The 288,358-nt window shown below is 41.1% G+C and overlaps 1 protein-coding gene and 2 long non-coding RNA genes across 5 annotated transcripts; 2 read left to right on the top strand and 1 right to left on the bottom strand.

Moving 5' to 3' along the window:
* The first annotated feature begins 46,491 nt into the window (after positions 1–46,491).
* Positions 46,492–57,602, top strand: myc (MYC proto-oncogene, bHLH transcription factor). Of its 2 annotated transcripts, none has more exons than XM_008108209.3 (3): positions 46,492–46,598; positions 51,548–52,304; positions 56,411–57,602. In XM_008108209.3, the coding sequence occupies exons 2-3, from the start codon at positions 51,575–51,577 to the stop codon at positions 56,980–56,982; spliced, it is 1,302 nt and encodes a 433-aa protein (XP_008106416.2). In that variant the 5' UTR covers positions 46,492–46,598; positions 51,548–51,574; the 3' UTR covers positions 56,983–57,602. The 2 variants fall into 2 exon arrangements, with proteins under 2 accessions (XP_008106416.2, XP_003219450.2); XM_003219402.4 differs by lacking the exon at positions 46,492–46,598 and adding an exon at positions 49,004–49,325.
* Positions 57,603–63,145: 5,543 nt separating this feature from the next.
* Positions 63,146–71,717, bottom strand: LOC134298788 (uncharacterized). Its single transcript, XR_010005870.1, has 2 exons — positions 66,195–71,717; positions 63,146–65,736 (listed from the first exon to the last, which is right to left on the bottom strand). It is a non-coding gene; the product is annotated as an uncharacterized LOC134298788 (long non-coding RNA).
* Positions 71,718–79,667: 7,950 nt separating this feature from the next.
* On the top strand, positions 79,668–272,150 carry LOC134298787 (uncharacterized). 2 transcript variants are annotated; one of them, XR_010005868.1, is made up of 8 exons: positions 79,668–79,939; positions 129,616–129,916; positions 170,390–170,572; positions 204,814–204,880; positions 234,194–234,416; positions 234,830–234,935; positions 236,552–236,597; positions 239,338–272,150. It is a non-coding gene; the product is annotated as an uncharacterized LOC134298787 (long non-coding RNA). The 2 variants fall into 2 exon arrangements; XR_010005869.1 differs by lacking the exons at positions 234,194–234,416; positions 234,830–234,935.
* Positions 272,151–288,358: the final 16,208 nt, after the last annotated feature.

Below are 288,358 nucleotides of genomic sequence, written 5' to 3'. Positions count from 1 at the left end.
CCAGAACCCCTGATCATTAGCCAATATAGCTAAGGCTTTTGGAAACTGAAGTACAAACCCCTTGGAGGACGAAAATTTGGGGATCGTTGATCTAAGCAGTGCTTTATTCTTGCTCTTTGAGAATAAAAATAAGGCATCGCTAATTAAAATTATGGCCTGATGTGGAAGAGTGAGTTTATTTATGTGTGTGTGTTTTAACTTTGGCAGAAAATAAGTTTTCATCTCAGTCCCTGCATAGTCAGGGGACTGGTTTTCTTCTTCTGGCTGCCTTTCTTTGCAGCTCTCAGCCAGATAGCGTGTTTTTGAATTTGTTCTGAGAGAGAGAGAGAGAGAAGAGAGAGAGAGAGAGAGAGAGAGAGAGAACAGTCTTCCAAAGCAAAAGGAAGAAAGCCTGCATGTCAATGGGAGTTGGAAAAGGGGCTTCAAAACCATATTAGGAAATATGTCTTGGTTCAAATCACTGAGGGGAATACATTGAGAGAGAAAAAACTAGTAACATTAACTGGAGTTTAGAAACAGCAGAAAACGAAAAGCCAGGGCATTTAATAGCACTGCTATTTGACATTTAGAAATACATCTGAAATCTTTGTCAAATGAAGACACACCAACACAGAATACTATGCAATGAAATTCATGGAAAGGCCAAAAGACTTGAATGTCCTTAGAAGCCCTCCTTTGATTTCCTATTTCACTATCATTCCCAATCTGCCACTGGAAAGCAACTCTTGTCATCTCATAATCATTGCTTGTTGCTTTCAGGAATACATAACTACAGTTTTTGAGATGATCGTGGACTGCAACTTTCCTCATCTTTAGCCAGCATGGCTAATTTTTTTTTTTTCATGTCAGGAGCAACTTGAGAAACTGCAAGTCGCTTCTGGAGAAAGAGAACTGGCCGACTGCAAGGACGTTGCCCAGGGGACACCTGAATGTTTTGATGTTTTTACCATCCTTGTGGGAGGCTTCTCTCATGTCTCCGCAAGGAGCTGGAGCTGATAGAGGGGGCTCATCCGCACTCTCCCCGGGTGGGATTTGAACCTGGCAGCTTTCAGGTCAGCAACCCAACCTTCAAGTCACAAGGCTTTAACCCACTATGCCACTGGGGGCTAATGGCAAGGGGTGATAGGAGATGCAGTCCAACAATATATGGCAGACTTTATGTCCCCGTTCATTGAGAGGGAGTGAAATTCCTTTCTTCAGTGTGACAGTTCCAGCTCCATTGTGGCCATTGTCATAGCTCTCCATTTCATATAGTGACACTAGAAATGAGATACATTGTCCTAATCAGTTACACATTTGATTAGCTACAGAACATTGTTAATTGAATGTACAGAAATTTTAGTTCTGAAAACAAGCAGAAAAAAGGAAATAAATGCATTTTTAAATATACAGAAGGCCCTTGGTGACCACTGGGTTTTGGTTCCATAGACACCAAAATTTACAGTAGTGGATTTTAATCTTGGATATGTTTAAATTTTTATATAATGTGTTTTTATTTTGTAATGGTATCTGCTTTTATATGAATTGTTGTTTTGTACACTGTTTTTAGGCATTGAATTTTTGCCTATTTATTGTAAGCCGCCTTGAGTCCACCCGGGGAGAAAGGTGGGGTAAAAATGATGTAAATAAATAAATAAATACAGATGCTCAAGTCCCATTGTGTACAATGGCAGAGCAAAATGACATTCCTTATCTAAATGCTGGAAAGTGGGGTTATGAAGGGTGTGCAAATGTACAATTGCAGGACCACAGATTGGCAAATCACTGCAATATCAGTAATGAAGAAAGGTGCAATATTGAAGATGTACAACATGGTATGTAATATATTTTATTACATACTACATAGTATACTTTATCAGTGATAATACAATAAATAATAGATTCATATGATAAAGTTTTCAGCTTGCAGCAATGTAATAAAGCTGAAGACAAAAGGGGAAAGTGGAAAGAGGAGAGAGAAACTGGGACCTTGCAAAGAGAGCTGGAAAAAAGGGATGAGAAAGGATTAATTGGATAAATTGGGACAGTTGGAGAGAATTCAACTCCTGGTATTTCCCAGCCAGGAAGACTGTTTAAACTGATTGGAGATTTTTTAGAAAACTTCAGTACTTAGAAGGCTCTGTACCTTTATCTGGGGATTCAAGGAGTCATAGTTCAAAAAGGTAATGTTCCCAAGATCTGAAACACACAGCTCTTGGCAGCTTATCCTCCAAAGGATTGTGGTCCTGGGCAGAAAAGGCATCCCCAGCCTTGCCCTTTGCCAAGGGAAATTCCCTGTCTGGCATCCAAGTGGCAACGCAAGATCAACAGCCATGTGGAATGTACCGGGGTCATTTGTTTAACTCTGTCTATCAGACAAATGGACAATCTGTGTTTCATCTTTGAGATTTATTGATGCCAATAGAGATTTTCTTTCTCTGAAAGAAAAATATGAGCATGCTCTGCCCATAACAGTAGTTGAGCCAGCAGGTATAAGGTCTCATTTTGATAAATAACAAAGGAGGTATCAAATGCATGCTTGGATTGTAACAATTCAGAGAACAAGCGTTGTGGGAAATGGGTCACATGAATCCTCTCCCAAGGATGGTGAGGATTTCTACATGTAGATGTCTAACATGTACTAAAGATGGCTAAGCTAGCACTCTTCTCTTAAGCTTATGGCCTGGATTCTTCTATGCTGCAGAAATAATGCAGTTTAACTGCTAGGTCTCAATGCTATGCAACCATGCGAGTTGTAGTTTTACAATGTCTTTAGCCTTCTCTGCCAAAGAGTGTGATGCTTCACCAAACTACAACTCCCACAATTCCATAGCATTAGAGGCTGTGGTGGTGCAATGGGTTAAACTCTTGTGCTGGCTGAGCTGTTAACCTGAAAACTGGCGGTTCGAATCCACGAGATGAGGTGAGATCCCATCTCTCAGCCTTAACTTCCTTACCAACCTAGCAGTTCTAAAACATGCAAATGTGAGTAGATAAATAGGTACTGCTTTAGAGGGAAGGTAAAAGGCACACTGAAAAACATGCCGGTGGTTCAATTGACAGGCTCCTTGGAGTGGAAGAAAGGAACAACAGCACCTCCCCATGGCCAAGTCGAGAACAGCCTCCAGATGCCAGAAATGAAATAGGGCAGCCTGCCTCTGTTTGTATTGTCTGTCTCTGTCAATTGTAAAATGGCATTGAATGTTTGCCATATTTGTACCAGTAATCAGCTCTTAGTCTCCTCGGGAAGACAGAGCAGAATATAAATAAAGTATATTATTATTATTATTATTACTACTACTACTACTACTACTACTATTATTCGGTCATAGTAGTTAAAAGTGCTGTCAAACTGCATTAATTCTGCAGAGTATAAGCACCATTATTGCTGTAACTGTCAACATAAGTAAACATATTATTATTATTATTGTTATTATTAATAATAATAATAATAATAATAATAATAAGGCAAGCCACATCTGATTATGGTTATTTGCTAAGTCCTAATTTGCATTAGAAGTTGCAACAGAATTTTCTTCACAGCCCTCAATACCACCCAAAATGGGGTTCAGAAGGTTTTCTAGTCTTCTAAAGTTAGCTTTAGAGGAGAAAATAATAATAATAATAATAATAATAATAATAATAATAATAATAATAAAACTTTATTTATACCCCGCCACCATCTCCCCAGCGGGGACTCGGGGCGGCTTACATGGGGCCATGCCCAGAGCAAAACAATATAACAAGTATGAATACAACATAGTATAGAGCAATAAACAATACAGTAAATAATAATAATATACAATATACACTACAACGCAAATCACAAAAACAGTAAAAAGGGACCATATTGGAGAGAACTGCGTGCGGGTTAGCTATCTTCTGGATCCCACTGATCTCTGTTGCTCCTTAGCAGATGTTTATTGTTTAGCCATGTCCTGAATCAGGTAGATAGTGTCCAACATAACCTAGTGCAAGTGCTTTGGCAACCATTTTTTCCACTGGATTTGGGACTAGAATCTTAGACGAGATCCCAAGAATCAGCCCATTCAAGCCCGTTCTGCCATACAGGAAGGCACCATCAAAGCACTTCTGACAGATGGCTATCCAGTCACTACTTTAAAACCTCCAGAGGAGATTTAACAACTCTACACGCCTGCATATTCCACCCTCAAACAGCTCTTACCTAAAGGAAAATCCTAATATTCAAGTGGAACCTCTTTTCCAGCTCCATGATTCTGTGATACTACAAATTTTGGGTACTATAATTGTTTAAAACCCCTGGAAAGTCTGTGAGCTCCAGTTTTTCATTTCCAGGGTCTCAACAGAAGGTCCCCTTGGTGGAAGTGAAATGTAGACTTTCAATAATCTGGTGGATTTGACCAGTTATTTCAAAAGCCTTTCAGGTTTTATCTAAGTTTCACTTGAGTAAGTGAGAGCTTTGACAAGACCATAGTTTGCTTTAATCCTTTACCATAAAAGCTCTTTAGAAGCAAAGGGAATCAGTGGTGTCCCTGATAAGGGAAACAGTTGCCTGTGAGGTTTCTGACAGAAGGGAATGCCAGATAATTTGCAAAATAAAACCAGGGGGAGAAAGTTACGTGAACCTTTCCCCTAGTTTCCTAATAGCTGGCCATCTGGAGTCATGTCTTAAGAGTGATAAGGATTGCAGACAGCTTGACCTCTGGAAGATCTGACTGCATCCAAGAGACCAAATTCAACCTGGGTTAAGAGTGACCAGACCAATATACTCTGCAACGTGGGCCCTTCTCCAATGATCAAGTCTGTTTCCATACCCCTTCCATCATGAACATATTCAGCCTTCATTGAGCTATTTTGGATGTGCTACTTTTCATGCCTCACTTTAGCTATTCCCTCCCCACTTTTAGGTACTTTTGTGTCTGTGATACCTCTGCAATTTGAAGATGTCCTTGATTTGTGCATAGTTTAGCAGAAGAAATGGATTGGTGTTTAAAGAAAAATATTGCTATTGGCTGGGGATGTGGAGTATTGAAATATAATAAGAGGACATGAAGACATGAGACTGGGAAATGCTACTATATACGATAAAATAAATAAATGCATCCAAGAGCAGATCAAATTTGAACCCTTCCTAAAAGCCAAGATGACCAGGGATGGTAGGTGACTTCCATGAGTGCGTCTGCACTGCAGAATTAATACAGTTTGACACCACTTTAATTGCCATGGCTCAAGGCCATGGAATCTTGGGAGCTGTAGTTTTAAAAGGGTCTTTAACTTTCTCTGCCCAAGAGTGATGGTGCCACATCAAACAACAACTCCCAGGATTGCATAGCATTGAGCCTGGACAGTTAAAGTGGTCGCAATCTGTATTTATTCTATAGCATAATGTACTCCATGTCAGAGGCACCCTGAACACACTCTGGGTTTTATTCCAAACTGTCCAAGGTGCTGGATCCTATTCCTCAAATACATTTCTTAAATTACCAAATTGGTAATTAATTATATAGTAGTCGCTTGGTATCTGCTTTAGTTTGGTTCCAGGAAAACACAAATGCACACCATGGAGACCAATATCCGTAGATGCTCAAGTTTGGTTAAATAGGTAGTAATGGCATAGAAAATAATATATATAAAATGGAAAACTCATAGTTAGTTTTTTGGAATTTTAAACTTTATTTTCAAGTTGTGAATGGTGGAGGCTGTGGGATGCCGAATCCATGGATACAGAAGGCCTACTCTAATTGAATTATGTAGTAAATTCATAAACTCATAGAGTAAATTAAAGGAGTTCTCCATTAAAGGAGCTCTCAGATTCCTATAATAAATTCAAGTTCTGGGATAGCTTCTTTAAAGTTTGGAATGAAATCCAAAGTAGATATACTACAATGCAATATAGATGCCTCAGGCTGCCATTGCATGAATAGTTATACACAGAACTGTTTCCTTCTACTATATTAAGTGTTTTAGGCTATATTTCAAGGGAAGAAACTAACAAAAACACTTCTTATCCTTACCTATTAAATTCACGGGGTCACCATAAGTCAACAGGCAATTTGAAGACACAAACCCATAGATAATGTCTTAGTGAAGCAAGTTTAAATCCTACCATCCATGGCAGCTTCTCCCAACTGCTTCAGTGAGTTTTCCGTTGCAACTCTTTCAAAAAGAATATTACTGATCATTAAATATGTTTTTGGTAGGTTTTCTTCTTGAATGATCCAATACTCTTCTGGGCTCCCCAGTAAGTTATTAAAATAGATTTTAAACTATACATTTTGAAGAAAATGTAATTGGAATGCATGGTTTGAGAGGAAATGGTTAATCAGATAGTTAATTGCAATTTTTTGCAGATTTTACATGTGACACACAAATTAGATTAATGTAGAAATGGTACAAAATCAATGTACGAGGGAACATACACAGAAGTGACATAAAGCAGAATCATATATGTATTGCTCCTTTCCTAATGTACTGAACAAAAATATGTATGTTACATTTTCATTCGTGCTAGCGCAATGTATGTCGAATGCTATATGTTGTTGTTGTTATGTGTTTTTAAGTAATTTCCAATTTATTGCAAATCATATCATAAGGTTTTCTTGACAAGATTTGTTCAAAGGGGGGGGGTGGTAATTGATTTCTGAGGACGAGGGAATCTGACTTATCATAGAACCATAGAATCATCGAGTTAGACCTTGTGGGTCATCCAGCCCAACCCCTCCAAGAAGCAGGAAAATTGCATTCAAAGCAACCCCAACAGATGGCCATCCAGCCTCTGTTTAAAAGCCTCCAGAGAAGGAGCCTCCACCACTACTGAACAGCTTCCACAATTAAGAACTTCTTCCTAATGTTCAGGTGGCATCTCCTTTCCTGTAGTTTGAAGCCTCTCCAGGGCGGTAGAAAGCAAGCTTGCTCCTCCCTACCTATGGCTTCCCCTCACATATTTATACATGGCCATCATGTCTCCTTTCAGCCTTGTCTTCTACAGGCTAAACATGCCCAGTTCTTTAAGCCACTCCTCTTAGAGTTTGTTCTCCAGACTTGCCAAAGATCATTCTGTGGATTTCTTTGAATCCTGGCCTCTTCTAAAGTCTTGAGGTATATCTACACTGTAGAATGAATGTGGTTTGATCCCACCTTGACTGCCATGGCAACTCCAGGTAACATCCCTACTTCAAATATAAAGTTTCCTGTACTTTTAAATACCATTTTCTATTTCATCATTTATCATGTTCAAATTTGAATTCTACATCTTATCATTATTGCACTGTCAGCATCTTGCAGTGTCAGCAGGCTGGACTTGGTTACCTTCTCAGTTGTTTCCTGCTTAATCATTATAGGAAAAGAAAGACCAACACAAGATGATTCAACAGCCGACAAAGAACCGTAAACTCATTATATGGTCCCCAACTTGTGTTAACTAGATAAGAGTTACTTTGACTTTCTTTGTGTAACTTTGAATCATTAGCAATGAAGAACGCCCGAAGAGTGGGGCAAGGAGAGATATTTTATCTGTACTGCACTTTCCTTGACCTTATCTCCCCAAGATACACCCCTAATCCTCCAAAAAGCAAACAATAGCTACCTAACTTCCTCCTTGTTTCGATGTTCTTGGAAGAATTGCATAACTGTGATTATAGTTAGCGATAACACCTAAAGGTGTAATTTTCCTTTCATTTTCTTTCATTCCAAGTCAATTATAGTGTAGGTGGGCAAAGATCTCAGCCTAGCTTTTGGAAATATATTTGATAGTTGCAACAGGGAGATATAGGAAGTTAATGTTTTTACTATAATTCCCAGAATCCACATTGGCCCTGGCAGCTGGCAGATTCTGGGAGCTATAATGACAAAAGGGCAAGTTTTCAAAACTCAGCAGTGGGTGATACTGGTTGAGCACCCTTTATTCAGAATTCCAAAAACCCAAATTCTCCCAAATTCAAAACTGTTCACAGGGATGCCTGAGATAGTCACACTGCTGCTTTCGGGTGGTTTGTGTACACAAACATTGTTTTGTGCACAAAAAATATTTTATAAAGTTACCTTTAGGCTGTATGTATGAGGTGTAGGCAAAACATACATGAATTTTGCATTTAGTCTTGAGTCTCATATCCAAGATGCCTCAATCTATACATATATGCAATTACAGTTATTAAAAAAATAGCCAGATTCCCAAACACTTACAATCCCAAGCATTTTGGATAAGGGATACAGGCAATCCCTGAATTATAAACATCTGACTTAAAAACGACTCATAGTTAAAAATGGGGGAGGAGGGGAGAGGCAACAGGAAGTGAGAGAAATCTACCTCTAGGAAGGGAAATTCACTCCTGGAAAAGTTTTTTTTTTCATGTCAGGAGCAACTTAAGAAACTGCAAGTCGCTTCTGGTGTGTGATAATTAACCGTCTGCAAGGACATTGCCCAGGGGATGCCCAAATATTTTGATGTTTTACCATCCTGTGGGAGGCTTTTCTCATGTCCCTGCATGGGAAGCTAGAGCTGACAGGTGGGAGCTCACCCCGCTCCCCGGATTTGAACTGCCAACCTTTCAGTCAGCAGTTCAGCTGGCACAAAAGTTTAACCCATTGCGCCACCGGGAGCTTCCTTGGAAGAGTCAACATGGGGAAAAGTTGTCTCCACTGAAGCTTATTTACCTGTCCTTGTTTCCACAGCAAGCCAATTTTTTTCAAAATCCAATGATCATAGGGACAAAAAGTGAGGTGAATCTTCTAAACAGAAGGACAGACAGCAAAACAAACACCACAGGGGTATTAACTCTTCTCTATACTATCCAAAGCCTATATATATGCTTTGAATGGTATATGGAAGGGCTGGAGTTACACTTTAAAAATGTACCTGTTCCAGCTTGCTGGTTCAAATCTGAGGAGAGCACGGATGAGCTCCCTCTGTTAGCTCCAGCTCTCCATGTGGGGACATGAAAGAAGCCTCCCACAAGGATGGTAAAACATCCAACATCCGGGCGTCCCCTGGGCAACATCCTTGCAGACATTCAATTCTCTCACACCAGAAGAGACTTGCAGTTTCTCAGGTTGCTCCTGATATGAAAAAAAAGCTTACAAACACATTCATCTTAAGAACAAACCTACAGAACCTATCTTGTTTGTAACTTGGGGACTGCCTGTACTCAATCTGCTCCAGACTTTGAAATACTGTATGCTTAAAGCAAAGCTCAGGATTACATGGAACGTTTGTTCAGGCAATGGCTCAAAAATCTTTGTGGAAGAAGGTGCAGAACATATTAAATAAATTGAACAAATGAATCAATAACAATTGTATACTCAGAGTGATGTTTCAGCTAAGGTCAAAAACCTATACTGGGGTGGGGTGGTGTAAAACGACAGACATGGAAATAAATTCTGGTCCTTCCAAACCACCCTTCTTCTGTATGCTAACATTGGTTGCAACCAGCTGCATCTCTGTGAATATGTTTGTTTACTGTTAGCATATTTGCAGTATCACGCATTCCGCAAAGTGGGTTACACAAAAGCTATTTCTGCAAACTCAGTGGATCAAGTGGTATCCTGGAGACTCTGAAAAAATAGTTGTGTATCACCTGAGGATGCACGATTTCATATGCAGAATTCTGTTTAAATAAACGGTGAACTTAACTGTTATATAATAGCAATAATAATAATAATAATAATAATAATAATAATAAGTACACTGGGTGCAGTGTCTAAAGACATTGGCCAGCACTTAAAAACAATCGGTGCTGACAAAATTATCATCTGTCAGCTGCAAAAGGCCACCCTACTCTGACCTGCATGCATTATCTGCCGATACATCACATAATCCTAGACACTTGGGAAGACTCTGACGTGTGATCCAATACAAAAGCCAGCATAGTGATCTTGTCTGCTGTGTACTAATCTTGTTGTGCATATAATAATAATAATAATAATAATAATAATAATAATAATAATAATAATAATAATAATAATGCTGCACAACAAAACATTGCATGGAAAGTTCCTTGACAAAATTGAAGGAAAAGCTGACAAGGAAACCTGGCTCTGGCTCACGAATGGGACCCTGAAGAAGGAGACAGAAGGCCTGATCCTTGCAGCCCAGGAGCAAGCCATCAGAACAAATGCAATTAAGGCCAAGATCGAAAAATCAGCTGATGACCCAAAATGCAGACTCTACAAGGAAACCGATGAAACCATCGATCATCTCCTCAGCTGCTGTAAGAAAATGGCACAGACGGACTACAAACAGAGGCACAACTATGTGGACCAAATGATTCATTGGAACTTATGCCTCAAATACCACCTCCCAGCAGTAAAGAACTGGTGGGATCACAAACCTGCAAAAGTATTGGAAAATGAGCACGCAAAGATGCTCTGGGACTTCCGAATCCAGACTGACAAAGTCCTGGAACACAACACACCAGACCTCACAGTTGTGGAAAAGAAAAAGGTTTGGATTATTGATGTCGCCATCCCAGGTGACAGTCGCATTGATGAAAAACAACAGGAAAAACTCAGCCTCTATCAGGACCTCAAGACTGAACTTCAAAGACTCTGGCAGAAACCAGTGCAGGTGGTCCTGGTGGTGATGGGCACATTGGGTGCCGTGCCAAAAGATCTCAGCCAGCATTTGGAAACAATAGACATTGACAAAATTACGATCTGCCAACTGCAAAAAGCCACCCTACTGGGATCTGCGCGCATCATCTGAAAATACATCACACAGTCCTAGACACTTGAGAAGTGTTCGACTTGTGATTTTGTGATACGAAATCCAGCATGTCTATCTTGTTTGCTGTGTCATACAATAATTATAATGATGATGATGATGATGGTGGTGGTGGTGGTGGTGGTGGTGATGCAACTACATGTGTAAGGGAACTTACCTGTCTGTAAACTAACTGATTTCCAGCAGTATCTGTTGCTTTTTGGGAGGAAGAAAAAAAAATTTTTCTTTACATTACATACATCTTTGAGGCTGTCTGGTGGAGTGGTTTCAGTGTTGGACTAGGAGTGAATCTACATTATAGACTGAATGCAGTTCGACACCACCTGACAAGTTGACAAACTGTAGCATATTGCTCATATAACAGAATTATACTTTTGGCTGACCCTTAAATAAACATTTGACCATCTTTCTGGCTACCCCACTTGCTCTGAAAGGGGCTTTATATAGACTCTGCTGTCAATTGCAAGCCAGGCAATCCTGTTTGCCAGTTCTGTATGTCAAAGTTCATGTAAGTTTCGAGGTTTCAGTACAGAAGGAAGTGGTCCCTTGCTACTCCATATTCATCTGTTGGCTCAGCCACAGGGATAACATTGCAATGAACAAAGAGGCCCCAAACCCCTGGGACTAATGCAATCGCACAACAACAAGCACAATCTTTTATATGTTTGCAACAAAAGAAAACTGATGAAATTAGGTAGAGAAGGGGAGAGAGAAAGAAGAGAAAGAGAGAAAGATTTCCATTCTTTGTGGGAAATTATAATGATTGGGGATAGGGAATATACCACGAGTATTCATCATCAGAATCAGAAAATAGTTCTGTTCGAATCAAAAAGTATGCTTCTCTATGTAGAAAGAACAGTATGCTCTCTACTTTTGTGGGAATTAGAAGCATAGACTTTGCAAAACTGAGAAAACCACACTTTTTAAAAAATACAATTTTTTTCACCAAAGAGACCATTTCTCTAGGAAACGATCAGCCCTCCAAGACAACTATATGGTTAATATTCAGTAGAAGTTGACCTCAAGAGTCACACTGGAGGACCTAGAGATTTCTAGAGAGAACATTAATCAAATCTGCAGAAGTGAAATCTACAAATGTGGGCTTCTGTTCCTCTCTGTGGTATTTTATATTTTGCATTAAACCAAAAGCAAAATGGAAATCAAAAATGAAATTAATTCTCTTGGCACTCTCGGCATGGCACAAGTGATATAACTAAGGGCATTTATACAGAAAATATATATCTTGCTGTTCCCACTCAAGGCAAGGCTTTTGGAAAGCTAATGATTCTTGCCCACACTAGACTAAACCACCCCAAAATGCTTTGAATTACAACAAAAGTAGCTTGTAACAATGTACTGTTGCTGGGAAAATCCATCCTCCTCTACAACGAAAGTTCTGGAAACAACTATTCAACTAAACATGAAGGAAAGAGTTAGACATGTTTAGTAGCAAGTTGGATGTTGGTTATTTTTAGTAGCAAACTAGTCATGCCAATAGCAGTAGGGAGGGGAAGTTCAGTGGGTTTAAGTCTTCTTTCAAAATCTCTCTCCATGGTGCTGAAACCTCTACTTACACTAGGAGCCCTCGGTGGCGCAGTGAGTTAAACCACTGAGCTGCTCAACTTGCTGACCAAAAGGTCAGCGGTTCAAATCCAGTGAGCGAGGTGAGCTCCCGCTGATAGCCCCAGCTTCTGTCAACCTAGCAGTTTGAAAACATGCAAATGTGAGTAGATCAATAGATACCACTCCGGTGGGAAGGTAATGGCTCTCCATGCAGTCATGCCGACCACATGACCTAGGAGGTGTCTACGGACAATGCCAGCTCTTCGGCTTAGAAATGGAGATGAGCACCAAGCCCCAGAGTTGGACTCAACTAGACTTAATGTCAGGGGAAAACCTTTACCTTTACCTTTAAGCACACTAGGAAATCTCTAAAATTCAGACTAAAACTAGAAGCAGATTTACCACCATCAGCAATTTGATAGAAACAAAGTGTGATGACTCATGGGCCTTGTAGTCCTGTTCCTAGTACTATGGTGGCAGACGAAGAGGAAAACATGGGATTTCCGCCGTTTCAGCCAGAGCCGGAGCCTCTCCACCTGGAGGATGTTTGCCCTCAAGAATTCAGCCAAACAGGCCTTGGGCAGAACTCCCCCCTGTTTCCCCAGAGGGACAATTATAATAGAGATAGAGGAGTCAGAGAGGCTAATCGCCGGAGCCTGAGAATCGCTGCCAAACAACTAGCTGATTAGGTCTGCTTCCCTTGGGAAATTCTAAGGAGTCATGCATCTGGACAGAGTTAGGTTTCGCTTCTCGTTCTCTAGGGAAAGTGTTCTGTTGGCGGGAAAACGAGACCCAATATAGGTGCTTGTCGCAAGGGGAACCTTGCGGAGTCAATTGATCAGCTTGAGGAGAGAGATCGTGTGTGGACTTCGTAACCCCAGTTCCTTGCTTCCCGTATCAAGTTTCAAGCCTGCCTTGTTTCGCGTTTTGCCACGGACCTTGTTTCATGCCTCATGTTTGCCTCGTTCAAGTCTTTGATCTAGCCAAGAATCAAGTTTGTTTCCCAGCCTTGTTGTCAAGCTACATTGGACTTTAAAGACTCTGTCTTTTCCCCACACTATTGCTTGGCAAAGTGTGTGTTTCGGTCAAGTAGATTAAAACTTTGAACTCTAATATCTTATATTGGACAATACATTTCTGGACTATATTTGACCTCATCTGAAAGGTCTGCTTCTGAACTATATTCTTCACTTGTTTTTATTGACTTTATATATTTCTATAATAAAGATATTAGATAGATTCTGGCCTCTGTGTAAGGTTATTGGTGCTCTGCAGCCTGGGTCCTGACACAAAGACACAATGATACATATCATGCCCATATGGAACTATAACTAACATGTATAAACAAATAAGTATTGATTTGTGGGTGATGTGAAGCTTCTAGGAGAAGGAGAGGGAAGGATGACCTGGCTTTTTGCCCTTTTTTCCTTCCCCAGATAATAAATTAGATATAAAACTATTTAGCTGGAAGATAATGAGGTTTGTGCAGCTAATCAGTCAATCTACTGAGGAATATTGCTGACTTCATTGTCTGTGTTCAGCCAATCTTTACTTTTTATAGCTTCTGTCTTCTTCGCATCATATTGCTCCATTTTTAGTGTCTGTGAAGAATGGCTGGCTAGACTGCACATTCAATGTTTATCCCATCTCCCTTGCACTGAGAATATCATTACCCCTACCATAGGTGAGTTCCATAACTTTAAGATAGATGATAAAGTTATTGACCTACTTCAACAGTTTCCATATCTCAGCTCAGTTGCAAAGCAAAATGGAGACTACAGTCAAGAAATCAAAAGAAGACCAGGACTTGGAAAGGCAGCTACGAAGGAACCAGATGAGATCCTCCCATGTCAATGATATATCATTGAGTTCTTAAGCCATTGCATTTCTGACTTCTATGCATGATTGTGAAAGCCAGACAGTGAAGAAAGTGGATAGGAAGAGAATCAATCCCTTTGAAATGTGGTGCTTGAGGGGAAATATCATGGACAGCCAAAATAGATGGCCCAAGAGCCAGTCAAGTCTGAAATATTCTTATAAATCAGGATAGCTAACACAAAATTGTCATAATTTGGCCATATTGTGAAATAACATGACTCATTAGAACAGATAATAATGCCTGGTGAGGAAGAAGGCAGTAGAAAAGCAGGAGACCGTGTTGCCAACTCAATAAAGGAAGTCATGGTTTTCCTTTTGTACCTTGTGAGCTACATTGTTGAACAACAGTATTATTTGACAGCAGAATTGTACAATTATATTCTTCTTTGGTCAGATATCACTTGTAACCTTTTATCCAGTTCTGGGCACAATTCAAGAAGGAGACTGCCAACCAAAATGGTAAAAGATCTGAAAGCCAAGTCCTAGGAGGAGCAGCTCATGGAGCAGGGAATTTTTAACCTGGAAAATAGAAGGTTGAAAGGGGGCATGATAGCCGAGCCATGTTTAAATATTTGAAATGATGTCCCACTGAGGAGGGGCCAAACTTGTTTTCTGCTGTTCCAGAGACAAGGACACGGAGCAATGGATTCAGACTCCAGGAAAAGAGATTCCACCTAACGCAAGCAAAAACAATCCTAGATAGTAAAGACTGCTTTATGGTGGAATATGCTGCCTAGGAATGTGGTGAAGTTTTGTTTTCTGAAAGTCCTTGAACTGAGCCTGGATGGCCATCTGTCAGGAGTGCTTTAATTAGGTTTTCCTTCATGGCAGAATGGGGCTGCGCTGGATGGCTCTTGGGGTCTCTTCCAGCTCTATAATTCAGCATAATTTGGAGGACTCTCATTCACAGAGTTGTCATAAATTGACACCAATCAAGAAGAAACTTTGCCATCAAAATTTCCATTAAGCCTTCAGAGAAGTCAAGGCTGGATTACTAGCGGTGTCAATGGAGCAAACACTATATAGCTTTCAGTAGCTATGGGACCCATGCTATGGCAAATACTGAATGAATACACACAGGTTTCTTGAGGTTTTTAATACAGATCTGCTCTTGGAGAGAGTGGGGAGAACTAAATCTCTCCCCTCACCCTCCCAAGGACAAGTAGCATTTATTTTATTTATTTATTTACACTATTTATATTCCGCCCTTCTAACCCCGAAGGGGACTCAGGGCAGATCACATTATACACATATAGGGCAAACATTCAATGCCCATATACACATAGAACCGAGACAGAGACAGACAGACGCAGAGGCAATTTAACCTTCTCCTGAGGGGATGTTCAATTCTGGCCACAGGGGGGAGCAGCTGCTTCATCATCCACTCTGACCGCACTTCCTCATTCCAACGTCATAAATTAGTTAAATTTGCCTCCCCACTTTTTTATAAGTGGTACCTTATCTCCTACTTGATAGATGCAACTATCTTTTGGGTTGCTAGGTCAGCAACGAGCAGGGGCTATTTTATAGTCTTATCTCCATTTCACCATTTGGAGTAAGTGAACCGGTTTCTGTTGTGCATAGGGTTACCAAGTCAAGACTCTCCAATGATTCATAGATGGAATACTGGAGCACAAATGGTCAAGCAACGTCCAATTGTGGTCAATATGGCACAGGTTATTACTGAAGAAGAACACATAAGCTAGAAGAGGCTACAGCAGTCTGTTTTTGTCTAAACCAACGGAGTTGAGTGCAAACTGTGCACTTTGAACTCAGTTTGCAGCAAGTGAAGTAAGTTGAGGACGAAGGAGGGAAAGTGCGAGGAAGGAAAAGAGAAACTGGGGCATTTTAAAAGCAGCTGAGAATATAGAAATTGGGACTGTCCCTATAAAACCCGAGTGGTCAGTTTCCAAAGAGTAGATAATAACCCCGTTGGACACCACCTTTATTCGGACAGAATTAAAAAGACTAGGTGAGGCAGAAAGATAGATTGTAAATTCCAAGCTCCTTTGGTAAAGGGGCAGAAAGTGTGTTAACATCTGGAAAAGGGCTGGGACAACTGCCTTTTAGAGGGAACTTGTCTAAATTGAGTCTGTCACACCTTCTTCTCTTTCCCCATTTATGTATGTATTTATTTACAGCATTTATATTCCGCCCTTCTCACCCCGAAGTGGACTCAGGGCGGATCACATTGCACACATAAAGGCAAACATTCAATGCCATAACATAGAACAGAGACAGAGATAGGACGCAGGCACGGGCTGGCCTCGAACTCATGACCTCTTGGTCAGAGTGATTCGTTGCCACAGCCCGGCCTCAGAGCTCCTTGTGGAAATCTCAGCAGGTACTGGATATGTGACTATCCCCCTTTCCTTCCCACCTTTCCTTACCTTGGTGTATGCAAATACAAATATTCCAAAAGCTGGGGGGGGGGAATCCCAAATCAAAAAAACTTCTGGTCCCAAGCATTTCTGATAGGAGAGACTCAACTGTTTCTTATTTCAGAAAAATACAACTAAATCACAGTGTGGGCAATTCTAAACTACAGTTCGACCTATAAGATAGATTCAGATGTCCATATTTGTAATGCTAATTGCCTTTTGACAAAGCTGCCATTCTTAAGTAGAAAAATGTCTGCCTAGGCTTACAAAGGGTGTCGGCCAACCGTGGAAACGTATAACTCTTTTCAAGCAATATTGTGTAGCATATTATATTGTCAAAAGTATCATGTGTAATAAATATTTATCCACATGCATTGTACACATAGGCAGCATGACTGATGGTGTGCACAGCCTAGCTGTGAATGAGAAACTTAGCAAGATAAATGCCACCTTTCAGTGTCTGAGTGTGCAGATGAATTGCAATTCGCTTTAAGCAAACCTTCCTTGTGTTTCCACATGCTGCTGCTCATAACTAAACCCAAGGCGAGAGCCAATGTCGTTCTGCAGATTGCATGACATATTAGAGCTGCAAGGCCTGCCCTTTTATCCTCCTTTTAAGGAATGTGTTATATTTGCACAATAATGCTTAGATACTAAATTTTTCATTCCACAAGCCTTGTAACAGCTGCAACACAAGAATATAGCATTGTCCTGTGTAAGAGGCAATGACTTTTTCAAGAAGTTTACCTACCGTAAAATGGGAATATTGATGATCTAGCTGTCGGTTCAAATCCACAGGGCAGGATGAGCTCCTGCATTTTTTTTTGTCAGCCCCAGTTTCTGCTGACCTAGCAGTTCAAAAACATGCAAGTGTAAGTAGATCAATACCTGGCAGGAAAATAAAGGTGCTCCATGCAGTCATGCTGGCCACAAGACCTAGGAGGCGTTTACGGACAATGCTGGCTCTTCTGCTTGGAAATTGAGTTGAGCACTACTCCCAGAGTTGGTCACAATTAGACTCAATGTGAAGGGGAAACTTTTACCTTTAGCCCTTGGGATTGAGGCAAGGGTGTATGGATGGATGGGTGGATGAGATATATTACTGCAAGCCTGGCTGTACATGACAGAGTTTACTCATTATACATGCTCTATAATTCCACAAAAGTACAGTAGGTCCTCCACTTTTGCAGGAGGTTCAGGTGAAGGACCCTCATGAAAGTGGGAAAACTGTGAATGTTTTAAAGGGCTCCTTTTTTACCGGAGATAACACCTCGTGAGAGGCTTATATTCTTGACTATTGCGGACGGGGCACCTGAGGACTGGAGAACTAAGAAGTCCTGGATCGTTTGGGAACAGAGGGAGACTACTGTACAGTATATAATAAATGCTCATTTTTTTTGTTCACCAATAAATGTGAATTCTTCTTCATGGAAAAATAAGACATCCCCTGAAAATAAGACCTAGCGTATGTTTGTCTTATTTTCGGGGAAACACATATTCTTATTAATAACGTATTCTTATTGATTATTGTTAATGGTTTTAAATGTGTTGTTAATTTTTATTGATTTGTTTGGCATTGAATCTTGCCGGGTGTTGTAAGCCGCCTTGAGTCCCCTCGGGTGAGAAAGGTGGAATAAAAATGTTGTAAATAAATAAATAAACATGGTATTTAGTTGCTTGTGATCCCTTTATTTTATCCGTTTTAAGGTTATCTATTTATGCAATGCTTTTGACACTAAACAATTAAATAAATTAGTACCAACAAGAGCTGATTCATTGAACTGAATTGCTGCAATGGGCAAGTCACACACTCTCAGCCTCAGAACAAGGCAATGGTGAACCTCTTCTGAACAAATCTTGCAAAGAAATGATATGGTCACATTTGGTCAGAAATAGCTTGAAAACATACATCAATTTACGTAGATAAGGAAAACACTAGAGACTATCCACATATTTCCACCTACGGATTCCCATGGATTCAGATTACTTGCTACTATGCTGGCACTTTAAATGCCAAGAGAAGCAATATATAACTACAGTATAGGTATATTCACTTCTGTGCATGAAATGAGAGAAGTAACTGTTTCCCCTTTGCCTCAGGCAGCTAAAAATCTTAGGTCAGCCCTTACTGTACAGTTTTAAGCATTTTAAGCATTTCAGTTCACGCTCACTGGAGATGTGATCATTCCTTCCTGCTAAGCTGTAGAAATCATCAACAACAACAAGTTTTGAGAACCTTTGAGTCACTAAAATGTCAAGGCCACAAGGAAAACACAATGTGAAAATTGTAGTCGGCTTTGCTAGATAAAAAAGAGAGAACTCTTCTGTTCTGGAAGCTGGCTCCTCTGTTTCTCTATTATTTCATAATTTATAGAATGAAAACTCTTGACCTTTCCGAGCAACCCTTCCATTTAGGTGCAGCAAGAGCATTAATTACACCTTTGCTGTTTTTTATTGAGCGACATTAGCATACAAATAGGCCATCAATAACCAATTATGATCTGTAGCTCAGAAAAGAAAGCTCTTCAGGATCAAATCGGCTGCAGATATAGGCAAACACAACAATGACACTGGGAGGGAAGAGGGTGCTGTCCTTCTTAAATGGACAAGATATTTCATGATGGGAGGAGGAACCCGTGGAAACAAAGGGGGATAAAAGAGGCAGTCAGCAATCTATTTACATAATTCCTTCCAAAGCTGTTGGAATGGCTTGACTCAGCCACTAAAAATGAGCAACTTATGCTGTCCTTCCAAGAAAACTAGCAGAGCCTGGAAAAATTACTTTTGGGGGCACTGTCCCCAAAATAAGGAGCCTCTAGTGGCACAGCAGGTTAAACCGCTGAGCTGCTGAACTTGCTGACCAAAAGGTCAGCGTTTCAAATCTGGGGAGTGGGGGTGAGCTCCCACTGTTAGCCCCAGTTTCCACCAACCTAGCAGTTCAAAAACATGCAAATGTGAGTAGATCAATAGGTACTGCTCTGGCAGGAAGGTAACTGCACTCCTTGCAGTCATGCCAGACACATGACCTTGGAGGTGTCTACTGACAATGCCGGCTCTTCGGCTTAGAAATGGAGATGAGCACCAACCCGCAGAGTCAGACACAATTAGACTTCATGTCAGGGGAAACCTTTACCTTATCTACTATCCCCATAATCTTGGTCACTATCACCACTGGACCTGCTATCTAAGGGATTCTTAGGAATGTTGTCCAAAACCAGTAATATTTCTAAGTTCTCAGTTGTGGCTTCTATATCAATGGGGCAGTGAATTTACTATCCCAGCTGCTTGTCTTATTTGTAAGATAGGGTTCAGCACCTGGGATAGGTTCCCTAAGTTGGAACTCAGCCTTGGATCAGATTTATTATTTCACTGACATGGAATCTAACAACTTCCACTGCAAGCTCTCAGTAACTTTTTTCTAAGTTCTGTAAATTACTCCACAGCCATGAACCTTCCACAGGATTATTCGTAAGTGATGGCATCTCAGTCATTCTATTTGATGAACAGTTAGACCTCCATATTTGTAGTTTTAATTTTTGCAGACTTGATTATTTACTGATTTGATTAAAATAATCTCTCTAGGAATATGTAAGGCCCCTTCCACACAGCTGAATAAAATCCCACATTATGTGTTTTGAACTGGAATATATGACAATGTGGACTGAAATAACCCAGTTCAAAGCAGATATTGTGGGATTTTTTGCCTTGATATTCTGTGTTATATGGCTGTGTGGAAGGGCCTTAAGTGCAACTCCAGCAGAATTAGACCATAGTGCTGTGCTGAAGCACAACTTTATGGTCAATTTCCACCAGAAACTGATAATAGAGCTGTGCTGGAGGACCTAAAGATTCCTAGAAAAATGTCCTCTCTGGTTAAAAAAACACACTTTATTTAAGGTTTTCCACTTCCATGAGGATCCTGTGTCCTTAACCCCAGTGAATGTAGATGGTCTGCTGTTTACCGTATGCCTATCTGATACATTAAGGATCTTGGATAGTTTCTTTGAAGCTGAAACTTCAATGCCAGGTGGATTCATTGCCTTATTGACATATAGTCCATCAGCTGCCTGGGTAAGTTAAGAGAAGAGCTAGGGCACATCTGCACCGTACAATTAATGCAGTTCAGCACCACTCAAACTGCCATTGCTCGATGCTGTGGAATCCTAGAGTTTATAGTTTGGGGAGACAGTGACACTCCTTAGCAGAGAAGACTAAAAAAATCTTAATAAACTACAATGCCCATGATTCAATAGTACCATGGCAGTTAGTGTGATGTCATCCCTATATAATTACTTAAAGGGGTGGATTAATGGGAGATGCTCTTTAACTATGGCTCTTTGAATTATTCTCACTTGTCTCTCTTTCCACATATCAGGGTTCCCATCTGTGACCTCCAACTGTGTTGGACTACAACTCCCATAATCTATATCCAGAATGGCCCATGAGACAGGGATCTATACTTCTGTAATATATAATTGGGACATAATAATAACTACTACTACTACTACTACTACTACTACTTTATTTTTATACCGCGCCTCCATTTCCTCGAAGGGACTCAGGGTGGCTAACATGGGGCCAAGCCCAAACAATTACAGTAAAACAAAATAAAATAGATACAAGACACACAAGACACAGATACAAGCATATGGTAAAAATAATAATACAATAACATAGTAAAACAAGACTTACATATTTCCTATGAGGAGCAGTTTGAACTGGGAACACTGGCCTGTGGATTCTGGGATATATAGTTTAACAAATACATTATTGACAGGACCCTTCTGAGGTTGCATGTCTGCCGTAGATCCCACACACTGCAACATCATTCAAGAATTGGAAGCAATTGAAAACATGTCCAAACATAGGACTTGAGATTGAGCAAGCATATAGGAAGAGGCACTGTCAAGAATGCCAAGCAATATTTGTCCAATATGGGTTTTCCCTCACAGCTTTTATTTCTGACTGCATACAGCAGGACACATACAAAAGGCAAATAAGATCATGGTATGGAGTCGTGTGGATGTGATGCCAAGCTGTGGAAAAGAAAGGCACATTAATAGACTCCCAGCTCAGCAAGGCAACTCTGCCACCTGTGCCCAGTACAGAAATAGATGTCTGTATGAAAACATATGTTGGACTCATTCAGAGAAAGATTTTGCAACAGCATGGGTCGAATTTAAACCAAAATGCTACAATACCATCTGTGGTGAATGTGACTACAGGAAGTGACCCCGTCTGCCAGTTTAGACCATATTAAAAGAAAACTGGACAAAGTCATGAAGGATATGTTTATCAATGGTTACTGATAAGGAGAACTAATAGAGGCTGGCATATACGGTAGTTTAAGTGTTGAATAGAAGCTATATGCATTTTGAAACATCTTCAGTCTCTAATGAAGGCATCGTCCAACAAAATACAAGAGCTTGAAACACTGTATTTTGGACTAAAATTCCCAGCCAACGCAGCCAAAACTTATTCTGGCTGAGAAATTCTGTTGCGTTCTATTTCAGTTTTTTAATACATACTCAGCAGAAAACAAACCAGGTATATATATTTTCAATTATTGCATTCTTACATGCAAGCATAAATAGTTTCAGAAGTTTCCTCCCCATTGGATGAAATTATGAGAGGCCTGGTGCTTTTTCCAATGCATTTTGAGGAGTTCTTTACAAAAAAATTAATTTCTCAAAGAGCTTGGGATGAGTCTTGTTTTAAGAGAGTAAAGAAATTCAAGAAAAAAGAAAGAAGAAAAGAGGAGGGCGAGAAGCAGCAGCAGTTCTGGAGAGAAAACAGCGTGTTTCTGAGTTTCAAAAATCATTTTCTGTGGAAGAGAACAGTGCTACAAGACTTTTGTAATCTTTGAATACTAGTGAGCTACCAAAACCATAAAATTACATGTTGTTCATATCCCAAAATTTACCAAGGTCCAATTTCCCTGATCAAATGTCTTATTCCCTAACACAATGCCCTCCAGATGTGCTGAACTGTAACTGCGAACAACTTCGGATAGCATTTCGATTGGCATGCTGGTTCATTTTAATGGAGGCTGTTGTCCCATCCAGGGAGCATACATTTTGGAGAACCATTGAAACTGGGAAAATGTACAACCAGTTCCCCATTCAGCCATACCAATCAGGTGAAAATCATTAACAAAACAAAGTAGAAAGACTGCGAGAGTCAGTTACGTTCACCCATTCACACACTACCACTACAATTTCACTTTAACCCTCATAGGTAAAGGTAAAGGTTTCCCCTGACATTAAGTCCAGTTGTGTCCGACTCTGGAGGTTGGTGCTCATCTCCATTTCTAAGCCGAAGAGCCGGCGTTGTCCATAGACACCTCCAAGGTCATGTGGCCGACATGACTGCATGGAACGCCGTTACCTTCCCATCGGAGCGGTACCTATTGATCTACTCACATTTGCATGTTTTCGAACTGCTAGGTTGGCAGAAGCTGGAGCTTACAGCGGGCGCTCACTCTGCTCCCTGGATTTGAACCTGGGACCTTTCAGTCTGCAAGTTCAGCAGCTCAGCGCTTTAACACACTGAGCCACCGGAGGCTCCATTTAACCCTCATAGCAACATCCTAATGGATTCTGAAATTTGTAGTTTTGGAAGGCACTAGAGATCTTTGGTTTGAATTTCCAAATAGGGTGCATCTACACTGTATAATCCATGCACTTCAATTCCATTTCAACTGCCATTCTCAGCTCTTTGGTATTCTGGGAGTTGTAGTTTGGTGAGGCCACAGCACTCTTTGGCAGAGAAAGACCTTGGAAAATGACAACTCCGGTGAATCCATAGCCTTGGCATTTAAAGTGGTGTCAAACTGCACTAATTCTGCAGTAAAGATGCAGGTTTCAATTGCAAATCCTGGAATTCCACAGAATAGAACCATGGCAATTAAAGTGGAATCATAATGGCATAATGTTGAAGTATGAGCAAACTTTAAGAAAATTTGGTTTCTCCTTCCATGGTGCTCTTTTTCTCAATTTAGCATCATGCCATGTCGCAGCCCACTGTCCTCCAAAAATTGATAGGCTAATTGAGAACAGCTGCCCACAGGATCCCACGACCTTCACTGCTTACTTTCCTGGGGCTGAGAAAGTGGAGGGCAGGACGGGCACCCACTTTTCAACAAAGCCAATCGAAGGACATTTGGGGGATGGCACCTGCACCACTGGAGAGAAGAGAAACAGACTGTGAACACCTGGCCACTACTCCCAACATTCTGACCTTGTGCTTAGAACTATTTGTTGCAACTTTAAAAAGAATCTCAGAGCTGATGAGAAATTCAGAATAACCATTTCCATTGTGCCATGATAAAAAGACAGGAGGGCTGGGTGGACATAGAGGGGTAGGAATGTTAGGAATGATGGCTTAAATATCCTAAAAGCAGCAGAACATGTCTGATCTTGGACACTAAGCAGGATCAGCCCTGGATGGGAGATTGTAACGAATACTCTGTTGCTGAGAAAGGAATTGGCAAAAACATCTCTAAGTGTTCCTTGTGTAACCTAAGTGTAACCTAAGTGTAACCTATAAAATTCATGGGATCTGCACAAGTTGACAGGCAACTTGAAGACACATGCAAACACAATGTTAGGGGTGGTAGCCAATTATACCCTGGAAGCCACCTTGAGTCTTTATATGGGTCTATTTTTTTTGAAATTATAGGAAAGGAGATTTCAATTGAACATTGGAAAGAACTTTCTGACCATGAGAGATGTTCATCAATGGAACTCTCTGCCTTGAAGTATGGTGGAAGCTCCTTCTTTGGAGGCTTTTAAACAGGCTGGATGGCCATCTGTTGGGGGTACTTTGAATGCAGTTTTCCTGCATGGTAGGGGATTGGACTAGATGGCCCATGTGGTCTCTTTCAATTCTATTATTCTACGGGGAGAAAGGTGGGACAAAAATAAATACAATTTGTTGTGGCAATAACCTTTCAGTCACTGTATGAATGGAGAACTAAAATCTAAAACTAGGTGAAGGGACATTAGAAAAGGGACATTACAACCCCTGGTCTTCTGCCAGCATCATAAATTGTTCTCGAACTTTAATGTTGATTTATTTGGAAATGTTTGCCGGGACAAGCCAGGAGCTGATTATAAAATCATCCACTTTCCTCACTGTTGCATTGGAGCATTTGGACTGGGTTTCTCATATTATTTTGTTTTGGAAAGACTAAAAAAGAAATCACACACTGTTGTACACTAGAACATTTTGTGAAATTTCTGTGCATAATAGGGAATATGATGCAGCCTTTCTAGTTCTTTTGGATTGCAACTATCAGAATTCTTACCCATTGCTTATGCCAACTGGGGCTGCTAGGAATTATATTCCACCAACATCTGGACACCTGTATAGATAAATAGATCTATCCTATCTGCTTCTTGAAGGCACCTGTGAGTAAATTTCTCCCTGGCAAACTCATGTGCAGCTTTTTTATTGCTATGACTACCAAAAACTAAGAGTTATCAAACCATCGCTTCTTAATGCTGGAAGACGTTTACTAATATGTGTGTGGGTCCAATTGTTCCGAACAGCTTAACCTAGTTAAGAAGGGAATGTTTTCCTTCTCCGATGTTTCCTTTTTGGAGAAGGAAAACATGCATGAACTTGGTTGTTTGTGTGTTGTTTTTTTGTTCAACCTTATTTCAAAGTCCTTTCTGTATTCAGAGTTGTGCAGTTTAGTTTCGAAGCAATTACTCTTTTAAATTCTCTTTAAATCCTGCCAATCATTTCCCAGAGTTGATCATTATCCAAGGTTTTAATTGCCTTCCCCTCACTTACATGTTGTTACGTTTAAAACATCACAGATTAACCGGGGGGCCATCTCAGCAACATAACCTTTTGGAAAATTAAAACAGAGAACTTGCAGGTGAGTGGGTGGGATGGGGCTGAAAGACAGAGGGAGGAGGAAGCTCAGCCATCAATGGGGACACATGTTGGTTTCAATGCTGTCTTCAGAACTGTACCTCCACATTTATATTTACAGGCAAACAAAGGTGAAATTCTTCCCTCTCACTTCAGTTTCATGATTTCCACTCTCAATGGGTAGCATGTACATTTTGCATGAACTGCTTTGTACAAGTGCTCATAACAAACTGTAAGTCCTAATTTTACTTTTCCAGCCCAAAGCTCAATGAAAAATAAAATAGAAAAAAGAAAATCACCATCAGCTCCAATGAAGGAGGAAGAGGAGTGAGGGAAGAGGAAAATGTGATCCTCCCCTCACTATGGCTGGATCTACACTGCCACATGGTCAGAGTAGACATATATAATGCATTGTATTATATAAGGAGCCCCAGTGGCGAAGTGCGTTAAAGCGCTGAGCTGCTGAACTTGCAGACCGAAAGGCCCCAGGTTCAAACCCCAGGAGCAGCGTGAGCAGCCGCTGTTAGCTCCAGCTCCTGCCAACCTAGCAATTCGAAAACATGCTAATGTGAGTAGATCAATAGGTACCGCTCTGGTGGGAAGGTAACGGTGCTCCATGCAATCATGCCGGCCACATGACCTTGGAGGTGTCTATGGACAACGCCGGCTCTTCGGCTTAGAAATGGAGATGAGCACCAACCCCCAGAGTCAGACATGACAGGACTTAACGTCAGGGGAAACTTTTACCTTTACCTATGGCAGTGTAGATCTAGCCTATGTTGGGTGGTATGAATCTAGATTAGACGTAGTCATTAGACTTGTATATGAATCCGTTTTAACCATTTTACTTTGGCCAAACTGGCTTATTTGGCTATACCAGGTGGCCATAACAGCAAAAGCCCAACCATCACATTTTCCCATCCATAATGGGATCACAAGCACCCAATCATGGCTCCTCCTCCCCTATTTGGCATCACAGTAGCCATACACTGGCTTCAGTGTATTTAGTTACCTCTACTCTAGAGTAGAAAGTAGAAACAGCTTTAAAAAGCATTAAACCCGAAGCAGAAAGGTATGAGGAGGAGAAAAGGCAGGCAGGGCCTGCAGTGCAAATCAAAAGCAAAGAGAGGGCTTTTTAAAGGAAGCCAAGAGGATAACTCCAGTCAGGTCATCACTCTTCCTTCCCAGTGGGAAGTGGGAAGCCTCCTTAAAATGCTTTAATGTTAAGGGAGAGAGCGTGTACACTGCCGTCTGTCTCCTCTGGAGTAGAAACAGCTTTAATGAAGTATTAAACCCAGGTCTCCTTATAGCTGCGTTCTCAATTTGCTTCTGACACAAGAAATAAATCCTCTACAGACCAAAGGGAAAGGATCCCAGAAAGAGTGGTATTTTAATTCTGATGCTCTTTAATCCAGATCTTAATGAAGGATATAAGGACAAATAATGCCATTGCATAAAATGGTGGGAAAGGAAGCCATGGGAAACCCCACATTGCCACCAATGGGCCAGATTAGCTGTATTTTTCGGCTGTGGTCCAAAAAATCCATCCAGCTGTGTACCTGTTTTTGGGAGGTACAGAAACATGGATATAGGGGTCTACTGGTATCTGGACAGCAGAAACAGATTTAGGTTCAGCCAAAGTGCACAAGTGTACTAATCATACTTCCTTTCATGACAGAATGAATATTACATGGACATTACAATCCTAAACACAAAAATAGGTCACTTTAAACCAGTGTTTCTCAAACTGTGTTTGTCCAGGTGTTTTGGACTTCATCTCCTAGAAATGCCAGCCAGCTTACCAGCTGTTAGGAATTGTGGGAGCTGAAATGAAAAAAAAAATTGGAGAAGCATAGATTGAGAAACTCTGCATTAGAACATTCCTTTCTGCCAGCAGAAGCTTCTTCATCAGCTGATTTCAGAGATCTGCCAACAGAACAATTCTGCCAGCTGAATTCTTACCGTGTTTCCCCGAAAATAAGAGTGTCTTATATTAATTTTTGCTCCCAAAGATGCACTAGGTCTTATTTTCAGGTGATGTCTTATTTTTCCATGAAGAAGGATTAACATTTATTGTTGAACAAAAAATGATCATTTATTATATACTGCACAGTAGTTGTCATTACAAACCAGTATAACCAGACAAACTGAATCCGATCAAGAATTTCTTGTTACTACCATTATTTCCATGTACAGTAGAGTCTCACTTATCCAACATTCTGGATTATCCAACACATTTTTGTAGTCAATGTTTTCAATACATCGTGAAAATTTGGTGCTAAATTTGTAAATACAGTAATTACTACATAGCATTACTGCATATTGAACTACTTTTTCTGTCAAATTTGTTGTTAAACATGATGTTTTGGTGCTTAATTTGTAAAATCATAACCTAATTTGATGTGTAATAGGCTTTTCCTTAATCCCTCCTTATTATCCAACATATTCGCTTATCCAACGTTCTTCCGACCCGTTTATGTTGGATAAATGAGACTCTACTGTACATCAATCTATGGTACGTATATTTACAGATCCTGCATGCTCTGGTGTTCTGTTTGGCGGGCATACTTCCAAACAAAAACTTTGCTAGGTCTTACTTTCAGGGGAGGCCTTATATTTAGGAATTCACCAAAACCTCTACTAGGTCTTATTTTCAGAGGATGTCTTATTTTCGGGTAAACAGGGTATATTGACTAAGAAGTTTTGCTGGAAGAAGCAACAAAAAAGGAAGGAGATGTGGTCAGGGTGAAGGGGGATTTGAATGAAGGTCATGCTTATAATATTTACAGATGACACCAAATTAGTAAAGGTAGTTAACACCCCAGAAGACAAGATCAGGATCCAAAATGACCTTAACATCTTAGAAAGCTGGGCCAAAACTAACAAAATGATGGGCAGGATAGTCCTTGTGGTTAATTCAAATGCTAGGATTCTTTAGTTCTATAAATACACTTAGTTGAAAATGAATTGCAAAGACATAGTAACACCTGGCTTGATGTGTAAAATGGAACTAGATATCTTACTACAATACAAGCTGATCATGAGTCAACAGAACATGTAGCAACTGAAAGAGCCACTGCTATTCTAGGCTTCGTGAAGAGGAATATAGTGTTGAGATTGCAAGAAGTCCTAGTTCCACTCTATTCTGATATGGTCAGACTTCACCTAGAATACTGTGTTCTGGGCATCACAATTCAAGAGGGATATTGAGAAGCCTTTTTATTGTGTCAGAAGCAACCTGAAAACATACTGCAAGTCGCTTCTGGTGTGAGAGAGTTGGTTGTCTACAGAGACGTTGCTCAGGGGATGACTGGACGTGTAACCATCCTGCTGGGAGGCTTCTCTCATGTCCCTGCAAGCTAGAGCTGACAGACAGGAGCTCACCCCATCTCGCAGATTCCAACCAGCAACCTTCAGGTCAGCAACACAACCTTCACATCAGCAGTTCAGCCTGCATAAGGGTTTAACCCATTCTGCCACCACGGCTCCTGAAACATGTCCAGAGAAGGATGACCAAAATGATCAAAGGTCTGGAAATCATGCCTTATGGAGCAGTGGCTTAAGGCACTGGGTTTGTTTAGCTTGAAGAAGAGAAAATTGAGAAGGGACATGATAGCCATGTTGAAATATTTGAAATAAATGTCACATTAAAGAAATATTTGAAATAAATGTCACATTAAACTTGTTTTCTGCTGCTCCAAAGTCCAGGATTCAAACTATAGAAAAAGAAATTCCACCAGAATTTTAGGAAGTATTTCTTAACTGTGCAAGCTGTTCAACAATGGAGTACATTGCCTCAGAAGTTGGTAGAGTTTCACTCTTTGTAGATTTTCAAATAGATGCTGAATGGCCATGACTGTGTATTCCTGCATGATAAAATGGATTGGACTGGGTGACCCATGGGGTCTTTTCCAACTCTTATGATTCTATCATTCTTCCAACTCGGGGACAAAGAGACAATGCAAAGTTCAGACACACTAAGAGTAATCCTAACCCATTTTCAGTATCCCTAGGCTGGGAAAATCAGATGTTTAGCAGTTTTGTCTCGCTAATCTCCCCAGAAGGACTGTGGTTTCAGCTGATCCATATTTAACAGAGAATGCAGTGTGGTCATAAAACTAGCAGAGCAGCACCATAATGCCGCAAGGACTTCATATTGAACAACATTGCCAAAGAGCTACCCATTTGTACAAAACTTAACACTATTCCTGGCAGCTGTTTTCTTTATTTAGCTGCTTTATTTGTTGTTCTTTTTTGTAATCTCGGATACTTTATTATGTTTTAGATCCAGCTCTGATCCTGCATTGTGGTCTTATTACCTGCCTTGAGACGTACGCAAAAGGTCTGCTATGCAGAAGATTGTGAGGATTGCAAAGATAAACAAAACCTGTTGCTCAATACTTGGAGCATCTAAGCCATCCTTTCCTAAGCTTGTGCCCCAAATGTATCGGTGTACAGTTCTCACCATCCCCAGCCAGCCTGACAATAACCACATTGGCTGTGGATGATGAGATTTGTAGTTTATAGCCCGAGATGTCAGCATATTGAGTAAGACTCATGAAAGAAATGAACTATAAAAATACCCCAGATGTTATTCTAAGAAGATCCATAGCTTGTGGCTTACAAGTTTTCTTTCCAAACAGTAACTTGATTCTTTCTTTCCATAACATACAGCCTCATAGTTTCCCAAGGTTGGCTGTATTTTGGGTTTCCAATTCAGCAACGTTAGTCTCCTAGCAACTATGAAAAAAATCCCTTCTAAGCCAATGCCATCCCCACCACCTTGTTTTATTCCAACTGCAAAGAGAGAACAAGAGAGCAGCTGCTCCTTTTTGCTTGTAAACCATCTGCAACAGGCTGATAATAATTACACTTAGCAGAAGTACTTTCAGGGATTTGGATGCACCAGGCCAGTGACCACCATCCTTATAACTCACAGAGCCAAGCTGACAATCACTCGACATTGGATCTTCTGTATCAAGTAACAAACACAAATGCTGCAAAGGACGCAAAAAATTCCAACCACAATGAAGAATAAAAGGTGGAAATGGGGAGTTTGAGCCCCTTTCTTTGCCATATGTCAAGCTGGATGGGCTGCAGGACTTCAGTTTTGATAGCAGCCGAATCAGTTGGGCACTGGATCCACTTCTGGCTTTACTCCAAGCCTTAGAGAAATAATTCAAAGTGCTGGATCCTATGTCTAAAGTTGGTTCAGCACAGTGGATAGCTCCTTATGTGTTAGGAATGAAACCTGGGGGTGGATTTTCCACTGCTCCGACATAGAAGTAGGCAATTGCTACTGTTTGACTGTAGAATTGTCTCTGGATGCATTTTAAAGACTGCAGCATTAATGCGGCTTCACACCATGGCCCACTAGTACGGAATCAAATTGTGGAAGTAGTGGTTTTACATGGCCTTTAGCCTTCTCTGCCAAAGAGTGCTGGTGCTTCACCAAATGACATCTCCTAGGATTCCATAGCATTGAGCCATAGCAGTTAAAGTCATGCCAAACTGCATTAGTTCTACAGTAGATTGTAGCCTCTCTCATGGATGTCTCCTTCTCTACTAAACAGAATCCTTGTTCTGTGATCTGTTTTGTGACTGATCAGGAGCAGCTCTTTCTTGTTTGCATTAAGCTTCAATATTTTCACCCTCATCTGGTTCAATACTAGCACCAGAACCTGGTCTCATACAAAAAAAAAAGCTTCTGTAGCATTGGATGGTGATCTTATCTTCACCTTGGTAGCACCAAATCTCAAAATTCAATATAACATATCCTAGGTTTTCATGTATTTGTTAAATGACATGGAGGTCTAGGTCAATCCCTGTATGCCTCAATAACCAAGAAACAAGGCCTCCAGTTCCCATCCTAAAGGCATGTCCTAAAAGAAGACTACAGTCAGCCTTCCTCATTGGCAGGTATATCATTTGAGATTTGACTATTCTGGTGCAAGAATAGTCAACTTCAACCAGATGTTGTGCTGGAGAACCTAGAGATTCTTAGATAGAACACCTCTCTAGAAGTTCTGTAACATTACCTTTCCATTTCTTTCTTTCTTTCTCTTTCTTTCTTTCTCTTTCTCTCTTTTTCTCTCTCTTTCTTTCTCTCTCTCCCTTTCCCTTCCCTTCATTCCTTTCCTTCTTATTTTCCCTTTACCCGTCCCTTCCTTTCTTTTTTATTTCTTTCCTATATATTCCAGTCTTCCTTTTCTTCTTTTCCTTCCTTCTTTTCCCCTCATAACATGTCACCTTGCAGCAGCCAAGCCACTTTTCCCCCAATTACATCACAGATGGCCTCTTCACCTATCCACAACCAATCCACAATCAACCTGCTCACAGTCAATCTGGTTTGTTCCTTTTCTTTCCCTCTTCTCTGGTTCTTTTATTTATTTAGTTCATGTCAAAAGCATTGTGGCTTAGACATTTTATTTCCAAAATTAGTATAAAACTGATAAAAATAGAGGGAACACAAGTGGCTAAATAAATTTTGACCAAAAACGGGCAACAGCGATCTCATTGTCTGTAGCTTTCAACAATTCTTCCTCTGTAGGGCATTGTGGGCAAGCATACAGATGCTGAGTAGTTTGTTCTGCTCCACAGTCACACAAGGTGGAGGATTCCTTCAGATAGTGCCATTTGCCAGGTTGTCTTTTGCCAGGTTATCTTTTGATCTGCCCACTCCACTTCTGAGTTTGTTCAGGGACTTCCAAGTTGCTCATTCTTGGTTTGCCCCTGGAAGCAAACCCTCATGGGGCTCCATCCGATTGGGAATTCCTGGCTTAGCTGCCCAGAGAGACAATCTTGCTGTTGATGGAGTGGTGGTTCTCATGAAGTTTTTCCTTGATTTGAGTCAACTGGGAGGAGGCCGATAGCAATGCAGTGGATGGCTTTCACAGTGTTCAACCTTATTCCTCTCACAGTTAGCAGCAACTTCCTGTTATACATCGGAGGGGGGGGGGCTTGCTTGTAGAGTTTATCAATGGGTGTAGGTTTAAGACATCCTCTGATTATTCTGCATGTTTCATTCGGTGCTATGTTTACCTGCTTCACATGGACAGACTTGTGCCAGACAGGGCAGACATACTCAGCCATTGAGTAAGACAAGGCCAGGGCTGATGTTCTTATTAATTTTGGGTCTGCACCCCCATGTGCTGCCAGTAAGTTTCTGCAGGATGTTACTGCATGCAGCTACTTTGTGCTTGGTATTCATACAGTGTTTCCTAAATGTTAGTGTTCGATCTAAGATGACACCAAGATATTTAGGATGAAAACAGTGTTTGAGCTCTTGGCCTTTCCAGGTAACTTTCAATTTCCTGTTAGTTTCACTGTTATGTACGTAGAAAGCACACACTTGTGTCTTGGCAGGATTAGGCTTCAGATGATCATCTTTGTAGTAGGTGAAGAGATCTTTCAAGGCACTATTAATTTTGTTTTTGAAGGTTTCAAAGTATTTTTATTGTGTTGTTAGACCAAGGTCATCAGCATATATAAAGCTCTTTGTGAGTGATCCTGAAAGGGATGGGTTATTTAGTTCAAACCCCTCCATTATTTTCAGCTGGATAATGAAAGGTACAGTAGAGTCTCGCTTATCCAATCTAAACGGGTCGGCAGAATGTTGGATAAGCGAATATATTGGATAATAAGGAGATATTAAGGAAAAACATATTAAACATCAAATTAGGTTATGATTTTATAAATTAAGCACCAAAACATTATGTTATACAACAAATTTGACAGAAAAAGTAGTTCAATACACAGTAATGCTACGTAGTAATTACTGTATTTACGGATTTAGCACCAAAATATCACGATATATTGAAAACATTGACTACAAAAATGCGTTGGATAATCCAGAACATTGGATAAGTGAGACTCTACTGTATGTGTGCCAGGTTTGGTCCAGATCCATCAAGCCGTGGGAGAGCCTTTGTGGTACAAACATACATACATATTGATTTTTTTATATATAGAGGGATGATTATTTGCAGATTTTATAAATAAGTTCTCTCGGGGAATCTCTGGATCTTCCAGAACAACTTTATAGTGAACTTCCAGCAGAGTTCATTCCTTGTTTTAAAAGAAAGATTTCAGCCCTTCCACCCTCAATTCCATCTTTATCATCTTTATTTGGACAGGGTTGCTGTGCGTTTTCTGAGCTATCTGTCCATGTTCCAGAAGCATCCTCTCCTGACGTTTCACCCACATCTACGGCAGGCATCCTCAGAGGTTGTGACTCTTATTTGGGCTGCATATTAATTAGAAGCACACTCCTCAAAGAAGCGCACCATCCCCTTTATCCATTTCCCCTTCTTCTACTATCTTATTTCTCATCTGGCACTGGGAGGTGTGATGCTGCTTTTTGCCATTTGCATCCCGAACACCCGCATTTTACAAGAATTGCCATAAAGCGGAAAACCCAGAGCGACAGCTCCTGGATTGGAAACACAGCAGCCCTCCATGGGCCTGTTATTCCTTTTTTTTTTCTTTTTGGGGAGGAAAAAAGGAAAAAGAAAATGCCACGAAGCCATAATACACATAAACCTCTAATGTGCCTCCAAAATTACCTCATATTTTATTTAGAGGTTATTCCGCCCTTGTCTTTCTTTATAGCTCTTTATATGGCTGAAAAGGGGAAGACGGACAAAATAGGGCAATTTCTGTTACCGAGGGGAACTGGGGTCTAACTGTCAAACACATATGCGCTTGCATACGAACACGAACACACACACACATTTTAAACAGCTTCACCGTTTCTGATTTGTTTCTCTCTGCATAGCTATACCAATTTGTTTTACAGTGTAAAATAAAGTATATTTAGATCAGAGATAGCTCTGTCTCCCATAGGCAAATGTCAGAAGCCTTCTGCCTAGAACCATAAAGCTGGACGAGACCACAAGAGCCATCTAGTCCAACCCTCTGCCATTAAGGAACACACAATCAAAGCACTCCTGACGGATGGCCATCCAGCCTCTGGTTAAAAACCTCCAGAGAAGGAAGCTTCCCCCCTCCTCAAAGCCATCCATTTGGACATCTGAAGTGAATCTGTTCTTCTTTTTCCAGGTAAGCCTTTTAGGAAAGAAGATACCAAAAAGAAAGAAAAAAAGGATGGACTGCACTGTGGAATGAATGCATTTTGACGCCACTTCAACTACATTGGCTCAATTGGTTTACAATGACTTTAGCCTTCTCTGCCAAAAAACACTGGTGCCTCATTCAAACTACAAATCTCAGGATCTCCATAGCATTGAGCCATGGCACTTAAAGTGGTGTCAAACTGCATTAATTATACAGTGTAGATGTACCCAAAGAGAAGGAATAGCTGGAAAGGAGAGAGAAAAGCACAAGGAGCTGCCATGTACAATTAGACCTCGGTTAGCGAATTACAGAGTTGGAAGATCCAGTCCAACTTCTTTCTTTCATGCAGAAAGACACAATCAAAACACCACCAACAGATGGCCATCCAGCATCTGTTTAAAAGCCTCCAAAGAAGGAGACTCCACCACACTCCGCAGCAAAGTGGATGGGCTCTTGGGCATTATCTCAAAAAATTTGGTACCAAAGGCAAACATACCACTGAAAAACAAAGAATAGCTTCCCACAGCACAAAGAACAATTCAACAGGTTTCAGTAAACTATATTTACTGAAAACTAACAACATGCACATATGAAATGAAACAATCTGTTCGGCTAAGCTTTGTGTGAGTAGTCAAAAACACATTGAACCTTCTATAGAATATTTGAAGTATTCTTCTGAAATGCAACCAAGGGTGACTTTTTCTTTAGCAGGCCCTACTTTTTCCACCCTTTCCATTTTGGTGGCCAAACCTATACATATATTCTTTTATTTTTTAAAAAATGCTAAATTTAGATGGTGTAGCAAGCTTTTCTGCACTCTGTTTTTTTACAATTCACACAAATTCAGAGGCAGTTGCTTTTTGCCTTGCGAGTTTTGTAGGCAGGCAGACAAAAACTAAAGTAGTACCAATGTATTGTTGAAGGCTTTCATAGATGGAATAATTGGGTTGCTGTGAGTTTTCCAGGCTGTATGGCCATGTTCCAGAAGCATTCTTTCCTGACATTTCACCCACATCTATGGCAGGCATCCTCAGAGGTTGTGAGGTCTGTTGGAAACTAGTCAAGTAGGGTTTATATATCTCTGGAATCTCTAAAGTGGGAGAAAGAACTCTTGTCTGTTTGAGGCAGGTGTGAATGTTGCAACTGGCCACCTTGATTCGTATTGAATAACCTTTCAGCTTCAGGGTCTGGCTGCTTCCTGCCAAGGGGAATCCTTTTTTGGGAGGTGTTAGCTGATTACTTCATGTCTGGAATTCCTTTGTTTTCTGAGTGTTGTTCTTTATTTACTGTATATACTCGAGTATAAGCCTAGATTTTCAGCCCTTTTTTTTAAGACTGCAAAAGCCCCCCTCGGCTTATACTCGGGTGAGGGTCCTGGTTGGCTTATATTTGGGTCAGCTTATACTCGAGAATATAGGGTACATTTATTATTTTTCTCTATTATTATTGGTATTATTACATTTATTATTTTTCTCTGTTATTGTTGCTACAATTACATTTATTTTACTCTATTTTTATTATTAATAATACATTTATTATTTCACTCTGATCTTATTATTATTATTGCATTTATTATTTTACTCTATTTATTATTACATGTATTATTTTCCTGTATTTATTTATTTATTATTATTATTATTATTATTACATTATTATTTTACTCTATTGTTATTAAAAGGATACATAAGCACATTTATATTGAAGAAGATGAGAATAATGATTTGATCAGAGTTGGACAGTCTTATCTTAAATTTGAGCTTTATGTAAATATTCAAAAACATTTAACCTACTGATGCCTCAATTAATGTAATTTTATTGGTATCTATTTTTATTTCTGAAATTTACCACCCTCGGCTTATACTGGAGTCAATGTTTTCCCAGTTTTTTTGTGGTAAAATTAGGTGCCTCGGCTTATATTTGGGTCGACTTATACTCTGCATAATCTGACATGGTGGTTGTTAAAGTAGTCCAGCATTTCTGTGTTCTCAAATAATATGTGGTGTCCAGGTTGGTTCCTCAAGTGCTCTTCTATGGCCGACTTTTCTGGTTGGATTAGTCTGCAGTGCCTTTCATGTCCCTTGATTCGTGTTTGGGTGCTGCCAAACACTTGATGAACCAACCTGGACACAGTATATTATGTGAGAACATAGAAATGCTGGACCAAACCTTCAGCACATCTGTCACATCTGGAGAAGCTCACATAAACATCCCTACCACCCTACTGTGCAACTCAGTGATCAGACAGTAACTTACAATACTTTTAGTGTTGCTACAAGTAAATTTCCAGATCCAGAAAGCAGCCAGGCATATAGATACAGAACACTAAGTTTCTATAAATAAACTCAAGCATGATCTACAATTTAGCACCAATTCTTCCCTTATGGTAATAGGATGGCAGCTTAAGCCAAGTCCCCATCAGTCTCCACATCCTGATAAAATATATCCAAGAGACATGGGAGTCTAGCCAGAAAAAAAGTTAGCAATCTAAAAAAAGACTACATTCATCGCACCTCATAAGCTCAGAGCCAAGTTAATTCCTTAACATTTGGTCTGTGTGGGGTATCACAATTAATGTTGCAACCATATATTTACATCCTTTCGCTAATGTGAAATTATCATGCAAGAGCTTATCACGATGCCTGTACTGGAAGAGGCAAAGATAAGGATGTGGTGGAGGCTGCGGGGCGAAGGAATAGCTGGACAGAAGAGGAGAGGAAATGATAAGCAAGGCAGATCAGTAGAGGAGCTTTATCTTCAGATTTCGAAACCTTTACAAATGAGTGTCAGAGACAACTGACTGGAAGTAGGGAACAATTTCATTAGGAAAAATCCACACACATTTAAAGAGGACAAAATGTGACTAACTATAGATACGGATTGATGGTCCCTTTTATGAAATGCTTGAGATCAAAAGTGCTCCATATATATATACAGTATATGGTAAATGTTTCCCCTTGACATTGAATCTATTCGTGTCCAACTCTGTGGGTTGGTGCTTATCTCCATTTCTAAGCCAAAGAGCCAGCGTTGTCCATAGACACCTCCAAGGTCATGTGACCGACATGACTGCATGGAGCGTTGTTACCTTCCCACCAGAGCGGTACCTATTGATCTACTCACATTTAGATGTCTTGAACAGCTAGGTTGGCAGAAGGTAGGGCTAACAGCAGGAGCTCATCCCGCTCCCCGGATTCAAACCACCGACCTTTCAGTCAGCAAGTTCAGAAGCTCAGTGATTTAACCCGCTGCGCCACTGGGATATATATATATATATATATATATATATATATATATATATATAGACCTGAGTCTAAACACGAATCCATATATGTTTCATATATACCTTACACACACAGCCAATTGTCAAACACAATATTTTTAAAGATTTCGAGCATGAAACAAAGCTTGTTTGCAGTGAACCATCAGAACACAAAGATGTCACTACCTCAGCCACCCATGCAGACAATTTTGGAGTATTTCGGATTTCAGAACTCCAGATAAGGCATAACTAACCTGTACACAAAAGTATATTAGAGCAGTGCTTCTAAAAATAGTGCTCTGTGGATCACTGCTTGGTTGAAAGTCATTGGCTGCCGGCCCAAATCTCATTTCCAAGAAAGAAAAGAAGAGCTGAGGGTGCAAAGACGGTGCCAATCCCTGGCACATTGGGGAGAAACCACTCCGGTCCACATATCAGAGAGTACCAATGTGAGGTAGTGGTTTAAGCATAGAACTACGGCTAAGGAAATGATTGAATTGATTGAATTCTACTTGGGCCTGGAAATGCACTGGGTGACCTAAGGCGAGTCACACTCTCTCAGCCTCAGAGGAAGGCAGCTATGTGTAATGCATGCATCATTTCATTTACAAATGCAAACGTTTTAACAGCTGCTTCTTGCTCATCAGGCCCAGGTGTCATGTTTTCAGCTGCTCCCTATTGCTGTTCTCAAAATCTGGCAGCACTGCTCTGAGCACATCTCAGCTGAGGAATTGGTTTTGTGCCCTGTTTACACAATAACTTCTACTTCTGCCCCTTCCCACCATTTACAGGTGCAAGTTAGAAATCTTTGGTGATCTGTTAGAAACCACCAGTAAATCTCAAACTACTGTACCTTCCTGCCCACCTCTGATCTAGGATTTGTCAACTTTAATTGTGGATTCCTGAAAAGCAAAAAGGTTAGACTAGATGGCCTTTATAGCTCCTTCCTACTTTAAATTTCTGTGATTAGCTGTCCAGGTAAAAGCAGAATTCTCACGAATCTTCTCAGCCCCCAAAGATGTCAAGGAAGTCATGACAAATATAATCCAAAGTTATCTTTATAAGAAAATTGTATGTCTTTCTCCCTTTGTTTTCCTTCTTTTCCCACTCTCCATATAATAGAGCTTTTAAGACTGCAGAAATCCTAGCAAGATTTGTTCAGAAGAGGTTTGCTATTACCTTCCTCCGAGGCTGAGAGAATGTGACTTGCTCAAGGTCACCCAGTGGGTTTCAATGGCTGAGTGTGGATCTAAACCCTAGATCAAGGCTCAAACCATTTCTTTGTCTTTTGGCAGTCCACGGTATCCACAAATCTCTCTTTCAGGAAAGGCGGGAGTTGTAGTCCACTTCTTTAAAAGAAACACACAGAGAGACTTTCCCCAACCCTGATATAAGCTGGAGATTGAAGCTGGAATCTTCTACACACAAAATATGCCGCTCCTAAGTCTTTTTGCTGCATGGTTTAAAAAACATCCTTTGCAATCCAGCTGTTCCACAGAGATACATGAATGAAGTTTGCAAAACACTCCCAAGAGTTAGACTGTCAAAGATTTAAGAAACTCATGTTCTACTTCTCAAAAAGAGTTTTTTTGTCTATAGTGCTCTCCAGTCCAAATCTACTGTAAAAATAAGAGCTCATGTTAAGATAAGAACCACAGAGACCTTGAAGTCTCCCATCAGCAACACCTGGAGAGAAGATTCTGCCTGTACACTGAGCATTATCATCTCAAGTGTAAACAATATGAAATGGATTCCTATTCTTTCAGTATTGACATGCTTTCTGCTTGACATGACTATGGAGGTTGGTGCTCATCTCCATTTTTAAGCTGAAGAGCTGGCGTTGTCCATAGACACCTCCAAGGTCATGTGGCATGGAGCACCATTATCTTCCCACTGGAGCAAAAACTATTGATCTACTCACATTTGCATGTTTTTGAACTGCTAGGGTGGCAGAAGCTGGGGCTAACAAAGGGAGCTCACCCCGTTTCTCGGATTCAAATTGCTGACCTTTCAGTCAGCAAGTTCAGTGATTTAATCCATTGCACCACCAGGGGCTCCTTCATGAACATATTTCTAAATATATAAACATCCATATGTATAATTTATGCTGCATCATCTTTTTGTTTTGGGGATACGTAAGAGCCACGGTTCTTTACCCATAACATCAAACCCTTCAACATTTTACAGGCAAAATCCAGGACACATATAGCCAACACCAATGTTAGACTGTGGTCAAGGTGGCAAAGTTATTAATGAGGAGGAATACACAAACTGTAGCAGTTTGCTTTTGCCTATGCCTGCTGGGAAGTGAACCAGTCCACCTTTTCCTTTCATTTCTCCCCTGCTATATTACAAAAGTGCAAACTACTTGTGTACTTTGAATGCAGTTTGCACCAGCTGAAGTAAGCTGAGAACAAAGGAATGTAGTGGAGTCTTCTTCTCTGGAAGGTTTTTTTTTAACAGAGGCTGGATGTCCATCTGTCAGGAGTGATTTCTATTATTCTAAGAGGAAAAAACTGGCATTTTTTTTAACAAGGACTTAATTGGATTGTGCCTGCCAAATCAGGACAGTTGGAAGATGTGATACTGGGATGCCTTATCCCTTCTGCGGGCGTGTACAAGAAGCAGACATCTACACTGCAATGTAATCCACTTTGAAACTGCTTTATATGGTCAGTGTAGACTCATATAATGCAGTTTAATGGCATTGAACTGCGTTATATAGTAGTTTTAGTGGGACGTTGATCTGTTGTATATGGAAACCCAGCTAAGGCTGCAAAACAACTACAGGCAAGTCTCCTGTACTATGTTCCTGGACTCACAAAGTAAGTTGGGACTAAAGTACAGTAAGTGTGATTAAACAGTCATAGGAAATCATTGGAGATGGAGGGAGAGCATTCCAATGGAGTTTAAGTAGCCTCACTCAACTGCATAGGCAAACTAGGATTTGATTTTCGATTACGGATGGAGAGACATTGATATGAGGGTTGAATTAAAAGTAATGCCTCCACCTTCATAACTCCTCAACAGATGACAATACTGGTATGCGGCAGGCACTGGCTTGTTCAGTAGACTCTCCTCTACAGTTCCATTTGGTGGGAAGCCTTAGCACTGAATGGTTGTGTTGTTAAAATGCGAAGTATGGAACCTGTGCAGAATTCAGTGACTGCACATTGCTTAAGTCGCATTGACCGACCGTCTGCGCAGGGTTCCATATTTTGCACGTTAACAACACAACCGTTCAATGCTAAGGCTTCCTGCCAAATGGAACTGTAAAAGAGAGTTTACTGAACAAGCCAGGACCTGCCGCATACCAATACTGTCATCTATTGAGGAGTTACCAAGCTGGAGGCATTACTTTTCATTCAATCCTTGCACAATGTAAACTGGGGCAACATAATTTGATATCCATCTGTACAACTACAGAATGCAGGTGGCTGAAAGGACAGCGAGGTTTAAAAGTTCCTCCTGTTTGGGTCTCTCTATTGTTAACTCCACTTAAGAATTTATTTCATTCATCCCACCAGCAGCACCCCATCCTTCAGGTATTCCCATTCTGAGTGTGGTTTGTGGAACAAGCAGCAATCCTCTTGCTTGGTGATGAGAAGAAACCAAATCACCACATTATTCCCAACAAATTTTATTACCAAGCCAAAGACACAACTTCACCCTGCAATTGCCTTTTGTGTTCTCCAAAATGGCAAAACTTATTTGCCCTGGTTCCTGCTTGTTTTACTACGCAGCAGGACCTGCTGACAACAACGAGCCTTGAAGACGTTCCATTAAAAAGAAACGAAACGGTCTCGGTCACCTGGAGATTTTATATATATATATATATATATATATATATATATATATATATATACACACATATACATATACACACACACATACACACACACACACACACACATACATACACACACACACATGTATATATATATATGGAATTTTTTTTTTAAAATCACCAAGCCAGGAATATGCATTTAAAGAGTTACTAGTTATATGAAGGTTTCTGTTGTGGGAAATGGAGAAAGCACCACTGTGGGGAGAAGTGATGCTTTTTTCATGGAAACATCATGATCCCCAGCCTGTGGTCCCAAATATTCAGGTTTGCTGGTTAGCTTTCAGGGCAGAAAACTATATTACAATGCTATCCAGCATACCTGCATTATACTGTAACTGATATCTGCTAGAGCAGGCATGGGCAAACTTAGGCCCTCCAGGTGTTTTGGACTCCAATTCCAACAATTCTGGCTGTTCACAATTGTGGGAGGTGAAGTCCAAAACACCTGGAGGGCCAAAATTTGCCCATGCCTGTGTTAGAGGTAACTAGAGTGCATAAAATTATATGAAGAAGTAGTACAGAAATAAGAGTTCACTTGATGTGTTTAGGTGTTGCTAACATGCTGGATACACAATTATACATGGCAATGTGTAATCCTGTTAAACTCTTGTGCCGGCAGGACTGCTGACTTGAAGGTTGGGTTGCTGACCTGAAGGTTGCCAGTTCAAATCCAGAGAAAGCATGGATGAGCTCCCTGACAGCTCCAGCTCCCCATACAAGGACATAAGAGAAACCTCCCACAAGGATATTAAAACATCAAAACATCTGGGCAACATCCTAGCAGACGGCCAATTCTCTCACACCAGAAGTAACTTGCAGTTTCTCAAGTTGCTCCTGACATGAAAAAAATCCCTTGAAAAGTTTTCTTATTTCCATTTTCAGTCCCTTGCCCGCCGCCCCTTCTACACTGCCATATAAAATCCAGATTATCTGCTTTGAGCTGGATTATATGGAAGTGTAGACTCATATAATCCAGTTCAAAGCAGATAATGTGAACTATCTGCTTTGATCATCTGGATTATATGGCAGTGTAGAAGGGGCCTGAGTCTTCACATCTCAGGATCTCCCCCTTTGCAAAGTTCCCAAATAGGATTTGTAGACAAATCACCAAAAAAAGAAGATGACTGTGTAATGAACATCCAACTTACAAACTGACTCATAGTTAAGAACAGAGGTGAGAAAACAAAGTGAGAGAAATCTATCACTAAGAGAAATTCACTGCTGAAAGAGTTATCATGGGGAAAAGGTGTCTCCACTGAAGCTTACTTATCAATCCTTGTTTCCACAACAATCCCATTTTTAAAAAACAATTATCACAGGGACAGAAAGTGAGGTGAAATCTTCTGAACAGGAGCACAGACAGCAAAACAAACACCACAGGGGTGTTAACACTTCCCTATGCTAGTCAAAGCTTATGTGTGTGGTGTGTGTGTAATTTGGTTGGAGTTACTCTACCTGTTCTGGCTTACATATAAATTCATCTTCAGAGCAAATTTATAGAACCTTTCTGGTTCATAACTTGGGGACTGCCTCATGTCTTAGAGAGGCACATTTAAAAATGATGGCCAGTATTCTCTATCTGCTATTTAGTTAAGTGCAAGTTGGGCATCCCTTGAGCAAGGTTAACTCTAGTTAGTACTTGGATGAAGGACCAGCAATAAATACCAAATGCTGTAGAATGCATTTTAAAGGAAGAGACCCTTACCTTCCCCTTTGTTCTTCTTGTCACAGCCTGGGCAACACAGGATGGCCATGCAAACAATTGCAACCAGTTCCATCCCAGAACCATCCCAGTGGTTTACATGGCCCAAAAGGTGCCGTTTGCTCCAGACTCTGGGTAAGAATTTGGAGCAGCCCACAACTTTGATTATGGCAGTTCAAGGCCACATCAAGCGGCTTTAGCCTGTGTTAATCTAGAGCAGCTGTGTGTATCATTTAGCTGCCATGGAGCTGATTTGATGGACCTTTGTTTTAAATGACCAATGTAGGTGTGCCCAACATCTAAGGACCAATGACTAGGAGATCAATCTGTGGCTAAAAGGCAACCAAAATGATCAGAGTTATGAAAGGCATAGTCTATGAGTAGTGGCTTAGGGAGCTAAGTGTATTAACTTGGATAAGGTTGAGTGAGGGACCACCAAATGCAGAATTGCCCAAACGTGAATCAACTGATTCAACCAGAAAAGTCAGCCATAGCAGAGCACTTGGTGAACCAACCTGAACACAGCAGATTATTTGAGAACACAGAAATGCTGGACAATTTCAACAGAAAGGAGGAAACCATGAAAATGAACAAAATATGGCTACCAGTATTAATAAACTCTAAAATCAGAAGAGTACATAAGGAACAACACTCTGAAACCAGAGGAATTCCAGACATGAATCAATCGGGGGCAGCTAACACCTCTGAACAAAAGATTCCCCCAGACAGGAAAAAGCCACGAAAGGAATCTGGCAAGGCAATTAATGCTAACCAAGGTGACTAATTACAACATTCACACTGGTCTCCAACAGACAAGAGTTCCTTCTCCCACCCTGGACCTTCCATAGATATATAAACCTTCCTTCCATAGTTTTTTCCAATATACCTCACAACCTCTGAGGATGCCTGCCATAGATGTGGGCGAAACGTCAGGAGAGAATGCTTCTGGAACATAGCCATACAGCCCAGAAAAAAACACAACAACCCTGTGATTCCAGCCATGAAAGCCTTCGACAACACACTGCCTCAGAGTCTTTCTCTGGGGGTTTTTAAACAGAGGTTAGGTGGTCATCTGTTGGGAGTGCTTTGATTGGGTATTCCTGCATGACGGAATAACGTTGAACTGGATGGCTCACGGGATCTCCTCGAAATGTATTGTTCTAGGAGGAATTGAGTTTTTGACAGGTTCCTTGGCCGATTCTCCTCCGGGTTGCATGTATTGCAAGTCACAATTGAGCATACTTTAAAAGCAAACGTCTCCTCAAAGGCAACTCTTCAAATGACTGGCCCAAAGCATAGACAGTTTTGCACTGTGTTTGGGGGAAAGCAACAAAAATAGGCTTAGCATCCCTGTTTTTATGGCACCAACAGCATCAATCTGTGTAAATTGAATGCCTTGCAGCCACTAGAGGGCACGGTTACTTTACTTTCCCCGCCAGGCAAGCAGCAGAAACAGCTGTTGCAAGGAGGCCTTGGGAGCCCAGCTGGCTGATAAAAGCCTGCAAAACACAACCCCCATGTTTCTCTCTGTGTGTGTATTTGCAGTCAAAGGAGAGGCATTTAAAAATATCTTGTGCCTCACCAAACTCCAAGCACCAGGATCCATAGGATGGAACCATGGTAGATAAAGTGGGACCATACCACTAGAACAGGATAGTGTGAACAAGTCCCTGGAGACTCTACCACACTCTAAGGCAGCATGTTTCACTGCCAAATAGCTCTTGCTATCAGGAATTGGGTGGGATTTTTTGGTCCTGCGATTTGAATCCATTGCTTTGTGTCCTAGGCCCCTTCTATGTTAACATATAATCCAGTACAAATCAGATAGTCTGGGTTTTATATGGCAGTGTAGAAGGTCTGGGTTTTATATGGCAGTGCATTGCCTCCAGAATAGAAGAAAACAAGCTTTCCCCTTCGCAGCATCTTCCAAGCCTTACAAACTTCAGCAATTGGGGACAAACCTAATAAAATCACAAACACCAAAACAAAAAGAGCACTTGATGAACCAACCTAGACACAGGATAATATTTGAGAACACAGAAATGCTGAACCACTCTAACAATGACCATGTCAAACTACACAGAGAAGCCATTTTAAATCCTCAAGCATGTGGACAATTTCAACAGAAATGAACAAAATCTTGCTACCAGTATTTTAAAAACTCTATAATCAGGACAGTAAATAAAGAACAACAGTCTGAAAACAGAGGAATTCCAGACATGAAACAACCAGGGCCAGCTAACACCTCCTAATAAAGGATTCCCCCAGGCAGTAAGCAGCCAGTCCTTGCAGCAAGGCCATTCAATGCTAATCAAGGTGATCAGTTGCTACATTAACACCTGCCTCAAACAGACAAGAGTTCTTTCTCCCACCCTGGACTTTCCACAGATATATAAACCCCACTTGCCTAGTTTCCAACAGACCTCACACCTCTGAGGATGCCTGCCATAGATGCAGGCAAAACGTCAGGAGAGAATGCTTCTAGAACATCGCCATACAGACTGGAAATCTCACAGCAACCCGCAAAAAAAAAATTATTTCAACAAATTCCTAAATTGCATTTTACAAATGACATGGGACAAACAAAGGGACATTTTCCCCACAGTTACCCAGACTTACATCCTATGTCTCTATGCTCAGAAGGATGGGGATTAATGTGATTTTTCCCTCTTGTGGGTTTCAAAATGCACTCCCTTCTATCCTCGCTTAATGTGTTTTTTCCCTCCAGTGGGACTCTTTTGTCCTCACTTAAAACCCCTCCTTAGCTTTCCCCATCCACTCCCCTTCATGGAGTTTAAGTTTGCTGTCCTTGGATTGTCTTGGTCCAGGTGTGGATCGTAACAACTATTTTAAAAGAAGTTACAGCTCCCTTCAAATCATTTCAGACTTAGCATAACCCTAAAGCGAATGTATTTCTGGAGTCCATCTAGATGAGGCGTGGGCAAACTTGGGCCCTCCAGGTGTTTTGGACTTCAACTCCCACAATTCCTAACAGCCTGCTGGCTGTTAGGAATTGTGGGAGTTGAAGTCCAAAACACCTGGAGGGCCCAAGTTTGCCCACGCCTCATCTAGATGGCCTTCAGGGGTCCCTTTGCATTCTACAAGCCCATGATTCAATCAAGACTCACTGCTCCAAGTCCTCTTTTCTCACCTGGCCAGGCTAATCTGATAAGGCCTCTCCCTTGTGCTTATAATAGCAAACACTTCCAAGCCAGTGAGTATATTTGCATTTCTATCAAGGCTATTGTTTCCAAACAGGTTTCATCGGGACCATTTGGGTTTCGGAATGACCCAGTCTGTGAACAGCAGAAAGCCCTCGACTAAAGGGAAAGGTGAGAATTGAAATGCCTTCCAGATTTTGCTCAATGATGAGGGATAATGGGAGTTGCAGTCTTAACATCTGCTTCCATCTCCCCCAATGTTTCTCAACCTTTGGGTCCCCAGATGTTTTGGCCTTCAACACCCAGAAATCCTAACAGCTGGGATTTCTGGGAGTTGTAACACAAAACACCTGGGGACACACAGGTTGAGAACCACTGGTCTACACTGTAGAAGCAATGTGGTTTAGACACTACTTTAACTGCCTTGGCTTAAGGATATGTAATGCCTTCTGCATGATATATACCCTTGGAATGCATTGTAGTGTTTTTAATAATGCTTTAACTTTATCAACTTTGGGTTGCTGTGAGTTTTCCAGGCAGTATGGCTAAGTCCCAGAAGCATTCTCTCCTGATGTTTTGCCCACATCTATGGTAAGCATCCTCAGAGGTTGTGGGGTCTGTTGGAAACTAGGAAAGTGAGGTTTATATATCTGTGGAATGATGTCTAGGGTGGGAGAAAGAACTCTTGTCTGCCTGAAGCAAGTGTGAATGTAGCAATTGGCCACCTTGATTAGCATTGAATGGCCTTCAAAACCTGGCTGCTTCCTGCCTGGGGGAGTCTTTTGTTATGAGGTGTTAGCTGATTGTTTCATGCCTGGAATCACCCTGTTTTCTGTGTTGTTCTTTATTTACTATCCTGATTTTAGAGTTTTTTAAATACTGGTAGCTAGATTTTGTTCATTTTCATGGTTTTCTCCTTTCTGTTGAAATTGTCCACATGCTTGTGGATTTCAATGGTTTCTCTGTCTAGACTGACATGGTGGTCGTTAAATAACTTCTTTATTTAAGCTTTTAATCTTGGTTTTTGTATGCTTTCATGTATGTATGTCCTGAACCTCCCTGAACCCAAATCCAGGCTGCCTACAACTCAACCATGAGCCCAATAAAACCTCTCCAAAGGTGCATCAGTCTACACTGTAAAATTAATCCACTTTGATATCATTTAAACTATGCAATCCCAGGAGTTGTAGTTTGGCGTCTTTGGCCAGAAAGGATCAAAAGCTCGAAAGACCATTCAGCTCTTGTGATTCCCAAGCCTTGAGCCATGGCAGTTAAAGCAGTTTCAAACTGCATCAATTCCACAGTGCAGATGCACCCACCCTAGGTTGCATTTTATGCAATGGTAACAAAACAAGGGGGAGAGAGAAAGCCTCTCTCTGCCAACACATCTCCCTTCCTCAAATACACTATTCTATAATGCATCATGTTAATAGGAGAAAATAGGAGAGGATTCAGGTAAGCAGCCACACCGGATTAAAGTGAATCGCGCAGTGCGGACAAAAGAGGGAGCTAGGAGGAGGGAGAAACCTCACACATAAACATACATACTTTCATACATATTTATATGCACACAAAAATATATTGATACACATGCAGGAGGAACTGAGTACTTTTCTTTGCAACCCTCCCCCCTTTTTACTCAATTTGGTTTCTTCCATCCCAATAAGAGTGAATTGGGAGGGAACCACACACATACACAAAATGGGTGTATATTTAATAATTCCTTTAAAAATTAGATTGACAATACCATACAGCACACATTAAATTATGTAATGCATAAAATGTGTTTTTTTCCCTCTCCCCCAAAAAAGTTATGAAAACATCAGGTGCCTTCGTGACTTTTATTCTTCCCTGTATAACATGCATACATACATACATATGTTCACATACATACATACACAAACCTCAGTGTTCTCTCTCCCATTTTGTAACCCCCGTCCCTCACCCAACTTGGTTTCTTCCATCCCAATTGAAAGGAAAGAGATACACAAAAGAATATACTCTCTATTTCCCCCTTTTGCACCCCCCCTACTCGATTTGGTTTCTTCCATCCTAATAATGAATCAGAAGGGAAACATACACATAGTAATAATACGTAGTAATAGTAGTAGTAATAGTAATAATACAAACAATAATACAAACATGCCAGGACCTCTGTGATCTCTCCCTTCTACAACCTTCCCTCCTCCCCCCAACCCAAGTTGGTATGTTCCACCTCAACAAGACCTCAGTGGTCTCTCCCCTTCTACAACATTCCCTTTCCCCCCCTAACCCAAATTGGTTTCTTCCACCTCAATAGTAGCCTAGCCCAGCTCAGCTCTTGGGTGCTTTCATTGAAGTCGAAAGGGGGGGAGGGAAGAAAAAAGGTGAGGGTCGCCGTCATCCTGGCCACGCCCCCTCCCTCGGGGTATGTGGGCGTGGCCTCGCCTCACTATTATCATTCCAAAGCGGGGGGGGGGGGGAATAAAGAGAAAAGAAAGGCGCCGCCTGCTCCTATGGAAATGAGCGGCTGGTTTGGCGGGAAAAAGGGGGAGGGGGCGGGGCTTCTCGCCGGGAGGGCTATAAAAGGGGGATTCGCCCGGGCTGGAGCCGTCAAAGCCGCTTGGCTCTTAGTGGAGGGAGGATCGCGGAGAAGAAGGGAAAGGAAGGCAGGGAGGCGCTTTCTGAGCGGATTTATTTCACACACGGAGACGTTTCCGACTCCCCTTTTTGGCCAACCCGGCTTTGGGACGCCTTTTTGAAAAACACCCGGCTCCGTCTACACACATTGTTGGGACTCTACAACCGATGTGAGCGCTCCGAAGCGGGACTTTCTCCGCCTGGGATTGGTTTTGAGTTTTTGTGGCATCTGTTTCTCGAGCCCGATCCGCTCTGCTGGCCGGGATTTGGGAGGAACCGGTAAGTGGAGAGAGATCCGGAGCATTGTTTGGTTTCCCGTCTTGTCTTCGCGGTGGAATGGAGTGGCGGGACTTCTGAATTCGGGGGCGTCTGCACTAGGGGGTTAACACGGTTTCGTACCACTTTGACTTAACTGCTGTGGGCAAGCGGGGGTTTGTGGTGTTTTTGTCAGGGAAGGTTAAAGTCCTTGTTGAACTGCAGCTTTGAGGCATGACAGTGGGAGCAGCGGTGTCAACGCGCGTTAATTCCGCAGTGTAGACGCACCCAAAATGCGGTTTTGATCTGAACCGGGTCTGAAAGGTTGAAGGTCTTGTTGAACTACAGCTGTGAGGCATGACAGTGGGAGCGGTGTCAATGCGCATTAATTCTGCAGTGTAGACGCACCCCCAAAAAACCCCAATACGGTTTTAATTTGAATCGAGTCTGAAAACGTCCTTGTTGAACTACAGCTTTGAGGCATTACAGTGGGAGCGGTGTGAAAGCGCGTTAATTCCGCAGTGTAGACGCACCCAAAATGCGGTTTTAACTAGAATCGGGTCTGAAAGGTTAAAGTCCTTGTTGAACTAATGCATTGGAGCATGACACCAGTGTCAACGCGCGTTAATTCTGCAATGTGGACGTATCCCAAAAACCTCAATGCGGTTTTAATTTGAGCCGGGTCTCAATGCGGGGTTTTCTTGCGCCGTTGCTGTTCCCCGGGAGCTTTAAATGCGGATCTTTTTGGGACTTCTCCATGGTGGGCGTGGATTGTCTTGTACAGGAGTGCATCTACACTGCGGAATAAACGCAGTTTAGCACCGCTTTAGAGGCTGTGGGATCCTGAGGGTTGTCGTTTGCGCTATTTTGGGTGGTGGTGGGGGGACAGAGAAGGTTACAGACTGTGACAAACGACAACTCCGGCGATTCCATAAGTCAGGGAAGTTAACGCGGTGTCAAACTGTATTCATTGTACAGTGTAGACTCAACCCGGAGTCGTGGTGACAGATCTGGGGTTCCATCGCATCGAGCGACTGAAGTTGAAGCGGTATCAAACTGCGTTAAGTGTACGCAGTGTGGCTGCACTCCCGAAATTCGCGGAGCTTTAAATTCTGGGCGTTTGGAATGCGTCTACATCTTAGAATTAACGCGGTTTGATACCGCTTTAACTGCCATGACTCCGTACTTTGGGATCTCAACGGGAGAGAGCTGGTGCCTCACTAAGTTACAAACCGCAGGGTGCCCTAACCATGGAAGCGGTATCAAAGTGCGTTAATTCCACAGTGTAGATGAATCCCGGGGCAGCAAAGGGAGGTGAGTCCTCTTAGGAATGTTTCGTAAGAGGAAGAAAAGAAGGAATGGGAGAACGGGAGAACGGGAGGCGAAAGGAGCCGGAGCGAAGGGAGGCGGGTTCGGGACCGGCGCCCCCTCGCCCTCGGCTCCGCAGCCCAGGCTTGCTAGGGAGTGAACTACCTCGGGGCGGAGAAGAGGCGGGACTGCAGAAAAGCGGGAAGGAGACGCTGGGAGTCTATGGAGGAGGCGGTGGCGCACCGCGCAAGGCGCTCCACTCTCACTTTTTCCCCCTCCTCTCCCTTAAGGTGGCTCCCGGGAACTCGCGAGTTCGAGCCCCGCCACCGGCGTTTTTTTTGCTGTCCTATATTTGGAACTGTCTTTTGCTTTATTATTTTATGAGAGAAGTATACATGCTGTCCATAAAGTCTCTTTACCATTTAATAACTTTTAAATGGTAAAATAGACTGCATGGACACTCTCCTTAGAATCAGATGCTTCTCTACATTGTAGAGCAGGCATGGGCAAACTTGGGCCCTCCGGGTGTTTTGGACTTCAACTCCCACAATTCCTAACAGCCGATAGGCTGTTAGGAATTGTGGGAGTTGAAGTCCAAAACACCCGGAGGGCCCAAGTTTGCCCATGCCTGCTCTTCTGAACACTTCCCTATGACTAAGAGTGTAATGAATGCAGTTTGACACCACTTTTAACCGTCTGTAGCTCAATAATTATGAAATCACAAGAGTTTGGCCACATTGGTGCCTTTCCAAAACAACAAACCCATAGCACGGCAGATAAAGTGGTGCCAATGAGTGTAGACTCAGCCTAAAGAGCTTGCAAATTGCAACTCCCATGATACTATAACACTGACCAAACTGCACCCAGAGGCAGGAAACATTGGACCAGTTCAGCCCACTAACCAGACCCCGGCTGGGTTTTGTTCCTCTCCCTCTTAGGCACCGTCGTCATCATCCGCCGCCACGATGCCCCTCACTGGGCCGAGTTTTCCGAGCCGGACTTACGATTATGATTATGACTCGGTCCAGCCCTACTTCTACTTTGAGGACGAGGAGGAGAACTTCTACCTGTCGGCCCACAACCGGGGCTGCGAGCTCCAGCCGCCGGCCCCTTCGGAGGACATCTGGAAGAAGTTCGAGCTGCTGCCCACCCCTCCCCTGTCGCCCAGCCGCCGTGGGGGCTGCTATTACCCCTCCGGCGCTGACCAGCTGGAGATGGTGACCGAGCTCCTGGGCAGTGACGCAGTCAACCAGAGCTTCATCTGCGACCCGGATGACGACGCCTTCGTCAAGTCCATCATCATCCAGGACTGCATGTGGAGTGGCGTCTCGGCAGCTGCCAAGCTCCAGAAGGTGGTCTCCGAGAAGCTGGCTTCCTACCAAGCTGCGCGGAGGGATGGCGGCATCAATGCAACACACAGCAGGGGTGGCAGCACCGGCAGCACATCGCCCACATCGCCACAGGCATCCCCATCATCCACCGCCTCCTCCTGCTCGTCTTCCTCAGCCTCATCTTCGCCCACTTACCTGCAAGACCTGGGCGCCTCTGCCGCGGACTGCATTGACCCCTCTGTGGTCTTCCCTTACCCTCTGGCAGAGAAGACCCCCAAAATCGAAGAGGAGGAAGAGGCTATCTCCCCAGAGGTCCACCCGGGGACACTCTTGGACACGCCACCCAACACCAGCAGTGACTCTGGTGAGTGTCCAGCTCCCAGGTGCATGGTTTCCCAGACTGTATTGACTTCAATGTGTTGTCGAAGGCTTTCATGGCTGGGATCACAGGGTTGTTGTATGTGTTCCAGGCAGTATGGCCATGTTCCAGAAGTATTCTCTCCTGACATTTCACCCACATCTATGGCAGACATCCTCAGAGGTTGTGAGGTATGGAGAAGCTAAGCAAGGAAGGTTTATATATCTGTGGAAAGTCCAGGGTGAGAGAAGAACTGGCCTCCAACTGACAAAGAGTTCTTCTCTCACCCTAGACTTTCCACAGATATATATAAACCTTCCTTGCTTAGTTTCTCCATACCTCACAAACTCTGAGGATGCCTGCCATAGATGTGGGTGAAATGTCATGGCCATACAGCCCGGAAAACATACAACAACTCTGTATTGACTTCAATTCCCAGAAGCCTTAGCTACATTGGCCAATAATCTGGGATCTGAAGTCCAAAATGCCTGGAAGGGTCATCCGTTTGTGGATGAATGCTGCTTGGCAGTACTTTAACTGCCCTGGATTCCTGGGACTTATAGTTTTGCAAGGTCTATAGCCTTCTCTGCTAATAATAAACTTTATTTATACACCGTCCTATCTCCCCAAAGGGACTCAGGACGGTTCCCAACGTATGGCAACCATTCAATGTCTGAAGAAAAACCATACAAACAATTTACATCAAGAGAAGGCACATTAGACAATATAAACAACCTAAATGTAACTTAATAAACCAAATGATGACAAAATGACCAAATAAATAAATAAATAAAAATATAAAGCACATTAGATATATATATATAAAGTGAGTACATCAAAACTCCAACAGGTGCGAATCAGGAGTCCAATGGTCAGGAGTACTAAACAGACTGCTCAGGAGCATTGGTGTCTCAGCAAACTACAGCTCCCAAGAATCCATCATATTGATCCAGGGTGGTTCAAGAGGTGTCAAACTGCTTTCCTTCCACAGGGTAGATGCACCCCTTGGTGATTCTCCTGTGGTTTTGTTTCAGTTGCCATAGTTGTACCTTATGGAGGGATATCTAGTGCAGTAGTCCCCAACCTTTGGACTTCCAGGTGTTTTGGACTTCAGCTCCCACAGTTCCTAACAGCTGGTAAGCTGGCTGGGATATCTGAGAGTTGAAGTTAAAACACCTGGAAACCCAAAGGTTGGGAACCACTGCTCTAGGCACTATAAGTCCCAAGTTTCCATAGGATGCAGTCAAAAGTGGGGTTAATAATAATCTTTATTTATACCCTGCCACCATCTCTCAGAGGGACTCAGGGCGGCTTACAAAGCACTCAAAGGTGCAAACACACAAAATACAAAAATTGCAGGAACAACAACATAAAACAATAACAGCCAACATAAATATCTCACTTCACAAAACCCCCTAGTTAAAATCAGTAAACTACAGCAATAGATGCAGGTACAAAACCACAATAATCCATCTCAGTCATGTAAAGTGCTTGGTGAGATCTATGGATCTTCGCCTTGCCATGCTATCCTTGCCTGACTGTAGTCCTGTGAAGACAGCCAGGGCTGCAGGGGCCAAATTTGAACCCACCTTTTCACTGGAGAGATTTGGAAAGGCAAGCAGGACTGGAAAAAGGTATACACGTGGAAATGTTGACTGTTTATTTTCATCTCCAGTTAGCAGAATCAATAGTAAATAGGTTGTGCTGTCTATACCTATACTATGTTCTAGCATACTGGTCTGAATCTGATTGGTTGCTGTCCAAGCCATTGATTCTGGTTGCTGAATGGCGCATTAATCCAATAAAGTCATTATAGTTTGCACCAACCAATAGGATCCAAGCAGAGAAGGGTCAGGTGGGCAAATTTGGGCTTTAATAGTCAGCATTCATTGACTGCACTGGCTGGGACTGGTTGCTTCCAGTAGGCTCTGGAGCCACAATCCCAAACAGGGTGTGGTTAGAAGGAAAATCCTATGCCTTCCCATTGTGTCTCATTGAACTCAGTATGGCTTACTTCTAAGGAGATACATATAGGGTTAAACTTTGGTGGGTTTTTTAAAATACCGCATTAGTGACACACATGGCTGGGCTTCCCATGAATTCCATTTCCTGGAAAGAAAGTTAAAAAAAAGGTTGGACAGCTTAAATTACACGATGGGGTCAGACCAGGGCTCTGGAGCGGGAACTTTTGAATTCCTTTAATCTTAACCTGCCCTTGGCTTGACCTGCAGAGACTGGGAAAGAGAGAGAGAGAGCATCAAGGAGGGAGAGAAAGAAAAAAAGAAAGGGTGAAAGCGTACTTGCAGCTGCTTTAAAGAGCCCAACTAGCCAAACTTCTTGTCTGTGGCATCAGTTCCGACAACTTGATCCACAGGGAGGAATGCCTGCTGGGAATTGAGAATTGGGAATGGGGTGGGGATGCAGTGCTAAAGGTGTTCTTGGAATTGGAGCCTGCATTTTTATGTAAGCTCCTGGGTGCGGCTGCAGCAGTCGTTCTCTTTTTGCCTTGAGCAGTCTCATTGTTCATCCCAAGTCACGCAAATGGATCTTCTGTTTCCTATTCAGGCACCCACCGGTGATTTCCAGGTCCAGAGAGGGAAGTGTGTGAGGAATCCGCTCTGGGTTTCAGTCTGAACTTCACAGGAGCTGCTTTGGTGGATGCATCTACACCAGGCATGGGCAAACTTGGGCCCTCGAGGTGTTTTGGACTTCAAGTCCCACAATTCCCAAAACACCTCGAGGGCCCAAGTTTGCCCATGCCTGATCTGCACTGGAATTAATTCACTTTTTAACTTCATCAATACCATAGAATCATGGGAGTTGTAGTTTCTCAAGGTCTTAAGCCTTCTCTGCCAAAGAGTGCTGGGGCCTCACCAAATTACAACTCTCAGGATTTCATAACATTGAGCCGTTGTGGTAAAAGTGCATTAATTTTATAGTGTACATGTACCCTATGGGGTTCAGTAAGGTTCAGGCTAAAGCCCAAAGGAGATCCTTATATGTTGTTGAAGGCTTTCACCTTGATTAGCATTGAAAAGCCTTGCAGCTTCAAGGCCTGGCTGATTCCTCCCAACAAATGGTTTTCCCCAGCATGAATCAGCCAGGCCTTGAAGCTGCAAGGCTTTTCAATGCTAATCAAGGTGGCCAATGACAACATTCACACTTGCCTCAAGTAGACAAAGAGTTCTTTCTCCCACCCTGGACCTTCCATAGATACATAAACCCCTCTTGCCTAGTTTCCAACAGACCTCACAACCTCTGAGAATTCCTGCCATAGATGTGGGAAAAACATCAGGAGAGAATGCTTCAGTAACATAGCCATACAGCCCGGAAAGCAACTCAAATCCATATACTTGGGAGCTGCAACTGCTTGTGCCTCGAGCTGCGCAGAAGTATGAACAGAACTGTTGCACATGCCAGTTTTGGTGATAGTACTCTAGTGCATATAGGAATGTTGCAATCTGGCAGAGCCTAGTGTTATCTCCCAAGTGTTTGGGACTATAATATCCTGAACTCATTCCCATTGGTCTGATGGGAGCCAATCCAAAAGACACCAGCTAATCCACAGCTAGGACTAGGCGTTACGATCCAGTCCCCTGCAGCAGAAACCCACCTTTCTTGTCAACATGTCCAAATAATAATAAAAATATTTATATCCCGCTTTTCTCCTTCATGGGACCCAAAGCAGCTTACAACATATTAAAACCATGTACACAATCCAAATACATCAATAATAGGTAATAAAACATTATTTACAACAATAATATACATTCAATACCTGACTGCTGTCTTTGGTTGACTGTTCAGAGTTATGCAACCCCATCATTTCAAGCATCTTCAGATCTGGGAGGGCAAGATCCACTTATCAGCCTTTTGCAGAGTCATACACTGCAGAAAATTGAGTCTTAACAGCCCTGTTAGTTCGGTTGCGTAAGAAATGGTATCTTCAGCCCTTGAAGAGAGAGGCTTTCATATTAGAGTGCATTGTACTATGAGGATCAGCGTGTCCTTCTTTATAGGTTTCAGTCAATAAGTGTCTCTGTAGTTGAAATGGCACAGTATAGTCCAGGAGATGAAAGAACTTAATGTATCCTTGCTTTTTCCCTTTCCAGAAGAGGAGGAGGAGCAAGAAGAGGAGGAAGAGGAAATTGATGTGGTGACCGTAGAGAAGAGGCAGCCCGCGGCGAAGAGGTCTGAGTCCAGCACGCACTCATCCCGGGGGCACAGTAAGCACCACCACAGCCCCCTGGTCCTCAAGCGCTGCCACGTCCCCATCCACCAGCACAACTACGCCGCCCCTCCCTCGACCCGCGTCGAGTATTCGGCAGCCAAGCGGCTAAAGTTGGACAGTGGCCGGGTCCTCAAGCAGATCAGCAACAACCGCAAATGCTCCAGCCCCCGCACCTCGGACTCTGAGGAAAACGACAAGCGGCGGACGCACAACGTCCTGGAGCGCCAGCGGCGGAATGAGCTCAAGCTGAGCTTCTTTGCTTTGCGGGACCAGATCCCCGAGGTGGCCAACAACGAAAAGGCGCCCAAGGTAGTCATCCTGAAAAAGGCCACCGAATACGTCCTCTCCATCCAGGAGGACGAACACAAACTCTTAGCGGAGAAGGAGCAGCTGAGGCGGCGGCAGGAGCAGCTGAAAAACAAACTTCAGCAGCTAAGGAACTCTTGTGTTTGAAAGGAAGGAAGCAAAAGAAAGTCTATAATAAACGTTTCACGGGGTGGGAAAAGGCAGATGTAGACTTTGGAAAGAGATGCCATCGAGACAAAGAAAATGAGACTGTTCCTTTAAAGAAAGAAAGAAAAGGACTGATGGATTCAGCCATGTATGAACTATGGAACTCTTTCCAGTTGCATGCTCAGAAAACTACACAACCTTGTCCAGAACCTCAGAAAAACTGCCTCCGAACTTTTAAAAAAACTTTGGGCAGAAATCTTGTTCAATGCTTGGGCAATGAACCTTTTTTTCACTTTATCTTTTTTTTTTTTTTGGTTATTTAAAGCATTTTTTTCTTAAGACAATTTACAAATAAAGAAAAACATTGCTCCCAGATCCTCCTGTAAATATATTTACAGTCTAATAATATGTACATAACTTTAATAAAAATCTTTATATAGAAAATTTTACAAAAATTCAACAAAAAATTCCTTTTAGGTTGTGGCAACTGGACTTATAATTATTCTTGTGCCATAACATTTCACATTTTTATTTAAAAGCTTTTTTTCTTTTTCTTTTTTAAATACAAATGATTTTATTTTCATTTTATATATAAATAAACTATTTGCCCAAAATTGTAATTGGCTTCGCCTTGTCAACCTTTTTATGTCTGTCTTGGGATTTGTACATGACATTAATTTCCGAAGAAGGGATTTCATAAGTGGTAGTAAGTGGTTATCTAAGCACATTTGACAATATTACACAACCAGGATTGCTGAAGAAGGGATTTCACAACACTATGTAACAAAACCTTGATTATTTTTTTATGTTTCTGGTTTGAAAGTGTTATTCCTGATTAATTATGCGAGACTTATTTTAAAAGTAGTTTTATACTCCAGAAACTTTGTTGTTGTGGCTGCCGCCTTGAGTCCTGTTCTGGGTCAAAAGTGGGATAGAAATAAATCAATGAACAAATAATGTGCTGCAGGATATCCCGCAAAAGCAAAGTTTTTGCAATTTAATAAACCTTTTCCATGTTTTTATGATAGAACCAATTAGGAAATGACATTTATAACCCAGGAGCAAAAATTGTGTTACATAGTGAAAGTCATAATAAGTGGGTTGCTGTGAGTTTTCCGGGCTGTATGGACATGTCATCTATGGCAGGCATCATCAGGTTGAGAGGTGCTGGAAACTAGGCAAGTGTGGTTTATATATCTATGGAGTGTTGGGTAGGAGAAAGAACCGTTTACCCTAAATGTTGCAATTGGCCAGTTTGATTAGCATTGAATAATCTTGCAGCTTCAAAGCCTGGCTGTTTCCTGCTGGGCGGAATCCTTTATTGGGAGGTGTTAACTGGCCCTGATGGTTTCTTGTCTGGAATTCCCTTGTCTTCTGCTTCTGGAACATGGCCATACAGCCCGGAAAATTCACAGCAACCCAGTGATTCCGGCCATGAAAGCCTTCGACAACACACTGGTAGTAAGTGGTTATCTAAGCCCATTCGACAACATTACATAACCAGGATTGCACAATCATGAACAATAGTAATCGTGAACATAAGCAATGAACACAAACTTGTTTTCATTTATATTATCACAAATATTATATAAATACCTTCAGGTGCATAAGGGATAAATGTGAAACATACATACATACATACATTTAGTATTAAAGACTTGGATCCCATCTCCAATATCTCTCATTATACTCAAGTATCCCAAAATTCAAAAGTAATTATGAAAATACAAATAGTTATTACAAAATCTAAACACTTCTAGTTCCTAATATTTTGAATAAGAGTTATTCAGCCTTTACAAACATTTCCAGATAAAGCATATTAAACATCGGAACAGCTTGAAGTCACTTTACAAGGAATATGTCAACAACACATTTAAATCTGCAACAATTAAAAACCATATGCCGTGCTGCCTTCAAGTCATTTCCTAATCGTAGGGTTTTCTTGGCAAGATCCCTGCTGAACCATGCAAACCCAAGTCACACTCTCTCAGCCTCACAGAAAAGCAAAGGCAAACCTCTCAACAAATCTAGTGAAGAAAACTGAGTGACAGGCTCATAAGTCACAAAGAACTTGAAGGCACACAACAACATATCTTGGAAGCGTTTCTTCTAGTGTGTGTGTGTACAGTAGAGTCTCATCCAACATAAACGGGACGGCAGAATGTTGGATAAGTGAAAATGTTGGATAATGAGGGACTAAGGAAAAGCCTATTAAACCTTAAATTACATCATCAAAATATCATGTTTTAGAACAAATCCACAGAAAAAGCAGTTCAATACACGGTAATGTTATGTAGTAATTACTGTATTTATGAATTTAGTACCAAAACATCATAGTGTATTGAAAACATTGACTACAAAACTATTGACTACTAAAAGGCAGACTGCGTTGGATAATACAGAATGTTGGATAAGTGAGACTACTGTATCTTCAATTTGAGTGTTAATTTATGGCAACCCCATGAATCCCATAGGGTTTTCCTTAGGCAAGGAACCCAGGTGGTTTTTGCCAGGTCCTTCCTTGGAAATACAGCATACAGCACATGATATTTATTGGTGGCCTCCCATTTAAGTTCTAAACTCAACAACCTGCTTAGCTTCCAAGGCAGAATCTTGTGCCCTTAAGAGTATTTACGCCACCCTACAACTTCCAAAATCCCTAAATCTATTTCCCTTATTCATTTCTTACCATTCTGAGAACTCATCCGAATAGCCACATTTCCAATTTCTGCTCCAGGTGAACATGTTTGCCATGGGCTAATAACGTCTCTTGTTAGATTTAATGCACTTTATGTATCTTGAGTATTAGGGGTTGATTTGTATTTAGTTTCCATACTTGGGTTCAGGCAGTGTTTTCCAAGTTTGAATACTCAGGACAGCCCTGTGAAGTACTTTACGTCTATACCCTTATTTGAAAACATGGATAAGCAGGCAATGAGGATTTTGGAGCACTGATTTGTCCAAACGATGAATGAATGCAAATGGGACATGCTAGCCTTTGTGCAGTTCTCTCAATGCAAATCCTTAAAACGGAATCAAAAGCTCTGGGATTTGTTCAGGCAGGTCTGTGCTACCTTCCCAAACAGGTTGCATGCCCTTGCAATTATACCTTTATTCCCTCCACAGTAGATTTGTTAGTGCAAGTGCTCACCCACTTATGCAATTCCTTATATGATCTGGAAATGAAAAAAGACAGTAAGCAACCACTGGTTCTCCAGCTGAACCACCCGCAACAAGCCGCTAGCAGTAAGGACTATACTAGTCTTTTTTCCTTGTGCACCAGCTTCACCGGAAGACCATATGTTCCAATTAATGTGGGAACGAGCAGAAGATCTTTTATTGCCCAATCTATGTTGACAGAATTTTTTATAGGCACGAGGCACGGTGTGTCTAACCGATGGCAGTTTTGTAAGAGAAAACCCCAAACCCTGGTTTTCCACCATTTATCTTGTTTACAACATCTGTGAACAAATGAAATGGTTTCAATTAAGCTTCTCATTAAGTGTTTTGAAAGCAGGGAATGTATGGTACTACACTCAGGTAAAAAATGAAATGCACAGATACAGGATGGGTGACACCTAATTTGACAAAGGGGAGGGTGACAGAGGGGGTGCCAAGTTTGTAGGTTATGTGCCAAGTTTGGTGCAGATCCATTGTGGGCTGGGTTCAGATTCCTCTTTGATTGTAGGTGAACTATACATCCCAGCAACTACAACTCCCAAATGTCAAGGTCTATTTTCCCCAAACTCCACTGCTGTTCACATTTGGGCATATTGCGTATTCGTGCCAAGCTTGGTCCAGATCCATAATTATTTGAGTCCACGGTGCTGTCTGGATGTAGGTGAACTACAACTCCAAAACTCAAGGTCAATGCCCACCAAACCCTTCCAGTATTTTCTGTTGGTCATGGGAGTTGTGTGTGCCAAGTTTTGGTTCAACTCCATTATTGGTGGAGTTCAGAACTATATTTGATTGTAGGTTAACTACCAATCCTAACCCCACCAGTATTCAAATTTGGGTGTATTGGGTATTTGTGCCAAATCTGGTCCAGTGAATGAAAATACATCCTGCATATCAGATATTTATATTATGATTCATAACAGTAGCAAAATTACAGTTACGAAAATAATTTTATGGTTGGGGGTCATCACGACATGAGGAACTGTATGTATTAAGGGGTCGCGGCATTAAGAAGGTTGAGAACCACTGCAATAGTGGAGCACAGTAAATTAAAAATGCCAATGTGATTCTAGGCTGTATCAGTAGGAGTATAAGTGTCTAGATCAAGGGAAGAAATAGTACCATTTGGTTCTACTGTGATCAGATCTCACCTGAAATATTGTGTCCAGTTCAGGCCACGAGAATTCAAGACAAGCTGAAATAAGTTCATAGAAAGGCAACAAAAGATGTGGAAGCCAAGCCCTATGACAAGGCACGTGGGGAGCTGGGTGAGTGTCACTTGGGGAGGTTATATGAAAGCCATGCTTCAGTCTTTGAAAGATTGAAGATGGAGCAAGTTTATTTTTCTGCAGCTCCAGAGAGTAGGACATAGAGCAATAAAGTCCAACTACAGGAAAAGAGATTCCAACTTAGCATTAGGAAGCATTTCCTGATGGTAAAAGCTTTTTGACAATGGGATATGCTTCCTCAGAGTGTGGTGGAGTCTCCTTTTTTGGTGATTTTTAAGAAGAAGCCAGATGGCAACTGCTCAAGAGTATTTTGATATGTTGTCTAAGGCTTTCATGGCCAGAATCACTGGGTTGCTGTGAGTTTTTCGGACTTTATGGCCATGTTTCAAAAGCATTCTCTCCTGATGTTTCGCCCACACCTATGGCAGACATCTTCACAACCTCTGAGGATGCCTGCCATAGATGTGGGCAAAACATCAGGAGAAAATGCTTTTGGAACATGGCCATACAGCCTGGAAAACTCACAACTATTTTGATAATGTATTCCTGAATGCAGAATGGGTTTGGACAGGATGGCCCTGGAGTCTCTTCCAACTCTATGATTATATACCGTATATACTCGAGTATAAGCCGACCCGAATATAAGCCAAGACACCTAATTTTACCACAAAAAAACTAGGAAAACATTGACTCCAGTATAAGCCAAGGGTGGTAAATTTCAGAAATAAAAATAGATACCAATAAAATTACATTAATTGAGGCATCAGTAGGTTAAATGTTTTTGAATATTTACATAAAGCTCAAATTTAAGATAAGACTGTCCAACTCTAATCAAATCATTATTCTCATCTTCTTCAATGTACCCTTTTAATAATAATAGGGTAAAATAATACATGTAATAATAATAATAAATACAGGAAAATAATACATGTAATAATAAATAGAGTAAAATAATAAATAGAATAATAATAATAATAAAAGTGAAATAATAAATGGAATAATAATAATAATAATAGAGTAAAATAAATGTAATTGTAGCAACAATAATAGAGAAAAATAATAAATGCAATAATACCAATAATAATAGAGAAAAATAATAAATGTACCATATATTCTCGAGTATAAGCTGACCCAAATATAAGGCAACCAGGACCCTCACCCGAGTATAAGCCGAGGGGGGCTTTTTCAGTCTTAAAAAAAAGGGCTGAAAAACTAGGCTTCTACTCGAGTATATACAGTAGTTCTGAGATCTCCTTGTTCCCTATACATTTGTCTTTCGGGTTTGGGTATTGGGCTAGTTGTTTCAAACTTACCATAACACAATGCTTTAACAGGGCTTTCTTGGCAAGATTTGATCAGAGGGGTTTGCTATTGTTGTCTTCTGAGGCAGAGTGGGTGTCGCTGCCCCAAGAATCCCCATTGGGTTTCCACGGCTGAGAAGAGAGTCTACACCAGGCATGGGCAAACGTTGACCCTCCAGGTGTTTTGGACTTCAACTCCCACAATTCCTAATATCCGGTAGGCTGTTAGGAATTGTGGGAGTTGAAGTCAAAAACACGTTTGCCTATGCCTGGTCTAAATTCTGGTCTCACAGAATCCTAGTCCAACACTCAAACCATTATACCACACTTCACTTTTCAAAGAGAAAATAGGATTTCCAACACCTTCTTTAGCACAGTGTCCTCCAGATGTGTTGGATAACAACTCCCAATATCTCAAATCTGCATGACCAAGAATAAATTTGAAAGTAGAAGTGAAGATTCAAATTGTGATATTTTCTTGTTTTCCACAATTCAGACCATTTCACCCTGAACTCAGCTATTGTATCAGACTCTGACTGCACTAAATCTGCATCCTAAAAAGCATCCTAGAGCCTTTAAAACGACAACAGTGCAGGGTAGTGGTGGAATCCTGCCCTTCCATGAAACAATGCATCTCCAATCCAGGCTGGATCATTTTGAACACCCCCTCTCCTATCTGACAAAACTATTTTCAATGATAATCACTAAACACATCATAAAGAGTTCCACATGTGGAGAGCTGCACGATTTGCACCTCTCATTTACATGATCCTTGTATTAATAAATGAGCGCAGCTTTCAGGAAACATATGGCTGATGGCCTGCGGCCAAGGGTTGCAGAGGTGGTGCCAGCTGCAACAGCAGCAGCAGCAGCTGAGTTGTCAAAGGCTTTCACGGTCAGAATCACTGGGGTGTTGTATGGTTTCCGGGCTACATGGCTGTGTTCTAGCAGCATTTTCTCCAGTCATTTTGCCTGCATCTGTGGCTGGATCCTCTGAAGATGCCAGTCACAAATGCAGGCGAAATATCATGAGAAAATGCTGCTAAAACACAGCCATACCACCCGGAAACCACACAACACCCCAGCTGTGTGCCTTCAAGTTGTTTCTGACTTACGGCAACTGTAAGGCAAGCCTATTACTGGAGAGTCAGCAGTGAACATTATGTGATTTGATAAAGGTCACCCAGGTGTTTCCATAGCCAAGTGAAGATTCAAACTCTGTTCTTCAAAGCCCAATTCTCAAACCACTGTACCATGCTATGCTCATTAGGGCTCAATTCCAAGGATGGCATTGGTGCCTATGTTCCATACTTTGCTAGGCTGTGGGCATATTTTCAAGGTTTTAAGAAATGTTGTACCTCAGACCCTACACTGCTGTGGCTACATAGCTGTTGAATACCTGGTATGAATTCTGGAGGCAGAGATGGTTGCTTCAAGGAGTCCCAGCTTCATTTGAAGAGGTGACTACTAGCCAAGAAGGCAGACAGAAAGTGGCTGAAGTGTGTTGACATTGCTACTGCCTTCTTAGTTGGTGCCAACAACGATCCTTATAAAGTTTTTACTACAAGAAGGAAACAAATTCTCTTGGATCATAACAAGAGCTAGGCAAAACTGTCACTGTAAGAGTCCCAGATCTCTCCCTCATCATCCTCAGACCTGTGGAGAGGAGCCCATGGACCATCAGGCAATGCTTGTGCCTGCATCTCTCCCTAAATCCACCTCACTTCCTCCCTGCTCTTGCTTGCTCTTGGGGACCATATCTGCACTTATGGCTTGACCCCCACTTTTATTGCCCTATCCTTGTTATGCCATGGCTTCCCAGTAGCCTCAGGCTAAAGCATGCCATTGCAGTCTTTACTTTATCTTGACCATACTTTAGCCACACTTTTCCTTTGTGTGATGTTGTAAATTATGAAAGGAACACACACTGCTTTTATCCTTCCTACTCCTAATCTATTCTCAGAACACCTCCATTAAGGTAGGCAAAGTTGAGAGAGAGAGAAAGAAGAGGGTGACAAGCTAAGGACACCTTCTGGGTTCAATGGTTCAGAAGGAATTGCACCCCAAATCCCAAAAGTCCAACATGTGAAACTCAGGAATTGAGGTGCTCAATAAGGTTTTCCCCAAGCCTGGATGGAATACACAGCACCATAAGCAAGAAGTGGAAGGGTTATAGAGCAAACCTGGAGTCCCCAGAGTCATTTTCTGTGCTCAGAATTCAGAGTGGCCAGTCCCGTCCCCCCCCGATATTTGGTGTTTGGAGTCCCAAGACTTTTGTGGGCCCCCTCAAAGGGTCATATATTTTCAATCCCTTTCTAACCTAAAAGGCAAGGAGATGAAAGCAACAGAAAAATCTCTCTCTCTTTCTCTCAGTCACATAATCGTTTCCGACTCTTTGTGACCTCATGGACCAGTCCACGCCAGAGCTCCCTGTCGGCCGTCACCACCCCCAGTTCCTTCAAGGTCAGGCCAGTCACTTCAAGGATACCGTCCATCCATCTCGCCCTTGGTCAGCCTCTCTTCCTTTTTCCTTCCATTTCCCCCAGCATCATGATCTTTTCCAAGCTTTCCTCTCTCCTCATGATGTGGCCAAAATACTTCAACTTTGCCTCTAATATCCTTCCCTCCAGTGAGCAGCCAGGAATTATTTCCTGGAGGATGGACTGTTTGGATCTTCTTGAAGTCCAAGGCACTCTCAGGATTTTCCTCCAGCACCAGAGTTCAAAAGCGTCTATCTTCCTTCGCTCAGCCTTCCTTATGGTCCAGCTCTCGCATCCATAGGTTACTATGGGGAATACCATTGCTTTCACTATATGAATCTTAGTTGCCAGTGTGATGTCTCTGCTTTTCACTATTTTATCAAGGTTGGCCATTGCTCTCCTCCCAAGAAGCAAACGTCTTCTGATATCCTGGCTGCAGTCTGCATCTGCAGTGATCTTCGCACCTAGAAATATAAAGTCTGTCACTGCCTCCACGCTTTCTCCCTCTATTTGCCAGTTATCAATAGGTGTGGTTGCCATGATCTTGGTTTTCTTGATGTTTAACTGCAACAGAAAAATAGAAGCCTACAATTAACTGTCTGGTTCAATCACACACACACACACACCTCCTTTTGATTTATAAATCTTAAAACAATATCATATTTATTTATGTCAGCCTAGCAGCTTTCTCCTCTGGGAACGTGTCCAATTTTCTCTGCAAGCCACTTTGCCATAATGATGTGACAGTTTGATTTCCCCACAGGTTTTTTCTTTTAAAAAAGGATTGTATAATTAGGTGCTATGAATTAACAGGTTTTTAGAAGGAAAACGGGGCTCTAGGAGGGACAAATAGAACAAGCTGTTTCTGGATTTTCAAAAGGAAGGGTTTCAAGGGATGAAAGTAGACCTGCTCACCTCATTAGCCCTTTTAACTTCTGACATATTAATAGGTATGTGCACACAGAGGTAGAAAAAGTACAGAAGTGGGAGGGAAGCACTTGTCAGAATTTGTATAGGCATACCTTGGTTAACAAACCCACTGACAATGAATTGTAGTATTCGGACCTTTTGGGTCTACTGTAACTGTGCCCACCTGCCCAGAACAAGCAAGGTAAATGGAAGCTGCCAGAAAGAGAAAAAGAGAGAAAAGAGATAGGATGTGTCTGCCTTAATGCCTACTCTTATTACAATTTTTAAAAGCATAAACAGCTGGCCCTCCACACCTGTGGTTTTCACTTTTGCAGATTTGATTGCTCAGGGAATTTTCTTGATATGCTGTCTCTAGGAATCTAAAGATCCACACAAAATTGATCATTGCATCATACTGGAGGCTCTATAGGAGCCCCCGGTGGTGCAGTGGGTTAAACCCTTGTGCCGGCAGGACTGATGACTTGAAGATTGGGTTGCTGACCTGAAGGTTGCTGGTTCGAATGCAACCTGGGGAGAGAGCAGATGAGAGAAGCCTTCTGCAAGAATGGTAAAAACATCAAAAGGAGACTTTAATGCCCGGATTGGAGATGCTTCAGAGGGCTTTTTGCCACCCTTAAGTTTAGAATTGGAGGATATCTTTTTAGCCTCTCATACCTCAGTGGATGATAAATATATAAAAACATCAAAACATCTGGACAACATCCTTGCAGACGGCCAATTATCTCACTCCAGAAGTGACTAGCAGTTTCTGAAGTCACTCCTGACACGGAAAAAAAAAGCTGGAGGGCCTAGAAACAACAACAACAACAACTCACCCCACCATCTCCCCAAAGGGACTCGGGGCACTTTCATGAAGACCAAGTCCAGCATAAACAAGGAATTCAAAGTTACATAATTTAAAAATCCCCGGAAAGGAGTTGTCTCAGGTTTTAAAAAGTGAGTTTGTTAAAAAAAAAAAATCACACCCACCCACACACACTTTGGCTGGGGTTTTGACCCCCTATTTAACCCCAAACAAATGTGGAGGTTTGATTGCACAGTCAGCTCTCCATATCCATAGATTCAGCATCCATGTATCCAACTGCCCATAGCCTAAAAATATGTTTTCAAACACCCCAAAAAGTAAACCTTAATTTTGACATTTTATATAAGGGACACCATTTTACTACACAATTGTATATAATGAGATTGGAGCTTTTAAGGAATTTGGGATCTTGGGGGTGGGGGGGAGGTTCCTGGAACCAAATCTCAGCAGATATCAAATGCAATTTACAAATTAATTACTCAAAAATTAGATTGAAAATGTCCTTTATACGAATTTCTAGATCATCCCCTGTGATTCTATGGTCATCTTCCTCTGGTCATCATGGAGGACACAGGGATTTCTTGAGAGAACATGTCTCTAGGACATTTCTGGGTCCTGCAACACAATTTTATAATTAGCTTTCAATAAAGTTGACCATAAAACTGTGCTATGAGTAAAAGAACTTAGACATTTCTAGAGAGTTATCTCCCCGGCCCTCCAAAAGGAGTTAATTCTTTGTTGAATTCTTTCATTTTTACAAAGGTCTTGTGCATCTAATTCCAGTGAATGAGGAGAGCTGATTGTATATTAAAAAAAACTGTCGTGCCATGTATTGCTTGAGCATTTTTTGACATATATTGTAAGTCACTCTGTCAAAAAAAACCCTGCATTTATTTGGACCAACGAACTAGGATTGTGTCTCCGTGTGATGAGGGGACCAAATGCAATCAGTGAATTCAATTTTTATTTAATGAGCATGGCGCATGAATACACGCCGTCTCACCCATCAGGAAAGAACCCAGCTGTGCCGGGGACAGCATGCAGCCTTTTTGATCATGCAAAATTAAACAGAGAGATCCTGGGTTTACCTTTTAATTTCCTCCTCGCAGCCTCTCTTTCATTTTGGGCGAATTACACACGAGGTGGAGGCAAACAGGCGTCTCATCACGCAGCAGACGGCAACATCCCTGGCCTGTCCTCAAGGCTCTTGGAGGACATTTCCATAAGTGATTCGATGACCTGGCAGGGTTTCGGGCTTGGAGGGAGGGAGGGAGGGAGGCCAACCCAAGCTAGAACAGCCCCACTTTGCGTATTTTGGGCTGATGTTTGATAGCACAGGTTGATCATGTCCATAAACCATGCCAATTCTAAACCACAATTAAAGGGCATGAGTCACAATATGGGTTCATAAAAGGAACACAATTAAACTTTAGCATCCCCAGGAGGTTTCGAGGAAACTAATTAGCTCCAAATGATGGAAAGGTTGGTTATCTCAGGGTGCATCTACAGTGCAGAATGAATGCAATCTAACACCACTGAAATTGCCAGGGTCCAATGCTATGGGATTTGTTGATTTGAGAGGCAACAGAATTCTTTGGCAGAGAATCCTTGCAAACTACAACTCCCTGGATTCCATAGCATCTAAAAAGGTGCCAAATTGCATTCATTCCTCAATATAGATAAACAGCGTTGTGACCTTAGAGTCTTTCAACCTTGCCTTTTGGTTGATGACATTGATTTACTCTCGGGCTGTGCATGGTTAGGCTCTTTTTGGACTAGAGCTCCTAAAATCCCCCTGGGGCTGGTAATACAGTAAAGTCTCACTTATCCAACACTCACTTATCCAACGTTCTGGATTATCCAACACATTTTTGTAGTCAATGTTTTCAATACACCGTGATATTTTGGTGCTAAATTCGTAAATACAGTAATTACAACATAACACTACTGCGTATTGAACTATTTTTTCTGTCAAATTTGTTGCAAAACATGATGTTTTGGTGCTTAATTTGTAAAATCATAACCTAATTTGATGTTTAATAGGGTTTTCCTTAATCCCTCCTTATTATCCAACATATTCGCTTATCCAATGTTCTGCCGGCCCGTTTATGTTAGACAAGTGAGACTCTACTGTAATAATAATGATGGTGATAGTAATAATTATAATGATAACTTTATTCTTATATTCTGCCCTATTTCTCTGATGGGACTCGGGGCAGCTCACATGTGGACCAAGCCCAGCATTACACAATATAATACAATCACATAAACACATTTAAAACATATACACATAAAATCATAAAACATAGAATACATTAAAATATACTCATATATACATTAATAATTCCTTGAAACATACTCAAGGGTCCTAGGGGCCCTTTTGCAGTGTTTTGCATCACACTAATTCTACTCTTGTGGGATGTGTAGTTTAGGGATTTAGATTGATAATTCTCAGACAAAGGGCCTTATTGCCCTGTTGTTATGTGGGTTCTTGTCAACTCTGACTGATGGCAACCTTATCATAGGATTTTCTTGATATGATTTATTTAAAGAGGATTTGTCACTGTTTTCTTCTGTGTCAACCTCAGGACCCACGGGACATATTCAACCCTCCATGTTATTTTATGTGGCTCTCCAGATGCTGGACTACAACTCCCATATTCCTCATCATTAGACATCACGACTAGAGCTGATATGAGTTGAAATACAGTAACATCTGCAGTTTAGTGTGTTTAGTCAAGATAGTGGGGCTTGGATTTAGACACAAGGCTTGTGGTTGTGATGCCCAAATTTAAAATGTGTTTTTATCTTTCCCCAACCTCAGAGCCACAAGTGCTCTGCAATTGGGCTGCAATTCCCATTATTCCCAGTCAGTGTAGTGGATAATCAAAAGGGATGGGATGTGGCATTTAAAAACATCTGGGCACCCAAAAACTTAAGAGCACTGACCGCTATCTAAATAAATTATAGTTGGCCCTTTGTATCTATGGATTCAGTGGTTGAAGACACCCATGAGGCAGATGTGGCTCTCCATGAAATTGAGTTTGACAGCCATGCTCTAAGATTAAGAGAGTCAGTTTATATGGCTGGTGGACATTTCTTGGCCTCCAGCATTCAAATACCTGAATGCAAGTGGTCCAGCAATGTTAGAATGGGATCGATGAGAAACTGCAGCAGTTTGCTTTTGCCTGAAATGACTGGGACAAGCCTTTTCTTTTCCCCTTTGCTGAATGAACTGAGTACAAATTGTTTTTATACTTTGAGCTCAGTTTGTACCAAAGGAAGTAAACAGGAAGTGATAGGAAGAGAAGAAAAATGGGCTATTTTAAAAGCAGTTGAAAAAGCAGAAGGGCAAAGGATTAATCAGTGCCTTCCTAACTTCCAAAGTTCAAGGTTTGAAACCTGGTTTCCCAGATCTGCTATAGGGTTGCTGTAGGTCAGAGATGACTTGAAGAACAGACAGGTAACTCTGTCTAAGGTGTTTTGAGTTGGGCATCTGTTTTGAAAAAAGGTGTTTTGAAAAAGATACTAATACTTATAAAGGCATTGACTGGCCAATTCATTATCCATTACATACTACTTTGTCCTGTTTGTATTCTGTGGAGCATATTAAGTTAGTGAAATTTCAGCTAATATATTATAATGAAATGTTAATAGCATGACAGGTTATTTCAGGATGTGATTTTGCATAGTTCTGGTTTAGGATAGCATTAAGGAATTATCAAAAGTGCTGGGGGAAAGTCTTAAGATAACTCTCAGAAGTTTGAACTAAAACTCGGAAAGGAGTCATTGCCCCGGTGACATGGAACCAGGAACTGTCACAAAGGCACAGGTTCAATTGAAAGAACTGGTAGAGCCCAATAAATGATTAAGCTTCAATCAAGACAGCTTTATCCAAATATCAGAATGGCTGTCATAAAGAAGAAGGGTCAGATTTGCTATGGAATCATGGGAGTCATCATTTTACAAGGTCTTGAGCCTTCTCTTCCAGGTTTCTCAATCATTGTGCCATGACAGTTAAAAAGGTGTCAAAACTGCATTGCTTCTATAGTGCAGATGCACCACTGAAGTGGAATAAATATATATAGAGAGGTGTAGTGTGAAAAGATCCACTGTATTTCCATCTTACATTATGCAGGGAGCTGGAGAGACTCTTTCCAAGATAATTTCCAACCTCAAAATTTTGGGTTGCTGTGAGTTTTCCAGGCTGTATGTCCATGTTCCAGAAGCCATTCTTTCCTGACGTTTCACCCACATCTATGGCAGCTATCCTCAGAGGTAATGAGGTCTGTTGGAAACTAGTCAAGTGGGGTTTATATATCTCTGGAGTGTCCAGGGTGGGAGAAAGAACTCTTGTCTGTTTGAAGAAGGAGTGAACATTGCAATTGCCCACATTAATTAGCATTGAATAGCCTTTCAGCTTCAAGATCTGGCTGCTTACTGCCTGGGGGAATCCTCTGTTGGGAGATGTTAGCTGGCCCTGATTGTTTCCTGTCTGAAATTCCCCTGTTTTCAGAGTTGTGTTCTTTTTTTAATGCCCTGATTTTAGTGGGTTTTTTAACACTGGTAGCCACATTTTGTTCATTTTCATGGTTTCCTCCTTTCTGTTGAAATTGTCTACATGCTTGTGGCTCAGAAAACAGAGGAACTCCAGATATGAATCAATCAGGGTCAGCTAACACCTCCCAACAAAGAATTATCCCAGGCAGTAAGCAGCCAGACCTTGAAGCTGAAAGACTATTCAATGCTAATCAAGGTGGCCAATTGCAATGTTCACACCTGCTTCAAACAGACAAGAGTTCTTTCTCCCACCCTGGACCTTTCACAGATATATAAACCCCACTTGACTGGTTTCCAACAGACCTCATTACCTCTGAGGATACCTGCCATAGATGCAGGTGAAACGTCAGGATAGACTGCTTCTGGAACATGGCCATACAGCCTGGAAAACTCACAGCAACCCAGTTATTCTGGCCATGAAAGCCCTCGACAACTCAAAATCTTGTTGCCGTGATTTTACTCTTTCACCAGGGAAGTCTGTCCTCTGTTGTTATTACTAAAGGGAAATTGTAAATGTTGCTCCCCTCCCCTGACTGCAACCCAGTTTTTTGGAGACGCACATCGAAAAGCAACACAAAACCACATTTATAATCTCCGTATTAGCAGTGAAGCTGAAAGAGTAAGCAATTGCTCCAGATTCCCTATCATACCATTTTCGTTTTACTGCAGAACATATTTCCGTGAGCATGGATAATTGCATTAGATGCATTTAGGCTATTGTGGCATGCATGAGATTGTGGGGTTATTTTTTTGTTAAACAAAAACCCGACTGTTTAGAAGTCATAAACACAGAAATAGAAAAAATTAGTACAAGAGGACTAATGTGTTTAGTTAATAGACTAAAAAAATCGGATTCAATTGCATTTACATAAGAAGTGGGGGATTGCAATTAAGTTTGTTAAATTGCCATTTAAAAGTAAGTGAAATGCCTCCACCAAAAGCCTTACAGTAATGAAGCTGATAAATCTTACACATGTTACGCCCACCCCATCCTCTTGTTCCTATTTTGAGTCTGAAGAACGGAGAACAGATAAACAAACAAACATTTAACATCCATTCTACTCTTGCTTTTCCTTTGACCTCTCTTACTCTCTGTTAGCTTAGACATACTATGGCCCTGGAGACCAAGATATGATTACCTACTCAGCCAAGAAAACCCACCTTTAGGTGGGTCACATACTCTTGGTTACAAATATCCAGTTATAAGTTCCCTTGAGGGCTGTGCTGGGAAGTAAAGTACCCAACAGACAATGGGAGAGACACCAGATTGGACATTATGCCTTCCAGTTGTCCTGTTTTGGCAAGGCAATCCTCTGCTGTCCTTCTTTTAAGCTCTTCTAGTTTCTCTGTCCTCCTCCATTCAACCCTTTGTTTTACTTACTTCAATGGGTGCAAACTGAATCCAGAGTAGAAAAGCAGTTTGTGTTCACGAAACTCATCAAGAGAGAAAGGAGAAGATGAGGCTGTATTGTTTCTGATCTTTGGTGGAGGATGTCCTATGCTGTGAAAATCCAAATTGCATCAGGTGAGCAAAAATGAAGGCACCTACTGGTTGTTGCTTCAGGTGTCCCCACTACTGCCATACATTACTGCTATGGTAGGCTTTATTACTGGTAAAGGAAGCAGCAGATAATATGCAGCAAAGAAGCATCCCAGGCCTTTTCCTGGTGGGTTCCAACATCCCCTCACAATGTTAGAGCTGTATTCCTGAAACAATTAATTCTATCCAGACCATCCCCAACCACCAACTTGATTAAATCTCTACAGCTTGCTAGATGGGGCCCCTTTGTTCCTTGAAAAGTGTATTAGAGGAGTTGACAGCTACTAAGAATTAAAAACAGTGGGCATGGCCACATCGACATTAAGGACTGGATCTAGCAATTTAAAAATGGTAGCCCTTATGGACTAAGGAAGAAGTAATCTGGCAAAAACCCAAGAGAATGAGGCTTTGGTTAAAGAACCCAATGTAAACCATCAAACTAGTTTGCTTTTAGTACTGTTTCTAATGTCATTAATAAAAAGACTTAACTTAATTCTGAGATTTAGCTAATTCTGGGCTTAAGTTAATTCCAGTTTAAGGCAATTGCTTTTGTTAAAAAAACAATTTAATTAACTGGATCCTTTTCATCAGAAAATACCCAACTTAATTGCTTACTTATATTGCTTTCATCTAGTTCAGTAGTTCTCAACCTGGAGTCCCCAGATGTTTTGGCCTTCAACTCCCAGAAATCCTAACAACTGGTAAACTGGTTGGGATTTCTGGGAGATGTAGGCCAAAACCATCTGGGGCCCCCAGGTTGAGAGCCAATGGTCTAGTTAATCCCAGCATAGAGGCACACCAAATGTTATAGACAGTAAAGGGTCCATCCCTTGAAACCAGTTCAACTATTCACAGCTAGTCACATTTCAACAAAAAATATTGTGGCCACTTAATGCCTTAGATCAGGCAGATGTTAAAAGTAGGAACTGGAGTAAACACTTTCAAACTTACTGTCAGGATAATAGCAGCATAAATAGTAATGGTGATGTTAACAGGAACCACACTTTCTTAAGGAAGTTAGATTTGGGTCAATAATAGTTTCCACTTGAATTTCCTCCAGATTTAGCTTTGTTTTCACCTATTTTTGAAGAATGCCTTCATCCATTGTGCATTGCTTCTAGAGAGGAAGCAGAGTACAAGGAAAGAAATACTGATTATTATTTTTTTACATCACTGTAAGTTTTTACATCAGCTTCCCAAAGTTGATGCCCTCCAAATGTTTGAAACTACAACTCCCAACAGCAAGCAATGGCACAGTCAATGGTGAGGAATAGTGGGAGCTCTAGTCTAACCTATCTGAAGGACATCAGCAAGGCTTTTCCTTTGCATGCAAACTGGGGCAAGGCACTGTCTTTTCCCCTTTGGCATAAAAATAGGAACACAGATGGTTCTTTATAAGCAAGCAATTTATAAATTCAGCGCCGCTCATGTAAACACTTTAATTCCATACTGTCAACAAGACTATAGCTTGCAATGTAAATTCTGACAACACAGAAAGTCTACTTAAAAAAAGAAGCCTTCTTGCATTTATCTGCTTCTAGTTTAGTACCCATATGCAAAATAATTAAACAGGAACAAGAGAACATCTCTACATCATTTCTGCAAGAAGTACCAAAATCCCCTTTTTCAATTGCAGAAAATAATTCTGTCATGATTCAATGCTATGAAACCAGTTTTAAAAAGTCTTTAGTTTTCTCTGTAAAGAATGCTGGTATTTCACTAAGATAGAACTTACAGCTTTGAGCCATGGTGGTCAAATTGGTGTCAGACTGCATTAATTCTGAAGTGCAGATGCACCCTTCTACAAAGGCTTATGCTGCAAACATCTTTCTCTCAATTGATCTCTGTGGTCCCTTTGCATACTGTGCAAAAGACAATAATATTTTTTCTAAACCTGTAAAGCAATGGCAATCCTCTTCTAAACATATATTGCCCGGAAAACCCATGCCTTGTTGTCACAATAAATCGGAAACAACTTGAAACAGAAGGAACCTGAAACCACTTGCCTTGCATATTTGTTGTGTTTCAGTTTAGGGTGGTAACGCAGAACTGAGGCATGCTTATATAGTGCTCTCCTAAAAGAAGGCTGATTCCTAACTTTTAGTTCTTATAGTAAAGGTAAAGGTTTCCCCCTGACTTTAAGTCTAGTCGTGTTCGACTCTGCGGGTTGATGCTCATTTCCATTTCTAAGCAAAGAGCCGGTGTTGTCCGGAGGTGCAGATAATAAGTTTGCCCTCTCCTCAATAAAATATTTCTACTTAGCTATCATATCCCCTCTCAGCCTCCCTTTCTTCATGCTAAACACCCCCAGCTTCCTAATCCACTTCTGATAGGGTTACGCATCCAGAACTTCGATAATTTGGGTTATCTTTGGACACCTTCCAGCTTGCCAATAACTTCCTTTTGTAATTGTGGTGCTCAGAACTGGACACAATGAATTTATTTCTGGTGAGGTCTGACCAAAGCAAAATAGAATGAGACTAGGATTCAACTAGACAATAAACAAATCTGTGAGTAAAGCAGTAAACAATTCATACATTACACTATGTAACACAACATAGGGATCCCCAGATGTTTTGGCCTACAACTCCCAGAAATCCCAGCCAGTTTACCAGCTGTTAGGATTTCTGGGAGTTGAAGGCCAAAAATATCTGGGGACTCCAAGTTGAGAACCACTGCACTACATCTATAGAAGTCTAGTGATTAGATGGAGAGAAGGCATAGTCCCACTCTTTTTTTGCTTTGAACAAACCTCACCTGGAACTATTTTTGTTCCTGGGTTATAAATGTAATTTTCTTTATAACTTTAATAATACACTTTCTGATGATGATGATGCTGATTATTATTATGCACTTGGACCTTATGTGCATGTGTTCTGTGTTGTTATGTACATGTAAATAAATCAAATTTATTATTATTCTTATTATTCCTGGGCTTTAGCACAGCAGGTTAAACCACCAGTACAGGAAATCTTGTAAATCAAAAGGCTGGCAGTTAGAAGCCCAGGTCAGGATGAGCTCCTGGCCTTTAGCTCACCTTCTGCCTACCTAGCGGTTTGCAAGCAAAATGTGAGTAGAGAGGTATCTTGAGGCACCCATAAGGAAATGTCAGGAAAATGCCAGTGATTCGATCAAGGAGGAAGTTTATGAACAAATCTCTTCGGCAGGGAGATGGAGCGACAACACTCCTCCCCCCCCCCCCAACCGAAGTTGGGTAAAACCTATATATACCTCTTTCTATGTACAATCGTCTGTCTTGTCAGTGTATGAACAGCACTGAATGTTTGCCACATATGTATGTTCTGTCATCCGCCCTGAGACTGTTCGGGGTAAGAAGGGCGGAATATAAATACTATAAATAAATAAATAATAATTTTGTATAACCCTCCTCCATCTTCCCGAGGGGACCCAGGGTGGCTTGCATGGGGAACGAAGCCCAACAAATACACAGAAATTGTCGAAACCCCACTGGATAGAATAATTAAAAGGAAAATAGAAATAGATAAAGGAATAACTGGGCTATTGTATGATGTACTAATCACATTAACTTACAATACAAAAATAACCATTATAGATAATTGGAAACAGGAAAAAAACTCCACTGAGAAATTAATTGGGACTTGGATTGACAATATTACTAAAATTAAGCATATAAGGATTAAAGAAACACAAAGGAAAATAATATCTAAATGGTATAGAACCCCACTCCAAGTAGCACATATAACGGGAAATACTTCAAATAAGTGTTGGCATAACTGTGGGGAAATAGGTACATTTTCCCACAAGTGGTGGGACTGTAGAAAAATTCAGAACTTCTATAGAAAAATAAGAAAAATAATGGAAGAAATAATAGGGAAAGAATTACTATGGGACAAAGCTAGATACATGTCTCTCACAGTAAAGGTAAGGGAAGATAATAATAATTGGACAGAGATTCTAAAATATATGACAGCCGCAATACAAGCCACGATAGCCCGAGGATGGAGGGATGATACAAAATGGGATGTAGAAACCTGGTGGACTTATATATCAGAATATATAATTAACAATTTCATCATTCAAAAGAAAAATATATATACAAATAGCCTAAAAGATCAAGACTGGTTAAGGAAATGGACTGTTGTAATCGATAAAATAGACGGAGACGAAAGATACCGCACCTTGAACCAGGCGTTCCACACAATTAAACTGATGTATTGACAATTTTGAATGGCTGTTCCAGGGGGGTGGGGGGTATGGGGGGAGGGTGGGGGTGGAGGGTGATACATTTCTAAGAACTGTTTAAAATGTCATTTAAGAAATAGTTACCTTTGGAACAATGTATACTGAAATAAGTTATGTATGGCAAAAATAGTTAATTGTTATGATGTATCAACAAGAAATATTTTTTTAAAGTTCAATATAGTAATATATAATGCTAATATTGTGCTATGCTAATAATATAATATATTGTATGTACATACAGCTGCTCTGAGTTCCCTTCGGGGTGAGAAGGGTGGGATATAAATGTTGTAAATAAATGCAGTAAATGAATAAATAAATAATTTTGGACTTAGGCTCAATAAATAAATAAATAAATAAATAATACACAAAATATAAAATGAAATAAAATACATAACAATCAAAATTAAAAACGATAGATAATTAAAACCACAGAATAAATCATAAAATACATCCATGAACATCAAACACGGAGTGGGAAATAACTTGGGGGGGGGGCAGGGCTTGTGCAACCCACAGGACAATAGGACCAGGTGGGGATAAAGTGGCAGAAGAAGGACTGCAATCAATTAGAGCTAGGCAGAAATAGATTACAACTGACCTATTGCTCAAAAGCGCATTGAAACATCCATGTCTTCAAGTCTTTGCGGAATATAAACAGAGTGGGGGCTCGTCTGATCTCAATGGGGAGAGAGTTCCAGAGCTGAGGGGCCACCACCGAGAAGGCCCTCTGCCTCTTCCCCTCCAACCGTACTTGTGACGGGGTTGGTAGCGAGAAAAGAAATAAATAGGATTCCCAATGTAGACACCATATTTATTTATTTATTTACTACTTTTATATCTTGCCTTTCTCACCCCGAGGGGGACTCAGAGTGGCTAACAAATTATATGTAGATACAATATATCATATTATTAGCATAGCACAATATCAGCATTATATATCACCATATTGAACTATACCACTATAGCGTAATATTATTAGTAATCTTACATGTGATATATAGTGTTCCCTCACTTATCGCTGGGGTTAGGTTTCAGGACCAACCGCAGTAAGTGAAAATCTGCAAAATAGGGACACTATATTTATTTTAATATTTATACATTATTTTAGTAGTTATACACTATTTGAAGTCTTTATCAGCCAATCGTGTGTTGATAAATCACCTCCTCCTTCTGTTGCCGCTTGGGCTCCTTTTCTCTCCCTTTGGCTTCTCCTTCCTCCCTTTCTTAAGCTGTAAATTGTAATTTTTATGATTTATAAGTCTTTTCAAGTTTATTGAAAATCCACAAAACAGCGAATCCGCGAAAAGTGAACCGCGAAGTAGTGAGGGAACACTGTATATATACACAGTAGAGTCTCACTTATCCAAGACTCGCTTATCCAAGGTTCTGGATTATCCAATGCATTTTTGTAGTCAATGTGTTCAATATATCGTGATATTTTGGTGCTAAATTCGTAAATACAGTAATTACAACATAACATTACTGTGTATTGAACTACTTTTTCTGTCAAATTTGTTGTATAACATGATGTTTTGGTGCTTAATTTGTAAAATCATAACTTAATTTGATTTTTTTTTTCGTGTCAGGAGCAACCAAAGTTGCTTCTGGAGTGAGAAAATTGGCCGTCTGCAAGGACGTTGCCCAGGGGACGCCCGGATGTTTTTGATGTTTTACCATCTTTGTGGGAGGCTTCTCTCATGTCCCCGCATGGAGCTGGAGCTGATAGAGGGAGCTCATCTGCGCTCTCCCCAGGTGGGATTCGAACCTGGCAGCCTTCAGGTCAGCAACCCAACCTTCAAGTCACAAGGCTTTTATCCCCTAGGCCACTTAATTTTATGTTTAATAGGCTTTTCCTTAATCCTTCCTTATTATCCAAGATATTTGCTTATCCAAGGTTCTGCCGGCCCGTTTAGCTTGGATAAGTGAGACTCTACTGTATGTATGTACAGTAGAGTCTCATTTATCCAACATAGGAAAGGAAAGATCCCTTTCACATGGACTTTTGCGGAGCCAGGTGTCTTGAACACCTTGCACCGTTTGTTTTTTCTGCCTAAGTGTAGCACCATACAGGCTGGCTCTACACTGCAGAGTTAATGCTGTTTGGCACCACTTTAGCTGCCATGGCTGAATGCTATGCAATCCTGGGATTTGTAGGCTGGGCAATTTGTTCAAACTGCAATGATTCTATCTACAGCATTGAGACAAAGTCGTACAAAGTGGTGCTGAACTGTGTTAATTCTACAGTGCAGATGCACCCTGAGTTACCCATTTGAGAGCCACAGAATGCCCACCGCGAATCCCGGGCCTGGATGCCTCCTGCTCTTGCTGCAAAGGCTGCTGCTGCTGCTGCTGCTGCTGCTGCTCCTCGGCCAACGGGGCTGGATCAGCTGCTGGGGGCCGTGACGTCACGGAGCCTCCTGCCAGCACAACGTTCCATTGAGGCGAGCGGGGAGCGCGTGCTCTGCAGAGCACATGGGCAGCAAAGCAGCCAAGGCAGCAACTCCATTGCTCCCTCCGCCTTCCCCTCGCTGCACAGCCCAGGCCGTGGAAGCCTTTCCTAGACCCTTGTTTTTTTTTTTTTTTAATTTAAAGGATCCATATATATATTTATTTATTTTTGCAACCGACTGCAACTTGGATGTTTCTGGAGAACCTCCTCCTCCTCCTCCTCCCCCTTTATCCGGCCTTGTTGTAGGGGATGATGGGTGGTAAGTTGGAAAAAGCTTGGCTTGCAATGGAGGGTTGGTGGTGGTGTTGGTGTATATATGTGTGTAGGGGGGGAGTTTAGGCCTCCGAAGATGCCTCGTGGGGGAGGGGAAGCGCGTGCGCCTCTTTCTCTTGTGTTATTTTCCACCCTTGATGTTTGCATTTGGGGACGGAGGGAGGGAGGGGAGAAGTGGGTTGCAAACCTGATGGAGATGGGGGTCTTTGGACTTGGTTAGAAGTTTGCAGGTGGCCTTTTTTGCAGGGCGATTGTATGTGTGTGTTTTCCCCTGCTTTTCTCCATTGCTCTTTGCACCCAAACCTTATTTTTTTCTCTATCCATTTTCCTTCCAATACTATATATATATATATATATATATATATAAAATATTTATATTTATATATAATTATATATACAATTTTAAATAGATAATTTCATATATATTATTTTATATATTTTATATTATTATTGTGCTTATTTATACCCCACTTTTCTCTCCACAAGTAGACTCAATAATATATATTATTTTATATATATATTATTTTTATATATTTTATATTATTATTGTGCTTGTTTATACCCCATTTTTCTCTCCACAAGTAGACTCAATAATATATATAATTTTTATATATTATTTTATATATTATATTATTACTATGTTTATTTATACCCCACTTTTCTCTCCACAATTTCTCAGTAATATATATAATTTTATATATATTATTTTTCTATATTTATATTATTATTATTGTGCTTATTTATACCCCGCTTTTCTCTCTACAAGTAGACTCAATAATATATGTATAATTTTATATATATTATTTTTATATATGTATATTATTATTGTGTTTATTTACACCCTGCTTTTCTCTCCACAAGTAGACTCAATAATAATAATAATAATAATAGTAATAATGCAACTCCCAGGATTCCACAGCACTGAGAGATGGCAGTTAAAGCAGTGTCAAACTGCTTTAATTCTACAGTGAAGATGCACCCTTGAAACGGCAGGTCCATAGAATCATGGCAGGTAAAAGTGATGCCAAACTGCATTAATACTACAGCGTAGATTTAACTTTATAAGTCCATGCATGCATGCTAAAAATTAATTTTATATCTATATGTGTGTGCATGTATATGTTTTTGCATGCCAGGATTTAACTTTATAAGTCCATGCATGCATGCCAAAAGCTATATAGATATATATGCATGTATATATGCTTGCATGCCAGGACTTATAAAGTTAAAATCTATACTGTAGAATTAATGCAATTTGGCATCACTTTTACCTGCCATGATTCTATGGATCTGCTGTTTCAAGGGTGCATCTGAACTGTAGAATTAAAGCAGTTTAACACTGCTTTAACTGACATCTCTCAGTGCTGTGGAATCATGGGATGAGTTGTATTATTATTATTATTATGAGTCTTCTTGTGGAGAGAAAAAGCAGTGTATAAATAATGATAATAATATAGTTTTGCAAGGTCTTTAGCTTTCGCTGCCAGAGCGTGGCATCGCCTCAGCAGACTACAATGCCCATGATTCCACAGCATTGACCCATTTTGTGTCAAACTGCATTGTGCATCTTGACTGTAGAATTAAAGCAATTTGACACTGCTTTAACTGCCATCTCTGACAAGTGTGCTCGACTTAATCAAGTCCAAAGAAGAAGAAGGGAAGAGATATAAAGAAACCAAGGGCGCATCTACACTTTAGAATTAATGCAGTTTGACACCACAATATGGATCAATGCTGTGGAATCCTGGGATTTGTATTATTATTAACACAACAACATTGTATGACACAGCAAACAAGATAGATATGCTGGATTTCGTATCACAAAATCACAAGTTGAACTCTTCCCAAGTGTCTAGGACTGTGATGATGCGCACAGATCCCATTATTATTATTATTATTATTATTATTATTATTATTATGAGTCTCTTTGTGGAGCGAAAAAGAGGGGTATAAATAAACACAGTAATAATATTAGTTTTGCATGGTTTTTACCCTTCCCTGCCGAAGCGTGCCAATACCTCACCAAACTGCAATTCCCATGATTCCACAGCATTGACCCATATTGTGGTGTCAACATGCATTAATTCTAAAGTGTAGATGCGCCCTAGGCTTCTTTCTGTCTTTTCCCTTCTTCCTCCTTGGACTTGAATCAAATCAAATGAGGTCTTCACATTGAAAAGTCAAGCACACTTGTCTGATATTGTGGTTTCTAAGGCCCCTTAACGTCATTCAGTCCACCCGTCTTGTTTCTGTGTCTCTGATGTCAAGGACATTTTTCTAGCCAAAAATAATTAAACAGAAGCATCCGGTCCTTAAGATAAGAAGTCATCATTTAAAAAAATCACTTCAATTTTATAGAGGTTGGACATCCCTTACCCAGAATTCCAAAATCCTCCTAAATCCAAAATTATGCACATGGGCAGCGGTTGTGACGTCACCTATGCTTTTTGGTGGTTCGGCACACACATATTTAGTTTCATGCAAAAATTATTTAAAATAATACTTCTACAATTGCCTTCACTTTAGGTGTATAAGATATGCACAAAACATAAATAGATTTTGCAGTTAGATGTAGGCCTCATCTACAAGATACCTCGTTAGGTACAAATACACTAATCCAGGTATGGTATTAAAAATCCAAAATGCTTCGGGTCCCAAGCAATTTGGAGAAGAGATGCTCAATCTGTTTACACTTTTTCAGGAGCAAGCCTTATTCAGTTCTATATTGACTTGGGTAGGATTTACCAATTTTTTTTAAAAAATTTATTTTTTGTATTCAGAGTTTTTATGGATTACGATCCAGATATTTGCCTGCAAGAAAGAACAGTAGAGGACAATATGGGTAAAATATAACTTAGGGGCTGTATATTATTATTATTTGATACACAACAAGACTAGTACACAGCAAACAAGATCACTATGCTGGCTTTTGTATCAAATCACACGTCGGACACTTCCCAAGTGTCTAAGACTGTGTGATGTATCGGCAGATTATTATTATTTGTCCTGTAAAGCTTTTTTGTGGTTCAGACCCCAGCACATTCCATAAGCCCACTCTTTTAATGCCATTTCTGAAAGGTGAATTGCTTGTCTTGGCAGAATTTAGAAGTGGCATTTCACATTTTAAATCAGTTGCAGGGTCCCACTACACTATTTTTTAATCAGCCTCCACCAACGACATCTTATCAAAATGAAAAGTTGACTTACAACTATTACCCTGTTTGGGGTTATTTTCGGTATCCCATATGTATTTGTTTGGTTGGACACGTGCTCCAATGCTGTTGTTGTATTGTGCGGCTTCAAGTTGTTTCTCATTAAGTTGAACCTATCGTCGGGATTTCTGTGGCTGAGAGTATGTGACTCCTGCAAGTTAATCCAGTAGGTTTGCATAATGTATAATAATAATAATAACAACTTTATTTTTATACCCCACCTCCATCTCCCTGAAGGGACTCGGGCGGCTTACATGGGGTCAAGCCTGGATAAAAACAATAACGAAGTAAAACACATCCAATGAAAAGGACATGTGCAGTTGTAAATTTTTAAACATTAACATAAAAGATAAAATAGCAAACTTAATAAAACATGATTAAAACACAAAAATGTTATAAAAAACAAACTGGGTAAAGTGCACCATATAAATTTGTAAACATGAGGTAGCGGATAACGTGCTGCAGTTATAATAATAATAATAATAATAATAATAATAATAATAATTATTATTATTATAAGGACCTCAAGATCGAACTTCAAAGACTCTGGCAGAAACCAGTGCAGGTGGTCCCGGTGGTGATGGGCACACTGGGTGCCATGCCAAAAGATCTCAGCCGGCATTTGGAAACAATAGACATTGACAAAATCACGACCTGCCAACTGCAAAAGGCCACCCTACTGGGATCTGCATGCATCATCCGAAAATACATCACACAGTTCTAGACATTTGGGAAGTGTTCGACTTGTGATTTTGTGATACGAAATCCAGCATATCTATCTTGTTTGCTGTGTCATACAATAAAATAGTAACAGTTACCTGCTTCTCCTAACAGCCTGAGGAAGGGAAGAACACTGTTTAGATAGATAAAATGTAAATCCATTAAACGATATATATATAAAAAGACATAGAGATAAGATCAAAACACATTAAAATCATGTATGCCAGGGAAACATAAATTTAAAATTCATCCTTTAAAATCGACTGGGTAATACTTAAATGTTTTAAGCACATCGGGTGCATTGATTCATGGTTTTTCAGATACATTATTCCTAAAGGTCAGAGGTGTAGTGTCCGTCAGCAGGAACATATTTGCACCAATAAAGAAGAATATCCAAGACGACGTCTTTCTTGGCATTATTGTGTCGCTTATATTGATGAAAAACCACCAAGAAAATGTTAAACAAAATAGAAATACAGCTGTCTCTTGAATATTCTGGCCTATTAGAAAGGAAGCGTTTGCCACAAAGTAGGAAATGAGTTTATGAGGTTGTTGAAGCTCAGGGACACTTCTGTGCAATGGGCTTGAATTGACAAGTTTGGACATGTTTGCGCTGGCCTGTGTTTATGAGTTGCCATAATTAGTCATTTAGCCACTCAAGTGGCAGAAGAGCCTCCGACCTGTTTTGGGTATGAAATCTCTGCTTTGGTGCATGTTTGTAGCAAGGACCAGTTTCTTTTATGATGCTGTGTTTGTATCATTGGAGTGCAATGCATGACCAATTATTGCCTTGTTTCCTTGTTCTGCAACATGTATAAGGGAGATTTGATTGCATATATTCTTTTATTGCAGCGGTTTTCTATGCGGCGTCTTTCAGGTTCCGTTCAGGTTCCATTCAATGCATTATAAATACTCATGTATAAGTCAAGAGCAGATTTTAGGGCAAACAATATGGATTTTGATCACAGTTAAAGTACATTAGACACATTGACCTTTGAGTAAGTTGACCCAGATTTTTTGGTTTGATTTTTTTGACTAAAAATTCTAGATTTGCACATGAGTATATTCTAGGATAGGTACCGTTTATGGATGTGTACACAGATTATTTATTTATTTATTTCTCACATTTATATCCCGCCCTTCTCACCCGAAGGGACTCAGGGCGGCTTACAGAAATGGCAGCAATTCGATGCCCGTACAATTATTATTGATTTTTACACTGCTAAAGTTCATGCATAATAATAATAATAATAATAATAATAATAATAATAATAATAATAATAACTTTATTTTTATACCCGCCCCATCTCCCCGAAGGGACTTGGGGCGGCTTACATGGGGCCTTGCCCGATACAATATAATAACAAAACAATAACACAATTATCCCAACAATAAAAACATCAGCATCAATAAAACAGTCATTAAAATCAACATGCAGCATAAAATGTTAAAAACAGGAGACTAATTCATAGATCTAGGCCAAAGTGCAGAAACATTCAGAAATAACATTCACTATGCGTACACTAATGGTATAGGTAGTACACATGTTCATTCTGAAATGCTTGAATACAGTAGAGTCTCACTTATCCAACCTCCGCTTATTCAACAGTCTGTATTATCCAGTACAGTCTGCCTTTTAGTAATCAATGTTTTTGTAGTCTATATTTTCAATACATTGTGATATTTGGGTGCTAAATTCATAAATACAGTAATTACTACATGACGTTACCATGTATTGAACTGCTTCTTCTGACAAGTTGTTGTAAAACATGATGTTTTGGTGCTTAATTTGTAAAATCATAACGTAATTTGACATTTAATAGGCTTTTTCTTAATCCCGCCTTATTATCCAACATTTGTTCTTATCCAACCTTCTGTCAGCCTGTTTATGTTGGATAAGCGAGATTCTACTCTATATATTTTTTAATATCCAATATCTTCATTAAGAAACAGTGGAAGTAATATATTTGGAGTTTTTTGTATTCCCCCCCCCTCTCAATTTCTGAAGTTATAGCATTGTTGTAATCTAACATAGAAAACATCTTTAGTATATTTAGTGCTGGTTGCATAGAAATGTGCTTTCTGGAAAAAATAATGTTTTTACCTAAAACTTAGTTAATATACAAGTCTGCAGTTTAAAGTGTCCTTAATTTTTTTATCCATTCTCCAAAAATATGAAGACATTTTGGAAATGTAATGAAAAACTAGTTAAAACAAAAAGTTGATAAGAATTTGTTCAGTAAAAAGGAGAATGAATGGAAAGAAAATGGGGATTTTTAAAAATAAATTAAATACCTACTTAGGTCTTAGTTGCTAAAGAACATTGGGTTGGAATACAATCATAGGGCTCATTCTGGTATTTTGGTCTCAACCTTGCTGCAATTCTCTACTGCATTGTTTTCTCTATTTGGGGATTTTTAATCACATGCTCTGCCATATATATATGGACATACCTATACACAACATTTACAATTCCCACCACCACGAGGATTGTTTTCTTTTACACATTAATCCTTTTTGAAACAATCCTTATAGATTTAGTTACTATATAACATGTGTATCCTGTATCTTATAGCCTGATCGCTAGACTTATTGATAATATAATTCTTGCCCCGGTTCCATCTTTCTTCAACTCCTCACATTCTGTTTTAATTATCTTTTGAATCATTTCACATCCATAATTTTGAATTCCATTTGATCCACCATATACTGATACCATTTGTTTACTGTCCACTTTGATTTGTCTTTCCATCCCAAGACAAATTGGTGCACTCAGTTATTGATTCCTTTATTTCACAGTAATTTCCCATTCCCTCTCTTTGTACTAAGGCTGCCATTTCTTTTGTTATCATCCAGTCGATTCCTAATACTTGGTTTGACACATTTTGTATAGTCTGCCAGAAGTATTGTACCTGTTCGCATTCTCACATCATATGCATAAACCACCTTTTCTGTTGACATCCATGCCAGCCCTGACTGCTCCCCTTTTTTATAATAGTACGCTAATTGACAGGGTGTATGTTACCACTTATGTAAAATTTCCTCCTCATTTCTCTTACTTTTGTATTCCTTGTCATCCCTATTGTCTCTACCACTTGTCTCATATCTTGTTCGCTAATTTGTAATGTCTCCCACATATTTTTCAACTCACATGCTCTTCCTGAGCTTTAGTTCATCTCTTTCCTGTCTTATTCAGTGTTATTTATTTATCTGTTGGATTTACATCTTGCCTTTCTACCAGAATGGGGTCTCTGAGAACGTGCACATGCTTTCACACAATGCATTTCTAGAATTTCTCATGGCTCCTCCATTCAAGCTGTTGTGAGCTAAATTTTAGATGGATTACATATGGTATTCATCATTTAAAACAAAGAATACATGTGCTGATTCCACCTGTACAGTTGATCTCTATTCTGGATTTTAGAGTATCCTTTACTTTGGGTACAAATCTGGAATGAAGATCAAACAATGTAGCCTATGAGTATCCCTAAAAGCATACTTTGTTGTAATTCGTTTTCAAGCAACCTGCAAAAATATATTTTAAAATTATCTCTAACATCACTGAACGTTTTCTGGAGTTACTGAATCTACACTTTTAATTATTGTAGGTCTGTTTTTTTTTGTTCAAAGTCATCATAGTTAACTATGGGAAATTGAAAGTTTTGAGAGAGCAATTATTTAAGATACAGAACATTTGGGAATCTGCTGTTCCTCTTAAATAAGTGATTAAATCTTTGTGGTTTGTTGATCATGTATTCTCATGGCTCTAATACAAAATACAGGTTTCACATCCATTATACAAAATTCCAAATTCTTAAATTTTGCAAAATTATCATCATAGTGGCTGAGATAGTGATACTGTTGCTTTGTGATGGTTCAGAGGATAGACACTTTGTTTTATGCACAAAATTATTTGTAATATTGTATTTCTAAAAAGTGACTTACGAAGGTAAAAAGGTAAAGGTTTCCCCTGACGTTAAGTCCAGTCATGTCTGACTCTGGGGCTTGGTGCTCATCTCCATTTCTAAGCCGAAGAGCCGGCGTTGTCCGTAGACACTTCCAAAGTCATGTGGCCGGCATGACTGCATGGAGCGCCGTTACCTTCCCGCCGGAGCGGTACCTATTGATCTACTCACATTGGCATGTTTTCGAACTGCTAGGTTGGCAGGAGCTGGAGCTAACAGCAGCCGCTCCCACCTCTCCCGGGGTTTGAATCTGGGACCTTTCGGTCTGCAAGTTCAGCAGCTCATACATAAATGCATTTTGTGTCATCTCCCAAGGCATGTATCTCGTTATGTACATGCATGTGAATACTGTATTCCAAAATATTGGGAAAAAACCCATAAACTACTTCTGGTCCCAAGCATTTTGGATAAGATATTCAGTCTGTAGAGCATTTCCTTTATTGTGCCTGACTCAGAACAAATGGCAACAGACATGCTGTATTATCTTTTTCTAGGCTCTTGCAAACCTTTTCCTTCCAGGTTTTCATGTCCTTGTAACCTTCTAACCACACCTGCTCTCCTGTTTTTGTGATTCACTTTTCCTAAGGGAGTTCTGTATGAGTTTTCCAATATGTATTTCTTTGAATAACCCTGTGAAATAGAAGAGTGTCTGCCACAGGTTTTCCCAGGGAGTAAGAATTAAAGTCTAGTAGGAATTTGATGTCGAGAATTTGCAGGATTTTATATTTTATTTGCACAGATAACTTTGTGGTTTACACACATGTACTAGGTAGTATTGTGTGCTATTATGAGGGAAGAGGCTATGCTAATGGTACCAGTGTTGGTAGTAGGATCTCCTATGTCAGAAGCTTTTGCTAGTGAGACAGACTAAATGTACTAAATAGTATTGTGTGTGTGTGCATAAATGACACTGGTGGAAGATACAACGGCAATGGCACCATAGTTGACACTTGTTAGTATAGGTTGAGCATCCCTTATCCAAAATGCTTGGACCAGAACTATTTTGGATTTGGGGACTACAGTACCTGTATTTGCAGACACATATATAAAGAGATATCGTCACAATGGGGCCCAGATCTAAGCATGAAATTTATTTATATTTCATTAAAAGCGTATACACATAGTCTGAAGATAATTGCATCATATTTTCATTAATTTTGTGCATAGAACAAAGTTTGTGTACACTGAACAATCAGATAGCACAGGGGTCACTGTTTCAAGCACCTCCATGGACATTTTTAGATTTTGGAATATGTTGGAATTTGTAATTCTTGAGAAGGAATGCTTAATTTGGACTGTGCAGAATGAAGATCAGTAAGTCTCCAGAACAACAGAAAACAGGGCCAATATCCTATATTGGTTATTTAGTTAAGATATATTTAATTAAGAATGCTTAATCGAGTATACTTAACCAACTAGCATCTCCTGGCTAATTCCTCATCTATCCTATTTTATTGTGCAGCAGCTGTTGCAAGCAACAGAAGTCTGTAGTTCTAGAAACTGGCATTTCTACTCCCCTCCTATGATTAGTCTTTGAATTACATTTAGAAGCGGAATACCTTTTGTAATTAATTCCTCATTTCACTGAAGATAACTCAGGACCGGTGGTGAAGCATCAGTCCTCTGTGCCCCATTGATAGGAGAACAGACCTTTGTCATTCACAGCAGCTGATGCCTGGGTCAGACATGACTTGGGGGCGTTTTACAATCAGATGTTTTCCTTGCACTTTGGAATACATAGAGATCATGAATACCAGTTGGTTTTGAATGTGTAACTGTAGAGTTCCAACCATCAATCTGATGGTTTAGCCCTGAGAACTACAGCAACAAATAATGCAACTGAAATGACTTGCCTCATCTGGTTGAGGTCTTTTTTGTAGTTTTTACTTCTGCCTTGACCAATTTGACCTAGTTTTCTCTTCCATCGCCTATTCTGGCTGGTATTTAAAGTTGTGTTGAACTTTCTAGCTGATTGAAACAATCTCATGTTTTTTCGGCCAAGATAGTCTCCATATTCCTAACTAGCATGGTAACATCAAATTTCCTTCCCTTAAAATCATTACTCAACTAATTTGTGCAGATTTTATTCTTGCACTTGATATTTTCTTTTAATTATTATGGGTTTAGCATGGTTGTAATGGAGGCATATATTTTAGCTCTGTTGGATCCAGGCTCTGCCACTAGTTGCAAGCAAATGAAACACAGTCTTAATACTGACTGGAAATATTCTCCTTTGGTTTCCTAGCAACTAACAGACATTTATTCCATTTTTTAAGTCAAAGACCTATTTAGTGCTGTATAGTGTTCCCACCATAACCAAACAGACATGAATGCCATGCTGCAGCTTCCTGTGATCGAGGTCAATTTCATGTAAAAGCTTTCTGTGGTTGAGCTCAATTTCATGTAAAGGCTTTAAATTGTCTCTTATCTCCACTCACTCTTTGGAGGGAACCATAGGGGAAGCGTATGTGCCTTGGTGGTGCCTATTGGAAGCCCACAAACAGGATGTGGGCTCAATTGCACCCTCCCCCCCCCCCAAATTTGTGAGCCCTAGTGACTAGTATTCCCTTTTATCCTGGATTTAATATAGAGCCAGCTTGACTAGTGGTCCAGGCACACATCTGGTTTGTTAACTGAGCTATACCTATAGTAGTCAGTGTATGTAATTAACCAGCTGCTTTTTGTGGAGAGAAAATGCGGGATATAAATAAACATAATAATAATAATAATAATAATAATAATAATAATAATGCAGTTGCAAGAGCCAATACATAAAAGCAATGAATATTCACATGTTACTCTATGTACTTTAATGCTCTGTTGCTTACACAACCCTCCTTACTTGTTGAATGCAAATGCTATATGGTTGTTATACATCGTTCCTCCAGCATGTGATCTGTACCTTATGCCTGTGTATATCACTAATAGGATGCACATCTGTTAGACACTGTATTGGCTTGCTGACGTCTGGACAGTGTGGCGAATTCTAGAACTGTTGCCAAAATAATTCCCTGGGGATGAGGAAACATTTTTAAATATTCCGTAACCATCTGACAGATTGGTGGACTGCAGCTTCATAAGCACAGAGAGATTTCAGCTTCTCTAGTTTTCTGTACAGATTTCTTTTCCTCTTTTTCTTCTTCTCTGTCCAATCTGCAATTTGGTGGAAGGTGAATGAGGACACAGCAGAGAGCAGCCAAGGCTGTTGGCCTGTGCCCCTGATGGAAAGGAACATGTGAAGCCTTTGCTTGTGTTGAAATCTGGCTTGGCAGAAAGGCCAAAATTTGTATAATCCGCTCCTGGTTTCCAAAGGGCCATGAAATCGCAAGAACATCCCTTTCACTCCCTAGTTCTTTCTCTTTTTTCTGCAAAGTGATATCAATTTGTCTTTGCAGCAAGGCAAAATGCTTTCCGCAATACATCCATCCACAGAGTGCCAGATTGCAATAGTTGGGATTATTTTTGGCCTGGAAAGTAGAGGGCAATTCATTCATTATGAAGTACAGACTCTTTAACACACTTGCGTTTCACAGCCATGTGCAACAGCGCAGATCTGGATTAAGACACACTGGGGTCCAAGTTGTGCCAACTTGAAGAAGCCCCATAGCATTGCCAAGACTTGAAATTTAGTGATTTTATGCATTTCTATGCAGAGGACGTAAGGCAGCAGTGGGAATTGTTGATTTCTTCAGAGACCATGCAGCTCAGGAGGGCAGGCTTGTGATGGGTTGCAAGGGCTAACTTGCAATTTTTAGTGTTCAAGTAGGGCCATGTTTATTTATTTATTTCATTAATATACCGCATTTCTCAGCCCAAGGGGGACTCAAAGAGGTTTAACAACATAGTAAATGGCAAAGATTCAATGCCTCACAGCCATATAAAAGAAAGCATATCTATCTTTGGAGGCCTCCTGAAAGTATCATTCTCCACTTAAACACTGTTGGGGAATTTTCTGCTTGCTGAAAATGTTTCCCAATTCCAAAATAAACAACTCAGAAGTGTCATAATAAAATAATAATAATAATAATAATTATTATTATTATTATTATTATATTGTATGACACAGCAAACAAGATAGATATGCTGGATTTCGTATCACAAAATCACAAGTCGAACACTTCCCAAGTGTCTAGGACTGTGTGATGTATTTTCGGATGATGTGCGCAGATCCCAGCAGGGTGGCCTTTTGCAGTTGGCAGATCGTAATTTTGTCAATGTCTGTTGTTTCCAAATGCCAGCTGAGATCTTTTGGCACGGCACCCAGTGTGCCCATCACCACCAGGACCACCTGCACTGGTTTCTGCCAGAGTCTTTGAAGTTCAATCTTGAGGTCCTGATAGCGGCTGAGTTTTTTCTGTTGTTTGTCGTCAATGCTACTGTCACCTGGGATGGCAACATCAATGATCCAAACCTTTTTCTTTTCCACAACTGTGATGTCTGGTGTGTTGTGTTCCAGAACTATTATTATTATTATTATTATTATTATTATTATTATTATTATTCTGGGCCTGAATGTATGTGGCTTTTCCAGCAGGGTCATCCAGTGAGTTGAATTGAATTAAATTAAATTAAATCCCTGGTTTCTAGAGTCATAGCCAACACTCAAACTACTATGGCACTGTCCCCAAATGAGATTTCACCATAGTCATCAAATTTCTAGCATGCAGTGATTTAAAACTTAAGTGAAGCATATGAAAATGCAATTTAGGAACTCAAAGGGGACAGATAAAATGATTAGGACAATATGAAAACAGCATATGTAAGAGTTCTGGACATGTACAATGTTTTACTCTTTGCAGTGTTAGAAGTTAAGGGAAATTTGTGGGAAGGAGGTGGCATAATTCTTATCAGTTTGGGGCAATGCCTTCATTTTGTTCTTCAATAACTACATACACGTTTTTGCTGACATTTTGCTCAGGTACTGTGTCACACAATCTATAACTTATCTATGGAAATTTAGCAAGCAGTTGTGGAGCAGGGTCTCAGCTAGTGCTCCAAACTGCTATGGGTAGTACTTACTGCAGAATGCAGTAATTGATTTCTCCCAAAATTCAGTCCTCTTGTGTTTCTCTTAGTTAAGGAAATGCATGGACAATGCTCATTGTATGGTCGGTGTGTAGGATTTGTGTTCCTGCTGATTGCCAAATGTTATTTGGATAGTATTTTTAAAACTCATCCCAAATAACAACAGTGATGATAATGATGAACAATGTTCATTAAAGAAAGGAAAATAAAAGGAGCAAATAAAACTGAGGAAAGCATATAAAAATACAGGGAAAGGTCTATAAAACAACAGGAAGCCATTTCAAGGAAATCAAATACTATTAAAATACATGAGAAAGTAAGCTGGTATTTCAGGATCATTCTGGCCCCAGTCTGGTGCTCGCCATTTGGATATGTTAGATTGCAACTCCCATCATCCTCAGATGGACAAACATTCTGACTCAATACAGATATATTCCTGAATTTAGTATGGAAATAAGAAACGGTAGATAGTAGCAAATTATTAAAACTAATGATTTCCACTGGAAGTTTGGTAGAATCATGCTGAGGGACATAGAAATTTTCTAGAAGGGTCGACTTATGGTGACTCCATGGATTTTTCTTAGCGTTCTCTTAGGCAAGGAATACTGAGATGGTTTGCTAGGTTTTTCCTTTGAAACATAACCTGCAGTACCAAGTATTTGTTGGCGGCCTCCCATCCAACTACTAACCAGGGCTGACCCTGCTTAGCTTCCAAGATTTGATGGGATCTAGTGCCTTTGGGGTATGTAGGCCAAGAAATTCTGGAAATGCTTTCAGAGAAAAGTCATGATGCTCTTTGCTCTGCATCCCAAAGCTTGAAATTGAGCTGAGCCTGGAGAAGTCATCTCAGGTCAGATCCTTTATATTTAGACCTAGTGGAAAAGCCGGCTTGCCTCCACGAATCTGGACAGGATCTCCAGGTGACAGGGCTCATTAGTCCGTGAAATTCGATGGGACTGGCACCACCAAAGTGTCATAAGGACCACGGGAGGCACTCGGTGGGGGAAATCTAAAGATGTATTCTCCAGTGTCGCTATGTGGCAGACATCTGCTCTTGGCCTCTCTTCCCGGCTTGAGACAGTGAGCAAGGGAAAAACTCTTGGCTCCTTTCTAACTTTTTTTTTTCCAAGAAAGCTGGTTGCCCACTGAGGCAACAGCTGTTTCCATGTTGGGAAGGAGAATCCATTCCAAGCCCCTGTTTGCAGTATTGGCAGCAAATGCCTCCACAAATGTGTCCCACAGCTGCCTCAGGCCATGAATCTTGGAGGTCATTTAAGTTGAATGCTGAATAATGCCTGTTTTTTTCCTCTTGTTGTTTTAATATTTTTTGTTATTATTTTTGCTTTGGCCGGTTAACAGTTGGCTTGGAAAGTTTCTCTTCTTTACTATTTAAAGGGCAATGGGCAAGAGAAAAGGATGAAAATCCAAAACTTCCTAAGGAAGTAACAGAAGGAAATGAGGCTTGGTTTACTTGTTTCCCCCTTTTCTGATATTATGTTTGCGGTTTGAAATTTCTCACAATTGCTCTGACTCGTCTTTCTGAAATGCTGGATCGGATGCAATTTCCTCACCGTTGTAAGTACTTTGGCCTTTCAGGTGTGCCAAGTTTTTCAGCTTCCCATATATGTCAGTAAATTCAGACTTCCTAGCTGGACTTTCCAAAACACTCCAGAGCTCCAAGTCTGTTTCTTTCATTGTTTTGGGGCTGGGATGCTCTTGAAATGGAAAGGCTGTTATATTACATGGAGCCACCCTCCTCCTGAATATAGCAATTTTCAGAAAAAAATCAAGGTATCAGATTCCATCTGATCTTGGAGGCTAAAGGTCCAGATCTAGTTAGTGCCTGGATGTTAAAATGCCAGGTGTTGTTAACAATATTTTAGAGGAAAACTAAGGCAAAAACAGAGTCAGCCCTGGTTCATACTTGAATGGGAGACCTCGAACAAATACCAGGTGCTGAAGGCTATGTGTCAAAGGAAAGACCTCGTAAACCATCTCTTGAACTTTCCTTGTCTAAGTAAACTCTATTACATAAGTTGACAGGTGCACAAACTGTGACTACATTAACTATGTGTTTGCAAACACATATATAATAAAGGTGTGTTTGATGGAAGTCATGGCTTGCTGTGTCTTCCTTATGAATGTATAGCAAACAGGGATTTATTTGTTTATTACTTACATTTCATACTCTGTCTTTCCTCCAGTGAGTCATACATGACAATCTTTCCTACTTTATTCTCACATCAACCTTGAGAATCAGGTCAGCCTGAGAGTCAATGAGGCCACCTCAAGGTCAGCCAATGGATTTCGTGTCTGAACAGCGCTTTGAACTTGGATCTCATAAGTCTTGGTTCAGTGCTTTAACCACTACAACACACTGTGTCACAGGACACCACAACATCACACTGTAGGGTGCTGGTGTTCATCAAATATGAAGTATAGGTTAAGTATCTTTTACCCAGATTTCTGAAATCCAAAATAATCCAAAATTGTCCATGCAGGTGACTGAGATAGCGACACTTCTGTTTCTGATGGTTCAGTGTACACAAACTTCATTTCATGCACAAAAATGTTATAAATATTGTATAAAATTATCTCCAGGCTATGCGTATAAGGTGTATATGAAATATAAATGAATTTTGGGTTTAGATTTGGGCCCTATCTCCCAAGATTTTTCATTGTACTTACTATGTAACACATAGATCCTGATTTGAAAAAGTTATTTCCTGTTCAATTGTGCGATATTTACTTTGAAAGTAATTGTTATACTCCAGAAACTTTGTTTTTGTGGCTGCCACAAACTGTTGAATTGGTTGAGATTTCTGAGATATTCATTGAAAAACTATAGCAAAATGTGCTGCAGGATATCCTGCAAAAACAAAATTTTAGCCGTTTAATAAACTTTCCTGATGTTTTTATGGTAGAGCCAATTAGGAAATGACATTTATAACCCAGGGGTAGAAATAGTATCACATAGTATTATGTATGTATCTGCAAATACAGAAATTCTAAATTCCGAAATCCAAAACACATCTGTTCCCAAGCATTTTGGATAAGGGACAAAATTATATTACGTAGTGTTATGTATGTATCTGCAAATACAGAAATTCCAAAATCTGAAATCCAAAACATGTCTGGTCCCAGGATAAGGGGGTGTTCAACTTGTATTGCAGGGAATTGAAGCCAGCTTGGTTTTCTTATTTACACCTGTGTGATCATAGGCTAACAAATGTGCGTACTGCATTTATACTTCCATGCACTTAATTAAAATGTAATACCTGAAACAAAAGTCTCATGTAAGAGGGAGGTAGGTTTTGTTAATAAGGAGCTCCAGGTCTCAAGCATTCCTGGAAGATCACCGTCTTAAGGATCAGGCATGTCCTTCTAATCCCTGGATTTTAGGAGCTTATGGTCATTTCTTATTGCTGAGGGCAAAGCAGCCTGAAATGTGGAGTCACTGCTCAGTGTAAGAATAGCTCTTGCCTTAGTCTTCACAGCAGGTTTTCGAGGATCTGTTTAGCTCGCTGTGTTCATTCTTGGCTCAAACTAAGAGCTGAGGAGGGAACGTTGAAGCCTCCTTTTGTAGTCTGATTCATAATCTGTTCCCCTAATAATACTTTACATTTATGTAAAGCTATGCAGCAGTCAGAGCTTTTCGTGTAAATCTTTAGGCTAATGATACAGCAGTGCGGTAAAGCTATACAGTAGTCAGAGAATTATGAACTGCTTGGAAAGGTGACGGAGGAAGCGTCTTTTAACTCAATGCAAGAGTGTGTATTATGTTTCCCTCTGGATGTTGTTAAAGGCTTTGTTAATAGAGGTATGCCTGTATAGTAAGGCCCTGTATATCTGGCAGATGTGTTCCTGGATTTTGGGTGGATTTCTGGATAACGGCAAACTTTATTATTTTCAAGGGAATGAACAAGAGGGGTTCTGAAAAAGTATGTACCTTGTACAGTACTTATCCAAGCCTTGCTTATCCAAGCCTCTGGATTATCCAAGCCATTTTTGCAGTCAATGTTTTCAGTATATCGTGATATTTTTGTGCTAAATTTGTAAATACAGTAATTACAACATAACATTACTGCGTATTGAACTACTTTTTCTGCCAAATTTGTTGTATAACATGATGTTTTGGTGCTTAATTTGTAAAATCATAACCTAATTTGATATTTAATATGCTTTTACTTAATTCCTCCTTATTATCCATGATATTTGCTTATCCAAGCTTCTGCTGGCCCGTTAAGCTTGGATAAGTGAGATTCTACTGTACTTGAAACGGAATAAGTAAAACCGCATATATTGGTTCTGGTGATACAGAGGTTGTACTGTATTGTTAAAATCTGTTATTAGATGTGTGTCCTTTTGTGCTCACTTAGGATGCATCTACACTGTGGAACTAATACAGTTTGACCCCACTTTATCTTCCATGTCTCAATGCTATTGAGTCCTGGGAGCTGTAGCACTATTGGGCATTGAAGACTAAAGTCCTTGTAGAATTCTCATGACGATAGCATTGCAGCATGGCAATTAAAGTGATGTCAAACTGCATTAATTCTGCAATGTAGATGTGCCTTTATATCATAATGTTAAGTTGATCTCACATTCATGGAACCAGAGTTGGAGCTGCAGTATTACCCCAATCGGTTTTGTAATGTCCGGTGGTTGCGAGCATTGTGGTCAGGGTTATTTGCAATTGTTTTTTGCTTTTAAAAAAATTCTATGCAATTTACACTGGTTAGCCATGTTCATTTGATCTCAGCCCTCCTATCCTTTGGATATTGCAGCCTGCTAAAGTAAAGTGAGGACACACTGCATTTTGTGGCCTCCTTCTTCTCCATGCCTCCCCTATTTGTGGTGATTTTGTTCTGTCTTAAAATGGAAAGCCTACTGAGAGAAGGTTATTTTTCCTGTTCGGCGTAATTACATGCTAGGTTGCCATTCCCTGGCTTTGGCCACAAGCTCCTTCTCTCTCTCTCTCTCCCCCCCCCCCCCCCCCCCCATATCTTTCTGCCTGGCATGCTGTGTTTAGCAGGACGAAGCAGCCAAAGATAATAGGCTGCTGGGTTGAGGAGCACAGAGGGCCCTGTGATTAGCTAAATAATTATTGCACAGTGTGTAAAATCCAGCCGCAGTCTTCTCTCCCCCAGACCTGGCCCAGCAACAGCAATGCACATTGCCATTGCCTTCCTCATGGTTGCAGTTGGCTGGTGTCGCTTCAGTTTATTTTTAATGCCCTCCTGAAAGCTTGGCTTTGAGAAAGTGTGTATTTTGCCTTTAGGGTTCACTTTTGGGGTTTCCAGTAATCTTGGCTAGGCAGCCAGCATGATTGCAAGAGACAATTTAAGGGGGTGTTACTCTTCCCTATGCTATCCAGAGATTATATATGTGTGCATGTATATTTGGCAGGAGTTACACTTAAAAATGTACATGTTCCAACTTACAAACAAATTCAACTGAAGAACAAACTACAGAACCTATCTTGTTCGTAACTTGGGGACTGCCTGTATATATATAATCCAGGATCGGCCAAGGCTCCGATATGGGAGTACAAATGGACCAGACTTGCTGGTTGTGTGGTCCCTGAAGCAGACCATAGAATTGTCTGTCCAAAGAGACCCCAAAGGCCATCCAGGCCAACCCCATTTTGCCAGGCAAAATGCAATCCCAAGCTGGAAGGTGTTCAGAGAAGGGCAACCAAAATGGTCAAAGATCTGGAAGCTAAGTCCTGTGAGGAGCAGCTTAGGGAGGTGGATATGTTTAGCTTTGAGAAGAGAAGGCTAAGGGTGTGGAACATGGTAGCCATTTAGTCTCACTGTTACACCATGTACCAACACACAACAAAGCAGTCCCAACAGAAGGGCATTCAATCTCTGGTTGAGAACCTCCAGAGAAGTAGATTCCACCATAACACATTGAACAGTCAGTCTTTCTAATTTTTCCCTGCAGTTTGAATCTATTGCTCTGTGTCCTATGTAATACATCTACATTGTAGAATTAATGCAGTTTGACATCATTTCAACTGCTACAGAACAATGCTATGGAATCAAGATAATTGCAGTTTGGTTTAAATGCATCCCAAGTCTCTAGAGAAGCAGAACACAAGCTTGCTCCTTTTTCGATATGACATTCTTTCAAATTTTTAAACATTACTGTCCACTATATCATACTGTTGCTGATTATTTGTTTACCCTTGTTATATGGCATGTGTTTGGAATAATTCCAGTATATTTTGATTATCCTATTCAGTATTATGCCCATTTTTTTATGTTTGTTTCCTGGTTTCTAGTTGGTCTTCAATCATGTGGTCTGTCAACACACTTCCCTTTTCCATCCTCAGTTGCCCAAGGTGACACATTCCTAGATAGCTTCCTGAGATCTTAAATTAAGTTTCTTTCTTCCCCTTTTGTTGTTGTTAATTGCTGCCAAGTAGACTTTGACATATGGTCACTCTTCGAATAAGAGACCTCCAAAAACTTCCTGTTATCAACAGCTGTGCTCAAGCCTTGCAAATTCAGGGCTATTGAAGACAGGATTTTTTGGGGTGGAGTTGCCCTAAGGCTGTGAATGCTCTCTTGGCATGGTTCCAAAACTCTTAATTCTATCCAGTCTTGTACTCATATATTTATATCAGGGACATCCTCCCTTGTTGGAGATTATGGGAGCTGGAGTTCAACATACCTGGGGAAACCAGGAGTGCTTCCACACCACACAATTCCAGCACTTTGATTCCAGTTTAACTGTAATATCTATGTTCTATTGAATCCAATACAAAATCACTCTGTTGTGTGCTTTCAAGGCCACCCTTAGATGCTATTATTACTGGATTTTCTTAGTAAGATTTGTTCAGAAAAGTTTTGCCATTGCCATTGAAAAGTGTGTGAATTGCTTAAAGTCAGCCAGTGACTTTCATCGCTTAGCTGGGATTTGAACCCATGTCCGACATATAAACCACTATACCACATTGGCTCCTTTAGTGTTGGCTATACAGTAGAGTCTCACTTATCCAAGCTAAATGGGCTGGCAGAAGCTTGGATAAGCGAATATCTTGGATAATAAAGAGGGATTAAGGAAAAGCCTATTAAACATCAAATTAGGTTATGATTTTACAAATTAAGCACCAAAACATCATGTTATACAACAAATTTGACAGAAAAAATAGTTCAATACGCAGTAATGTTATGTTGTAATTACTGTATTTACGAATTTAGCACCAAAATATCACGATATTTTGAAAACATTGACTACAAAAATGGCTTGGATAATCCAGAGGCTTGGATAAGCAAGGCTTGGATAAGTGAGACTCTGCTGTATCATATATTTGTAATTTCAGTATGACATTGAAAACAATTGCAACTGCTTTGAGCTCTGGAAAAATGGCATATTTTTTTAAAGCATTACCTGGAATTGTACTCTACGCCAGGTATAGATTTATGCAATGGTTCTCTGTGCTCTTTGTGTTGTTTTGGTCTTACAGTAAGTGTCAGTCCTGCTGCCCTTAGAAAGTTTAGCTTGTTGTCCTGGGATTTATTTAACTGGAAAACATGCACTGTTTTTCTGTAAAGCCAGAAAACAAAGCCTGCCCATTGCTTTAAAGAGGATATGCTGGAATTCTTGATCCACCCTCCTATTGTAAAGTCAGGTTTATGGGATCATTTTTAATCTTCGCTGATGAAGAAAAGTCCTCACAATGGAGATTCCAGGAAAGGGTGATTTCTTGTCTTCTCCCTCCTCCCTGACTTAGAAGGCAACTTAAAATAGCTCTGTGATCAGGAAAAAGAATTAGAAAAGACTTATCAAAGGCAAATGACTAAAGGCAACCGAGCCGCTCTTGTTTTGATAACAATGTGCTCACGTGCTTTTTCTGTTGGTGCTCCTCCCTGCAATTCTTTTAGAGTGGCCCTTCCCTTTGATTTACTGAGAGTGGGTCAAGAGTTCTTCACTTCATTTACAAAGGACTTTTGAATTGTAAAATTTATGGTCTTCAATGAGTTATTGATTTATTTAGTACTGAAGATGAAACCTTTAGGCTTTAAGGCAGCTTTCTCCAACACGATACTTCTCCTTGAGTGTTGGATTACATCATTTTGGCCATTTAATCTGCTAATCTGGGGATGATGGGAACTTTACATTTAAAGAATGCTGATGTATTGAATATTCTAAGATTTGAAGGCAGTCTACAGAATTATATAGAGATTAGCTGTGCCCGGCCATGCGTTGCTGTGGCAAAGTGGTGGTGGTATTGGATAAAAATTGTTGTGTAATTTTTATTTGACGTTATTTGCATTTTTTATTAATTTTATTGTAAGTTATCTTTTTATTTATTATATTTTATTATTTTCTTGTATTATTTTTAGTTATTTTCTGTTATAGTATTTTATTGTATCAATTTTTTAGTGTTTTATTATTTTTTATTGGGTTGCTAGGAGACCAAGTTGGAGGAGCTTAGCCTTCAAACTGGCAGCAACTGGATAAAAACTATTATTCCTCTCCCTGTAATTAGGACTTTATTTTTCTTTTCTTTTTGTTGTATCAACCTAGAGCCGTGAATGATGGCTTGTGTTGTCAAATTTTGAGGTTGGAGGCCCTGTAGTTTTGTTGTTTTGTCCGCTGCCCTGATGCCATCACTCTCTTATTTATATATATAGATCATACCATGGGCCCTTGGTATCTGCAGGGATTTGGTTCTAGGGCTCCCCCTTAAATACAAAAAATCCATGGATGCTCAAGTCCTATTATATACAATGGCAGAGTAAAATGGTACCCCTTATGTTAAGTGTTAAACATGGTGAAAAATTCAAAAATATGCAAATTGTGAATGGTTGATTCCATGGATGTAGAATCCGTGGATATAAAGGACTAACTTCATCTGCTATTCAGAGTTTGTTGTGTCGTACTCTCAAATTGACTCACCTCTGGGGTTCATAGATTACAGCAGCCCCGAGTTTTCATGGATGGGTTTACAGGGGAAGGAAATTACGTTATTAAACTATAGCTCACATTTTCCTGACTACTGCCTGTGCTGATTGGGATTCTGGGTGTTTTAGTCCAAACCTGGGAAGCAATCCCACTGGAGCATTGTAGCACACCAAAATACTTGGGAGTTACTCTGGACCGTGCTTTGACATACAAACAGCACTTCCTGAATATCAAGCAAAAAGTGGGTGGTAGAAATAATATCATACGAAAGCTGAGTGACACAACCTGGGAATCACAACCAGATACGGTGAAGACATCTTCCCTTGTGCTTTGGTACTCTGCTACTGAATATGCATGCCCAGCGTGGAATACATCTCCCCACGTTAAAACAGTGGATGTGGCTCTTAATGAGACATGCCGCATTATCACAGAATACCTATGCCCAACGCCGCTCCCGACATCCGTTGGGAAGCAGCAGCCAATAATGAAAAGACCAAGGCAGTGACATTTCCGGCCCATCCTCTGTTCAGATATCAGCCAGCATGCCAACGCCTTAAATCAAGAAACAGCTTTCTAAGATCTACAGAGATACTCGCAGAAACATCTCAGCAAGCGAGAGTCCAAAAGTGGCAGGTTAAAACCCGAAATCTCAATCAGTGGCTGATATTGAATGAGACTCCCTCCTGGGCACACAAAAACATTGCAACTTGGAAGGCCCTGAGCAGACTGTGCTCTGACACCACAAGATGCAGAGCCAATCTTAAGAAATGGGGCTACAAAGTTGAGTTCACAACATGTGAGTGTGGGGAAGAGCAAACCATCGGCCACTTACTACAATGCAGTCTGTGCTCTGCCACATACACAATAGAGGACCGTCTCACAGCGACACCAGAGGCACTCCCAAGTGGTCAGCTTCTGGTCAAAAGCAATCTAGTATAATGTCAAGTTTTCATACTTTATGTTTTTTTAAACATAACACCCAATTCGCTTCTGACACGATAAATAAGTCCAAAAACTTCTGGATGATAGGGCTTTGCCCTCTATCACTCTAGGCCAAGTGCATTTTTTTTTGTTTCTCATGGCAGAATGTCTATGATTTATCAGGAATTAATACTGCGCATTTGTACTGTGGATACTAAACAAGACCACCACCATCCACAATTGCCAGAGAAAGGAATGCTATGAAAATGCAAGGTAGAAGAGCAGTGAGCAGTCCTAGGTTGTGGGAATGAATGTAAAATTTTGTCGCATATATTATCCTTCATCTTCCTTTTCCTCTTCTCATCCTCCTCTGCCTTCTGCCATACTTGAACATAATGAGAGCCACTGTGGTGTAGGGATCTGAGAATTGAACTATGACATTGAAGGCATGGGTTCGAATGCCTATCAGCATGGAAACCCTTGCAGGACCTTGGGCAACTCCCGCTTTCTCAGCCTCAGATGAAGGCAAAGTTAAATCCCTTCTGGACAAATCTTGTCAATATAATCCCATGATAGGGCTGTTGTAAGTCTGAAAAAAAAGCCTGCAACAAAAATGCATATAATGAATTCTTTAGTTCTTGATAATGGGATGCTTATCCTGATGTACCCAGTTTTGGCGTCTGTGGTATCGTGGGTTGTATTCATGCCCCCAAACACCACATGAACATGAGACAGTGAGAGAATTTGATTGTGTGCACAAAACACATGACTCGTTTATCTCACTCTCTCCAGCTGAAGTTGTTGGAAGTTAACAGTGTTTTTCTTTGGCAAGGTTGGCGTCATTGTTTGCACAAAATTGTTTGCACATGTTGGCTCACATCCTGTTAGTGACCTATCGTGCAAAAGTATCTTTTAGACAGGGCATAGAAGGCTGTCTTTTTGACCTTGTGCTTTGTCCCTAGCCTCTTAGGAGGGACCCTCATAACTAGTATATAACTGGTGATCAGAGAAATTGGGGGCTGCTTTGAGCTTCTGCTCAGCTTTGAGAGCCAGTGTAATGTCATCGTCTGAGTGTTGGACTATAACTCTGGAGTCTTAATTTTGAATGTCTGTGTGGGGATATTCCATGCTTTTTGAGGATTTGCCCAGTAATGCCCGAGGTCTACTTCAAGACATGTGCTCTTGTACTCCAAACCACTTTTTCCTTTATGGCACAAATGCTATTATATAGCCTGACCTGCATGAAAGGTCAATCTATGCATCCAGATTAGGTTGTAGGATCCCCATGCTGATCATTGAGAGGTTGGCATCTGAGAATGCAACAACCTGGGCATCTTCAGTAGTAAATGGAAGCCAAACTCTTAACTCTTCTTGGGCACCTCATTGGAGTTAGATTCTATTCCTTTACTAATTGCATTTGTATACTGCCTTTTGTTCAGCAAACCCAAGCTTCTGTACATAGCTGTATTTCCTTGCTGTATTTTCACAACAATCCTGTTGTACAGGACAGGTTGAAAAAATGGTGAAAGGGAAGAGATTGATCAGGAACCATCTGTCTATGTCTCAGTGGTACCTGATAGGAGAACCAGCCATATCCCAAAACAATCCATTTGAACTTTAGTACTCTCCAGGAACAGACTTTTCTACTTAAGTCACCCCACCCAGAGCAGAAGGGGAAAGGAGTCACCATTCTAAAGCTTAGGAGAACAGGAGCTGAATAGAAGAATTGGACTGTTAGGTTCCTTGCATCTGGACCATCATTTTCTTTCCCAGTGATGGGGCCCAGAGTGAGAATTTTGCCTGCCCCATACTTCAAGATACGTTGGTGATGTGGTGGGGCAACTATGCCTTGGTAGCCATGAAATCATGAGTTGCCTTGGTATAGAAGATGAGGTCACCCAGGACTTTAACATCCAAGGTCTCTTCAGAAGTAAATATAACACCAGTTCCATCAGTTCTGGCAGGGAGATGGTGGATAAAAGGTGTGGGTTGCATTGTAACAAAATTCCTAATGTGCCATGACAGCTCTATACCAAGTCATGCAGAGGAGAGAATGATTTGACCAGGTGTCTAAAGCTGAAAGTGGAGTTCTTATAGACCAGGGATGGGAATCAGTGTGTGGACCTCCAGAGGTTGCTGCACCACAGCTTCCAGCAGCTCTAAGCCATCCAACAACGTGGAGTATTGGGAATTGCAATCTGAAAACATCTCGAGGGTTGTATGATTCCCATCTCATTTACAGACTATGGTATTTCTCCCAACATGAGTTGTCAAGTCCATACTGGTGATGTACTAGTTTCCTACCTGGCTCTTCATTGATGCAAACTAAGCTGGCTTTCTCATAATCATGGGTTATAGAGGTCTTAATGTGAGTTGGCCTGACATTATGAATAGCATCAGCAGACCAATAGGTCTCTTGTCCACTTGAGGATGTGGAAACAGCCACTTTTTTGCATCTCCTTAACTTACTTTTGGACCCCCTCCCCAAAACAAATTCTCTTGTTGTTTCCACAAGACTTTGGTTCCAGAATCCTTAAATAGATATAAAAAATCCATGGAGGCTCAAGTCCTAGTAATAATACTATCTGTTGTATAAAATGACAACATCAAGGTTTACTTTCAGGAATTTTTTTTTGAAAAAAATTGAGCCATGATTGGGTTCAATATTAGGATGCAAAATCCATGGACGTGGAGGATCGACAGTATAGTAAACTAATGATAATGAGTTAGACAGAAAGCATCCCTTTCATCTTCTTTCCGAGCTGCTTTCCCCTTCCAAGAGGTAATGAATTCCAGGCACAACTAATATGAAACTGCTTCTTCATATAGGGTCCTTATGAATAATGAAGTAGCAAGGCTCCCCCAGGTCCCCTACACATCCTAGTGTTTTTTTGAACAGAGCTATGACAGTTAAAGTAGCCTCAGATTACAATGACTGTGTTATGCGGTGCTTTTCAACCTTTGGTCCCGAAGAGCTTCTGCAAGCATGGTTAGTGATCAGGAATTTGGGGAAATGAATACCAAACTTCTGTTGAGAACTACTAGTCTGGAATCATATTAATGCTATTTGTTCAGCACATTGGAGCACACAGCTGGTTCCTCTTAGCCTAGATTCCTCCTACACACAGCATCAAGAGGAGGCAGGGGAGGGATAGCCTTCAGCCAAACCTTTTCACCTGTCTTCCTTTGGCTTTTCAGCCGAGGTGACTGTGTTTTCCTCTGGGAACTCTCTTGGGAGTTATGTAAGCCCAGCTCAATGTTTCCCTGGTGTTTTCAAGGCTATCTGCCACTTGGAATATTGCTGATGAGAAGACACTTAGTGATAACAATTGCTTTATCAAGGTAAAATGGCAAATGATCATAATATTGACTAGGATTCTTAAATCTTAGAATGTTAGAGTTGGAAAAGATCCCAAGGACAATCTAATGGAATCCCTTGTCATGTACACAATCAAAGCATTCCCTACAGATGCTCTTTCTTGCAAAAAGACAGTTGATTTACCTCTTGGATGTGTCCAGAACACATAAGTCCCCCGAACCGTTCAACAATAAAAAATACAGTAGAGTCTCACTTATCCAACATAAACGGGCTGGCAGAACGTTGGATAAGCAAATAAGTTGGATAATAAGGAGAGATTAAGAAAAAGCATATTAAACATCAAAATAGGTTATGATTTTACAAATTAAGCACCAAAACATCATGTTATACAACAAATTTGACAGAAAAAGTAGTTCATTACACATTAATGCTATGTAGTACTGTATTTACGAATTTAGAACCAAAATATCACGATATATTGAAAACATTGACTACAAAAATGCGTTGGATAATCCAGAATGTTGGATAAGTGAGACTCTACTGTAAGCGATTTCAAATCAAGAAGCAGATGTCTGGACACGTCTGGCTATGTTTTTGACAGTTTGGTGAAGTTTTGTGAAGGTACTCGGGCAGAAAATAGCTCCTCAAATGTACATAGCTACCAAACTCTGGGCAGTAGTTGTTGTAACTATAATAAAGCGGGCCTTTATCAGCTTGCTGTGGATGCAACATCTCCTAGGGCAGTGGTTATCAATCTGGGGTCCCCAGATGTTTTTGGCCTTCAACTCCCAGAAATCCTAACAGCTGGTAAACTTACTGAGATTTTGGGAATTGTAGGCCAAAAATATCGGGGGACCCCAGGTTGAGAACCACTGACCTAGGGTTAGTTCTGCTCCATTATCTGGACCTCCTAAATACCTGGCCCACAAAACTCATCCAAGAGATCTAATATTTCAGAGTCCAGATGAGGATTCATACTGTTGAATCTTCTTCCATCCCTTGCTCCATCTCATTCAAAAAAGATGTTGGTAAAGGTAAAGGTTTTCCCCTGACGTTAAGTCCAGTCATGTCTGACTCTGGGGGTTGGTGTTCATCTCCATTTCTAAGCCGAAAAGCCGGCATTGTCCATAGACACCTCCAAGGTCATGTGACCAGCATGACTGCATAGAGCACCGTTACCTTCCTGCCGAAGCAGTATCTATTGATCTACTCACATTTGAATGTTTTCAAACTGCTAGGTTGGCAGGAGCTGGAGCTAACAGTGGGTGCTCATTCCGCTCCTGGGATTTGAACCTGGGACCTTTCGGTCTGCAAATTCAGCAGCTCAGTGCTTTAACACACTTGGCCACCGGGGCTTTTGTTTTTTTTTTTTTTTACAAAAAAGATGTAAACAAATAAAAATACTTGCATTTTTGGGGATTTAATGCTCTTTTCATCCCACCACATAACCCAGCTAGAATTGTCAAACATTACTTTTTTTAGACCAAGTGTCCAAATTCCCCTTGAGTGGCCATTAACCAAGCAGGCTGAGAGATATTGGAAATTGCAGTCCAGAAAAGTAACTTTTTTCTGGCTGTCACCTACAACATTCCATAGTCACATGTTTTGGCCCATAAGTTTGCCTACCCATCCATCTCCTGTAGTCTCAAGGAAGCTGCAAAACCAGAAACATGTGCCCAAGCTGTTGATTGTAGATTACATTAGACTAGTAGAGCCATTTCTATCCTGGTGCCCTCCCAACTGCAATTCCCATAATCCTGCCAATTGTGGACTGATAAAAATGGAGGCTGTCTCCATTACCTGCCAATCATGCATGCTGATAACCCACCTACTTAAGTGGTGGAAAAAGGGATGAAGAAGCCTTTTTAAGGAGGAGAAAGGCAATGCAAACTAGAAGAAAACTGCATGCCAAAACCCCACAAACAATGGCAGTTTGAGTCACTGGCTGCAAACTGACTAACAGTTCACTGAGTAGAAAAGAATATTTGCATTGCTCTTTGCCATCAGGCTGATTTTGATTTATAGCTGACCTATGAATGAGAGACTTCCAAGCCATTGATTATTGTTTTTTCCAGGGAGTCACATTGTCTCATAATATGTCCATGGGAGTCACCATGGTCCTCTGTTGTGGTCCTCTTTAATTATTCAACCAATTTTATTTCCTGTGTAGAGCGAGCAGAGTATAGTGATTTGAGCATTTGACTGGGGTTTGAATGTGCGCTTGGCCATGGAAACGCATTAGTTGGCCTTGATCAAGTCATACTCTCTCAGCCTCAGAGGAAGACAGAAGTTCATTTTAGGGTTGCCATGAGTCAGAAATGTCTTAAAGGCAGAGAACTATTTATTTGGTCTAAGCTTTAGTTATCTGCAACCCATTTCAGGGGATACATGGTTTGAATGGCTGCAACTGACAATGATTCCTGTTTGGGTGTGTGGGGGATTGTAATCTCTGCTGTCAGAGGGAATTGAAATGCAAAAATAAGTGATTCTCTGTGCCACTGCCCCCAACTATTGTGTCTTAATTGCCACTGTTAACTTTACAATCTTGCATTGACAAAAGCCTTTGTCCCTATTCAAGCCACAGGAGATAGTGTGGGGCCTCTTGATGAATGCTTATCCAGCAGTTTTCCATTGGAATCAGGCTTTGATATTCTTATTTCCCAGCCACCTGGAGGTCAGAGACAAAGAGGTCCGGACAGGCTAAATGCCCTTCTTGTAGAATGTATAGCAGAGAATCTCATCTTGTGAGAAGCCATGGTACCTTCATGCCACTTGCTTAATTAGTTGGCTGATGAAGGAACTTGCAGGGAGCAATTAGCAATTTCATCTGCTGGATTCGCCACGTGAAAATGCTGTTGGGGGTCTGTATTGATTAATGCAGCATTTGGGGTGGTTTTCCCAAGTCTTATCCTTGCAACAATAACTCAGAGTTGGCAGAGTATTCCTCCTGTTTAGATGAAAGATGGAGCAGGATGATAAAGTTAATTTCATAGCCTTTTTACCTCTTGTCTTCATGGTACTTTATACTAAGAGCACATCTGCACTCGAGAATCGAAACAGTTTGACACTGTGTTGTTGAAGGCTTTCATGGCCGGGATCACAGGGTTGTTGTATGTTTTCTGGGCTGTATGGCCATGTTCTAGAAGTATTCTCTCCTGACGTTTCACGCACATCTATGGCAGGCATCCTCAGAGGTTGTGAGGTATGGAGAAACTCAGAAAGGAAGGTTTATATATATCTGTGGGAAGTCCAGTGTTTTGAAACCATAGCAGTTGTAGTTTTGCAAGGTCTTTTGCATTCTCTGCCAAACAGTGCTGGTGCCTCACCAGACTACAAATTCCAGGATTCCATTGCCATGAGTCATGGCAGTTAAAGTGACATCAAACTGCATTAATTCTACTGTGTAGATGCACCTTTGGTGAAGAATCCGACCAGGTCATAGTTAAGTGTGTGTTGGGTTGGGTCAGGGCAACTATTAGAGGTTTTTCCAGATACTGTATCCCCATATAGATTTTCTGCTTGATAAAGATAACAACCCATCAAGTGCTTTCTTTGATACCCCCACATTCTGGAATTTGCACAGGGACACGTGTGTGCGTGCAGTCTACATCTTATTATTTCCTCTTGGATTAATGGTTTGACTAGAGTGATTTAGTGGTTGCACTTCTGGACTAGGCATTTGGGAGATCAGGGATCAAATATTTGTTCAGAGGGGTTTGCTTTTGCCTTCAAGGCTGAGAGAGTGTGACTTGCCCAAGGTCATTCAGTAGGTCTTCACGACTAACCAAATCTCTTGTTAGCCATGAAGATCTACTGAGCGGCTTTGGGAAAATCACACTCTTAGTCTCAAAGGCAGGTCTTGCCAAGAAAACTCCATGATAAGGTCAATGTAAGTTAGCAACAACTTGAAGGCACACAACAATAGTTTAATGTGTTGTCGAAGGCTTTCATGGCCGGAATCACTAGGTTGCTGTGAGTTTTCTGGGATGTATGGCCATGTTTCAGAAGCATTGTCTCCTGAGGGGAGAATGCTTCTGGAACATTGCCATACAGCCCGGAAAACTCACAGCAACCCAATAGAAGTTTATATAGGGAGATACGATCATTGAATTTTCTCGATTCCTTGAGACACACCTGCTTATTAGGGTACATGTTCTATCTCTCCAAAAGTAACCTTCCTTAAGCCTGTATCTGTCAGGTGAATACAAACTGAATATAAGTTGCAAAGGTATGCGGCAGCTAAAGCCAATACAATTCTAGGTTGCATCAATAAGAGTATAGAGGCTATACCTATGGAAGTAATAGTTCCATTGTATCTGCTTTGGTCAGACCTCACCTGAAGTCCTGTTTTCCAGTTCAGGCAGCGCAATTCAAGTGGGACATTGACAACCTAGAATGTGCCCAGAGAAGAGCAACCAAAATGATCAGAGGTCTGGAAACCAAGCCCAATGGAGAATGGCTTAAGAATAAGGGTATGTTTAGTTTGGAAAAGAGAATGGTAAGTGGTGACATGATAGCCATGTTTAAATATTTAAAAGGATGTTGCATTGAGGATAGAGAAAGCTTGTTTTCTGCTTCCCTAGAGACTAGCTAGGAAACTGAGCAATGGATTCAAGTGACACAAAAAGGGATTCCATCTAAACAATAGGAGAAAAAATCCCAGTGGTAAGAACTGTTCTAGAATTGAATTCACTGCCTTGGAGTCTGGTGGGGTCTGTTGGAGAGAGAAACCTTCTCAAGCCTCCTCTGTTTGATGTTTGTCTTTTTTGAAATGTGTCATTTTATATCCTGAAGTATATGTTCTTATTTGATTTTGCAGTTCCTATCTATATACTTAAAGCAGTGGGAGGGCTGCAGTTCTTGTGACTGTTTCAGTGATGGTTTTGAATGTTCAGGTTTAAAAGGGATGACAGTTAGAGAAGTCAGTTGAACCTTGTGCCTTTTAGAAATGTCAGTTGAGCCTTGAGTCAACTTGAGTATAGAAGTCTGTTAGAGTGCAGAAGGGAGTGTTAGGAGTTAGGAAACTGTTGAGGCTTGTGTTTCTTTGAAAGTAGCTGTACAAAGTTTATGAAGAAACTCTTAAAGATTAAAAAGTTTGTGATACAAACTGAAACATTTTGAAATTTTTAACTTGACAGGAAATGTGCCTGTATCTTTAAATTCATGAAATCATGAGTAATTGAAAGAGCCCTCAATGGCGCAGTGGGTTAAACCACTAAGCTGCTGAACTTGCAGACTGAAAGGTTGCTGGTTTGAATCTGGAGAGCAGGGTGAGCTCCTACTGTTATACTCAGCTTCTTCCAACGTAGCAGTTTGAAAACATTCAAATATGAGTAGATCAATAGTTAATCATTCTGGCGGGAAGGTAACGGCGCTCCATGCAGTCATTCCAGCCACATGACCTTGGAGGTGTCTATGGACAATGCCGGCTCTTTGGCTTAGAAATTGAGATGAGCACCAACCCCCAGAGTTGGACACAACTAGACTTAAAGGCAGGGGAAAACCTTTACCGTACGAGTAAACAGTTACAGTAGAGTCTCACTTATCCAACATAAACGGGCCGGCAGAACGTTGGATAAGCGAATATGTTGGATAATAAGGAGAGATTAAGAAAAAGCCTAATAAACATCAAAATAGGTTATGATTTTACAAATTAAGCACCAAAACATCATGTTATACAACAAATTTGACAGAAAAAGTAGTTCATTAGACATTAATGCTATGTAGTCATTACTGTATTTACGAATTTAGCACCAAAATATCACAATTATTGAAAACATTGACTACAAAAATGCGTTGGATAATCCAGAACGTTGGATAAGTGAGACTCTACTGTACTTTAAAAGAAGTCTGCTTGAATCTTTGTCCGCTGAACATTGACTAGAAACAAAATACCTACTTGCCTAGTGATCATCCAGCACCTTCTAAACTCTGTTATCCATCAGGTTGTGATCATAACAGGTCATAATCCATCATTCCCAATAGGGTCTCTTTCTCTGGAAATTTTAAAATGTAAGCCAGATGGCCATCTATCAGGAGTGCTTTGATTGGGTATTGCTGCATAGCAGGTTGGCCTGGATGGACCTATGATTATTCCATTTCTCTTTAAGTCCTGGCTCTGTCTTTCCACAGAAATCCATTTCAGCCAGACTGGGAAATATTTCTGATATTTCCTGTAAAATCAGGGCCACGCCTGGCTTGCACTCCCCTTTCGTCAGCATCTGATTCCCCACGAACTAATTGCTTGCTTTCCTGACGCTATTAATAGCCTCCTTATTCTTGCAAACATGATCTCACTCCCTGGTGGGACTGAGCCGCTGTGTTGCCTCTCTCCTCTTTTTCCAGGGGGAGGACAAAGTGAGTGCGTTTGTGCCATTTGCACGCCCCAAACCGGAGCTGCTGTGAAAGGTCAGTCACATGGATCCCACGGGTTTCCCGGTATTTTTGTGGGTCGGGATGACGGATGGCCACATGACAGTGTGTTTGTGGACGGCTGATCTGAGCCCAGATTGGATGCTGAGCTGCAAGGTTGGGGAATGAAAGGGCTCTGTTTGTATAAGTGGATTCCTGGCTGTGCTTGGCCTTTGCCAGAGTGAAATGGCACAGCCAGGTTTGCCTCCCGCTCCTGAAGAATTGCCTGAAAGGATTAGAGGCTGCGTCCTGCGACATCAGTGCGATGGCTGCTGATATGCCTAATCCAATTTCGAATCACGAGGAAAGAAAAGTATCTCCAATCTCTCTCTCTCCCTCTGTGTATATATAAGAGAAATCTCTGAGTCATAGTCCTGAATTGGATAGAGTGGCTTTGTTTGCTCTCTCCTATTCCCTGCTGACTAATGCAGGATGAAAAGCAAGCGTTCGTCAGCAAAAAAAATGTTGTTTTCTTGATCCTGACACCGCTCTCCCCCCACACACACACACACTTTGCTGTTTACAAGGACAACTCAATTTAGCAATTAATCCCTCTGTATTTATTTGGCTGTACAAAACGAATAGTGGTTTGGCTTTGTTTTGTCATTTTTCTTGGGAAGTTCTTGGGAATGGGTGAGGTTCTGGAAGATATACGTTTGGGGACTACAAGTCTCAAAACCCCTCAAGGATCCTGTTCAGAACTCCAGCCACTAAGGGATTATGAGATCTGTGGGCAAAGAAAGTAAATTTCCTGAACTCCAAGGCAAGGTGCTATTTGGCAGTTTTGGAGATGGGTGTCTGGCTTCATTATGGGTGCATCTATACTGTATAATTAGTGTAGTTTGACTCCACTTTAACTACATGATTCAATACTATGGAAAAATGGAAATTGCAGTTTTATAAGGATGTTAACCTTCTCTGCCCTGTACCAATGGTGGCCCATCAAACTCCCATGATTCTATAGCAAGTGGTGTTAAACTGTGTTAATTTTTTCAATTTAGATGAACCCTATGTCTCAAAATAGGAGTTTGGTGAGGCACCAGCACTCTACAACTCACTATGATTCCATAGCATTGAGCCGTGGCAGGTCAAGTGCCATCAAACTGCATTAATTCCACCATGAAGATGCACCCTCGAACTCTGGAAGACCAGGGTCCAGATCCCCAAATTGGTCATAGAAGCTCATTGGTTGTTCCTGGACAGGTCATGCTCTTTCAACCTCTGAAGAAGGCAGTGGCAAACTCCATCCAAATACATGTCGCTTAGAAAACCCCACAATAAATCCACCTTATTTTTCTTTCCCAACTGTGTGATTGGCAGAAATCAAACAGATGAAATTTCCCATAACAATTCTAGTGATAGCAACAAGGGAAAAGATGATGGAGGAGAGATAGCTTCCACCTTTGGTTTGATGCTAAAGCTCTTATAAGAAAGGTACTGACACAGCTGGTGTTATGCAAGCTTTGTTATATATGCCAGTGAGCAAAATCTGTAGAACTGGATTAGGAGCACATCTCTCCCCACCCTACACACGCACAAAAGAAGCCTGAGTGATGGCAAAAAAAACCCTCTCAAAGTCACAGCACAGAGTGTGTCAGATGAGATTTTTAAATTTACGCAGTTAGGAACAATGCAACCTGTTCTTTCTGTGTGCCTTTCTCCCTCCTGAATGGGGAATCTAATCTTCTTCCAAGAACTCTGGCTGAGAACACAGGTTTGAGTTTCCTGGCTTCCACGTATTATCTGTGGTGGAGTGCATGGGTGGCTCGTCACACTTGTCATTTGCAAGGATCTTGTAAAAAGGAAAAATAGGGAGAGGTAGCATCATGAATTAAGAGAAGGCAGAACTATTATACTGCATCAGAAATGAACAGTTATGGAGGGAGGCAGTAGCATTTTTCACCCCATGACACCTGAAAGCCTGGGTTACATCACTCCTAGGGTGCATCTACGCTGTAGAAATAATGCAGTTTGACGCCACTTTCACTGTCATGGCTCAGTGCTATGGAACATTGGGATTTGAAGTTTGGCAAGGCACCAGCACTCTTGGGCAGAGAGGACCAAAGACCTTATAGATCAGTAGTTCTCAGCCTGGGATCCCCAGATATTTTTGGCCTTCAACTCCCAAAAATCATAACAGCTGGTAAACTGGCTGGGATTTCTGGGAGTTGTTGGTCAAAAACATCTGGGGAGCCCAGGTTGAGAACCACTGTTATAGACCCACAATTCCTGTAATTCTGTAGCATTGAGCCATGGCACTTAAAATTGTGTCAAGATGTATTAGGCATATAGGGGATTGTGGAGATGAAAATGCTGAGTTGTGCAGTGTCCCAAAGCTTTGGGGCATCACAGCTACATGTTCTTTGTGGTTACACTTCGCCCATCCTTAAATGACCAGAACACCAGCTGTTGCTTTCTAGGGAACCAAAACATTTGTTTTTCTGATCCAGTTTTGTCATCTCTACCGTTTCTCCAACCTGGTGCCCTGCAGGTTTGTTGGACTACAACTCCGGATATTGCATGCCTGTCTTCTACATAGTTGGCTGTGCTGGCAGTGGATGATGGGAGCTGTGGTCCAGCATATCCAGAGGACCTCCCTTTTCAGGAGGGCTTGTTTTCCATGATCAGCATCAGGAGTGGAAACGGAAAGAAGTAATTCCAATTGTTAGCTCCCTTTGGTACAGAGTTTATTTTAAAACAAAGAGAGAAACAATCCATTGCTTGATTGACTTGATTTTTTGATGTCTGGCCTCAAGGAATTTGATTTATTTTCCTTCCTTCTTTTATGCCCTGGTTCCAGTTCTTTGTGCTTTTGATGGCACCATCTCAAAATGAAATTTTAGAAGTCATGTATCTCATGGCAAGGTCCTGTAAGTGTTAACATCACTGTTGGTTTCATTTTTGTCCAATTACATCTGCATTCTAGGCTGGGAATGGATTCATATTTTTAGAAGCATTGGAATGCCAAAACTATATGTACATGGAGTTGACGCAATATTTAAATGCTTTAAATGCCCACATGCTTTCACCTGTGTGGCTTCAGGGTGGCTGTGTCATTGATGTCGCAACAATCTGCATAATTGCATAAGAGGGAACATCTTGAAGATTTGCTTCACTGGTAAGAAATCTGTTCATGATGATGTAAAGGAACAAAGACTTTTAAACCTGATCCTATCAGTCTTTGTTGTTGTTTTTGTCACTCAGACAAATTTATCAGAAGTCATTGCAGCTACTGAATCAGCTGCTTTAGGGGAGGGAGTGGGAACACCATGGTAAACCACAAAGGCTCACATTCAGTTTCTCATGTGTTTAGTTACCAAAACAGAGTTATCTCCTTTAAGATCCTTCCCAGGAAGATGCTGAAATGTTGCTATCTGGATAAATTCCAAGTTTTCATTAGGTAGGGGTTTATAGTTCAGTTGTAAAACATTAGTAGGTATGTTTATTGCTGTGTGCCTTCAAATCATATATGGCAACCTTAAGAGGAACCAATCTTGAAGTCGTCATTTGTTCAGATGAGCTTTCTCTCTGAAGCTGAGACAATATGCCTTGTCTAAGGTCACCCAGTGGGTTTTGAACTCCGATCTCCAGTACTTTTGAACACTCCAAGTACGGCTTAGTTGAGTTATATCCATTTGGGTTGCCAGAGTAAAAATTGGAGAAGGCTCCTATATGTTTGCTAGTTGTGTAGAAGAGGGAATCTCAGCAAGTTTTGCTTGTTACCTAGTTTTGTGACAAGGAATACCTACTGAAATTCTCTCTTCTATACAAAGTACAGAAATATAAATAAAGGCAATAATAATAATAATCTGAAAATACATCACACAGTCCTAGACACTTGGGAAGTGTTTGACTTGTGATTTTGTGATAAGAAATCCAGCATATCTATCTTGTTTGCTGTGTCATAATAATAATAATAATAATAATAATAATAATAATAATAATAATAATAATAAGTTTTATTCCTGTCAACCATAGTACTGTCCCATAATGCCCCATGTAGAAACAAATATGTTCAGTGGGATGGGTAAGACATATTACACTTAAATTCTAGGGGTGTAAGAGGCTCTGCTTTATTTACAGTAGAGTCTCACTTATCCAACACTCGCTTATCCAACGTTCTGGATTATCCAACGCATTTTTGTAGTCAATGTTTTCAATATATCGTGATATTTTGGTGCTAAATTCGTAAATACAGTAATTACACCATAACATTACTGCGTATTGAATTACTTTTTCTGTCAAATTTGTTGTATAACATGAAGTTTTGGTGCTTAATTTGTAAAATCATAACCTAATTTGATGTTTAATAGGCTTCTCCTTAATGTCTCCTTATTATCCAACATATTTGCTTATCCAACGTTCTGCTGGCCCGTTTATGTTGGATAAGTGAGACTCTACTGTAATTAGATAGTATTAATGGAATTTAAATGTGCATGGAATCTATATGATTAGTGCTGAGTAAGGTAGTCAGACCGAGTGGAGTAGTTAGTATTTTTTGGCTATGCAACTCCCTTGCCTCTGCAAACAGAAAGGGAACAAACTAAAAATGGAAAGTCGAGCCTTCGAGGAATGAGCTTGAAATAGCTCAGTGTGATAGCTGTGACCCTGGTTGGTTGTACTATTATTAACATAGGAAAGTTTCATGTATGGATCAGATGATTGACCCACCTTGTATGGCCCAGGAGTGAAACACGTGGCTGCCCGGGTAGCTGTTGACTCCATTCCCATTAGGTCCATTATTAGCATGATGGGAGCTGCAGTCTGGGAAGCTAGGGCACTATTCTTGTCTTAGAGACAATAAAACAATCAAGTCAAGGGGCAATAAAAAGAATTAAGTCACATACACATTTAATGAATGACTCTAGCAATATAAGAGATGCAATATGGTATAGTAGTGGTTTTAACGTTGGCCTGAGACTGAGATAACAGAGTTCGACTCCCCATTTAGCTGTGGAAATCCACTGGCTGGCCTTGGGCAACTCAAACTCTCATCTTTAGAGGAAGACAATGGCACACACTCTGTGAACAAAACATGCTAAGAGAAACCAGTTATAGGTTCGTTTTTGGTTCACCTTAGGGCCATAACAACAGCAACTACAAATATAAAGCTTGAAGTGTCCATTTGCTTGAATCAGTGTTCTCTGACTTGTCATTCCTTGCTGCTTGGTGGTATTGAATAAGCTTTATCCTTTCATATACTTACCTAAAGTGTATGTGGATTGGTTTTGTTCTTTATTTTTACCTGCTTTGGAGGTATAAATTAGGATATGTGTAGGGACTGGGAATTGCACCTGAGACTTTTGACATACAAAGCAGGCACAGTTAGCTTTCCAAATGTTAGAGGTACAAGACATTTGCAAATGTGGAAAAATCCCATTAAAAAAACCAAACACTTTTATCTTCTGAGAGAACATCTCACTTGGAATCTCTTAAGTCATACAGGATTATTCTGTGGTTAACTTTTGCCAATTGTTGGCCACAGAATTAACACTGGATGACCAATAATTACCTAGAGAAGTGTTCTGCTAGAAATCTCTAGGTCCTTCAGCAGATCTATATGGTCAACTTCAATTAGAAGTTGACAGTACAGTTGTGCTAATGGACCTAGAGATTCCTAAAGAGAAGATATTAGTGAAATCCATCCACAAATGTGGAATGCCATTTGTATTTGCCACTGCGGTGTGTTAACTGGAGTAGTGTGGTGAACATATGACCTGTAATGAAGAAAGCAAAGCAAAAGTGCCCAGTGGCAGCATAGGATTTGATTGTAGCATTTCCAGGAGTGTCCAATGTTTAGGTGAAGAAGGGAGCCCATTAATTGGTAGCTTAAGTGGGAATGAAGGCAATCACTTAAAGCAAGGCAGGGTAGTGTTTCCATTGCATTTGATGAATCGGCTGTTTTCTTGCTTGGGCGGTGTCTGCAAGATGCAACAGCAATTACCATTTAACTAATCGTTTAAGAGGTGGGGGGAATGGACAGATAACCAGAGCGTCTTCTTTTGATGCTCTGCTGTAGAAGCGGAGGAGATCAGAACCACCTGTGGTTGTTGATAGCATCTTGAAAGAAGGAGGGGTAGAAGCAAATTGTGCCCCAACCACAAACATCTTTATCTCTTTAGGCCTTTCCCAGGCTGGGATGTGAATTCGCAGGAAGACATGAAAATTGCCCTTTTCATTTCTTGCTCTCGATATAAACTTTGCAACAGTAAACAGTTGACATTGCAAAATACGGCTTCCACCCCAGGGTTTGTAGTTCAGCTGTGATTGTTTTATTGTAAGTTTAAGGAAAATGTGCACTTCCAAGTGTTGATGGACTCCAAATCCCATCAGCTCTTGCCCATTTGGCTAGTGGTGAGGAATATGGGGGTAGTCATTTGTCAGGATCTAGAGGACCATGACTTTCCTCTAATCCAGTTGTCTGGCCCCAAACCAATTCAAAAATGCATTGTAAGTCTGCATGTACAATTAAATGTAAAGAGCCAGTATTGTTGAACTAGAACTTTTGGAGACCAACGTTCAAATCAATGTTCAACCATGGAGACCATCTGGACAACCTTAGCCATATTACACTCTTTTAGCCTTTAAAGAAGGCAGTGACAAAACCCCTTTGAATAAATCATGCCAAGAAAACCCTTTGATATGTTTGACATAAGCCAGAAAGGACTTGAAGACACATGCATCTCATCCAAAGAAAGTGGAAGCTCTTAAAGATGACTTTTAGTCTGGAGTTTGGATTTATTCCAGTGGTTGCAAATTTGTGGCCTCCACCTTACATTAGCAGCTCCCTGCTTGTCTAGTGATGAGAGATGATTCCTTCAATGACATCGGGATGGCCATAGGCTCATGTAACTTCTTTAATATTTAATTTGTTGCCATGTAGATTCAGTGTTGACAGTGAACACAGAGTGGATTTATTTATCCAGCTCATGATGCTCTTGTGTGGCCCATGTTTTCCAATTCTTCAGCTGAATGACATTATATTTCTATAAACCTCTGCTCTAAATCACCATAATCATGGTAATCAGTTTATTTATATAGTGTCGACAATATCCATGGCACTTCAGAGAGCAAAATAATAAGAGACAACATACTTTGCCAAAGGTGTACAGTTTAATTAAGAAAGGAATATGGGGAAAGGAAAGAATACTACACATACAAAGCCAGTACAATATAGTTGTAAAACCAGCTATCCTATTAGTATCCTTCCAAGAAATTTGAACCCTGGGACGTGCCTTGACAAAGTTTGCTCCTTTTAAATATGAGGTAGTCTTGAGAGAATGAAGCAAAGTTTCGGGTTATGGAATATGAGTTGGATGGCTACAAATTCCAAAACATGGAGCCATGACTGTTAAAGTGATCTCAAACTGCATTAATTCCATAGTTAGATACACTTTTCAGTCTTCAGGCGAAGTTACAAAGTGTTTGGCAAAGTTACAAAGCAACAAGCAAAGTTGCAAAGTGTTTGACCCAGATTCCATCTATACTGCCATATAATGCAATCTGAATCTGCATTATATGGTCAGTGTAGACTCATAATGCAGTTTAATGCAGCCAAATTCAGTCAAACACCTAAATCGTGATTTGTTAGGACTATAGAGGCTTCTGCCAAGGTTTTTGGTCTTTACTATTTTCCTCTTGTGATCTTTTATTCCTGCTGGAAGATGCAAAACCTGCCATGGTTAAATCCTCTTGATTCAACTACCTGTGAACTGATGGTTTGTTCTTATCAGCCACTGATGAAGGCAGGCTATGTTGAAACATTCTTGGATTCTATAGAACATCTGCAGTAATTAATGGCAAGCTGTTTTTGACTTGTGAGATGCTTCTACATCCCCATTTTTAAATTCTAGCTTGCATAAAGCACTTGTATCTGCAGCAATTTATGCAAGATTAAAAGGAATTATGAAACATTTGTGTGTGTCATTTGATAGTATGATTCAGGCAGGCTTTGTATTAGCGGGTTGGCTGTTCCCATGTATAGAGATTTGGTTACATAGTATGTTCGTTTGTCTATAGGGTTTTCTTTTAACTCTCTGCCATAGATGTGAAAGGGATCTAGGAGTCTTGGTAGATCACAAGGTGAGCATGAGTCAGCAGTGTCATGCGGAAGCTAATAAAGCCAATGTGTTACTAAGCTTCATTGATAGGAATACAGTAGTGCCTACAACAAGGGAAATAATAGTATTCTGCTTTGGTCACACTTTCTCACCACCACCAATTCTTGAACACTTTTCAAGGACAGCTCCATATAAAGTGAGGCATGCAAGATGATTTAAGGTGTGCATAATACTTGATTTTAATATCCTGCTTTATAAAATAGTCCAAGGTCTCACCAACTACAATTCCCATGATTCTGTGCATTCAGCCATGGCAGTTAAATAATAATGGGTAATACTTCTACACTGTAGATACACCCTTTGGGGCTAACACTTTGTGCTGTGATCTTTTATAGGCAAGAGGTGCTTTTCGATTTTATGTTTGCTCATTAGAATATAAGGCGATGAAGGGGGAAAAGGTGATAATTGTTTGCCTCTGTGGATGTCTCAAGTTAAAGGTCACAACAGACCTTAATCCCGGCTTGTTAATAGCAAATACACATTACTGAAAACTATAAATATTTGCCAAACTGACGCATGGGTTGCAGTGAGTTTCTAGGGCTGTATGGCCATGTTCCAGAAGCATTCTCTCTTGAACTTTCACCTATATCTGTGGCAGGCATCCTCAGAGGTTGTGAGGTGTGTTAGCAACTAGGCAAGTGGGGTTTATATATTTGTGGAAAGTCCAGGTTGGGAGAAAGAAATCTTGTGTGCTTGAGGCAAGTATGAATGGTGCAATTGGCCAGCTTGGTTAGCATTTAATGACTCCTAGATTCAAAGCCTGGCTTCTTCTTGCCTGAGGGAATCCTTCGTTGTGAGGTGTTAGCTGGCCCTGATTGTTTCTTAACAATATCTGAAAAATGCACCACTGTAAAGGTTCAAAACATAGAACACAATATGTATATTAGATTGTTTCTTGTCTGGAATTCCCCTCTTTTCTGAATGTTGTTCTTTATTTGCTTCCCTAATTTTAGTTAAAAAAAAAATACTGGTAGCCAGATTTTGTTCATTTTCATGGTTTCCTCCTTTCTGTTGAAATTGTCCACAGGCTTGTGGATTTCAGTGGCTTCTCTATGTAGTCTGACATGATAGTTGTTAGAGTGGTCCAACATTGCTGTGTTCTCAAATAATATGCTGCGTCCAGAGTGGTTCATCAAGTGCTCTGCTATGGCTGACTTCTTTGGTTGAGTTAGGTTTCAGTGCCTTTCATGTTCCTTGATACGTGTTTGGGCTATGCTGCGTTTGGGGGTCCCCATGTAGACTTGTACACATCTTCATGGTATACGGTAGAGACTGACACTTATTTATAGGGGTGCTGATCATGGGATCTGAGGATGGGAAGAGACCATTTAGCTGTTTCTACTTCTTAGACCTTGGAAGGAAGGTGACTTCTCTGACTGGATCTACACTGCCAAATAATAGGGTTAGTGTAGACTCATAATTCAGTTCGGACTGCCTTAAACTGCATTATGTGGGTTTACAACATTGACCCTACAATGCAGTTCAAATCACAATATTTGGCAGTGTAGATCCAACCTCTGTTCAGACTGGGGTTGGAAAAGTATAGAATTGGGGCAGTATGCATGAGTTGTAATACTATTTTAATTAACATTTAGACCTTGTAGCATAATTTAACATAAAACTGTCAATTGAAGAAACTTTCGAAAATAGATGTCTTGGGCCATGGAGGCTTTTTGCCAGTTTAAGCAGTTAGTGTGCTGCTGGATCTACTGAAGTTACCCAACTCTGGTTCATAGGATAGCATCATAGAGTTGGATGAAACCACTAAGAGGTATCTCGCCCAACTCCATCCTGCCTTGTTGGAATATACAATCAAAGTATTTCTGACAGACGACCATTCACCTCTGTTTGCATACCTCCAGTGAAGGAGACCTCACCACACTTTAGGGAGGTTTGAGTTTTTACATTACTTTTAAGTTCACTGTGAGCCCCTGATGGCTCAGCAGGTTAAACCACTGAGCTGCTGAAATTGCTGACCGTAAGATCAGCAATTCGAATCCGGGGAGTAGGGTGAGCTCCCTCTGTCAGCCCCAGCCTCTGTCAACCTAGCAGTTCAAAACATGCAAATGTGAGTTTCAATCAATAGGTACTGCTCTGGCGGGAAGTAGCGGTGCTCCATGCAGTCACATGCCGGCCACATGACCTTGGAGGTGTCTACGGACAACGGCGGCTCTTCGGCTTAGAAATGGAGATGAGCACCAGAGTCAGACATGACTAGATTTAATGTCAGGTGAAAACCTTTACCTACCCTTTAAGTTCACTTAGTTCTCTACAAATGGCTTGAGAGCCAGCATGGTATAGTGGTTTGAGTGTTGGATCAGGAAACCAGAGTTGGAGAACCTTTGAGTAGGTCACACTCTCTTAGCCTCATAGGAAAGCTGTGCAAAACCCGTTTGAATAAATCAAACCCCTTTGAACAAATCTTGTCAAGAAACCCTCCTGATAAGTTTTTTTTACTTAGAATGGCTTGAAGGCAAATTTATCTGGCTCAGTTTGCTATCAGGCAATGGTCCATCCTCCCCTTTATTTAAATAGTTTAAGATATGTAAAGAATGGGGAAGTTTTAATCCTGCCTTGAGATGTAATCTAACCTGAGGGAATCAACATTTGGGTTTGTTACCAAGAGGGTTAAAGGCTGTTCACCTTATCTAACTTGTGCATTTTGTGTGACTATGGGGGAAGTCCCAAGTCCATCAGAGAAAGCAAGCAAACAAGCCGAGACTATATTTGGCTTTACCAAGAAGAGTTGAATAATTAGACACTTTGTGGTCACTTCAGCGTTTTGTTTTGGTTTTTTTCAGGCTTTGTCAATTGCTTTCCTGGAGCTCCCAAGTCAGCGTCAAATGCATACCTTTTTTTAAAACCCTGGAAGGGTTTAGATCTGAGAGTTAATTGTTCATCTTTATGAAGAAAAAATATAATGGAAGTGCAAATGTTTTCAAATTCCACCTGGAATCATCTTTATTATTTTAAAGCTATAAATCCTTGAAATCACTGAGGCTTAAATTCACTTAAGTTTGTCACTCAAGGCTGCACAAAACATCAATTCCTTCTCCTGTGGTCACAACTGAGTTGAATTAGCACCCGTCCTTCTTGTGTCCACATACAGTTGTTGCTTTTTAGCTGGGTTGATCTCTACAGAGGTTTGTTGTGTGAGGTTTTAAAAAAGTCAAAAAGGACTAGACAGGGCCATTTTAGTTTGGATAACCTGTGACTCCTTGAAAAAGACTGCAATGTTGAGAAAGTACAATATGGCTGCCTTTGGATGGTGGTTCAATTCGCTTTTACATTACAGGAGGCTGTGAATTTCCCTGATCAGAACTTTGAGAAGTTATTTTTGGTGGATAAACTATCATTTCCAGAATCCCCAATCAGCTGGATTTTGCTGAACTGCAAATTCCAGCATCCCTTACCATTCAGGGTATAGGCTGGGGCTTTGTAGGAGTTGCGTCCAAATCATTAATTACAAACTGAGAAGGGCCTCTCATTTCCCCTGTGTTGATTTAAGCTTTCCTACTACTCCATTTTTATTTTCTTTTTTAGGACTGCAAAGGAGGGAGAAGTAATTCCAAGGACTTGCCTCTTCATGGGGAGAAAGGGAGAAAATTAACTCCTAGTCCATTGGCTTCTAGAACGGTGGCTGCATATCAAGTTTGCTGAAATAGTTCACAGGCGTCGCTGAAAGCATTTGCTGACTCAAGCTTGGATTAAAATAAACAGGATAGTTGGCTTGCTCTAGTCAGGCGTGCAGATGCACTGAAATGCTTTCTGCTTAGTTCACCCCACTGCAATGTCAAAACCCAGATCGAACAATCTGCCTGTTCTTTCTTGGAAGAAAGGCCTTGCTATGCATGTTTTGGGCATAAGAAGGCAACAGGTGTTTTGGAGATGGTGGTTGGATCCTCAGTTTTGGGGTGGCTGTCAGTAAAGCTGCGGGAAATAAACGGGATTGAATTTCTTCAGGTTTTGCCTCATAACTAAAAATTGCTTTGTTTGTCCGTCTTTAAGGCTTGTCACTAGAAAGGTGGAATCATAGAATCAGAAGGGACTGCAAGGATCATCTCCATTGATTCTCAACGTGTGTGTCCCCAGATGTTTTGACCTTCAGCTCCCAGAAATCCAGGTAATCTGGCTGGGATTTCTGGGAGACTCACAGGTTGAGAACCCCTGATCTAGTCCAACCCTTTGCTATGCAGGCATACACAACTAAAGTGCTTTTGAGATATTTCTAATCTCTCTTTAAAACTCCAGAAAAGTTTGTCACCTTTCATGGTGATTGCTTATGATACAAAGGTTCTTTCCGGTGTTTAGGTGTACACCTTTTTCTTGTAATTTGAATACATTAATTCTTTTCCCAAACTGACCTTTTGCTTTTACAACTTTCTCTGTGTTGGGACCAACCTTATTAAGTATTTATTTATGTTGTTCTCTCCTAACCTGACCCTAGTGGCTGGGGATGATGGGGCTTTTAGTGCTGGAATGCGAATTTTGGATATGTGGATTGGGGTCCCTGGATCATTCAGTTCCAGAGATTAAATATCCCCACTCATAGTGTAGGTGGATTTGGTAAGCTTATGCTTTATGGCATGGTAGCCAACATTGTATAATGGTTTGAATGTTGCATTACGACCTTTGAGACCAGTGTTTGGATCCCCACTCAGCCAAGTTACACATTCTTAGCCCCAGAAAACCCCATGATTGCTATAAGAAAGAAACAATTTGAAGGCACACAACAGCATCGAGACACTGTTGAAAATGAACATGTTTGGTTGCCTCACTTATTCTTCTTAAGGGGAGGATTTGTTTTATGCTAGAATGCCTCTCCCATGCTAGACAGGGCAGACCTATATTGTGTTGCTTTTTTAGATAGGAATCAACAGGTAGCAATCAAGTCTATACTGCATAAAATGACCTATTGGTTTGAGCTATTTGATTGTGGATTAGATTACTGTTATGAATCGTAATATAAATATCTGATATGCAAGATGTATTTTCATCCACTGGACCAAATTTGGCACAAATACACAATACGACCAAATTTGAATACTGCTGGGGATCTGCTGCTTCTCCTCCTCCTGATGCTGCTGGGCCACTCTCAGTCCCACATCACGTGGGCACTTTCTCCCTGCCTTGCAGGGACTCACTGCCACGAGCCTTCTTCCAACCTTGCACACTCTTCCTCGCCTGCGTATGTGTACCATGCTGCCATGCGCTGAGCACACCTGCTCTCCTCTCCTCGCTTGGAGTCTCCAAAACAGCCCTCCCCTTGGCTGAGAGGCCAGCTGAGAAGGCTGGCCAATCACAGCAGGAGGAAGGTCTTTGATGGGAATAGTCACCTTTTGTTTCCAAAAAGGAAGAGAAGGACAGGCGTAGAGATCTTCAGCCTTCTCTGCCAAAGGGGTTCCTAAGACCATCAGAAATATGTGTCTTCTGATGGTCTTTGGCGACCCCTCTGACATCCCCCCTTGCGATCCCCCAGGGGTCTTGACCCCAGGTTGAGAAACACTGCCTTAGTTGAATAGGAGTACCAAACAAATTGCTAAAGAATTCAGTGGCTTTGGATTGCACCTGCAGTTTCACTTAACCATGAACATATCCCCTGCAGATACTGAAATTTTCCATCTGAAAATTGTCTCTGAGAATGTGCCATTATCACCATACCTTGATATGAAGTCACTTGGATATGCTTCAACATGCCATTGTGGTTTTCTGGGTATTGCTAGGAATGAATCTGGTCCCCAACCTCCATGCTTTACTGGAGGTATTTAAACAGTAGCTGGTGGACCACCTGTCAGGGATATTGTAATTACATCCTGCATTGAGCAGGGAATGTGATGAGATCTTACTAGTAGTCCTTTTCAACACATTTCAGTTTAGAACTTTGTGACCTTGCTCTGTCTGAAAGGTGCAACGTTAATTAATACTGGGCTTGTAAGGAGCCTGCACCCGTGTAGGTGCTGAAAATGCAAATGAGGCCTTTTACAAAGAGCGGGCGGGTTCTTTCGCACGCTGCAGGTGCATTTTGATTAATTGCGACGCATGAAAATGTGTACACGAAGCAAAAATTGCAGAGTGGCAACAGCATTGGGATCCTGTGAAATAAATCATTTCCCTTTCCCTCCCTGCCTTGCTTGTACAAACACAGCCGCCTCAGACACTCCTTTCCTTGGCCAGACTCCAAAGATAAACAGTATTTACTATGGGATCCTCTTTTTTTTCTTTGCCACATTCATCCTACATTTCATCCCCTATTAGGAAATGACTTGTACTCTTTCAGCTGCCGTTTGTTAAAAGCAAGATCTGGCGAGGAGTGTATTTTTGTTAATACTCACTGGGCTAATAACAGTTCCCATTGTCAGCAGCTATAAAAAGAGTCCTGCTGATCAAAGAAAGATTGCTTTAGACCGTGATTCTGATTTGCACAATAACCAGTTTGGTGACACTACCCTATTGTAACATAGCTTTGGCTTAGATCTGAGAACTAGGGAAGAAGAAATAATATTAGAAAATATTTGCAATACTTCTTTTAAAAACAGGCTTATTGAGTACCAGGAACCTTGATGTTAACCCTAGATGGGTGAGAATCTTCACAGTTTGGAACTTGCTTTGTGTGCAAAATGGATGTTGGGGTTTCTTTGCAAATAGGTTTGCCGACATAGAAGATAGCACAGTGGGCCCTTGGTATCCACTAGGCTTTGTTTCCAGATTCCCTATAGATATGCAAAATCTGCGGATGCTCGATTCTCATGATATACAATAGCATAAAATCGTGTTACTTATATAAATTGGCAAAATCAAGGGTTTTTTTCTGGTTGCCCGGGTTATTTGAAAAGTCAGTTTTTAATTGTACAAAATGCATAAGTTTGTGGGTTAACTACAACTGACATCATGCCAGGTTAATCCCGAGAAACTTCATGAGTACTTAAAGTTTGTTATGTTGGGAAAGTTTGCTTTGGATGCATCATCAGTGGCATCTGGCTGTAGGGTAAACTACAACTCCCACTACGGTGAGTCAGTCCCTGCGTATCTCTCCAGTAGGCTGAATTAGTCAAGGGGGATCCATCATCAATGGAGGTCACAGTTTCCCTGGTTGTGGGTGAACTACAACTCCCAGAAAGGAAGGTCAGTTTCCCCAAACCTTCCAGTAATCAAATTTTGGCATATCAGGTATGTGTGCCAAGTTTGGTCCAGATCCATTGGTGTTTTGGTTCACAGTGCTCTCTGGATGTGGGTGAACTACAGTACCCCCAAATCAAGGTGAATTTCCCAAAAAGCCTCCAGATTTTTTTGCTGGTCATGCAGGCTCTGTGTGCCAAGTTTGGTCCAATTCCATCTTTGGTGGAGTTCAGAGTGTTCATTGATTGCAGGTGAACTATACATCCCAGTACCCAAAAGTCCAAAATGTCCAGGCCAATTGCCCTCAAAACCCACCAGTATTCAAATTTGGACATATTGGGCATGCAAGTTGGTCCAGATCCATAATTGTTTGGGCTCATATAGCACTCAGGATGTAGGTTAAACCTAACTCCTTTAAATCCAAAGACCTCCAGTATTTTAGTTAGTCATGTAGGTTCTGTGTGCCAGGTTAGTTCCAGGTCCATCGTTGGTGGGGTTCAGAGTGCTCCTAGATTGCAGGTGACTGTACATCCCAGTCCCTACAACTCCTATAAGTCATGGTGAATTCTCTCCGAACCTCTCTAGTATGGTCATTTGCTGATCAATTCCTTTGTCTGCTGTGTGCCATAGAAAATAATAGGAAAGAGTTATGGGAGAGGCAGTGGGCAGGGGCCTGCACATTCCACACCAATGGAGAAAGAAAGGGACACTGGGATGCCTGCATGTGGTGGAGGAAACATGTCAAATCTAGGATGAAATTGTCCCCAAATGAAATCATTCCTTGGGTGGTGGGCCATACTGTTTGAGGAGGACATTGGCAGTGTTTGGGCTACATGTTCATGGTGTTCTCTGTAACCTGCAATGTCTGGGGGGAGTGCCTTTGGAGGCTTCTCAACACTTGGAACTATAGCTCTTTGTGCAGGCGGGAGTCTGTCTGTGTAAGTGGACACCCCAGCCGCACATACATACGGTACATATTTTTATTTTCACCTTCATTATGTGTATAGGTGTTAAAGCCATGGATGGTTGAATCCATTAATGTGTTGTCAAAGGCTTTCATGGCCGGGATCGCAGGGTTGTTGTATGTTTTCCGGGCTGTATGGCCATGTTCCAGAAGTATTCCCTCCTGACGTTTCACCCACATCTGTGGCAGGCATCCTCAGAGGTTGTGTACCTCACATTCTCTGAGGATGCCTACCATAGATGTGGGTGAAACGTCAGGAGGGAATACTTCTGGAACATGGCTACACAGCCTGGAAAACATACGACAACCCTGAATCCATTAAGATTGTATCTGTAGTTAAGGAAGGCTGGCTGTATTTTCTGTGTAGAAAAAAATACGTCCAGAACACTAAAACAGGAAAATGGCATCAAGAAAACATTTTGGCACAGAAAATATGATTTTATGTGTATTTCTTTTGCTCAAAACCCACACAGAACTGTGCAATTATTTTTGTGACATCATTGCAACAATTCATAACTCTCCATTCCATGCGAATGATATTGATAAAGCTTTACATTTCTCCTGATAACAAAATATGCACCAGTAAGTACTATCTCTACATTGGCATAATCTAGAGTTGTTGCCTATGACAAGTGGGTAGCACATGTGTGTGATTTTTCTCTATATACCTGGAATTTTAAATGGTGTCTTGGATTTATTGGTACGTGCAAAGACAAGAAAGCAACTTGTGCTGCTTAAACGCCTTTTGAGCGTTGCATCCATCCTTTCCCTTCTTTCTCCATATCTACCTAGATAATTTTAAAATGGCCTGATACTTTTTCAACTGATTTGAAAGAAAAGAGAAAATCGATGTTGTTTTTCAAATGAAAACCTTTCTATCTCCTTGGTCCTCCACCTCCCCTCCACGATTTTTCTCTTCCCGTCTTCTCCATGTAACCATGTCTCCTTTTGTTTTGTTTCTTTCTTCAAGGTCTCTGGGCTTCAGTTCCCAACCAATCCGGGGGTTGCAGCAACATCTCCAAGGTTGTGGGATTTATTGAAACACTCAGAAGACTCCTGAGAATGTCAGCTGCAGACTAAATGCCTTCAGGGGGAGGAATTCATTCTTTTGTACATTTCACGATTTGGTGCACATGTAGCACTGAAGATGGATTATTCTCTTATTATCACTGGAATATATTTTTTTGGAAAAGGAAACACAACAAAAGCACGAATCATTCGAATATAAGGCTGCCCAATCTTCTATGTCATGCAAGCATGTTGCTGCCCAGGTACGTACAGAGTAAGTTTGGAAAATGATTCCTTCACAAGGCATTCTGTCTTAGGACCAATATGCACATCAGATGTCCAATGACCATTACTGGAATGGTACATGAAAAAATATGCTTCTTTCCTTTTGATTTACACCATGGGGAAATGGTGTAGTGAACCAGGGCTCTCAGGGTCAAAATACCTGCAACTTTTGATGAAGGGGGTTCATAATCTATTGCCCTATATTTAGACTTCTTTGCTCTTCCTCCATGTTTAGCTGAAGTCTACACAGTGATTGAATGAAGAAGTTTGGCTGCTAGGACTGGATGGTTGAGTCATTGTTTCTCCCTAGTGTTGGAAAAAGAAATGTGTTGGGAATCCTGAGCTGGCCATGTGTGTTTATATATCTGATGGTCTATTTCTTAATCACACATATGCTCTTTGAATCATTGGAATCATTAGAAATATGGCCCATTGTTTTTATGGTCTGCTATAGTTGGGGCTAGCCTTTGGATTTTGATTATGTATATGCTTGTGAAAGCTATACTGTGAAGGAAGCCTAATCAAACTCATTTGAAACGTACTGGGAAAGGGTTCTGTGGATACCATAGACTGTTAAAAAAGCAAATACACTGGTCCTATGACAAATCAGGTCCGAACTTTCGCTAGTAGATGGATGATTGAACTGTGACTGTTGTCCTCTGGTTATTGTGATATGTGACTGTATTTTAAATTAACCACTACACCATTGACTATGGTGAGGAGCTGAGTTGAGAATGGAAGAGGAGGAGATCTGCTAATGACAGAGTTTCATTGAATAGAAGGGGCATTTCTAGCATTGGTTGCTTCTCCCCCTACTTGTTCTGTGTTCTATGGTCAGTCCTCATAGTTGTATTTGAGGAATCGTGGCCATAAAGGGAACTACTCTTAGAATTTGGATATAGTAGTGTCAGGTACTGATTCACAAGCATACGACCACATTACCTAAAAAGGAAGAAGGTAGGGGGCGAAAAAGGAATGTGGCAGTGCTTTAAGAACTTTCTGGTTGCTACTTTAGCAAGAGCTTTCATGGATATAAACCCACTTCTTCAGATGCAGTATAGAATATTAAGGCCTCAGTTATAAAGGATATTTATATAGATGCAGGATTGGGATAGAATGTAATAGGCTCAGGAAAGATGTACATAATATCCTTTGCCCTAAATCTTCAAAGGATGATACATGTCTTTCAGATGTTGACAGCGGTCCCTTAGTGCTGATGTGCAAAAGCAATAAATCTGCCTTCCGGAAGTGATGCCGTTTATGCCATTTGATGAAACATGCATAAGATCTTTATATATGACCCTACAGAAATTGACATTGTGGTGCACTTAAAGAAACTGTTTGTTTCCTCTGTTTTCCTATAATACTTGTGTGTATCCTTGTTTGCTTTTTAAATTGAGAGTTTTAAAGATGTTCAGAGGAGTGGAACATGGAAACACCTTGCTCACCATTTGTTTTAGATATTTTCCTTGTCGGTTCTCTACCTGACGTGACTTTCCCTCGATGAAGCCCAAACCATCTTGTGGTAAACAAGAGGCCAGTTGGATTTCTTGGTTATCTTTTTTGAAGATGTCTGGCTGGATAATGGCAAGAGTGTATGTAGGAAGCTGGATGCATTCATGGGTCAGTGACCTGGCCCTGATGTATGATTGAGAGCAAAGGGAGGAAGAATGTTGGCACACTGTGGAAATGTTATTGTAGTGATTGTTGGCCTGGAGTGAAAGTGGAATTCTGTTCGTACCCAGCACATCCAAACACGAACATCAAAAGTTTTGTTAAAGCTCCTCTAAATTGTCCTTAGGTTGGAAGTCTGCACATTCTCTTTTGGGAATAAGTTCATAGAACTGGGTTGCTGTGAGTTTTCCGGGCTCTGTGGCCTTGTTCCAGAAGCATTTTCTTGTGACGTTTCACCCACATCTATGGCAGGCATTTTCAGAGGTTGTTGAGGTCTCTTGGAAGTTAGACAAGGGAGGTTTTGTTCATTTTCATGGTTTCCTCCTTTCTATTGAAATTGTCCACATGCTTGTGGAGTTCAATGGCTTTTCTGTGTCGTCTGACGTGGTGGTTGTTAGAGTGGTCAAGCACTTCTGTGTTCTCAAATAATATGCTGTGTCCAGGTTGGTTCATCAAGTGCTCTGCTATGGCTGAAGTCCAGCCATGAAGGCCTTTGACAACATAAGTTCATAGAAGTCGGTGGGGTTTTTGTTGCTTTTAATTGCTGTCTTAAGTTGACTGAAACAATGAATGAGAGACCACCAAGTCTGTCTATCTCAATAGCTCAGCTCAGGTCTTTCAGACTCAGGACCAATTGTTTCCTTGATTGAGCCTTTTCATCTGAAATGCACTCTTCCTCTTTCCCTTCTGCCTTCTTCCTTACCAAGCGTTGTTGTCTTTTCAAGTGGATCATGTGGTTGTGTTGTTTGACAAGGAAGAAGAAAGAAAAATTTTCTTATAAAAAGAAAGGAGGGATGGTGAAACATATGGATGCCCAACTCCCATTGCCACTGTTCAGGAGAGCTATCCCACTGCAAGCATCTCAAAAAGCCTTGGGTTCTGCTTTGAAGCATTTATCAATACAGTAATAGTTTACATTTTTTTTCTAGCAGTGAAAAGGAGAGCAACTCATTGTGGATTAACTCATTCAATTCATCAAAAGGCAATTCATGAAATAAAAGCAAGTCCATATGTTTTTGTTGTTAGAAGGTCCATACTGCACTGAAACAAAAACGCAGATCTCTGCACTGACTATACATGTAATGGTTATTATGCTGATTATATATTCATTCATTCATTCATTCTTTCATTCCCTTGCACATATACACACAGAAGCAGACACACTGCCCACTGTATTTATGTTTATTCCTTTGTTCCTTTTTTTGTGAGTTCCGTTTTGTTTTTATGTGTGACAGCTTACATATGCTTATAATGAAGGCGGGTGGATTTGACTCCTCTCCTCCTTTCCTTTTGATTCCCTTTTGCCCTCTGGGTAAGTCAGGAACATATTGAATATGTATATATGCGTACATACCCTACCCACACACAGATAAAGTGGGGGGAAGTTTGAGAAAAGAATTCCTCCAGTTGTCTGCTGCTGCCTGTGACTCCCTTATTATACAGCTGGTAAGGAAATTCCTGTTTGGTTAGTAGAAACTGTACATCTGTTGGAATTTAGTCTTTTTTTATTTTTTAAAGAAATCACTGTAACTTTATCACTTCCTCTGTTGTGGAATTTATGCTCTCATTGTCCAAGGCCTGGACCACAACTTGTGGAATTTGCCCTCTCGATGTGGAAGCTGTTGAATTTTTAACTGTTGATGTGGCATTGCCCCTGCCGACTCATCATGAGCTGTTCCCTTGGCTGTTTTGAACAGCAGCTGACGGATACAGAAAAACAAAAAAGGGCTATACAACAAAAAGGGCTATTCCAAGTAAAAATCTTCTTTTGGATACAGGTTTTTGCATATTGCCTCAAACACAAGAGCGTAAGGACCCCTCCTGAGTCTCCATTAGTGGGAGAGTTCTATAACTTAATGCCATCACCAAAAAGGATGCTGGGTTGTTGTGAGTTTTCCGGGCTGTATGGCCATGTTCCAGAAGCATTTTCTCCTGACCTTTTACCCACATCTGTGGCAGCCAGCTGTGGACAAGTCTACACAGGGACCACCAAATGCAGCGCCCAAAAAATGAATCAAGGAACATGAAAAGCACTGCCGACTATCTCAACCAGAGAAGTTAGCCATAGCAGAGGACTTGGTGAACCAACCTGGACACAGCATATTATTTGAGAACACAGAAATACTGGACCACTATAACTAGCACTATGTCAGACTATGCAGAGAAGCCATTGAAATCCACAAGCATGTGGACAATTTCAACAGAAAGGAGGAAACCATGAAAATGAACAAAGTCTGGCTACCAGTATTAAAATATTCTAAAATCAGAATAGTAAATAAAGAAGAATACTCTGAACAACAGGGGCATTCCAGACAAGAAACAATCAGGGCCAGCTAACACCTCCCAACAAAGGATCCCCCCCCGGCAATAATCAGCCAGGCCTTGAAACTACAAGGCTTTTCAATGCTAATCAAGGTGATTAATTGCAACATTCACACTTGCCTCCAACAGACAAGAGTTCTTTCTCCCACCCTGGATCTTCCACAGATATATTAACCCTGCTTGCCTAGTTTCCAATATACCTCACAACTTCTGAGGATGCCTGTCATAGATGTGGGCAAAACGTCAGGAGAGAATACTTCTGGAACATGGCCACACAGCCCAGAAAACTCATAGCAACCCACTGATTCCAGCCATGAAAGCCTTCGACAACATAAAAAGGATGCTCTCAGTATGGGGCTGTTTTCAACACGTGGACCTACTTCTTGCTGTCCCTTGTCGTGATTGTCAGGCTAACACACCTTGTTTCTAAGCAAAAATGCCCCATTGCCCTGCTTCTAGAGCACCATATCTATGTAAAACTTCCTAGAAATGCAGAAGTCGATGGAAAACTGTCTTCTGTTCCTATTTATACCCATGGTGATACAACTAAGCAGTCTCCTAGTGAAGGTAATTGGCAGCAGATCTGGGGGAGACAACAATATAAAACTACTTCAAGCAGCATGCCATCAATTTGTGGGCCTCATTGCCGCAAGATGTGGGGATCGTTCCCAGCTTAAATGGCTTTCAGATGGGGTTATAGACAGTCAGGGGAAATAATATCTTGAAAAGTAATAGCAAATAGATCCAGTGCCCTGGGATACTGTGGTTCTGCATTGCAACTGTGACTTCTGCTGTATCTACTGGTAGATTTCAGTTCTATACACTTATTATATCTATGGGAGGGATGACTCTTGCTGAATAATTAAACTCCAAGAATTTGCAAATAAATACATAAATAAATTTGTAACAGACTTCATCATGTGCTGGGCCTGTTTAAACTCATCATAGCCAATGTTCCTATTATTATACCAAGTTTATGTTTGCACAGATCCATGTTGGGTACTTGAATTTGAGCCATTGTTGTCATTGGACCCAAGGCCAGATTTTGAGACATTCAAAATCTACATGTTATTTTGATTCCTTTTATGAGCCCATTAGAGCTGTACAATTTTCAGACGAGGCCCATCTTTTTGTCCCACCGTCTTTTCTGATTCATTTGGTGGGAGCAAGGAGAGGATCTTCTTGGTGGCTTTTCCAAACCATAGCAAAGCCTTCCTTAGGAAGGCTAGCGTGGCTCCTTCCGCCAGCATTCTTGTACTATTGGGGTTTCAGACACTGAAAGGAATGAGCTTTTAAAGCAGGGGTGTCAGACTCATTTTCATTGAGAACCTCATCAACCTTATGGTGTCCTTGAAAGGGCTGTTGAATCCATGGATGCAGAATCATAGTGGTCAGTGCTGTTTATAGGTCCCCAGATGTTATTGAACTACAACTCCCATCACTTATGATAATTATCCACCATGCACACTGGGAATGATGGGAAATGCACTTGTGGATCTGAGGCTGGGGAAAGGTTAAAGGACATTTTCACATCAGACATCATATCCACAAGCCGTGTATCTCAATCCAAACCCCACTCTTCCTGACTAAGCAGAACAAACTGCAGCCTTCCAGATGTTACTGTATCACAACTCCCATCAGTTCTAATCATGATGTCTAATGATGAATAATAGTTGCAGTCCAGCATCTGGAGGGCCACATAAAATGTTATGGAGGGCGAGATTCAGCCTGCGGTCCTTGAGTTTGACATCTATGCTTTAAAGGTACCAGGCAGTACAGCATACCACTAAAGGTATCTTGTCTGATCTTGGAAGGTAAGCAGTGTCAGCCCTGGTAAAAACATGAATGGGAGACTACCAGAAGATTGTTCTGTGTCTTCAAGTTATTTTAACTTATGGCATCCTTAAGGAGAGGCTATTGCTCCTTGCTGTTTCAGATGGTAGAACTAGGTCTAGTGGTCTCCAGTTGTAGGAAGGTAGATTTCAATTGGACGTCACAAGGAACATCTTGGCTGTGAGTGGTTCAGAAATGGAACCAATTGCCTAAAGAGATGGTGGGGGTCTCTTGGATGTTTTAAAAAAAAAAAAAAGCTGGGGATGCTCTGGCTGAAGCTTCTATATTGGCATAGAGTTGGAAGAGACCACAAGGGTCATCCAGTCCAATCTGCTGCCATACAGGAACACATAATCAAAGCAAGCCCAACAGATGACCACCCAACCTCTGCTTAAAAACCTCCAGAGAAGGAGACCCCACCACACTCCTAGGCAGCATATTCCACTGTGGAGCAACTCTTACTATCAGGATGTTGTTCGTAATGTTTAAGTAGAATATCTTCTTTTTTGCAGTTTGAATCCTGAATTACATGGATTGAGTTGTATGCAATTTGTAGGTCACTTATTTCCAACCCGTGACTTATCCCCGCGTATCTCTCTATCATCAATGTGATGATAGTGAGCATTTAAATCCTAGGGAGGCTATAACTGCTCCATATCAGACAACGCCTTGAATTTATACTGGAAATACAGCATTTCAACCAATCTTGAAGACACCAGACATTCTTTGTAGACACCAGGTTTTGTCTGATCTTGGAAACTAATAGGATCAGCTAAGGATGAGAGAACACCAAGGAATAGCAAGTGTTGTAGATATATTTTAAGAGAAACGCAACAACAGCAAACCACTTTTAGTATTCCTTGCCTAAGAAAATCATATGAACTTTATGGAATCACCACTACTTAACAGGTGAGTCACAGGCCCATCTGCAGACAGCAGAAACCTAGAGGAATCCAAATGACAAGCTATTGTTCCATAGAGTGAATCTATATCAGGCATGGGCAAACTTGGGCCCTCTAGGTGTTATGGACTGCAACTCCCACAATTCCTAACAGCCTAGGAATTGTGGGAGTTGAAGTCCAAAACATAGAGGATCAAAGTTTGCCCACGCCTGATCTGTACTTTAAAATCAGTGCAGTATGGCACCGTTTTAACTCCCATGACACTGTACTATGGAACTGTAGGAAAAGAGATTCCACCTGAACATGAGGAAGAACTTCCTAACTGTGAGATTTGTTCAGCATTGGAACTTTCTGCCCTGGATTGTGGTGGAGGCTCCTTCTTTGGAGGCTTTTAAGCAGAGGCTGGATGGTCATCTGTCGGGGATCCTTTGAATGCAGTTTTCTTGCAGCTTGGCGGGGGCTTGGACTGGATGGCCCACAAGGTCTCTGATTCTATGGTGGAAGGTCTTTAGCCTACTCGTTGACAGAGAAGGCTAAAGACCTTGTAAAACTACAGCTCTTAGTATTCCATAGCATTCATTCATTGCAGGTAAAGTCATGCCAAATTGCGTTAATTCTACGGTGTAGATGCACCCACTATCAGGAATAACATAGGTAGGATGGCTGTTGAATCATCTGAGAGCCTCATGTTGGTCTTCTGTCCACTCTCCTTTAATGCCGGCCTACATGGAAGCAACACGGGCCTTTTGCTGACTTGCATGAACATGCTTGTGGTATGTCAACAGGAATACTGGTTGCACTAGAGTTAAAATGGGTGGGCCGTGCTGGGAAGAGGTCAGCTGCGGTTTCCTGGGGTTTAATTGCGCTTTGGGCTGCGCACTCACACTTCTGGTTCAGTCTGCCTCTTGGCAGCGCTTGCATCCAGACAGTGGCTTGCCCTCCCCAGAGGTTGAGGCCGGGGCGCTGGCCCTTCATCTCCTTCGCTTCTATTACTCAGCAGTCTTCAGGCGGATGGTCATGGTGCTCAATTATGTGTTTGGGGTTTTTATTCCTTCATGGATATGTAGGCCAAAGATACGTTTCCGGGAAAAAGAATTTCCTTAAAAAATCCACCCACTTATCCCTAGAGGGATGGAGGAGCATTTTGAAAGAGCTGGCTCTGGCTGTTTCTGTGTAATTCTGTGTTGGCTTCTGCCGTTTCTGCGTAGGTCAGATTATAGTATGTGGGGGGAAAAATATGAAGCATCCCTGTAATAAATGGCTTTTGCTGTGCATAAGATCAGAGGCGCTGTGCGTCTTGGGCAATCTTGGTTTTACTGATGAAAGCGCCTGTCATTATTCCCAGCATCCGATGTGGTTTAGCATTCTCTTTCATCTTTTCTCGCGGTGTCATTTGACTTTCCTGTAAAATGCTAGTGTGGGTCTCGGTGTGTGTACATATATATACCCTGCTCATGAATGTGTGGGTGCCTGAGCACACATAATGGAAGGGCTAGACAAAACAAATTCCAAATTGCACAGAGACAACATCAATTTTTAAAGAACCAGGCGGGAACAAAGCTGAGAAATTGGTATTTTATATGTTGAGGAATAGCTTCATGGAGACTGACAGCTCCATAAATGCTGCTGGGATTCACCTTTTTATCTCCCTCCCTCCCTGCCTGTTGCAAGTGTCTTCAGTATGAAATGGCACTGAGCTTCTGTGTTTAGGAGCAGTGTATCTGAGCTTTAGATAGAAGAGAAGGTGAGTCTATACTGTAGAATTAATGCAGTTTGACACCTCTTTAACTGCCATGGCTCAAAGCTATGAAGTTATAGGAACTGTAGTTTGGTGAGGCATGAGCAGTCATTGGCAGAGAAGTCTAAAGACCTTGTAGAAAAGTAGTATCAAACTGCATTCATTCTACAGTGTAGATGTACCCTAAAAGGATGATTGCTACAATTTAGTGTACTTTCTATGAATTCCTAGGGATTTCAGAGCAGGAGAAAAATGTTGATTTAGGTAGAGCCAATAGTAATTTTAGTGAGGTCCTGATCTAAGTCCTAGGCAGGCAGTGTTCTTTGTAGATCTATATGGCTTCAGTGTTTACTTGTATGCAAACACTCTAGCTCAGTGGTTCCCAAACTTATTTGGCCTACAACCCCCTTTCCAGAAAAAATATTACTCAGCACCCCCTGGAAAGGGGGGCATGGCTTAGAGGGGTGGGCGTGGCTCCTCAAGAGGGTGGGGCTGAGCCTCTCCCCTAGTCCAAGATGCAGGGCTGGGAGGCGGAGGTGGGTGGGACCACAAATGGGCGGCCAGGACTGGGATGGGCTCTGAGGCAGGGCTGAGCTTCTATCCTTGTCCTGCGGCGCCTGCCAGGACACAGGGGGCGTGGCTAGAGGAGGGGGCGGAGCCTCTTCCCAAGTGCCTGATGGGGCTGAACCTCTATACCCCGCCCCCATGTTCTAATAAGCACCTCAGGGGAGGTATACAGAGGCTCAGCCCTGTCTCGCGCTCTTGGAAGGAGGCCCTGCCCCCTTCCCTAGCTCCGCCCTCTGTGTCCCAACAAGCGCTTCAGGAGAGGTATAGATTCTCAGCCCTGTCTTGGGCTCTTGGGAAAAAGCCATGCCCACTCTGTGTCCTAACAGGTGCTCAGCCCTGTCTCCGGCACTTGGGAAGAGGCCCCGCCCCTCCCCTGGCCCCGCCTCCATGTCCTAATACAGTGATGGCCAACCTATGACACATGTGTCAGCACTGACACGTCTAGCCATTTTTGCTGACACGCTGCCGCATGCAGATTGATTGGATGACTAATGTCTTTTGCGGCCAAATTTGGTGTGATTTGGTCCAGTGGTTTTGTTGTTTACTCCATGGGAATTATGCACATTACACACACACACACACACACACACACACATAATATTCTATTATTATTCTATTTTTATTGTAGTATATTATTACATTATTACTATTATATTATTATTATATTATTCATTATTCATGACTACATTGAAACTACAATAGAGAGAAATCAGGGTGGAAATTGCAAGAGGTACCATAGATTGTTGTACATGGAAATAATGGTAGTAAATAGTTTTTGATTTATTAAATACAGTTATATATTACAATTATATATTTTTGTTATTTAAACTATATATTGTGAAAATATGGTTTTTTTCTCAAAGTGACACACTACCCAAGTCATGCTAGGTTTTTTGATGAATTTTGACATGCCAAGTGCAAAAGGTTGCCCATCATTGTCCTAATAGGTGCCATCACCGCCCCCCTGGATCGCTGCAGCACCCACCAGGAGGCGGTAGCACCCACTTTGGGAATCACTGCTCTAGCTCTTCACTCTCATTCCAACTCCAACTCAGTGAATATTGCTTTGAAGGATGACCAGAAGAGAGCAACCAGGCAGTTTGTATGGCTCTTTGAAAATTCATAGGAATCTCTCTTTGCATAAGTACTTGTCAGTCCATCTCCTGAATTCTATGAAAAAGTTTGAAAATTGCATAGATCCCCAGAGGAAGTGAACACAAGACAGAGGGAATGGAAAAGCTCAACTTCTTCCTTTGAGTGTGTGTGTGTAATGAAGGCGGTTTCCTTCTTCCTACGTTTGCAGAGAAAGGATGGAGTGTATGAGCAATTCCTGGAGAGATCTTAGGAAGCCTGAATTGGACCCTAGTGAGATTTTTAAATGGGAGAGAGAACCTTTCTCCTATTTTCCCATTGGATACCTGCAGAATGTATGAAATAAACATGACAAAATGAAATCGACATGTTGCAATGTTTACATGTGTATAGATGAGGTGCTGTTTCTTTCTTTCAGTTGCTTTAATGCAGAATTCAGGATAAAGGCAGTAGGAAAGGGGAGGCCACATTCATAGAATCATAGAATCATAGAATAGTAGAGTTGGAAGAGACCTCATGGGCCATCCAGTCCAACCCCCTGCTAAGAAGCAGGAAATCGCATTCAAAGCACCCCCGACAGATGGCCATCCAGCCTCTGCTTAAAAGCCTCCAAGGAAGGAGCCTCCACCACAGTCCGGGGAAGAGAGTTCCACTGCCAAACAGCTCTCACTGTGAGGAAGTTCTTCCTGATGTTCAGGTGGAATCTCCTTTCCTGTAGTTTGAAGCCATTGTTCCGTGTCCTAGTCTGCAGGGCAGCAGAAAACAAGCTTGCTCCCTCCTTCCTATGACTTCACATTTTAGGTGAATTGATTGAATCAATGAGGCCACAGACTTGGACTTGCAAAACCTGTTGATAGCAAGGCCTTTGGAAGATCTCTCATTCATCAGGTGTGATGAATGAGAGTTTGCTCTATATGTCTGTGTTTATGTTACCTTGCCCCGGTGTTGATTGATTCATTCATAATCACAGTATTTGTTAGAGCTGCAATTTCATATGTTGGGTTCCACCACCAAGAAGGTTTGTAGACCTGGAGCTGATGGACACGTGGTCCTGCCTTTTCCATCTGTCTCTTGCCTGCAGATTTCACTGGTGTGATGTGCAAAAAACACACCTTGTCTGAAAGGAAGGATAGACCTTTGCTATGGCTGCTGTGCCATCACCACACCTGTGTTAATAGTTTCCTAGAAAGACAGAATTACATTGAAAAGCATTCCTCCCTCCTCCCTCAAGGTCAGATGAACTCAGGTCTTCTAGGGAAGTTAATTGGCAGTGGATTCAAGGGAGACGGAAATAAAGCTCCTTCTCTCAGCATGTAATTATTTTGTGGGCTTCATTACCAGAAGATGTGACGATCATTCCCAGCCCAGATGGCTTTCAAAGGAGACTGTGATCATTCATGACAGATAACATCTTGAAAGCTGAGAGCAAATTGATCCTAAGAAGGATACCGGGAAAGGTGTGGACAGGCCTGTGGGAATCCTCAAATATGAGGAAGTTCAAATAAGTCCTAAGCTGGGAGAAAGGGCAGAGCAGTCCAGTGAAGGCTGTCAATTCTGTAGACTGGATATAGTGTGAAGAGTGCCTGTTAGCAAAAAAACAAAACAATGGAAACCCAATTGGGCTGTTTCTGTGTGGAGTAGAATATCTTGGAAGAAGGTTCAGATGGCTTTCTTTACTTCTGAACAAAAGCATTCATTGTGCATCATTTTATTGCAAGTGGCTACTGGTTATTGCTACCAATTGCCAGTTGCTTGGAAGCAACGAGAGAAAGAGATAGTTGCTTTCCTGTGGTATTTATGGCTTTTCCAAACACATCTGGTTTGGTCATTGTAGTGAGGAGGCTGCTAGACTGAGTCTGATCTGGTAGGGTTATGCTGTATTATCTTGCTCCAGAGATCTGTCTTGGTCAAGTAGCTATTGTTTTGGTGGGAACAAATTGGTGGCAACTTCCCATACTTCCACACCACTGTTCCTTTCCAGTGATGTGGCTTATCTGGGAAATGTTGATTCAGAAGTTGGATTGAAATGTTTAATAACCCAAAAGATCAATAAAGTGCATCTTGAAGTTATCTATCATGGATTTGTTTGCAAAGAAGGCAGGTCATTTGTATTCAGTAGCGCTTAACCCCCAGGTAGTGAATGTAGGATAGCATTATTGGTGTGCCTTAAGGTTCTAATCAAATAAATTCAAAGATATTACTTGTGAATATTTCAGGACATGCCAACTCAAAATAGGATGTTCTTTCCTTACCTTGTTTACATTTTCTTAAGGGAAAAAGATGAAAGCTCTGAAAACTGCCAGAATATTAATTTTACCACACCCGTGCTTTCTCTTTCTGAGTCATACGCACACACATACCTTCATGCTTCTCTAGGATAGTCACTTGAAAGGGATTCATTAAATCTTTCAAAACTGTCCAGTTCTTCTGGTTTTGCACCCATTTGTTATGTCACTAATGATTTTTTTTAATGACATGATACCTCTGCTAGAAAGGAAAATGTTACCGTCCCGCATCATCATTCCTTAGTGGGGAAAATCTACTTCTTATTTTGTTTTAGAATGGAGAGAAGGGGTAATGGTTGGTTTACTTTTGGGGTTTGCATAAGCAGAAGGGAAGGACATGCAATGTTTTTTCCTCCCTTCTCCAGCCTCAGAAGAGCCTCATGAGAAGGGATAACCATCAGAACTTTATGAACGATCTCTCCCTGTCCTGTACCCAAAAGGTATCGGGCAGCAAAGAGTCAGGCAATAATAGCAAAACCTGGTTTCCTATAAAGATAGTCTAGAGAGTTCACTGATGCTCAGGAAAAGTACAGTTGCAAATCATCATCATCACCCTCATCATCCATTTATGTCTCACCACTCCCTGTGGTTCAAGGCAGGGTACAATATTGTTGAAACAAGAAATAAAACACTATTAAAGTCACATCAATTCCAACATCCATCATAAGTTATGACAACCAAAGTCAAAGAGGCAGGAATGGAGTAAGCCTTGACACAGGTTAAGGGTGCATCTACGTTGTAGACTTCATGGAGTTTGATGCCACTTCAGCTGATATGAATCAATACTTCGGTATTCTGAGATTTTCCATTTGGGGAAGCACTATGCATTAAATATTATAGTGTAGAAAAGTGCTAAGATTCCATGAGCGCAAAGTTCATGGGGATACTGGGAGAGGAAATAGTTGCAGATCACGCCATGTTCATTCTGTAAATCGCTGTTCATATATTGGTTTAAAACACTTAGAATACCAAAACGCCGGGACCATTGCTTTAGGTGTTTGCCTCTACTTCGGTGTCTTACAGTTGCAAAATTTGGTACCTCTCTTTCTGCAGAAGAGGCTTTTGGGTTGTGCAGGGAGTGCAATGGCAAAATGCATTGGAAAATGTCTTGAGACACATCTGTTCTTGGATATTTATCTCCCCACTCTTTCTCATTGTCCCTGTACTTGAGACACCGATTTGCAGAGTAAACAAGGGCTAATAAATTCCCTAGCCGCTAAGCAATACGGAGAAGAACACACAAAGTCACACGCGATAGTGTTGGAGCAGAAGAATCTGGATGGAACGATTGGAGGCATCGCTCCTGAATCCCCTGCTGGGAGCTGTAATCACTTGTCATTTCAGGCCTCTTTTCCTACTGAGCGCTGCTACCGGCTGGGAGAAAGGAAATTAGACAAACAGTACTCTGTAGGAAATATCCATAAATATTTAGCTTCCACTGTTTAAGAAATGCGTAGTGCAGCAGACAAAACAAATGACATTTCATGGCTATTTGTGCAAGCTCCTCTTCTGCTATGACTTTGAACCACGGGGACAGCTATGTTGTGATATGAGACTGCTAACAATAAGGGCAACAATAATATTTTTTCCAACCACAGTTATGTTCTAACTGATTACCAGTTTGAATGGTAAAATCCTGTAAAGTTTTTTTCTCCACCATTTAGGACAACTTAATCAGGCTTATGTACTATTAAAAAGTTCTCAGAATGTGCCACATTCTCCAATAACACTTCACTGCTTCCTTAATTTTTGGATAAAATCTGAATTATTGATCGTCTGCACCTCCAGTCAGTAACACCTGGTAGGTTATGATGATGTTGACATCAATATCTTCATTGAAAGAGAAGTGTTCCTCTGTAAAGGCTCTTTGGGAATTTTATAAGACACACAGTCCTCTTCTGGTATTTTCCTCCAGATGCTTGGAACTGCAGCTCCTGCAATCACAGAATAATATGTTTGGAAGAGATCACCAAGGACATCCAGTCCAACCTCATTCTGCCATGCAGGAATATACAGTGAAAACACTCTTGACGGATGGACTTAGCCTTTTAGTATTGACCTGGTTAGCTGGGAATGATGGTTATAGACCATCACGAGGTTCTTCACTTTCCCATGATAATACATCTAGAAAAGTCCTGACTTAACATAGAAAGGGAAATTCACAGTCCACTGACTTTTAAGCTAAATGCACTTCACCAATTGTGTGTGATGGTCTCTCAACATCTCAGGAATCCATTTCCAAAGCTATTTTGCCAGTGCAAGATAAAAGACCTCTGATGTAACCGTAAATCTAGATATATTTGTTGGGTCCTCAGCTGTGCAGAGGTGGTAGTTGGTACATGAGAACGAGCAATATCATGCAGGAATTGAGTAGATTGCTGATAAAAGTCATGTGCCCTGAGCTATATACCTGCATGTGTTGAATATGTCAGAGAAAAAGATAGAAGATGAGCTTGTTAGGAATAGATTGCTTCTCAACTGCTGGCTAGAGAACCTTTGTCCAGGTGATAGACATGGCAGCTTAATCTGAGAGCTGTAGTCACCTGTTGCAACAGGAATGTGATGTAAGAACACACCAAGCATCCTCATCGGACAACCTTGGGGAGCAGCTAGGGTTTAGACCTAACTTGGACCTGTTATTGATGTACTTTTCTCATAAGAAGGTCCTCTGATGATCAGATTCAAGGCCTTTGCATCATGATCAACTAGCTGGTTTTGGGAAATGTGCAAGTAAACACCAGTACACAGGTGATCATTGTTCATGCTCTTCAGCGGCTGATATTAAGAGATGTACTGGCTCTGATCCTGTAGGTAGATTTCAATAATTAATTAAATGTGATTGTCATGAGAATAAGAGCTAATGTTTGCTATCCTTGGACACAAGAGTGGTGGATACCATTCGAAAATATTGTCCTTTCACTTTTGGATGTGACCTTGTAGAAACAACATTTTAAGTGACTGTACTGAAAGGCATAGTAGGGTCATGCTCATGTGCTTTTCCTAAGATTTGAATCCTTCTCTCCCCCCTCCCCATTTGCAATTAAATCTAGGAATGTAACCTTTCCTCCTTTTCCTCTATTAGGATATAAATAAATTGGTTTCGTTAAAGCCTATTCTCTGTTTTAGATAATATCTTATACACAAAGACAGTTGCTCATTCCTTAAGATCAGCTGTCTGCTTCAGAATTCGAATGGTGTCTTTATCGCTCTGTACTTTGATAATCTGACATTGTGCAAGATGGTAAATAAGTTCTTCCTTGGACCCCTCTGGCTTCTTGCAATTTCCCTGAAGGTTAGGACACGCAGGCAGCACATCTCATCAAATATTTTAGCTATGCAAGGCTGTTCTTTTTTTTAAAAAAAGGTTTTGCTGTGACTTAAAATTTCAAGGAGGTCATTCCGATCACGGAGCCTCCTCTTTTCTGCATTTACATGCACTGAAGAATTTGAACCATGCTGTCTTGCGTCAAAACCTCTGGTCTTGAAGCCCGAAGAAGGAAAAATAATGGGATACCTAGCTTTGAATACCTTGCATGTTTGCCTCTGCAAAGAATGTGTCTGATTGTGGTTTTACACCATGTTATCTTTTCCTTGTTGCTCTGGTTGAAGGTCACGGAATTAGGAATACGACTTCAGATGCAATTATATGAACTCTTTCTCTCTCCCCCTTGATTCCTAAGTCAGAAACCTTTATGTATTATTCTCCTCCCAATAGAGAACTGTGATGTAAAAATAACTTCTCTGCAAACTCTGTCAAAGACAGACTGGCCCTCATTAGTGTCCCAACCTTTTAAATCTTCCCAACTAATGGACTCAATTCCATCTAGTGATAGTGAGTTGCATAAATTGATTCTGTACTATGTGGAAGAATTTTTTTGACATTTTCACTTGACATGTTAAAGACTCATTGACAAACCCCAATGATAATGTTACTCTGCGCAATGTCTAGACCAGCATATAGTTCCTCGCCAAATAATCAATATTTGATGGACAAGCAAAGTTGAGGTTCCTGTGCTCAGGTACAACTATGAGGCTCCCAGCTCTAAAGCTATCTTTGACTCTCCGATTCCAGTTCAATTTCATTTTCTCCATGAACCTGATGCACGGAAATTTGCTTTTGGTGAAGACAGGTGACCTTTTGTTTAAACCAGAGGCTGCAACCCACAAATACTAAAGGTCCAGGCATTAAAAATGGACAGCATTTTAAATGAAGTGCAACAGATTGAGAATATAGTATCGGCAAAATGATATGTGATGTGGTAAGATCAGCTGTCCATGTGTATTTTAATCAAAGTGGTTGGCAGAGTGCAAATTCGGATCAATCCCAGATAGCTGTAGGTTCAATAATTGGGTAGGTTCAATAATTTTCTTGTAGAGCAGAGCTTTCCAGACTTTTCATGTTGGTAAGACGCTTTTTAGACATGTATCCTTTCAAGACATGTTCAGTTTTACTAGCAAGCCGGAGGTGAAACCAACTCCTTATAAGAATTTCATATAATATAGATATATGTATAGATATATAGATATAGGTATATGTTTCATAATCTTTACTATATAAACGAGGTTTAGATTTTTTTCCTTTCCACGTCCTACAATTGATTCTTGTGTAGTTGCCTCTGTAGCCACTCCATATGGTTCATCGCAAACATCATTGTCAACAGATTTGCTTTTCTTAATTAGAAACTTAACCATTTTAGTGGTAATTACTGCAATCCACAAATTGTGCACATTTTCAAAGTTATAGCAGTACCTACACTTGAACAGCACCAGCACACTATTTCTATAAGGATTAAACCTCTCTGGAGGCTTTAAACCAGTGGTTCTCAACCTGTGAGTCCCCAGGTGTTTTGGCCTACAACTCCCAGAAATCCCAGGCAGTTTACCAGCTATTAGGTGTTCTGGGAGTTGAAGGCCAAAACATCTGGGGACACAGGTTGAGAACCACTGCTTTAAATGGAGGCTGAATGGCCATCTAGGGCTGCTTTGACTTAGTCAAAATGGGTTGGACTAGATGCCCTCTGGCATCTCTCGTTCTCTAGTGGTTTTTGAACTGAGGCTGGATAGTTGTCTGTTGGGAGGACTTTGACTCTGCCTTCCTGTCTGGCCAAACTGGATGCCTTTGGGGGAGGGTCTCTTTCAGTGTAGGTGGGAGAGGTATTTTTCATGTGACACACCTGTGGACCACAGAAAACGCACTAATGCAGTGGATCTCAACCTTACTGATGTCATGACCCATTAATACTCATGTTGTGGTGACCCCCAACCATAAAATTATTTCCATTGCTACTTCATATCTGTAATTTTGTTACTGTTATGAATCATAATATAAATATCTGATATGCAGGATGTATTTTCATTCACTGGACCAAATTTGGACCAAATACCCAAAATTTTAATACTGATGGGGTGGGGTGGGGAGTGATTTTGTCATTTGGGAGTTGTAGTTGCTGGGATTTATCAAAGAGCATTCTGAACTTCACCAACAATGGACACAGAACTCCCATGACCAACAGATAATACTGGAAGGGTTTGGTGAGCATTGATCTTGACTTTGGAAGTTGTAATTCCCCTACATCCAGAGAGAACTGTGGACTCAATGATGGATCTGGATTAAATTTGACACAAATACTCAATATGCTCAAATGTGAACACTGGTGGAGTTTGAGGAAAATAGACTTGAAGACAAGGACAGGCGGAGAGATTTTCATCCTTCTCTGCCAAAGGGGTTCCTAAGACCATCACAAATATGTCTTTTCTGATGGTCTTTGGTGACTCCTCCAACACCCCCTCGTGACCCCCCCCCCCCAGGGGTCCTGACTCCCAGGTTGAGAAATGCTGCACTAGTGTGTCCCAGCACACAGTTTGTAAAGCTCTGTTGTAGAGTATTGCTTTTTTTTTATTCTAATGTTTATGTTCCAAGGAGGAACATGTGTATATACCTGCCTTTTCGGAGCATCCGATCACACATTTGAAGATATACCCCTTTTGATTACGTCCACAGATCAGGCTGAGAAAGAGATAGATGTGCTGCAAGGTGGGGCAGGACTTGGCCCCCAGTAATAATTCTCCCTCCCCATAATTTCATTTACTTCACAAATTTCTAGCATTGCAGTATGCCTTAAAACCTCACTTGAACATTCAGAAATGCAGCTTAGGCATCTGAAAAAAGGGTTGCTGGGGAATGTGAACACAGCAAATAGTAAGGATATGAATAATTTTCCATTTCTCACTCTGGAATTTGGGGAGTGAAGGAAAATTTCATGGGGGAGGAGAGTTCTTATTTGTAAAACTGTATTTTGGTCATCCCACAATTTCAGCTCTGTATGAACTGATAGGAGATGGCAGCCTGTAGTTCTCCGAGCATTGGGATTACAGTTCCCATGTTCCCCACTCACTGTATTTTACAATTGTTGTAGTCTAAAACATCTTCATGGATCAGATTGCCAACTACCAACTGGAATAACTAGACTATGGAGTCGAGTTAGCAAAATAATTTCTACATTGATAGTCTGGTTGGCCTTCCGTATCCATGGACTCAATCATCCACAGCTTGAAAATACCAGGGTTTCACTGTAACATTATTATATGAAGAGCCATTGTTAAACACACCGGGAATTATGTTAGTAAACCTTTATTCATATGCCACTTTCTATCTAACAAGTGAGGAATGTGAAGTGTTTTCAAACACTTTTTGAAACAAAGAGGTTCTTTTAAAAACACTCATACACAACTAATCAACACTGTCAACAGGATCTGCTCTTTTTTTGGTCTTTATGGGAAGGCATTTTTAAAAAGCTGTGGCTTGTCCTTTTGAATAGAAGGAACTCGCACTGGCCTCTGCTCAGGAACGGAAAATGGCACAGAAGGCAGCTTGTGGTTTGTTCTCATTGGAATTTGGCAGGAATGCTAGCGATAATGCTTCCCTGTGTTTTTCTGTGTAGCTCAGCCTTCCAGCTGCCCGGTCCTTGGGTTTGCTTGGCACAGCTGGCAGAGGACAAGAGCAACACCGGGGCCTCCTTCCAGCTGGAGAGCGACTACTTTCCTGACTCAGGCCATGCCATTCCCTGAGTCATTCCTACCACTTCCTACTCCATCTAGAACACAGATGACTAAGAATGAAGTTTTCAAATCAATTTGTTCCGCACAGCAGTGACTCGGGTTGGAGATGTTCAGATTTTCTATGCTGACTCTTCTCCTTCTTCTCCATTAATCAAGAACACAGCTGCCTAAGCCCTAATCGGAGTGTGATTAATTGCCTTTGCATCCCTGCTATAAATTTTCTTCTGCTTTAACTTGTCCTCGCTTGCATTCCGGCATAGGAAATTGCTCTTAAGCCTTTTGAGCATCTTTAATCAAACTACAAATTACAGTAAACCTGAATTGATCAGTGGGACGGTATACCTGTTCTCTGTAGACTGACTGACTTCCATATTGTATTTGCTTCCAGTTTATCAAATACCTTGCATAAGGAATGTAGTTGCACTGTCATGTGGGAAAGGGTATTGGCATAATGCTACAATAGAGTTTGGATTACAGTTTCCAGAATTCACTTCAAGTAGCATTCGAGGAATTGTAATCCAAAAAGTTCCTTTTCTGTACTGCAGGAATTGCTGCAATTGTGAAGCCCACCTTTCCAAACCTTGGCTGATGTTGGTTACTTTTCACTCAGTTATGAACAAACTACCATTTCCTGGGCTTGAATGAGTTCCAAACTCCAGGAGCCTGAGATGGGATTCACATAGTTTCAGAACAGGACTCTTAGTAAATTCAGTCCTCTAAGTTTTCAGAATTTCCAAACACATATTGAGTCGATTGCTATGGCCTTGTGATAGAAGTAATAAAATTATCAACTAGTTATTTGACTAGTAATTGTTAAATAAACTATTTGAACTAAAACATGATAATATTTTAGGCTAAAAGATAAGGTATAATTATTAACAGTCCCAGTCTCCACTTTCCTGCTGTTTTAACTCCTATTGACAAATGTTTGTTTGTAGTCTTATACAAGAATAAGATGTAATGAATTTGGTGGTACCTATTCTGCATATGCATAGGCTTAGATGAGGACTAGGGCTGTAGTAGACCGGGGTTCAAATCTCTGTTCAGCTACGGAAATCCATTGGCTGATCTTGGGCAAGTCACGCACTCTCAGCCTCAGAGTAAGGCAATGGCAGACCTCAATGTCCTGGGGTTGGTGAGAGGAGTTGTAGCATAGTTGCGCTCACAGACCTTTTGCACTATGATGTCATGAAGTCAGATCTTGGCCATTGGATGTGTGCGTCTGTATATGTGTCTATAGTAGAGGTTTAGTTCCAGGACCCTCCCTCCAAAATCCATGGATGGTCAAGTCCCATTATATAAAGTGGTATAGTAAATTGCATCCCTTACATAAAATGACAAAATCAAGGTGGGAATGATGCCAGACTGCATTGAGAAATGGGATGACCACATTCTATTTACATCTATTCCATGAAAGCAAAGCTGTGGTGCTGAATTGCAAAATAACAACTCACTTGAAAATGCCTTGTCCAGAACTTGTTATCCTGTACTTTTCAAATCAGACCCCCCTTTCATTAAGTAGTGATTACTTTTATGAACATTGATAATGAATGCACTTTTAGAATAAAATATCGAAAGTGCTTTGTAATCTGAAAGCCTCTCTGCTCCTCCCGTGGGGTTGTTAAATGGCAAGTTGTTGAATGCCCTGACCACATCTTCAAACCAGTTCCCTGCAGCTCAGAGGAAGAGAAAGATGGGCTAGAGCCCTTCTTGGGGACCGCATTTCCTACATCCCTGCAAGCCTAAATAAGCTTCAGTTCCTTCATTTTTCTTCCCCTCCTTATCATACCTCAAGAAGAGTAACTTCCTCCAGGAGTCCCACAGCTTAAGAAGCTTCCTTTTTGGACTAGATCTCCCAAATCTGTCCATTAGCATGGACGCTTTGTGTGTTCATTGCGGAGTTCTGGAAACTGTATTACTATTATTATTGTTATTGTTGTTGTTGTTATTATTATGTTGGTTTATATCTCGCTTTTTCTCTCCACACGGAGACTCAAAGCAGCTAATCTTTAATACATTACAATACAATTTTTAAATATTAAAACATTATTAAATATCATTAGTATTAAAAACAGTTCAGATTAAATCCATTAAAACATACAAAATCACAGCAGCCCCTGTAGGAAAACAATTTTTTTGCAAAGGACCATACATATCGTAGGCTTTGTGGAACCCCCAAAACTGCTAATCTAGGTTTGTTGTCCTTCATCCTGATGATATTGTTACTAAGAGTACCACACAAGTTTTGCATTTACTAAGAATGGAAGAGCTTCTCCATAACAGACGTTCTGCTGTAGCTGTCCATGGCCTACATAAACCAGGCTGCATTGCTGATGTATGGGAATGATCCAGATCTCAGTGGTAGAACATCTAAGCACGTAACAAGAGCTTTAAACCAAAGACCTTATGTAGATCAACATTTTCTTCCCATAAGCAAGCAAGATTTTCTCTGGAAGCACCCACACAAGATAAGCATAGAAGCTCTTTGTTCTGCTCATTCCTCAACATCATGTCTTTAGAGCAGTGGTTCCCAACCTGTGGTCCGTCGACCACCAGTGGTCTGCAAGAACTAAAATACAGTCCACAGCCTCACCGTTACTGCTACAGATAATAACACAGCTGAACCAAAAAATTTTTTTCTTTGTGTCTTCATTTTTAGACCTGTTTCTGGGGTTATTTGGGGTGCCGATTCAGAAAATTGCATTGGATAGACCACACCAGTTCTAGATTATTAAATATGGTTTCCTGTGGGTGAGTAGATAGCAACTACTGGGTGGTATATTCTCTGTATCAGAAACTAGAGCTGATGTGGTCTATCCAATGCAATTTTCTGAATCAGCACCCCAAATAACCAAACTGAATCCAAAGTTGGCCAAAAACTGATTCGTAACTCTTTTGGTACTAATGTTGGAGAGTGGTCCCTGGTCAAGAGGTCCATGGTCCAAAAAAAGATTGGGAACCACTGTTTTAAAGGCCACGAATGAGCAATTAGCAGGCATCCTATGGCTGTGACCAGGCTTTCCATCTCAAGAAAATTCCCCTTTCTTGAGAAGCCCTAGACCACTTTTGGTACATTAAACCTTCTTAATCCTCTCTTCTGACTTCTGATTTTTGTTTGTTTGTTTGCATTTACATTGTCATAACATAAGTCCTACTAGCTTCTGTTTTACCATCACAGCACTACATTCTTCTTAAAAAGTAGACAAAGCAATTACATAGTGACGAGTGGTATATAGGAATCCATAATTATGCCATTGCCGCAAATGAAAAAAAATGTGCAAATGACTATAAAGCTCAAATGTGTGAAGGGGCTGATAAAGAGTGTCAATCAGCTACTCCCATGGCCCTGGCTGAAGTCAATTATGAATGCAATAACATAGCATAAAGGGGTGATATGGTGAAGCCTTAAGGAAGATTCCCTTATATCTAATGCAGACCAGTCTTGACAGGATTGGCAAATCAGTTCTAGCATTTAACTGTGAATTTGACAGAGGTCACCTCTCTATCTCAAGGTGAATGTCTTGAATGTTGCTCAGGTTGCTAGAAGAAACTAGGACTTCAGTTCTTCCTTTTGAGATTGCATTACTGGTAATTTGAAGCCTGTCCTCCTCCCATCTCCCTGTAGATTTTGTGCAATTGATTGCATCACATTTCTGTAAGCAGAGGCTCGGAGCAAGAGATTATCTCCTCAATGTCCTTTGTCCTAGTTTAAAGCATATCAAACAAAATTCTTGTCTATTTCAGTCTTCACTAACCTGGTGCCTTCAAAATAACTTAGGACTGCAACTCCTGTTATCTTCAGTATTCATGGTTGCTGGACTGTCTTGGGATGTTGTCCAGGATACCTGAAGACACCAGGTTGAGGAAAGTGGTCTATAGTCAGTTACAATTCTTCTCAAGCTGTTGATGTGGGGGAAACTAGCATTTGTGTGGACCGTAGCACAGAGTTCCTACACAACCACCCTTCAAGTAGAACTGTTCTCCTGTGTGCTTCTCAAACTTTTCTAGATGTTTTGCACTTAAATTCCCAGAATTCCCTCTGGAAGTTGGAAGCCTAGAACATTTGGGAGACCAAAGTCTTGAGAAGTACTACTGGAGAGCAGGAGAACAAACCTTTCCAGAGGAAGATGCGGAGAGAATGGCATCCTCTAGCATTTTTATTCTGAGCTGCTATTGTGCGCCTTGAAGTCATTCTCAACTTATGGCAACCCTAAGGTGAACCTATCACAGGGCTTTCTTGGCAAGATTTGTACAGAGGAGGCTTTTCAATGCCTTTTAAGGCTGAGAGAGTGTGATTTGCCTAAGGTCATCCAATGGCCAAGTATTTACTTGAACCCTTGTCCAATGCTGAACCATCTAATGAACATTGATAATACATTTAGGATATTCTTTGAGGATGTGGTTTGTCTCCATATCAGAAAACTGTAAAAACTCCAGTTATCTTCTTAAAAAGATAAGCAAGTTGTTACATAACATGCTTTCCTTTCAGCTGATCTGTCAGGGTGACTAACAGTTCTGTCTCACTCAGCCATATCCCATCATTTCAGTGAAGCATTTTCTAGAGCAAATAATATCATTTTGTTCTTTGTAGCCCAGCTTTTACTTGCAATTTTTCTCCTCTTCCCGACTCAACTTTCTGGCTTGATTCCAAAGGCAGCTTGAAATGAAAATTACATTTCATTCCCCAGGAGCCTTCATCTCCTGCATACATGCATAGTGGTCGGGCTTATCAGTGTGCTTTTAGAAATCTGTGCCAGCTACATGGGTGTTTTACAATTAAAAATAAATAGGAGACAATGGCACTTCCTGTCCTCAGTGATTTATCATTTAATAACAAGTGGGTTACTCATTTCCTCTGGAAAGCATCTGTAAAAGTTTTAGGGAAGTGCTATTCTAGTTTCTCCATGCTTCCTTTATTTGATGATTTCTTCTTAATAATACTTTGTTTTGGAATTGATGTGCATGTTTGTTTGGTTCATATTTATGACTCCCTACATTACCTTGGCTACAGGAGGTTGATTGAAGGATTTGAGGAACTCTTCCATCCTGGAGCCATCCAGTCAAAATTTGCTTTGCTTGAGAAATAGATGTATGTAGATCAGTGGTTCTCAACCTGTGGGTCCCCAGGTGTTTTGGCCTACAACTCCCAGAAATCCCAGCCAGTTTACCAGCTGTTGGGATTTCTGGGAAATGAAGGTCAAAACATCTGGGGACCTACAGGTTGAGAACCACTGATGTAGATAGTTTCATATCTTACTTCCTTGGGTGCACCTACACTGTAGAATTAATGCAGGTTGATATCACTTTAACTGCAATGGTTCAACTAAATGGAATCCTGGGAGTTGTTGTTTTACAAGTCCTTTAGCTTTCTCTGCCCATGAGTGCTGGTGTATCACCAAACTACAACTCCTAGGATTCGTTAGTATTGAGCCACAGCAAATACATTAATTCTACAGCATAGATTCACCCTCAGTCCTGGAGAGAAGTTGGTGCCGCTTCTTATTTGCTTTAAAGAAAAAATGTAGACAGTGATGTACCATTGCTTCTAATCTTTAAAAAAAATTTTTTAATGCTGTATATTGTTCAGTTGCATTTGAACAATTGATCATTTCTGTGCTTTTATCTATACTGTGTAGTTTGAATGAGCATCCATATTGGGAATTCCAAAATATGCCAGAATTTTCCATGTTGGTGGATGAAATAGTGACATTACTTTCTGATGATTCAGTGTACACAATAGTTTTTTCATGCACAAGGTGGTTATCATGTATAATATATAACTTTCTGGGTATGCATATAACTGATAGATCAGTTAATTTTGTGTGCAGACCTGGTTTCAGTTTCCAAAATACCTTATTTATGTACATGCATGCAAATACAGGTATTCCGAAATCCATAAGTAGTCACCAAATATGTCTTGTGCAAGGTGGTAAAGTGGTTTAGTTGGATTATTCATAACTTTCCTTTTCTTTCTGTTCTTTCCTTTGCCTCTGTAGTCCATAAATGCTTGTAGCTATTTGATGTAAAACTCATGATCAGATGACTCATGTTTGACTGAAATGAGCTTGACTTGTGTCATCCAAAAACATCTCTGGCATTTTGATTGAGTCCCAAACTGTTTTCTATTAGGGAGGTTCCTTGCAGCTGAGTTTTTATCAGGCTTCTCTTCTGTTGTCAGAGATTCCAAAGAATTGTGTTCTTCCCATCTTGACTATTTATAGATAGTGATCTAGTTCCCTATAAAGAAATCAAGCTTACTCTCCCTGCGTCATGCTGAATTTTCCATCACTTTGTCTTCTTTTTCCTTTTTGAAGATAGACTTGTTCATCAACACCCAAGTTAAGACAAATAGTTGGAAGTGTTTAGATGCACTATTATTTTGGAAATATTTCTGTCTTCTGACAAAAGTATAAGCAAGAGATGGAGGGGGTTGGACTACAACTCCCAGAATCCCTGTACTTGGTATGACCACTCCAAAAAAAGTAATGTCTCTGAGCTGCAATTCAAAGCCCATTTGTGTATCCTTCTTCTTTTTCAAAGTTTCCATAAGGCATGCCCTTATTTCCTTCCTGTGATTGAATGCCAACATTCTCATAAGATTTTGTTGAGTCTTCAGGAGGGAATAATATCTGTGTTTGTCTCATGGAATGCATTTTTCAGATTGTCATGCGCTGCAATTCAACAGCATGAATACATCCATATCTACAGAAGTATGTTACCTTCATGTGTTGTTGAATTGCTTCTTTCATTGACCTGTTTGTGGCCATGATGAAGTTGCGCTGCCAGGAGGGAGCTTTGTTGTGGCTCTCTCTTGCTGTTAAAACTCTATTTGAGCTCCTTATATTTTCTTATTTTCTCTTTTTCCCTTTCTGATTTGGTGATTACAAGTGACCTTGTAGCATGAAAACAGGATGCCTGAAGGGATAAGGCAAAAAACACATGGAAAGAACAGAACTCACAGATGACTTTGGATTGAAATGGCTATAAAAGGCTGAAAAGCAAAGGATTTACCTAGCATCAAATCACTATATCCAGTAAAATGGGGGGTAACTAGAATACTGAGGTTAAGAAAGTTATTTTTTGAGGTTCTACAACTCTCAAAAACTCCACATCTCTGTGTTGGAGGGTTGCTGTGGATGGCACACACTAAAAAATTGAAAATACAGCTTTGATTCGTTGGGAGTGCATCTAGATTGTGGAATTAATGAAATTGGCATCACTTTAACTGTCATAACTTATGGGAATTGTAGATTTGCAAACATTTTGGCCTCTGGACTCTATAGCATTGAGCCATGACAGTTAAAATAGTGTCAACCTGCATCAATTCAACAGTATAGATGTGACCAAGAACCTGTCAGCATCAGGTAAGGGAGATAAAAGTGCTCCATGTATTTGCTATGATGGTAATGCAAAGAAAATACAGACAAATTGTACTTTTTTTCTATTACTCATTGCTGTCAGCACCTGAAGCAGTTGAGGATGCAATACAAAAGCTCTTGCGTGGTCCTTCCATGGCTAATTCTTTTCCTCCCATGGATAAATGCTCAGCTGTTGGCAAGCTTTTCCTCCCAGGGGAAAGTAGTAATTTCTAAGCAGTGAAAGCTGTGAGTCATTTATAGCACAGGTATGAAGAATAAGGCGAGGCAATTGCAGTACAGGTGTGGTTCACTTGGTGTTCTAATTCTGTATGAGGCCAAGATGTAGAAATAAACCCCTTATCCTTGTGATGTGAAAAGTTATTTTGTATATATCGATGCTGGTAGGACAAGGAGAATCAGATCATGAGAGCAGTTGAGGTAATGCTTCCCAAAAAATACCCAAGCCACCCTTTTGGATGCAGTCATAGCTGCATCTCTGGCAATATATAGATTAGCGTCTCCTGAAGGACAGAACAAGGCTGTCAGACAATCATAGATGTCGTCATCATCATCATCAAGGAAACATACAGAAGGCTATGCCCTAATCCTAAAGCATGGTGTGTCCTGATGTTTAGACCAATGCCATCCTACCAAACTATAAAATAGGACCTGCAGTTTTAGGTCTAAGGTGCAATCTTGAGCTTCAGACATTGGCTGTGGTGTCCAGGTCTTTTTGTAGGCCATTATTTCAGATCAAATCCAGAGACCCTGGTAAGATGGAAGGCTCTCTGCATACATCTAGTGGTTTAGGGTCAACGTGAGCGTAAACCTTGGTTTAGCCTTATTTCTGACCCAAGCAATGCCAGGATATTGGTGCATCAGATTCTGGAAGATGGTATTCACCAAGATTGCATTTCACAGTTTCAAGGGAATGCATGTCTCTTAGTTGAAGAAGGTGATAAAAGGAAAAGCCACAGTGGGCTTGTTTAGCCTAAGACAGGCAGAAAGTTTAATCTTACAAGAACAAGACAGAGTTAGCTTTAGACTCAACAGTGATGTCTTTCCTCCTTTGCTCTTGTCACATGGAAAAGTTCATAAGCACGCACTTCCATTTTAAAGACTGTCATCCAAGTGTGAACAGCTCCATCTTATTATTTATCAATACAAACATGCTAAAATCAAACCATAGTTTATGAAAATGGCGCATTGACCACAGTTAGAAAATTATACAGTATGTTGTCGAAGGCTTTCATGGCCAGAAGCACTTGGTTGCTGTGAGTTTTTTGGGCTGTATGGCTATGCTCCAGAAGTATTCTCTCCTGACGGTTTGCCAACGTCTATGGCAGGCATTCTCAGAGGTTGTGAGAACTGTTGGAAAACTATGCAAGTGGGGTTTATATATCTGTGGAAGGTCCAGCATGGGAGAAAGAACTCTTGTGTGCTTGAGGCAAGTGTGAATGGTGCAATTGGCCAGCTTGATTAGCATTGAATGGCCTTGCAGCTTCAAAGTCCGGCTTCTTGCCTGGGGGAATAATTTGTTGCCTGAGGGAATCCTTTGTAGCTAGTCCTGATTGTTTCCTGTCTGGAATTCCCCTGTTTTCAGAGTGTTGTTCTTTATTTACTGTCCTTATTTTAGAGTTTTTTAAGTACTGGTAGCAACATTGTGTTCATTTTCATTGTTTCCTCCTTTTTGTTGCAATTATCCATATGCTTGTGGATTTCAGTGGCTTCTCTACATAGTCTGACATGATAGTTGTTAAAGTGGTCCAGCATTTCAATGTTATCAAATAATATGCTGTGTCCAGGTTGGTTCACTGGGAGCTCTGCTATGGCTGACTTCTCTGGTTGAATTAGTCTGCAGTACCTTTTATGTTCCTCGATTCATGTTTGGTCAATGCTGCGTTTGGTGGTCCCTGTAGAGTTGTCCACAGCTGCATGGTATACGATAGACTCCTGCAGAGGTGAATAGATCCATCTTGTCCTTCGCTGAGCGTAGCATTTGTTGGATTTTCTTAGTGAGTCTGTAGATAGTTTGTAGGTTGTGTTTCTTCATCGGCTTCCCTATGTGTTCAGTGATTCCCTTGATGTATGGTAAGAACACTTTTCCTCTGGTGGATATTTGTCTTTATTGTCATGGTTATACGGTACTCTTGTCACGTGCCTTCAAGTCCTTTTTAAACAATGACAACCCTAAGATGACCCTATCCCTGTGTTTTCTTAGCAAAGTTTGTTCAGAAGAGGTTTGTTGTTGCCTTCCTCTGGGGCTGATGTAGCATAACTTGTCCGAGTTACTTCAGCATAAAAGGAAAGCAGTTTGGTAGTGTATTAAAGGTCATCATTGGATTAGCACTCTGTCTTTATCCACTAAAAGCTTATTATTTTTATTTCCAGTTAGGCTGTACAATAAATGTGTGAGTGAAAGTATGAACAGAGAGAATGAAAGTGACTATAAGGGAGAGGAGGGAGTAGTATGAATGAGAAGATAGAGCTGGATGTGGCATAGGTAGATACCTAAAAGTAGGCTGATGTGGGTAGTAAAGAGGAAGAAAAACCAGGAAGGAGAGAGAATTTTGTGACTCTGTGGATATATGAAAGAGAAGTGGTTATTTGACAGTAGAGAGGGATAAACATGAATGGAAGAAGAGATCCAATTTTGAATGAAGATGAGAAGAAAATAGGGAATCCACATTTAGGTGCAACTCAGCCCTTCTACATTTTGTGGGGTTCTCAGCAGCAAAACAGGCAGATGACAACATGGTACATGTTACAGTGGCTGTGAAGGCAGCAACAGATAAGAGGCCACCAATTGTTTTGGTATCAATACCATTGGGTTAGAGCAGTGATTCCCAAAGTGGGTGCTACTGCCCTCTGGTGGGCACTGCAGCAATCCAGGGGGGTGGTGATGGCACCTATTAGGGCACGGGGGCGGGACCAGGAGAGGGGCGGGGTCTCTTCCCAAGTGCTGGAGACAGGGCTGAGCACCTGAGGCGCCTGTTAGGACACAGGAGACGGAGCTAGAGGAGTGGGCGTGGCTTCTTCCCAAGAGCCTGAGACAGGGCTGAGGATCTATACCTCTCCTGAGGCGCTTGTTAGGACACAGAGGGCGGAGCTAGGGAAGGGGGCGGGGCTTCTTTCCAAGAGACAGGGCTGAGCCTCTATACCTCTCCTGAGAGGCCTTTAAGGACTAAAGGGTGGGGCGGGGGCGGGGTCTCTTCCCAAGAGCATGAGACAGGGCTGAGCCTCTGTATAACTCCCCTGAGGTGCTTGTTAGATCACGGGGGTAGGGTATAGAGGTTCAGTCCCATCAGACACTTGGGAAGAGGCTCCGCCCCCTCCTCTAGCCTGTGTCCTGGCAGGACAGGGATAGAAGCTCAGCCCTGCCTCAGAGCTCGTAACTCCGCCCATCCCAGTCCTGGCCGTCCATTTGTGGCCCCACCCACCTCCCCCTCCCAGCCCTGCATCTTGGACTAGGGGAGAGGCTCAGCCCCGCCCTCTTGAGCAGGAGCCACGCCCATCCCTCTAAGCCACGCCCCCCTTTCCAGGGGGCGCTGAGTCATATTTTTTCTGGAAAAGGGGCGGTAGGCCAAATAAGTTTGGGAACCACTGGGTTAGAGCATCTTTCCATGAAGACTGTGTGTTGGTCTCTAGCCAGCCAAGCCATTCTGTTGAAAGTTGGCCTTAGAGTTGCACTGGAGGACTAAGAGATATCCTAAGGAAGTGTTCCCTCGGGTAAAAAAAACAGGTCTTTTTCACTTTCATGGGGGTCCTGTGCATTTCATTGTAGTGAATGAGACAGGATGACTATCCTGTTAATCCAGTGAGGGAAAAGTGCTCTTCTATAAATCTATGAAGCATTGTGACATGAGTCAAAGCAATGAGTGACAATTGTGGGTGATGGAGCTCAAAAAGAAAGGCAGCTTAAAGCATGTCTGATGGAAAGGTGGCTGAGTCATAGGGCCCCATCTCCTGCCAAAAGCAAGGGCCAGTGACAGGTGGCATTGCCGGAAGGGCTTAGCACCTTGCCCTCGGCTACCCGCGTTTCATGTTTTCCGCCTGCTTATCTCTACGGTGTGAGAAATTGCACAGGGCTGGTGTTGTGTTCACTCAGAAGGAGAGAGCAGCAACGGGGAAAGTGATGAAGCACCTTTGCCAGTAAACACTTAACAAGCCTGCGTCATCCCTTGTGCTCTCTGCCCCGATTTCTCAATAACAAGCAGGATGACCTAGCTCTGTCAGTGTTTGGGAGAGAAAGAGGTTACCCATTTCTCCCCCTTGATCCTGCTCTCTTTGCTCGCATCCCCTCCTCTTCTACGAAGCTGCAGTTTTAGCTGTATATTTTTGGCTCTTGAGACCTCCGCCTATGTTTCCTTAGGGCTGCAAATCGATGCTTGCCCATTCTGTCTATGCTTTCCTTTTCTTATTTCCTTTGCTTCTTCAAGTTCCCTTAATCGACTTTGGCTGACATCCTGGAATTGAGCGATGAGCGAATGAATACACACACATGCGCACTCACTGTCCGTGTGCCCTTGGCCAAGCAGGCGTGAGACTTGTAAACCCAATTCGTCTGTACTGAAGCGGGAGAAGAAATTCAGGTCAACATGTTTTTCTTTCGCCGGGTAATTCCAGGATATGTATGTATGTGTAACTTTGTTGACTACAGACCGTGAAATTTGGAACCTGTTCCAAGCCTGTGCCAAAGTTTTGCAATGTTGTTGTGCAACAGTGCCTTCTCCACTCTGCAAAACCCCCAAGATCGAGAAACATTGACTTGGGATTCCTGGTAAATCTCCAAACTCAGCAATGATTGGGGTCCTAGATTTCAGGGTTTGTAGTTATTTATTTATTTATTGCCTCTATATACCACCTTTCTCATCCCTGGGGGGACTCAAAGCAGTTCACATAATCAATGACAAAATTCAATGCCTCACATCCAACATCACATATCAAATCAACAACATATAACAAAAGAATTAAAAAACATTAAAACAATAAAACTGTGATAACAATCACAGACACAACATGAAACATTTAGGCTTTCCCAGGTGTCTTTCCATATTTCAATCATTTGTCGAATGCCTGCTTGAATAACCAGGTCTTGAGTTGTTTCCTAAACATTAGGAGGGAGGGGGCTGATCTGATCTCACTGGGGAGGGTCAAGGGGCCACCAGTCAGACTCATTCAGATGAAATGTCTGAACATAAGCAACACAACCTATATGTTGTGTCGTGTATATATCAGATTTATATAGGTTATGTTGTTTGTGTTCAAAAGTTGAATGAAGTTGTACAACACATCCTATAATATATTTGGCAATAATAGATGTACTTTAAGACAAATATACACATTTAATCTGAATGAGATTATTTACATTATCATATCCTTATTGACTACTAGAACTACTTGAACAAAGTAATGAGTACTAAGATTGTTTTGAAAATCTTATTTTTATTTACAACATTCGCTTAGCGTTACAACTAGACTTAATGTCAGGGGAAAACCTTTGCCTTTACCTACCCTCTGTTTATGAAGTGCCAAATGTTACTGTCTTTATATTTTTCAAGTCACTGGGTTCTCTTGGGCTAGTTATGAAAACACTGCTTCCTAGATGGTCTGAAAATACTGTAAGCATTTGGAGGCTATACCTTGCCTGTGCCTTTTTTATAATCTCAACTCATCATCTAGTACTTTAGAAAGTATCGGGAAATCTTAGGTTCTACTTGTGGGCTCTTTTTCACTGGGAATTACCCTAATATTTGGGATGTTCGGGATGAGTGAGTCAGCGAACCCATAAAGTTTGGGCAGGTCTCCAAGCTGGGATGTGTTAGGCCCCGAGTGGGACAAAGGAAAAAGAAAAAGAGGCGTGCAACTTCTAGAGTTACTAAACACTTACTGTAAAAATCTCCTCATCATTCTGAACCTGTTCCAAAATTGCTGGACTTTTTCCCCGCCAGGAATCGGCAAGCAGCTGTAGCTGCGTCACTTGAATTCTTCTTTTTTGTTTTGGAAATGTAGTCACTGGAGGACTTGCAGTGTTGTTTTAGAGCTAAATTGTGTGAGATTGGTCTTATGTAAGGCAGTTTTGTTGGTTTCCTGCCTGCTTTTTAGCAAGAGGAAAAGAGAGACTCTGGGTGGTTGTATTGTGGCCTTGTCACATCTCAAGTCTACCCTGTAAGCTTCGATTTGCAATCTTTTTAGATAAAAATGATCTGATACCATTATCCCTCACCATTGGGCAGACTGACTATGAGTGATGGGATCTGAGATTCATTAACATTTGGAAAGATCAGAGGATTCAGTTGTTCATTCTGTTAAACTCTGATGCAGCAGACAAGTACAATTAATGTAAAGTTGTTAACTTCAAATTATTGAAGATGTTAGTTCAAACATCTTATGATGGACAAGGAGAAGCGATTTGTTAGTTTGTTCCTCTGAAAGATAGCCTAAAGTTCCTGGTATTTGTTGACTGTCTCCCATCTGTGTACTAACCAGAACTGACTCTGCTTAGCTTCCATGATCAGACAAAAGCTAATGTTTTTATATTCAGTCCCAATTGAAGATAATGCACTTATTTCCCCCATTATTTGAGATACCTGATCTGGCCATGGTGACTCCTGCCTTAGGCCTCTTCTACACTGATTATCAAATCCAGATTATCAAATCCAGATTATCAAATCAGATAATCCACATTATCTGCTTTGAACTGGATTATATGAGTCTACACTGCCATATAAATGCAGTTCGAAGCAGATAATCTAGATTTTATATGGTGGTGTAGATGGGGCCTTAGCTGTGTCATGTTTGCATTACAGTAACATGCTTTACATGGGAATACCTTTTAAGATCTACAGCAGAGATTCTTTTGTGAATGAACAAATGGATGAATAAATGTTTAGCCTTCTGTGCTAGTTTATTTCTTCATCTTTTTGACCTTTTAGAACAGCTTTGCCCATTTACATGCTTCATGTGCAGAGTATCTTAGATTCAGTCCTTGACATTTCCAGGAAGCAAGTGACAGGAACAACATCTGCTAAAGGTCCTGAAGAAGATGGTCTTGGGTTAGATGGACAATTTGTTTAGCTTGGTATGAAGCACTCTTCTGTTATGCGTTGTGCAGGATTGTGCATGTACGCCCATCTACACCATACCCTCTTCCATCAGAAATAGCTCAAGGAGAGAAGGGCTTAGGAGATGGCTATCAGTTTTGGATATCAGTTTCTAGAATCCCTTGACCATATTTGTTGGGTTTTTGGAGAACTGGAAGTCCAGAACTCTGGATGACAAAGAGTTGAGAAGAATTGATGTAGACAGGTGTGTCTGTGAAGTTTTGCTTCTACTTGGAAGAGTGGAGAGGTGATGTATCTCTTACATAGATCAAGGACATCTAATATCTCCAAATACAGTTTTAGCACCAGGTTCTTTCTTATAGCCTTTCATCTATGGCTGAGCTGAAAGCCTACTTGTATTTCATTGTTTGAAAGTCCCCAGGTTTCCACTGGAGATGTTTGGGTTATTACCGGTGCTCAGAGGTGCTACAATATCCCTTTGGGTGATATTGGTGAACCTTACTAAGCTTTCCAGGAATTGTGTTCACTTTGGATTCGAGACACTGGCTACGCCACTGGCCCAAGTTTAATCATGTTTATATTTTTTTTCCAACAATATCTCCTGTCTCCTCTCGGTCATGTCTGTGACTGTTAGGATCCAACAACCTCTTCAGTTTATTTACATAATCCTGTCAGTATTTCTCTTTATCTCTACAGGAAGTCATAACTTGCAAATATAAACTATTCAATGCAAATTAACAGTGGGCCTAGAAAGTTCACTTCTTTGTCTGTCCTATAATTAAGTAGTTCCCTCCAGATAATGGAATCGTTTCTTCTCTGAGAAGGGTATGATAGACTGACACATTTGTTGTAGATTGAGGGTACATCTTCACTATAGAATTCATTCTGTTTGAAACCACTTCAACTGCCATTGATTAAAGTTGTGGAATCCTTTGGAGACGAACCAGCACACTTAAGTCAGAAAGGGCTCAAAACCTTGTAAAACTACAGCTCCTATGATTCCATAATATTGAGTCATGAGAGTTAAAGTGGTGTCGAACTGCATTTATTCTAGAGTGTAGAAGAGATTGTTTGGGTTATACAGCAGCTTGAGGCATGTTTTCATTATCACTACTCCATCCTTTTAAGTCTTGAGGTCTCCCTGCTTGTTGGGATACTTTGACTTCTATGCTAGGGAATTCACCATAATTGAAAGTATGGTTGGACTGGATGGCTCACAAGGTCTTTTCCAACTTTATGCTTCTATCTATCTTACTTCCAGTCTGTATTAGGATCATATCTTCATGTTAAATCACAGTCACCAGAATTGGTATGCTATTGTTGTGTGCCTTCAAGTCATGTCTGATGAAGTCATGTGTGATGTAGGATGAACTCAAGCGATTTCTTGGTGTGATTTCTCCACCGGAGGATTGCCTTTGCTTTCCTCCGAGGCTGAGAGAATGTGACATATTGAGTTTCTATGGCTTGGCGGGGATTAAAACCCTGGTCTGAAATCATAATCCAAAAATCAAACTACTACACCTTCCAGTTCTCCATTAGTAAATGGTGGAATCAAACAGAAGACAATAATAAAGTTTTGGACATAAATTGGCAGCTGTTTAGAACTAATACTTTGCATTAAAAATATCTAATATTTACATTTGAACACATTTGTTCTTTGGACTTGGTTGACAAACTTTGTGTTCTGCAAACATTTTTGTTTTTCTCTTTTTCAGTGCATCTGTTTTGTGAGCAACTTGTAAAGCAAACGGAAAGTTACGTGCATACAAACTATTGTTTCCTTCAAATCCTAAGAGAAACCATCAGCACCAACCTTGGGCAATTCTAGGCAAATTTCCAAGCAATAAATAAATAATGTCTATTTGACTAGGGCCTGAAGGAGTTCCGAGACAAATGGAATCATGCAAATTAAGCAAATGCATGCAAATTGGCTTGGTTTGGAGTAACGGCTACTGGGTGGGCCAACACCTACTTTCTCACAATATATGCTACTGTAAAAGTAAGGCTAACATTTTGTTGTGCAAGCAGAGGCTGAAAGAATAACACGTCTCTACTCTCATCCTGCCCCGTGGCTATTTAAAACTATTGGTTCATCCTAGATTATGATCTGGCCTTGGAGTTCAGGTTTGTCTGAAACTTGGTGTGTTACTCCACAGAAATCCCATCCATAAAGTTCTTCTTGTTCTTCATTCTAGGATGTCCTACAAGTGATGATTGTGGGTATCATTTTATTTCAGGATATAATAGCAAAAGCTTTAAAGTTGGAATTTGGGTATTTCTTGGGCACCAAGGGTGCATCTATACTGAAGAATGAGTGCATTTTGACACCACTTTAACTGTCATAACTCAAGGCTATTGAGTCATGGGAATTACAGTTTTACAAAGGGTCTTTAGCATTCTCCACCAAACAGTGCTGGCACCTGACCAAACTATAACTCAGTAGTTCTCAACCTGTGGGTACCCAAGTGTTTTGGCTGACAACTCCCAGAAATCCCAGCCAGTATACCAGCTGTTAGGATTTCTGGGAATTGATGGCCAAAACACCTGGGGACCCACAGGTTGAGAACCCTGCTATAACTCCTGGAACTCCATGGCAGTTCAAGTGGGTCAAGTGCATTAATTCTACAGTATAGATGCACCCATAGAAAGTGAATTGAAAATCCCAGCTTGTAGTCACTTTTCTGTAGCAGGATATCTTAAGCTGGAAAGTTCTAACCTGTGCATGTTTATTCAAAACCTGTGCATCTAGATTCTAAACCCTTTGTTTGCCTTTCTGCTCTAAAGGCCCATCTTGCACATATTTAATCAGGCGGAACACTAGCCTAACTTTGGTTATTTGCTTGTAAAATTATGTCGTTCTTCCTGGTTAATTTTCAGCAAAGATTACTCATCAGTAATCACCTTTTATCTTTTGCTAGGAAATAGGCAGATGCTTTGTACTGAGTCACATACACACCTGTGGTACATCTGTACTGTAGAATTAATGCAGTTTGACACCACTTTAACTGTCATGGCTCAATGCTGCTGGGTCTTGGGAGTTGTAGTTTGGTGATGTACCAGCACTCTTTAGCAGAGAAGGATAAAGAGCTTACAAAACCACAACTCCCACGATTCTACAGCATTGGGCCATAGCAATTAACAGGCCACAACAGAAAAAACATTCTCCGAAGTCTCCATACAATCTGTCATTCCTACTAGTTTAGTGGTTCTCAACCTGTGGGTCCCCAGGTGTTTTGACCTATAATTCCCAGAAACCCCAGCCAGTTTACCAACTGTTAGGATTTCTGGGAGTTGAAGGCCAAAACAACTGGGTACCCGACCCACAGGTTGAGAACCATTGTTCTAGTGGAACACAGAAGAAGATCCTTCCAGATGTCCTCTGTTATAGGGACTTCTATAGAGAGAGGCTTCCCATCCAAGTCCCAAGACATGTAGGTCTTCAGATGATCTTCCAGATTGTTGAATTAAGTCCATAAGTGAATTACCAGGCAATATAGTACAGATACCATGTGTTGACTGCCTACTGCATGTGTCTGCCAAAGTGTCCATGCTTTGAGCTGCTGAGACCATTTCTTAAATGCTCACTTAAACTGCAATATATTTATTTGCTTTAAATACCCAGGAATATAGAGATAGTGACAGCACAGGTGTTGTTGAATAGGCCCTCTCAGGCTTTTTATTACAGCAACATTCCTCACACCTGCTATTTGGCTTTTATGGCAGGGGGATTTTTATTACAGTTCTTGGCTGGCAAAGAGCTTGTCAGGTTATAGAAGCATCAATAGCTCAGCCGCTGCGTGGTAAATGGGCCCGTGTCTCTGGGCATCTTGTTAGCCTGCTTGACTCACAGTGTCATTTCTTTGTCTCATTTCTGACTTCAGAAACACATTTGCTACTAGGCAGAGCCTAGAAGCAAGGTGAACGTTATGGGATAAGGGAGGAGGCAGGAAGGTATACAGGTTATTTGTCTCCTTTTGGGAGATAGACCCCATGGTGGTTTCTCGCTATTGGCATATTTAGAAAGACATTCCCTTTTCATTATCTCCCTGAAGTAACCCGTAATGCCATCTGTGCAATTAAATTAATCTGGGGTTTCTGCTGGCATTTTCTTTGCCTTCTCTCTGCCAGCTCACTTTAAAGCAGTAGGATAAGGGGATTGCTTCTCTCTGTGTGTTTTGAGCTTCTAGGATAGAATTTGGGTCTTTTTAGCAGCAGGAACTATTAGGGATGGACTCCTTGTGTTAGCAGAGGTGGGCTTTTACTCACCATACCACTTTGAACAGATCATTTTTGTCTGATTTTGACATTCCTTGACATCTGGTTAGATATGTGGGTGGGAGACTACCAGAGATCCTTAGCTAGGACTAGAAGATCATCTTCCCTGAGGATTTTGGAGAGCAATTTCTGGTCAGAATGGGTAATTTGAGTATGAATGGGTGATTTCTTGTGTTCCTATTTGCTCATGAAACTATCAGAGGAATAGAGAGCATTGGTAGGTAATCAGGTCAGGTCTTGTTAGTAACTGGATCGTAGACCTAAGGAAGAGCTAAGGCAGAACTGTGTCTTGATACCTTGGAGCTGCCAGTTGGACTAAATGGATCAGTAGTGTAACTCAGAAGTTCCCACAAATTATTTTAAGCATAAAATATTGATTTAGGCCAGTGTTTCCCAAACTTTGATCTTCCAGATTTTTTGGACTTCAGCTGGCCATGCTGCTTGGGCTTCTGGGAGTTGGAAGTTCAAAACATCTGGAGGACCAATGCTTGGAAACCATTATTTTAGGCTATATTGTACCATATGGTGGCACAGAATGCAAATAAGGATTTGCAGGAAACAAAACACCCTGTTGTCTTCTCCATTAAGGGACATTCAACAAACTGAAGAAAGTTGGAACTTAGTCCAGCATGTGTGAATTTAGTAGCCAACTAAGTTAGACCATTTACACTAAGTTAGAGCAGGAGTTCCCAAACTTTTTTGATCATGGAGCCCTTCAGAAGACTCCCCCCCCCCCACAGAATCCTAACTTTTTTGCTGGTTTTCCAACAGAAGACTAACTCTGTTCCTAAGAATTTTGAATCCATCCACAAAGTTCTTCCTGTTCCTGAATGTTTTGCATAATGTAGTATGTTCAGAAATAAAGAGAAAACATTTTAAATATAATGACAAACATTTAGTTTGGTATAAGAATATATTGAATACATGCCTAGATTTATGAATAAAATTGTTTCAATGTTTGTACTTAAAATAGTTTTGAAATTGGGCTTTATGTCCGACAGCTGGATATGGCAGTCTGGGGCGGTATCAACTTACTCCTAAATTTGGTTTTTGTGTCAGCATAAGCTGAAAAGCCTAATTCGCATCAATAAGTGGACATGAAGGGAGGCTGTACTTGGATAGTCTGACTACTGATGACTCTATGTCTGTTAGTCCTACTCAAAAGTTATTCAATGACATAGATTCAAATTTCACTTCTAAAGCAGAGGTACATTGATTTTCATTAAGATCTTCATACTCTGGCATGCATTGATTTTTAAAAAAACATATATAGTATGTTTTGCAGACCCCAGCTTGACCAACAGTCATGCATTCTGGGAGCTGAAGTCCAAAAAAATCTGGAAGATGGGAGTTTGGGAAATACTGGCGTAAACCAATATTTTATGCTTAAAAGTCTTACATAGTCCTTTGGACCAGAACATTAGACAGAAGGGTGATCATGGGAGAGGAATGTTATTTTTTTTTTTAAAAAAAGGTGGCCCCTTCCTTATCCATGGATTCCATAGCCACAGTTTCATGTATCCACACATCAACAGAGATCCTTCTGCCCGGTAAGTGTTTAGAGGTTCTTCGAGATCCTCCAATGTGTTTCTCTGTATGTTTCCATCCCAGATCTTGTCAAAATATAGGGCTTACTATTATCCACAGTTTCAAGTATCAAAACAGGGAGAGAGTTAAAACACATCCTTCACAGGTACAGGGATTGTGTTGTAGTTATAATTCCTCACTCAATATGTGGTAATGTTACTTTTTGTGTCTCATAGATGGGGGAAAAAAAGAATTGATATAGTAAATAAATCATTTGGAATTGGAAAAACGCCTCACAAAATACTCTGTCCCAGGGCAGTTTCTGCCCTCTTTCCTCAATGAATTGGACAGGAAGGAGGAAAAAACAATTTTGCCAGTGTTTGAATTGTTTGCACAAAGAAATGTCTTGCTAGCAAGCATCACTTTTTTTAATGTGTTGGTTACAAGCTCTGCTACTGGGAGCATTGCTTAAAACCAAAACAAAACAAAAACCAAGAGAGAAAAGTCTGCTTTCTTTGATAAAATGGGACGTAAAGTTGCTTGAAGGACCTTTCCCCACATCCCTAAATGCTCTTCAGTCTTCTTTAAGCCTTGGCTCTAAATTAACTACTGGCTTTATTGGATTCTTTGGCAGAAGCTCTGCATAATGTCCCGTTTTTTACAATGACCGTACAAGGCACCTGCACAGGCTTTTGTGGCGGGTGACCGCCAAACATTTGAAACGTTGAGTTGTTTTATTTTGTTTATTTGTCCAGATAATTGCAGAAGCAGTGGCCGAGGTTTGGAATCAGATCTGACACGGTGAAATGAAAGACGGCAGCAGATGCTGAGCGTAACAACGAAAGCGTATGCACAGGAGAAACACAACAGGATTTTTCTTTCTCCTTTCTTTCTTTCAAGCCGATTTCTCCTTTCAGCAGCACCCTCTGAGCTATCAGGTGAATAAGAGCTCTTTATTTCTTTTCTGCATGGGGTGGGTGGGGGAGAGAAAGGCTTCTCTTTTTCTTAGCCTGCTTGCAGGATCATTAAATACATACCAGTATATCATGTTGGGTGTGTAGAAAGTATAGCAAAATCCAAAAAAGGAGTGCATTGTGGCGATATCTTTCATTAGATCAACCATAATGTTCAAAATACAATGCTTTTTTATTATTTTGCTATATCGTTAGGTTAATTACTTTATTTTGTAACAATGCTTCCAGTAAGGTGACAAACACTACTGTGTTGTATCAGGATGTTTTGTTTGGGCCAAAGCAAACAAAGTCCTCTGCTAAGGAAAACTCAGTTCTGTGGCTTCCATAATATTTGAATATTGAGAAGCTTGTCATAAATGAGCTTAGCTTGTTGAAGTGTGTTCTGCATATCTTGGTCACAGGATGGAGAGAAAGCGGGACTATGCACAGTGTTTGGCGCACCTCTTAATATGGAAAAGGTTGCTCGGCATATTCTCTGCTCTTGCCACTACATTTTCAAACATATTGTTGCATTCCTGAGGAGTAGAGCCTTGAAAGTGTCATTGCTATGTGTGTTGGGGTTGTTCTGAGCATTTTATGGAAGGCACTTAGAATTCTGCTTAAAATAATATAGAATCTTCAAAGAGTTGGACAGTGCCAAAAGGACCATCTAATCCAACTCCCTTCCATGGATGCACAACTTAAGCATTCCTGAAAGATGAAGACTCAGATGAGTTAGTCCTCAGGCGTTACAAATTTAATGGGGCTTTCCCAGGGAAAAGCCAGCCAGCATTGCTGCAGCATAATTAATTTTATGCGATGCAAATGTATGCTAGGTGGGAGGTCAGGCCTGTTCAGGGCAAGTCAGAATTGCTGGCTGGCTTCTTTTTTGAATGCCCAATGAGTTCATTTATGCGCTCCTCTTTTTACTCTTTAAGATTCCTCTCCTTACATAGAGCACCTGCTCTCTCTTTCTCTTAGATGCTAGGAAATGCAGAAAGAAGTGCATTAGATGTAAAATGTTGAACCTTCTATCTACAAAAAAGAAGGAAAGACAAGGAGAAGGGTACTTTTTCTGGCACCTGAATGACCGAGAGGAAAGGAAGAAATTAACTTCCTTTAATTTAGTAGGACTCCGCTAAGGGATCAATTCTGGGATGCCTCCAATGCAATTCTGTGGATGTTGACTATGGAATCGAGTTGGAAGCCTGAGAGAATACTTCTCCAGACATTTCCTAGATTTGTGGTATTCAAAGCGCATAGTGTATAAATGAAACCACATCCCATAGGCTTGTGTTAAAAGTGGGTGTATTGTATATAGCTCCCTCTCTCCAAGTCTTGGTTAATTGTAGCATCAAATTATTTCAGCCTTGCAAACCATATCAGGCTGCTCTATGAGCTGATTTTGAGATTTGCTTATACTGTAGTCCTTTGCCTTTTCCTCAGGGTTAGTTAGGCCCAACAAATTGACTATCTTTGTGTCCTCCCTGGAGATTTGACAACCCCCGGTCAGATCTGGTCCACCAAAAAGGTCCTTGATGCTTTTTGCGTGCAGAAGACTTTTGCCAGGAATGGCTTCTACTGTTTATCACTTGGTATTTGAAAATGAACAGCCAGGTCTGGAAGCAGGGAGATGGGGAATGTGTTTGATCTTAGTTTTAAGCAGAGAGATTCAAGGGAATGTAGCGAATATTTGATTTTGTTCTTAAAGAGTGAGGACCGCAGTTTGCAGGGAGAGCTGCCTGACAACTTAATCCCATTGCTTTGTCCCAGATTTCTTTCAATCCAATGTTGTAAAATGTTCCTGCTTTTCCTGTGCAGTTAGCTGGATTTTCATCAAGCCTTTTTGACAGAGGCCTTTAAGAGTTGTTGTCAGTCACAACAGCTGGTCTGTTTCAGGACCTCATTCGTCATCTGCATATATATTTCACTTATAGGAAGATGAGTCCAATGACTCACTTTGTAGAAATTAGAACTTGCTAGAGAGAACATATTAAAGAAAGTGGCACATAATCAAATCCAGAAAAGTTAACTGGAAGGCCGCCTTTATGTTGTTCTGACAATGATCCTATGAGGGAGGTCAGTCTGTGATCCAAAGAAATCATCCTGAGAGCTTCATGGCTGAGTGGGGAAGCAGTGTGCAACCATCTTGACCAGTACTTAGTGATAACTTTCTTCTTCACTGTCCTCTTGCTGCAAACCATGCTTTTCTGAGCTGCCATGGGTCTCTTCCAAAGGCTTTTGGTTCATTTTGCCCCAAGAGCTGATTTACCATGATGTGGATGCCTTTGCAGAGTCCCATCTTCTCTGCATCCTTTGGAAGCTCCTTGTTGATCTAGCTGTGAATGTGAGGGCAGGCAGGACATGTCAAGCTTGAGCATGTTTTATGTGGAGTTTCTCAAGTGCATGTAGTTTTTACTGCTGCGGTGTTAACAAGTTTTTCACCCATAGAGAAGGGGGATGAACTCTTTCTCCTTCCTCATCTTCTGTAGCCTCGTCTCCTTTTCTAGATTCATATATTGTAGGAAGAAGTTTAAGAAGAACTGGTTTGTGTGGCAATAAACTTGTCAAAGAGGAAGAACAGGATGGGGATATTTCCATTTCCAACGGCATCCAAAGGTCCTCAAGTTTGCCTCTTTGGTTTCAGTTCCAGGTCCGGAATGGGGAAGCCTGCTGGGTTTCATTGAATGTGACCTTTCTCTGAACAGGAGCTGTTGTCAAGGTTACAATATGTTCATGTGCTGCTCCAAGATGAATGACAGGACAGAGCAGGTTCTTCTGGTAGATCTGCAAGGATTTCAGATTCTCTGTCGCAGCATGGAAAACTTACTGAGTTGGACTATAACTACTGTTGTTGAGCAGCCCTATTGGTTGTGGGATTCTGGGACCGGCAATTCAATTTTGTAACTTTTCTGAACACTGGTCCTAATTATTTTTCCTCAATTAGAGAAGCAACAACCATGTATTTCCAATAACTATTCACCACTCTTGATAAAAGGTTCTTTTCAAAGGGCTCTCATGTATAAGGTTAACACAAGAAGCCCACTTGATGCCTTTATTGTTATCATGTGCTTTCAATTCATTTCTGAAACTGGATTTCTTTGGTGGAATTTTTTCTTTTCATCTGAAGCTGAGAGAGTGTGATATACCCAGGGTCATTTGGTGAATTCCCATGGCCAAGTGGGGATTGCAGCCCTTCCCACCCAGTGTCCTAGTCCAACATTCAAATAACAGTATGCTATAGCTCAAAATGGGATGACTAATTCTGACCCTTCTCATGATGATATGTTATTACAAAAATGGCATATCTTCCCTCTCACAAAGAAATATGAGGAATATTGAAAGAAAAATAACTTGAAGCAAAGTTTTTGTTTGGAAAAGTAGAACATTGCTCCACCTTGCTACTTAAATGCTCATATTATTGTGCCAAAATCTTCTCTGGAATCCATAGCTAAGATGGGAATCAAACTCTGGTCTCCAGAGTCATTGTCAAAACCATTGGCTCGCAGTACAACACCACACTACATATCCCAAGATTTGTAGTGTGATAGGATGGAGCCATGATAGCAAAGATGATTGCTATCATTGTGTATTACGTCATCGTCGTCTCACTCGTTCAGTCGTTTTCGACTTTTTGTGACCTCATGGACCAGTCCACGCCAGATCTCCCTGTCGGCTGTCATCGTCCCCAGTTCCTTCAAGGTCGAGCTAGTCACTTCAAGGATACTGACCATCCATCTCGCCCATGGTCATCCTCTCTTCCTTTTTCCTTCAATTTTCCCCAGCATCGTGATCTTTTCCAAGCTTTCCTGTCTTCTCATGATGTGGCCAAAATACTTAAACTTTGCCTCTAATATCCTTCCCTCCAGTGAGCAGTCGGGCATTATTTCCTGGAGGATGGACTGGTTGGATCTTCTTGCGGTCCAAGGCACTCTCAGGATTTTCCTCCAGCACCAAAGTTCAAAAGCATCTATCTTCTTTCGCTCAGCCTTCCTTATGGTCCAGCTCTCGCATCCATAGGTTACTATGGAGAATACCATTGCTTTCACTATGCGGACCTTCGTTGCCAGTGTGATGTCTCTGCTTTTCAGTATTTTATCGAGGTTGGCCATTGCTCTCCTCCCAAGAAGTAGACATCTTCTGATTTCCTGGCTGCAGTCTGCATCTGCAGTGATCTTTGCACCTAGAAATATAAAGTCTGTCACTGCCTCCACGTTTTCTCCCTCTATTTGCCAGTTGTCAATCGGTCTGGTTGCCATGATTTTGGTTTTCTTGATGTTTAACTGCAGCCCAGCTTTTGCACTTTCTTCTTTCACCTTGGTGATAAGGTTCCTCAGCTCTTCCTCACTTTTGGCCATCAGAGTGGTATCATCTGCATACCTAAGATTGTTAATGTTTCTTCCAGAAATTTTAACTCCAGCCTTGGATTCGTCAAGACCTGCATGTCGCATGATGTTCTGCGTACAAGTTGAATAGTTAGGGCGATAGTATACAGCCCTGCCGCACTCCTTTCCCAATCTTGAACCAGTCTGTTGTTCCGTGGTCTGTTCTTACTGTTGCTACTTGGTTGTTATACAGATTTCTCAGGAGACAGACAAGGTGACTTGTATACATGGCATGAAAATGTTTTCAAAAACTTCAGCCATTAACATGACATCCAAACACACTCTGCATATTGGTACCCAAATAGATGTAAAAACAATTGCAAAGGAAACAGCATCAGACCATTTGCCCAAAGTGAGAGCTTTTTTGGAAGCTTTAGATTTGTTGAATTGGATGGATATAGTCACCAGGATCCTGTGGGTTCTTTTTCCCCCAGCTCTTCTCCTTTGGAGGAAGGAAGTCTGATGTTTTAAACATTGGGGATTTTCTCCCCTTCTTAAAAAAGAAAAGCAGAAATCGCTGTCCAGACAGGAAATGATTAAGAGGTGAATAAAGATTTCAAATAGACTCGGGGTCAAGGCAAGGATGGAAGGCTGGCTGTGCGCCTGAGATGCTTTGGGAGAGGAAAAGAAGGAGGCGGAATAATGAACCCAGGAATCTAGGATGAAGTCGTGGGAAAAAAAGAGGAGGTTTTCCTTTTGGGAGAAGCCTTTCAGTCTTTGAGGGCCTGGATAGTAGGAAATTAGGCATTTGTTCCCCATTAGCTCTCTTGCATGCACAGACATACACTATCCCAACCCCCTTGAAATTTTCTTGGTTCCTCATTTTATAGAGAAATAACAAGTTTTAACCATATCCAGGTTTCCTTTATCTAGCCATTCCCTTTCACAGACATTAATGAAATCTGGGCTACCTCTTCCAAGACTGTGGCACATCTGTTGTCTCATAATATTAAGTTATTTTAACAGCTACCTTTTGTTTTATTTATTTATTTCAACATTTGTTTCTCATATTTTATGCTTAAATTCTATTTCAAGGGAGCTTATATATATTTTTATAAAGTACGAAATGTTTAAAAGAGAGTTAAGCAATAAAATAACCACATTTAAGAGGTATAGTTGAAGATTGTATATAATACCTTACCAGTTGTCTAATTTGCCTACAATGGGAGTTTCATGTGGACAGTGACAAACCTATTCAAAGCAACAAATAAAAATATAACTTGACCGTTATCTCTCCACATTTGGAGCTTTGACTTTGGGGGATTTCATTATTCACTGATTTTATTAAAAAATGTGCTTTCCAGGAATCTTGAGATCCTCCAATGTGACTGTGGTCAATTTCCTCTAGTTGTGGTGGAGAACCTAGAGATGTTAGAGGTAATATCTTCCTAGCATTCTCTACATCCTCTAGTGGTCACTTTCCACTACATATTGACTATAGGGTTATGCTAGAGAGGTATTTTCTCAAGTAAAAAAAGAGCAATTTCTTCATTCACAGTGAATCTGGAGGGTTCACTGTACACTCTATTTAAATCTAAAACATAAGACACAGAGTCTCTGGGAAATTTCAGATGTCTGCTTCATGGGTTTCCTAGAAGTCTTTGAGATGTTCCTAGGTGAATTTTGCACCTGAAGAAGAAATCTTTTGGGACATGATGTGAATGATCCCACTTACGAAATGTACAAGAATTAACTCCAACTTATTTTCAGTTAAATATGTGCACCCTTACTGCTAGTTTTGATTTTGCTGTGTCCAATAATTTGTCCCCATGGAGCAGCGTTTCTCAAACTGCTCCTTCACAAGTGTTTTGGACTTCAGCTCCCAGAAATCCCAGCCATCTTACCAGCTCTTAGGAATTGTGTGAGTTGAAGTCCAAAACATCTGGGGAGCCAAGTTTGAGAAACTCTGCCATAGAGGAAAGCAAATGACTTAATTTCCAAAGAGGTCTTATAGTAGGAACTTGGTAGGATGGAAGAAGAAGCTGAGTAAGATTGGGAGGGAGTTTATACCCTTTCACAATGGTTTTTCAGCTTTTCCCCACTTGCTTCCCCAGTGACATCAAGAGCCTTTCCTAGTCTGACTTCCCCTCTATTTTCTTGTCGTTTTCCCAATGAATCTTGCAAAGAAAGCCCTACGATAAAGTTTCCATCAATTGAAATTGGTTGAAATGCACGTAATAAATAAAGGACTTTGCTCACACTTACTTATTTCTGGATTACAGCCTACTGGTTTGCGTCTACTTTGTGCAGTGATTTGTTTTTACTGACATTAACCAAGGTAGCCTCTTGATGCCTCCTAGGTATTTCATGGACTTCCTTTATTTTATTTTTGTTGCCCTATAAAGAGATGCTTTATTACTCAGCTAAGGCAAGTCAGACCTATCTATAGGTGATCATATCAGGAACATTCCCTCGCCTTCCTTCCCTCATTGGCATTGTGTTCATTATAGGTTTTTACAAGGATTTTGTTTTCTATTTTCAGAATACAGTGGCAGAAAGCACAACAGTATTTGTGACCTATTGCTTAAACTTTTTAAGGAACTCTGCCTGTGTGGAACCTTTGAGATGTATCAGGCTAGATATTCCAAACTTGTTGGCTAAGTTGGTTATCTTGGGTTATGTGGGGAAGGCATACAGATGGTGACATACTGCCACTTTTAATCTAGAGCCCCAGGCATGTCAAGCTAATGGCAGATTCTTTGTCGTACTTTTGTTCATCCTCTTCTGCCCTTATCTTGTTTTGTTTTTTTGTTTTTTTTACTTCAGAAGTGCATAGAAGCTGCTAAGCCTGTTTTTTTCAGCATTAACTCACTGACTTGGGATGAAAAATAAAAGTGGTGAACCTACAATACGCAGACCATTGACGACACGACACGTTGAAAGTAGAGCTCCAGATTCTCAGTTTTGGCTTTTGTGAAGCAGGGGAAAAACCTCCTGAAAATTATGCTCCAAGACAAGCACTTTGGCAAGGTGGAAGGTGTGTGGTTTGAGGCACATGATAGGGAAAAGAGTTGACCTCAGAGGTACATATTTGAGAATTTTGAAGAAGTTGGCTAATTGCTAGCAGCATCACTAATTCATGGTATTTATTGCCTTGTTGGTATGAGAGCTATGGGAAGGGTGACACGAATTCTGAGTTTGAGTTTTTTTCTGAGGAAATAGACACTTAAATGATATGTATTATAAATGGATAGAATGTGTGGTTCTACTGGACATTTAAGGGTAAGGAATGCAAGGATTTGTAGCCCAAGAAATATTAGAAGGGCTAGGGCTATGCAATTGAAGGGTTTGGATGTATGAACATGCATGCCTACACATTATTCCCATTGCGTGCTAGAAATTGTGTGCGTGTTGTGCTCCCACGTTTGTACAGTCAGCCTTCCTTATCTACAGATCCTGCATCCATGGATTCTGCCACCCACGGCTTAAAATGTATATTTAAAAATCCAAAAAGCAAACTCTGATTTTGCCATTGTATAGAAGGGACATCATTGTTCTATTCCATTGTATAAAATGGGATGAGCACCCATGGATTTTAGTATCTGTGAAGGGCTCTGGAACCTAGCCCCAGGGGATACCAAGGCCCCAGTGTAGACCTTAAAGGTTATCTTCACCATCATGGATGGCATTAAAGAACTGTGGTTGTGATTCATTTCGTAGCGTTGAATAGTTGTTGTTGTGTACTTTCACTTCATTCCCAACTTACAGTGCCCCTGAGGTGAACCAATCATGGTGTTTTCGTGGCATTATTTGTTCAGGGGAGGGTTGCCTTTGCCTTCCTTTAGGGCTGAGAGAATGTGACTTCCCGAGCTCATCCGGTAGGCTTCCATGGCTCATTGAGGACTAGAATACTGGTCCAGCACTCAGACTGTTGCACCATGCTGGGTTGTTCCCTATAGAAAAATATATGAAGTGTACCACCCAATTTGACCCTGTTGGGATGGAAAGAGTTTGAAAACGGCATTTCCGAAATATGTTGAAATAAATTGAGTAATTTCTTGCAGTAGTAACTGTCTGATTACAAAATCATAATTGTAGTATTTGTTATTATAAGTCCAGAATTCTTCATTCAAAAGACACTGCTACCATGTCCACAAAATTGCTATCTATTCAGTAATTTCATGTACTTTTCACGTACTTGTGCCTGGGGGGAATTTGCTAGCTTCCTTAGGTTGGTGATGTCCAATCTTTGATTCTTTAAGTGTTTTGGACTTCAGCTCACAAAGTTCCTGAGCATTGGACAAGCTGACCAAGGCTTCTGGGAACTGGAGCCCCAAACACCTGGAGAACCAAAGACTGGATACAGCTTCTTAGGTGATTCTATGGTATGTTTCCTCTGAAAATTACCGTGGAGTTCCTTTGGAGGTACAGGCAGTCCTCGAGTTGCAAACATCCATCTTTACAAATGACTCACAGTTAAGAACAGAGGTGAGACAACAGGAGGGGAGAGAAATCTCCCTCTAGGAGGGTAAATTCACTCCTGAAAGAGTTGTCATGGGAAAAATGTGTCTCCACTGAAAAATGTGTCTCCAATTCTTGTTTCCACAACAAGCCCCAAATCTTTATCACAGGAACAGAAAATGAGGCGAAATCTTCTGAACAGGAGCACAGACAGCAAGTCAAACACCACAGGGGTGTTAACCCTGTCCTATGCTATCCAAAACTATAATATGTACCTGATTTAACTGAAGAACAAACCTACAGAACCTATCTTGTTCATAACTTGGGGATTGCTTGTACCATTAAATTCCCAGAACAGATATCTCTGTAGGATTCTGAGGATTCCCCAAAATAAAACTGAGGGTTTTTTTAGTGGCATTCAGTTGTATGAATGGTTTCATGTAACCACAGTCCATCTGAGAATGTAACCTCTGTGGATACAGAGGTCTTACTCAACGGCAAGAAACGAGCAGCATGCCACAATGTCTGCGCTTTGGCGTTCCTACTCTGCTGAAGAGCTTTTGAAACACGTCCCTAGCATCCTAACTTTACTGCAATGAGGGTTCCCAAGACTGAGGATTTACTGAGGCATAGGGTACCTTGGTTCATGCAGATTTTACTCTTCATCAGTGCTGACCACAGGCCTGTGCCAAGAACTTCCAGCACAGTACTTCTCAGCAAAGGACACATCCAGGCTTGCCTTTGATTCTTCCTGGACAAGAAGATATATAGGAGGGTTTCATTTTGCTCATAGCATTTCCACTTTTGTGTGAGTCCTACCCTGTCTCCAATCCCCACAAAAGCGGAAGGTGGACAATAACGCTGTTCTCTTGCCTTTACATCTGTTAAAGTAGTCAACAGCCTCAATTATCCGCATGTATATTGCAGGAACACATTGCAACACAGCTTGGTTCTGCATGAGCCTCTTTGGATTTCTGTGTCTTTTTAAGGTTCAAAAGTTTGCGTTCCGGCATTAAGAAGTCTGGTCTTGTGTTGAGAGGTGTGAGGGGCACATTGTACTGTGTGAATGAATTCAAAGAGGTGTAGCAGCTACTGCTGTGGCTGAACGCACAACACACTTTCTGCAAAGTCTTTTAATGCAGGTCCCATGCAAACACAGTGAAATAAAGCCTTTGTTACTTGCAGTGCCAAAACATAGACATTGAAAATTTGGCACCAGAGAGAGCAGTCTAATATTGATTCTATCCCAGCTAGTCCTGCTCCTGATATGGATATTGGAAGTCTTAGAAGTTTCTCTTGTCCCTCTTCATTGACCAATATATATATGCCTGCCTGTGTGGGATGATATACTGATTGAAGGGCAACTGATATTTGTGGTGGATTGCTACATGATTTGGGACACTGGAAATACAACAGTTAAGAGCAAGTGAAGTGGAGTGATCTCTGGGAGTTCCTTCAACAGAGTTTGCATAGTTGTCTGTTGGGAGTGCTTAGATTGTGTATTCCTCCATGGCAGAATATGGTTGGATAGGATGGTCTTTGAGGCCTCTTCCAACGCTGATTTGATGAACTTTTATAGACACAGGGGATTCCCTCCTTCAGAAGTCAGTCTTTCACATATTGAAGGCAGGGGAAATTATTATGGATTCCAGTTTTCCATCTGAAGACGTGAACTGCAGTCTACGAAGGCATTGGTTTGAAATTTCTTTCTGCCAGCTTGTCTCTAAAGTGCTACAAGAATATTTTATATCTCTTTATGATACCACAGACTAACACTTCTGAAACATTCAGTGAAAGAGGAGAGTAATTGTCCCATATGGCTGTCTTCTCCTGAGCACATCCTAGCTTGAGAGTGTCATCCTTGAATTCTGGTGCCCAGACCTGGACATAATCTTCCAGATAACCAAGATTGAATTGTAGTATAGCATGGGCTTTTTATGCAGAAGGCAGGATCCCCCTTTCACTTTGAAAAAAATCATAATATTTAATACTGTTAGTATTAAAAAGTGGAAGTTTTTTATGTGATGTGTCTCCAAGGGAACTATGTGCCACATTTCAACTACATCCATCAAGCAGCTGGTGTTTCAGGAGAAGAGATAGGTTCTTCCCTGGGGGCCATAGGTTGTTGTAACTATAGGGAACATGCCTTTTCCCTTCTTTGCAAAATGTAGCCAGGCTCGCTTGCTTCTCTTGAGTCATATGAGTTTGCTTGTCCAGCAACATTTCTGGAATGGCAGGCCTTTCTCACGGCTTGTTTTGTAATACATGCGCTCCAGTCTGAATGCTCTAGGCTCATGGCTTTGGAATGTTTGGAGGTGGAAAAGTGCACCTAGACATCCCGCAGGCCAAATTCCCTTGCAGGTGTTACCATGGCATGAAACAAGATGACTGAGCACCATCTGATGGCTTGCCAACCTTTATCCTCCTTTTCTGCTACTGCAGAGACACCGCCACACTTTGAAGACAGAAGTAGACTAGATGGCAGATGACCATTGATGAGATCTTTGCAATTCAAGTGGGGTTTGCATTTGGGTCTCTCCACACAATTCAGCACTCTAGGCCAGAGCTTCTTAAATTTTTCCACTCATGACCCCTTTTTACATGATCTCAGGTATATAGGCATATAGTATATGTATAAGAATCAAACATTTACTAATAAGAAATCAGCATTTGCAAGGCCTGCTAAACCAACTAATTTCCCTTTTTTGGTGAAGAACAGCTGAAACATTTTCAGCAAAGTCCATTGTAAACACTGCACAACAGATTTGTGTGAATGTCATAAACAGCTACTAGATTACTGTTACCAGTTTTTTTCAGGACCCCAACATTGAACTATAATTTGGGTTCAAGACCCACAGTTTAAGAAGCAGTGCTCTAGACTGCTGCACCTCATTGGTTGCTTTGACTCCTGGCCTGACATCCTGATATCTTGGATAACACCATGTAATACAGTGTTCGTCCCTGGGTTATAAATGTATACCTCCTAATTAGTTCTATCATAAAAACATGGGGAAAGTTTATTAAACTGCAAAATCTTTTTTGTGGGATATCCTGCAACATATTTTGCTATAGTTTTTCAATGAATATCTCATAGAGCCTCAAACAATTCAACATAGTTTGTGGCAGCCACAAAAACATCATTTCTGGAGTATAACAACTACTTTCAAAGTAAGGACCGCCTCTTTTGGCTGCGTCTTCCTGAAACACTTGGACCTTTCCTAGATACTATACGCAAAAACTAGCTTTGGATATTTTATTGTTAGCTACCACAGAGAGCTGTATGAGCGTTTGATTTTAGGTCTGCTCAGCTGACTCTTGATTTTTGGATGTTTACATGCAGATAGTTGGAGCAAAGGTATACCCTTTCTACCACTGTATTTTTTCCCCTACCACTCGCTTTTTGTCACAGGAAACATGCAAAGCAAATATCATCAGATCTAGCTTTGAAGTAAAACCGGCTACATTCTGCTTACTTTCCCAGGAGAAATCATTATCTTGCACCAGGGATAGTTGCTCTTGTATGACGACAATTACAGTGAATATCCCCGTGTTTGATATTGATTGTTCCTGGGAAATGGGCATAACTCAGTGGCAGGACACAAGCTTTGAATTCAAAGAGCTGGTTCAGTGCCAGCTAGAAAAACATTGGGTATCTCACCTGATAGAAAAAGAATGGGACTTGGAAGGACAGCTAAGAAGAAACTACACAAAACCCTGAAGTGTAACGATACATTACTGAACACTAAATGTTGGGTGGTTCGTGCTATCCTATTCCTCTGTTTCTATGTATAGTTGTGAAAAATGAACAGTGAAAAAAGTTGATAGGAAGAAAACCAACTCGTTTGAGATGTGGTGTTGGAGAAGAGTTCTGCAAATAGCGTGATGTGCTAAAAAGACAAATAAATTGGTCCTGGAACAAATTTGGCCTGAGCTCTCTGTGGAAGCCAAGATGACTAAACTGCAACTTTCGTACATTGGCCATATCATGAAAAGATACAACTCACTAGAAAATCTGATAGTGCTTGCTAAAATGGAGACAGAGAGATAGACCACATTCCAGATAAATGGACTCAATCAAGGAATCCAGGGTTGCTGAGGATAGGGTGACTTTGAGGTCTGTCCTTCATAGATTTGCCATAAGTCACATTTGACTTGAAGGTAATTAACAATAATTTCCCTTGATCTTGCCAATCATATCAAAGAGACTGAATTTCCATCTTCTGGCTCCTTGGACAGGTTGTGTCACCCTCTCTTCTAAAATGAGAAGTGGTCAGAAGTTCATTTTTGGTTTCACTTCTGCTTACATACCTGAAGGTTTTTTTTTTAACCCCCCAAAAAACAAGGACTATGCACTCTGGTCAAAAGGAGAACTGCATTGCCTGGAACATAGTTTTCAGTGATTTAAGAAAGAAAACATCAACACTGAATGTGAAAGAGGATCATCAAAAATCAGTGAGGAACAAACTGTGACCTGCGTATTGTAGTCAGCCTTGGAGTAAGTGGACCAGTGGAGTGATGGCAGGGTGAGGACCTTGTCAGATGTTTTGGACCACAGCTCTTTGAATCCTTAGTAGTCTGCTCCTAAATACAGGTCCATACTATGTGGAGGCTGCCAGGAGTCTTTGGCCAAAACATCTATTTTGCCATAGGTTATCCATCTCAAAGCAAACTAGCATCCTTTCGCACTCTTCAGTTACAGGCTGGGCATCCCCTTTTCAGTTTTTGGGATAGTTGCATATATATAGCAGATCAGAGCCAGGTCTAAACACAAAATTCATATATGTTTTATACATACAGTCTGAAGATAATTGTATGCATAATACTTTTGTACATGAAATGAAGTCTGTGTATTTTGAATAATCAGAAAGCAAATGCATCACTATCTCTGCTACCCATATGAAAAAAGTTGATTTTGGAGTATTTCGTAATTCTGGATAAGAGATATTAAACTTGAATTCTGTTGCCATTCTCCTTAAATGAACTGTTGTGGTTGAATCTTTGGAATTATTGGGCTTTTAGTTTGGGGAGGCATTACCTAAACAGCAAACCCCGGAAATCCATAGCATGTTGCCATTACATCTAAAGTGGGATCATAGTGCTATAATTGTGAGCTCTAGAAGAACTTATGATAAAAGAAAAAGAATATGAACAAGTCTCTAACTAGGGTCCTGGAAAGCCCATCCAAATAGAGAACGTTGGGTTAGTTTAACAGTGAACAATGTTGATTGCTGTAACCTGTTTGAGGAGTGATGGGAGTTGTAATTCAGTGCTGCGTGTTGCTCACTACTGAAACTGTTGGACAAACATCTGTACCAGGAATGATTACTATTGCAGTAGAGTCTCACTTATCCAACACTCGCTTATCCAACGTTCTGGATTATCCAACGCATTTTTGTAGTCAATGTTTTCAATACATCATGATATTTTGGTGCTAATTTCGTAAATACATTAATTACTACATAGCATTACTGTGTATTGAACTACTTTTTCTGTCAAATTTCTTGTATAACATGATGTTTTGGTGCTTAATTTGTAAAATCATAACCTAGTTTGATGTTTAATAGGCTTTTCCTTAATCTCTCCTTATTATCCAACATATTCGCTTATCCAACCTTCTTCCGGCCTGTTTATGTTGAATAAGCAAGACTCTACTGTATTTATTTACCCTTATCCCCAATGAATTCAATGCAACGTTGCTTTCACTTGCATTCCTTTTCTGTCCTCTCTGCAACCCTGTGAAATGAACTTTTTTCTATCAATTTTTAATCTAGCTAGATGTACTAGATCTGACCAGTGATACCTGTCCGTCTGGTATCACTGATAGTCACAAGGAGATGCTCGAAGTTAAAGATCATGCATAGACGCAGAGTTAGGTTTCAGGTGTTGGCAAGAACTCAAATGGATCATTTTGCCAACCTGTTGCAATGCCCATGTCAAAAGCAAAGGTGTCAACTCTATCGCCGAGATCATTGTGTTCCTTGTGGCTGTGAGTCAGCACGGTTCCCTCACGCCTACATTGGAAGAAACTATAAAGAAGAAGTATAGTTATTATACAGAAAGCAGAGGTCTGTGTTTATTAAATGAAGTGGAGTCAGTCTTATCATCCTGATAGGAATGGCGCCTTCTTTTCGCCCTTCAGAGTACCGTCGATCAAAGAAGCCGGCGGAAGGTTACCTGAGGCTTAAATGAGTCAACTTGCTGTGATAATCCTTGGCCATTGCCCAGGAAAGTACACAGGAGTTGAAGTTGGGTGGGTTGCCCACACAAAGGAAAGCAACGAAGGCCCTGGAATTGAACTAGAATTCAACAGCTGTAGCACAACTTTGGCAAAGAATAATCAATTATCTTGTATGGAGTAGAAAAGTTTAGGACCCGAGAGAAAAAACGGCAAAGTTCCAATAGCAATTCTACGAGCATGCACCTTTTCTCAAGGCTTTACCTTATACGTTGGGGCCAGAGATGTTTTGGGTTTGGGAGTGTTTTGTAGAAAAGAATTCTAAGAGCCATCCAGACCAGCCCCTTGCCATGCAGGAATATTGACATCCAGAACTTCTTTAAAAACCTCCACAGAAGGAGACTCTTATCACCCTCTGAGGAAGCATATTCCACTGTTGAACAGGATTTTGGAACACATGTATTTCCATGTATGTACATCATGAGACATCCAGGTATAGATAGATATATTATATGCACCCCATATACATAGTCTGAAGGTCATTTTATTCACAGTATTTTTTATGAAACAAAAGTTGCTGTCTCAGCCACCCATGTAGATTGTGTTGGGTAAATTTGGGGTATTTTGGGTACAGGAATTTGCCTATTCCTTTTTGTCTGCCCAAGAATCTCAGATTCAGTGTGGGTTGGAAAAGTAGCATGCCGTGTTCCAAGTAGCATCATTTTTTGTAATTGTGCCATTGTGATTCTATCTGTAGGGATTTAATTCAGACACTTTGGCAGGCTGTTTTGACAGCCAGAACCACACTCATTTTATTTTTCAAAGCCACTAAATCTCAGTTCCTAGATCCTGGTATTTCATAACTTTGATTCTACTTTCCCTTTAGGTTGCATCATCTGTTGCTGCCCTTTTCCTTTTTGTAGTTTCTCTGAATAAAATGCATCACACACAGTTCCTTTAAAGAAATCAATGTTTTTATCATGTCAGTTGTTACCCAGTACTGCTTAAGGGTGGACATTAATGTTAAAGTACAGTTTCTTTTTGTGCTTTTCATAAAATGTTGGTCAGTCACATATTACAAAATAAAAAGTCAAACCCAAGTTGTGAAAAAATGAGATGGAGCAAATCTGAGATCAACATTTAGATTTAGAATGCCAAATTCCTATAAAACTGGCATGTATTAGAAGGTACAGAAGTTAAGACAAGGAAGAGAGAAAGCCCTGTCAAACACTTCCTACCCCCTCACCGATATTTTCTTCTTCAACAAAGATTTCTATTTTTTGAGATCTATATCTTCTTATTTATAGTTGATTAACTTTTTGGGATCCCTTGAATATCATTGGGGATCCAGCTGTATTTGTCACTACCACCTCTTTTTTTTCTTTTTTTCGCATTTCTGTAGTACTGACTTGCTTTTAAAGGTAAAGCAGTGGTTCCCAACCTGTCGACCAGTAGTGGGCCACAAAAACGAAAATCTGGTCCACAAACCACCTTCCTCTTTATTTATTTATTTATTTGTTTGTTTCCACTCCTTTTCGCAGAGCCCAACCAATTTTTTTCTTGGTGTCTTCCTTTTATTTATTTATTTGCGACACTTCTACCCTGCTTTTCTTAACCCCAAAGGGGACTCAAGGCAGCTTTACACATAGGCAACTATTAAATGCCATTAAAACAGTGTACAGTTGAAATAGGCATTAAAAGAAAAAATATATAGTGATCCAAAAGCATAAACGGGTCCATTCCAAAAATCATTTCACATCATTCCATATATGTCTATTGGACAAGTTCTCCAAAAGCTTGGTCACAAAGCCATGTTTTCAGTCTCTTACAGTCTCTTTAGGTCTGTTCCTAGGGTTATTTGAGGTGCTGATTCGAAAAATTGCATTGGATAGGCCACATCAGCTCTAGATTATTAAAAAAAAAGGTTTTCTGTGGGCGAGCCGATGGCGACTACTGGATGGTATATGTTCTGTATCAGAAACTAGAGCTGATGTGGTCTAGCCAATGCAATTTTCTGAATTAGCACCCGAAGTAACCAAACCAAATCTAAAGTTGACCAAAAACTGATTCCTAACCCTTCTGATACTAATGTTGGAGAGTGATCCCCGACCAAAGTGGTCCCCAGTAAAAGTGGGCCCTGGTTAAGTGGGCCCTGATCAGTGGTCCCTGGTCAATAAAAGGTAAAGGTTTTCCCCTGACATAAAGTCTAGTTGTGTCCGACTCTGAGGGTTGGTGCTCATCTTCATTTCCAAGCTGAAGAGCCACCGTTGTCCGTAGAGGCCTCCAAGGTCATGTGATTGGCATCTTCCAGAGCGGTACTTATTGATCTACTGACATTTGCTTGTTTTCAAACTGCTAGGTTGGCAGAAGCTGGGGTTAACAGCGGGAGCTCACACTACTCCCTGGATTCAAACTGCCGACCTTTTGGTCAACAAGTTCAGTAGCTGAGCGGTTTAATCCGCTGTGCCACGGAGGGCTTGCTTTTACTAATTTTAAAAATGCAATGTTTTTATTTACTTCTTTTAAAAAGTCATTAAAAGGCTGCCAATCTTTTTTAAATTTGGGGGTGGGGGTCTGGCAATTGGTAAGCATAGTCATTTTGTCCATCTCTGCCAGATCCATGGAGAAGGAATAATCTGGCATGGAGGAAGTTCATCTTATATTTGAGTATGTGTGGAGCTCAGTGGACAACCTTCTCCATTGAGCTGAGAGCTATAGAACAAACCAGTCGTGTTGGATTGAAGAACAGTGCAGGACTGAAATACAGGTTGAGAGGCTGGGCTGGAAATCAGGAGGAAAATATCACCAGGAATGCCAAGTATTCTTTGACCTGATTGCATTGTAAATTAATTGCAGTTGCATACCTTCACATTTTTTGTGTTGGTTCATTCTGGGTAGTCAGGGGTGAACTGAGAGCAGTGTAGAGCAAAGGCCCTGTCCCCTCAGAGATAACATCTAGTTATTAGGGTGTTGCTAAACCTCCTTGATGCTACATCCCTACTTTCATCCCAAGGGCCAGAAACTTGGTTATGGGAAGGAAGCATCCCCAGAATGCTGAACTCTGCTCCCAGTTCTGCATTCCTCGCAGGTGCTGTATCGGCAGTATACACCGGCGCAGGTCACATTAAGATGAAGCGATAACACCAAGGAATGATTATGTTTGGGTGGATACCTGTGGTAATTTACTTCCTGTCATTTCACCTGGATCCTGCACATTTATTCCCTTATATGACTTTGCAAACATTAAAGAAACAACCAAAATCCTTTGAAGAAATAATAGCAGCAGCGAAGGCAATAATGTAATTCTGGTTGAGTATCTCTCATTCAAAAAGACTTGGAATCAGAAGTGTTTGGAATTTTCTTTATTTGAAATATTTGCATATATAATGAGATATCGTGGAGATGGGACTCAAGTTTAGACATGAAAACCATATATGTTTCATATACACCTTGAACACGTAGCCTGAAGGTAATTTTATAAATAACATTTTAAATAAGTTTAGAAATGAAACAACGTTTGTGTACATTGAATATTATGAAAAATGTCCTAATGAAACAGTGGAATATACTCTCCTTCTCTGGAGGTTTTTAAGCAGAGGTTGGATGGCCGTCTCTTGGAAGTGCTTTGATTGTATTCTTACATGGCAGAATGGGATTAGATTGGTTGCTATTCAGGTCTCTTTCCATTCAATGATTCTATATGCAAATTACCTATAACTCCCCAGGGAGTAATTAAGGTTGACTGTAAATATATTTGATAAGGATCAAATGGTTGCAAGTCAGTGGGCATAATAACTTCAAATCAGAGCTTGGCAAAAACCCAAGAATTCCCCAGTTTCTGCCCAGAGAGGATTTGAGAGTTATACAGGTTGAACATCCCTTATCTAGAATTCCAAAATCCTCCAAAATTGTCCACATAGGTGGTTAAAATCCTTTTGAATGGTTCAGTGTACATAAATTTTGCTTCATGCACAAAATGATTAAAAATATCATGCAAAATTACCTCCAGGCTATGTGTAGATAGGGTATATGGAACTTAACTGAATGTTGTGATTTGGCATGGACTCCACCTCCTAGACAATGTCATTATGTGCCTATATGCAAGTAGTGTACAAATATTCCAAAATGTGAAAAAAATCCAAAATACTTCTGACCCCATGCATTTCGGATTAGGGATATTCAACTTGTAATGAAATAAAGCAACTTCTCCAAGCTCCATTTTACTCTGAGACTTCTTACTCTAAAAAGTAAACACTGAAAAAATATGTGTTGGAAGTAGCCTTCATAGCAAGGTGCTTTTCTTGAGTATATACAGATAAATATATCTATTATGTATTTATTTATTTTGATCTTAAAGCAAACAGTGTTTGCTGAGTATTGTTCTGACTACAAGCAATTTTGTGTGTATGGTTCATAGGCTGTATGTTAACCATACGTTTCCAGTTTAAATTTACACATAAGGTCAGTCTTCCCCAACATGATTCCTTTTAGATAAGGTTTATTGGACTCTGGTATTTGGGATGAGTGGGGTCTGTGGATGAGGAGGGATTTGAACCCTGATCTCTCCAAGGGCCCAACATTCAAACCATTGCAACATGCTGACTCTTCAGAATACATCACAGAACAACAAATCCTAGAATTACACCGGCTGGAGCCATAGCAGTTTAAATGGTATCAATTTAGTTCTTAAAAGGTAAAGAGTCCTCTGGAATCTTAAAAGGCTTAATAGATTTATCACAGCTTGAATTTCCATTGACAAGAGCACACTTTGTTGTGCCTTTTTAGGTGCAGCAGACTGATAAGGCTGCTTATTCAGAATCTGATCAGGTGTCCACTCCTTGTAACATTGCAAAAGAAATATTAGTGACTCTTTTATTGTATCACATTGGTTAGACAATGCATGTGCGGTTTGAACTGTGACTAAGGCAGAAGATGCATTATGTGTGTATGTGGGAGACTGTGTGCATGGTCCAATTTGTAATCAGAGGGTTTTGCATTTCGTGATCTATTGTGACTGTTGCATGCAGACCTGGGCTCCCATAAATTGGTTAGAGTGGGGATTAATACTAAGCTAACAAAAAGTATCTAAGGAAAACTCAAGAAAGCATCCTCCATACAAAAGAGCCATTTCCCCAACATGTTTCAAGATTAACCATTACATGGGACACAACCATTGCTTAGGATACTGGTGTTTGTTCATCAATACTCTGTTTCAAAAACCTATCCAGACCATCATGTTTGTTGGAAACCCACAATCAGGCTAGTGAAGATAAAATGCTGGTGTAAAAAGTCCCTTTCACCCTGGCCCAGTTAACTGGGCCTCCTCCAACCCATTACTGTGAGCAAAACAGTGGTATACAATACGGGCAGTTTCACCTAAAATTCAGGAACATAAGAAACAAGAAAAAGGTGTTACCTCACATATGGTAAAAGTCCTCATCCTCAGTTACATGTAAACCAGTAGTAGGGAACTTGTGGCCCTCCACATATGGTTGGCCATCAACTCCAGTCACCACTTACCAGCAGCATAGCCATTAATCAGGCATGATAGGACCAGTACAGGTCAACCATCTCATATAGATAGGAGGAAAATAGAAGGCTTTGGATCCTATAGCAGGTTTGAGCACTGAACTGTAAGTCTGGAGACCAAAGTTTGATTCCCCACTCGGCCATGGAACCCCCCTGGAAACTCTGTAAACAGCTGTTTCGATGTGTGTGTGTGTGTGACTGATTTGGCACAAATGACGGTGTCCTTTACCTCCACCCAGACCCAGTCATTGCACTTTATTCTGGTCCGGCTTTAGAGATTGCAAGATATTGCACATATATAAATTTTACTGCTTTACTTCCAATCTTGAATAAATTCACTGTGCCTGGTTATTCGTCAGTTGTGAGTATGTTTTTATTGTATATATATATACCTTTTGATTTTATATGTTTAAAATGCATTTTGCAGTTATATTTTATGTTGTATTCTGGGCTTGGTCCCCATGTGAGCCGCCCCGAGTCCCTTCAGGTAGATAGGGTGAGATATAAGAATAAAGATATTATTACAGTGCTGTAAGATCACTGTAAGTTGGAAATGACTTGAAGGCACACAACAGCAAGCATAACCACAAGAGCAATTGTCAAGACAGAGTAAAACCCAGAAGGTGGAGTTATTCAACAAATTACAAAGAGTAATACCAGGTCAAATGAAAGGAATGGCATTTCTTAGCCTAAGATAAGAAACAGTACAAAGCAGCTACATGCTGGAATGTTATCAAAAGAAACAGGCAAACGTAGAAGGACGCCGTGAACCAATAAAAGGCCACACAGTGCTGAGAAATAAATAAATAGCAGGGAATATGGCCCCTAGATTTCACACTGCCTCCTTCATATGCTAGGGTATATATGAACAGCAATTGGGTGAGAGATCTGAACCTACCCCATGTTTCTTTGGCTTCAGTCGCACCAACTGGGGTGAGGAAAGTAATGGTCAAAATGACTCCCCGTAGCATGGGTTATAGATGAAAAAGATGGCATAAAGAGATGGCATAGAGTTTGGGATTAGGCTAATGTCTAACCAGAGTCCAGTCTTCTACATTTGCTGGGGTTAGTAGTATAGAATCTTTATGAAAGTGAAATAAATAAATAAATACATTTTGATTATTTTACCTGAAAACACTTCTCGAGGAGTTTCTAGGTCTTCCAGCATGGCTATGGTCAACTTCTGCTGGAAACTGGCCAAAGAATCGCATTGAAAGACCCAGAGATTCAAAGATAGAGAAGTATTATCTCTAGAATTAGGTCCTTCAGCATGACCAGTTAACCAGAGAATCATAGTGGAGGACAAGGAGATTGCTCGAAAGAACATTTTAATCAAATCCATGAATAATCAAATCCGTAAAGGTCAAAACCACAGAAGTGGAGGAACAATTGTACGCCCTTGAATCATCTGGGCTTCCCTTCCAGTGATGTTCTCAAAACTTTGACTTGAATTTTTGCTCCTGGGATGAATTCTGCTATCTCTTTGGCACACAGGAGAAAGAAAGAAAGACCAACATATGGAAGTGTTCCTCCTAATGCAGCCAAATGGTTTATTGCTACACATGTAATTAGGTGTAATTGTTAGCTGTGCTTTGTAGTAAATCCTTTCATCTGAAGTGATACATGATGAAGAAGCATTTTAAAAGGCCTGTCACGGGACACAATTACTATCCTCTAACCTGGTTCCAGTTTTTCATAAAATGCTGATGCTATCTCTCTCTTAATACCTTTTCTTTCCATTTACTTTGCCTGTTTGACCATACAAATGTGGGAAAGGTATTAAAAAAACAACAGAGTGCACTCCACCAACACCCAAACAATGTGCCTGAGGCTTTGTTTTCACAGTTATCTCACTTTTAATGTGGTTTTCAAATCTGTAGGATGAGAAGGAAGGAGAAGAAATGAAACAAGAATGAAACATAGAGAAGAGAATTGTGTGCATGTGAGTAGGTGCCAGTATATAATTTCCCCATGGTCCATTCACTAGGGAAAATTTCCTGCAGCTACACAGGCAGAGACATTTTCTGATATGCAACTAATTGTGGAAGAAGAGAATTTACAGACTTCCCATTGGATCCTCTAAGCTGGGCAATCTACAGACCTCTGTAAATTCAATACTGCAAGTGAGTAGCTAAGACTAGGTACTTTTAGGGCTACAACGAGAGTCTGGATTACAACCACAAAATTTATACCTGAGTTTAGAACAATTAAATTTTGGTCTAATGTTTCAGATTGCCCCCATTCTATTGCCCTGAATAATTAAGACCATGTTAAAGGTTTACGCCATGGAAGTAACTGCTTACAGTAGGCCATCCACATTCACTCCAGTTAGGACACAGGCATTCACAAAATTGGAAAAAACTCTCTTAGGATTCTCTATGTCTATGCTGAAGGACATAGACATTCCTAGAGAGCATATTAATCAAGCTGCAAATAAGCAAATCTGAAAAAAGTCGATGCAGCTGTGTGATTATGTGCAACCAGGACTCCTGGAATACCAGGATCCAAGTATCTGCTTGGCCATGGAAACTTAACTGGGTCAGCTTGAACAAGTCACACATTCTCAGTCACAGAGGAAGACAATAGTAAGCCTTTTCTGAACAAATCTTGCCCTTGATAGGTTTGCCTTAAGAGTCTTCATAAGTTGAACTCAATGTGAAGGTGAGGAGAATGAAGAGGCGGAAGAAGAACAATAAAAGCAACAGCAGCAGAGAGTGTTCAGCATTCTTCCATTAGAGCTAGTTCTCCAGACAGAATGAGACATCTCAAGGAATGAATGTTAAGTTACTTTCATTACATTATGTGTTCTAAGCATATGCAGAGCACGACCTATACTCCTTAGCAGCCTTTGTAGGAAAATTAGATGTTGCGCCATGAACTTCTGTTCAGATTTTCTGAAAAAAAGATGCATTGGGTGACAGCCATTTCCAGACAAGAAACCATCTGGAACATACTGTTCGGATAAAGTGTTTTTTGCCTCCAGGTACTCCTGGCATATGCTCTCTGCTCCAGCTTTCTTCAGATGCTACAAACATAGTATGTTTCACCTGCAAATGCTACATCATCTATACTGTGTCATATCTGTTTATCACTTATCTTTGTCACCTTCTCTCTGCTCAGCCAAGCTCACAGAAATTATGAGTAAATGGCCAAAGGTAAGACCTGTAGCTTAGCAGCAGAACTCATACTCATGAAAAAGGTCCTAGTCTTGGGTTGTTAGCATGCCCAGGTAGAGCTGGGGAATGACTTCTACCTCGACTATGCTGCTATGCTGTCAAGAAGGGACATCCTGGTATTTTCCTACTATTTTGGTCTACAATTGCCACAAATTTTTAATGGATTGTGCACACACAGGCATAAGCCTTCTATGTGTGCAAAAGAATATCTACCACTTGGGTCTTGCAAGGGTCACTATGAAGGAATAAAACCAAATCCTACAGTTTGCCATTTTTACCGATTGTTTGTGAAAGCTGTACAGGAAAAAAGGCTGATAGGAAGAAAATCAACTCATTTGACACGTAGGGCTGAAGATAAGTTCTACAGACACCATGGACTGCTAGCAAGATAAATCAGTGGGCCCTAGCACAAATCAAGCCTAGAAATCACAATGACTAAACTACAAAAATAATCATGCTTTGTAACATAGATGGCAGTAAGCAAAAATGAATGCCATATTTCAGAAAGATAGAATCAATCAGGGAAGCAAAGGTCTACAAGACCTGAGTAGCTCTCAGTCACTTTGGAGGTCTCTCATTCATGGTGTCGTTGCAAGTCGAAGGTAACTTAATCACAGTCAACAATAACAACATCACCATCCATTATTGTACACTTTGACTTGTAGGAAAGGTACTCTAAGGTTTCGGGCAGGGTTCTTTGACATGCCTACCTTGAGATCCCTGTGGTTGTGCCTATGATATATATTCATGTATGTTTTGTGTAAACTTTGAGCAGATTTTGGGATCAACATTAAGGATTTTGATATGATTTCTGGATACGTCGAGGGTCATTCTGAAGGCATTGGCTTGTGGATAAGTTGGCCCATATTTTTGAGGGGGCAGTTTTTTTGCCTAAAATTTCTCAAACTAGTTAGGCCAAATACCTTTCTTTAAACCAAGGATGCTTCTTATGCTTTGAAGTACATGCAGAGCGTGCCCATCCAACCCTCAGACCGGGCACAGGGTGTGAACTGTGCCTCCAGAAAAAGAAAGTGTTTCTTCCCACGCTCCTTGCGCTTATTTTTGGAGACATGACCTGAAATCCCAAAGTGATTTATGGCACCAAATCAAAATCCTCATCAAGAAGGGGCAGAAAACCTGTCTCTACTGAACAAGTGGGAAAGTACCAAGTCAACCCATCACAACTGAAGAGGCATTCACAAGTAGATCATTCTCAAAAGTGGGAATGAAGATTAAAGATTCCTACTTTTCCCCCTGGAAGGATGTGTCTGGGAACAAGAGCCAAATCCTGTAAAATAAAAAAACACCCATCCTGACACTTAAAAGAGGGAGAGAAATGCCTGTGAACCTAAATAAGCCCATGAGATAATACTTTCTCCTGCTATGTTGGGAAGGGGAAAAAAGCCCCTGCTTTTCTTCCCCGTATTCTACCCTCCAACAAGGGCAAGAATGGCAAGCACAGAAGGCAAGCAAACATGCCTTCAAATCTAATTGTTAAAATGAAGCAAGCTGGAGCAGAGTTTGGGGATGCCCTGAGGGATAATAAATAGAAATGCAAGGATGGTGGTGCTTCCCCAAATCACCAGCACACAAATCCCGATTTTTACATAAATACACAGAATGCATCAAGAACAAAATGGGAAACTTGTGTTAAAGAAAGTACCTTACTCCCTTTACTACAAACTTGTTGTAAGGGAAATTGAAACTGTGCAAAACTGATGTTTAGATCCATAAACAAAACATCTATTGTTACTATTAGAGTCCATAAATAATAGAGAACCCTATTGAAGTGAAGGACTTTTGCAGGAAAACCTAGATAATGCCTAGAGTGGACATGGGTAAATGAAACCACAAATACCAGTCTTGTGGATGCAAGGGCCATACTGTACATCACATGGGGAATGGAGATGTCAGACATCATGGGAGTATATTTGAAACAGCAGGTAATAGGGAATATTATTGTTTTCAGTGTGACAATCAACAGAGATGCTGAGAAGAGGATGCAACTTATGCAGGAGGCCCTAAGTGAATAAGTGAAATCGTAGAGAAGCAAAACAGCATACAGTTGCTCTTCCACTTTTACAAATTTGACTGCTGCAGATTTAGTTATTCACAAATGTGATTAAAATGTTCTCTAAGAATTTTCTGCAATGTAAAATTCTGGTCCGCTTCCAGCAGAAATTGACCATAGTCATACTAAAGAACCTAGACACTTCTAGATGTATGTATCCTAGGTAAGAAAACAGCAATTTGTGTTTGTGGTTTTTCACTTTCACAAGGCTTTCATGCCTCTGTCGCTAGTGAATGTTGAAGGTTGTTTCGCAGCTACGGTGACGATACTGTAGTTAACAGTTTAATGTCTATTTTAACTTTTCCTTTTTGTCGATATGTATAAAATATTGTACATAACATATTAGTAATGTAATACTAATACTAATAATAATACTTTCTATCCCGCCCTCTCTCATCGGGGGCACTCAGAACAGTTTACAACATAAAGCGACAGACATTCAATGCCTTAAAGTGCAAGAAAACAATAAACAATCATAAATAAGTGAGAACATACTAAATAGCAAATATCAAATAATAATAGAACCGGAAAACAAATTAAACAAGCCTAACTAAAATACACAAGTAGACAATATGCATTTAAAATGGAATTCAATAATTCAAACTATTAATAGTTAAAAATTAAAATTTTAAAGCCACTATAACAAACCGTTTTCATATTCCAATTCCATTTTGCTTTGCCAGATGTGTTTATAACTCTTCCTCTCCATATGCTTGGGTGCATAAAAAGTTTTTTCATTTTTTTTTCAAAGAGAGCAAGGAGGGGGCCGTTTTAATCTCCTTTGGGAGAGAGTTCCAGAGGCGGAGAGCGACCACAGAGAAGACCCTTTCTCTCATTCCCATCAACCGGTTTTGAGACGGGGGTGGGACTGAGAGCAGGGTCTCATCCGCCGATTGCAGCATCCGGGCAGGCTCATATGTAGAGATGCAGTTGGCCAAATATTAACCAGCATTTTGAATTTTGCCCGGTAGCAAATAGGCAGCCAGTGGAGCTGCCGTAACATGGGAGTGGTTCGCTCCCTGTATGGGACCCCAGTTAGTAATCTGGCTGCTCATCTTTGGACCAGTTGCATCTTCTGAATTGTCTTCAAAGGCTGCCCTATGTAAAGTGTGTTGCAGTAGTCTAAACAGGATGTAACTTTGGTGTGTACGGCCATGGCCAGATCTGACGTTTCAAGGTTCAGATTCAGCTGGCACACAAGCTTTAATTGTGCAAAGGTGCTCCTGGTCACCTCCAACACCTGGGGCTCCAGGGTCAGTGATGAATCCAGGATCACCCCCAGATTGCATACCTGTGTCTTCAAAGGGAATGTTGCTCCATCCAGCACAGGTCGAATCCCTTTACCCTGGTTGGCCTTGGTCTTGACAGGATTTAATTTCAATTTATTGACCCTCATCCAGTCCATTACTGATGACAGGCACTGGTTCAGGATCAGGGCGGCATTCTTGGCTTTTGGTGGAAAGGAGTAATAGAGTTGGGTGTCATCAGGGCCGTAGCCAGAAAAAAAATCCGGGAGGGGTTTTGAAAATTTCAGGGGGGGGGGGGTTGAACCCCTAGCACATACCCCTCCCCGCTACAAACCTGTCAATATCTGCTTGAGATAGTGCCTGGAGGGACTCTTAATGTTTTGCATCTCATAGACTTAGCATGGGGATTTGGTTAACCAGTTAAAATTCATGAGTAAACGAGATTTTTTTTTATAACTTGAAAAATTTCGGGGGGGGGGTGATGTCTCATGGGCCTTGTAGTCCCGTTCCTAGTACTATTGTGGCAGACGAGGAGGAAAACATGGGATTTCCACCGGTTCTGCTTGAATCGGAGCCTCTCCACCTGGAGGATGTTTGTCCTCAGGAAGTTAACCAAACAAGCCTTGGGCAGAATTCTCCCCCGTTTTCCCGAAAGGACAATTATAATAGAGATAGGGAGGCAAATCGCCGGAGTCTCAGAATCGCAGCCAAACAATTAGCTGATTAGGTCTGCTTCCCTTGGGAAATTCTAAGGAGTCATGCATCTGGACAGAGTTGTGTTTCGCTTCTTGTTCTCCAGGGAAAGTGTTCTGTTGGCGGGAAAACAAGACCCTATATAGGGGTTTTGCCGCAAGGGGAACCTTGCGGAGTCAATTGTTCAGCTTGAGGAAAGAGATCGTGTGTGGACTTCGTAACCCCAGTTCCTTGTTTCCCGGATCAAGTTTCCAGCCTTGTCTTGTTTCACGGACTTCCTTGGACTTTGTTCATGCTTCATGTTTGCCTCGTTCAAGTCTTTGATCTAGCCAAGAATCAAGTTTATTTTCCAGCCTTGTTGTCAAGCTACATTGGACTTTAAAGACTCTGTCATTTCCCCACACTTTGCTTGGCAAAGTGTGTGTTTCGGTCAAGTGGATTAAAACTTTGAACTCTAATATCTTATATTGGACAATACATTTCTGGACTATAATTGACCTCATCTGAAAGGTCTGCTTCTGAACTTTATTCTTCACTTGTTTTTATTGACTTTATATATTTCTATAATAAAGATATTAGATAGATTCTGGCCTCTGTGTAAGGTTATTGGTGCTCTGCAGCCTGGGTCCTGACAGGGGGGGGGGGGGGGTTTGAACCCCTAACCCCCCCCCCCCTCGCTACAGGCCTGGGTGTCATCTGCTAGTTAATTTCAAAGTTCTACTTTAGGCAGGTCTTAGATTGAGTAATGGTCCAAGGAGTGTGATAAAATGCTTACCATGATCATGTTATGACTATGTATTGAAGAGGGAAAGGCGATTTGGTGCAGGATAACATTTCCACTGGCCGCAAATAGAAATAGTCTGCTTCCTGTGCATGACATGTACAACCAGATTTTCACATTTTTGCTTATCCTAAACGTATCCCCTGCTTCGAGGCACATCCCCAAGTGCTACTTTCAGCCACTTCTAGTTTTATCTCTTGCTTCAAAAATATTATTGTTGGTACAGTGCCTATTTGTTATCAAGGATGTGCCACAGAGTTGAAAGTCTTACCTGAGCAGTCAGCCTTGGACTCTTGAAAAGCAAATGACAGCCCTCAGCTTTCTCCCACCTCTCAGGCACCTTCACCTGGAATGACTTGTCAGTGTGTAGGCAGTTACCTACTCAGACAGCTTTATAGGGAGGGTGTTAGCTTACCTATTAAAAGCATAATGGTTGTCGCTTGAGGCTTGTCTAACCACAGAAAGGAGGGCATGATTTGGAACTATGGGCAGGTCTTTTGCCTACCTTTGTAAGGGCCAGCTGTATCACTCAGGTGGACTGGGCTCAATTTGGAATTGTGGAATTAAGGTAGGGTTGGACTAGGTAATATGATAATAGTAGTGTATGCTGTGAATGGTTGTAGCCGTTCATCTTGCACACTCATTAAAAACCTCAGTCTAATACACCTAGCAGATTGAATCGTTGCACAAGAACAGGATGAGATCATCTTACCTGTCCCACTTGCATCTCCTTAGAGAAAGAGCAGTATTTAAATATTACATAAATACATGAATAATTAAATAGGTGAATCATCTGCGGGGTCACCAGCATTTTGTAGTGGTTTGAGCATTGGGCTATGACTCTGGAAACCAGGCTTCAGATCCTCGCTCAGCCATTAAATGCTCTGGGTGACATTGAACAAGTCATGCTCTCTCAGAGGAAACCTCTTCTGAACAAATCTTGCCAAGAAAACCCTACGATAGGTTCATTTTAGGGTTGCCTAGATTGGAAATGACTTCTACCCATTGACCTGAGACAAATTAAGAATTAGATCTGATCGCACAGAGTTTACTTTGCACCTCGACAACTCTTCAGTTCTGTGGCCTGCAGGAATGGTGTCCACCAGACCCATCTCCATCTGAAATTTAGTCCCTGGATTGGAATGGATTTCCCATTTATAGCCTATGTACCTTCTAAGTACCAGACTTAACCTTTGATTAAAACAGTCATTACAAAATGGAGGAAAATGGGGCATCTAGGCATGAGTTTAATTGTCTCATGCTGTTTTTTGTTTACCGATTTCATGGATTCATAGAGTTGGAAGAGACCCCAAGGGCCATCTGGTCCAATCCCCTGCCATACAGGAAAACACAATCAAAGCACCCCTAAGGCATGGCCATCCAACCTCTGCTTTAAAACCTCCAGGGGAGACTCTAACACACTCTGAGAATTTATTTTGCTCCCAACCCATTTATCATTTTTCTACTGTGCCATTGTCTTCCCATCTCTCCCTATGAAGCAAGTTCTTCTAATGCTGTATTAGCCACATTGTTTTAGGCGTTCAAATTCACTTGGACCCAAGACATGGAAATACCCTGAATAATAAGGTGGCAAGGCAACATCAAACAGGGGTTTTGCAACGTGGCCCTATGCCAACATATATGTGTGTGGCCTACTTTTGTGTGACCCTCCTCTCTCAGTATGTGTGTGTTTGTGTGATTAGCTAAGCTGTAATTCTCCCTAATCCTCGCATCCACTTTCTTACAGCTACTCAAGACGGTTGTCCTTGGGTGACCAGCCGTTGGCTTGAGAGGAGCAACATCAAAAGCTCTTTGTGTGTGTGTATGAGTGTCCTGAATGCTTCCTATCCATCTTCCCTGACCGGATTGGACACTTTCCAGTGCCAACCAGCGCTTCCAGCAGCAATAGATTACTCCAATCCCATCACATTCTCAGTTTGTGGAGTCATTGCTCATGTTCTCCCAAATCCTGCCTGCTGCGAAGTGCTTTTGCAGGAAGAGGAGACGGAGAGCATTAGGAGTGGCTTTTGGCACAGAAACTGCAAGTCTGGAAGTTATTGAGATGTACTTTATTCTCCACCCCCCACCCCACCCCTCCAGGGCAGAATAGGGTGTGAAACCCCAAAAATTGTTTCTGTCCTTTGATCCTGTGCAGCAGAACAGCGGAGCGTATGGGCATTAAACCCCCCGCCCCCAGATTCCCTTTTGATTATGGCTTGTAATGTGGTTAGATGTATACAGATTCACAGGCGTTTTATGGGCGCCAGTGCCCTCTTGTTGGTTTTCTTTTTTCCTGTAGGTCTGCTGGTTCATTGCAGATCAAGAATACTAATTAAAACAAGTTGTTACATTTTTGCGTGTCGGCAAGGAGAGCTCTTAGAAACTCTGTGCCCCAGACTCCCAGGTTCTCCCATTAGGAATAGCAGCCTGGAAAACTCGCAGCAATCTAATATCTGGTACACTTGCTTTTTCTTGAGGTTATTGCGACTCCCTTTCTCTTGATTGTATGCATAGAATCATTACATTGGAAGATACCCCAAAGGTCACCAAGCGCAACCCTCTTCTGCCATGCAAACACTCCCAACAGATGTCCATCCAGTGTCTGTTTAATCTGTGTTCAGATTGTGTTTGGGATTGTAATTAGAAAACAAACACACTTGCATTATTACTCTGCTCAAACATAGCAAGTTAGAATAGATAGCAGCTTGGAGCAGGGGAGTGGTTTGATCTGTCTGGTATTTTAGGAGAGCTCTGTTTTCTACAGCAATAGATGGGTTTGACTGCATATTCAAGCATGTTATATGAGGTCTGATGAACTCACCTTCCCAGGCACTTGATTTTTTAAAATGAAGAATGGTTGGGAAAGTTACTTTATTGTTATTACGAGAGTGTGAGATTCTCTGGTGGCTTCTTTTCACAGAGAAAAAAACTCATGCAAAATTTATTTTTTGTACAGTAATTGAATGGAAAATACAGTTATGGTTACTTTGATTGCTGTGCAAATCAGATAACATTAGATAGGTTTTATTTACATTGAGTCTTGGGGCCAACCTATGGAGAAGTTGGCCCTAAGAACCAATGTTAACTTCAAATCCTGAAATTCAGTATCAGTTCTGAATCATATACCCTTCAAATGTCTGGATTTGTCAGGGACAATGTCAGTGAACCCTCTGTTCCACTTTTCCAGCTGCTTTTAAAAGGTCCGCAACTTCTCTTTCTTTTGATCACTTTCCCTATTTGTTCTCAGCATCAGTGGATGCAAATGTGAAAGAGGTTTGTATCTAACTCAGCAAGGGGAGAAGAGGGATGGGGTAGAATCCTTGTGGATTTGGGAAAAAGTAATCTCATGCAACATTTCCCAATTTGTCTCTTCTTCCTCCTTAATACCTTTTGCCATCATGACCAAAATCAGTTTGTACTGGGCCACATGTCTCTATTTTCATCTCCGAAATGCTGGATAATAGTTTTGATCAATACCTTATCTTTGAAGCTAAAGATAGCCTTCCCTGGTTTTTATTTGGATGGAAAACCATCAATCAATATCAGATGTCATGGAATACATTTCAGAGTAGTGTGCCTTGCCTATGAAATTCATGGGGACACCATAAGTTGATAGAGACATAAAAGTACATGCACACACATTCATGCCAGTGTGATTGTCTCTGCTGAGTCAGTTGCTATATGGTATGTTAACACTTAAGTAAATCCCATTGATTCAAACTCTCATTGGGTTTAGTGATGGATTTTGGACCCTAAATTAGCCTAGTCTTATTAGTAGTCTTATTTTCTGCAATACATTTATAATTTCTGCAACTTACAGGGGGAAATATGCAAAATGCATGCAAATTGCAGCAAATGCGATTAAAAATAGCCTTGCTTGTCAGTCTCGTGCCAGAGCTCATATCTCTCAAGACAGCTGAGCAGCGCTTGTAGGGCAATCTTGTCATGCTGACTTAGTTGGCCAGGCTCCAAATTCAGGCTCTGAGTCCTGAAACGGGGTTAGTAGTGGACAGGGAATAGAGATTTATCCCTGCCTTTTTTGCTGCACTGTGGAAAACTGGAGCTCCCCTTGGAAAGTACCCGCAACACAGTGGCTGGAATCTTACAGGTGGACTGTGTAGGTGTAGCTATGCCAGTGTAGACAAGAGAGGGGAAATACTATAGCTGGGATTGGAGAACAAGATTGCTCAAAGTTGATGTCAGATTTGGGTAAGATCCTACACCAGCATATACTGTATATACTTGAGTATAAGCCTAGATTTTCAGCCCTTTTTTTAAGACTGAAAAAGCCCCCCTCGGCTTATACTCATGAGAGGGTCCTGGTTGGCTTATATTTGGGTAGGCTTATACTCAAGAATATAGGGTACATTTATTATTTTTCTCTATTATTATTGGTATTATTACATTCATTATTTTTCTCTATTATTACTATTACATTTATTTTACTCTATTTTTATTATTATTAATACATTTATTATTTCACTCTGATATTATTATTATTATTATTATTGCATTTATTATTTTACTCTATTTATTATTACATGTATTATTTTCCTGTATTTATTATTATTTTTACATGTATTATTTTACTCTATTATTATTAAAAGGATACATAAGCACATTTATATTGAAGAAGATGAGAATAATGATTTGATCAGAGTTGAACAATCTTATCTTAAATTTGAGCTTTATGTAAATATTCAAAAACATTTAACCTACTGATGCCTCAATTAATGTAATTTTATTGGTATCTATTTTTATTTCTGAAATTTACCACCCTCGGCTTATACTGGAGTCAATGTTTTCCCAGTTTTTTTGTGGTAAAATTAGGTGCCTCGGCTTATATTCGGGTCAACTTATACTCTAGTATAAACGGTAGTTTCACATAGGTGGATGTGCATCTCTCCACCACCCAAAAGTTGTGGAGTCCAAGAAAAGGGTCCCTGATGTTGTTGCCAACCAGTGAAGAAGGGAGGTAGATGCGATTCACATCATAGAGAAGCAGGTGTCCTCACCTGCCATGGAGGGAAGAGATGAGGCTGCACCTACAAATATAGTACACCCATCTTTTCCTCCCCATTGAAGTTCAGAGGTGTCATATCTTTAGTCTAAATTGCCTCCCTATTTTTTCCATTCTCCACTGGACAGCAACAACAACAGAGCCAAAATATCCTAAAGCAGGAATGGGCCAACTTCGTCCTTCCAGGTGATTTGGATTTCAACTTTCACAATTCCTAACAGCTGGTAGTCTATTAGGAATTATGGCAATTGAAATCCAAAACAACTGGAGGGTCAAAGTTTGCCCATGCCTGCCCTAAAGGCACCAGGTCCCATCTGTTCTTGGAAGCTAAGAAGAATAAGCTCTGGTTAGGATAGGACACTAGCAACAAATACCAGGTGCTTTTTTTCATAGAAAAAAAATTGGCCAAACTACATCTGAGAATTTGTTACAAAATCCTATGAAATTCATGTGATCACCATAAGTTGATAGAAGATTTTAAGGCATACCACACACAAAAGCAATGCCATCAGGAAGATTTCACCGTTACGGGCCAGTGGGAATGTAATGAATGCGGCACAAGGACAATTGAAGATATCCTCAATTTATCCCATATCTTCAACATACAGCCTCATCCCCATATCCTGAACTCAATAAGGATCAAAGTTGTTCTATGTCTTTTTTCCTCATTGGTTCACAACCCTGAAAGGATTATGCTGCTACAACTTGATGACTTGAACTTTTAAAAAAGTTATCTCTTACTTTGCAGCTCACAACATGATGCTTACCTCATCCAACAGCTTCAACCCAAATCAAGCCAAAATACCAAGGAAATGGTAAGTTGATGCTTTTGAAACCATATTGTGAGGAAGGGGAAAGATTTGTAATGACAACCAATAACATAAGGCTAAGATCATATCTATTGCTGGCAGAACTAAAAAGTTGGAGGATGGGAAACATATGAAAGAACCATGATAAGCCAAAGGATCTTCTGGAATTGGCCAATTTGAATGGGTTCTAGGGACTTGGAGCACCCACTTCTAGACCAGTCAGTTGCTTTCTTGGCTTATAGCCAAGAGGTGGAATGGAGCAATAGGTGCTCTTGGATGCAAGTTGTGCAAGTTTGGAAATCTGGGAGTTTGCATGCATGCGCATAACGCCCCAATTAGATCTTGGACTAAGTCTGAAAAGGAAACAAGCCGCCACTTGAATAGGAGCTCCCTCTTCATGCATTTTAGCAAATGTTGGAATGGGGTGGGGAAGGTGATTTGTGGTGGCAACCAATGGTTGTAATTTCTCATGTTATATACCATGCATTTAGTAACACCTGAACTCCCTTCCCTGAAGACTATCCCACAGCTCAGATCAGAGCATCTTGCAGTACCATTGGGGAATTGTTTACAACTCGCACTAGCATCCTTTCAATTACAGCGTGAGAACTCTCTGGCAATGAGTTTCCCCAAAATCCCAGGATCCTCTTGAATGGCAGTGAAAGTGAAATGAGAATGCTATATTTACATTTGTAATGTGAATACCCCACTTGTTTAGAATTTTGCTCTCATATGGACCAGGTTCTTTGAGAAGGCCATGACGGAGACATGACATTAAAACCTTTCAAACTCTAAGAAAGTTAGTAAGTGACACCAGAGCCATTTTTGAATATTTGAAATATTTGAAAAGCTTGTATTGTAGATGGAGCAAACTTGTTTTCTTCTGCTCTAGAGCATGTGTGGACAAACTTTGGCCCTCTACGTGTTTTGGACTTCAACTCCCACAATTACTAACAGCCTACCAAAACATCTGTAAAGCCGAATTTTGCCGATGCCTGCTCTAGAGACTAGGTGAACATTTACACTGACCTTTGTAAGGGGCAGGAGATAGCTTTGTCACACCTGCATGAGGCATGGAAGTAATTTGTGTTGTGGCCTTGAACTGCATTTGAAAAAGACACATGTTACTCTGAATTTTTCCTGAGAATCTGTAGCAAAGCACAACTTTGGGCCTGTATAAAATGGTTGGGCTGGTTCTGAGCTGGAGACAACCACAGCTGTTTACATGGCTATCCTATATTTCCAGGGCTTGGGTAAACTAGGGACACCAGATGGCACTCAATATCCCCCTCTTTTTCTGCTCATAGGGGCAGCCACTGGGCATGACATGGCTAGTGTCCTTCACTCATTGCCTGGAATGATGTCAGCTGAGGAGCAAGGGCAATTGAAGAAGGGAGAGGGGAAAGGAGAAGAGGGCAATTCCTCCTCTCCCCCTTTCCACATTGCTCTGGCTCCCTCTTGAAGTCACTCCAGGCAACAAGCAATGGACACCAACCATGTTCCATTCGATAGCCAACACTTGGTGAGAGTAGGAGGGAAATGGTAAGCAGGAGGGAGGCAGCACTGAACTAGATTTGGTGCTGCTGGATGGTCATGACTCCTTTCTGCCTTTTCAAAAACCAAGAAGCTTGTGGTCCAAACCATTCTGGGACCAATCCGAAATTTGACCCTCCATATTGGCCTCAGGAATAAAGTGTTCATGTAGAACTGCTCCAAGATATGGACGAACAGATTCAAACTGCAAGAAGATTCCACCCAAATATCAGAAATAATTTCCAGACGATCAGAGCTGCTTGACAGTGGATTATTCTGCCCCAGAGTCCAGTGGAGTCTCCTTCTCTCGAGGGTTTTAAATAGAGACCATCTATCAGGAGTTTTGATAGTGTAATCCTACATGACGAAGGGTTGGACTACATGGCCCTTGAAGTGTCCTACAGCTTTTATTTACAGTATTTATATTCTGCCCTTCTCACCCCGAAGGGGACTCAGGGCAGATCACATTACACATATAAGGCAAATATTCAATGCCTTAACAACATTAAGAACGAAGACAAACGCAGGCTCCGAGCTGGCCTCGAACTCATGACCTCTTGGTTAGCGTGATTTGTTGCAGCTGGCTGCTCACCAGCCTGTGCCACAGCCCGGGCGCTCTATGATTCTATGAAGATTCCATGATTCTAAATTTCCTTTCCCCCTCCTGGTAGAGGTTTTATCCTTGGATATATCTACACTGTAGATTTAATGCATTTTGACACCACTTTAACTGCCAGGGCTCAATGCAGCAGATTCCTGGGATTTGGAGACTTGTGAGTCTCCAGCACTCTTTAACAGAGAAGGCTAAAGGCCTTGTAAAACTACAACTTCCATGATTCCATAGGACTCACCTATGACAGTTAAAAGTGATGTCAAACTGTGTTCATTCAGCAGTGTAGATGCACCCCTGCTTGGAAAAAGCCCCACCACCATTGCTGTCCAACTATATTTTGTTTTCTTCACGGCCCTGAAAGGGAGGTCGCTAGGAGATGACCAGAATCTTTTTGGTACAGTAGAGTCTTACTTATCCAACATAAACGGGCCGGCAGAACGTTGGATAAGCGAATATGTTGGATAATAAGGAGGGATCAAGGAAAAGTCTATTAAACATCAAATTAGGTTATGATTTTACAAATTAAGCACCAAAACATCATGTTATACAACAAATTCGACAGAAAAAGTAGTTCAATACGCAGTAATGCTATGTAGTAATTACTGTATTTACGAATTTAGCACCAAAATATCAAGATGTATTGAAAACATTGACTACAAAAATGCGTTGGATAATCCAGAATGTTGGATAAGTGAATGTTGGATAAGTGAGACTCTACTGTACATGGCAAAACCCTGCATTGTGCATTTGTTTTGCATGTGTTTTTCAGGCTGTCTTGGTTTTCCTGTTTCCCTCAGTTTGCTTAGTTCAAGGTATTGCTCTCTTGGGTCCCCATTCTCCGAAAATGCAATGAGGGAGTAATTGGAGTGTTTGTTGACTTATTTGCACAGAGATAGCTCTGAGGAAAGCACTGTGGCAGGAAAAACAAATACATTATTCATCGGAACCTTCGATCCCAAGCCATTACCTTGATATTTTTCCTATATATACACCTCTCTGCGATTGTGTGCGTGGTTCTATTTTCAGCACTCTGGCTACCCAGCCTTTTAATCCTGACGTTGCAGTGCCTGAAAGGAGGGGCACTTTGACCTAAACACATTTACGTGCGTTCTGTGATTCGGAAGGAAGAAAAACATCTTGATAAGGACATTGGAGCATTGTATTTGCAAAACGGAAACTGAGGAGGCTTTCAAAGAGAGATAGAAAGATGTCTGTCATGCTCAGAGACTCTTGAATGTCAAAAAGAAGCTGCTTTATATCGATCAAGATTGATCTGACTGGCAGGAACAATCTAGAAATGCAGCCTTTTCTTTTTCTTATTCTGCTTCCTAGTGGCAGGGATTGAATGGGGTGGGACATGTGTGTTCAGAAGAGGTATGGTATAACTTTAGTCTCATCTATTAAAGCACAGAGATATATAATCCAAGAAGATTAAGAGGCCTACTGTGCTGAGGTTAAAGAGAAAGTAGACTGCCTTCTATTAGTAGATTTCTGGTTGAGTTGCAGTACAGTCCAACCACCATATCCTCAGGACCAGTATTGTGGTTTCACTTACCCACATTTGAGGGGAAAAAACCCCCCGATGTTTAAGCATTTTCTAGATCCTTCAGCACAATTCTATGGAATGTTTCTGGAAGCCATTCATTTCAGTAATGTTTGCTGTTACATATAATTTTTAAGTATCCGCAATGAGTCCAAAATCACATCCCCTGTGGATATGGGGGTCATACTGTATAACCAGACTTTTGCCACAATAACAACTCACATAACCTCTGCTTGCCTTTCCTAAATCAGGTTGCTGAAGTAGAATGCTTGAAGGAAAGCCAAGAATAGGTTTGGGCATGAAAGGACTTGAAAGCTTTGTTCCATTCCCGGTCACAGGTTCCTGGGCATATGTTCAAAGGCACCTTAACTCTTAACGTATACTCACCTGCTTGGTGTCCTGTTTTGCTCCAGAAATAGCCTCATAGCATGAGCAAAAGTAACCAAAAAAGCTTTACTTCAGCAAAATAATAATAATAATAATAATAATAATAATAATAATAATAATAATAATAAATGAAACAGAAGGTAAAATTCAAAAGCAATCCAAGCTCTTACAGCAGATGTGAAACAAAGGTCTTTGGCACCAAGTCTTTACAGCAGACAAGAGCAAGAGTCTTCGGCAAAAAAACACTTACAGTATACAGGAACAAGAGTCTATGGCAAGAAGTCTTTTGCAAAGCCAATGCTGGAGCTGGAGCTGTAGCACGGAGGCCGGAACACAAACACACCAAGTAGGTCGGTTGTTGCCAGCACTGACTACTGGCTTTGCTGCTAATTTATAGCCCTGAGCTCCCAGCAAAGATGTTCCTAGAGTGAGGTCTGATTGCTCAGCATTTTTGCTGTGATTCCAACTGACCTTCTCCTTTCTTCTTTTGCCCTTCGCCATTCTAAAAATGTGGGGACTTGTAATATAACTTCCTCACCTTCTCCTTCCTCAACACTTGGCCCCAAATCTTCAAGTGCTACGTCTTCAGCCTCCTGTTCTACCTCCTTCTCAGAAGCAGAAGTGCATTCCACAACACTTGGGACCACTGTGTTGCACCTGGCTCCAGCTGGACCTCAAGTTTCAAGTGGAAGAAAAAGTAGATCCAGCCATTTATACTCACTACTGCTCTGATGTGCCTTCCTCTCTTTCTTCCTTTAGTATCAGGTGAGAAGACCAATGAAGTGAGAAGGCTGTGATTGCAAGCTCCTTCTTCCTTAGGTGCCATTGCCTTTTCTCCTTCATCCCATCAAGAACAGAGCAGTTTCAGGATGGGAACAAAAGGACTTCCCATATTTGTCATCCCTATGATTTCTGTTAAATCAGCCCAAAACTTGAGATTTGGGAAAAAACAAAAAGACACCTATGGGAGCCATTCTCGGGAGTGTAGTGGTGGAGAAACACATCTGCATGGACTACAAATCGTGATATAACCACAAATACGATACCAAATCCCCACCCACTTTTACTATAGTGTTCCTGTTTTCTCAACTCATGTTGAGTTTTATTTCTCATCCGTACTGACCACTTCATACAGTTTCAAACGAATGTTGAAGACAATGGTTTTGCTGGACAGGTGACTGTATATCCAGGAACCAGTTTGAAACCTGAATTATACATAGCATTGGTGTGCATTAAGGACTTTTTTGTGAGCTTTTGTAGGAGTTTGTGGTCTCTCTGCTGCAGTTTGAAGCTAGCTGCATTCTATGGTCAGTGTAGTTATAGCCTCAGTGTAGTTAAGCTTGCGGACTAGTCATTTTTCTACTCTCAGACATCATGCTTATTGATAAGACAATATGAAGTGAGTGAGTATTGATAATTGCTGGGACTAAATACCTTAAAGGCACCAGATCATGTCTGACTTTGGAAATTTAACAAGGTCAGCCAAGATTAATATTTGGATGGGAGATGTCCAACAAATACCAGGTGGTGTCGGCTGTATTTCAGAGGAAGGACCTGGTCAAACCATCTCTGACGATTCCTTGCCTAAGAAATCCCTATGATCGACGGACAACTTGAAGGCACATGGCAAACACATTAGGAATATTGAAAACAATAAAAACAAATCTGCACGAGTAGGAGTTAAAGAAAGATATTAACAAGATGACAGATGGCAAAGGATGGAAAAGAACATGGAACTGGCATTTCTTGTTAATGGTTTTATGCATTTTATTATTTTCTTCTCCCTACACTATTGTTATCTCATCTCTGGCATTAAAAGTCTGGGAAATCAGGTTTGAAAAGTCTCCCTAAATTCTGCAGATCTAAGATATGTACCATTTAGAAAACTTATTTTGGGAGAGCTACAACAACCCATATTCCTTCTGGCAAAGTGGCGAAAGGGCAATTCGGTCAGCTGTCATTTGAAAAGTAACTTTTACATCCGGATTGGCAAAGAATCAGCACTGCTTGCCAAGGTTACATTTTCCCTATAATGCAACCTGCAAACATGTCTTCTTCCAAACATTGCCACTTCCACATGTGAGGCTGTATGCTTTTTAGATTTGTCTTTGAAATCATGTAATGATTCATTGGATCAAGTTGAGTTACAGAGCTGTTTTCCTTCCATTGGGGAGGGGGTGCAGAAAAAGGGAAAGTACACTCAGAGGCTTTTTACTAGTCGTTCTCCATGAAATATCACCGCCTGGGTAACTTGAAACTCAAACCGGCTTGCTACGTGCCGTGCACGTTCTGCTCTGGCTTAGGAGTGCTTTTCTGCAAAGGAGTGAACGGGTGTTTCTCAGCCCTTCTTAATCCATGTCCCTTTTTGGTAAACACAAAAGCCTCATTGCACCCTTGCAAAGCAGCAGCCTCTCCCGTTTATTGTATTTGGAAATGACACAGAATCATATGAGTGGAAGAGACTGCAAGGGCCATCTAGTCCAATCTTTGCCATTCAGGATGACAGATTACAATTGAATCATGGCAATGTACAAACCAACCAAAGCACCTGCAAATTTAGAAGAAAAAAATATTGATCTTCAATTTTTTTAATAGTAGTAAAGATAGCATCAAGTCATCTTCAACAATTTATCTTACCCACGTCTACGAAAATATATTCCCTGTAGGCTTTCACTAGAATAGATCCTTGGCTGCAATTCTGTGATATTCTTCTACTGCAGTTGTTCTCAACTTGTGGATCCCCAGATGTTTTGGCCTTCACTCCCAGAAATCCTAACAGCTGGTAAACTGACTGGGATTTCTGTGAGTTGTAGGTTTTTAACACCTGGGAACCCACAGGTTGAGAGCCACTGTTGTTCTGGAAGGTGAGCACAGAGATGCACTGAAGGGCCTAAAAGTATTAGAGATGTGTTCTCTCTAGGCATTTTCTAGTGACTCCAGCATGCTTCTGTGGTTTGCTTCTACCAGTAATTATTCATTGAAATAGGGCTGCTATTGAACTTATGATGACCTGGCGAATGAAACACCTCTCAAGAAAATCCTACCACGATCAAACACACAGGGCTGTGGATTGCTCTATTGAGGATGTATCTACACAGTAGAATTAATGAAGTTTTATCCATAGACAATGCATTCCTGAATTCACTGTAGAAATGGGAAACCATGAATGATAGAAAACCATATTGAAATGAATCATTTGTGATGGAAGCATGCCATAGGTTCACACTAGACAGGCAGTGTTTCTCAAATAGTGTTCCTCCAGGTGTTTTAGCCTTCAGCACTCAGAAATCCCAGCCAGCTTACCAGCTGTTAGGAACTGTGGGAGTTGAAGTCCAAAACATCCGGAGGAGCACAGTTTGAGAAACTCTGCACTAGAGGACCTAGAAAATGCTAAGAAATAGATTAGTATTTCTGGGTCCTCCAGTGCAGCTCTGTGTTCACTACCAGTATAGAATTCAAGTGAAAGACCTAGGAAATGCCTAGAGAGGATATATTTTATTTAATGTAAGTGAAACCATTGGTACCGGTACCATGGATATGGATATTGTACAATATAAAGTTCTCATATTACTATCATGGTTCCCATTGTATGGAATCCTGGAATTTGTATTTGGTGAGGCACTTTGAATTCTCTGACAGAGTGTATCAATGCTATAGTTTGAAGGGTGCATTAGAAGATTCTAAGTAAACTGTCAATCCCAAGATTCTGTAGGATGGAGAATTAGTAATTCAAGTGGTATCAAACTGGTATAATTGGGCAGTGTGGATATATCCATAGTTTTACCTTAGGATCAGAATGGGTTAGGAGTAACTCATTGTTTGTGAGGACTTGTTTCCTGACTCTGGTGTGAGAGCACAAGAGGTAAGAACATGGGGGAATTTGTTTGTATATTCAAAGAAGATATGTAAAATACATAAAATGTGTATTTTCAGCAGGAATACATTAGTACAAGTAAGGTGTTGATGTTAAGCGGTCCTGAAAGTAATACATGAAACAATTTACCGGCATACAGATGTTTCTGTGTCCTCAATTAATGGTTTCTGATAACTTTGGCTCATTCTGAATTAAAAGTAGAGGCACCCATGCATTATTACGCATTTGTTCTAGAGAGTCTCCAGAGCTAGATTCATTCTTTCAATGTGATGCTTCACTATTAGTATGTATGCTGTGTTAATGCATTTCGGTTGCACCCATTGAGGTTTCCTGAGCAGGTTTCCTTTTGAATATATGGTAGCGAGTGTCATCTACATTCTGACTAGTCCCTATAGTTCTGGAGAATTCGTTGAATGAGCCGCTCCAGCAGTTTGGTGGTTTTACTATATCTCTATCTTATGAGGCAGTTAGTGAATCTGTCCTGCCCCATGCAGAGGCATGTATGAGTTACCCACTGAGTCATCCTAGGACTAAACAGGCAGCCTCTGCCCTAAGCTGCAGCACATATTTCAGAAACCACTGCCCTGCCTAATCCTTTGGCTTGTGAATGGACCATAGCATCCCTAGCAATCATAGCTCATCCATTTGAAATTAATCTAGCAATGCCTAGAGAGGTGCTCCCTAGATATCTCAAAGGCCCTCCATTGCAATTCTATGGTATGCCAAGTCAGAATGTGAGGTCATTTAATGGTGTTTGGTCATATTTGTGGTTACATGTAGCCATGGTATAGCCAGGAACATATCCCTCATAGATAAGGGGGTCATACTATATTAGACATTTTCTGCCGCTTTAGAGACCAGAACACACCAGCCCATGGATTCAGATGACAAGAAATGGCATTCTGCCTAGACTTTGGGAAATTCTTCTTGGCAGTACGAGTTTGACAGTGGAATGGGCTGCCTTGGCAATTGGTGAAATTTCCTTCGAATGACGTTAAACAGAGTGCTTTTGATAGCTCTTTAGCTGTGTATTCCTGCATAGCCATAGGTTGGATGGTTGCAGTCCTTCCAAATCTATGATTCTGTTTCGTTTCAATGCCGTAATGAATGTGGAGGGTCTGTATTTCTGTATTGCAGAGAGTGCAGAGAAACTGGTATTACATTGCATTTTTTTAAATCTTTAAGGTGAGGAATTCCCTACAATTGCTAGCAGTGTCTAGGAGAAAATGTTAATCCCCAAATCTCCTGTGGATACCTGAAGCTATGAAATATAGCAAAGCGTATAGTTTGGTTATAAATTGGCGAGCAGCTGGGAGACATGTGCCCACAGCTTTCATTGACCATGTGCGAAAGCATACAATCTTATTTCTCTGCCAATAATTTTTTCTTTGGATACCACCTTGAGTCCCAGAATGAGGGGAAAGGTGGAATGGTGATGTTGATGATGGTGATGACAATGATTATGACAATCATGTCTGGCCTGTTTCTCTTTTTCACGTGTGTGTCCATTATTGGGAAGGTGAGGCTGCCTACTTCTGAAAAGCTGATTCCGTCAGGGATGCTTTGAATTCAATTTTCCTGTTTCTTAGCAGTGGGTTGGACTGGATGGTCCACTAGGTCTCTTCCAACCCTGATTCTATGACAATATTCCAAGACTACTTTTGGTGAAAAGTAGTTTTTTAGCTTTTCAGTACAGTGGAACCTCAGCTTAAGAACGTCTCAACTTAAGAGGCGTTCTTCGGCCTGGGTTTCTGCCTCTTCACTTTGTGCTTTTACCAATTTAAAGTTGATCTTCCTTATTTTATTTTTTCATGTGAATATGCATTTATACATTTTTTGTAACTTATAAAGTACATTTTCTTAATTTAACAAAAAAGGGGGGGGTTGAATGGCTGGAATGGATTAATAAGCATTTCAATTGGTAAATTTGATTTGAGTTAAGAGCATTTTGAGTTAAGAGTTTAGTCTTGGCATGCATCAAACTCTTAACTCAAGGTATCACTGTAAGAAGAATTTTGCATTAGAGTGTTTTTGATTTTGTGTAAAATCCACCTGTCTTAGATAAGGTTGAACTTGGACCTTCTTCAAACATTAAAAATATTTAAGCAGGAGTTTCACCATCAGTTGCAATAGAATCCTACTTGTATTATAGATTCAATGAGTTAATATATAGGTACGGCGAGGTCATGTATAGCAGAGTTGCAACATTCCAAATGTTGTACTACTTCAACCCATCAACCCTGGCAAATTTAGAAGAGCTTTGCTCACTAAATGCTAGCAAAGCATTGAATTGGCAAGAAACTGACATTGGTCTCCAGGATTCTGTAAAAAGCCTCCCTGGCAGATTGCTCACGGCCTTATCTGATTTGTCTGACCACACAATGCCACTGTAATTACAGTTCGCTGTTGCCTCTACTAGCAATTTAGAATAGGGCTGCCAGTCATCTCTAAAGCATTTTGCAGTGTGAAGGCATCCCTGTAATGTGTGAAGTACACTTATGCAGCTCAGAGGTTAATCGGTACTCTTGTTGTCCATCAAAACCACCCATCATAGCTGATCATAGCAAATTGTTCCGAGGTGAAGCCATTGAGCGGCTGATAGATTTCAGTCACTGGTAGGAAAACTGTGCAGAAGACATAATGGAGGCTACTGCACAAAATGTTCATGGTACAAATAGAGAGTTCTCTGCCACTTTGTTTTGGAGAGAGAATGGAATCCACTGTACATGAAAAAGGGCTGTCCATTTAGGCAGCATTTGCTCAGTGTTTTTGTCCAAGAGTCTCGGTTAAGGACAGAAATTTGGAAGGGAAGGATATGTGTTGCTATTTCAGTGGCCACATCTGTATAGCAGCTCCCGTGTTTGTTTGTTTGTTTGTTTGTTTGTTTGTGTGTGTATGTTTAATTATGCTACCATAATTAATGCATGAGTTGATTTTAAAGTTCTTTGAATTTTATGTACTAATCTGTTTTGAATTTTGACCCTTTCACCACAATGCTTGTCGTCTTGTGTCAAAACCAATGCAGTTCAGCTTTTGCACATAGGCAACACTCCAGGCATAGTTCAGTGATTCAAAGTAGTTCCACAATCCAATTCATTTTACTTGCCTCTAGTTCAAATCATAGCCATGAAGCCATTGCAGTGCTATGGCAAAGACACTTCTATCTCAGTCTAATCCAGTGGTTCTCAACCTATGGGTCCTAGAAATCCTAACAGCTGGTAAACTCGCTGAGATTTCTGGAAGTTGTAGGCCAAAACACCTGGGGACCCACAAGTTAGGAACCACTGGTCTAATCCATAATTGAGGTTTCACTTTTGCTGTTTTGATTATTCACAGATTTTATTACCATGTTCCCTCCAGCATGACTCTAGTCAACTTCTATCATGGAATTGTGTAGTTCCTTGCGGGAACCATTCTGAGCAGAAGTTGACCATTGAATTGTGTTGGAAAACCTAGAGATTCTTTGAGAGGTTTTAAAAAGATTTTTATTTGCATTTTGAAACGTATGGTGACTCTTAAGATAATCTATTGTAGGGTTTTATTGGCAAGATTTGTTCAGGGTTTGTTTTTTGCCATTACTTTCCTCTGACTTGCAGAAAGTCACCCAGTGGGTTTCAATGGCCAAGCAGAAATTCAGACCATAGGTATAGTAGTTAATACCCAAACCGCTACACCACTCCCGCTCTTTTGAAAGCACACATATGCATACAAATTGCGATGGTGAGATTGCAGACAAAGACAACAGAAGCTGCAAATTAAAGGCTTCCTCTTTCACTTGACTGGGGAAATGCTTTGAAATGCTTATAAAGCCAAGATTTCTGCATGACTGGCAGTTGACAGGCCCATTGACTAGTTTACCCAGTTGCCCTGTGCAGTTTGCTTTAAAGATTAGTAGTTGACCAGATTGGTCATTTGCACTGTATTAATCCATTTAGTCAAACTTCAGCAACTCAGATCAGATTTTACATGTATTTTTGTTTACCACTTTTGAAGGTTTGTAAAAACCAGTAGTAGTGGCCACTTGTAACCCACGTTTTGCTCAGTTTTATTTTAGCATGACAATTTATGTGTATTTGCCTTGGATTATTCAATATAGGATCTATTAACACCCTGAAAGGCTGAGTCTGAAACTTATGAACAGGTTTTTTAAAGCCTATATTTTCCTTGTAAAAAAGACCAAACTCGGGGACTTAAGGCAAATGGGTCGATAGTGCTTATTTTGGAAGGGAGAAATTAAAAATATCTTTTGTTAATAAGAGTTTCAGTGAAAAACTGTTGAGCCCTCTAAAATAATTGAGACAAGAACCCCCAGTGATTCTAATTAGGCTAGAGAGCAAAGATAGTTTTGGTTCTGGAGGGAAAACTGATAAAATGCAACTATTTCCATTGGCAAGGTTTAGTTTGCAAAGGAAAGTCAAGGCCCTAACCCATCAAAGATTGGCATTACAGAAAAACAATGTTTGGAAAATTTCATAAAGTAGTGGGAGATGTTAGAGCTGACCATAACTCTAAACCAAACAAGTTTGTATTTTTGTGACATATAACACAGAATCCCTAAAACAACCCAATGCTCTAAATACAGCGTTTGTGGGTATAATCAAAATATGCCCAATTATCTGGTTCTTTTTGAGGGTTTTTCCCACCTCCAGCACAGAATGGGGTATGTGAGTCAGAATTTAATTTGCTGAGAAGCTCAGTCTTTTGCATTTTGAAAATCCGATAAGGTTTCTGGCACTCTAAACACAGGGGAAGTTTCAAGAATGTGTGGTTAGTTTCTAGTAAAAGCTGCAAACATATAGGATGTTGTGCATGGAAGATAGACTAGTTGGTAGCCAGCAGGTAGAACCTTGAATTATGAAAGCAGTAGTCTTTAATAGAAATAGTTGCTTCTGCAACTACAGCAACTACTGTTTTCCCCTTTATTATCTTTATTATCTTCTTTTCCATCAAGTCCATGTCATGATACATCCAAGCTATGACAGCCTCAGGCAAGTTCTTTTGACTTCTGGTGAGACTCAAGGCTTAATATGCTGTAAGGCCCTTCCATTTGTTTTCTCTGTAGAACTGTCCTCAAGCACCACATTTAAGATGTGCAGTGGATTAAAACAGCTGAAAAAATATTTCACCTAAACATTAGGAAGAACTTTGTGATGGTGAGAAGCTGTTTGGCAGTAGAATATGCTGCCTAGGTTTGTGGTAGAGCCTTCTTCTCTAGAGGTTTTTTAAAAAAAAGAGTCCAAGTGGCCATTAGTTAAGAATGCTTTGATTGTCTTCATACAGGGATTGGATTGAATTGGATGGTCTTTGTGGTCTTTTCTAACTCTGTGCTTCTATCATTTCCTTCCTTTTTTCAATGTTCATTGTGACTGTATGTCATGAATATAGAGAAAATTAGGAAATACAGTGGATTGGCTTATTCTAATTTTGATACCCAATATAGGTGGCATGGGAAAACTTCCGGCTGTTAGAAATTGTGGGAGTTGAAGTCCAAAACACTTGAGGGCTGAAGTTTGCCCATGCCTGCTATATACTTATGTATAATAAAAAAATCAACCAAAAAAACCTGGGTCAACTATACCTTAACTCTACCCAAAAAAGAAAAGAAAAAAGGAACCATCCCTTTTCTGAGTAGTCGCAAAAGGCAAGAATGCAGTATATCCCAGGAAAACCTAAAAGACGCACCGACCCCCCACAACCCTCCCTTCCACACTGCCACTTCTGGCCTTTCTGAATAATCAGGATGGGTAAATGATCCTTGGCTCCAGAGGCATCATTGGTGCCGTCTACTCTCTGCAGAATGTCCCTCAAACTATCCACAATAGATCATATCAAAATCCATAATATTGACCCCAAAACCTGTCCACAACTTATACATGAGTTCGACTTATACACGATGTTTATACATGGTATTTAATATAGATACAGTGAACTCTTATCTGCTGAGGATTTGGTTCCAGATCCCCTAAGTAATGCTCAGGTCCCATTCTCTACTGTAGCATAGTTAAATTCTGTCTCTTATATGAAAGTACACAATTGAGCTTTGGTTTTTGGATTGTATATATGTGTGTGGAATATTTTCAATTCGTGGATACAAAATTTGTGGCCATGGAGGGCTAACCATATGCTTTTTAAATTTCTGTTGATGTGATGCTGCCGGAACTTACGACCATGTAGCTGTTTCTCCAAAACGTCCTTTGAGCCTCTTTGTTTTTCCTGATTTGCATATGTTTTCCATGTGACAGGCTGTAATGTGGCACTCACTGTTGCGTCAAGTCTGTCCCCCATCACTGCCGTCCCCCCAGCCTGCCCTGGCTCCTTGCTGTGCCGATTTCCCTGCTGGGCTTCCTGGTTACCCTGAGCGCAAGCAAATAAATTACCTTGCTCATTTGCTGTGTGCTCTATTGCAGCCTGCCATATGTTTGAGCCTGATAGAGATTCTTATCTGCTGGGGCTAAAATTACCCAGTGAAGGATGAATGACATTTCTTATCAAGGCCTTTGCTGAATCAGAGAAAGGGGGGAGAGGCAGAGAAGAACTGGTGCCGATTTCCAGGGAGTTACATGGCCAAGGGGCCCCACGTGTTGGGTGGCAAACCTTGCATTGCAGTCTGTTTTCACTGAAGGAGGGGCAGTATGACAGGCTTTGGGTCTTCAGGGATGGCGTTTTAAAAAAACACAGAATTTGTAATGCTGCTGGTTCAAATGGTTAAAAAGAAAACTATTTGAGGTTCTTGTACCGTTGTTGTAAAACTTGGTCACCCTCTTGGCTTTTCACATTGTTTTGCTTGGTTAACTCACAGAAAGGGTCCATATTGTTAAAGCTTTTGGAGTGTGGAAAAGTTTATTTTTTTTTCAAACCACAGAATCTTTTAGACATGTCTGGACATTTAGTTCATATAGTTCATATAACCTCATTCAGTTGGATAGTATTTTGTTTTGTACCTTTAAGTAGTTTCTGATTTCTGCCAATCTGACTGTAAGGCTGTAGCCTAAATGTCTGATATTTGATACTAAGCAGGAACAGGAAATAATGCCCGTCTGCTCATTGGAGGGAAGGATATTAGAGGCAAAGATGAAGAACTTTGATCACATAATGAGAAGTAAGGAAAGCTTGGAGAAGACCGTGATGCTGGGAGAAAAGGAAGAAAAAAAGAAGAGGAGTCAACCAAGTGGTAGTTGGATGGATGGTATCCTTGAAGTGACTGGCTTGACCTTGAAGGAGATGGGGGTGGCCACAGTTGACAGGAAGCTCTGGCGTGGGCTGGTCCATGACGTCATGAAGAGTCGGAAGTGACTGAACGAATAAACAACAAGGAACAGCCTGGATTAGTATATGGATAGGAGACTACCAGTAAGTAACATATATTGTGGGCTCTAATTCAAGAGGAAGGAAATGGCAAACCATCTCAGAGTATACCTTGCCTGTTAAAAGTTCATAAGGTCACTAGAAGTTGGCAGGTTCCTTGAAGGCACATACAGACACATTCAGCCTCAGTGAGTACTAGATGTTTTAGTCTATATCGCAGAGGTTTTAGGCAAAATCACCTATGGGTATTCCTTGCCTAAGGAAACTCTGAAATCTGTGGAATCATCAGAAGTCTATAGGCAACTTGGAGATGCTTGCCGCTTCCCCTGAGATAAAGCCAACAGCACCTAGTATTGGTTGGTGGTTTGCCATCTAAGTACTAACTTGAGATGGCCCTGCTTAGCTTCCATGATGAGGTGGGATTTGGTGCTTTGAAGATCTTTCAGTTTTATATGCCAGCAAAAAATATATACAAAACTTCTATGCCCTTGCTTGCCAGTTAGGGTCTCCGAATAGTCAGTTCTTTTATCCCTCTTTGCTTGCTCTTCAGGCCAACAAGACTGCAGCAGTTAAAGTGCCTCTTCTTCCTCGTACTGTTTATTATCCTTAATTGCTTAAATTTGCCTTTGAGCTCATGGGAAATGCAGCCTTGGAAGATTGAGAGCATGGCAGATCTCCAGGGAGACAGCGATGCTTGAAAGATGAGAGCTGTGGTGAAGAGCAATTACCAAGCCCACAAAGTGGCTTATCTTCCCTTCTGTTCCTCCTGGGTGCTTGAAGGGCGCATTGTGTAGAACTCATTGGAAATGACAGATTTGCGTATATGCCTCATAGGTTTCTATGTTGGCCATACAGCAAAATAAAACAAAATCCACAAAAGAGTGATGCCTTTATTGGCCAACTGAAATGAACAAAATGTATCTCATGCAAGCTTTTGAAGCTCTGCTGGCTCCTTCATCTGGTAAAAAGATATTTAAAAATTGCACAGGTGAAGAAGAAGTTAAGTAGGGGATGATGATGATGATGATGATTATTATGATGATGGAGTCACAGACCTCCACTTGGCCAAGAAGGAAATTGCTTCTCTGCAAACGAACTGAACAGTGACAGAAATAACATCTGTTGCACAATGTAAGACTCCCAACACCTTTTCCACCTCCTTCTCCTATATGATTTTTAATGATATATTTTGCCTGATGAAGAAGCCAGTGGAGCTTCCAAAGCTTGCATGAGAGCAAATCATGCCATCATTCCTTTCTAATTTGTGCACCCAAGAAGGGGATGGAAGTGAGAGTTTGAACCTAGCTCTCCAGACGCATAGTCCAACACTCAAACCACTACCTGTGCTCTATGAAAAAAATACTTTTAAAATGATAGTGTCAATGCTGGGATTTGTTGGTTACCTCCAAAGCAGATCAGTCAGGAGTGGTTATGCCCATTAGGTATTTATTTATTTATTTATTTATTATGTCAGAAGTGAATGTACTAAATGTCCTTTGATCAGTAGCAGGCCACTTGGAATGCCTCTGATGTTGCTATAAGAAGGTCCTCCACTGTGCATGTGGCAGGGCTCAAGTTGCATTGTAGTAGGTGGTCTGTGGTTTGCTCTTCACCACACTCGCATTTCATGGACTCCACTTTGTGGCCCCATTTCTTAAGGTTGGCTCTGCATCTCATGGTGCCAGAGCGCAGTCTGTTCAGTGACTTCCAAGCAGGCCTGTAGCCCGGGGGGGGGGGGGGATTCAAACCACCCCCGAAATTTTTCAGGTTAAAAAAAAAACCTGGTTTACTCATGAATTTTAACTGGTTAACCAAATCCCCATGCTAAGTCTATGAGATGCAAAAAATTAAGAGTCCCTCCGGGCACTATCTCAAACAGATATTTACAGGTCTGTAGCCGGGGGGGGGGGGGGGGGGGTAGGGGTTCAACCCCCCCAAAATAATTTCAAAACCCCCTCCAAAAATTTTTCTGGCTATGGCCCTGCAAGTAACCCAGTCTTCTGTGTGCCCAGGAGGGAGTCTCTCATCCGGCGTCAGCCACTGAATGAGGTTCCAGGTTTTAGCCTGTCACTTTTGGACTTTGGCTTGTTGAGGTGTTTCTGCAAGTATCTCTGTAGATCTTAGAAAACTATTTCTTGATTTAAGGTGTTGAAGTGCTGGCTGATATCCAAACAGAGTATGGGCTGGAGATGTCAATGCCTTGGTCCTTTCATTGCTGGCGGATGTCAGGTGGTGCAATGCCCGCAAAACAGTATATTTTCTCCAGTGGTGTGGGGCGTGGGCATCCTGTGATAATGCGGCATGTCTCATTAAGAGCCAATTCCACTGTTTTAACATGGTGACCTGTATTCCACACTGGGCATGTGAATTCAATATTAGGTATTTAATATTTGTTGATTTGCTATATTTCTTTGTTTACTTGCCTATATTCCCCAAGTCATGACAAGTGAACATAGTAGCTAGAACCCTGAACAAAAGGAATTTGAAATGCAACCTTCTTATGACATGGTCCAATTTTCTTCATATGTATGTTTGTTTGTGATTGATGTGCAAGTTATGGTAGATAATATGCCCTAAATACTGTTTTCAAAGTCTGCTTTTAAAGACCAGAAATGCAAGTGGGAGTAATTTTTGTAGTAGCATTTTCAAAAACCAAGCCGCTTTGAGTTTCCTAGCAAGATACCAATCACAAAAGTTTATGTGTGTGTAATAGAAATGATAAAGTGTCAGAGGAGTGAATGAGTCAGCCTTCCTTTTTCTGAGCATCCTTCCCCTCTGCTATTTTTAATGATGTGTTTGTAGCAAGGGCTGTAGGTGTTACATGGCGGATGTCAGAGTTTCCCAGGAGGAAAAAAACCTGACCCGGTTCAGGTTCACGGGGCTACAGTCAGCCCAGTGTGCAGGCTCAAGAAAATGGTGAGAAGTTTTGGGGGAAATTGCAGGACTCAGTCCTTTCTGTGATACCCAAACCCATTATGCATATTTAAGCTTTGCCCAGAAATGTCACCAACTTCAGCATTTAAATATACATTTTGAATTTCCACTCATGTTAGAAAGGTGGTGAGAGCAATTTCAAATAATAACATCAGCAACAGTCTAAATACCCATCAGATCTTGGAAGCCAAGTAGGTTCAGCCCTGGCTAGTACAGGCAGTCCCTGAGTTATAAACATCACACTCAGATGTGTTAGAGTGGTGAAAACAATCCAGTTCCTTAGCTCCATAAAGGACAGATTCTGTGATGACTCATGGGCCATGTAGTCCCGCTCCTGGCACTGTTGTGACAGATGAAGAGGAAAACTTAGGTTTCCCACCGTTTCAGCCTGAATTGGAGCTTTTCCAGCCAGAATTGGAGCCCTTGCACCTGCAGGAGATTTGCCTTCCAGAAGTCTGCCAAACAAGCCTTGAGCCGAAATCTCCCCCATTTTCTCGCCGTGATTATTATAAACAACAGAAAGGCGCTCAAGAGGCATCTCGCAGGAGCGCTAGAATTGCTGCCAGGCATTCAGCTGATTAAGCCTGCTTCCCATGGGAAACTTTAGGGAGTCATGCATCTGGACACAGAGAATGGCTTTCGGTTCTGGTTCCCCAGAGAATTGTTCTTTGGCGGGGAAACGAGACCCTATTTAGGTGTTTTGCCCACGTAGGAATCTTGCGGAGTCAATTCGTCAGCTTCGGGAGTAGGTTGTGTGTGGACTACGCTACTCCCGCGTCCAAGCCCTTTGTTCCCGTTTCCAGCCTTGCCTTGCTTCCCAGGACCTTGTCCTGCTCCACGGACCTTGCCTTGCTTCCCGGACCTCGCCACGAATTTACCACGGATCTTGTTCTTGCTCCTCGTTCCTTGTTGCCTTGAATTAAGCCTAGTGTTCCAAGAATCAAGTTTACTTCCTAGCCTTGCTTAAGTTTCATGGACTAAAGGACCTTGTCATCTCCCCTCACTTTGCTTGGCAAAGTGAGTGTTTCGGTTACTGGATTACAACTTTGGACCTTAATATTTCATATTGGACATTGTTTCTTTGGACTAATTTTGACCTTTCCTGAAAGGTCTACTTCTGAACTATTTTCTACACTTGTTTTTATTAACTTTATATACTCCTACAATAAAGATATTAGATAGATTCTGGCCTCTGTGTATGGTTATTGGTGCTCTGCAGCCTGGGTCCTGACAGATTCATACTAAAAGCGCTCCTATTTTTCATGTGTTTTTGATGATTTCAATAATAACAAAAATATGTTCAGTTGGGCATGAGGCAGTGCTTCTTGCAGACGTTCATTCATTGGCCATACGTTGCTTTCACTTGCCCATGTAACTTAATTATGTCATCATCAGCAATGACTGTCCTCGTATTGCTGCAAACCAGTTGCGTGAAGCTTATCACACAAGATCACGGAGCCAGAGGGAAGTTGCTTCTGTCTTGCAGGTACCAGCCTGCCATTGCTGTCTTTGCTGCATAGCACAAAGAAGCCCTGCCACACTTGCAGCAGTTGTGTAATGTAAAGAGCATGACTCAGAGTCATGTTTATGGTTTGTTCTTCACCAAAGTGTGGCCAATTCTTCAATTTGGTTACCCTTCCACCCTTGCGTCACACTTCTCACTTATCTGGAAGAGTCGTGTTGATTGTGACAATCCCAAGAATAAAATCTCCCATATTCACAGTTTGTGAGTGTGCCTTGGAATATGCATTGCTTTTAATGACAAATCCCAGAATAGCTCAAGCAGCCTTGCCAGGTATGTTGTGCACCTTTGGTCTTGTTTTTTCTCCAGATCTCTCAGGGCTGAGTTTGTGACCTTTTCTTGCATCCTTTCTCCTCCTAGCAATCTTTGTGGGATCCGTGAAATTGAAGATTAAGACAGATTATCCTGATTTTCTTTTAGGAGTGCTTTAGTTGTGTATTCTTGCATGGCAAGGGGTTTGGACTAGATAACCATTGCAGTCCCTTCCAGCTCTAGGAGTCTATAATTATAATATTTTTTCCAAGTTCTGGACAAAGACCAGATGCAATTGGGCTGAAGAACTTCTGTTTTCCACTTCTGGGACCCTTGCACACCTCATAATTCTTGCAATGTAAGTGCATCTACATTGTAGAATTAATACAGTTTAACACCACTTTAACTGCCATAGGTCAATATTATGGAATCATGGGATGTGTAGTTTTACAAGGGTGTTAGCCTTCTCTGCCAAAGGGAGCTGGTGCTTCACCAAGTTGCAATTTCCAAGCATTTATAGCATTGAGCAGCTAAATGTGTGTCAACGTTCATTCATTCTACAGTATGGATGCACCTATGATTCCACATTAACTGTTTGCAAAAATGCTAGAACTCTCTGGGCTGTGAATTCAACACTCCCCCAAGTTCCCATATGATGTAACCATGGAAGTTAAAGTGGAATAATAGTGCTAGAATTATGCAGTGTGTGAAGATCTCCGATCTAAGCTTACATTTCAGCTCCCCAAAGATCCAGGATATCTTTCTTTGGTGATGTAGCACAATAATATTTCTCCTAATAGCTCTCCGTGACTTGGCAGTTGCCGCATTTCGGTTATCCGACGACAGTGCTGAAACAAGGAAGGTTTCTGGGACGCTCCCTTGCTGACTTTCGAAGAAACTGAATCGCAAGCACACCATGTCACTCACTCACAGTGTCTTTGCTGATTCAAGGCAGCTGCTTGCAAGATAGCATCTCTCATTAACCAAAGGCGGAAATTAATAAATGGCTGCAAACCTCTGGGTGAGAACTATATTTACATTGCAGCATGTAAATGCACCAGGATTAGAAGCCACTTCATCATTCTGTGTGACAAGACTCTTTTTTGGAGGCTGAAGCTTGTTAAACAGATGCTGAAAGAGGACAGATCTACAAATAAAAGTACAGACTGAGTTGAGATTGTAAGGGAATTTCAGAATCAATTATGTCACTTTAACAAGAATTGCCTAAAGGTTCTTGTATCTAGAAACAGGAGTTGTGCAGAATTTTGATGCATTTAATAAACGCACACGGTACCTTTAAGGTTTGCATGTATTTTCTTCTTTTAATTCTACAGAAATTGGAGTTCTGCAGAATTTTGATGCATTTAATCAAAGTACCTAATAGATAGATAGGACAAAACCTAAAGTGTACTATTGTTCTTTAACATGAAATTTGTGTCATCTTTGTAATCATCATAATTATTTGCATCCTATATAGATGGATAAAGATATATAGAGATATAGTATGTATAGGTTTATTATGTGGGATCTTATGGCTTCTACCGCCTTTCAACATGAAATTTTGATCCTTTTTATAATCATCATTTTTATTGTTTATCTGGTTGCATGCTGCAAACCTCTTCTGGTTGTGAGAGAATCGGCTGTCTACAAAGACGTTGCTCAGGAGACGGCCGGATGTGTTATGATTCTGCGGGGAGGCTTCTCGCAAAAGGTGGCATTTGGTAAAAGGTGTCTACATTAATGCAGTTTGATGCCACTTAAATTGTCATAGCTCAATCCTATGCAATTTAAGTTGTAATTTGGTGATGCACCATCATTCTTTGGCAGATAAATCTAAAAGACCTTGCAAAACCACAACTCCTTTGATTCCATAGCATTAAGCCATTGCACTTAAAGTGGTGTCAAACTGCATTCATTCTGCAATGTAGATGCACCCCTTGACCCCTGAAAGAGGACAGTTATGCAGGAAGAAAGAGAAATAAAGTGACAAATTTCATGCCCCTAGTCTTTGTGCTGTCTATATAGAGCTTGCTGCAAAAGGAAATCGTCTTACTTCCTTTCCCAAGAAAAGAGTTTTGCATAGATCTATAATCATGATAGGACTGCATTTTGTAGATTTCCCTTATTTCTCAGCAAAATCTGATATTGGTAACTTCGTAGCTTAATCTCATGTGGTTTCCTAAACCCTTGTTTCTTCAACGTTGCATTTTCAGTTAGAAGTCTCCTAACTGGCAAGTTGAGCTGCTTCATCTTTTAACCTAAAGTCTTCCACATGCGCCCCAAGTTGTACATTCAGCTTAGGAATCATGCAGCCTCCAGAGTTTGTGGGATGGTAACTCCAAGCACTCCTCACCATTGTCTGAGGATGTTGTTTGTTGGTGCTCCAACAGCTGGAGGGTTGTATGACTCTGGACCTTATAAAGGCTTGGTTAGAACATGCTTATAGTACAAGAAAGCATAAACAGAGGTGGATGGCCATTTGTCAGAAGTGCTTTGAATGCAGGAGTGTAGTCCAAATGGTTGGACTAGATGGCCATTGAGGTCTCTTCCAACTTTGTGATTCTATGATTTTCACTCCTAGTCTCCAGAGTATGGATTAAAGTCATCTCGGTGCAATATTTTACTAAATCAAAGCAGGTATAGGTTGGATGAGAATCCTCTAAGCAACACCTTCAGCAATATCAGCGAAAATAATTATTAAATGTAACAACTGCACAATAAACACTACCTGAAATCGAATCCAGATCTTAACAGGTAATTGCAAGGACCCATTCCAACTGCTTGGTTGGAATAGGTCCTTTGGCAGAGAAGGCTAAATATCTTGTAAAACTGCAACTCCCATGATTCTGCAACATTGAGCTATGGCAGTTAAACTGGTGTCAAACCACATTAATTCTACAATGTAGATGCACCCAAAGTTACATAACAATAATACAATCGCTTCCCACATGCATATCTGATGGATCTTTGCCACAGAACTGAAATGGCAGGTTGCTATTATTGTCCTCAGTTTCTATCATATTTCCTAGTATATGAAGCATTCTGCAAATCTTACCTAATGACTTTCATAACAGCAGGGTGAAGTAATCTTAGCACAAATATTGGGATTCAGCATTTTCATAGTATCAGTCTTTGGGTTGGTGCCTATTTCTCTCCACTTGGGAGAAGGCCAACTTTGCTGCACAACTTCTCCTCCTAAAAGCAGCCCAGATACAAATCTAAGAATAGCTTGGCAGTAGTAATCTGGAGTCTCTCGGGCCAGAGCCCGAGCTAAGCAATTTCCACACAATCATCAAGTGTGCCAGAGATATACATTTGGAAGAGGATGATTGCGGCATATCATAACTTGAGCCATTTGCATTAGTTGGTTCCCAATTTTGCATCCCCAGATGTTCTGAAACTTCATTTTTCCTAAGCTGAGCCAATGTTGCCAATGGTCAGGGAGCCTCAAAAGTTACAATCCAGCAGCATCTTGGAACCTAGAGTTGGAAAACACTGTAGTAGACCACCTGAGGGAAGTAATAGTCTCACTCCATTCTGCTTTGGTAAGACCTCACCTGAAAGAAATACTGTGTCCAGTTCTGGGTGCTACAATTCAGGAAGGACATTGACAAGCTAGAAGGTGCCCAGAGAAAGGCAATCAAAATGATCAAAGGTTTGGAAACCAAGCCTTATGAGGAACAGCTGGGTATGTTTGGAAGAGACAGGTAAGAGGGAACATGATAACCAGGTTCAAATATTTGGAATGATATCACATTGAGGAAGGGCAAGCATGCTTTCTGTTGTTTGGTGACTAGGACACTGAGTAATGGATTTAAATTGCAGGCAGAGAGATTCCACCTAAACATTATAAAGAACTTCCTGACAATAAGAGCTGTTCAACAATGGAATGTGCTTAAGAGTGTGGTGGGGTCTCCTTCTTTGAAGGTTTTTATACAAAGGGTGGATGGCTCTCTGTCGGGTGTGCTTGAGGTCACTTCTTTGGTTCCTCCTTGTGCACAAATTGATCGAAAGAAAATTAGCTGACAATTAGAATAGACCCATTCAACCATTTGTTGAAACAGACCATTCTAATGGAATTGGATAGATCTACGGTAGTCAGAACTAAGTGGGAATTTAGCCCATAGACTTTGCAATTGTACTTTGACTTTGTGCACATAAATATAGACATGTTCATGTAAATACTTGTAAGATGAGGAAGGAGATGGATAATTTTGCTCATGCTGAAGCTCATTCCTTGACATCCTGATTAACCTCCTGTTTCCTAAAACTCTTCTCTATACTTTAGATTCAGAGTAGTTAAAGACCAGTAACTTTTAAAGAGAAAAGAAAATCAGTGTGGGCAGGATGTTGAATTTGTGGTCTTGGGGACTATACACAAGTTTTTCTTTTATCTGTTTTTCAGTTTAATTTTTGTTTCTTTCAGTTTCAGACACTTTGATTTCTCAGCCTATATGATTAACTCCACGGGAGGAAAAATAACCCAACTGGCAGTCTTTCAGAGGAAAGAGTACAACAGATCTTACCTCAGATGCCTTTAGTCAGTAGGCGTAGACTGTTGTGTGTTTTGCATTAGTTTTCAAGACACGGTTCGGTAACTGTCAGTGAAAGCTTTAAGTGGCAAAGCAAGCAGTGCAAGGGAAAAATATTGCCCATGTGATGTGTACCTTCCTACACCTCTGCCCCCATCTTTCAGTAGCATAGTGGGTTTTTTGGTGGGGAAAATTCAGGGTGGAAATGTAAGCAGCACGCGCTACTGAGAACTCTGACGGAGGCTGGTGCCATATATTGATTTCTTGCTTTTGGGAACTCCTTGGGGTTGCCCCAATCTCACCGTAGCACCTGGGGTGCGATTTTGCAGCGGTCATGCTTAAAGAGCCCACACATGTACAATCCAACCATGGTTGAGCAGAAGTTCTCCAAAACCAGTGAATTGAAAAAAGTCTGCTATAAATAGGGTTGCAAGGGTGACACTTCTGAAAGAAAAACCACCTAGGGGACATCTACACTGGAGGATTCATGTACTTCGACACCACTTTCACTGCCATTCCTAAGTCCTGTGGAATCTTGGGAGTTTTAGTTTGGTGAGGCAGTAGCACTCTTATAAAAACTACAACTAACCATGATACCATAGCAGTGAGCCATGGTGTCAAAATTCAGTAACTCCACAGTGTTGATGCATTCCTAGGAATGGCTTGGTAAATAGTTTAAAAACATGATAAATATTAGTCATGTGCATTCGTTTCTCCTGTTTCATCTGTTTATTTTATTCCTTCGGAGCCATGGTACAAAAATAAACTTGACATGAAAGCAGCTAGGAGTAGGTACTGACTCCTAGCCTGCTTTTCGTCATCATAGTTCTAAAGGAGAGAAGAGGGATTGTGCTCAGGGAAACCTACCAAGAACCCATGGTGGGATCCTTGGCATGGGGTTGGAACGTGTTCGCTATTGGCTTGCCCTTCATCGCAGTTTCCGGGGACCTTGCTCCGTAACCATGGAGGCCCAAAAGTGCTGGCAGGCACGCATGCTGGGAGCCTGCATGGTACACATGCACTCTCTTCACAAGGAGAATGCATGTGTGGTGTTTAGACCCAAAGCGTGCACACTTGCCAGGACCTGCAGCCGAGCGTTGAGTAAGGAGCACCTCTTACTCGGCACTTGACTGTAGGCCCTGGCAGGCACGCACACTTTGAGCCTACACGCTACTGTATATATGGTGTGTAGTCCCCAAAGCACCCGTGCCTGCCAGAGCCTTTGGGCCTTCACAGTTGCAGAGCAAGGTCCCCGGCAAACGTGCTGGAGAGAAAGCCCCAGCAAGCTGCCAGCGAAAGATCTCAGCAGTGGCACAAGGTAGGGAAATGGCAGGAGCCCTAAAACTGAGGGGAAGGGGAAGGGGAGGTCCACCAATTGCTGCCTGCTGTTGCTGTTCAATCGTTTAGTCATTTCCTATTCTTCGTGACCTCATGGACCAGTCCACGCCAGAGCTCCCTGTCGGCCATCACCGCCCCCAGTTCCTTCAAGGTCAAGCCAGTCACTTCAAGGATACCGTCCATCCAACTCGCACTTGCTCGGCCTCTCTTCCTTTTTCCTTCCATTTTCCCCAGCATCATGATCTTTTCCAAGCTTTCCTGCCTTCTCATGATGTGGCCAAAATACTTCAGCTTTGCCTCCAATATCCTTCCCTCCAGTGAGCAGCCGGGCATTATTTCCTGGAGGATGGACTGGTTGGATCTTCTTGTGGTCCAAGGCACTCTCAGGATTTTCCTCCAGCACCAGAGTTCAAAAGTGTCTATCTTCTTTCACTCAGCCTTCCTTATGGTCCAGCTCTCGCATCCATAGGTTACTATGGGGAATACCATTGCTTTGACTATGCGGACCTTCGTTGCCAGTGTGATGTCTCTGCTCTTCACTATTTTGTCAAGGTTGGCCATTGCTCTCCTCCTAAGAAGTAAACATCTTCTGATTTCCTGGCTGCCAATGTGACAAAGATATTTGTTTTTGTCGGATGCAGGGGGGAAAAGCTCATTCGAAAAGGTACCCATCTTTGGAAGCGGCACTCAAAAACGAAAACGGGGCCATATGAATGAAACAAACAAACTGATAATGATCCTATACAAATGAATGACTAATAAATATAAAAGCCTGCTATCTGGCATTGCTTCTGAGTATGTTTATGACTCAAATGAAATCTTGCTACGTGAATTCAGGTTGATTCTAACCTATGGTAAGATTGCTCCTGGGAAGGTTTGCTTTTAGGACTCTCTCTCTCCCCCCCCCCCCTCCTTCTCTCTCTCTCTCTCTCTCTCTCTCTCTCTCTCTCTCTCTCTCTCTCTCTCTCTCTCTCTCTCTCTCATATATATATATTATCATTTGGAATCATTCAGTGAAGGTGAGAGATAAAAGGAAGTACTTCTTCCCACAGCATGGAGTTAAATGATGCAATTTGCTTCCACAGGATGTAATAATGGCTGCTGGCCAGGGGCTTTAAAAAAGAGGATTAGGGAAACATGTGGAGGATAACACTGGTGTTTCATATACACTACAGCCTGAAGTTAATTCTATCCACAATATTTGTCATAATTTTGCACAGAGCATTTTGTACAGGGACCTATGAACAAGCAAAGGTGTCACTATTGCAGCCATCCACATGGAAAATTTCAGATTTTGGAGCATTTTAGATTTCAGAATTACAGATAAAGTATGCTCAACCTCTACAATGCTGGACTAAACAGGCTTTCAAATTGCTTCAGGAGAGCACAGCTTTCTGTTCATAACCTAAGGTGGACAAAGCGTGACCCACAGGTTGCACAGCCCCTGGACCCCGTTTTTGTGGCTCCTGAGTCCCCCTTTTACAAAATTGCCACAATTTCATGCTATGTTTTGGACCCCAAGCTATGCAGAAAGCCAGAGTTTGTTTATTTTCATGGTTTCCTCCTTTCTGTTGGAGCCAGAGCTTGTTTATTTTCATGGTTTCCTCCTTTCTGTTGAAATTGTCCACATGTTTGTGGATTCCAATGGCTTCTCTGTGTAGTCTGACATGGTGGTTAGAGTGGTCCAGCATTTCTGTGTTCTCCAATAATATGCTCCATCCAGGTTGGTTCATCAAGTGCTCTGCTATGACTGACTTCTCTGGGTGGATTAGTCTGCTGTAGTTCCTTTCATGTTCCTTGATTTGTGTTTTGTCAATGCTGCCTTTGGTGATCCCTATGTAGACTTGTCCACAGCTGCATGGTATACGGTAGACTTCTGCAGAGGTGAGAGGATCCCTCTTGTCCTTTACTGAACTTAGCATTTGTTGGATTTTCTTAGTAGGTCTGTAGGTAGTTTTTATAGGTTGTGTTTCTTCATCAGCTTTCCTATGTGGTCAGTGGTTCCCTTGATATATGGTAAGAACACATTTCCTCTGGGTGAATCTTTGTCTTTACTCTCGTAACTTGTTCTTGGCCTTGCAGCTCTACTATATCTATCCTACTATAGCTGTGTATGCCTGACCTATGAACATAAACCTTTAACTTTGGCCACTAACATAGGAAATAAAAGAAAAGGAAAAGCTGTTAAAAGAAAGAATTGCCCTTGGATGCATTTTGGAAGAAGTGTTCCAAGTGCTCTAGAGGGATGGAAGTGTCTTATTTTATCTTTTTTGCTTAAGCAAGGCTGTCTTGACCTAGTTGTTTCATTTCACATGAATGAAAGGTTTGCTGAAACTCACTGAACTTATTTTAGGTTTATGAACCTACCTCTATTCTTTCTGTGCTATTTCTGCCTCTAATGCCAAAGTTACTGACAAAGACATAATGCCCAAGAATATACTGCAGTGTATCTGTACTATCCTCAGGTAGCTCCATTTTCCTCTACAAGTCCAATGACTGCGGATCAGTGGGATCTGACCAGGACGAATTGACCCCTTGTTTGCATTCAGTCACCCACCTTTGTCTTAAAACTTGCCATCTGCTTGCATGAATGTGGCAGTAGTAGTGGCACCTCGAGCTCTGCTCTTTGGTTGCCTTTGTGTGCCAGCCAGCTACCTGAATGGCTGTTGTGCCAGGCTTTTGAAAGAACAATACCTTGTTATAAAGGAACTGGACCAAGCACTTTCCCTGCCAAGAATGAAAGGGGAGAGCGTGGCTTTCCCTTTGTTCCAGGTGCTGCTTCAAGTCAGCTGAGCAACAGACAGCTTGGCAGTCCTCACAATGCTGTATTTGTGGGCAACATATGTTTGCTAGCAGAGGCTTGCAGCCAGAGATTCCTATCAGTGCGTTTTTGTGTGTGTATAGGAAACCCAGACCTCCTCGTCCCCTCTTTGCACCCCTTTCCACCAATGCCATGCTGCTGTGAGGACTGGACGGCGCCAAGAGCCACCCACCAAGCCCAAACCAGTTTGCCAGTCCTTTGTGGCAGCCCATGAAGGGGATCAACAAATATGCTGGTTTTGCTTCTCACCCAGAAATGCAAAAACTGGGGCAGGAGGTGAAGGGAGAGAAGTGTTTGCAAGCGCCTGGCACATGGCAATGCAAAAGGTTGACTTTGTGGGTCACAAGTTGTGCCAGGATGCCTTTGGCCCTGTATGGGATTTTTTCCATACCAGCTTAGGGTCTTTTTGGACCTACATCTCTCGTTTTCTCTAGGGACATCCTCTTGAAGGAATAAACAACCAACAAATGTAGGCTATTACTTATACATACATATGCACCTACAGTGGGCCCTTGGTAACCACTGGGTTATGATTCTAGGACCCCATGTCAGTACCAAAATCTGTGGATGCTCAAGTCCCATTATATACAGTGGTAGAATAAAACAGTGTTCCTTATATATAAAATGACAAAATCAGGCTCTATTTTTTGGTTTTTGGTTTTCAGATTGTGGATGGTAGATATAGAATCCATGGATTCGAAGGACCAACTGCTCATCTAAATCATAGGTGGATTGGAGACCAATTTCCCCACAACTCTCTTGCAGGTTGTTCCCATACAAATATCTCCATTTTCTTCTCCATTTCCTCGTGAAATTGTCACTGGAAGAAATACTTCGTGATACTTCAGTTTTGAGAAGGACCACAGAGAAAAATGGATGCTTTTGCAGGTAGGATTGTGGTCTGCTTGTAGGGGGTACCTTTGTGTATTTTTGATACAGTTTAGGTAAAACTGGGGAAAATGATTTTAGGAGACATTGTAGGACTTTGATAGACTGATAGAGAGCTTCAAGGGCTACAGTATGTCCATGCCTGACACGGATGGATGATGAAGCAGTTCCAATACATGCAATCCCTTTGGGCATTGTATCCTTGTCCATAGGATAGCAGGTCCATTGAAGGAAAGGGTTGGGAGATTTAGGGTTGAAAAGAGAGGGTGATCCTTGTTGAATGCTTTCTAAATATGATTTGAGGACTTAATCTTCTCTCTCTCTCTCTCTCTCTCTCTCTCTCTCTCTCTCTCTCTCTCTCTCTCTCTCTCTCTCCTCCCCCCCCCCCCCCTTTTACCCCTTTGCTTTAGCAGATTTCTGGATGAATTGGATCTTTGAGTGCAACCTCACTAGATAAGTATTACAAGTCCTTCATACTGGAGCTAATATTGGCAGGCTTCTCTGGAGCAATAGAACTGGGTTTGTTTATTTACTGTACGTTTTTGTGTCCACCACCACCCCACAAATATTTCACATATTTGTCCATGGTAGAGCATATGAATGTTCCTGGCTTTTTCAATTGGAAGGATCAAAGAGCAGATAGATCATGAGAAATAAAGGCTTTTTTGCCTGAGTCCTTGGACTACATCTTCCAGCCAATCTTGGGGGAGAAGTACAAATAATCTATCCTGAAAGAAAGCATAGAAATATTTTTTTCTTTCTCATGCTTATTGCTTTCCCCTCATTTCCAAAGTATAAATTCCAGTTTTGCAATCTAATCTATTTATAGTTTGACTCCAAAGCAAGCCCAGTGTGTTTCATTTATGCACTCCTGGATATGTTTAGGATATCAAAACAGACCCTAGCTCAGTATGTTTCCAGTATGTATTCAATATGACATTGCAATGACATTAAAGCCCTAAATTTTTTTTGGACCTCAATCCTTGAGGATGTCACCCATGGTATAATATGCTTATCCAAGAATTGAGGTCTGCTGGGGGGACCTTCCTCTGTGTCCCACCATTGAAATCAATATACTGTGTTTGGATATGGGAGAGGGTCTTCTCAGCTGGTGCACCCCAACTGTGGGTGGCCTTCTCCTTGGAGGCCTTTTTGACTTCAATGCACATTTCATTTTTTGACACTTGACTTTTCATTAAAGCCTTTGAGCCTCATTTTTCCAAATACTGATGTCAAAAAACCTTTTTAAGTCTTGTTATTAACTCATTAGTGTTTAACATTTTTTTATACCAGAAGTGGGTTGGCCAATTCCTAACTTTAATATACATTTAGAACCTAGGCATTGCTTTTGTTCAATATGGTTATTGAGAGCTACAGTAAAGTAATGCTGATGATGTTCTCAAACTATATGCAGTAGACATTTTGCCATGTTTATGGTTATCAATCAGTCACAAAAAAATCTCTTAGCATGGGTTGAGAAAGATCTTCTTGCCCTATCCTTAGACAGTAGAAAGCAATTGTCAGTCAGAGACAATCACCTTGGACTAAATTGGGGTGGCCAAAGGGCCACGTGCATCCTTCTTGGGGGTCCACATGATCAAAAGTACTTGATCTCCAAAAGACCATATAGAGCAGTGTTTCTCAAAGCTCTGGTCTTCCAGGTGTTTGGGACTTCAGTTTCCTGAATCCCTGATCATAGGCCAAAGCAGTTGAGGTTTCTGGGAGTTAAAGTCCAAAAGACCTGAAGAACTAGAGTTTAGGAATCACGGCTCTGGAGGGAATGAATAGCATTTTCATGATATTTTTTGAAATGCCCCATCCACTATTGCCAAAAAAAGTAACTTTCCCAAGGTTTGGTTTTCTCTTGATGCCTTTACATTCTGACAAAGCCACTGCAACTGATAACAATGGCTCTTGTTTTTAATCTAAACTGTAGATTGAACTGAGCTTTTAAAACGATGGCACCATTTGGCCAGTGACTCTTGGAAACAGGATGCTGAGTGTAGATGACCTTTGGTTTTTTATCTCACTGGACCTTTTCTTATAAGATTTACAGAAGCTAGAGACATTGATTCCGTTGTTCCTCCTTATCTATACAGTTAGTGGCTTTCCTCTCTTTTCTTTCTTTTCCATAGCCTGATGCCCTTGGTTTCACTGAAGTCTGACTTGGGAACCCACCAGGTAAGGAAACTTACATCTCTGGCTGAGAAGGCTAAGGACTTTTTTAAACCGTAAACACCACAATTCCACAGCATTGAGTCTTGGCACTTAAAGTAGTGTCAAACTTCAAAAAGTCTACAATGAATGTGCACGCCTGTCCTTTAAACATGGGTGCCTCTCTGGAAATTATTTCTAAAGTCAGCATGGTGCAGCAACCTGCAGAGGTTTCAACTACAGCATCCATGGCTGGTTGTCCAGCATATAGAGGAAGCACTAAGTTAAGGAAATCAACAATATGACCTCAGATAAATTTCCCAGGCCAGCATGGAGACGGCAGGTATGGTTTGACTCTTCCCATGTGCCTTGCCCAATGCCCAGTTATGTGGATGGATTTTACATGCGTATTTATTTTTATTCTTGCCTTTCTCTCAAAGCTGGTACTCAGGGTGACTCACTGCAAGATGAAAAACATAAAAGTAAATAGGAACAGTTGTCTGATATATTTATATCTATTTAATCTAGTAAATGTAATATTGAAATCTAGCCTAGCTCCCTCTGAAAATTGGCAATTAATGGCTACCATTCTCTAAAAGACTATTTTGCTGGAGAGGTAGATATCCAACCGCTACCAGAAGTCCAAGACTGTTCTGTGCACATTGATTATAGTTTGTTATATGGATCATTCATTTTTATTGTATGTAAATTTTATATAATTATACGCACGTACACCCAGTTGGCCCTTCTTATTCATGAAATCTGCATCGAGGGTCCACTAATGGAGGGCTTGTAAATGTTTTTAAAAATCCAAAAAGCAAACTTTGATTTTGCTAATTTTGTATAAGGTACACCATTTTATGACAACATTTTATATAAGGGAACTTGAGCATCCATGTTGGTAGCGGGTCCCCATGTTTCCCTTTCCCAGAGCCCAAGGCTGGCTTTAGGAGAGAGTTCATAGCAGTGGAAATGTTTGGTACTCCCCAATCCTGAAGTTCAAGACTACTGTGTGCACATTGTTTTGGAAGCATTAGGTTTCAAGAGGAATTAATAGTAGTAGCCATTTTTGGTGCTCCCCTCTCCCGAAAGCTGAGACTCTTGTGTGCAAAGTGCTGCAGCAGTCTTGAACTTTGGAAGCAGGGTTGGTGGTGGCAGCAGTAGCAAATTTTTGTGCTTCCCACTCCTGAAGCTCAAGGCTGTCGTGTGCACATTGATGTTGCTCTCTTGGGCTTCGAGAGGGGGTTGACAGTGATGGAATATTTTGGTATTCATTCTTCCTGAAACTTGATGGGTATTCCTTCTCACTGAAGCCCAAGGCTGTTGGGTGCACATTGATGTGCCATCCTTGAGCTTTCTGAGAGATGCTGTGACTAATGTGGAGCCACCAGATGTGAATTCTTCATGTTCTACCCCAGGTCGCCTTGCCCATCCCTCCGCTTCTTCCCATTGAATTCACCAGTTTTTCAGCTCCATGGGGTTCCTGTATCCCTAACGGACGTGAATGTGATGTGTCTTGTCCTGTTTTTTCATTCTTTCTTTTCCCCCTTTCCTTCTTCCATTGAATGTTTATCATTTTTGTTGTATTTGGAAACATTCTCAATAATAAAACGACATGGGTGGAAGTAGTCTTCTCAGTTACTAAAACTGCAACAGAAAACCCACCTTTCCCCTTCTTATTTTTTTTTCACTCAGTGTTGAAGCAGGGACTACTTGCAGTTCACCGTTTTAACCCACAAGGCATATATTTAGATGCTAGCTTACTAAGAACAAGCCATTGGTTTGGAAACCCCCTTTAATTAGCTGCCACAAATTTGCAAGAGGGTGATAAGCCTGAGTGACAGATTTGAATATCACGACTTCACAAAGGTGCTGCTGCGGGTCCATATCAGGGTTGCAGCGTCAGAGCTTGCAAAGGTCCAGTAGTAGTGAAGAATGCTTTGAGAGGTGGGAAACATCAAGGTTGGGTTTTCCAGTGCTCATACTGAAGATTCATCCCACTCAACAATGACTAAAAAATTTCCTTGCACATCATATTGTTATTACTATTACTGCTATTATGGACTACTGTTTTGCTTAGTTGTGATGTGGAGCAGAGCCTTTTTTCTGGTGATGGCCATCATGTAGGATGATCTCTCTCTATTGAGATAAGTGTGTGAAATATATAATGCTTTGGTCTCTTGTATGATTTGTATCATATAAGATGAAGGAGCCATTGCATTTTAAACGGGCCCAATAAAGGAAAACCAACATGGTTTATTACAGTGGTTCTCAACCTGTGGGTCCCCAGGTGTTTTGGTCTACAACTCCCAGAAATCCCAGCCAGTTTACCAGCTGTTAGGATTTCTGGGAGTTGAAGACCAAACCATCTGGAGACCCACAGGCTGAGGACCACTGGTTTAGTGGTTTGATTGTTGGATCTGACTACAGAGACCAGGGCTTGAATCGCTGCTTAGACATGGCAACACACTGGGTGAGTCACATTCTCTCAACCTCTGAGGAAGGAAGTCAAAGGAAAATCCCCTCTGAATAAAACTTGCTAATTAAATCCCACAGTAGGTTTGCCTTAGAATTGAAAAGGCAAACAATGACATCAACATTGGCCCAATAAAAGTATTGCTGTTTTGTGGAAGTAGGACTTTGTTGTATTATGATGCTGAAAATGTACATAATTCATGCTGCCAAAGATGACGTTGAGTCCTATTTTGGGAAAACTGTGGAATCCAACTGAAATGTATTTATATTTCTATCTTTTTTTTCTTCCCAGCACAGAAACATCTTGACAGAGGGACGCAAGGAACAATTATGCCAGATACAGCTTTCCCCACTATTGCATTCATGTAATGGGGACAGTTATACCTTCCAGAATATTTCCTTGGAGTTAGAAATTATAAATAATACCAGGTCAGTGACTCATTAACCTATTGATTGATTAATGTTTGATTGTCCAGCACAAGTGAAACAACCCGGGGAAAGTTTAAGAAAGAGAAAAAAAACCAGATGAATAAATCGTACTGTTGCTTAATCCTATATCTGGCAGGGCCCAGTTGCAGGCATGGCTGGAAAACTATACAATTATAGCACTTTGATTCAATTTTAACTACCATGGCTGCCTCTTATGGAATTCTGGGATTAGTAGTTCGGGGGGCACCAGCACTCGTTGGTAGAGAAAGCTCAAGACTTTGTAAAACTTCAATGGCCAGTATTCCATGTCATTGAGCCATGGCAGTTCAAGAAGTTTCAAATTACATTAATTCAACAATATAGATTCAGTCTATGGTTTCTAGACTTATACATGAGTATATACAGTAGTCAGGTATACTTAGTTAAGTTGCTTAAGTAGAATTCTAAATAGCTCTCTCTCAAGTACCAATCCCAAGATGCCATAGGATGGAACTGTGGCAGTTCACGTGGATTGATCGTGCTGCATTTTTGTACTGTGGATGGGCCTCCTGTTGTGCGCATCTGAATGGTGACCACTTGATCCAGGGGCAAAACCATAAATCCCAGAATCCCCCAGCTGGGGTCAAACTGACAGGGAAATTCTGGGAATTGTAGTTCATTAGTGTTCCCAAGCTGAGCACTGAATAGGTTTGTATTTCTCAGAATATCCAAGTTGGAATATCCAAGCATTTCAGTTTCTAAGTTTGGAACTAAACTACTTTGGTCACTCTTGTGTAAAGACAAAAGCCCATAGGAAGATGACTGAAATATAACTATTCAGTAATACCACATCCGGCCCTAAATGGATCTTGAGTTATTTCTTTCCTCCCTACTTTGTTGTCAGCTCAGACTACTGAATTTTGGAGCTGCTGTTTGGAGCTGGCATAAGGCCTGTCTTACCATTCACTGGTTGGCATTCCTGGCACAAGGTGAGCCCAACAGCACACCTTAGGCCAGAATGTGAAAATAGCATCCCAAAACTGTAGCTGCTCTGCACTGGTATTTGTTTCCTTTCCTCCAACCCTTCAATATATTTTTGTGTGTGAGGTTTAACTTTGGGATGCATTTTTATATTCCTTCCTGGGAAATCTTATAAAACTTTTGTCTTTTCTGCCATTCATTGATCTTGTGCTATGACAGCAATAGAAATGAAACCTGCATGAAAGAGCTATATCTGATTACATTCAAACATTCAACTCGCCCCTTGTCATTCTTTGTACCTGACTCTTATTCTAATTCAAAGCCTGACCAAATTGCAAAGGCTTAATTTGGAAGATATGGGGTGCATCCACGTTGCATCCAGTTATAAATGTGCAGATGCCATTTCTAACTGCTATGGCTCCATCCTTCAAAAACCTGTGAACTATAGTTTTATCAGGTACCTAGAATTGTTTGTCAGAGATTTTGGGTGCATGTACACTGTAGAGTTAATGATGTTTGACACCATTTGAACGGCCATGTCTCAATCCTGTGGAATATTGGGGGTTGTCATTCGGTGAGGCATCAGCACTCTTTGGCAGAGAAGGGTGAAGATCTTTTAAAACCACAGCTCCCATCAATCCATGGCATTGGGCATGGTAGTTAAACTGGTGTCAAACTGCATTATATCTGCAGTGTAGGTGCTCCCGTTGTCTGTTTGTTCTCATACTGCAATTCAAGAAATTCAGCAGAGTTTTGAAGGACCTCGTTGTTGGGTGCCATCAAGTCATTTCTAACTTACAGCAACCCAAAACTAAACCTCTCTCTGACTTATGGAAAACTCATGGAAACCTCTCTCTGAACAAATATTGCCAGCAAAAAAACCATGATAGCATAGGCCAATTAAAAAAATCACGGGTTTTTCTTGGCAATATTTGTTCAGAGAGAGGTTTCCATAGACTTCCTCTGAGGCCAAGAGACCCAAGGTTACCCAGTGTATTTCCATGACTGAATGGGAATTCGAAACATCAGCTGCATCTATACTTACAATTAATGCAGTTTGACACCACTTTAACCGCCAGGGCTCAGTGCTATAGAATCCTGGGATTTTAGTTTTACAGTGTCTTTAGTCTCTTCTACCAAAGTGTACTGGTACTTCACCAAACTACCAATCCCCTGAACAGAAGTATTTGCAGTGGCAAACTATGATGGGAACTCTTAATAAATATGGAAAAGTATTTTTTGGAACTAGAACTCCTTGTGTTGCCCCCCATAGTACCAACCTTCCTTGGGCAGGAGGAATGTAGATTGTGGTTTGGGGCAAAGATCCTACATCAAAGAGGGCTGTCCCTTTGGGAGAGTTACATTTGGGGGGAAACACACGAGTAAGGGACTGTCCCCTTGCTGTGCAGAAAAGAAGCCGATTGTTAATAACTGCTTGCCAGAATAATGAAATATTTATAATACTCTTTTCTTCTTTTGACTGTTCTATTTCAGGATGGATCTGTAAGAAGATTTATTGAAAAACAAAACCTTTTTGAAAAAAGATAAAGATGATTTGACTGTTACTGGATTTGCCTATTAGTAGATTAGCAGTAATTGAAATAAGTGTGTAGTAGGGGAAACTAGAGATATTTAGATAATATTGTTATATATAATAATTGATACACAGTGCTTCTTTTTCGTCATCATCCTTATATTCAGTATGGAAGATATTTAGAAGTATCCATTGTAGAAAATGTAGGTTTTTTTCTCTTTCTGGTTCGTTAGTTTATTGTACTTTCTTTTAAAAAATAATGGAAATATAGAGTGAAAAGATATGGGCCTATTTATAATTTTCAGTAGTTAAAAAGAATTTAAGTTTTGTGGGCAAAGGGAGAGAGATGATTGGACTCACGGAATAGTCATAACAGTGGTTCAGGGCAGAGGAAGATAAGGTAAGATAGGACAGGATCATGGGGAAAGAGCCTCAATTGGGTGTTGGTTGTTCCTAAACTGTACTTTGTTCTGAATAAACTGGTTGGCTGCAGTAGTAGCCCCTGCCCTGGATTGAGAATGCTGCTGCTTAAGGCTAGGTTGCACCTGTTCTGGACTTGAACCTGTATGAGCATGATGCTGCTCCAATGTCAAAGAGACCTGGTTAGATGAGGCTAGGAGGCTGGTTAATCTCTTTGATTTGCACACCAGGTTTCTCTGTGTTGCAGCAGATGAGATTAAGAGATGGGGAGATACAATGGTTTAGTGCAGGGGTCCTTAAACTTTTTAAGCCGAGGGCCGGTCCACAATCCTTCAGACTGTTGAGGGGCCGGATTATCATTTGAAAAAAATACAAACAAATTCCGATGCACACTGCATATGTCTTATTTGTAGTGCAAAAACAACAACAACAACAATGAAAGAACAAAACAATATTTAAAAATAAAATTTTTTAACCAACATACATTTTTCAGGATTTCAATGGGAAGTGTGGTCCTGCTTCTGGCCAATGAGATAGTCAAGTTAATTAGGGTTGTTGTTGTTGTTGTTGTTGTTGTTATGTGCCTTCAAGTCATTTCAGACTTTGGGTGAGCCTAAGTCTAAAATTTATTTATTTATTTGCTATATTTATTTACTACATTTGTATCACACCCTTCTCACCTCAAAGGGGACTCAGAGTGGCTTACAAATTATATGTACATACAATATATTATATTATTAGCATAGCACAATATTAGCATTATATATTACTATATTGAACTATACCACTATAGTAAAGGTAAAGGTTTCCCCTGATGTTAAGTCCAGTCATGTCTGACTCTGAGGGTTGGTGCTCATCTCCATTTCTAAGCCGAAGAGCCGGTGTTGTCCATAGACACCTCCAAGGTCATGTGGCCGGCATGACTGCATGGAGCACTGTTACCTTCCCGCCGGAGCGGTACCTATTGATCTACTCACATTTGCATGTTTTCCAACTGCTAGGCTGGCAGGAGATACCACTATACTCTAATATTATTAGTAATATTATATGTAATATAGAATATATCATTAATATTATTATATGGTATTATTATTAGTGTTATATTGCATTACATTATAATATTATTATCAATATTATATGTATATATATTATATTATAAAACTGAGGGCGGGGGCCAGGTAAATGACCTCGGAGGGCCGCATCTGGCCCCCGGGCCTTAGTTTGGGGACCCCTGGTTTAGTGATTCCATCTCCTTGACTATCCCACAATCTGTAGGATTTGAGTGTATTTAAAGATCGAAGAGCCATTGAATCCTCACTTGGATGTGAAAACCCACTGGGTGAGATCACAGGATCTCAGCATGTGATAGGTTGGTTTAGAGCAGGCATGGCCAAACTTTGGCCCTCCAGTTATTTTGGACTTAAACTCCCATAATTCCTAACAGCTGGTAGTGGGAGTTGAAATCTAAAACACCTGGAGGAATGATGTTTGCTCATGCCTGCAACAACATCAACAATGATTTAAAGCTGGGTGGTCAGGACAGATTGGACAATGCGGTTGCTGTTGCCCGTTTTTGGTCTAAAACTATTTAGTTGCTTGTGATTTCCTTTTTTTCATCATTTTAAAATTTATTTGTTATGCAATGCTTTTGACACGAAATAAATAAAGGTCAACCCTGAATAGTACTTGGATGGTAAACTGACAATGATTAGGTTTTGTAAGCTATATTTGAGAGCAATGCAAAACTATGTCTTTAGTCTTCTTTGCCTAAGGAAACCCTATGAAAATCATGATGTTGCCATAAATTAACAGGCATATTTAAGTCTCACACACACACAGACACAAAAAAGTTTGTGATGGCATTGGTTTTCACAGAAGCTCCCCTTCCTCAAATGCCTAGGCTGTTATCGTTAGGTTGAGATATACGGAGGGGCGGAACTGTGAGTAGCGAGGTCAGGCGGAAACGGAATGCAAAAAAGTATAGATAATGTCAAATCAATATGAGCTTGGATAGATGTAAAGCCCGTACAGTGGCCTTTTGCAATATCAGCGATAGGAGATAATGCAATCAACTTAAACAACAAAGAGTCAGTCTTTAAGGTGGCACAAGACTGTAGTTATTTTTACTGTCGTGAAATAACAGAGCCAGCCTTCTGGCAATCATTAAACATCAGTTTACTCATGCTGAGTCATTGAATATCTGCAGCGGGGACAGGAAACCATTATCTTTGTTCAGACCGAAGTAATTAGAACTGAATTTTTTCACGAATTGGATTTTAACATTTTCATGCTGAAGCCTCTCTTTCAAATTTCTTTGTTCAAGGATTGCCACCACAAGGTCAATAGCTGGGCCTTTACTTAGTCTGAAATGATCCCCCGCTGTGTTTTTTGAATGTTAAAATCCTAGAGGGATTGTCCTGTTTATCCTATCTGGAATGCAGAAGGGCATTCTAGTACTTGGTGGCTTAGAAAAGCCACCAGATTTCCAGATCTGATCAGTTTGTGACAATTCTTGTACTGTGCGGAAATTCATCCAATGACTTTTGCAGGTGTGCAATGGGATGCTTTCAGTTCAAGCATAACGTTATCTTAGATCTCACTGATTAGCCATTTTGGACCACTGTCAGATGTCGTCAGCCAGCCAACATGGCAACTGAATGTCCTGACTGGAAAATTCTGGGGACTTTATAGTTGGCCTTCCACTTGTGTGAGTCTGATTTTTGTGGATTGGATTTTTTCTAAGTTCTCTGATGCAAGTTTTTGGTCAATTTCTGATGGATGAACCATAGGGCCATGCTGGAAGGCCTGGAGTCATACTGGAGGAGCTGAAGTCATGCTGGACCAGAATCTAGATATCCACCAAAAGTTGATCATGGAGTCATGTTGGAGGCCCTAGGCATGGACAAACTTTAGCCCTCCAGGTGTTTTGGACTTCAACTCACAGAAATCCCAGCCATCTTACCAGCTGTTTAGAATTGTGAGACTTGAAGTCCAAAACAACTGGAGGGCTGAAGTTTGCCCATGCCTGCCCTAAAGTCATGCTGGAAGACTGGAAGTTCACCATAGAATCATGCTGGAAGACCTAGAAATGTTGGAAGATCTAGGGAATATCTCTAGGTCCTTCAGTGTGAATCTATGCTCAGCTTTTGGTGGATATTGTTGTTATTTATACCTCAATTTTCTCTCTGGCTTGAGACCCTTAGAGTGGTGCTGGAAAACCTTCCTAAAGATCCCTAGAGAAGTGTTCTCATGGTCCTATGCCCCTAACCCCAGCAGATGTGGAAGGCTAACTGTCGTCCAAAATAAGCACATATCTCAAGTTCTAGTACAGACAGAAAGATTTAAAGCAAACAGAAGGAGATGTATTGACAATTAAACAGATTACCAAAGCTATTTTGCAGTCATACCATAATATCATGCCAGAGAACCTAGAGATGCTGAGGACCTAAGGAAATCTCTCTAGTGATCTCTAGGTCTTCCAGTGTGATTCTATAGTCAGCCTCCAGTGGATGTTGACCATGATGGAGGGGAACTTAGAGAGTCCTAGAGAGATTTTGCTAGGTCTTCAGCATTTCTAGGTGCTGTTTCCTTAAACCTATAGCACAGGAATGGGCAAACTTTGGCCCTTCGGGAGTTTTTGTACTTCAACTCCTACAATTCCCAACAACTTACTGGCTATTAGGAATTGTGGGAGTTGAAGTCCAAATCACCTGAGGGGCCAAAGTTTGCCCACATCTGCTGTAGCAGATGTGGAGAGCTGACTAGTGCTTTTCCTGTATGGCAGGGGATTGGACTAGTTGACCCATGTGGTTTCTTCCGACTCTGTTATTATATGATTCTATGACTAATCCAAAATAAACAAATCTCCCAAATTCTGGTGCAGATGGTTTGAAAGGTTTGACGCAAACAGGAGGTGATATATTGTAAGGCAACCAAACTAGCAAAGTATCTTTCCAGGAAAATCACACTTTATTATTACCTGTGATTCCTATGCTGATGCTGGCGATCCGCAGTGTTGGATGCCCAATAGCTCTAGCCTGTTATCAGTTGTGGGAGATGTGCTGCAGAATATAGGAAAAAATATTCTTTTAGTGAAGGAATGTGGGGAGCTTATGCTTTCTGAGCCATTCCCCACAGTTCCGCCCTTTGTATGACAAGCATCAACAGAGGATTCAAAGGCACATTGACTGGTGTTTAACTCTGTTTACCGAGTCCTTGGAGGGCATGAGAGGTCATTTTTCTGAAGGCGATGAGGGAGCAGAGGGCAGGCGCATAAAGAGCGAGAGGCCACATGGGCCTGTCACATTCCTTTCATGAAAGGTATCGGCAGTGACGGAAATTTGACAGGAGAATGAAAGAGGGGAGATGGGGGACGGAGAAGCACACTGTCTTTTCATCCTGCTGTGTGTCTTCCTCTCCGCAACCTCCTCCTGCAACAGAGATGGCAGCTGAGAAAGTGAAGTGAATGGGGAGGGAGGGAGGGAGGGAGGGAAATGCAAGACATCTTTTGAATGGCTGCCAAGGTTGATTTAATTAGCTGCATTGAATTCATTAACTTTTTTCCCTCTCTAATGACGTGTCTCTGCTGTGAAGCGCAAATTAGGAGTGGTGAGCCTTGGCGGAGCACGACGCTGACCTGCCAAAAGACCCAGCAAAGCAGAAAGATTGACCTACTTTTTATCAAATCTGAAGGGATCGCCTTTTAAACCTCTCCTTGGATAGACACTAAGCTGCACTTCTTCTCTCCTCCTCCTCTCTCTCTCTTTTTTCTTTTGCTTCTCCACGCAAGGCTTTGCCTCCCTGCTTTTAATCTCTCCACCGCAGCCTCAGGCTAAACCAGAAAATCCGCACCTCTCATCATCAAATGCAGCTAGGTTCCCCACACTGTCTCTCTCTCACACACACACCATGTGGAGCTGACTTCATGCACTGGCTCATTGAGGACCTTTACAAGTCAGCAGGTTGCATTCTGAGCTGACACACTCTATGTGTACCAAGCAGCTACGTTTTTATGGAGATGGATTTTGTTGGGCTCAGATGCACACACAAAATCAACGAGGGCGAATTTCAGATCGGGATTGCCTCAAGAGAGCCCAGCATGGTGTAGTAGTGGCTTGAGCATTAGATGGGGACACTGAGAGATCAGGGTTCAAATACCCACTCAACCATGGGAACCCACTGACCTTGGACATGTCACATTCTGTCAGCCCCAAAGGAATGAAAAGGCAAACCCCATCTGAAAAACCTCTGCAAAGATAAGCTGTGATGGGTTCACCTTTGGGTCACCATAAGAAATGACATGAAGGCACACAGCAATAAAGACAGCATTAAGAATGCGAAAGGCCTTGCTATGTGATAGTGGAGTGGACTGTTGAACTGGGAACTGAGAGATGGCCAGAGTGAGTCCCTACTCACCTGCGAAATCCACTAGGTGACCTTGGGTTGGCTGCTCTTTCTTAGGGTGCATATACACAGTAGAATTAGTGGAGATTGACACCACTTTAAATTCCATGTCTCAGTGCTATAGAATCATGAAATTTCATCATCATAGGTGATCACTCGTGGCCAAGAATGGTTGTTTTCCAAAGGTAGAGTCATGTAGTATAGTGTGAGGAGCCAGCGCTTTTTGGAAAAGAAGACCTTGCAAAACTACACTTCCTTGGATTGCACAACATTAAACAGTGATGCTCAAAGTGACGTCAAACTGTATCAGTTCTGCTGTTGAGCAGCTCTTAGCAGTTTGAATCAATTGTTCCATGTCCTAATCTCTACAGCAGTAGAAAACAAGCTTTTCCCTTGTCCAATATGACATACTTTCAAGTACAGTAGAGTCTCACTTATCCAACACTCGCTTATCCAACGTTCTGGATTATCCAACGCATTTTTGTAGTACGTGTTTTCAATACATCGTGGTATTTTGGTGCTAAATTTGTAAATACAGTAATTAGTACATAGCATTACTGTGTATTGAACTACCTTTTCTGTCTAATTTGTTTTATAACATGATGTTTTGGTGCTTAATTTGTAAAATCATAACCTAATTTAATAGGCTTTTCCTTAATCTCTCCTTATTATCAAACTTATTTGCTTATCCAACGTTCTGCCGGCCCGTTTACGTTGGATAAGCGAGACTCTACTGTATTGTCTTCTCTCAATGGTCTCTTCTCCAAGCTGAATTTATCAGCTCCCTAAGCCACTCCTTAAAGCTTATCATGTTCCCTCTCAATTTTCTCTTCTTGAAGCTAAACGTACCCAGATCTTTAAATTCTCCTCATAGGGCTTGGTTTCCGCAAATTTTCCTAGCTTTTCAATAGCCTTCCTGAGTCATTGTGCCGAAAACTGGACACAATATTCCAGGCAAGGTCTGAGCAAAGCGGAATAGAGTGGCACTATTATTTCCCTCAATCTAGATGTGATACTCCTATTGATGTAGCATTTTTCCTCAGGCAAAACTGGAGTGTGCCATAGAACTATCAACTATTCTCTTTTTTTAAAGCCATCTAAGACAAGGTGTAAACATTTCACTTGGGTGTTTTGCTATGCTGCCTTTTCTCATTCGCAATGAGTATTGGAGTTGCGGGAGGTGTCTTGAAGCTTTGGCTTGCTGTTTTGAGAATTCCACAATACTTTGGGATGGTATTCTGTCTGCATGATCAGTTGTATGTATCTATTAAGATCCCATGGGGCTCAGTTATGTGTCCATCAGAGCCATTTGTGCAGCAGGCAACAAATGGCCAATCATGCAGAGAGGAGTTAGCCTTCTTTTTTTCTCTGTCTTTGTGTCCCAAATTCCTGGTGCACAAAATGGAACAAGAGAGCTATTAATCTGTTCAAGCAAAATAGCCGTATTAGTTCAGTGCCTGCAGAAACAGAAGGCCTTTGGGAAGTAGAAGGAAGACAGAACAACAGTTTTGGTACCAATAAAAAATTACAAACTCCATACACATATTTGACAAGTTCTGTCCAGAACAAACAGAACAATATGGGAACTGTTATTAGTGAAACCTCAGACTTTATTGATTCCATACTTTTATGATGCCCTTTATGAAATGTGTCTACGCATGTGCCTTCAAGTCTTCTATGGAGACCTCATGAATTTCATAGGGTTTTCTTAAATGAGGAATACTCAGAGATGGTTTTGCCAGTTCCTTCCTCTGAAATCTAATCTACAGCACCTGGTATTTGTTGCTGAACTCCCATCCAAGTACTAACCAGGGCTGACAGATCAGATGGGATCTGGTGCCCTTAAGGCAGTGGTTCCCAACTTGTGATCCGTGGACCACCCGTGGTCCACCAGAACTAAAATATGGTCCACGGCCTCACCGTTACTACTGCGGATAATAACACAGCCCAATTAAAAAAAATGTCTTGGTGTCTTTGTTTTTAGGCCTGTTCTTGGGGTTATCAAAGGTGCTGATTCAGAAAATTGCATTGGATAGATCACATCAACTCTAGATTATTAAATATGGTTTACTGTGGGTGAGCAGATGGCGACTACTGGATGGCACATGTTCTGTATCAGAAACTAGAGTTGATGTGGTATATCCAATGCAATCAGCACCCCAAATAACCAAACCGAATCTAAAATTCACCAAAAACTGATTCATAACCCCTTTGGTACTAATGTTGTAGAGTGGTCCTTTGTAAAAGTGGCCCCTGGTCAAAAAAAGGGTTGGGAACCACTGTCTTAAGGTGTTTTTAGCCATCTTGTGTGAAGTAGTACTTCCTTTTGTCTGTCCTAAATAGGTTTGCCAGACTTGAAGAGATCTCCTGTGTCTTTCATAGTTGTATAATTTCCATTTCTGCCCAACCATGAAAGGTACAGGAGTCTCCTCCCGTTTTTAAACTAGCAACTGTAGTTCCAAATGCACTACCAGCCGAGTTTCAAGGGCTAACTCCCAAATTTCTATTTTTCCCCCACAGGGAGGAGCGGATGTATGTGCTTTCTATCTGTCCATCGCTGTAAGCTATTTTAAATAACAACAAAAACAAGATTGTGTTAGGGGTTTTCTTTAAGCCTTAAATTCCCCCCAGATCGTATATACGCAATTGGTCTTCACTACTAGAGTTATTTGCTTTCTCCATTGGAATACCTTGCTTTGGTGATACAAGGACTTCTACTGTATACATCTCTGAAAGTGGGCACCTAACCTCCATAACTGAAGCTCTGTGGAGGACATCATAACTGTGTTCTTTCCTGAACAGCCTCCCTTTCATCTAGCAAGCCTTGCATTCCCCCAGTTTGCATTACCAAAGAAAAGAAGCAAAAGGGAGTTTGGTGTTAATTATATTCCAGAAGGTGACGATGGCTTAGCGAGAGACCTGCCCTTACTGCTGGCTCCAAAGATCTGCCTAACATAAGACTTTCACAGATTCCTCCTAACACAAGTCTTCTTTTCACTTGGGATTTTTTTTTATTGCTTCTAAACACCTCTCCCCCTTCTTATGGGACTACATGGTGCTTCGTTTCAGATGGGCCCCATGAATTAACATATTGTACCTCCTTGCGGCTCAGGTAAATTGCATGCTCAGGTTGACCGCTGCTCAGACACAAAGCATCCTTCACCAGTTTACAGGCCAGACTATAAAATATCGTCAAAGAGCCCTCCACTTGGGAGAAAGGGCATGGAAGAGAAATGCCGTCAACAAAGGCAAGGCTGTCTATAACTCATTTAGGAAACTAGGCCATGCTTCGGAAAAATCAGATTAACACTTGCGTTGGACAGAACGGAGGAATGTCAGTCTTGGAGGATTCGGAACATTGACATAATATTCATGGCAGTTTCATAAAACACTAAAGCCAGAAGAGACCCCCAAGGGCTATATAGACCAACTGGACATGCAGGAAAATGCAGTCAAAGAAGCCCCAGCAGATGGCCATCCAGCTTCTGCTTAAAGACCTCCATAGAAGGAAACTCCACCACATTCCCATGGAGCGTATTTCACGGTTTAACAGCTCTAACAACCAGCAAGTTATTCCTGATATTTAGATGGAATCTCTTTTCCTGCAATTTGAATACATTGCTCCATTCCTAGTCTCTATAGCAGCAGAAAACAAGCTTGCCTCTTCAATGTGACATGCTTTGAAATATTTAAATGTGGCAGTCGTGTCCCCTCGCAGCCTTCTTCTACAAGCTCTAAACTGCTTCTCATAGGGCTTCCAAACCATTGCTTATTTTGTTTGTTATTCTCTAAAACAAGTTCTGACATGTCAATATCCTTCTTGAATTGTGGCTCCCAGACCTGGACACTATAGTCCAGGTGAGGTTTAAGTAAAGCAGAAGAAAATGAGACTGACTTCCCTCGATACTGAAACTATACTTCTAGGGCCTAGAATCATACTGGCTTTTTTAGTTTCTGCATCACATTGTTGACTCATGTACAGCATGTGATCTGCTAAGGCCCCTTCTACACTGCCATATACAATCCAGATTATCTGATGTGAACTGGATTATATGGTAGTGTAGACTCATAATATAGTTCAAAGCAGATAATGTGGATTATCCGCTTTGGTAATCTGGATTATATGGCAGTGTCAAAGGGGCCTAAAATTCCTAAATCCATTTCATGTGTACTTTTGTCAAGCCAGGTATTGCCCATCCTATTTCTGTGCATTTCATTTTTTAAAACCTAAGTAGAGCACCTTGCATTTCTCCCTGTTGTCCTCATGTCTAACCATGTCTAGCCGTCCTGGTGGAGAAAAGGCAAATATATGCTTTGAAAATGGATCAGACTGGGCTATGGGGCTGGCCCCATCATTAGGCAGAATAAGACAGTGATCTAGGCTGGCAGCAACAAAATGTTAGAGGAAAAAACAATATGCCAGGCATCTTGCCTAGTGAGTTTGCTGCCTTCAGGTTTTGGTACAAGTTGCTTTTTGGGTTGCTTGACTGAAAATTGTAGAAGACATTTCAACACTTGTTGCCTGGTTGCATTATAAGCAACAGCTGCTGAAACTGTCTTCCAGCCTTTGACCAACCTTATAGGTTGCATTAAGTAGGATGAGGACTGGAAATGAGGATGCGAGAGAGAACATTTCGGTGTGTCAGCAGGCAAGTGCATCCTTACCCTCCAAAACTCCTGCTATTGGTTCATATGATGGTCCAGGCTGTCTCTAAGGGTGCAGTCACACTGTAGAATCAATGCAGTTTGACACCACTTGAACTGCTAAGAGTTCAGTTCTATGGAATCATTGGAGGTATTATTCATTGGAGGAATATCCAAGGTATTTAGTCCTCACTGTCTCAGCAATGACAGGATAATGTTATAATAGCATTTTTCACAAGGTTTTGTGAACCGCACAGTGTTTTCCAAACCCTGGTTTTCCAGGTGTTTGAGGTTTTAGCTCCCAAGCTCCATGAATTCTCCCCCCTCCTCGTTGTTGTTGTTGTTGTTGTTGTTGTTGTTGTTGTAATGTATTGCTTGTCCCTCTCTTTTTTCTCCTGGGAGCCCAAGTCCAAAACACTAGAGTTTTGAAATCATTAAGTTGGAAACTTCACTTTATTATTTATGAGAAAAGCAGAAATTGGTAACAACAGGTATTTAACATATGAACAGGAAAGCTTTTTATGAGGTTACTGCATTTTTTTTTGGATGTTTTAAAATGTTTTTATACTGGTTTTTATTGTGACTTAAAAAACTGTTTAGGAAGCAGCTTTGGGTCCCACTCTAGAAGAAAGGCAGCATAGAATGCAATTAAAAACGAGCAAGTTAATAAATCCTGCATCAAAATGCCACATTTTGGATGTCAGGTGGTTGGACTGAATAGTCCTAGTGGTCTCTTCCGCCTCTGTGGGTTTATGATCCCTTTTAGCTTTGTGGCTTTTCCGGGCTTTAGCAAAATCTTTGTATGCCCTGAGTTCAGGTGCAACGAGACTATGGAATCAAATTAAGCTTGTGCTAGCAAAATGTGGTCATTGAAAAAAGGGAGGCGATAGAATATTAAAGCCTTCTTCTAAGTTGAATGAAATAATGCAACGGCAGCATTTTCTCTCTTCAGATGCCTTCTACTAAAGACCTTCTGAGAGGGAAAGAGCTTTGGCCAACCCAGGGCAGCCGGCTAAGCTAGAGTCTATGAGTTCAAAGTTAAGAAGGATGCAAGATTTGCAGGAGCAAACACATCTGAGGTTCGGCTGATAAGATAAAGTTCAAAGTCAAAAGAGAAGTTAATTTACTTTTCTCCAGCCCAACTTACAAAAAGGTGTACCCTGAATCTGACAGTTTCTTCCAAGTGCTTATAAGCATTTTTCACATATGCCAGAATTATTCCTGTGAAGGGACGCATCTACACTGTCGAATTAATTGAGTTTGACGCCACTTGAGTGTGCCTCACCAAGTTGCAACTCCCATGCTTGCATAGCTTTGAATTGTGGCAGCTAAAGTGGTTTCAAACTGGTTTTCAACAGAAGTGTTCCAGCAGGAGTGTATCACCTTTTCCTTCAAATCTGTTTCCAACATCCCAAATCTTAAAACCGCTCCTTCTTTTTCCTTTGATATTTATTATACTTTTCTGACAATTTCATACTAGACTTGCAGTGACCAACCCAAATGTACTAAGAGCATATATATTTGCTTTTCTACACATTTGAAATGTGCAAGGAGGAAAAGAAACGTTGGTTTTTTCATCATCCCATCAGTTACTACATTTGCCTTTTCCTGTATCATATTTACACAAGTTGTTTGTTCATTAGAATTGCATTGCTTTGTCTTTCTATTTAATTCATGATTGCATTTCATTTAAATGTTTCATTTCCTTATTTGTGACCTGCAGCTTTTACGTTTTCCCATGAATTGGCATGAGAGTGTCACGGTCTTTCTTACAGAAGCAAGTGACCTGAACATCAGACAAACAAGGAAGTATAAAAGCAATTTCTGAAAAGACATAATGACGGGATTAAGTAATATTTCCCTCCATTTGCTATGTTCACCGGTGTGTGACCATCTCGGATGTAGTCAATGTTTATATGTATGTATGTATGTATCAGTGAGAGAGAAAGTTGCAGGCAAAATGATTATTCCGGCCCTCCCCATTACATTTTCTTCCACTCCCTAAATATATAGCACTTACAACTTCATCTGAACATTTAGTAATACAGTAGAGGCACCCAAAGAAAAAAGGTAGACGAATTCAGCAAGATAATAAAAACACCAAAGTGAGCCCCTAGCATTGAGCCATAGCATTAAATTGGTGTCAAACTGCATTAATTCTACAGTGCAGATGCATCTCAAGAGCATCCTTCAGTTTGTCAGCTTTTTTCATCACGTTCCCAAAGTAACTCTCCTTGCTGTTATTATTTGAGGCTTCTATGTGGAAAGATGATCTATCAACATGTTGGACACATTTGCTTAAATGCCTCTTAGTTGAAATTTGGGCAGCTTAAAATGCCACCCTGTCTTTTCCTGCCCTCTCTGCTCTCCTTACCTTTAAATGACCTATTCTGTCTGTTGAGGGGAAATTAATGGCTCCAAAGGAGCAAAGACTGGACAGATGACATTTGGAACTCATTCATGACTAGGAATGATTGACTTCCATTTGTTTCACTTGCCGTTAGTTGCAAAATAAATGCCTGCTCCTGTCCTGGTGCAGTCAGTGTCAGCCGTGACTGAGCCCCTTGAAACCAATGCATCAATGCGAGGTGTGTTTAAAGGCCAAGCTAGTCAAAATGGGAAAGCACAACGCCAGAAGCACAAAGAAATGCAAAAAGGTAGTAGATGTTGCAAAATGCCTTAAGACTTTTTAAAAGAATCGCTGTGTTCATCTACACTGTAAATTTAATGCAGTTAGATACTACTTTAACCATGGTTCAATGCTGTGGAATTCTGGAATTTGTAGTTTAGTGAGATGCCAGCACTTTGACAAAGCTAAAGACTTTATAAAATTACAACTCCCATTATCTCCCATTATTCCATAGCATTGAGCCATGGCAGTTATAGTGGTGTCAAACTGCATTAACACTGCAGTGTAGATGCATTCACTGTTGCAGAGAATTAGTAGTTTAGTAAGATGCCAGCACTTTGGCAGACAAAGCTAAAGACCGTATAAAATTACAACTCCCAGGAGTTTGAGACTCAAATTCCATATTCCCCACAAATGCCGGTCCCCAATGTTCACGGTAGCCTCCAATGAGTAGAGTAGTGCTTTTCAGTTTAAACCATCTTTGCAACACGTTTAGCTGTAAATTCTGGAGTATCCCAGGGCTTCGGAGCATTCAGATAGCAGAAGTGGGTCTGTGTTCATCAGCATAGTAAATGGGGATGGATTGTATTCATGTTGCCATCATTCCTAGCCAGCCATGGAGTTCCAGCCAAGCTCCTAGTTGGCAAAAGCAGTGATGAAGGCAAAGCAGAGAAGGTGATGGTCCAGCAGTGTGGATGTGTTCCTGGGCTTTCTGGAGAATGACCTGGATTTGGCGTTTACACTGGACTAAACTCCCACATGTAGATGGTGAATTTCTTAAAATCTGACTTTCATAATATTGGTAAGGCTCGTAACTGCAAGGTTAGAGAAGCTACTGTCAGCATCCATGGTTGAGTGAATGTAAATTATGTCGAATATATTTTGTGTGTATTTTGGGGAAATTACACACTCTCAGCCTCAAAAAAAAACTGTAAAAGGCACTTGCAATAGAGTCACCATGACTTGTAAGAATGCATCTTGACTGTAGAATAAATGTAGTTTGATACCAATTTCAGCATCATGGCTCAGTGCTATGGAATCATGGTTTTGTAAAACTGCAGCCCCTGTGATGCCATAACATTACGCCACAGCAGTTGAAGCAGTCTCAAAATTGCATTAATTCTGCAGTGGAGATGCAACGTGAGATGGCTTCAAGGCACGCAATAATAACAGCATTATCGTGATTTATGTATATTCTTTCTGAAAACCTGTACCAGAGCTCAGAAGTAACCAGCTTAGGTAAAGGTAAAGGTTTCTCCTGCCGTTAAATCCAGTCATGTCTGACTCGGGGTTGGTGCTCATCTACATTTCTAAGCCGGAGAGCTGGTGTTGTCCATAGAAACCTCCAAGGTATGTGGCCGGCATGACTGCATGGAGCGCCATTACCTTCCCGCCAGAGCGGTACCTATTGATCTAATCACATTTGCATGTTTTCGAACTGCTAGGTTGGCAGGAGCTGGAGCTAACAGCGGGAGCTCAACTGCTCCCGGGATTTGAACCTGGAACCTTTCTGTCTGCAATTTCAGCAGCTCAGTGCTTTAACTCACTTCGCCACCGGGGCTCCAGTTTACAAACAAGCAATTTTCAAATAGATTGCTGTACCGCTCAAAGGATGCTTTGTTCACCTCCTGACCCTATGAAGAAATGGATCTTGCCCCCAAAGTTGTCACAGGAGTGTGTACTAAGTACCATGGTAACCTCAAGTCATTTGGCTGCTTAAGGCCAAGAAGAAAATGTTCATTCCAGTCCATTTAAGGTGCAGCCAGGGGTTCATCCATACTGATCACATAATACCATTTGAAGCTAGTTTTAAACCACATAGCACCAAAGTGCGCTGCAGCAGAGCTTGAAGTACTTAAAGCGCATCAAGTAAAGTCAGGAATGTCCAAAATTAAGTCTCTTAATGCACTTCAGCAAGTTCTAAATGTAAACCATATTGCATGGTGAAATCAGCTTAACAGCATGTGAAGTACATTGTAGACATCCACCCATGCTGAAGCGCATTGTAAAATTCAGAACATGGGAATGGGCTGCTGAAAAACACCCCAAAGGAATGGCTAGGCATCTGGTAACGCCACTGCTGTCACTTTCCCTTCTTGTTTCCTCCAGAGCACTGGTACACTTCTTGCCCAGAAATGGGAACAAAAATGCATTCTCTGGCTTCTGTAACCAGTTCGAGACATCATCTGTGGTTAATGTTATCACCTTTCTGGTCTCAAATTTGTTCCCAAAATGTTAATCTAATCCACCTTGCAGCGAAACCAGTTCCAGACTGACCTAAGGACCCTTCTACATTACTCATTTAATTCAGTTTCAAAGTGGTATTGAAGTTTTTTTTTCACGCTGCGGTTGATTTTATCAGAGTGGCTTTGCTAGGCACACGCAGCAGAAGTCACTGACGAGGAAGCTCTGGATAAATGATGACACTGCAGTCTTCTGTTGTCTATCAGAAGTTTACTTACGAACGGAAATCTACAAGACGATACACAGCTCTCACGCAGGCACACACAGGAAGGGACAGAGAGAAAAGATAGGAAGTAGAGGGCTATTCATCTCAGCCTCTGCTGTCTGATGCAATCCAAGCTTAACCCTTTACACACTGGTATAGTAAGCAGTGTATGATGCAATCACAGTGTATGATGCAATCTCCAGCACACATTGCACCACCATGACTCAATTACATTTAAACAACTCTATATACAATCATTCCCACTTCAACAGATTTCATAGGAAATCTTGGAATCAGATTGAAGCTCAGATGGTGATTTCACAAACCATAGAACAATGATGCACATGAAAGGCTTTCTTTCACATGCTTTTGTGGGAGTTTGTTGGCTGGCTGTTACAGTTTTAAGCTATTTTCGAGCTTCATTCAGTGGTCAGTGTACGTGAGCCCTTGGTTATTTTGGCACATTATAGAAAAAATTACAATAAAAATGGAATTAAAAATTTGCTCTTTTTTTTGGAAGCAGAGCCTTGTTTTGCCCAATGGTATGGCTGGCCATGTTTTGTAGGACAGCTATCTCTAGTATAAAACCTGGGTCTACTTACCAAAAAATGCAAGATATGCTAATGACTTTTAGAATCAGCCACAGTTCTGACCTTGCACCGTCTCGCCTGTGTTATATTTTGGAGTTCTGCTTGGAGTCGCACAGAGATATTTGTTTCTAACCACGCGGAGCTTTTGTGCCATATTCTTTTAAACTAGCACAACAAGGAGGCCTTGAGTTGCCTTTTAAAGCTTGTTTTTGAGGACCGGGATAAAAAAAAGAGGCTGCTTGGGAAAGAGTTGCTCTTATCCGCCTGTCTGACATGGCCTTGTCTTGTTTTTGTTGCTGAAGAAATGGCTCCTTTCTCTCTCACTTGTTATTTGGAAAGAGTCTGAAATAATACAATATTTCAGCGTTCTGCACACATCTCCAAGTGGAAAAGTAAACTAAAGGAGCAGATGAAATACAGAAGACCTGCAGTATACCTATAACAACATAGGTAGTTATAACTAGAATTTATTTGCTATGACATCCAACTATGTTGTATTGTTTCTCCTTTCTCGCTGAACCAACTGCCTGAATCACTGTGAGGGCATTGGGATCTTCGCAAATATTTCAACTTTTTTATGGTTTATAGTTTTAACTAGTTTAAATCTTTTTGGTCATTCAATCACTTTATTTTGTGAACTTTTAACTATTTTTTTTTTGTTATTCTCTTGTACACTGTCTTGAATCTCAAACTGAGAAAAAGGCCAGGAATAACAGCAGGAGTAGCAACAACATTTTTCAAGAAGGAATACTACCAAAATGATTTATATAACATACGGTGTGCATCCACACTGTACAACTAATACCTTTTGACACCACTTTAACTGTAATGACTCAATTCTGTGGAATTCTGGGACTTGTAGTTTACTGCGACAGCACACTCTGGCAGAGAAGGCTAATGGTCTTGTTACAACACAGAGCCCAGAATAGTTAGTGGAGTGAGTGACTATCAACAATGGGCAGCAATGTACACTGAAGCACTCCAGACACGCATCTGGACTCTAGCTAAGAAGTCCTGGAGCACATTAGGAATATCCAATGCGCATCAGAGGCACCTGATGCACAGATACAGGATGGATGACACCTGTCTTCAGAACAATACATACGAAAGGGATCAAAGAATCTTAGTAGACTTCAAGCTGAACATGTGTCAACAGAGTGATACAGAAGCTAGAAACGCTAATGCAGTTCTAGACTGCATCAGTTGGTATATTGTGTCCAGACTGAGGGAATTGTTCTACATTATTCTGCTTTGGTCAAATTTCACCTGGAATCCTTCGTCCAGTTTTGAAAACTACAATTCAAGAAGGATATAGATAAGTTAGAATGTGTCCAGAGAAGGGAGACAAAATGCTCAAAAGTCTGGAATCCGAGCCCTGTGAGGAGTAGCTGAGGGAACTAGGTATATTTAGCTTAGAGAAAAGAAGACTGAGAGAAGACATGATAGCCATGTTTCAATATTTTAATGATGTCACATTGAGGAAGGGCCTGCACTGGCAACTAGGATACAGAGCAATGGATTAAGATTGCAGGAATCCACCTAAACTTTAGGAAAAACCTCCTGACCTTCGAAGGTTTTATTTCGTGTCAAAAGCATTGCATAATAAATAAGTTTAAAAGTGATGAAATAAAGGAATCACAAGCAGCTAAATAGTTTTAGACCAAAAGTGGGTAACAGTGACCGTGTTGGGGTTGTTGTATGTCTTTCAGGCTGTGTGGCCATGTTCCAGAAGTATTCTCTCCTGACGTTTCGCCCACATCTATGGCAGGCATCCTCAGAGGTTGTGAGGTATGGATAAACTTAGGCAAGGCAAGGAAAGAATATATATCTGTGGAGAGTCCAGGGTGTAGCAAGAGTCCTTTGTCACTAGGAAGCCAGCATTAATGTTTCAGTTAATCACCCTAATTAGCATTGGAAAGGTTTTGTCTCTTGCCTGGGGGCATCCTTTGTTCAGTCATTAGCTGCCCTCTGCCCTCAGAGTGTTGGTTCCCATCTACTGTTTTGATTTTAGATTTTTTTTAATACTGGTAGCCAGATTTTGTTCATTTTCATGGTTTCTTCCTTTCTGTTGAAGTTGTCCAAATGCTTGTGTATTTCAATGGCTTCTCTGTGTAGTCTGACATGATAGTTGTTGGAGTGGTCGAGCATTTCTGTGTTCTCAAATAATATACTATGTCCAGGCTGGTTCATCAAGTGCTCTGTGTTAAAGCTACCATGTTGTCCATAGCTTTAAACAACAACTCTGTACATGAGGTAGGACATTGTGGGCAAGCATACATATGCAGAGTTTTTTGTTCTGCTCCAAAGTCACACAAGGTGGAGGATTCCTCCAAGTAGTGCCACCTTGCCAAGTTGTCTTTTGATCTGCCCACTCCGCTTCTGAGTCTGTTCAGGGACTTCCAAGTTGCCCATTCTTGGTTTGCCCCTGGAGGAAGACCCTCATGAGGGGCCATCCAGTTGGAATTGCCTGGTTTATCTGCCCAGAGGGACACTTGCTGTTGGTGGAGGAACATTAAGAGGAGTGGTGGTTCTCATGAAGCCCTTCCTTGATTTGAGTCTGGTGGGAGGAGGGTGATAGTCATGCAGTGGGTGGCTTTCGCAATGTTCGACTTTACTTTTCTCACAGTTAACAGCAACTTCCCTTCGCACATCGGGGGGTGGGGTGGGGGTGGGAATGCCAGCTAACTTGTAGAGTTTATCAACAGGTGTAGGTTTAAGGCATCCTGTGATTATTCTGCATGCTTCGTTAAGTGCTATGTCCACCTGCTTCGAATGGGCAGACTTTTGCCAGACTGGACAGGCGTACTCAGCAGTTGAGTAAGACAAGGCCAGGGCTGATGTTCTTATTACTTGTGGGTCTGCACCCCATGTGCTGCCAGTCAGTTTCCGCAGGATGTTGTTGCGTGCAGCTACTTTGTGCTTGGTGTTCATGCAGTGTTTCCTATATGTTAGTGTTCAATCTAAGGTGACACCAAAATATTTAGGATGGAAACAATGTTCGAGCTCTTGGCCTTCCCAAGTAACTTTTTTCAGAGGTTTTAAGCAGGGAGTGGGTGACCATCTGTCAGGTATGCTTTGATTGAGTGTTCTGGGAGGGAAGGAGGTTGGCCTGGATAGCCCTTGGGGTCTCCTCCAGTTCTATGATTCTGTGATTATATGTGCACTACAGAAGCCCCGGTGGCGAAGTGCATTAAAGCACTGAACTTGCAGACCGAAAGGTCCCAGGTTCAAACCCCGGGAGAGGCAGGAGCGACCGCTGTTAGCTCCAGCTCCTGCCAAACTAGCAGTTTGAAAACATGCCAATGTGAGTAGATCAATAGGTACCGCTCCAGCGAGAAGGTAACGGTGCTCCATGCAGTCATGCCGGCCACATGACCTTGGAGGTGTCTATGGACAACGCCGGCTCTTCGGCTTAGAAATGGAGATGAGCACCAACCCCCAGAGTCAGACACGACTGGACTTAACGTCAGGGGAAACCTTTACCTTTTATGTGCACCACAATACACTTTCTGGTGTCTGGATTATTACTGTATATGCATGTATGTGACTAAGTTTCTGTGGGATCACTACTTGTGTAAGTGTGTGTTAAGAGAAAAACACCTGGTCAATTACAAATCATGGTTGAGTAATTGGAACAATCAGGGCTAACAGGCTTGAGCCACTCCCTGAATGGGGTATATCTGGGAAATGTTTGCAATGTCTTTTGGGGACTTACTGGGGGACTTACTGAATGCTTGCTGAGAGCCTACTATGAAGATGCATGAATTTAATGCAAGAGACTTTATGTGAGTTTTTGTTGCTGGAAGTTTTATTATGATTTTTGACTCTGCTACTTAAGAGTAAATTTTGATTTTCTCTTCCATTTTCGTGGCTTGTTTTTCTTTTGCTCATTGTGGATAAGAAACAAAGGACTGGATAAGTCTGGACAGGACTGCACGCAGTTTGTTTTTCTACAAACCCGTAACATGGATGTGCATCTTTACAATTCACTAGTATAGTTTCATTGCATTTTCTGCAATGTAGCATCAGATTTGTAAAGATATGAAACAAAGACTGATGCCAAACCTTTTGTTTTCATGTACTCAGAAGTGTTACAAGAGTACAGCATCATTCAGATGTGGATGATCAATTCCTGCCCTCTTGAATTCTCAAATGGTTTCAGTCTCAGCCAGCAGATGGAAGATTTTTCCTGTTTGGGGAGCTCTGAGATCTGCTGCCAGTAAGAATAGATGATATAAGAATAGAAAAACCAACAGTATCAGCACCACGTGCTCTTCCATTGTGCTTCACAGTTGGTTTGATTCTTTTTTAAAGGAGAGGGCATGTAAGGTAATGCTTAGAAAAAGGAGTATCTCTAAACTTTTTCCAAATCACCGCCAGCTGGACTTTGTACCTTGGATTTTCTCAAAGGAGCTGTATTGGTGACTCTCTTTTTCATTGTACCGAAAAAGGCGCTGAACTTTCAGATGGAGTGGGTGGTTGGGGAGGACCAATTCAAAGGAGAATAGAGGTAATTTGTAAAAGTTGAGACTGGCATGAGCTTAGAGCCAAGGTGGCAGCACAAAGCACATGCCACCCGACTTGGCACATCATCACATATAATTTAATGTGTGGGGTTGATTTGCCACACTGTTGGGTTTCACTGAAACATCTGCAGAATCTGGAGAAAGAATAGCGATTGTTTCTCATCCTCCGCCCATCAATCCGCTCCTGATTTCAGGCTATTTTTGAAATGTCTTGTTATACATATTCTCAGTTAACTGCCAGCTCAGATTAGTCATTTAGAATTCCTGTTCTGCATCACACACAAAAAACGGAAGGCAGATTTTCATGAATGACTTTGAAAATTACAGCAAGATCACATGGAGGGAGGCTGCTTTTGTTCAAACGCAGGCATCACATTCGTGATTATTTTGCTCAACTGTCATCTTATGATGTCTCTGTGCTGGTGCCTTGACTTACTTCCTAGAGTCTTCACACACCAAGTTGACTTCGCTTCTTTCTATTTGTTGCTTATGGAAAACTGGATGAGAAGAACTAATCCGTGCAAGGACTAGAATACAGTGGCATCTGTATGTTGATTTGAGTGAAAAGAAACTAGAATAATAGGCTATAAAAGAAAGTATTTTAGAAAAAGTTAATGATAAATGTATATTGGTTTGTAAGTCCTTCGTTAAGTTTGCTTCTGGTTTTAATAATAAAAATAAATGGTTTTGATTCTGGGGGCATTTTTGTGGGGTTCAAGTAGGTTTTGAAAGTATATTAAGGGCTTATTGGGGCTGGGGGAAAAATCTGCATTTTGCAGTGCTTGGAAGCCATGGGGAGTTGCAAATCACCAAGAAAAAAAAGTAAAATATTTTTAGGGGCTTCAAAGCTACACTTTGGCTCCTAAAGTTAGCCTGTGTCACTTTACCCACCCTTGTGGTTTATCCTTACCAAGGAATGGGTGAAATGGAGCTGAAGAGCATTTTGAGGAACTTGTTTTTAGCTCCCTAGATTTATTCATCCATAACCATGTGAGGAGGATCAGCCACCCAGGAGGCTGCCACCACTATTTTCTTCCCAGGGATTCAAAAAGGGCACAAGTAGCACTATGGCAGATAGAGTTGAAGGGGTCAGCTCTTCCTTTAGGTTCTCCCAGAATGGACTAAGCTCTCACCTTTCTCTTCTACTCATTTTTGATAAGAGTAAGATGCAGTACTTACCCTGGCCTGTGAATAAGTCGACCCCGGGTTTTTGTGTCAACTCTTTCATTTTTACTAAGGATCCATCTCCACTGTAGAATTAATGCAGTTCAATACCGCTTTAACTGCTATGGAATGGCTTAATGCTATGGAATCCTGGGACTTGTAATTTGGTGAGGCACCAGCACTCTATGGTAGAGAAGACTAAAAACCTAGTGAAACTACATCTCCCAGGATGCCTTAGCATTGACCTATGGTAAGTAAAGCAGTTTCAGACTGCCATAATGCTATGATTTCTAGACTTAATACATGAGTATGTACAGTTGTTGGGTATAATTAGGTATACCTAGTTAAGTAGATGTAGAATACTGGCCCTTATTTTCCCATAGAAGACTTTTGAGATCATTGGCTATCTCTGGCTTCCATCATCTTCACAAGATAGATTGCTACATGAGTATGTATAGTAGTTAGGTATAATGAGGTATACTTAGTTAAGTAGATGTAGAATACTGGCCCTTATTTTCCCATAGAAGACTTTTAAGATCATTGGCTATCTCTGGCTTCCAACATCCTCACAAGATAGATTGCTGTTGTGTGCCTTCAAGTTGTTTCTGATGTATGGTGACTCCAAGGTGGCCCTATCACTGGGTTTTTAGGGTTGAGTGACTCACTCAAGGTTACCCAGTGGGTTTCCATTGCTGTGTGGAATATGGAACCCTGATCTCCAGAATCGTAGTCCATTGCTCAAACCACTATCACATGCTTCTGTCTTCACATGCAGATGGGTAGGTGATCACTTCGGTAGCTGGTCCATGGTCTCTGCTACTTCAATCTTTTTTTGCCAGCTGCTTAGCATTTTTTTCTTCAGCTATTAAACAATTGCTGCAACAAAGTCTTAATGAATATGTATGTGATTTGCTGTAATTCTATCCACATTATTATATTTTAAATGCTTTTACATTGTTTTAAAATTAGTGCTATTTTTAATGGGCATCTCTGCATGGGGCTCATTCCCCCTTTGGTTCTAAAATGCATTAAAACTGTTTTAATGTAGTGCTCGGTTTTAATATGATAGCTCATATAATTGTGCCTATAATTGTAATAATATAGTTGTAATTCTTGTAAATTGTGTTATAATTGTAATAATATAATTATAACACTTATAAATTGTGTTATAATTGATTGAATCATAGCTGTATTTGAATTCATGTTGTACACTGCATTGGATCCTATGAGATATGAAATAAATAGACTCAAAGGTAAGGACCATTGCCAACCTCGGTAACTGTAATCCTAACAACAAGTTTTATCTACTGCATACTGCATATTTTAACTTGGGTACATACATTACAATACTTCAGGATTCCAGAAGACCTTCATTTCTCATTTCTAAATAATGTTTTCATGCCTGATTCCTGTTTGGAGAAGCAAGCCATGGGTTTCTTTTCTGTGGTTTGTTTCTTCTGGTTCCTGAACCTTCCCAAATGTCTTTTCTCCATCAAACCAGAGCCAAATACTTCCATAGGTTGATAGGCAACTTGAAGGCATACACACACATAAGGACTGACTGACATGGGTGTGAAAGGGTCAAATTTAAGTATGTGATTCAGTCAGAGTAAAGTTTATAGAATAATCAAAGTACATGCACCCAAAAAGCACCAGATCCCTTCTGATATTGGAAAGGTCCACTCTTGTTTGTACTTCGATAGGAGACTGCCAATGAATACCAGGTGCTATAAGCTATATTTGAGTAAAGGAATGGGGAAAACTATCTCTGTGTGTTTCTTACCTGAGAAAACCTTGTGAAATTCATGAGCTCAACAGGAGATTTTAAGGCACATGCACAAGATCTGAGTTTGGTTCCTGATTTTGGGAAAAGGTGCCTTTTTGGACTTTAATGCCACGCATCCCCTGGCCAGCTCTGCTATGTTGGGATTTTGGGAGTGACAATCTAAAAAAGAACCTCCCCGTGGTGCAGAAAAACTGTCAATGAATAATAATAATAATAATAATAATAATAATAATAATAATAATAATTTATTATAATGCAATTTATTAGGATTTCTAAAGGCATGGGACAGTGATAAAGTGCAGGATGCTAGGATATAGATAACGGTAGGGGCTCACTCTGAAGGATCTTCTTAATCAAAGGTGGCTTGGATACCAAATGCTGTAGGCTCTGTTTCAGAGGAAGGAAATGGCAAAACCACTTCTGAAAATTCTTTGCCTAAGAAAACTGTATTAAATTCATGGGATCTCCATTGGTAAAGGTAGAGGTTTTCTCCTGACATAAAGTCCAGTCATGTCCGACTCTGGGGGTTGGTGTTCATTTCTAAGCTGAATAGCCGGTGTTGTTCATAGATGCCTCAAATGTCAAGTGGCCAGCATGACCGCATGGAGCACCATAACCTTCCCACCAAAGCAGTACCTATTGATCTACTCACATTTGCATGTTTTCGAATTGCTAAGTGGGCTGCAGGAAACTCACCCCACTCCCTGAATTCAAATCCAGCAGCTCAGCAGTTTGACTGCTGCACCACCGTGGGTCTCCATAAGTTGACACAAATTTGAAGGCAGAAACATACAATACATATAATTATATGAATGCACAAACTTTGTTATAGAAAAGGATATTCAAGTGGAAAGGGATGGACATTCTGTTGGTCAAACTGGCCTGTACCTTGATCCTTTTTCTGGAGATGCCAGGGACAGCACCTGCCACCCTTCCCTATGCAAAGCATGCACTGTTGTCGAAAAGCCTTCTCTTTTGCCTCAATGATTTTACAGAGAAATGGGTTCTCAAAAGAATCTTGGATTGATTGAAGCCAAACAGTTTCTGGATATGATTTCTTTTCCAGGGCCAATCTATGTAATTACGCTTCTTAGCCGTGAGGCATTCCCGGATCAAACAAAATCTCCTTTCTTATCCTGTCTGAGAGAGTGCCTTCCTCTTCGAAATGCACACAAGCTTCAACCAGGAGAGTATCGAGCCATAAAAAGGAGCGGAATCAAAAGGCAATGGAGAAGAAAGCCATGCACAATGCCCAGGGAAACCATAGTGTGCCACAGAGGCACCCTCCTACCATGCGCTGCGGCTGGATTTCATCAACAGGTGGAGGGTGGGGAGGGAGAGAAGGCTGGCGGGTGAAACAACGAGTCTCCACTTTCTTTTCTTTTTCAATACACCGCTAGCAATTTTCTACACTTCAAAGCTGGGGCAACCTGCCCAGGAACATGTCGACCTTTGGCACAGTTATTTCGCTTTCCAAAACTTAAAAACACTTGACTGAAAATGGAACGAGGGAGGGGGGCTGACATTTATTTCTTTCAGCCTTTAGTTTAGTCTCTTTACCCTGCTAAGAAGGTTACAAAAAGATGGTTCTTGGAAGTAATTGAAGTCCCGAGTGAAGCAGCTTGTGAAACTGACTCATTCCAGGTCAAAGCATTCAGCTTAAGGTGCTCTGTGGTCAAGGCCCTATTAGACATTACTTGCCCAAGAAACCCTGTGAAATGCATGGAGTTGCCATAAGTCAACAGAGGATAGGAGCCCAGTGGCGAAGTGTGTTAAAGCACTGACCTGCTGAACTTGCAGACCAAAAGGTCTCAGGTTCAAATCCCAGGAGCGGAGTGAGCGCCCGCTGTTAGCTCCAGCTTCTGCCAACTTAGCAGTTCGAAAACATGCCAATGTGAGTAGATCAATAGGTACCACTCCCGCCGGGTAGGTAATGGCACTCCATGGAGTCATGCCAGCCACATGACCTTGGAGGTGTCTATGGACAACGCCAGCTCTTTGGCTTAGAAATGGAGATGAGCACCAACCCCCAGAGTCAGACATGACTGACTTAATGTCAGGGGAAACCTTTACCTTTTAACATGCCTGTACGTACAAGGCATAAAGCTCTACCACTACTTATGGTGGAGATCTGAGAAGGAGGCACAAGCCAGCCATATATGGGGTGAGATAACTCTTCCAGGAGCTGTTTGGATCTGAGTTTCAGGTGCCACACACCTTTGGTTGTGCAACAACATACAAGCAAAATTCAATTGACAAAGCCTTTGACAATGAAGTTATCTTTATGCTGTATCCAACCACGTTTTCTTCCTCATCATTCTTGTACTTCAGTGGTTGCCAACCTTTGGTCCTCTAGGTGTTTTGGACTTCATCTCCCCTAATTCCTAATAGCTGGTAAGTCACCTGAGATTTCTGGGAGTTGAAATCCAAAACAACTGGAGGGCCAAAGGTTAGGAACAACTGCTTAGCTGAAATGTTGTTAATGTTTGAAGAAGTGCCAACACGGAGGATTCTGAAAGAGATGCAGACCCTTTGCAGCCATGTCTATAGTGGCAAAAAAGGCAGATTTATCCCAAAGCAGGTACTGGCCAGGACAATCCTCATTCTTATTTTGCCTTTACCGTAGCTTTGCCCCAAGCTAAGCAAAGCCAAGCAAATGTCAAGTGTGTCCTTGGGTTCTTTTGCTATGTGGACAGCTGGATCAGGTCTATCATTTTTAGTGAACTTCCTAACTGTGAGAGCTGTTCAGCAGTGGAACCCTCTGCCCCGAACTGTGGTGGAGACTCCTTCTTTGGAGGCTTTTAAACAGAGGCTGGATGGCCATCTGTCGGGGTGCTTTGAATGCGATTTCCTGCTTCTTGGCAGGGGGTTGGACTGGATGGCCCATGAGGTCTCTTCCAACTCTATTATTCTATGATTCTAGGTCTAATTTTGCTGTATCAGTTGACCGAATCGCAGAAGCTGTGCCCTATGGTTTCCAAAATATCCACTTACCATATTGGCTGGGAAATTCTGGGAACTGTAGTTCATCAATGTAACCCTCTAAATCCCTCCTTTGCCATTGTTTCTAAAATATTTAGGAATGTTCTAAAATAAAGAGCTTTCCAAACCTCTTCACAGGTCTATCAATCAATCCCTGAACTGTTGACATTTCCAGTTTGGAGGTACAAAGTGTGTGTGATCTTGCCTCCTTTGAGAATTAATAGTGTGCTTGTGTACCAGTTATGGATATGTACTGCAAGTGTATCTAATACTGTTAAGTAATGGACAGGCACTAATGTCTTTTTCATTTTCTGTGATACAGGTTTAAAGCTGGCTTTCTTTGGCAATCTCATAAGGAAAGATGATAGTGTTTGACAATGCTGAAGGCCATAAGGAAAGATGAATATCACGATAGGGATCGGTTAAGTCAACCAAGGTCAAGACCTGCTATAATGGTGTCTTGGATTCATTCACTCATAGAGTTGCTGTAAGCCAACTTGACAACAGCTAAAACAAGATACAGAAGTAGACATGATTCATGAGAGTGCCATCCTGGAGTATTTGACTATTACAGGTATAGAAATGTGATACCTGAAATGCTTTTGGATCTGTCTCCATTCCTCGTTCTCAATCTCTTTTTGTGGCTGAAACTTCCAGAATTGTCAGAATGTTCATGCTATTATACTGAAATTATTATTTGCAATTCAACATTTATATTTTTAGATGTGTGGGATTTTGGTAATTTCCATGCAAGAATGAAGATTTGAATGAATTCTTCCACAATTCAGACCTATGTTTTTATTATTTTCTATCAATTCCATACCCAGTGGTGCAGCAGGTTAAACTGATGAGCTGCTAAACTTGCTGACCGAAAGGTAGGTGGTTCGAATCTGGGGAGCGGAGTGAGCTCCCGCGGTTAGCCCCAGCTTCTGCCAACCTAGCAGTTCGAAAACATGCAAATGTGAGTGGATCAAGTTACCACTTCAGTGGGAAGGTAACGGCACTCCATGCAGTCATGCCAGCCACATGACTTTGGTGGTGTCTATGGCTCTTCAGCTTAGAAATGGAAGGGAGCACCAATTCCCAGAGTCGGACACCACTGGACTTAAAATCAGGAGAAAATCTTTACCTTACCATTATCAAATGCTATGGGTGAAACATGGTGAGGGAATTCCTATAATGCTTTGCTTCTGAACCGGCTAGAGACATAGGAGTTGGTAGCACTGGCCAGTTTGAGTCTTCGCAAGGTCCAGGACTGGAATTGTTGGAAGATGTGATCCAATAGCAGCTGGAGGCCCACACAATCTCCATTCCAGTATAAAATGACAAAAATCCTATGTATGAGCCTATGTGGTTTGCAGGGTCAGCAAAGAAGAATTTGAGAAAAGCTCTGGAGAGACTAGAGCAGGGGTCCCCAAACTAAGGCCCGGGGGCCGGATGCGGCCCTCCAAGGTCATTTACCTGGCCCCCGTCCTCAGTTTTGTAATATAATATTTTTATATCCATTTTAATAATATAATATATTGTATATACATATAATATTGATAATAATATTATGTTATACAATATAATACTACTACTAATAATAATAATACCATATAATAATATTAATTATATGTTATATATTACATATTATATAATAGTATAGTGGTGTAGTTCACTATATAAATATATAATGCTAATATTGTGCTATGCTAATAATATAATGTATTGTATGTACATACAGCTGCTCTGAGTCCCCTTCGGGGTGAGAAGGGTGGGATATAAATGTAGTAAATAAATGCAGTAAATAAATAATTAATTTTAGACTTAGGCTCACCCAAAGTCTGAAATGACTTGAAGGCACAGAATACCAACAATCCTACTTAACTTGACTATCTCATTGGCCAGAAGCAGGCCCACACTTCCCATTGAAATCCTGATAGGTTTATGTTGGTTAAAATTGTTTTCATTTTTAAATATTGTATTATTCTTTCGTTGTTGTTGTTGCACTACAAATAAGACATGTGCAGTATGCATAGGAATTTGTTCGTATTTTTTTTTTCAAAAGATAATTCAGCCCCTCAACAGTCTGAAAGATAGTGGACCGGCCCTCTGCTTCAAAAGTTTGAGGACCCCTGGACTAGAGAGACATTTCCATTGTTGAGCAATGAATGCAACCAAGTCCTTAGCAGCAGCAGTCTTCCCAAAGGGATGTATGCACTCTAGTGAGATCTTTGTTTTTCTGGGTGTGCTGATTCACAAAGAGCCAGACACAGTGAGTGACTCTCCATAACTGATTCATAGGTTTGGTCTTCTGGATGGCCAGTTGCTTAATACTGCCTATATTAGGAGTCTGCAAAGTTTTTTTCATTGTGCTTGGGTTCTCCTTTTTGACTTCCACCCAAGCATCAAGTTCAAGAAGACTTTTAACATGTTCCTTTCTATAAGAAAGAACTAAAGCCACCATTATCAGACAGTAGCCTAAATCCAAATAAAAGTTGCCAATTCCTTCTCCAAAATGAGTGGGACCAGAAGTGTTTTGCATTTTCCTTTACTGATTTTGGAATACCCATATTCTCATATACAGTGGTCCCTTCATATTTGCAGGAACACAAAGTTCATTTATGTTTCATGCATGTCTTACACCCATAGCCTGAAGGTAATTGTATACAACATTTTAAACATTTTTGTGCAATAACAAAGTTTGTGTACATTGATCCATCAGAAAGGAAAGGTGTCACTTTCTTAGCCACATATGGAGACAATTTTGGATTTCAGAATTCTGGATAACTATGGGAACTGTAGTTTTACAAAGTCTTCAGCCTCCTCTGACAAAAAGTGCCAGTGCCTCACCAAACTACAAATACCCTAATTACTTAGCAGTGACTTGTAGGAATAAATGTAGTATCAAACTGCATTAATTCTACAGTGTAGACCCACTCTTTGGAATTAGCACATAGGCTTACATAAAAGTTTCCCTGTTACATGGCATTTACAGTTCATTTTGGGAGAATAAATATGAGATATCTTGCCCTAAATATTTTATTTAAAGAAAATATTCCGCAATTCAATTTTCTCTGACTTTTTGCGGAGGGAAAAAAAGAGGCTTTGGAAAAGATTATTTTTATCCAAAGCCTTCACATCTCTGAAAACTATTTCAGAGAGGGCTAGATAGACATGTAGCCTGACCTGACATAAGGCAACATCCTCTATTCGTACTCTGTTCTAGGCATATATTCTAAATCTATGTAGAGCCAATGTGAAAAACAAACAAACCAGAAATGCAAATGCGAAACCCACAATCCCCAAATCTCTGGCTGCTGACAGCTGAGGATAAACAGGATGGGTTCATGTCCCCATAGATCAGTGGCGATACACTTCTCTCTCTCTCTCTCTCTCTCTCTCTCTCTCTCTCTCTCTCTCTCTCTCTCTCTCTCTCTCTCTTTGGCAACACTAAACAAATTTAAAATACAAGACTGAGATGCTTGACTCACAATTCAATACCTATGCAGATGCCTTGCCCCACGAGCAAGGAAGTATAATGCTGTGAATCTGGATGTGAATGTATCCTGACTTGAATTTGCAAAATAAACCTTTTGGGCTACAACTATCATAATATTTCATCCATGGTTAGGGGTTTCTCAGAATTAGTTATTCCTCTCCACTTCCAAAGATCTCACTGTCTGCTTTCTATGTTGTACTGCTTTGGATGTTTTTGCTGAAAAGCAGGCATGCTGCAAAATTGTCTCTCACTAAGGTTAGCACCGAAGATTAGCATCTGTCCTGGATAATATCCATGGAGGGGTCCCACTATCAACTCTTACACCCTACTCATTGCTTTAAAAAAATTATTCAGACAAATGTTAAAATGAAGTACGGTATCAGGAGGACCTGTAGCCGGTTTCATTTACCCGTGATGGACAAAATGTGTCAACATGGAAAATGTTGAAGATGCTCCAATATCAAACATTTGGCCAAGATTTAATTCTTGATGTAAAAATAAACAAACATGTCCATCTCATTCGTATGCAAATTTGCTGTCATCTATCTGTCTTCTATCCACATAATAAAAGTGAAAATTTGTATGTGTATATGTCTATTTACACAGACAGGCTCCTGCCTTCACAAATAGCTACAACTCTCAGTGCTGAGGAGCCACCAATGGCCCTCTCTCCAATGACATTGAAGGTTGTAGGAAGTGCCATGAACATGTCCAAGAGCCCTGCCAATGTCCTCCCCAAACACCATACTGCCCTCTCAAGCAGGGACAATTTTATTCTAGATTTCCTGTTTCCCCCCCACCAAAGACACCTCCCAGTGTTCCTTTCTCTCTCTCCATTGGCGTGGAATTTGCATTACCCCTCTGCCTCTCCCGTAACCCTTTCCTACCCTTTCCTATTGTGCACAGCAAACAGAGCGGAAATGATCAGCTACTGAACAACTGAACATACTGGAGGGGTTTGGGGGACTGAGCCAAGATGATGGAAGTTGCAGTTCACCCTGCATCAAGACACAGCACCGTGACCCCCACCAACAATGGACCTGGACCACATTTGGCACACAGAACCCCCACGACCAATAGAACATACTGGCCGGATTTGGGGAAAACTGGCCTTCACATTTTGAAGTTGTAGATACTCATATTTATAGTTCACCTGCAATCAAAGAGCACTCTGATTCCCCACCGACAATGGACATGGACCACACTTGACACACAGAACCCACATGACAAGCTGAATATACTGGAGGGGTTTGGGGAAAACTGACCCACCATGGTGGGAGCTGTAGTTCATCCTGCAACCAGAGACCCTACGGACCCCACTGATGATGCATCTAGAGAGCAAACTTGCCCAACGACAAACTTTAAATACGGATTGACTTTTTTTGGGGTTAACCTGGCATGATGTGAGTTGTAGTTCAACCGAAACCTTATGCATTTTGTAAAATAAAAATTACTTTTTCAAATAAACTGGGCAACACCAGGTACCCAAGCTAGTCTTTAATAAATGGTAAAATAATATGTATACCAAAGAACTGTTTTAAAATGTATTTCATTATGATTTATGGTGCTTCATTATGATTTATGGTGCTTTGATTGTGCTTCTCCTGCATGGCAGGGGGTTGGACTAGATGGTCCATGTGGTCTCTTCCAACTCTATTATTCTATGATTCTATGAGGGCTATCCAGAAAGTAGATTACGTTTTGGAATTAAAAATGAACAAAGTATATGAGAAAACATTTACCATATGCAGTTGAAAGCCACACCCAAATACCACTTCTCAACATAGTCACCATTCAAATCTAGGCATTTATCATAGCGATGAATGAGCTTGGCAACTCCTTCCCCACAAAACTCTGCTATTTGCATCCTCAACCAGCCGGTCACCCCTTCCCTCAGGTGCGCATCGTCACCAAAACGCTGCCGGCCGACCCCATGAAACAGCAAATTCCCTGTGCTCAACTTTTCCCCACACTCATCCTGGATGGCTCTTCTAAGGTTTTGCAAATGCTCACAAACAATGTTGGCAAGGAAGGTTATGGTGACTGTTTTTTGGAACAGGAAAGGTGTGCTTCTTGTGCGGGGATTTTGCTGTTTCATGGGGACACCCGGCAGCATTTTGGCGACGATGTGCAGCTGTGGAAGGGGTTATCTACTTTCTGGATAAGCCTCGTATTATCAGTAAATGTTTGATTTGTATACCTATTTTATATACCTATCTCCATGGGGTCACACAAAAAATTTCTCAGGAAAGGAAAAAGTATAAGAACTCCTGTCAGCTCTTTAGACATCAAGTGAAGCCTTTTTATGTGTTGAGAGTCCTTTGGGTGCATTTCACACATGTGCTATGAGGCAGACGTTCCGCACTGGACAACAATGCCCAACCACTTCTGTACAGCATGACTTTAAATGCTGGTAAATGTTGGATGGTATGTGTTGGCCTGGCCTCTTTCTCACTTGTGGCCTGCATGGTGAGGCATGTGTTAACAGAAAGAGAAAGACGCACACACAAAATGACACCACCAAATACAACTTTTATGTCATGCCTCCTTGCTACAACTCATTTTAGTGTTTAGCTTGGAAGGGAAGATACCTATAATTTCTGTTTTGGCTGGGCAAAGAGACTGCTGTTCAATGAGCCGTTCCCTCCCGACACACACAGACATGCACATACACACGGCTTGTGTTGCAGACCTCTGGACTGTTTGGTGTGCTGTCTCCGTGAGACACTTTATCACCGCTTTCCCCGCAAGCCTTCGCTCCATCTGGCAGGGCCAACGGCTGGAAATGAAAGGCCCTGTTCACGCTTAGGGTGGCTTGAATTTATATCTCTAAATAAGCCAGTTGTATGAGGAGGCGGCTAATTCGTAAACACTTCCCGGATGATAAATGGCAGGCCACATCGGCCCTTAATTGGCGCCTCTCGGGGAAACGTCTCCACCAAGGCTCTCCTTGGCATGTGGAAAGTGGTCCACGGCAAGGAGAGAAGGCGGAGAGCGGCACAAGGGCATGAAAAGAGAGCGCCTCTCTCTCTCTCTCTCTCTCTTTCTGAGGCCAAGCAGAGATGGGGTTTGTCTGCCCGATGTGCAAAATTCCTGAGCACCGACTGCTTCGGAAAAGGCACAAGCCCCTTCAGTGTCAGGCCGGCTTCAAGAGCGCATCTCAAAGGTCCTTACTATGGCAAAGCTTGTGCCAATCCTGCCTAAGCAGCAGACTCAGGGGAAAGGTTTGCAAAGGACAAAATTGATGGTATGAGGTTTGCTTACGGTTAATCCTCTGACCTCCCAGTTTTTAACTGCTTCTGAAATGTCCCAGTTTCTTTCTCCTCCTCCCACTTTCCCCCTTTGTCTTCAGCTTACTTCAAAGGTTGAAAACTGCTTTCAAATGCAAAAGTAGTTTGCACTCAGTCAGCTCAGCAGTGGTGCAAGAGGAGAAGAAGGTCCCATCTACACTGACTATTTAATGCACTTTGACGCTAGTTTCGAACTGCAGTGGCTAGACAGCAGATGCCCATGAAAGTGTGCAAAAGAAAGCCCTTAATATGCATCAATGCTCAGTGGTTGGTGTAATCACTGGTTCAAGGATTCCCCATCTATCATCTTCACAGCAAAGTCACTTCCTTCGATACTGGTTTGAAATTGACTTAAGAGATCAATGTAGATGTTCCCAGTTTCAGCCAAAAGAAAAATGCTGCAAGAGGTGGATGCAGAGCAGGATAGAGGGTGAGTTCTGGCACCACGATGACTAGGACAGAAGGAAAATGTTCACTAACTAAACATGTAACCCCATTGAGAGTCCTTGCAAGTTGCAGCAATCATTCAGTTGATCCCTTAAAATTGTGGTATGCTTTGCTGGAGATTTGCAAATAGCCCTTTCCCTTGCCTGGAGGTCAGCCCACCAAGACTGGAAAATCTATTCCCTTATCTACAACATGGACACAACTGGAGACTGGAGGTTACATTATGAGATAGAACAAGTTTACTTTTCAAACCATAGTTTCTTCCCCTTTTCAAGATTACAGTCCCCAATATTTTCCTGAAATGCCTGACTGTGAGAAGAATTAAATACTATAAGATACTGATAAAGGAAACATGTCAAAATGTTAGATTCTGAAGGTTTTAGGGAAACATTACATGGTTTATGATACAGATGCCCAAATCTAATATAGGTTGAGCACCTGGAATTTCAAAATCAAAAATATTCCAGAATCCAGAATTGTCCATGTAAGTCTCTGAAATAGTGATACCTTTACTTTCTGAAGTTCAGTATATACAAACTTTGTTCCATTTACAAAATATTGTATGAAAGTACCTTTGAGCTGTGCATACAAAGTATATACAAAGCATAAATGAATTTTGTATCAAGAAGTAGGTCCTATTTCAATGATATTTTGTGTATATATCCATGATATTTTGTGTGTGTGTGTGTGTGTGTGTATGCAAATATGTTGTTATTTATTTGTTCAGTCTCTTCTGACTTCATGACCTCATGGACCAGCCCATGCCAGAGCTCCCTGTCACCTGTCATCAAGCCAGTTGCTTCAAGGATACCATCTATCCATCTTACCTTTGATCGGCCTCTCTTCCTTTTTCCTTCCATTTTTCCCAGCATCATTTTATTCTCCAAGCTTTCCTGTCTTCTCATTATGTGCCAAAATACTTCATCTTTGCCTCTAATATCCTTCCCTCCAGTGAGCAGCCGGGCATTATTTCCTGGAGTATGGACAGGTTGGATCTTCTTGCGGTCCAAGGCACTCTCAGGATTTTCCTCCAACACCACAGTTCAAAAGCGTCTATCTTCCTTTGCTCAGCCTTCCTTATGGTCCTTATGTAAATATAGGCATTACAAAATCCAAATAAATTAAAATCCAAATAAAAGTTCTGTCTGCAAGCATTTTGGATAAGTAATACACACAAGTATTTAAATTCCAACTGGAGAAGGCCAATTAAATGGATGGGAACTTGGTAATTGAACATAGGTTTGTACCTTTCCATCTATTCTAGTTGAATCAGTTGTTTCATTTAAGCTAGGAGAATCTTCCTTTCCTCTTGGCTGGTGTGAATCTTTCCATCTTTATCATTCCAATATTCAATGAAAGTTGATTTATTCTAAAGAAAGAATATAGTTTTTAAACAGTTTAATTTTTTTAATGGGAAAAGGGGGAAATGGAAAAGCTTTGAGATGGACATGTAACAAAATATTATGAATATAGAGAAGGGTTTTTTCAGCAAGTGACCAATCCTGTGTGAGTCAGCTCTGAGGTAGTACAAGCACCAAAGGAAAATATTATGTTGTGGTGTAAAAACAGAAGTGTCTTTTGTTAGAAGGAACTGTATATTTCTGCTCTTCTCAGCATTGGATGGGACAGGGAACTAGAAGACGAAGAATATTTTGGGCAACTTCCTTGTGGATTTTGGCAAGGCAAGAAAATAATGCTTCAGATTGCTATAGATGTAATTGACCAAGAGAAGTAACTTAAACTTTGCATAGATTTAACACATCCAGCCTCCATCCTTTGTCCACCCTGGGTGCCTCATTTTAAGAAGGATAGACAGCTCAGCCCTCTATATTTCTGGGTTTGGCTGTTGTGGATTTGATTATCTACACATTTTATTAAGATGGTATATTCTCTCTAGGAATTTCTAGCTCCTCCAACACAACTCTTTGGTCAACCTCTGCCAAAATTACCACAGGAGGACCTAAAGATTCCTAGAGAGCAATTGTTTCAGAATTTTGATGTTCTCCAGTTCAGTTCTCTGGTCAACTTTTGGATTTTTTTTTTTAAATTGTGGCTTTCATGTATGCATGAGTTCTCTGTTTGTGACCCCAGTGAATGTGAATGGCTTTCTAGACAAATTGAACTGGATTTTGAGAAGGGCTGCAGGGATGATAAGAGACATGGAGAACAAAAACTATGACAAAGGTTTGAAGGAGTTGGACATATTCAATCTGGTGAAGAGAAAATTGATGAATGACGTGATCATACTCTTTAAATAACCCAAGAGTTGTTGTTACACATAGGAGACAACAAGGTGGTTCATTGGTTCACCAGAGGATAAGACCTGGTCTAATGGTTTTAAGTTACAGGAGGATATAATTCAACTGAACATTTGAAGGAACTTGTTGATAATAAGAGCAGTTTGGAAATGGACCCAATTACTCCTAAAGCTGGTGGGGCCTCTTTCTTTAAACATCTTCCCAAAGAGGGATGCTCTGTTGGATCTTCTCATTTGATCAACTGGTTGGACTTGAAGGCCTATGAGGTCTATGATTCCACGATTCTATGGTTTGTAGGTAATTATTGCAAAGTATATCCACGACCAAGATATTATGTTGGATGAGGCAAATACCAAGATGTCTGTCCATTCAATCCATATAAAAGACTGAGATGGTTGGTGAATGGATCCTCCTTCGATGATTGAAATCAGAAACCATCCTCCAATGCATTTTAGCAGGACAGTTTGAGTGAGGCAGTGCTTATGTGACTCTGGGTCCTTACTCCATAACTTTGCCACTGTTGTCCAGCATCTACTCCACCTTTCGAGTGATAGGTTCAGCTCCACCAGCACAACCCATTTTCCAGCTTGTATTTATGGTGCTTAACTACTGGAGAAGAGGTCTATACCTGTCTACTTATTATACTTGCTTGTTTTGTCCTTTAACTTCATTAAGTCAGAAATGTGAGAGACAGAAGAGACATCTATCAAGCAGGGTAATCAATTAATAAGATAAAACCTATTCAACAATAAGTCCCATGCCCACCCTCCACACACAGACAGGGCCAAGGAGAGAAACAAACTCTAAGTCTGAGAGTGAGTGACTTGCCCAAGGTTTCCCTTGTTGAGTGTGGATCTGAATACTGGTTTCATGGAGTCCTGGCTCATGAAGCTAAATCACGACACCACCTTGGGGTCTATTTACTTTGCAGAAAGAATGTAAATAGTAGTATGGAACCACTTTAACTACTCATGGCTCAATGCTGTGTAAGCCTAGGAGTTGTAGTTGGTGAGACACCAACACTCTTTGACAGAGAAGGCTACAGACATTGCAAAACTACAGTTGTGATAGATTTACTTTAAGGTTTCCATAGGCCAGAAAGAGCTTGAAGGCACACAAAAACAACAAAGTTCAACTGAGGTTGGTGTGAGGTTTCTTTTGAGAAAGGCAGGAAAAATCAGCCATGCAACTACAGAATGGATGACGTCAATGTAGATAACAGCACCAGAGAAAACAATCTTGGGTTGTTAATTGACCATAAGCTAATAATGGAAAGTGAAGCACCTTTGAGACTCACTGGTTTATATTATTTTAAGGTTTCATAGCTATCTATCTTCATCTTCAAAAATCCCACAGAAGTAGACTGATATTCACAAAATCTGATGCTTAAAGGAATCATTCTAAAACTACTGTTAATTCCCTCATTCCCTCTTTTGCATTTTCTGCTGAAGCAGACAAATGCAGCCATTTCACTGAAAACAATCAACAGTGTCATGGCAGATAGTCAATTCAGCAAATGCAAATTGAGATTGCATCAACAGATGTAGGTTTGGGGTCATGTTGAACTGCAGCTACCAGCATTCCTCAGCATTGGCTATGCCCTTTGAAGCTGCTGGAAGTTCCAGTTCAACAGGACCAAGAGGGTTGTGTGATTCCCACAATACAAAAATAATGAGATGACCTTGTTCTACTTTGGTAACAACACACTTGGTTTCCTGTCCCCAGGTGACACAGTTTAATGTTATATGATGTTCTATGATTCTTACATTATCACTCTGTTTGAGATTTGAAATAAACAGTGTAGAAGTATTAAAACGTTAAAATTTAGATTTTTGTAGAAAGAAAATAAATAAAACATTTGCAAATGGGAACATATCCAGAGGAAGATGGCAAAGATGGTCTGGCAGGAAGCAAATAGGATTGATGCATAATGTGCCATGCTTCGTAACTTCAGTGGAGCCTGCCCACACTGATATTACCATGAGTCACTCGTTCTGCTTTCAGAAATCAGTGGTCTTGACCTTTACCTGGTCAACACATAGGTAAAGATTTCTGCTGCAATTGATCTATTCTAACTGGAAAATAACAGAACTTAGGCCAAGAATTGCCCTGACTCTGGGTTCATGTGTTTGCCTAGACCAGTGATTCCCAAACTTTGGTCCTCCATGTGGTTGGGATTTCAACTCCAAGAAGACCCAGCCAGCTTGGACAACCACCAGAAATTCTTGGAGCTGAAGACTAAAATACCCGAAGGACCAAAGATTGGAAACCACTGGCCTAGATCTTGTCAGCTATTGTTTTGCCCTATTGTGTTCATATTTGACCTTGTTTTCCAGATGTTAGAAGGCCTTGTGGATCCATTTGGGGCCCTATTACAAGCGAAGCCAACAGCAATCAATATCAGGTGATTTTGCAAACCCTGCTTGAAGATGCCTTCCTCCTTTTCCCCTACGAGCTACTTCACATTTGATGCAGTGGAGTGTTTGCCTCAGCTTTATGGAGATCGACTTGATGTGGATAGACTTTATGAGACATGACAGGCAGGTACAAAGTCTGGGTGATGCGAATGCCAGCATGCTCTGTCTCATCCTGTCATCGTGTTACCTTGCCTGACAACAACGGGTTTGTGATCGGAAAGGATGTGAAGTTTATATGCATGGGGGGAAACCTTACTCATGTCCATGAAGGAAGGCTAAACAGCCCAATTATTTGGGTCACATTCTGGCTTCTGCTGATTTAAACATGCATCTATTGTCTGAACCATTGGAAGCATGTCTAGAACTTGTAGATTTCTTCTGTTATTTTTGCTCATTTATTCACTGACATTAAATGTTGGACTAAGATTCTGGCAACCAGGGTTCAACTCCCTACTCAGCCATGAAAACTCACAAGTCACACTCTCTTTGACTCAGAAGAATGGCAAGCTCCCTCTGAACAAATCTGGCCTTGTGGTAGGTTTATCATAGCATTGTCATAAGTCTGACACAACTTGAAGGCATATAACCACGATTCATTGTCATTTCATCTAAGCTCTTTTCAGTACGCTGTAGGTACGAGAACCTACAACTCCCAAGTTCCAATCCAACATTAAATCACATTCGTTCCTACTACTGGGCAATGAATTTCAGCAGAGAGAGATATGTAAAGTACTACACATATATAGGATGTGGGATACCTGGTTCTAGGAGTCTTAGTAGACCACGGGATACATATGAGTGAATTGTATAATGCAGCAGCTAAAAAATCCAAAGTGTTTTTGACTGCATTATTAGGAGTACAGTGTCTAAACTGAGGGAAGCAATATTCTATTATGATTTGGTCATATTGTGTCTATATCTGGGCCTTACAATTCAAAAAAGATATTAACAGGTTAGAATTTCCAGAGGAGGATGACCAAAATGGTAAAAGTTCTCAAAACCATGCTGTTTGAGCATTGGAATATGGTCCTTTGGAGAATAGTAGAGTCCCTTCTCTGGAGGTTTTTAAACAGAGGCTGGATGGTCATCTATTGAAAGTGCTTTGATTGTGCATTGCTGTATAGCAGGGGGTTGAGCTAAATGCCTTTGTGCTCTTTTCAAAGTTTATGATTCTATGATTTTATGATTGATTTATGATTCTATTTAGTCATTGTTGTTGTTGCATGCCTTCAACATGCTTCTGACCTACTGAAATCTTGCCAAGTTATCTAGCAAGATTTATTCAGAGCAGGTTTGCCATAGCTTTCCTCAGAGGATGAGAAATTATATTTTGCCCAAGGTCACCCAGTGGGTTTCCCTAGCTGAGCTGGGATTTGAACTCTGATCTCTTGGAGTCCCACACCCAAATCACTAACCACACTGGACCCATTTGCTCATAACTAGATACAATATATTTGCTGTGATCCATAGAGGACAATCCATCGACCCTTACAAGGGGATTGTGTGGTCTATGGGTTGCATGTGTCACTGGGAGGGATGGGTCTAGTATCCCAATTGACCCCCAAAGACCCTGGCACTTTCTACATTCTTTGGTTTTAAAAAAAAGCCATTTTCTTGGATAAAAAGTATGCATGATAAACCATCACAAATCCCTTTGTGGGGCCTAAATCCATCACCCCAAATGTGACTGGAAGTGACCTGTTGTCACTCCTGGTTATCCAAAATGCAGGCACAGTGATCCGTGGAGGCCCGCTAGAGCTCCAAAGAAGGTCAAAACAAGGCACTGTGACGCTCTGTGCTCCAGAGCATGGCCACCCTTGAGTGAAAGCCAGCTTATCTCTGTTTGCGGATTGCTCTTTTTTTTGGGTTCCATTTATTGGATATGTTGATGCACAAGCTCAGGCCCACAACAAGGGGACTTCATATATAAAGTGATCTGAACTGCACGACTACATATAGAAAGTAGATTCAGAAATGCTCACTCCTCAAACCGATGGCTGCTAGCCAGCTTGGGTTAAAAGAAAGAGAGAGTGGGGAAGGAGAAGGGAGAAAGTAAAGAAAGAAAAGACTCCACAGATGAACAGTGGTGAGGACTAGATCTCCCAGAATCCCTAACAACTGCATGGGGAATTATAGGAAGTGTAGTCCAAAAAAAGCCTAGTTCCTTTCCCAAGTTTTGACATTGTGCTGAAATTCTGCCTTGGGTATTTACTGTAGAATAGTGCAGGATTATCAGGGTGTCCTCAAATTCAGCTAATTGGTTATGCTACCCGAGGATGATGGTATGTGTAAGTTAGTCCATCTGAAAGAGGGAAGGCTGATCTCAAATGCCCTTAAGGTGAAACTTCCCAGTGCACCCCACATATTAGGGTTAGCTCCATGTTAGGTACAATAAATCGGCGCCTTGGAATATATCTGGTCAAATACAATTGATGGTTAATAGTGCCCTTTCTCAATCTACATATGGGGTTCTTTTATGGTACAATAATGATAATAGTAAAGGTAAAGGTTAAGTCCAGTCATGTCTGACTCTGGGGGTTGGTGCTCATCTCCATTTCTAAGCCGAAGAGCCGCCGTTGTCCATAGACCTCTCCAGGTCATGTGGCTGGCATGACTGCATGGCGTGCCGTTACCTTCCTGCCGGAGCGGTACCTATTGATCTACTCACATGTTGCATGTTTTCGAACTGCTAGGTTGGCAGGAGCTGGGGCTAACAGCGGGCGCTCATTCTTCTCCTGGGATTTGAAACTGTGACCTTTTGGTCCGCAAGTTCAGCAGTTCAGCGCTTTAACACACTGTGCCACCAGTATTATGATGATAATACTATGATTCTATTATACCTGTCGTGGTAGCAGCCTATGGAATACTAGATTTGTAGTTTGGTTAGGCACTAGAGCGCTCTGGCTGATGTCTATGTGTCTTCAAGTCATCTGTTGTTTTATGGCACAGAATTTTCTTACATACTTCCCTAAGTTGTAAACTCCTGGAATCCATTGGATGGAGGCTAAAAATCCATAGGATGGAGGTTGAAGTCACACTGTGTGTGAAAGGACCCCTCTGAGAACCCCTCTTCTTTCTTGTGACAAAGAATGTCAATTGTCACTTTGGAGACTGACCCAGCTTTCCTCACCTCAACACATTTCAACACTCTCATAAAGCTCATCTGGCCTGATTCAACAAGGACATATTTATGTTCTTATAGCTGACAATAAAGAATCATTTTTGGCCTTTTCACACATCCTTTGATCATAGGATGGATGCTTGACAGCTAGCAGCTGAATGTGTGACCCCATCATGAGTAATACTAGGATATCTGGAAGGTCTTATCTCAGGGAGTTGGGTAGGTTTCACTTAGGGAAGAAAAGGCAAATAGATGATAGGATGACAATCCATCTTTAGATGTTGGATAAAGATGTCTTAATGGATAATGGGGTAAATTTGCTTTTTGCTGCACCAGAACCCAAATCAATGGCCTCAAATTACAACAAATGTTATTTCAACAAAACATTAGCAGGAAGTTCCTTGATGAAAAGAACTGTAGTGGGATCCTTAGAGGCAGTGGACTATCCTTTGTTTGAAGTGTCTCAATGGAAGTTGGATCTATTGGAGATTTCCTACATGGTTGGGAACTAAGATAAGTGATCTTTGGTGGTCTAGTACAACTTTCCCATTCCATGATTAGTATAAAGTATAAAGTATAAACTTTTTAAGCAGGACACATTCTCTTTCTGTCCCCTCCCTCTCTCACATTTGGGGTCACATTCATCCAGTGAATAACATAGATAGACAAATTGCTGAACCAGACACAGGACCAGTTGTGCTACTAAACAGAACGAAGCAACTGCAGATTTGGGGATATCCCAAAAGGCAGAAAATTATTGTTTTACAAGATCTTTAGCCTTCTCAAACATTCTTGGTGTGTCATCAAACTACAACTCCCATGATTCCATGGTATTGAGCCATGGCAGGTAAAGTGGTGTCAAACAGTAATAATTCTTCAATGTAGATGTACCCTCTATTTTCCAACATGATTTATGATCAATTTCTGGTGGAGGTTTGCCCATCAAAGGACCTAGAGATTCCTAGAGAAAAAACATTAATCAAACCCACACATGGGATATAGTTAGAGGGCTAACTATATTGTTTTTTGACTGCAATAGATGAAGAGCTAGCTGCATGTGAGTCATATTTGTACTTTGAACACAGTTTGCAGACATTGAAGCGAGCTGAGGGCTAAGGGGGAAAGTGGAAAGAGGAGAGAGAAGCTGGGACATTTTAAAAGCAGTTCAAAATGTGGGATGACAGAGAAGGAATGCACACTGATCCAGCAAATCAGGACACTTGGAGGAAAGTTTTCCATATCCCAAACACAGGCTTGGTGTTCCTTGCACATGCAAATGTGTACTAAACAGTAAACACTCTGTATGTCCCAAAGTAAAGTTCTTTTGCTGCAAAAGGGTTAAATCGCTCCCAGAGGCAGAGAGGCACCCAGCCGCCCCCTTTGCCTTCACACTCGCTTGGTTTGCCCTTCCCATTGTTGGAGTAACTGTTCCCGCATTGACTGCTTTCCTTTTGATGTCTGGCAATGTTTGTTTATGAGCGCCAGTGGCCCCGGTTAACTCTCAGGAAAAAGCTTTGACTGAAATCCCCTCTGCTGCCTTTCCCTCCCCCTTTTCACAGCCCTGTGAGCTGATAAAACCTCAGGGCCAGCTTTCAAAACCCCAGGAAAGTTTGAGCGTGAAACTCTTTTTTGCGATCTGCCTGCCTCCTAGGCAAACAGGGCCTGTTAATGGCGAGAGGTTGGATGGGGATGGAAAGGGGGTGAGGAAGAAGGTGAATCTTGTCTTGATCTGAACTGGTTTTATTGGGTGTAATTAATGGGTGTGTGCTGTGTGTGTATGAAAGAGAGAGAAAGACTGGAATCCTATAACACAGGGGTCCTCAAACTTTTTAAGTGGAGGGCCGATTCACAGACCCCCAGACTGTTGGGGGGCCGGACTAAGATGAAATAGTAAAAAATTAGGATTGTTTTTGTGTGCCTTCAGGGCATTTCAGACTTAGGTAAACCCTAAGTATAAAGTTTAGGACAGAAGCCAGGTCAATAACCTTGGAGGGCTGCATCTGGCCCATGGGCATTAGTTTGGGGACCCCTGATCTAGACGATCTCATAAGACCATAGGTAAGCAAAGAGACCTCCAAAGACCATTTAGATGGTCTCATAAGACCATCAGTAAGGAAAGGAACCCTCAAAGGCCATCTAGATGATCTCATCAGGCCATCAGAAGACCATAGGTAAGCAAAGAGACCTCCAAAGACCATCTAGATGGTCTCATAAGACCATAGGTAAGGAAAAGGACCCTCAAAGGCCATCTCAATGGTTTCATAACACCATCGGTAAGGAAAGGGGTCCCCAAAGGCCATCTAGACAATCTCATAAAACCATAGGTAAGGAAAGGGACCCTCAAAGGCCATCTAGACATTCTCATAGGACCAAAGGTAAGGAAAGTGACCTCCCAAAGCCATCTAGATGGTCTCATATGGCTGTAGCTAAGCAAAGAGACCTTCAAAGACCATCTAGATGATCTCATAAGACCACAGGTAAGCAAAGAGACCTCCAAAGAACAGGTAGACTTAGGTCAACCCTAAGTCTAAAGTTTAGCACAGGGGCCAGGTAAATGACCTTGGAGGGCCTTATCCGGCCCACGGGCCTTAGCTTGGGGACCCCTGCTATAACATATTATATAGCACACCCCACCCAACTGTTTCAATTGAGTTGAATAGCATGATCAATTTGTAGCTGCAGATTCTGCGGATTCATTGTGGGCCTCCAGGGGTGCATTTACATTGTCAAATTAATGCACCTTGACACCACTTTAACTGCCATGGTTCAATGCTTAGAACCATGGAAGTTGTAGTTTCTTTTGCCTTCTCTGCCAAAGAACAACTGGATCTGAACCATCTAGGGCAAGCATGAGCAAACTTGGGCCCTGCAGATGTTTTGGACTTCAACTCCCACAATTCCTGGCTTTAGGCCCTTTCCTTTCCCCACTCAGCTGCTTAAGCGGCTGAGGGGGGAAAGGAAAGGGCCTGAAGCCAGGAATTGTGGGAGTTGAAGTCCAAAACACCTGTAGGGCCCAAGTTTGCCCATACCTGATCTAGGGTTTTAAAGGTCATAACCAACACTTTGAATTGTGCCCAGTAACAAACTGGCAGCCAGTGCTGCAACAGTGTGGGTTGTTCACTCCCTGTAGCCAGTTGTCCTCTGCTTAAAGGTAGGACTGACATTGGGTTGGTCCTTCAGATAGGACAGGTTATTTCAAGATTGGTTCTACTTCAGGCTTCAGGTGCGGCCATATCTGGTCCTCAGCAACTGTCTGTCAGGTTAAACATCACTCAAAGCAAAACATTTCAGCAGCTCAGTTTGGATTTGAATGCGCACACGTTCTGTATTTGCTCACTGGCTAAAAGCACGACGGGGACTTTTTGCACTGCGCATTTGAGGAGATAGTTGCCTTTGAAGATACTCATTAACTGAGTCAGGGCAAACGGGCAGGAAGAAAGAAAACCCCTTCCAACAATGCCTCCAAGTGTAAATTATTCAGTTTCATGTATTTGGGCATGGGTCCAAGATTGGAAAGCACTCTGCCCTTAAGTCAAGTGGGAACCTCTCATTCACACTGGAGGCGCTGAGGTGGTTTCAACAAGTTGATGAAAAGTAGCAGGTGAAAAGGGAAACTCAGTGATCTCAGCACTCATGCTATAGGGCAGGAGTTCATACTTCGCCACAATGGCTCAAACTTTACCAAGCAAGGAAACTGATAGCTAACTTCAATGCCTTTCTGAAATGCCTATCAACAGGAATTACAGTATGCAGTATCAAAAACTATGTTCCAGATCCTCAAGAATGTATGTAGTAGAAATCTCAGTCCATAGAGTTGCACTTTGGCTGGAGTTCTGTTTGTGACATATGCAGCTGTAAGCCCACTTTCTTGCAGAACACCTTTAGACAGGTTAATGCTCTCTTGTTATTTAGGTTGGCATTTAAAGTCCTACATGGTTTGGGTCCAAGTACAGGGAAATGATTTCAGCTGAATTCTATGAACCTTAAATAGAGTGTTTTTGCTGGCCACATTTCACTGGCAGAAGAAGCTAAAGATAAAAGGGTGTGACTGAAACCTCCAACTAGTTCTAAAGTTTTTACTGTCAGTAAATAAACCTTACACGAGATATTAGGGTCATTGATAAGAGTGGTATGGGGGACCACACAAAAAATTGGGAAACATTTATCAGCTGTTGCTGAGAGTCCAGCCAACACAGGACACAGCATCCAATCATTAATGCAATCCAAGGAAACATGGGAGCTTGGGTGCATCTACCCTGTAGAATAAATGCAGTTTGGCAGCAATTCATCTGACATGGCTCAATTTTATGGAATCATAGGAACTGTCATTTTGCAAAATCTTTAGCTTTCTCTGCCATAAGGTGATAGTGCCTCTCCAAACTACCAGGATTCTTTAGCACGGAGCCATGGCAGTTAAAGAAGTGTTAAACTGAATTAATTCTACAGTGTAGATGCACCCTTATTCAGGAGCTTCTAAGAATTTCCCCATGATCCTGAAATTTGAGAGATATGGAGAGAGGAAGGCATATATATAGTAAGCTTCCTCTGAACAAATCTTGCCAAGTAAACCCCTCAATGTGTTGTTGAAGGCTTTCATAGCCAGAATCACTGGGTTGCTGTGAGTTTTCTGGGCTGTATGGCCATGTTCCACAAGCATTTTCTCCTGACGTTTCACCCACATCTATGGCCGGCATCCTCAGAGGTTGTGAAATCTGTTGGAAACTAAGCAAGTGCGGTTTATATATCTGTAGAATGTCCAGGATGGGAGAAAGAACTCTTG

The sequence above is a fragment of the Anolis carolinensis genome, chromosome 4, assembly GCF_035594765.1.
Source record: "Anolis carolinensis isolate JA03-04 chromosome 4, rAnoCar3.1.pri, whole genome shotgun sequence".
NCBI classification, from domain to species: domain Eukaryota; kingdom Metazoa; phylum Chordata; class Lepidosauria; order Squamata; family Dactyloidae; genus Anolis; species Anolis carolinensis.
This window is presented reverse-complemented; position numbering and strand designations above follow the sequence as displayed.

Excerpts from the sequence above, each read along its gene's own strand:
- myc (XM_008108209.3), top strand. The coding sequence starts at position 51,575 with ATGCCCCTCACTGGGCCGAGTTTTCCGAGCCGGACTTACGATTATGAT. Across the intron at positions 52,305-56,410 it reads CAACACCAGCAGTGACTCTG|AAGAGGAGGAGGAGCAAGAA; the intron begins GTGAGTGTCCAG and ends TTCCCTTTCCAG.